Source organism: Python bivittatus, unplaced genomic scaffold, assembly GCF_059951505.1.
Source record: "Python bivittatus isolate LINGU-HERP-01145 unplaced genomic scaffold, Pbiv_v1 ctg000080_np1212, whole genome shotgun sequence".
In the NCBI taxonomy this organism is placed as follows: domain Eukaryota; kingdom Metazoa; phylum Chordata; class Lepidosauria; order Squamata; family Pythonidae; genus Python; species Python bivittatus.
The window spans coordinates 906,843-1,185,947 of record NW_028277035.1 but is presented as its reverse complement, the minus strand read 5'-3'; the positions used below and the strand labels follow the sequence as shown (position 1 = coordinate 1,185,947).

Below are 279,105 nucleotides of genomic sequence, written 5' to 3'. Positions count from 1 at the left end.
TTTCATCAGGTTTTTCCATCCTTCAGATGCCAAATGTTTCTGCCTCAATACTACAGAGTTTTCTTTAAGCCAGGAGCTGACAGGTCAATGGTCTCAAAAGACAACACGGACCTGGCTTTTTTGTTTAATCAAGCTTTGGCTGGGAAGTCCTGTTCAGACAACAGGTGCCCTAGCCTGTTCTAATACACCATGGTCAGCAACCTAGAGTTACCTTGAGGTCTCCATAGGACAATGACCACAGTCAGACTCTGGTGGTTTTGTGGCTAAAGCACTGAATTCACAGCCAGGAATTGTGCAATCCCATCTAGACAGGGATGGTTGCATGTGTACTCTCATTCATCCATCCATCCATCCATCCATCCATCCATCCATCCATCCATCCATCCATCCATCCCTCTGTGGTCCTTAGCCAGCCATTTTCTTTATAGGGGCCTCAGCTAAGTTGAAGAACCTATATTTTGGGTAGAGAAAGGTCTTAGGGTCAACCTTTGTTATCACCAGTTAGAAGAAGAGAAAAGAGAGGTGATAGGAAAGACCCCAAAGTGCATTTGACACTCTGGTCCAACAATACTTGGCACAGCTGACCCAGGGCCCAAATATAATACCAAGCACACGCTCAAGTCAGTTAGTAACACCCAGTTAACTGAAATTGATTAAACAAGAACAACACTGTAGCAGCCATTTCCTGGAGTACAGCATACAGCTTAAAAATGGAGGGGAGAGAATAAAAATACACTAGATCCTGCAGCATCCTTCAAGCTGATAGTGCCAAAAGTGGCCCATTCTCCAGAGCAGATGCCCATTTTATTAGCTGATGCCAAAGTCTTCCATTTCCTTCCTACTGTGTTTGTAAACAGGTTGCTCTGTGTGGGAGCAACAAATGGTTGGTGCTCCCTGCCTGCTTAACTCCTAACCTCTTTACTGCCTGCATCTTTCATCAGCCCATGCCTGGTGCTACCCCAGGAGTCAGGCTGCCTGGTTTCTTGGCTCTTTAATGCGCATGAGGGACCGAAGAGAGGAGGCTCCAGTTTCCATTTTGGGCCAGGTTGTGCATCAGGGTGATTTAGATGTGAGTGGAAAAGGGGAGCAGCAAACCCTGATTTCAAAAGTGATCTGTTTAATTAAATCGTAGACACGAATTTCCCAGATTACCCCCATCTGCTGGGGTGACATCCCTGACATTAACTTCCATGAATCATCAAGCCAGCAGCCGGTTGGTGCACGGCTTCATGGTCCTTTGTTTAATGGCCCTTCATCCGACGAACAGATGGCACTGAAGGCTGCTGGCTCCAGAGGCTCCATTCCACTGCCAAGTTGGCCTGTGTGCAGGACTTGCTGAGGCTCTTGGAAAAGTAAGTAGGGCTGGAAAAAAGAGCATTGCTTAGACCTTGTTTCTGCTACTTGACAACTGAATGAGTGCTTGGGTTGGGTTCACATTTAGCAGATTGTGACAACATATTCATTTGGTTTGTCAGATTTATGGCCTGACATGTTGCCTAACCAACCAACTGTAGCTTCGTCAATAATCCATGGGAAAACTAACGATGGTTTAACATGAAGTGTGGAACTCTGCAGAGAGGAAAAATGAGGACACATCCAAGGCTTAAACCTATTGCATCCTAGAGAGATCTGGGTAATTAATAAATTGCAAAATATAGTTTCTTTTCTTGGTATTAAAAATCCATTTCTTTGTCTTGGCAGAAATATCCAAAACAAAGCAACAAGTTTCTAGTATAGGTATCACTTTTAAAGTGCCAGACAGCAGCAAAAGGAGCTTCCACTAATGGGTAGGACAATGGCTCTCAACAAGTGGTCCGTGTGTCAGAGGTGGTACTCAACTGTCTGGATGAGATGTAGGGTAAATCACTGAAGCTTTAAGCCTTTAGAACTTATCATAGATATAATAACAAAATGACTGGAAACCTATGCACCTTCTTTTTGTTTCTATCATGATGGAACCCAGATTCTTTGATGGAGTGATGATGGGACTTAAGATACAAAAGATTGCTGCACATCCCCTTGAACTTTCTTCCAACCCCAGTTCATTCTTATATATACAACACAAGTACAGGTGGATCTCTCAATCTTTCATCCCACAACAAACAGCATGGTAATTTAAGTAATCGTTTGGGAGCACCACCATTTGCAAGCACTGATGATAGCAGGTATCTATATGCAAAATACTTTATCTCTCTCTTTGCAGTTAATTGCTGCTGTCTTTTTCTGGTTCATGGACTTAAGCAAATAGCACTAAGCCCATCCCCAATGATCCCTGTGTGTCAGCCTTTCATCTCTCTCTCTCTCTCTCTCCCTCCCTCCCTTTTATGTTTTCTGGGACCAGAATCCACCTACCACGTGGCATGCTCTAGTCATATCCCTTAGACTTTAAGATGTTCTCATCCCTCAGGATTGTTTGCTGCAATAATCTTTTTCCTCTTCTGTTTTCTGTTCGCCTGTTTCTTATTTTACCCACATTCTCTGAATTCAAATTGTGTGTGTATGGTGGGGGATCTTTTCCTTCTCTTTGAGTGTACATTGCTTTGGCATAACCAGAGTGTATCAACAGGTTCTTAAAATGCTAGAAAGGGACTAGAACAACCAGAACTGCACATCTGCAACAGCTGTTTGGTAAATTTGTTGAAAAATCTGTGTGGAATTCAGTTCACACGAGGCTGTTTATTTTTCATAATTAAGCAGCCTATCTCTCAATTATGGGTTATTTCCCATTCTAATAACAGAGGATTTGAGCTTCATAAGATATACCTAGGGACAATATTTCTCAATCTGAAAGTGTGCCCATTTAAAAACTTGTCAAAACTCATGCCTGCAGTTGGTGTCTAAAGCAATCTGCTCAGAGACTGGCTGAGCAGCAGATGGACTCCGTTCTGAAAATGATTTTACAAAGACTTCAGACTGTTTCGAGACAGATTCTCCTGGCATGCCCTGCTTTCTTAGATCATCCTGTGATACTCTGAGCTGTTCATGTCATTACTAGCCCTAATACGGTCTGTCCAGGGAGGGATTGCACCTCTGGTGGAGGGCCCTGCCGTTTCTTTTCTAGGGCTGCTTGTTCACCTTTGGTCCCCACCTGGCACTCAGCAATCACCTGTGGCTCCAAGTAGCTGTAACATGTGCATGGCCACACCCTGGTAAACCGTTTCAGCAGATGGGCCAAACCAGGTGAGAGCAGCTGACGGGTCTTCAACTCAGGGGATTTGTCTATCCTAGCGTGTGAAGTCTGGCCCTGGCAGATTGAGTGGAGGAGACTGATCAACAGTCCAGTGGTGAAGAAGGCAGGCCCAGCAGGCACTGTGGGACACTAAGAGCACAACAAGACACTTAGATGTCCTGGTCATCCACTGCAGCAGGAGAGGTTTCCAGCCGTAATGTTTCTCCGTACCACCAGATTAAAGTCTCTTATGCCCAGAGAGTGGGACTACCCCTGTGCAACGGCTGTTCCACTTAAAACTCCATCATGCACAGGTTTCTGTTGTGCAATTCATCTTCATCTACAGCTCGTCTGCAAATCATCTCAGTTCAAATCTAATTCACTGAGCCCTGTGGCGATGGGGTGGTGGTGAAGCAACAGGTGGAGATGATCACTGGCAGTTGAGTCACAAACTTGCATGTGGGTGGCCCTTGGACCAGTGGTTGTTCATCTTAGTACCCAGGGCAGCAGAGATGTCTGGCAGCATCCAGGGTGACTGGGCTGCCCTTTTAGGATAGCACTGCCCACCCTCGCATGACAGAGTGGGTTAGAAAAGGTCCCCTAAACACTGCCTGCCCCACAACATCTGGCTAGCTAACTGCAGCTGGCAGATCACCTCCTTAGCAGTCAAGCATCAAGAAAAACAAATGAAAGAAAACTCATTTTTGGAGCCTGGAATGTCCACACCCTGCTGGATAAAGACAAGGTGTCAAGGCCTGAAAGACAAGTAGCACTCAAAGCAGCCGAACTTCACCATTATAGCATTGACATTGCTGCATTCAGTGAGACCAGGCTGGCAGACAAGGGTTCATTACAGGAAGCAGTGAGTGGATATACATTCTTTTGGAAAGGGAAACAGACTGACAACAGGACTCACAGAGTAGGTTTTGCAATCAAAACTGCTCTGCTGAAGAACATCTCTATCAACTGGAATAAATGAATGCATTATGAAGTTCCGTTTTCCTCTTAGCCAGTCCTGGTATATCACTATTGTCAGCACCTACACACCAACTCTCATGAGTCCAGACGAAGACAAGGAAGATTTCTACGAGGACCTGGACCAGATTATTCGAACAACCCCTGCCAGTGACAAACTCATCATTCTGGGTGACTTCAACGCTAGGGTGGAGATAGATGGCGACAACCAGGACAGAGACCTTGGGAGACATGGGATGTGAAAACTAAATAGCAGTGGCCTGCTGCTTCTGAGAAAATGTGCTGAGCACAAACCGTGCATCACTAACATGAAGTTCAGACTTGCAAACAAGTACAAAACTACCTGGATGCATCCCAGGTCCAAACACTGGCACCTACTTGACTATGTCATAGTATGTCAGTGTGACTTTAAAGATGTCACCATCACCCGCACCATGTCAGGTGCTGAGTGCTGGACAGATCACAGGCTGGTCCTGTTGGTCCTCAGCCTGCATATAGCAATCGAGGACTGTCAAAGTCATTCACCATCAGCAGACTGCAAGACCCAGGCCAAGTCCAACATTTCCAAGATGTACTTAATGAAAAACTCTCCAGCGATTTACCTCTTATAGGAACCTGTTCTGAAAAGTGGATGTAGTTTAAAGATGTCATCACACAGACTGCAACAACTCAGACTGAAAACCTGGGTGCATCTAGACTGGTTTGATGAAAACCACAAGACCATTTCGGCAGCCCTCCAGGCGAAGAACAAGGCCCATGCAGACTGGGAGTATACATCAGGAACCAACTGGAAGGCTCTCTCTTTGACCTTCGCTGCTTCAATGCACAAAGTGCCTCCATACAATCATCCAAGAAACCCTCTTTGCTGATGACTGTGTGCTCCTGGCACCCCAAGACAGTGATCTACAGTTGATGCTGAACAAATTCTCAGATGCTGCTATGCTCTTCAGCCTGACTATGAGCCTGAACAAGACTGAAGTACTTTACCAGCCCGTGCCAAACACCAACCCTGTAGAACCAAAAATTTATTTATTTATTTATTTTTATTAAATTTGTATGCCACCCATCTCCTCCAGAGGGTGACTCTGTTGACGATACCCAGCTGACAAATGTAAACAGCTTTAAATACCTGGGAAGCATCTTCTTAACTGATGGGTCTTTGGGTAAAGAAATTGACTCCAGGATCAGCAAGGCCAGCAAGGCATTGGGGCAGCTGCGTACTAGAGAGCTCAGTCAACACAGCATCTGTATCTCCACAAAGCTGAAGGTCTATAGAGCTGCGGTTATCCCTTCTTTCCTATATGGATGTGAGTCCTGGACTCTGTACCAAAGGCACATCAAATAACTGGAGAAATTTCACATGCATGCTCTCTACTCTATCCTCAGCATTTGTTGGCAAGACTGTCTCCAACCTGGAGGTCTTGGATCATGCAGAGTTCACCAGCATTGAGTCACTGATTATCAGAGTCCAGATGCGGTGGGTGGGACACATCATCAGAATGAATGACTACCGTATGTCTTGCCAGTTGCATACTGGAGTCTGGGAAGAGACCTTGAGGTCAACCACACAATCACTGCAAAGACTGTGTGAAATAAACCCTATGCCACTGTGATATCCAGTCAAGGGAACTAGAAGCTATGGTGAGCCCTGTGCTATGAAGCCTCCACTGGCTTTGAAGACAGGCACCGGCAAAAACTGATAGAAAACCGTGAGTGGCATCATAGAATAACACCCACAGTTAATACAGCAATGGACTCCAGTGCTCCCATTGTGCTGGACTCTGTGCTTCCAGACTGGGACTACAGAGCCACCTCCGTGTCCACAGATGAACTGCACAACAGCGTGTCTTCTTTGAACCCAAAGGACTACCATATATACTGTCCGTTTATGTTTCAGACAGTAATGCAAGAATCTATATATGTGAGAAAGATTAAGTGGAAGACCTCAAAGTCTCTTCAGTTCTGGTGTGGTTTTATGGTTGTGAGGTCTCAGTAATGGAAGTATTGCTTCAGTCAATATGTGTCCTCCAGATGTTCTGGACTTCAATTCCCATTAGCTCCCATCAAGCATTACTAATGGGAAGAGACTGTGAAATCTGTAGTCCAAAACATTTACAAGGCACCATGTTGCCTATTCCTGACATAAGAAATCAAATCTGCCAAAGGGATCTTGCTTCCACAAGTAAAATAGTGGTCAAATACCATTTTTGCTGTTATTGTTAATAAGATGTTCTTGATAGCTGGGCCTTACTGGAAGAAGGGGTTTAATTTCCCTCTTTCCAGAGAGATACATTTTTGCAGAAGCTGGAAGGTTTAAGATCAGGCTAGAGATGAGAGAACTAGATGGAACTCCTGAAGATCTTCCAAGCCATAATGGATAAACAGTGGAGTATTAATATGATGCTCAACCTGTATGTGTATTTGTATAAATAAACTCTATATTACAAGCATGTCCTCCAGTGTGTCTCATTCTGAGAAGACTAGGCACCTGAAAAAAAATGTTTGCACCCTGCATCTTTTTACCACTTCAAGAACTGGAATGTAAACATGACTACTACCTCCCTGTCATATCAGAGCTGCCAGCTTTATTGGTGCTTTTGCTCCTATGCTTTTAACAACAGCCTGATCCACAAACCTCATGGTGATGAATCTGAATGTATCCCTTGGTCTCTCCAGAAGGACAGTAAGGCATGTTTGATTTCACTGTCTGGGTGGCCACATTAAGGTGGAGAAGGATGGTGTATAAAACATGTGTTTAAAATGATGAGGAAATGTATTCCACTTCTGGTTTTATTCCATTTCTCTTTTTAACAAAACTGAATGAAGGGTGTCTGATTCTATAATACGAATTATGGTCTGCGTCCATGTTTTCTTCTCCATCTCATTCCTTTTAAATAGCTGCTGAAGTATGATATTAAGAGAGCTTCCCACTGTGTTTCTAATAGCTCTCTGACTGCTAAGGATGTATTTCTTTTTTCCTTATTTGAACATATCAATATTTTGGACTATTCGAAAGCTGTGAAAGATCAATTCCTCCCCCCTTCTTTTTTTCAAAAAGCGCCTCGTCTTTAAAATAGATATAAATATTGGAAAGATAATGTATGTGTATGAACAGTCAAACAAGAAACAAAGAGCCTAACATTCTGGCTGTAATAACACCAAAATAGCACCACCACCTGAAATTCACCAAAACCAAAAAAGTGTTTCTTATGGTCCCTTAACCTGCTACAAGAACCTGCCTGCCTGCCTGCCTGCCTGCCTGCCTGCCTGCCTGCCTGCCTGCCTGCCTGCCTGCCTTCCTTCCTTCCTTCCTTCCTTCCTTCCTTCCTTCCTTCCTTCCTTCCTTCCTTTTCCCCCAAAATAGCGTTTTCAGTTTCTGATTTGCTTGTACTCAAGACACTGTCTGAGCAATGACTGAAAAACCTTGTTCAGGAAATTGATATCACTTTTAGGATAATCAGTTACAAGACAGTACAATCCCAAATATGTTTACTATGAATCAATCACCATTGAGTTCAATAGAATTATTCCTGATAAATATGTTTGGGAGTGTAGTCTGAGATATGATGATTAACACTTGGGGGCAAGTACTTTATACAGAATTCACCAGCAACTCCTTTAAACTTTAGAAACTGGGCATTTCTGCTTTCTAAACAGTAAGGTGGATTACAATGGAATAAATTAAAAATAGTATAAACAACAACAACAGCAGCTTTTGTGATATGACTGCCCTACTGCTTTTGGCGATAATTTAACAGCAGTTCCTCTCTGGAAAGTGACTTTAGAGGTCAATATTATATAGCCATTATCATTTGTTATTTCACTGTAAATAGTAGGAAATATGCTAAAAAATTGGTCTTTTAGTCTGTGACAGTATGATCTGTCTTATGTCTCAGGCAAACAACTGGAGGTCATCTCCCTGCTAAGCACATTCATTTAATTTGTTCCCTTCTAGATAGATAAATAGATAGATGATAGACAGATAGATAGTTTTTCAGTTCTGCTTATAATGAAGCGAGAAAACAATGATTCTTGCGTGTAAGCTTCAGCTCTCCTTGGCTGCTTTTTAGCTTTGCTTAAATCTCCATCTGCAACGTAGAGATAATAGTACAGTGAGAGCCCTTCCTCTCAGAAGTGTTTCGATAGCAGGATGATGAGATGCAATCTTTAATGAAAGTCAATTAGGTAATAAATATCTATGATACGGGCTCTTATAGCGAACCACTCTTGCCCCAAATCTCTGCTGAATTTTCTTGCATGCAGTGAGATGCTGCAAATGTTTTCATTCTGGGCTGGCACTTGTGCTGATTGTTGGACTGTAAATTTTGTGGGGATGAATTTTATAATCTGAATGTTATTATCTTACACTTTCTTTTCATTTCTTTCTTTTCATTGCCATTTATCTGGCTTTTTTTTTTCTTTTATGAAATTATGAAAAAAAAAGAGTAGGAAAAGTGACATCAGCCGCACAGTACAAAAACAGAAAAAATCACAAGGATTACAAACATGTAAGCTAGATGGGTTGTGTTCCTGGTTGAGGGGATACTATCTTCTAGTTTGGTCCCCCACATCAGTGAGATTACTCCCCACTACATATAGTACCTGCTGGTGAAAATCCCAGACCTTTTAATTACCCACAATCCCATAGTGTAGCCTTGCGCCAGGCATTGTGGAAAATTAAAATGATTCCCTGGAGCAAACCCCAAGAACCATTGGAGGAGCATCGCGGCTACCACAGTGCCAGTGTCCTGGTGCCTTGGCAGAACTCCAAGAATGTACATTGCTAGCATTGCACTAAAACCAGGTTTGGGGTTGATTGCTTCCTGGATGGGAAACCCCCAAGTATAATAAGACTGTTGCCTGAAATTAAAAAAAAACCAAAACCCTTCATGGAAGAAAGCAAACATCCAAAAAATCCATCCTGCTTCCAAAAATGCTACCAAAACACATCCATGAACTCCTGAGGAATTGAGCTGATGTGGAGAAGACTTTGCTTTTCTACTTAGGAAAGGGAGCTTGTCAGAGATGGCCAATTCTGGTGCTATCAGCTTCTAATGGTCACAATGTTTATTTATTTATTTATACCTGTTAAATTCAGATCAGCATTTCCCCCCTTTGTGTATTCGGTCATTTCCAGCGATATCTACAGATGATTCGCCCCCTCCCCCCAGCTCCACTGGCCATCTGTATTTGTTCACCTACAGAACGTGAATTAAGAGGAGCAGCTATTTTACTTTTGCAGGATGCATCATCCCTGCCCACCAAATTGTTCCCTTTAAGGTGCAGAATAGAGGAAGGTCACTTGGTGTCCTACTTTCCACCTCTATTCTGCTGCTGCTGCTGTGTGCATAAAAAGATTAAAGCTGGAATAACCAAAGGCCTCTCCCTTTGGGACCATCTATATTAATTAACCGCTGCATTGTTTCCAGTGGCTCTGGATAGTTTTGTGCCTTTCGATAGATACAGATAATGTAGACTGTTGTTATTAAGCTCTCTGCCCTTTTATCTGTGGCTGGTTTGTGCCTCTTTCCCTCTCCCTGCTTTTGCCTGCTTTTTGTCCCATTTTTGCCAGTTAATGTTTTGATGTTTTGCTGATGTTTAGTAACCCAGCTTTTTTTTTTTTTTGGCAGCTGAACTGAGTGGTGTGTGTGCTTGCTCTGATCTGGATAGAGGGATTGCTGGGGGCAAACTAAACTATACATTTCCCAGTCCTCCAACCATCTTCATAGCCACAAGCCCAAAGGAAGGTCTGCCTAAGAAGAATGCCGGGAGGGGCCGCTGCCTTTCCCATTTCAAGGTCCCCTGCCTCAGATGGTTTTGAGGGAAGGTAACATAAGCGCAGCCAAAAGCCCCTTTCCGCTCCCTTGTGCGCACATGTCTTGCATACCAGTCTTCTTCTTCATTATTTTTGTCAGTAGCAGTGTGCCTGGCATTTTATGAGCTCTCGTGAAACCTGTTCCCTCCTAAAAGTTTCCAGGGCCATTCCAGACTAAAATAAAATGACTGTGGCTGAGAGAAAAACAAGAAGCAGATCAGCAGCAGCTGCAAGCTTGATTTGCATTGCAATTCTGAGCAGGAAGAACAAGGGCAGATCAATGTGGAAGCATCAGAAAAAAGCTGCTTATACGTCCAGCCCAGCCGGAGTGCGGTGACAGGAGTTTCCTTCGAACCCCTCTGGGCTGCAGGGAGAGCAGCTGGGGAGCTTCAAGTTAGGATGTCACAGCAACTGTCTTCCTGCATATATAAGCTGGCATGTTTGGAAAAGACCTAGCGCCAGTATAGCTCCGGTCTCAGGTTCAGCCTGGCTTTCCTTTCCTTTGTCTTGCGATGGTAAAAGATACCTCCCCCCACCCGCTCCCAGACACATGTCAGCTGCATTCGCTACCCAGCCTCTGAGGTGCCCCCCATGCACGTGAACTGCTGAAAGTGCCCTTGTAAAGAAACGTCCATGGCAAGCTGCGTTAACCCTGAGTGGCGGCAGGGAGGAACCCGTGGCCCAGCAAACCAGATTACTTATATATTCACTGACCATATCTCAAAGATAGTCTGGCTAGCATCCTGACCTAGTCAGAAGGAATAAATAATAAGAAGGTCACATGGATGGGTTTCTCCAAAAGCTTCCAAAGCCCTGCTGTAATTTCCACCGGGTCTGCCTTTGCCTTTGCCTTGCAATGCGGTGGGCCAAAGGCCTATCAGGCCTGGTCCTGCTTTTGTGCAGGGTGCTCAGCTTTGCTGGGGTCCAGTATATTCTGCACTATTGCTCGTATGCATGCAAGTAGAATTACGCTATATCTTCAAAGTGATTTGGTTGCTTTAGGTGAGCCAGGTTTTAGCCAGAACAGGGCGTCCGATCTATGAGGTAGAATTCAAATCTACAGCTCTGCCCCCTTTGCTTGTGCTCTCAATGATACGTTCCGCGCAAAACTTTACCACCTGATTTTTCCAAATATGTAAAATGGCTCTCATCTGTTAAACAAGGCAGCCGTTACAGGAGAATGGGATAGGTCCACATAGACGCTGATTAAGTCATTATTCCCTGTCAAAAGCTCATTCCTTTCAAAAAATAAAAGAATGGCAATGGATAGTGTGGAAAGCCAATTTCCATTTTCTTTGTAGTTTATAATGGAGGAATCACAACTTCTTAGGCTGGGGAACTGTCTTGAGTCCCTATTGAAGAGAATATGTTCGTGGGTTATTTTTAACCATTTTTTATTTTAGCCATAGTTTGATTAAACCCATGTGTTGGGTTTACACATCACATTACACATTGCAGTAATGTATCTCATGTGTATGTGTATGTTTTACTTGGCTCAATATGTGAATCCAAGCATTGTGGTTTTTAGCCACAGCTTATCACAGTGTTATATAAAAATCCTGGAGCTGTGCTTATTTTTTCTTAAAGTAAACTGCAGTTCGATACATACTGAGAACCAAGCCGATATCAGTTTTGCACATGAGCAAAGTAACTATAGCTGGCTTATCCGCGTGCCGCTTTGTTTGGTTATAAGTCTAGATGGGGCACCAAAGAAGGAAACAAAATCCAGAATTAGCGAAGGATCCGCAATTGCTAAACTGCAATCAGTAAATAAATAACAGCCCAAAATTTCAAGTTGTGGTTCTCTACTTTAAAACAAATCATGGATTATTCAGCAACCTTCTTTTCATCCACATATCTGTGATGGACTGGAATGGAGGAAGGGAGGTGAAAACAGTGCTCTCGTCTCCAGAGCAACGCTCTGGAGATAAGCGGAGAAAGCTGGCGCATCCCTAAACATTCCAGAAGATAGTAGAGACTTGTGCCTGGGAACTACTGGTCAGTCTGAAAAGATTGATGTCAGGCCTAGCCCAAGGAACTCCTGGAGACCGTGTAGGTTCAATCAGCAAGGTTTATTTGCCAGCACCTGTTTACAGAAATCTTCTCAGACTGACCAGCAGTTCCCAGGCACAAGTCTCTACTATCTTCTGGAATGTTTAGGGATGTGCCAGCTTTCTCCGCTTATCTCCAGAGCGTTGCTCTGGAGACGAGAGCACCATTTTCACCCCCCTTCCTCCATTCCAGTCCATCACAATAACACAGTTAACTAAAAACAAACAAACAAACCCAAACCAGATTAGGTTTTAGTGGGATTATAGCCAGAATGATAGATTTGTAGGTTTAGGGTATGAAGGCTTGGGAAGTGTTTACCCCTCTTGGGAATGTGGTTCGGGAGATCTGCCACTTCCTGAAATCCAGAGCTAGGGCTCCCGGGCATCAAAGTGATTTCCGTGCCTCCCTGCTGCCAAAGAATTCTGCCATACAGTCCACTGGAAACAATAAGACAGCTCCTGATATCAAAGAAAGTCCGTTAGTATACTCTGCCTTGTAAAATAATAATAATAATAATAATTGTAAAACAAAGTCCACCTGAAAGAAAATGAAAAAGAATACTCCCAAAACTTATAGTTAAAAAGGGAACTTACATTAGGAATATCTGTATTTTAGAAGCAGTAGGGAAATATAAGTGTCAACAAATTAAAGCAGGATGATTTACATTTAAAAAGAGGTTGTTTGGGCATTGTGTTTAAAGTTACATAAATTAGGAGGTGACATCTTGTTATAAGGAGTTGAAAATGTAAGCAGTTACAAACTTTCTACTTTTTTTTTTTTTTTACACAAGAGAAAATAATGCCCTGCTGGCATTTGCCTTATTTATGTCTTGGAAATCCTGAAAATAAAATGGAGAGGATATTAAGCAGTTTGGATATTCCTTCTGGATGTACCCTACCCATAATGTCAGTATTGCCTGTAGATTTATTCTTTCTCTATGCATCAGCTATAAAACATTGCCAGAATGAAGGCTTGTGTGGCAAAACTCAACAGTTAGTTGACTTAATGAAGAGCATGTAACAGTTTTGTGAAAGGAATGAGAGAGCTTGCAGTGGTCAGAGTGTTAGGCTGGGGAGGGGGGGCGTTGTTTGTTTTCGTTCATAGCAAAAAGTAAAAATATAATTTCTTATGCATAGCACAGCATCACTCCTATGTTGGTGACAGTCATGGGAAAAGCAACAGTCCATGAGAAACACCACTCCTTTTTTTTCAATCTATACATTGAGTTTTTGGCATATCTGTGCTAGCAGGCAAATGAGGTGAATTGTGATAGGCTGCACAAAGCTGAATCTATGGTCATTTCCCCACTTTTAGGGTCTTCCAGTCATTGTTGTGCCAAAATATCTGTAATAAGGACTGGCTTCAAAAGATGGCATGACATTATAAAGATGCTGCAAGTCCAATGGCCCCTGTGCTTGAGCAAATATCTTTGCTTTGGCTGACCTCTTCCTGCCAAGAGACTACCAGAGGCAAGTAGCTATGGGATCTGGCTTTTAAATGAATCCCTATTCTAGTCTTCTTCAGCATGAGGGCCTCCTGATTGATACATTGGGCATGAACTCCCTTGATCCCCATGAACTACTAACATACCAACCAGAAATTAGGAAAGTTGAAGTCCCATAGCTCATTAGTGTCTTGTTGGGCAGCTACTCAGAAACCCAAACAGACACTGTTGTGATTAGCTGATAAGTAGAATAAGAGAGAGGAAGGTAGTTTAGTTTCCCGGTGGAAGATTTTTCCCAGAGGTTAAGTGGGAGGCAGCTGTTAAGCTGGCAGAAGTGAAGTCTTTAAAAAGGGAGTTGTGGAAAGAAGAAGGGACTTTTTTTGAAATAGAGAGAAATGGAAGGGCAGCAAACCAGGATGGATTCTAGACAGCTTTGGCGGCTGAAGTTTGATTTTAAGAAAAAGTAATGGTGGCTAGAGATGCTTGTTGTTTGTGGGAAGCCTGAGCAAGACATCTGAAGTAGAGGAGGGTACAATCCAGAGAGAAGCACTGAATCAAAGGAGAAGCTGATGAGAGGGACAAAGCTACCCAGCACAGATGGTATCTGTGGGGGAGACTAAAAATTGAGATAGGAGAGGCCAAGTTCTCCAAGCCAGAGACTGAGCCAATGCCAGCCAGTGAGAGAGAGAGAGAGAGAGAGAGAGAAAGAGAGAGAGAAAGAGAGAGAGAGAGAGAGAGAGAGAGATGCCAGCCAGTATATAATTAGCTCCTTTCTTATCTTTAAGTCAAATGTTGGAATAAGACATAGGAGTCAACTATTTAGATTTAGCTGACATGCTAGGCTAAACACATAAAAAGGTAGACATGGACTGAAGCAGGAGGCTTCACATATTTAGTAAAGATGCTTTGTTTTAGAATGCTTTACCTCAAGCCTCTGATTTATGATTATTACCTCTTTTCTCCTGTTTATCAATCATGCAGCTGAAGAGAGCAGAGGGAAGACTTTGCGCTTATTTAGTTATAAATAACTCTTGCAAAGAAATGCTAGCTAAAAGTGAAAATGGAAACCTATTTTTGGTTTACACTGATTGCTGAGGTAATAAATCAGGAAAAAAACAAAACAAAAAAACAAACAAATGATGTCTGATCTGCTGTATCAAATCCTGTGAACCTGCAAAGGCCTGTTACAAATCTGAAGACCAACAGGTTGAGACAGACTTCCCCACTTCTCCTTTTTATTGGCTCAGTAAACTTTCCCTTTATTATTTTTGGCTGCTGGGAATTTCTTTGCTTTGGTGGTTAGTGAAAATTAATTTCTTCTCGAGAGCACCCTGCTTCTGTAACCTGTGCAGCTGCAGACTGCTGATCTACACTATCAAAAGATGGTCTTATGGATACATAGCTCCATCAGTCTCTCTGGGAAGTGGGAGGAAACTACTCTTCAAATTTAATAAAACCTAACTTGTCAAGGTTCAAATGACAAAGTCAAAGTCATCAATGTCTGAACCTAGGGCTAGAAAGGTCTTGGAAGAAATGGACGTAGGCAGTCCCTGTCTTCTGAGAAAAGGACTGACATGGATGAGGACTGATGCTGAGGGATTTGTAGAAAGCACAGTGTCAAGGGACATCCTTGGCTGTGGTCTAGCATGTTTGTTGACTCCTGCATATTCCTTTTTTGTAGAATCAAGACCAGGCATTCTTTCCAATATGGCTAATGTTCTGTGTTGGGCTTTGATCTACTGCAGAGCAAACACAGGAAGGTGAGTAAAAGGTACTGTATGATATCTCACAGCACTAGCTGACTTATTCCCATCACAGTAGAAAAATCTGGCTTGATCATATGTTTTGACTCTAAAATCCTTACTTTTAGGCATAAATACCCATTTGTTACAATCTGTCCCATGCTGAGTAACAATTTTTAGTTTTTTAGATATTGTTTTAGCTTAAAGATTTTAAATTTCATCATCTTTAGTTTCTGGTGTATTATTTTTTAGCATAAAATAATTTTAAATTGTATGCTACTCTGCAAACTGATTCCCTGATTTATATGCAAAGGGTGCATATAAATATTTAAATAAATGGTGTAAAAATAAATTAAAAAGGCAAAAAAGTAAGGCACTCTTAAGCATCCCTAATTCCAGCAGATGTTCCAAAAAATGCATTACCTATCCAGCAGTGTAATGGATCTTTGACAGACGGTGGTGGGAATATTATGATCAACATACAAATTCCAGGTAGGATTGTAGCAACCCACAAAGGATTGTACATTTTATTTTGATATATTTCCACAAATCTATGCCAACAAACTTAATAGGGACTGACTGAATTCTCCTCTACCCAGGCTCCTAAAAATGTGTATCAGAATCTGCATTTTCAGTGCATGAAAAACTCGGCTTGAGCCACTGGACCTCAAGCTCTTTTTTTCTGTCTACCACAATAACTGCATAAGCTGTGTGACTGCATTTTCTGCATTGCATGTATTGTTCTGGTCCCTCCTTCCTCTTCTGTCTCTCCAGACTTTCCTATGATACCTCCAAATTTGCACTGTAAACTCCATTGGGCAGGATTTTGTCTTTTGTTTATTTCAATATATACATTTCTGTATGCACTGCTGGTCATTAACATCACCACCACCACCACCATCATTATCAAAACAAGCTGCACTCCTGTTGTCTGTATCTATGCAGTTTTCTCAGGAAAATTATTCTCCATTGCTTTCCTGTAATGTGTTTTTCAATGTCTCAGTCTGTTACATTCTAAATTTACACAAAGCTAATGCTTGAATTACATTTCCCCAAATATCAAAATAACCATTAGAATGATGGACTTTCCTCAGAACACGGGATACATTGTCAAAATATGCTCATAAGGTAAAGTGGCTGTGCTACCCATAGCTCTCTACCTATCACATTTCTCATGGGGTTTTTGAAGTTTACTCAGCTGTGCAAGCAACCCTATTCACATGACATGCCATTATTTACAATGGCAATTGAATTTGCTTCTAGAACATATTTCTATGAAACAAGTCCTAACATTTTTACCAGCTTTCATGATAACTTACCTGTGAGATAAATTAGATATGGAGAGGGTAGCCTAAAGACCTCTCCCTGGTCCATTGTATGGTTAAAAAGAAACACAGTTAACGCATTAGTTAGAACACGGGAATGGTATTAGACAAGGGGCTGAAGTAACAGGCATGCAGCAGCCAGGAGCTTCTCTCTGGAATTTTCTTCAGCTTTCAGGGATCAGTGGACTTGCTTCTAGGCTGACCTGTAGTAGTCAACATACAGCAGCTTGCCATCTCTCCTGAAATTCATCAGGCTGTCTCTGACCATCTGAAACTGAAGCCATGACCAGGACAACTGATGGGAATGTCCAGCAGCTGACTGTTATCACTACTTGTGTGGCTGGTAGTGGCAGCTAGAAGAGCTAGGTGTGGATCAGGAATCTTTTGTGGGTGTGTTTATGTGAGTGAGTGCCTTTATGTGAGTGCTCTTGAGTCATTGTTGACTCCTGGTGACTACATGGACAAGTCCTTGCAGTTCTCTTGGCAATGTTTTCAGAAGTGGTTTGCCTTTGCCCCCTTCCTAGGGCTGAGAGAGAGTAACTGGCCCAAGGTCACCCAGCTGGCTTCATACCTAAGTCACGACTAGAACTTGTAGTCTCCCAGTTTCTAGTTCAGTGCCTTTAACTACTACATAAATCTGGTCTCAGGTCAGGAATTACCCAATCTGAATTTGCCCTCTGCCATGAACTTATCTAATGGATTCAAGAAAACCAAACTTTTGCAGTTTCAGGTTTCTCCTACAGCTACCTGGAATATGGGGACAGTTAAGCTGATTCTCTCTTTCTATCATGGACAGCTTGCTGAATTAGTCTGAAAGCTGGAGGGCAAATGCCACAAACAAATTAACACTTCCAATATAATTGGCTTCATCTGCAAAAACTAAATAAGTGATAAAGTAGGAGTCCTTGCCTTATTTTACAAAATAGAAACATTTGATTAGCAGCTTTATCTAACAATTGGTTGCAAATGCTAGATAAAAAATCAGGGCCAGACAATACGAATACACATGATTGGATTGTGCAGTACTGTCTGCAGTTCCTTAATGCAACCCTGCTTTTCCTGGGATTGTGTGGCTGCCATTTGCAGCTCCCCTGTGATCCAGGAAAAAATACATTGGATTTAAGGAATCACAGACAGGGGCTATATACGTGCCCCGTGTGTTTCAAAGGATCTTTTTTCCTTTAAATCCAAAGTATTGTACAGCCCTAATAGGTAACGGACCTATCTTTTCATATTCTGCAGGATTTTATGGAGGAAAAAGATAAGTAAAAGATAGAAGATTTTTCCAAAGAAAAATAAACCAGCCTCCTCCAATCTAATGCTCTGCAGATGGGTTGAGACTATAACATTCAGAATTCCCAGCCTGAATTCCAATTTCCCATGCTGGAAATCCTGGATGCTACAGCATTAGTGCATAGGAAGGTCTACAGGTTGTGGGAGACCTGCTAGGTAGCATAAATACTTCCGGAATAATAATGAGAGATGGGATGGGGCTCATAATACTTGCCTAATATGGTAAGTTTGGCTTAGAGTGCTTCAGAAGTATTAGGAATCATGATCCCAGAGCACTAGTTATGGATAGCTGTGGAGGGTAGCAACACATTTTAATAGACTCATAGAGTTTAAAAAGCCACTTAGATCCAATTCCAATTTGTGCAGGCATTCAAAATAAAGTATCTAGGAAGGTTGGCCATCCAAACTCTCCTTGAATGCATCCAATAAAAAGAAGCTTACCACTTCCTTCAGAAATTGGTTCTACTTTTTAAGTGTGGTTTATCATTAGGACCCTTTTCTGACATTCAGACAGAATCTGCCTTTCTGTAACTTCAGTCCATTACTTCATGTCTCACAGTCTTGGGCAATAAAGAAGTTGTGGCTTTCTTCGCTGTGGCAACCTCAAGTATTTGAAGATGCTCCCATATATCTCAATTGTCTTTTCTCCAGGCTAAATTTACCAGCTTTCCTCAGTAGCTTCTAATAGAATAGAAATGTTTTCCAGGCATTGTCTTAGTTTGCCAGTGGTGAAAGCTTTCCACTGGCTGGTTTAACAAACACAAAATCGAAAGGAGCTACTTCTGCAGCCCATGAAGAAGTCTGTTTTGCATGGAAACAAGAGAGCTGTAATAAATTTTGATTCCCTCCTTGCCCCCATAGAGTTTTAGAATTTTCCAGCATCTGGTATTTGTGTATGCACTTTGGCACCAGATCTTCTTCTACTCCTCCCCAATTGCACTTCTGAAAACAAATGCATTATCTTGCTAGTAGTATACGGTCTCAGACACTTGAAAGAACTTTTGAATGCATGTTTACTGTTACATCACCATGGATCTGCGATGTCCAGAGACTTTAATTTACTTTTTATTTTTTTAAAAAGATACAATTACTCTTCCCTTGCTGTCATGTCTGAAAAGAACTGAAAGAATTTGGAGGTATTTCAGACTTATGACAATTTGGAAAAAGGTTGGTAATTTGCAATACTTCAGAGTTTTTAATCCCTAATCATACATGTTACCCTTCTCTGAACTCATCCCATTTGAATATTTCTTAAAGTGTGATGCCCAGGGTAGAACATAGTGCTGAAGGTGGAATCTGACCCATAGAATTGAGTGGAACTTTCATTTCCTGTTATTTGACAATTAGGTTTCTAAGTTGCAGTCTACAATTATGCTTAGCTTTTGTGCAGTCATGTCACACTGCTGACTCATAGTCAGCTTGTAATCAGCTATACTTACAAGGTCCTTTTCATAACTACAATTACCAAGCCTGATATATCCCATTCTATGCCCGTGAACTTGATTTCCTTTTTTCAAAGTGAAGAACTTTACATTGTATTCTGTTCAACTTTGTTCAGTTATTTTCAATCAATTTCTTGAACTCAACCGGGTAGATTTAAATGTTACTCCTGTTAATGTATTAACTTCTCTATCCTGTTTTATGTTGCCTATAAATCTGATAAACATTCCCTCCATCCTTGAATTTAAAATGTTGCAAAGTGCCAGACTCAGGACTGAATCTCGCAGTGTCGCATTCAGTATCTCCTGTAGCTTGATGAGAAGCACTTCATGAGCACTCTTTAGGTATGATTTTCCATCTAATTGTCATATCACCCGTTCCATATTTAACTAGCTTACTAATCAGGATGTCAAATGCTTTGCTGAAATCAAAATATATTACATCCCCAGCCTTCACACAATCTACTAAGGACACACTGACATCTTCTGGGATTTATGGGATTTGTATTTCCACAAGTCTGAAGAAAATGATAGGAGCTGCAGCCTAATATCTGTGGAAGAAACCAGTTGGGGAACACTGGCCTAAATCTTCTTCACAAGAGTATACTGGAAAGGTTTTAAGGAAATGCTTTGGACTGAAGTCTTGGACTCTTAAGAAGCCTCCAGATGCCAAAGCTTGGTGGACAACAAAAATTTGTACTTGGACAATAGTATATTGGGTGAAAAGCTAGGCAGTATAACTCAGGCACAGTCCCCAGTCAGTGACTACTGGGTTTGCAACATGGCATTTCAATTTCAGCATAACTATTTTAGCAAGACAGATTGGTGAAGAAGCAGCAACCCCCCCGTGATAATAAAAACTGGTCATAACTCGACCACTTCCTTGGCATTTTGCTATTGCAGGAATAACACAGTGCTCCTGTTTGCTTTGTTATCGACTGGCTTTCTTGCAAGCATTTTATATGCACAGACCCTGCTAAGATTTCTTGTACACTCACTGGCCCATCTTTTTTCTTATTGATATAAAATCCATTGAGGAGAAAATGATAAAATAACTTCAGAATTGTCTTTTAATTAGCAGCATTGGCAACTGTCTGTTAGGAAGCACCTTTGTTATTATTTATCTTCTTGTCCTGGATTACGTACTTTTTTTTCCCCCAGAAGTTTAACTGGGGAACTTTCAAATCTGGTGAAGTTGACTCAGCAGCAATTTCCTCCAAGTGGATTTTCTGTAATAATTTGTAGCCAATTGTTTGGATCAGAAAAAGTTTGGCAGAGTCAGACCTATTACATAAAGGACTGTTTTTCCAGAGCTTTGAAATACAACACTAGCTATCATTATCAGGATCTGATGATCTTCTTTTCTTTGGAAGTTACTAGAAAAAGATACAGTTCCAGTTTGGTATCAGGTAAGAACCTCTGCAATCAAATGATATTGTGATCAGGAGCTTGGCAGTTTAACTAAAATCTAAATATGTTCTCACTGCTTCTGTGGATGTGAAACTTCCATTTCAGAGCCCTTCAGAAGACTAGCCTCTCTGTCTCTCAATCCTTTTGAATCAACTTTAAAATTCACCAAGACTGAACCAGGTTATTTCCCAGTCTTTGTAAGTACCAAGTCACAATGAGAATGTGTGTATTTATATATTTTCACGTATTCCGACATGCCAATCCGTCAGTGTTTGCTTTTTTGGGCTAATAATGAAGAATATAGAGCAGCTATCAGTGAGTACCCAGCAGCTGGCCAGGAATTAATTGCCAGGCTCACACCTAAACATGTATTTTCCCTTTTTCCTAAAGACGGGAAAAAGTAGGGGCTGGCATGATGGCAAACAATGTTCCCTTCAAAATCTTAGCAAGCAAAAACCCCTACATCCAGGCCCCCTTTTAAATCAAGACAGCTATAGCTGGACAATTATTGGAAGATAGTGAATGGCTATAGAGGTTGGCTCTTGAAAGCAATGCAGTTCCATCTTCCCTGTTCAGGGGTAACCGCTAGTCCCTTAAAACAGCCGCCTCCTCCTCCTCCTCCTCCTCCTCCTCCTCCTCCTCCTCCTCCTCCTCCTCCTCCTCTTCTTCAGAAAGAATGAAGAAATTGAAAATTTATTGTAACTGCATGTCTCCAGCTACGAGATCATCTAATAACTAGGGAGTTCCTCTTGTTTGAAAAATAGATCTACACCTTTGTCTGGGAAAAGGCATCCTTCCAAAACTGACAAGCCACATAAAAATAACCCCAGATACAAAGACAGTTTCAGCTTGCCTATTGCCAATTAACTCAGATCAGTTTCAGTTCTGCTTACTTCACCTTGGCTACTGTATACCGGAAGAGTTGCAAGAGAAGAAAGATAACAAATAGACCTGCAAATGGTCAAAAACAGCTCAGATCAATCTTGGGTGAATTTTATACTGCAGTCAGAAAAGAGACAGAAAACTGGGCCGGGTGGAAGATTCCCTCCATAAGTCTTCCCTGTATTTCGTTTCAGTTTTAGCCAGAGCAAAAATTTGTATTCCCAAGTGTATGTGATTGTGAGTGATAACATTTTATGATTTGATGAAGTGTGAAAGACAATGTTACTTGGTATTTCTCACACTGTTCCCACTGCAGATTTAAGCTGCATTTCTGTCTGTTTACATTCATTACCATTCAAGATGTATAATTAGAAGAATGGAGATTCTAGAGCGTGGGGAATGTTAGTCAATGAGGTAAATGGCAGATCTTGGAAAAGATGTGAAATGGTAATCCAATCTTTAGCCAAACATCTTGGGTGGGTCCTTAATACCAATTCTCACAACCAGAAAGTCTGGACCTTTGAGAGTTTGGGCTTTTTGGACAGGTCGGTCTTCCTCCTCTGTCCTGCCCAGAGTCATCTGAGTGCTGGCTGCAAGGGACAACAAAGACATGCGACTGCTTACCTGCTTTGTAGCAGGAAAGCAGGGTGGGTGTTGCCCTCCCATCAATGTTAGGGCTACTGTATCTGGGCTGCAAAAACCCAGACAACCACAATATGGCAGCAACAAGACACAGGAAACTCTATTTGCTACCATCTAGTGGTCATCTGGAGTTTGCAGTCCATATACAGTACTGTGCCAAAGTTTTAGGCAGGTGTGAAAAAATGGTGTAAAGTAAGAATGCTTTCAAAAATATATATTGTAATTGTTTATGCTTATCAATTTACAAAATGCAAAGTGAGCAAACAGAAGAGAAATCTAAATCAAATCAATATTTGGTTTTGATTTGACTACCCTTCGGCTTCAAACCAGCATCAATTCTTACACTTGCACAAAGTCAGGGATCTTGTAGGATTAGAGTCAGGTGTATGATTAACCAATTATACCAAGCAAGTGCTAATGATCATCAATTTCATATGCAGGTTGAAACACAGTCATTAACAGAAACAGACACAGCTGTGTAGGAGGCTTAAAACTGGGTGAAGAACAGCTAAACTCTGCTGCTAAGGTGAGGTTGTGGAAGATGGTTTCATGTCACAGGTCATACACCATGGCAAGACTGAGCACAGCAACAAGACACAAGGTAGTTAGACTGCATCAGCAAGGTCTCTGCCAGGCAAAAATTTCAAAGCAGACTGGGGTTTCAAGATGTGCTGTTCAAGCTCTTTTGAAGAAGCACAAAGAAACGGGCAACACTGAGGACTGTAGATGCAGTGGTTGGCCAAGGAAACTTAATGCAGCAGATGAAAGACACATCATGCGTACTTCCCTTTGACATCGGAAAATGTCCAGCAGTGCCATCAGCACAGAACTGGTGGAAACCAGTGGGACCCAGGTACACCCATCTACTGTCTGGAGAAGTCTGGCCAGAAGTGGTCTTCTTGGACGAATTGCAGCCAAAAAGCCATACCTCTGACATGGAAACAAGGCTAAGCGACTCAACTATGCATGAAAACATAGGAACTGGGGTGCAGAAAAATGGCAGCAGGTGCTTTGGACTGATGAGTCAAAATTTGAAAGATTTGGCTGTAGCAGGAGGCAGTTTGTTCGCCGAAGGGCTGGAGAGCAGTACAATAATGAGTGTCTGCAGGCAACAGTGAAGCATGGTGGAGGTTCCTTGCAAGTTTGGGGCTGCATTTCTGCAAATGGAGTTGGAGATTTGGTCAGGATCAATGGTGTCCTCAATGCTGAGAAATACAGGCAGATACTTACCCATCATGCCATACCATCAGGGAGGCATGTGATTGGCCCCAAATTTATTTTGCAGCAGGACAAGGACCCCAAACATATAGCTAATGTCATTGAGAACTATCTTCAGCGTAAAGAACAAGGAGTCCTGGAAGTAATGGTTTGGCCTCCACAGAGCCCTGATCTCAACATCATCAAGTCTGTCTGGGATGACATGAAGAGACAGAAGGATTTGAGGCAGCCTACATCCACAGGAGATCTGTGGTTAGTTCTCCAAGATGTCTGGAACAACCTACCTGCCGAGTTGCTTCAAAAACTGTGTGCAAGTGTAGCTAGAAGAATTGATGCTGTTTTGAAGGCAAAGGGTGGTCACACCAAATATTGATTTGATTTGGGGTTTTCTTCTGTTTGTTCACTTTGCATTTTGTTAATTGATAAACATAAACAATTACAATATATCTTTTTGAAAGCATTCTTACTTTACACCATTTTTTCACACCTGCCTAAAACTTTTGCACAGTACTGTAAATATTTAATACCCCTAAATATTTAACCAAGTGACCTTCAACATTTAGAACCAGTTCTGATTTAAGAATATATGAGGGTTGTACCTTGCATAATATATAGAACCTTTCCCAACCTAGCACACTCCAGGTGTTTTGGCATCATAATTAATTGGCTTATTTAAAGTGTGACTTTCTGGCACTGTGTAGATGGATCAAGTATCAGCCATTATGATTCATTTTCTATTTTGGAATTATTTTTTTCTTAAGAGAGATGTGGCTCCCCTTGGCAGAGTTCTCTTGATTTAATCTCAGTGTCATTAAGTTTATAGTTAGGTAATTGTGAGTACTGTATAAAAGATGTTTCCATTTTATAATAAAGAAACTGAACTACTACAAACTGAAATGTCAGGTTCTGCATTTCAAAAGAGAATATCCAGATAGAAGAGGTGTGGTTGCAGAACTTGCCTGAGGATATTTTTATTATCTACCAAAATGTTTATCCCTAACAAATTCTCCTGTTATTTAGTAAGCATTAAATTGTGTGTCTTTGTTCCTAAGGAACCTAATCTTGAAATTTCCTGGGTCCAAGAGAATTCAGTGAATCTAGGTTCCGAGTTCCTGGAGCTAGGTCTTGGCCATTCTCCTGAAGTCTGAATGTTGAAAAATCCCTATGTTGTGATCTGCTATTGCTTTGCTACAGATCCAGACTAGTGCTCACCAATCCTATTTCTGTTGACATCAATGTGATGCACATCACCATCGCCAGAATCTGAGTTGTGCTAGACATCATTACCAGTTTGAGTTAGTGCCCTGCTGTAATGAGTTCTTCTTGGGGTTGCTCTTAAAAACTATTTGGAAACTACTATTGGTTCCTGCATACATTCTGGCTCCCTTTATTGGGAGCATATAATACCAGTTTGGTGGACCTTATATTGGTTGCCAATTTTTTCCAGTTACAATTCAAGGGGCTGGTTTTCACCTATAAAGCCTTAATTAATGGCTTGGCATCCAGATATCTGCAGGACTGTACTGGACCAACTGATTAGATGAAACAGAGAGCAACTTTATTGATACCACATTTAGGGAGTTAAAGCAAGAAGGTGCTGCTTTTGGTGGTAGCACCAATGCTGTCGAACAGCCTCCGATAGAGAACAGGGTGTTCCAGGAGTGATTAAAAACAAAGTGGTTTCAAAGAGCCTTCCTCTGATTTTATCATGCCACTTTTAACTACTTTTTAAATTGCGTGTATTCTTCTGTTTGATTGGTGCTGTTTTTATTGTTTTTATGGAAGTTTGTACCATGGGTATTTTAACTGGTTTTTATATTCTAGGTAAATTATCAAGGGTCTTTTAACTGCAGTCAGATAGAAATGTGTAAAATACATTAATAAAGCAAGCAAACAAGCTGGTTAGTTATGCTAAAATAGCCTTTCAGTTTAAGCTCAGAGTGGAAATCATGATAGCCATTCCTTCCTACTTGGATTTAGTGGATCTCCCCATCCCACACATATACACAGGTCTTTTCTTTAATGTCAAAAATCATACAGAGAATGTACACTACTTTAGAAACTGAAATTTGCTAGTTTCCCAGGGTTCATGATCTGGATGCTCACATTAGTTACAGGGATTGTATTTGCCCTGGCATAAATCCAGGCCTATTTTTATAATGATTGTGTGCTGATGTGCAGTTGGACAACTTGCAGCCAGCAATACAACTTCCAGTTATACAGAGTGACGCTACCAGTGGAACGCATGGCCTGTCATGTCTATGACTAGATAGTATTCTTGATGAGAAATATACAGATTGAATCTTCAGCAATCTTCTCATTCCAGCTGCAGCAAGAGAAGTCTTAATCAAAACAGGTTGACCTTAGGACATGGGTGGGCAATCTGCCATTCTCAAGCCTGTTTTTTTGCTTTTACAGTCCTTGGAGCCCCTTCTAGCCAAAATGGCTGAAACCTAACAGAGTCCATTTTGAGTTGAGGAACAAACTAAATTGTAAAACTAAATTGTAAACAAATGTCAGTTAAAAGTAACAAAGACCTTACAAATCCCCCCATCCATGTTTGCTCTTATGTTGGATATTTATTAATCTACTTATATACTGCCCAACGGAATGGATTTATGACAATTTATAAAAACACAAATATAACTATCTTAAAAACTCATCATCTGAAATACCCTAACCACTACACTTCAGATATAAAATGTAATCTCCACATAAAGCAATAACAATTGTAGAGTTGTTTTTAAAGAGTAAAGCAAGTGATTCTTAATTTCCATTGAGTTGTAAAGCATCTGGTATGAATTGATGTAGTGTTTTAGTTTCTAGACACTCCAAGAACATTTTGGAATTTTGACATTTATTGGCACTTGCAAGTGATCAGTTCATAGAATCAGAGTTGGAAGGGAGGTCATCAAGTCCAACCTTCTGCATATTGTAGAATTCATTACACCATCCCTGAGAGACAACTATCCAGTTTCTATCTGAAAACCTCCAGGGGGGAGGGAGAAACCACTCCATGCAGTTGCTTCCATCCTCCACCCATTCATCACCATTTTTGATTTGAAAGAACATTTATTGTGCTTTTTAAAGAGCTGCATAAGAAAAGCGCTTGGCCACAGAACGTTACCTTGTTATCGCACAAACCTTTTCTTTAGCTTTGAACTCTGATCTGTGATATTCTCAGTGAGCTTCACATGTGATTCATTATACTTTTAAAATGTCTGTCCTTATTAAGCATCCTTTGTAAGTAAAGTAATGAATGGATTTCATACTATGAAGGCAATGGGGAAGTTCATTCGGTTGCTTAACATTTAAGCCTGGGAGAAATGGGAAGCCTGATTTTATTTATTTATTTATTTATTTATTTATTTATTTATTGTGAGAAATGGGAAGCTTTATTTATTTATTTATTTATTTATTTGCTGTGAGAAATGGGAAGATTTATTTATTTATTTATTTATTTATTTATTTATTTATTTATTGTGAGCCACTGATTCTACCAGCATTTCTGAAGCCATGGCTAAGAATAACATTTCTGGTGACCAAAACAGCTAATTGAGTTTTGCTGAAGAATCTGTGATGGCCTCTTTGACGAAGATTCTGAGGATTTTCATTCTCAACTGTACTAGTGCTAGATAAAATGTTCAGTTTATGAGCTTCTGGGATCAAATTTTCTCTTTCAGAACTAAAAGTCAATACTTGTATAGCCTATCTTCTGCCTTTATTATGAAGCAAAAGAACTTTGGATTCTTTTTGTATATAATGAATCACATATGTAGAGGGCTTAGGCATAACACTGGGAAAAAGCACCATACATACAAAAATACTGGCGGGTTGTTGGAATATGGATAGCCTGGTGTTACAGAAAATCAAAGAAACTTTTGCATTTGCTCATCAACTTTAGACATTTAAATGACTGTCCTGGAGAATCTTCACATTAAGACAATCTGTTGTGGCCTCTCAACACATTGAATTAAACAACATAGGAACACTTTAGCACTTTCAATCAGTATCTCACATTTCTTTTCTGAAAATTCATGAGGTCTAGAAACACATTTCCTCCCTAAAATATTTATTCATATATATGTGTTTGTGTGTGTGTGAGTTGGCTGTGAGAGAGGTGAGGACATTACATTTTAACAGAAGCTCTGGCTGTATCTATCCTTATATTAGCTGGGAAATTTTTCTTTGCCAGAGTAAAGGTAAAGACTCCTTCAGGTTTAATTCAGTGCCTGGTGATTTGAATGACACATCCATGGTTTTCTTGGCATCAATATGGAAATGTTTCTGGAATTTATTTATTTTTTAAACTTCCCAATCTACCCTACATCCTGGAATTACCTAGAAGTCTTCCATCCAAATATTAACTGGGCCCAGCTCTGCTTAGCTTGGATCCAGAGACTGCATCAAAATACAGGGGTGAGCAAGGAGGCAGAAGTCAGGAATTCAAGAGGATGGACAGGTTGTTCAACAGCAATTTGCTAGAGTTGTGGCATTAGCTAAGTTGCCCTAATCAGATCCTAATTCCCTCAGTCCTTAAATTTAGGAAGGTTGATGATAAAACCAAGGAGCACTTGGTTTCTGAGTATTCATTTTTAAAAGTTCTTTGTAAAAACTCACTGCACTAGTTCTGAACACCTGGATTCTGAAAAGAAGGTTTTAGTTGGGAAAAGATAAAATATTCTTATTTTTCTCTTTTCTCTAAGACTTCCTAATCTTCTCCATCATCAAGAGATACAATTCACTGTAAATTCTTCCATGAACATTCGCTTCACTTCTTCCACTCTTTCATCCCCGACCCCACCCCGCAAAATCCTCATCCTCCTCCAATTTTGCAAATTAAAGACCTCATTAGTGCCCGGTCCGGATGACAGCTGGAGGATTTGGAATCCGCGGGTTTTGTCTCTCTCTGCTCCTCCATTCCCTCTCCTTCCTCTTGCGTAGCACGGGAGGGGACAATCCCCTCTCCTCAAACCCCTCCCACACCCTACTTCTTAAGGACAAGGGTCCGAGTGTCTTAAAGCGGCAGGCTGCGTAGTAGGAACAAACTGGGATGCCAAGCCCTTGACGTGGACAGGGGCGCAGGATGGCCGCAGGGAGAAGGATGAGAAGCGGGCAGCCCAAGGGCACTTTGGTGCTCCTGAAGACTAGAGCTAGAGAAAAGAGATACAGGCGGCTGAGTGGCTGGATCCCAGCCCAGGGCGCCTGCAGATCTCCGGTGGGATACCAAAGCTATTCCTCTGACTAGTTTCCTACGGAGAGATCCGGCCCCGTTCCAGGTAGGGCACCACTCGTAGCCTTTCGAGCATCCGGGGCCGAGACCGTAGCTCCGGCGTAATTTCAGGGTGCGCATCCGGACAGCTCGGCCTTTTCGGACATGGGATGTTCTGCCGGTCCTTCCCGGCCCATGCGATTCTGGAGAAGGGGGAACGCGGAAAGATCCGCGGCGGCCAGAGAATTCCTCCCGCCGACAACCGGTGCTAAAAGCTACCACGCGCTCCTTCCGCCCCTCCTCCTCCTCCAAACTGGGAGCGTTGCCCGGGCAGAAATGGCAAGGTGGCTTTAATGGAGCCACCTGTCCCTCCCGGGGACTGGCCGAGAGCCTAGGCGCCAAGTTGCTGAAGGGTTCAGGCAGGGTCAGAATGAAGGGAGGACATCTGCCAGCCTAAGCAGCTTTACTGTCGAAGTTTATTGTTATTTTTTCTTCCTGCTGTCCCGCCTGCCTTCTCCACCTCGGCCGCCGAGATGTTTGGCTGGGAGGGCGATGAAGGGTGAGGGAAGGAGACACTTGCTGGAATCCAGAGCACGCCGCCCGCTGGCCGCCTCCCAGGGCTACTCTCGACGGGTGCCTCGTCGTCCCTTCCTCTTCCCTGCCCGGCTCAGGAGGTTGTCCAGGTTGGCTCGTCCTCCCTCCTCTCCCCTCCGGCAACTGGGAGCCGTCCGCTAAGACACCCCCCTCCCCCCAGGATGCGCCGCTGACAGCAGCCAAGCAGCCGCGACGAGCCCTGCGCGCCACTCGTCCGCCTCCGTGGTGTCAGGGGAAGGAAGAGGACGAGTTGAAGGAGTCTGGGGTCGCGCCACCCCGGGAAGGTGCTGCAAAACGTGCAGGGCCGGGGTGCCCACCCCTCCGCGCCCCAGATCACCTTCCCTCGGAACTCCGGAGGAGCCGAGCCCTGCCTTGGAGCGCAGGGGATGCAACCCGCCGCACCAGTGACCCTCTAGTAAGTAGCCCCGGTTTGTTTACTTCTTCCGCCGCCGCGAGCTCTCCGCTGTCTCTGACAGGAAGCCGAAAGGCGCGAATTCGGCCACCTCGCCAATGTCACGGCTTGGCGCTCTCGGTTGCCCTCGAGGCGCCGAGGTTCCCGCGCTCAGCGCTTCTCTAAGTTCTGCCCCCCCCCGAAGGAAGAACTTTTGCTTTTATTTTTCCTCAAAACGTCCTATATCCGAGGTTTCTTATTTTTCACAGTATCCTTCCACCCTCTCCTCTCCCTCGTGCTCAGCTCCTGGGGATTCACTCCTTGGATCGCGCTGAGGACACTGCGCTGAAACTCGGCCGGAAGAATGGACCTGGGCCTTAAATAAAAGAAAACAGAACCCCCCCACCCAAAAAAACCTACCCTTCTGCACTCCCCCCCCCCCCGGGTCTAATCGCCTATTGTTTGTATTCACAATTCCATCTCTCACCTTGAGTAACATCGCCGGAGGCACAAGGCTTCCCAGGTTGCCTTTATTTTTGGTTAATCCCTATGCGACCATTTTAAGCTTCTCTTTTTCCTTTCTCCTTGTTGCGAGTCTGAGTTTGAGCCCTAAAGACGGAGAAGCCGCGTCCCGGTGACCAATGTTTCTCCTTCCCTCCCTTTCCCCCTTCCTCCCTCTCCCACTTCCATGTTGCTTCTCGGCTTCCAAAAGCTTAAGTATCAAATAATTGAGATCGGTCCCCCCGCTCCTCCCTTTCACACATCCTGACCTCAACAGTTGCTGCGGGAAGAAGGGAAAGTTATAAAATAATAACACCATGACTAATACTATCATAACTAATGATGCGGAGGTACATTATAGTATCTGTGCTGAAAAGAAAACGCGGAAGGCGGGAAAGTAGTTTTGGAAGCTGGAGTCCGCCAGATGGGCAGAGAGAGAGCTGGACAAAATCCAGAAGACGAGCGATAGGGAAAATGGGGACAGGGGTGTGAAAATTAAGAGAGAGAGGGAGGGAGGATGGAATGAAAAGTGGGGTTCCTTCCTTCAGGATGTGTGTGTGCATGGAAATTGCACCAGCACCCTAACTTTGGCTCTGGTATGTGCAAGTCTCTCTGTGGGGGTTCATGTGAAGGTGTATGCTGCAAGATTCCTTCCTTTACTCTTAAATATTAAAGGTTAAAGAAATTTTGTGGACACTTTGCTCTCTGAAGGTGCACTGGGGAAAGAGAAGGTGAAGGAAGCAAGGAAGGAGAGGTGGACACATCCCTAAGTTGCCAAGGGTTGAAGTGAGAATAGGGAGAAACGTAATTGGATCCAGGGATTGATTAAAGGACAAATAAACACCAAAAAGGGTGCTCTAAAACACTAATGGTATCCTGAAGCAACAATGTTCTCCTGCATCATTCATTGAGGTAAATGTTGAACCTGAGTTTATGCCTGAGAACTCCCTGAAGGATTAGCCCTAAGGCTCTTGGTTCTCCCCCCACAACTTTACTTTTCCCTTCTTGGGGTTCTCCTCTTCACATCCATCTTTTCCCATACATTCCTTGACAAGCACAATTTGTATTGCCTGATTTGATTTATATGATAGCAAATGCAGGTTTACAGCAGCACCAAAACAATTATGGGAGCTGACCAATGGAGTACTCTTTTTGTTAGAGCTGCAACAAATATCTTCTCCAACAAACAAACAAACAAACAACCTTTGCATGTGTGAAACACTGAGATTGTGACAAGATGTTGTGAGACTTTCACTGCAGAAAATAAATACTCCACAAAATATAATGGGATGAGTTTTGAAGATGTTTGGGTTTGCTTCCCTCCCTCCCGCCCTCCCTCCCTTTTGCTTGTGATTCACAAGTGTGAAATACATCCTCTTGTAACCCATAGCCAATTTCTCTCTAATGCTTTGGCATTCTTTGAGAGGGTGACATATTTATGTTTGCTCTACAAAAGTCCCTGGAATTTCTTCCTGCATCCCCATTTTTTGTTTTGCATAAAACTATTTGAAGTACTTCAGGCTGACTACTTTTAGCACAGTAGCAGAGACTGTTCTATCCCAATAACCTCCCTTTTAAATATTTTTCCATCAAAGTGATGTGATGCTTTAGGAACTATGGATGAAAGACACTGTATTTCTTCCCTATTGTTCATATAGTTTTAAAAAGTACCATCAGAAAAATAGATGTGCAGCCAAAACCTAGCAGCCAGAGAAACAAAAGCAACCCTTTCTTCCTTCCCAAAACTTACTCTGTATTTCCAGGAAAAAAGATCTGGTAGAATTAATGCAGTGCTGTCTAGCCACTTGCCATAGCTTGAAATGGATTGATGGGTGGCAAAAAAAAAAAAAAGACATAATGCTGAAGGGTCCTCATGAATTAAGTTTATGATTCTGTCATGCACCTGCCTACACCTCTCTCAATTTCTTGGATCTGTCTCATTCCCTTTGATTTAAAAAGGCTTTTATCACTTGGTCTATCACTGATACATATGATGTTTGAAATATAAATATAGATGATTTACATTTGGAGCACTTTGGCACTCTCCAATAATCTGGTGTGAAATCACATCCAGTCCCCTCTATCTGGAAGCCAAGAGAAGTGGCATGTTTGAGTTTTAAGCTTAGCCTTAACCTTCCATTGGCCCTAGATAATTGACTGGAGCTATATCTTTCCACATTCTTCTTCTGGTTTTGCCTACTGATGGGAATTAAATCCTTCCTCATCACTTGCTCAGTGAGTTAAGATGAAACAGTTCTATTTACTGAATGTTGTATTTCTAATTATCAAAGACTTTTAGTCCCAGGTAATAGTAACGTCTTTACTCCTTTACTAATTCTTTAGTACTTCTTTACTAATGTTTTTGAAAAGGGACCCTTAATCACCTGGATTAAGTGCTTTAGATCACCCCTTGCTCATCTTGGAGCCTCTCTTCTGAAAGACCTTTGCCACACTTGCAACCTGTGTTGGAGGATGGATTACAGATATACCTGTCTCCAGACAAGTGGATGGAAGGCAGCAGGCAGGGCAAGTTAGACTCTGAAGGGCACACTAGTGAAATCTGAAACAGATCATGGTATGCAGAACTTTGAAAGGGTGCTTCAACAAAAGGACTCCATCAAGGCAGCTTTGTAAATTGAAGAACAGATCTTCTTTGATGCCATAAACTGCAAAACACATTTCAGCTCTGCAAAGCATTTTGAAGACCAAATGGCTTTATGTGCTGCTTCTGGAGTTGTTACAAACCATATGAAAACATTTACTGCTTTTACGGCTGTGAATGCCATTTTCTTTGTGGCTTATCTATCTCTGTGGCTTAGGTATTGTATGCTTTTGCTGCTTTTGCTACATAATGTAGAGTATTGCCCACACACCGTAACCTGGAGAGAACTGAGTTGTGCCTCCGTAAGGTTGTTCGTATGGTGTTAGAAAGATCAGTGTGGTTTGAAGATGTAAATCCACTTTTGAATTATATACCAACATTCTGGAATGTATCATTCTATGAAGAATGATGGATATGCAGAGCACGAGGAACAGCAAGAAAGATGTTGAAAAAACAGTACAACCCATGCACTTTAATCTTGGGGGGATGATATGAATTTCCATTCACTCCATTTATGAACTGGCTCTCTATTGACATAGTGGAAAGACTGGCCAATATTATTTGTATGGCCAAGGTTTAATCACCAGTTTAAACATTGTGCTGAATGTAATTTAATCTGGTTTTGTGACTTCCATTCTCTATCTGCTTCCTTTTTGCATTTTTACTGTTGTTGTTAGTCTTTTGTTCTTTTACTCTACATTAAAGCATAAAACACCAACAACTGAGTCCTGCCCAGGAGAAGTCAAGCTTTGCCAATGTGCCCAAGCCAGGCCTAGTGCCCCAATAAAGCCTCTGATGATGAGCACTTTTGAGAAGGGGCCAAACTTCTGGCACCCAACAAAATCTAGTGCTCAGCAGCAACACAGCCAACGGGCATTTTTCCAAGACATGCCCAGCCTGGCATCTGAGAAAAGGAAGTGGAAAAGCAAGGCCTTAATTTTTAAACAGTTGTTAAAGTTTTCATTTCTAAGTGGAAATAGAATACTTTCTGCAGTCATTTAGCACATCTTTGTCTACAGGCTCTTTGCTGGATAAATTGCTGTGCTGTCCTTTTCATATACCTTCCACCTTTGTCTTAAAAGATGTACAGAGTGAATATTAAAATATATATATTGCAGTAGTGAAACCCTTGAAGGTATATCCATCTAATCATGGCAAACCTAATGTCCTCTAAAGAGGCTACAATTCCTGTTATTTCATTTTATTCTCTCAAAAATGAAGCAACTGCAAGCATTTCAGTGCTTCCATCGTGGACCGTGGATGATTTTTTTAAACTGAATCTTGAAATAGCATGAATCAGAACAGTTTGCCTTTGTCTCTTGAATCACAAACTTGAATTCAGTCACACCCTCTTCAATCCCCTAGGCAAATAATCTCAGTGCTGATTTGCACAGCTCTAGAATGAACATCATCATCCACTGCCTTGAGATGATTGTCTCATTCCTTTCTCTTTCTTGTTTGAATGTACCACAATTCATATGTGCCAGTTCTAGTGTCTATGTAGACTTTTGTATGTGTATGAGATGGGAAGTTCCTTCATTGTCTCTGGCATTCAAGAAAGTAGTTTTGACATTTCTTATTGCTGCTGCATTCAGAGTGTGTAACAACAACTTATTCATTCTAATCCCCAAAATACACAGTATACTGACAAATATTCTTCTTTCTACATCCATTTGTTTGAAGATGTCAATTGGTGCGGTGACTGTCTGTTTCCCCTTTGCATGCCCCAATGGGATATTTTCAGCTAGAAGCCTTGGTTAGTGGTATCAGGCCAGAAGTTCTGCATATTAACAGTGCAAAGATCTCAGAAGAAGTGCTTTGCTTCAAAGGTTTGACTCTTCAAAGCTGCTTCATAAAGCAACATGGTCCCCTCATTTCTAAGAGGGAAGCAAAATGACCATGTTGTTTCATTCTGCTGTGATTTGCAATCTCCTCAATCTTCTTTTGCAAAACTTGTGTTGAGGAACACTTTGAGAGGAGCCTGGCCTGGGTTCCCACACTAGACAATGTTGGTGATGCTGCAAGAGAAAGGAACAAATGAAGTCATTAGGCTAGAATATATTTCTTTTCTTTATTATTTAAGTAGTTTACTTTCAGCTTTTTTTAAAAAAAATCATGAATGCAAGCTGAGATGCATTTGTCAATTTTATCACTTTCTTACATTGTTCACACAGACTGGTCCTTGTCCTCACCACAGCCTTATCTGCCTGTTTAGTATTTCTTCTTCCTATTTTTGATGAAAGGAGGAAATCAGGTTGACTGATGGTCTGAACAGGTTCATTTGGAGACTGACCCTGATTATGCTAAATAGGATGAATGCCCCATGAAGCTGGGTATCCGTATGTAGTTTGGCTCAGATCTATGAACACTATACTGCCCATGGCTGCCCCTCTGTATGAAGAGGATAGACTAGCTTCCCTTTGTGCTGCACAGAAACTAATCTCCATATTGTTCAAGAATCTGTTTCTAAAATTTGCGTGGAGCATCCAGTCCCAGATGACCTGCCTACAATTTTCATTGTCCTCACTTGGAGGGCTTCAGCTGGAGCAGCCTGCTTTAAGGGGTGAGGAGGCCTGGGGCAAGTCCATTCTTGAGAACATCACACCCTCATTTCACTCTAGTTTGGGGTGGTGGTATCTTGGTGTTCTGCGTGGGTTGTGACATGCCCTGTCAGAAAGCAGAACTCTTTTTCTGTGTGGAAATAGGAAATCAGTTCAGCAGCTGGTACTGCAGTGAAAGTCTGGTTTGTCCAAAGGACTGCAAAATGAGATTTCCTTGTTTTTTTTCCACTATAAGGACTAATCTAGCCTTAAAGCTCAGAAGTTTAAATTTAAAAAATGGTTATCTGTCCAGGGACTGGAAATTGCATTGTTCCTCAATTACAGCCAGTGCAAAAGGGGCAACCTTCAGCAAGCTTGAAGGATTTTCTCAAAGCAAAGCCACTGAATAAATATGTACCACATCTTGCTGGTTCTAATGCATTAAACTAACCAATTATTTTTTACATTTTAGTTTGGTACTTCTTCTGACTGACCAAAAAACAGATGCTAACAGCTATTTAATAATAATAATAATAATAATAATAATAATAATAATAATAGTAGTAGTAGTAGTAGTAGTAGTAGTAGTAGTAATAAGGCAAAGGAAAGCAAAGATAGTACCAATAGTAATAGGCACCTTGGGTGCAATCCCAAAACATCTGGAGCACCACTTGAACACCATCAGCATCGATAAAATCACCATCAGCCAATTGCAAAAGGCAGTTTTACTTGGAACAGCTTACATCCTGCAACAATACCTTTAACACCATCAAACAACATCTGCCTATCCTAGGTCCTTGGGAAGGACTCAATAGGTGGATAAAAATGCCAAATCCAGTCTGAACATCTGGCTGACCATGCGACCAACAATAATAATATACCATGAAGTTGGTGTCAATTATTAGCAACCACATAGACAGATATTCTTTAAAATGACCTGTCCCCATTCCCAGTCCTTCAGGACTTCCAATGGTGCACCCATTGCAGCCCTCCAAGGTACCATATTATTACTGTTACTACTACTGCTAATGATAACATGGGAATTTGGAGGTCATTGCCATGAGGGGGAATGGGTCATTGTAGACCAGACTGCCATGAACGGGTCATTGTAGACCAGGAGGGGGAATGGGTCATTGTAGACCAGACTGCCATGAATGACTCCTTCCATATAGCACAGCTAACCTGGCTTTGAGCTAGCTGTGGTGCCACACTGTGGCTGAAGCATGAGGCAGGGATTCTGGTATGTAAGTTAAATATCAACTCATGAGAAAAGTAGTAGCAGGTGAGACAAATGCAGCCTTCAATATAGTTAAATAACCTTCAGGAGAAATTAAAACAGGCAAATCATAGATGTAAGACTCTCTTGTCTTCTTTCTGTCCAGTTCTTGGGTAGTTGATGCCATATTCTTCATGAAATATTGATTGCAGAACTAAAAATACTTGAAATTTACTGCAAACGTGTAAGAGATTCTTTCTCCTAGCAGCTTGGCTAGATGGAGACTGTGGTTAGTGTTGTACTACACCTATGAACTCCATCTCTGGTCAAACACCATGTTTTATTTTTGTGGCCTTAATATCTATTCCATTGAGATTAGGAGAATTTGGAAGGGGCTGGGACCTGGTAGCCATCTCTAGTTCAAGAACATTTGATAGTGGCAGAAAGCAGCTGCAAGTTGTTCACACCTTTTCTTCCCTCCTCATCTCTGCAGTCTAGTACGTTGGTCTAATCCCAACCTGATGATGAATTGAACCAATTTCACATTGTCTCCAGTCATAACAGGGATGAATTGCTGTAGTCCAGTAATCATACATGCAGATACATACGCACAGCAACAGGCGGGAGAAATCTGCAAATCAGGAATAGGCAATTGGCCCAATTCCCTCCCTCTTTAATGCTAACTAAGTAGGCAGATGAAAATATTCTAAGTGAAAGTTGCCTAGATCCAACTGTTCCAAATAATGGAGAGATCGATTTCCAGAAGGCACTGGATTTAGAATTCAAGGATTCCAGACCAGACTTCTGCAACACTGGTGCTTTCCATACGTTGTGATGTAACTCCCATTTATTATAGCCAGCATCACTATGGCCCTCCAAAACATTTGGAGGTACCCACTTCTGCTATCATACAGCTGAAGCATAATTATCCTCCTATCCCCAGCAAAACTTTTTTTTTGTTCCAGTAGGCCAAAGTTCTTACGGCAAGTACTTATGCATTTCTTACACATGTTGTAATAACATATTTTGTATGGGTATATTTTTGGTTCCAGACTATACATACTGCAAAGGCAATTGCAGGTATGTTTGGATATGTGTATGAAAGACTGGTAATCAAATTATCAGACTGTTTGTTCTTATTTCCATTCTGATTCTTTATCCTAATTTTTTTCATTTACTCCACTTTATTAGTGTTTGGGGAGACACTAATGCTCATGCTTAATACCTTCTCTTTTCTGATTTCCATATATTCATCAGTTGAGAACAAAGTTTACATGTGTACTTTTATTTATTATTTATTTGTTAGATGTATATCCCATCTTTCTTCCTGGAACTAAAGGCAGCATACATAGCACTCTCTCTTCCAATTTTTTATCTCAGTAATGTCCCTGTGAGATAGATTAGAGTCTAGCCCAAAGCTATCCAGTGAGCTTCCAGAATGGTTGGTAGACTAGAACTTCTGCCTCTCTAATCCTAATCCAATACTTTCACCAATACACTATACTTGGTCTTAGTATAAAGGTTATATGTGCAGGCTGTAGCCATAATTAAGATCCTTGATCCTGCAGACAGATAGCCTCCTATATATGTAGGCTAAGGATGGGGGAAACCATCAGCCTGCAAGTTTAATCCAAATCAGTGAGCATCTAAATATCATGACAGTTGAGGGTGAAAAAGAGTAAAAGATGCAGCATATGTAACTATCGTTCCCTGTTTCATATCTACTATCTATTTTTTTCTTTTTTCTTTTTTTTAATAATATTTTATTGAAATTTTAAAGTTACAAAGTTAAAAATTAGAAATGAAAAAGAAAATTGAAAATACAAATTATAAAGAAAAGGAAAAGAAAAAGTGAGATAAAGTAAAAGAAAAAGAAAAAAGATATGAAAAATAGATAACTTCCAATCTATCTCTGGTCTTAGGAATAATAAGACTATCATAAGTGTTAGTTTTTAATACATTAAGTAGGAGTAATTCTTTGTCAAAACATATCCCATTACATTTATAATCTAATCTTCAAATCCCCATGTAAGCTTCACCCCACCTGCATTTTGGAAATAGTCCATCAATGGTTTCCATTCTTTAAGGTAATAGTTATTTGAGTTTTCTTTTAATAAGCAAGTCAGTTTATCATTTTCTGCCATTTCCATCAGTTTTAACAACCATTCTTGTATTGTTGGTAGTGTCTAGGTTTTCCAAAATTGTGCATAAAGAAGTCTTGCTGCGGTAATCAGGTATTGAGTAATTCTAATAAGATGTTTTCCTATTTGAAAATCCATTATCCCCAACAGGAATAGTTCTGGTTTAAATGGAATCTGTATTTGTAGTATGCTCTGCATCAAGGTTTGTATTTGAATCCAGAATTTCTTTGCAATTTTACATGTCCATCACATATGGTAAAACGACCGTTCTTGTTGGTTACATTTCCAACAAAATGTTGGAAATTGTCCCATACATCTTTGATAGTCTTTGGGGTGTCATATACAATCGATACAACATTTTATAAAAATTTTCTTTCAAATTATAACATAAAGTAAATTTTAATCCTTTAGACCACATATTTTCCCATTGCTGCATATGTATATTATGTCCAATATTTTTTGCCCATTTAATCATGCATTCTTTAACTTGTTCTTCAACCATTTCTTCTCTCAACAGTAATTTATACATTTCTGCTATTAAGTGTTCATCTGTTTCACATAACTGAATTTCAAATTACGATTTATTCTGTTCAAATCCAAATTCTTTTTTTATCAATTTTAAATTTTTCTTTATATTGCATATAAGAAAGCCATTGAAAAGTATATCCTTCTAAAACCAATTGCTCTTTTGATTTGATTTTATATTCTCCTTGTTCTTTTTCTAATAAGTCTTTGTATCTCATCCATTTATTTTTATTTCTTGTTTCAGTTCTATAGAAGGCTTCTTGTATAGAGGTCCGCATCGGCATCTTAGAGCATAAAAGTGGTCTGCATTTAGTCCAAACTTTTAATAGAGATCTTCTGATATAGTGGTTTTTAAAGTCCACATTAACTTTAACTTTATCATACCACAAATATCCATGCCATCCAAATCTCAAATTATAACCTTCCAAGTTTAATAATTTTTCATTTCTCAAGGTAATCCATTCTTTAAGCCATACTAAATAGCAAGCTACATAGTACAATTTCAAATCAGGAAGACCCAAACCACCTCTTTCTTTCACATCTTGTAAAACTTTATATTTTATTCTTGGTTTTTTCCCTTACCATATAAACTTAGAAATGTCGCGTTGCCATTGTTTAAAGGGTGCTTCTGAAGTCAATATTGGAATTGTCTGGAAAAGATATAGAATTTGTGGCAAAATATTCATTTTAATCACTGATATTCTTCCTAGTAATGACAATTGTAACTTTTCCCATCGGTCTAAATCTTTTTTAATATCTGTCCAGAGTGGAACATAATTATTCTGAAATAAACAGCATTCTTTGATGTCAAATATACTCTCAGGTATTTTATTTTTTTCTCTATTGTAAATCCAGTTAGTTCATTCAGTTTCTTCTGTTGATAAAAATCCATATTTTTAGTTAAAACCATTGTTTTTTGTATGTTTACTTTGAACCCTGCTAGCGACCCAAAGTCTCTCAATTTTTGCATTAACGATTCAACCCCCTCCAATGGGTTTTCTAAAGTAATGACTAGGTCATCAGCAAAGGCTCTTAACTTATATTCTTCTTTTTTAACTCTTATTCCCAAAATGTTGTCATCTTGTCTAATATCTCAAAGTAATACTTCTAGAACCAATATGAACAATAATGGAGACAAGGGGCATCCTTGTCTCGTACCTTTTTGAATTTCACATGGTTTAGTAAAGTCTCTATTAACAATTATTTTTGTAGTCTGTGGTATATATATTGATTTAATCCATTTAACAAAGTTTTCCCCAAATTTCATAAAATCCAAGACTTTAAACATAAAAGGCCAATTTAAATTGTCAAAGTCTTTTTCAGCATCCAAAAATATCAAAGCTGCTTGTTTTTCATAATGTTGTTCCAGGTATTCTAATATATCCAAAACATTTCGGATATTATCTCTAATTTGTCTTTTTGGTAAAAATCCTGCTTGATCCTGATGGATAAATTTTACAAGAATATTCTTCATTCTTTCCGCTAGAATTGTTGTGAATATCTTATAGTCATTGTTCAATAAAGATATTGGTCTATAATTCTTTGTCAAGGTCAGATCCTGTTGATCTTTTGGAATCAACTATCTATTTTTTTCAAAACACATGAAAGGGACCTTTGCTGCAGTCAATATGTGCAGGGTTTAAACCATAGATTTGAATGAAATGCCATCTTCAGATATCAGCTGAGATAAACATTTGAGTGATCAAGATCTTGGAAAGAAAGATAGAGCCTTTCATACAAGGAGAAATGCCAAATGGACAGGAAGTTTTCAAATCAGATAGCTAACATAAATGGAGAAAACCTGATAATTCTGAGGAACCTTTACAATAAGCAAGAAGCTAATATAAGAATTTGAATTTGGAGAAACTGATTCAGAATAGGGAAGGGAGTGAGAAAAAGGTATATATTTTCCCTATAGCTATTTCATGTATACAGTGAATTTTTTTTTTTTTAATTTATTTATTTATTAAACTTGTCCCCATCCATTTCCTCCCAATGGGGGACTCTGGGCGGCTCAGAACATATTAAAACAATAAATAAATATATAATTAAAATTTATAACAGGACATATTTAAAAAATAAAAGGAAAAAAAAATCCAGGAGGCCGATGGTATATTATATATATTATAATATATATTATAATTAAAAAATAAATATTATAATTATATAATATATATATATATTATAATATAAATTTGGCAGGATTGAAAGATACGTGATAGCTGGAATCAGTATTGGAAGCTGAAACACTGATAGTTTTAGATACACAGATGACACTATTTTGTAAGCTGAAAGTAAGGAAAGTAAAAAATGGAAAGTGAATCATGTTAATGTTAGTTATTAAGACAAAAGTAACAACAACCAACATGCATCATGAACTTATATCTGACAGTGAAGATGTGACGGTGGATAGTTTTGGTTTCTTGGTTTCAAAAATAAAGATGGACAATGTGAAGGATTAAACCTAGGGAGGAAAGCAAAGACCAACTTATGGTAGGTCAGGTCATAAAGGAAAAGAATATTTCTATGACAACAAAGATCAGAATAATTACTACAGTGATCTTTCCAATGGTAATGTATAGATGTGAAAGCTGAAGAGAAGGAAGGAAGGAAGGAAGGAAGGAAGGAAGGAAGGAAGGAAGGAAGGAAGGAAGGAAGGAAGGAAGGAAGGAAGGAAGGAAGGATTTGAATTAAGAAATAGTTACTAAAGATACCATTGACTCCAAGAAAAAACAATTGGTTAGTCCTGAACCAAATAAAAGCATACTCTCCCTTGAGGTGATTATTAGCAAGCAGAAACTCATATACTTTCAACATGTGACGTGAACAGATTGTGAGATTTGCCCCGTTCGACAGAGAAACTCTCGTGACACGTGTGGTTCACAAAGAAGGTTTACTCATGCGTAACGTAGTAGTCACAAGCAAAGCCAGGACTGGCTTGGTACAATTGCATCACTTGTTATATTCCCCCCTTCCCGCGCTTTTTCCCGCCTCGTGATCGCGTTGCGGCTGTGGGCTATTAGGCCCCCCAATGTCCCCCCTGATCGTTCATGATGGCAGGGTCGGTCAGAATCCATTGTCCTTGATTGCCAGTCCCCCTCCGGCTGGGTTGGCCCCTCCCTGCTACGTGCAGACCGCAGGTTCTGTGCTGCGTTGCGATCTTGTTTCGCTGCCCTGCGGCCCCGTTCCTTGCTTGCTCGCGCCGTTATCAGTTCGTAATTAAAAGCTTCCGCTGCGGTTTTCCTGTTTAGCTGGCCGCAGGTGGCTCGTTAATTAGCGGCGCTTTCGGTTCCTCTTTTCCCCGCTAGCTACCGCCGGTGGATTCCGCGTGGTCTGGTTGCGAGCTTCCCTGCAGCCCCGTGCTTCCCTGAAACCTCGTGCTGACCGAACCTGACATGCCGCCCCCCTGACGACAACTCCCCCCCTCGGTCCTATTTCGGCTTCCCGGGGTATTTACTGTAAAAGTCCCGCACTAGGTCCGGCGCCCTTATGTGGGTTTTACTCACCCATTCGCTGTGGGACTTGGGGAAATGTTTCCATTGCACTAGGAGCTGGGTCTGCCCCTTGTGCCTCCGGGCGTCCAGTATCCGGTTGATTTCGAAATGCTGCTAACCCCCGACCCAGATGGGTGGTGGTACTCCCTCCGCCTTGTGCCAGGCGTTCCCGGCTGGTGCAACTTTAGCAGGCTGCAATGGAACACCGGGTGGATCTTCCCGAGGCTTTTCGGGAGCGTCAGCCTGACGGTCACCGGATTGATGATCTCCGAAATGGGGAACGGCCCCACAAACCTCGGGCTGAGTTTTTTCGATGCCTGGTGCGTCTTTAGGTTTTTGGTTGACAGATACACCTGGTCCCCCACTTTCCACTTTTCCTCGGGGAGCCTCTTGCGGTCCGCGTGCTTCTTGTAGTCGGCTTTGGCTCTTTGCAATGCCGCGTGCGCCGCTCGCCGGGTCTCGTCGATTTGGGCGAACCAGGCGTCCAGGGAGTTGATCTGGGATTCCGGCTGAGGCAGCTCCGGCATGGGGACGAATTCTCTCCCGGTGGCTACTTTGAACGGAGAGAACCCGGTGCTCTTGTGGACGGCGTTGTTGTATGCCACCTCCGCGAATGGTAGTAGCTCCGCCCAATCGTCCTGTTGGTGCCCCACGTAGCAGCGCAGGTACTGTTCGAGCCCCCGTTCAGGCGTTCCGTGGCTCCGTCCGTCTGCGGGTGCGCCGCGGAGGATAGGGCTTGTTTCGTCCCCACCCGCTTCAGGAACTCCCGCCAGAACCGCGCGATGAAGTTGCCGCCCCGATCGCTGACGATACGTCGAGGTGCGCCGTGGAGTCGGTAGACATGTTGCACGAACAGTTTCGCCAGCCCCTCGGCCGTGGGGACTCGCCGGCACGCTACAAAGTGCGCTTGTTTGGAGAATAAGTCCATGACCACCCAAATGGCGGTCTTCCCCTTACTCTCCGGGAGCTCCACTATGAAGTCCATGGCGACCTCTTGCCAAGGGCCGTCGGGTTCCGCTACCGGCTGGAGTAGGCCTCTAGGTTTGCCTTTGGCTCCTTTCGCTGTTGCGCACACCGGGCAACCCCGAGTACGCCTCCACGTCCTTCCGGAGCGTGGGCCACCAAAACTGCCGCCGGATTAAGTGGAGTGTCTTTACGAAGCCGTAATGCCCCGCGCTCCGGCTGTCGTGGGCTCTCTCCATGACCTCCCGTCGGCAACCCTCGGGCACGTACAGCTTTCCTTCGTGCCACCACAACCCCTCTTGGCCGGTTAGCGCCTCTCGGTTCTGCTTGAGCCAACCGTCCCGCTCCGCTGCCTCCGCGAACCCTTGCCTTACTTCAGACGCCGCGTCCCGTCGCTCCCCCTTGGTCTGGCTTCGGGTCACCGCCTTTGCAGCCAGCCTGCTGGCGGGGATGACGGAGTCCACGATCTCCTCCCGTAGGCTGGCGTGCTGGGGCATGCGAGACAGTCCATCCGCTAAGAAGTTGCGCTTCCCGGGGATGTGTTTCAGTGTGAACCTGAACCTCCCGAAGTATTGGGACCACCGTGCCTGTTTGGGGGATAGCTTACGCGGGGTCTTCAGGGCCTCGAGGTTCTTATGGTCCGTCCACACCTCGAACAGTTCAGTTGCCCCCTCCAGTAGATGCCTCCACGTGGCCAGCGCCCACTTGACCGCGTACGCCTCTTTCTCCCACACCATCCACCTCCTCTCTGTCTCGGTGAATTTGCGGGAGGCGTAGGCGCACGGGTGGATGGCCCCCTCCGGGCTGGGTTGGAGCAGGACTGCTCCCGTTGCCACGTCTGATGCATCCACTTGGATTATAAACCGCCGGTCTGGGTCGGGATGGCGCAGGATCGGCTCCGCGGTGAACCGCTGTTTTAGTTCCTCAAACGCCCCCTGGCATTCTGCAGTCCACGCGAGTGCCATGCTGGGCTTGGGGGTTTCCCAGTGCCCTTGGTTTTTAGCAGGTCGGTTAGGGGAAGGGCGATTTGGGCGAAGTTCGGGATGAACTGACGATAGAAGTTCGCAAACCCTAGGAAGCTTTGGAGTTGCCTCCGGGTTCGCGGCGCTTCCCAGCCCAGGACATCCCTTACTTTCGCCGGGTCCATCTCAATTCCCCGGCTGGATATTCGGTAGCCGAGGTAGTCTAGTTGCTCTCGATGGAACTCGCATTTCGAGAGCTTTGCGTACAGCTGTGCCTTCAGCAGTCTCTGGAGCACCGTGCGCACCAGGCTCACGTGCTCCGCCAGGGTCTCGGTGTAGATGAGGATGTCGTCCAGGTAGACCAGGACGCCCCGGTAGAGTAGGTCGTGCAGCACCTCATTAATTAGCTGCATAAATACCCCCGGGGCCCCTTTTAATCCGAACGGCATCACGGAAAACTGGTAGCTTCCGAGCGGGGTGTTGAACGCCGTCTTCCACTCATCTTTTGCGCGGATCCTAACTCTGAAGTAGGCTTCGCGCAAGTCCAGTTTTGTGAACACCCTCCCCTTCGACAGATGCGACATCAAGTCCTTCATCAGGGGGAGGGGGTATTTGTACTCCGTGCTGATTGCGTTCAGCCCCCGGTAGTCTACGCACATACGGAGCGAGCCGTCCTTCTTCTCCCGGAATAACACCGGGGCCGCTAATGGTGACTTCGCGGGTTGGATGAATCCCCGTGCTAGGTTCTTGTCTATGAACTCGCGCAGGGCTCCCATCTCCCTCCTCGACAGGGAGTACATTTTTGGCTTAGGCAGGGTCGCTCCTGGCTCTAGCTCGATGGCGCAATCACTGGGCCGGTGTGGTGGGAGCTGGTCAGACTCCTTCTCCCCGAACGCTGCCGCCAGGTCTCGATACTGCCTCGGGATTCCGCCGCCCGTCGGGGGTTCCCCGGGTCCGGCCCCTCGCTTTCCGGTTGCCTCGCCAGTCGCCGCTGCCTCCCCTCGCCTCGGGATCGTGGCGGGTCTCCGGGGTCCCGGCGCTGCTGCTGCTGCTGCTGCTGTTGCCGCCCGGGTCTCGGGCCCCATCTGCTCTCGCCCCGTCTCCCGGTGTCCCGGACCCGCCGCTTGTCCGCCGGTGGTTGCGGCTGCCTCCGTCTCCACGGCTCGGTCCCCTCTGCTCTCGCCCCTCGCCGGTCTGTCGACCCCGAACCGCACTGCCTCCGCCGTCCAGTCGACTCGTGGGTTCCGCCGCCGCAGCCACGCCAAGCCGAGTACCACCGCGTAGTCGGCCACCGGGACCACCACGAACCTCAGTTCTTCCCAGTGACTCCCGATCGTCATCTGGACCGGCTCGGTGTAATACTGAGCTGGCCCCCCCCCTGCCAGCGTGCCATCTAACTGGCTGAATGAAATGGGCTCCCGGAGGCGCCTCAGCTGTAGCCCGAGCCCCGAGACCACCGCTGGGTGCATCAAGCAGTGGGTGCAGCCCGAGTCCCGTAGCGCCCGTAGCTGCGCCTCCCCTCCGGATCTCACCCCCCGGACGTGTATCCTCACCCGGAACGGTGGGCAGTCCTCGTCTCCTATTGGGTCCGCGCGCCTCGACTCCACTGCTCGCACTGGGACGCCGTTCAGTGCGAGCGCGCCTCGTTTCCCGCCGGCTCCGAGTCCTCTCCGGAGGATGCTGTCTCCGGGGTCGACCAACCCCCGCGTCCTTTCTCGGTCACCGCCGCCACTGCCCCCTTCCGCGGTCGGTCACCGGTCCTTTTCCCGTTCGCACGCGGGGTTTTGACCTCGGGCCGTGGTGGGGCGCCTTCCCGCTCCGTCGGGCACTGCGCCGCTCGGTGGCCTCTGCCTCCGCATCGGAAGCACAGATTCGGGGCTCTGGTCGCCTCTCGCCTCCCGGTGGACTGCCGTCGACCGCTCCGTCTCTCCTCGGGGGTCCTCTCCCTCGGCCGGTCCCTCGTCTGGTCCCGTCGTCTTGTGCTCTGTTGGATCTGCCGCCACGCCGATTCCGCCGTTCCGGCCAGCCAGATCCAATCCTTCACTGTGGCCGGGTCGTCCCGCCCCAGTGCCCGTTCCAGGATCTCTGGGTTGAGTCCCCTCTTAAAATACTTCACCTTCAGGGACTCCGGCCAGTCCGCGAGCTTCTCGGCCAACCTCCGGAACTCCAGGGCATATTCCGATACCGATTTGCCCCGCTGCCTGAATTGTAGGATGTCGTCCTCCGCCCGCTTGGCGCTCAATGTGTCCTCGAATCTGTCCCGGAGCGCCTGCATGAAGTCCGGGAAACTCCGTAGTTCCGCCGCGTTGGCATCGTACAGCCCGATCACCCAGCTGGCGGCTTGGCCATCTAGCAGCTCGGCCACGTAGGATACCCTGTCCTCGTCTCTAGCGAATAGGTGACCACCCCTCTGCATGAACCCCCTGACGTGCGTCAGAAAGTGCGGCAGCTGTTCGGGGTCCCCTGAGAACTTCCCAGTGATACCTCGAAGTCTCAGGGCGTCTGCCGCCCGTTGGTCCTCCGACCGGGGCGCCGTGGGTGGTGCCGGCGGGGGTGTCGGACCGCCCCCTGTCGCTCGCCTCCTCGTTCACCGCCGGTGGCCCCACTCTCTGTAGTAGGGTCTGGAGCATCGCCTCCACGGCGTCTAGGCGTCGCTCGACTCTCTCCTCTAGTCGGGCGAATTTCTCGCTCCACTCACGGTTCCGGAACCCCGAACCCCGGGTCATCGTAACGCCCGAATCGTCTGGTCCTTGATTCACGCCCATCGACCACCGCTCGGATGAAGTGCGCCCGGCCCTGGCCGCTGCCCCGTCGCTCCCGGGCGGCTCCGACCGCCCTTCCGCGAGCCTGGATCCCTCGCGCTCCAGCTGACCCACGGATTCCTCGTCGCTGGTCATGCCTGTATTGAGAAAGAAAACGCTCCTCGGTGGTACCGGGTAGCGCTGACAGTGAGTCCTGGCTTTATGTGAGATTTGCCCCGTTCGACAGAGAAACTCTCGTGACACGTGTGGTTCACAAAGAAGGTTTACTCATGCGTAACGTAGTAGTCACAAGCAAAGCCAGGACTGGCTTGGTACAATTGCATCACTTGTTATATTCCCCCTTCCCGCGCTTTTTCCCGCCTCGTGATCGCGTTGCGGCTGTGGGCTATTAGGCCCCCCAATGTCCCCCCTGATCGTTCATGATGGCAGGGTCGGTCAGAGTCCATTGTCCTTGATTGCCAGTCCCCCTCCGGCTGGGTTGGCCCCTCCCTGCTACGTGCAGACCGCAGGTTCTGTGCTGCGTTGCGATCTTGTTTCGCTGCCCTGCGGCCCCGTTCCTTGCTTGCTCGCGCCGTTATCAGTTCGTAATTAAAAGCTTCCGCTGCGGTTTTCCTGTTTAGCTGGCCGCAGGTGGCTCGTTAATTAGCGGCGCTTTCGGTTCCTCTTTTCCCCGCTAGCTACCGCCGGTGGATTCCGCGTGGTCTGGTTGCGAGCTTCCCTGCAGCCCCGTGCTTCCCTGAAACCTCGTGCTGACCGAACCTGACACAGATGACAGACTAGAAAAAAATGACAAACCTTGGCAAGATTCAAAAAAGTAGAAGGGAGGACAAGGCTTAGGTTGGATAGATGGGATCAAAGAAGTAACAGGAGTGTCCTTGGAAGAGCTACAGAATATCACTGGAGCCAGATTGTGGTGGCAAGTATTTGTCCATGCAGTTACTAGGAGTCAACTCAGTGGCAACTAATTAACTATTTTATCTCAAGGCTTATTTTTGCCATCCCTTCTCTGACATATCAGAATGTTTTCTATGGGAAAAAAACAAAAACAAATGATCAAATCCCTAATGAACTTCAGAGAGTCTTTACAAGGGCTGCTCTATTGCATTAATTTTTCACCCTTCCATGGTTCAGTTCTCATTAAGCATCTCTTCTTGACTGTGCATATGGCTATTACCTTGCTTCAAAGGTAGCTTTGTTCCCATTGCAATAAAGTACAGTGTTTCCTGGGTTTTCCACAGAGAAGCACCATTGCCTTTCCATGGGGACAGGTAGCAAGTGACAGTTGTTAACTCCTGCTCTCTGAGTTGGATGCAAAAAACTATAATAACATCAGGTAAATTGACTCTCATTATCCAAAGATGGCTAAGGTAATGAGAAGTGGTTTGCCTTGCTTGGGCAGTAAAAGTGGCAAAGGGGAAGGCAAATAGATCTGATCCATCCACCTGAAGATTCTCTTGAGCCTCCTTAAAGGTATTTCTATTGAGCATCCAACAGAATGTTGAACTGTGTTGAATTGGGCCATGTCCTAATTAAGTGCGTCACCAAGAATTTGATAATTCACCCTTTTAACTCATAACTCACAATAGAAGCTCACTATAAAGTTCATAATGAAAATGAACAGCATACAGGAGAGAAAGGAGGTTAGGTTGTGTCCACTGGGGACATACTGTGTATACTTCTTCTGTGCCTGCATCCATTTCTGAGCATTACCACCTCTTTCAGGTTACAGAGGGCTCTGGGCAAAGAACTCTGACCACTTATCCATTGCCTCTTCCTTCACTTGTCCATGGCATGGACAGTTTTAGAAGGGATTGGGCAAAATGTTGGAGGACATGACTACTAATTGTGATGGCCTAACTGGACTCTGTATGGGAGGGTACTCATGTGGGTGCTCCTGCTCATGCTCGACTGATGAGATGTCTGTGAGAAATGCACAAGCTGAGAAATGACTATCATACAAATGGAGGGCTGAACTAGATAATCCTTAGAGCTAAGCAGGGCTCTTAAAAAAGTTTAAATGATCTGAAGCATTGAAGAAAGTGGAGGTAGTCTGACAGTCCTCTTTCATGGAGTGGCCATAGAAGAGATAAAGGATATTTTGGGGTGGGGGAACTTAATCAGTCCCTTCCTTCTGTGTTTGTCTTTTAAAAAAGAAACAAGTGTTTATGTTATGAGCTCTTCCATCCTAAATATTTTTGTTTGAAATAAGCCTGATTGATTTTGATGGAATAAGCAATGACATTGAATTAAATGTTCAGTTTATTCATAATTCAGGATACATTGTAGGGAAGATTAAGAATTTGTTTATTTTATTTTCAAAATATAGAGAACCTACCCAAAGTGTAAATGTCATCATAAATGTAACAGAAAAATCTTAAAATTTTTTAAAGTGCAAATTTGGAATAAAGAAAATAACAGCAGCACTGAAGCTGAGAACTTTGACGGCTCTTAAGTGGCGTATGGCCTGTGGTCATGCTGCTTGACTCTAAGCTGGTTTAAGAAAATTCTGTCTGGACTGAGGCACTTCACAATAGCTACCACATCCTCCTATGGGACAATTGTCCTGCTGCTGTGTCATCCCACCTTTGTGTTCCAGAAAAGCAACTGCCAATAGTTTTCCTATCTATGGGCAGGTTTTATTGGACATGCATATTTATATATATGTATATGTGTGTGCATGTGTATAGATAGATAGATGCATACAGTATATATACAAAATGTATGTATTCAAATTAAATTGAATTTATGCCATGTTAAAACATCAACATGCACATACAACAACTAGCTTAACATAAAAAAATCCTTTCTTACTACCCTGTTGGTCTCTAATCTAGACCTACTCTTACCAGTTAAGTTACAATAATGCAGTGGATATAACACTTGCCTTGCAAAGAGAAAGTTGCTGGTTTGAATCCTAACATAATATTTATTCCCTTTTTTTGTTTGTTTGTTCCTGAGGTACCCCCTGGACTTTGTTACTTTTTTAAAATGTCTGATAATGAACCATTTCATCACTTCTCCAGTCACTTGAGGTGAAACCAAGAGGGGATGGAATTTTTTTACCTCAAGTGACTGGTGAAATGGTAAAATGATGTATTTTATTAAGGTCTTAATAAAAGAAAAGCCCAGGGTAAAGTGGGTCACTCAAGGCAAGAAAGATACTACTTTTTAAAAATCTGCCAGGTTTCTGACCAGCAACCTTCTGTTTACAAAGCAGTTCTTACAAGCTTTGTGCTATTATAGCATTACTGGTAAAGGTAACTCTAGAAGCTCTGAGCAGTTCTAAGAGATATTAGAGAACATGGAAACTATTGATTCAGTTGAATCAAGCAGTGTGGATAAGCCATTAGAGAAGAAGAATCTGCTTGGGTTGCCACTCATTTGTCTTTTTCAGCAGCTGTTTATATTTTGAGGCTTCATTAATATAAAGAAAATTTTATTATAAAGAGAGTTTGTCCATATATTTAATTGGCATAAGTCGTTTCTCATAAGATGTATGATCAAATAGAAAATAATAAATTTAACATGAGTAATGGGATATGTCACCACTTGGTGATAGAGGGTGTGCTTTGCATGCAGAATGTTCCAAATTCCATTTCTGGCCTCTCTAACTACAGGGATCACAGCTAATAAGCTGCCGTGCCTCAGACCTTGAAGAACTGCTGCAAGTCCGAGTGGACAATATCGATTGGTTTGATTCATAGGAGGAATTGTAAGTTATGTGTTCTAAATTAATCAGTGAGAGGGTTCATTCATTATGCTAAGCCATAGTTTGTTTTAGTCATGGGTTTAGTGAATGAATCACAGTTGTTATCACAAAACCTAAACAATGGTGTACAGACCACAGCTAATCCTAAGCCAAGCAAACTACATTGTGCTCTAACTCACCATATGAACTGTAGTTAATTTGATATGACATTTAATAAGTTTACAATTCTGTTCTTAAGCCAGGGATAGAGAGCTTGTGACCTCCAGGTATTTCTGAGCTACAGAGGTTGTCATTCTTCATCTTTAGTCATGCTGATTGGACTTGGTGGGACTTGTGGTGTTGTAGCATCTTCAGGGTCACAGATTCTCATACTTGGCATAAATAATAAAATAATTAAAATTGCATGACCTTGTACTTATCAGTTGTAGTAGGTAATCTTCCTATCCTTAAACTTGGATGGCTGCAGATTCCCAGCAGTCAATCAGGAGTGGGGTATGGCTTTGGCATTCATAGTTAAGGGGCTAGAATATTGCAACTGAATACTACAAATCTGATGCCCTACACATGAATTGGACTTCAACTCTCATAATCCTTACCCAGCATGATATTGGGGGTTGATGGGATGATGTCCAATTAATTATGGGAACACCAGATCAGGATATATTGGAATAGCATGGAACACAATGTTCTAACATCTTTGGGTTTGCTGGTGGTTGAATAGTTAATATTAATACACCAGAGCCACCATTTGAAAATAAATGGGCAGATTAGAAAAGTACTGAGTCTAAAGCAGGAAGCAACAGGCACTCAAGAAATGAGTGGAGGAGGAAATGCCTGGTTTCTTTCTCTCACTCTGGAGTAAAGTGTTTGCATCTGACAGGCTGGTTGGAACCCAGCAGACAAGGGGCACCCAGCAAAAAAAAGGTGGTGGCTAAAAAGTAGCAGCACGTCTGGAAACCCAGTTTTAATTACTGCTGGTGTTTTTAAGACTCCTGTAGACAGCAGACATCTTGTGGTAAAGAAAAAGAAAAAAAAAAGGAACCCAACGTTTGTGAAAGCAATATGGCAGGAGCTCAGTGTGGGAAAGAAATAGCAGTAGTAGCTGCAGTAGAAGAGGAAACTTAGACAAGAGAAACCCACTTCTCTTGGCAGGGAGAGATAAACCGCTTTTATTTTTGAAATGCTGTTTTCCTTGCTCTCGATCCTCTACACTTCTGCATGAAATGTTTTACACTTCCCAACTCTTAAGTAATTGTGCATTAAAATAACAAATCTCATGGACAGGTAACTGACTAAAGAACAGCAAACAAAGGGCAGGGATGAATGGACACAAAGATATTATTCTTACAAGTAGAAGGAATCTCATATTGTAGTGATTTTTGTTTTTGTTTTTTGTTTTGCTATTGTTCTGTTTTCATTGTGTAGCTGAAATGGAGATGGTTGCCACAGACACCATTTTGGGATTGACTGTGCCCAAACTGAAACATGCAAGTTTTGGGTGCTTTGGTCTGTTCACGGAGCCACATGTGGCTGTTTTGTCCAGGCAGGGATTGCTGGGGTGAGGGTGGGGCAAAAGCCAAAGGCATCATTACTGGCAGGGGAGGGAAGGAAGATCTCAGACTGGCAGGCAGGCAGGTGGGATATTGCATGCCGGGGCACCAGCAGTGGTGGTGGTTGTTGGAAGGGACACTGCAAAAATCTGAGTGAACTGATGGAATCTGCTCTGCTGGGACACTGTGGCAGTGGCAACAGGAAGGAAGGGGTTAAAGATGCTGGGAAGATCAGGAGGTGGTGGTAGATGCTCCATTACAACATTGGTGGCAGTGGCAGTAGGGAGGCAGGGAGAAAAGGTGCTGGGAAGATCAAGAACAGGTGGCCAGGAGGATATGTTGCAGTGGGACATTAGCAGTAGAGGTAGCCTAGAGAAGGGAGGGAGGGGAAGTGCTGAAAAGATTGGCAGCAGACCAGTAGTATACGCTGTGGTGGGACATTCATACCAGTGGAGGCAGGGAAGGAGGAAAGTTTGGGATGGCTGATAGGGTGGTAGGATATGCTTCAGTGGACATCAGGAACGGTAAAGACTGAAGGGAGGGACAGAAGGTGCTTGAAGACCAGGGTTGGGCAAGCCAGTGGAATGTGCCATGCTAGGAGCTGTGGAGGGAAGCCTTGTCCTAAAGCCCTATCTGGATTTTATGTCATATGAGCCCTGGAACCACCATAGCATTTCACGTTGTAGTTCTGATGAACCATGGCTGATACAGAAAGGTTCAGCAGAAATACTGGAATGCTATGGTTTCGTTATGGGCTTGAAACAAAATATTTTCTCCATTTCATGCAGACCTCTACTTAAAAGTCTTTGGTGAGTTTTGTCAAGCTTTTAGCATGGACATTGTTTATGTATATGTGTTACTTAGAAGCAGATTTGATTCAAACCTTCTCAAGACATTTCAAAATAAAAAATAAATTACACATTGGACTGGTTCACCTATTGTTGGAATTCAAGTCTGGAGGCACCAGCTATTTCTACCTATAAATTTATTGATCATAAGGAGCAATAAATGTAGAGATAATTAGCAAAGGGACTCTGTACATTTATCACTTTTTCTTGTCTAAAAGACTTGCTTTGGATGTCACTATGAAACATGCCTCTTACTGGTTTGACTGATGTTCTTAGGGCTACCTTCACTTCCTTCTTCTCTTTCTTCAGTCCCCATTTCTGTTCTGACTCTGGCTTGTGCAGTTTAAAGACTGACTGGGTCTTTTTCTCCATAATGAAGAATAGCACACTATAGACTCTTAGCGGTAGACAGACTTAAATAATTTAGGCTTTCCTGTCACCATGTTATTTCCTAAATACAACTTAGTCTTCATTTCTCTTTCACACAAGCAACTGTCTCTAGAATAATACACTCCTAACTTTGGTGTTTCCTTCTGCCTGCATTCTTCCTCCTGCTTAATTAGCTAGGGCAGTTAAAAGGCTATGTGAACCCAAACACTGATTTTGTATTGTGTGTGAATCAGGCCACTGTAATTCAGTAAACCTACATTTTTCAACTTTCGAAGAACCAGAGACCTCCTCTTAATTTTCTAGCATACATTTTTATGAAGTTAGTGCTGCTGCTGTAACCCACCTTAGATTAAGCTGCAATCCAAAATTGCTATTTGAAGGCCAATAATATAAAGGGGGTAACAACTCACATTGATTAGGATAAGTCTGTGTATAGCTTTCAGCAGGACAGTGGCATTGCTTTCAGTGAGCATATGGTCTATGAAAAAAGATAGGATAGATCGGTTTTGATACAGATTTATATCTTTTACATTCCCCAGGGTCAACTGGGAGAGGAGGGGGAAAAAAAATATATTCCCTGACTGATCACTTAAAGAAAATTTTTAGTCAAGCCCCTCATTTGATGAATGAAGGCTCTTCCACTCTTGATTGACATAGACAACATGTACCCTTGTGGCTTAACAGGTGGACCCTGAAAGGACCAGTCAGCTAAGGTGGAAAGGCCACTGCTCCACACTACACCACTGCTAGCTTCTACCATCTTGACCTGAGTGAGGTCATCAAAGGAACTCAGGCACTTGTGGGTGAGACAATCAGGATGGCTCCCTGAGCCACAGCAGCACAGGCAATGTCTACGGCCATCTTGCCTGCAATACATCACACCGAGGATCTTCTAAAAGTGAGCCATTTGCATTGCAGCCGGCCTGCCATCCTTACGAATCCATCGCTTGAAGTAAAGGATTCACTTTGCTTCATGAGTTGGCCAGCTCTTAGGAGAGTACTCAGTGCAGACTTAGGACAGACCTATATTTTATGATTGTTATGGGAAACATTGATCTTAATGCTGTTATTTTCTGCAGCAAATATGTAATTCAAAGGTACAAAAAGGCTGATTGATGCTCAGGACCACCTGGAAATTCTACGGCTGTTAGTCAGACTGGGAAGGCAAAAAAACCATCCTGGATAAAAGCAAAATGAAATCACTTCTGTATTGTTGCCAATAAAATTGCATGGATGCATTTCAAGAGGTCAAATGGACTTAGGGGTGCCATTTTACATGTACGTGCCTGTAAGATTCCCAGATTCGTGTGTGTGTGTATGTGTGTATATATATACATACACACATACACACAAACATACACACATGCCAACATGCTTGGGCATTTGATGTAGGAATCACCACTGTAAGATTGCTGCTTCCCCACAACAATCACAGCTCTCAATTGCAGTGCCTCCAATATGAATTGCTTAGGATCAGGGCCCCAGATTAGCTGAAGAATCTCTTCCCAAACCTGTTTATATTTTGCACACCCATGATTGGCAGCTTTAAGTGCTGCATTCTCCAAAGTCATTAAACTTAATTTCTTTCCCTTAAAGTGCCTTACATTTTTTATTATTGCTGCTGCTTAATCTTTCAGTTGATGGAGCTGAAGGTACCTAGCAGGCTGTGAAATACATATACCCAGACATACACAACTGAAAGGAAGACAGACTGTGCTGTGGCAGCTGACACCATGGGAGACATGGGAGGCAGGGAGTGGGAAGAGGAGAGACAGTAGTCCTCCATAGCCTCACTTCAAAGAAAGTAAAATTGCACAAGGGCATGGAGACATTGAACTCCTTGGAAGTAAAGGGCAAATGGGGAAAGGAGGAGGAGATATAAGAGGGAAATATAAATGCATACATGCATATCTGTCTGTCTATCTGTCTATCTATCTATCAAAGGGAGGTATAAAAAGGAGGGGATTTTAATTTAGCACTCACTAAATGAGAAGCAGGTATGTATATAGGTGTGTGAGAAGGAAGGAAGGGAGGGAGGGAGGGAAGGAGGGAGGGAAGAAGGAATTATAGATAAATGTATCATTTGAAATGGAATACTGTACTTCAGTCACAGTGACAAGCAATATATGTACATATGTCACACTGTTTAGGTAGAGCCACATTTATCTATCTGTCTGTGTTGGGTTGAATGCTTGGATCCTATCTGTAAAATGTGGAGCATCTTAACTTCCTTCAAAATAAAAACTCAGAGTCCCTAGTCCTTGTGGAGGAAAGTTTTGAGATACATACTGTGTGTTCTTTCTGTTGCTTCAAATGATGGTTTTAGAGAAGATGCTGAACCTCACTTTCCCCCCCCCAGATTAAATCAATTTGCCCGATTTTTACCACATTTGAGGGTGGATATAGTTGTTTGTGTTAGTGGGATTTGAGTTATCCATATACAGAATTCAAAAGTGTTTATTTTTTGTCTTCCTTTGAACTTCAGCAAGATATGCTTTTCCATTGACTTTCCCCTTCTGATAACACCATTTTTTCCTGTCATTTTTGAGTTCTACCGTCAGCCTAGATTTCTTCATGCTTTCCAGATAGGTGCCAACTGAAAGAAACAATCGTTTAATTTTTCAACTTTCTTCCTAGTCCTTCTTGATTACCCCCAACATCCATTTAGCACTTTTCATTTCAGCCATTGCCCTGCATTTTCTCTTTTTTCTCTAGCAGGTAGTACTACATTCCATACAGTTGCATCATATTATACTTTTCTAGGTTCAGAAGAGGTGAAAACAGTTTCTTAGGTTAAGAAATAGGAAGAGTGGGGGAATTCTCAATTCTTCCTTGGGGTTAAGAACCAGAAAGAGAGGGCAGAAAGAAACACGAAGGCTGGTCAGCTTGTTGCACTGAGATGACTATTGTAGCTTGCGACAGATTGACCAGCATGATGAAATGGCAGTGGGATTAGACCCTGGGGCAGACTCTGGAAAGAGACAGACTCAAATCTCACTTGGCCAGGAAGCTGATCACTCTCATTAGCCTAACCTAAGTCATAGAACTGTTATAAGGGTAAGATCTCTTTGTGTCTCTAGGAAGAAGAAAACTCTGCAAACCATCTTGGGAGAGATGATGTAAAAATGTATGCATTGACATCTTATTTAATACTGTACAGATTAATCAGGTTATAAGGGAACACAACTAGTAACCAAGAGCAGAAGAGAAAAACCACGCTAGAGAGACCTTTGGTGGATTCTCTGAAACAAATCAAAGCACTGCGTTTGCCACATACAACATGTGCACTAGTTAGATTTTGCTGCTTACTTTGTGGAAAACATTTTAATTTTCCAACAGGAGTATCTTATTTCTTCCATTCAAGCCAATTATAGGAAATCCAATAAAGCATTTTTGACTAGCTCCAAGTGAAAAATTTAATACTGTATATGCCCCAGACGTTTAATAACTTTTAGTGCAATTCCATTATGTTTCATGGGTATTCTAAAAACATAATTCCAGAATTTACTGATATAATGAATGGACGACCATTTTTATAGCACCCACTTCTGTTAAAACACTTACTTACTTAGTTACTTATTTATTTATTTATTTATTCAATTTATATAGCCGCCCATCTCAGACCAGAGACTTGGAACCTACTGTATTCAGTCTTACATTTCATTATTTTCCTTAGTAGGTATTTGCCTTAGAAAGGAAGAATCATATGTAGATGCTACTGTGATTTAGAACATTTAAATTCAGCAATACGGTCATTTAATTTCTATTTTCTATTTGGTTTCAGAGTTTGTGATATTAGTTGCCATGAGCATCTAGGAAACATGCTAAAGAGAGAGAGAGAATATAAATATTTTAAACAAATATTAGTGCCCTGTATTTCCAGCAAAAAATTAAAATACAGGAATATATGCTGCAAGATGGCAATATAGTAATTATTACTGTAATTTATTACTGTAAGTTATGGTCTTCTCTCTCCGAAATAGCAGGTCCTTTTACATAATTTCCTTCCCATATTCCATTGGGCTGGAAAGAATAACAAAAAAGACTACTGATTTGAACAATAGAAATGTAAATATTTTTTAGGAGAGAAAAATAATGAGGGGTGAAATAAAAGGACACTGCGGGGCATATTGTTTGTAAAATTAAAACAAAGAATTATAAACTCTTTAAGTATTTCAGAAGCAAGAGATGGTTGGGCAATGGGATAACAGAATTATAAATGAAAATTTCATAGAACTGGACCAAATTTATCTTTCCCTTCCTCTCAGCACATAAAATGTCTGCATGGTTTTTCCCACTGCTGTCACACTCCTGCACAGTGCCTGCCTACAGACCCTGTAAGTTGCCCACAAATCTTCTTAACCCATAACCAACAACACCTGTCTATATGTGCTCCTATTTTGGTCTCTTTGCCCCCCCCTCCCCAGAATGACACAGTTATCTCCCAGGGCTCCCTGCACATCCCACCTGCTGCAGCTCCCTAATATTCTACTTTTTCCATAAAGTTTGACACCCCTTGATCCCAACTTCCAGTGACCTGAGAGAGAGAGAGAGGGAGAGAGAGAGAGAAAGGTTGGTCATAAAAATATTTCTGGTTTGCTTTTAGCTTCTACTATTTATTCTTTTTTTAAAACAAGGATAGGGGAAGGGAATAAATAGAAAGGAGGAAGGTGTAGTTAGTGGCCTGTGTGTGTTTGCCACAGGGTTTCTTCCCTTAAACAGAATATCTATATCTATATCATTTTATTTTATTTTTAATTAAATACTGTTTGTTTTGATTATATACTACCAAGAGTCATGTTGTTTTAGTAGGGGGCTGTATCAATACTTGAAATAAGTAAATAAGTACAAATACATAAATTACTAAAATATAAATTCATTTAAAACCATTACTTATGATTAGTGAATTAATCAGATAATAATGTAAAACTGCTACTGTGTTGAGGGAAGTATGCAAATTTTCTCAATGTTGCAAAGGTGTCCTTATGGTCAAGGAATGTGGGAATCAGTGATTCAGATGCAGGACCCTGATATCTCTCCGAGCATGATACACCAGCTGGAGGTGACTGTTGTTCTTTTATCTGCTTCTTGTAGGAGAAGTTTAGTTATCAGCCATCAGAACATAATCCTGGATTCTCTGGACCATTGTTTTCATGTTGTTGGGCTCTTACATTCTTATCTCTGCTAAGAGAGAAACATAATTCAGCAAAAGGGGCTGCATTTGATCTAAATGTTCCTACTGATGTGAATTAAATGCACTACTCTTCCAATCTACATAGCAAAGGAGGATGACACTCCAGTGTATTGTGTATCTACCTGGTGACATTATTTCCTTTCAGAAGTGCTATCACTGAGATGAATAAGGAAGTACTGTCTTTTACCTTAAATATATACACTTTGTATAGAAGTGTATATATACACTTTGTATAGATGTAGAAAGCATCAGGTCTGCAATGTAGAAAGCATCAGGAAAGCATATCCTCAAGTTCTTTGCATCGGAAGAGGTGAGGGAGAGAGGAAAGGCTTCACTACCATGCTAGAAGCATCATAGTAGCCAGGATAAGAATAGGGAATGAAAGTGAACAGCGTGGTAGTTCTCAGACAGAATATGAAGAAATAATGCATGAGCTGTGGCTGTCTGCAAGTGTTCAACAAGGAAGAGAGAAGGGATCATGAATATATAGGAAAATGGTACAACAAGGAAGCACCAAGATGGGCCACTGAGTGGCAATAGAGGGCACTACTCTACTGAGAGAAGTGAAAGGATTCAAAGTTAGGAAAAGAGGGGCTAAGCTTTTTTGTGTTCAGCAACTTTGGCTTTTGTGAAAGAAATTGAATAAAACATTTAGGAAAATAAATGCAGATGTTCACTACTGCAGCAGGTTTTGAATTCTTTCCTTTATGTCATAGTTGTACCCAGAGTTCTGTAACTCCTTTCCTTCCCCATTGTTGAGTGCTGCAGTGCTGTTCCTGTATATCTGTGTATGTGTGTGTGTGTGTGTGTGTGTGTGTGTCTCAGAGAAAGAGAGAGAGAAAGAGAGAGAGAATAGGGTAGTGATGGAAGCAGCCTAAATGGAGGAAAGGGAGCGGATTAGTCAGCCTGATTTTTGCTCTTTTTAATGGGGGGATAATGAAGTGGGTAAAAGATTATCCTGGGAGAAGCCTTCTATGTGCAACCATTATAAGCCATTATCTATTTAACCATATAAATATGCACAGCTTAGTTTTTGAAAAGCAAAACTGTTCATGTGTTGCATATTGGGGATCCTTTCGTAGGTCATCTGAATAACAATGTGAGATTTTATTCAGAAAAAAACTACAGCTAGCTCTATTCAACCATTTAGGAAAAAAGACTGAAAGTTCTTCTTGCATAGATAGACCTCAGACAATATAGAAACAGAACCAGCCCCACTTGATCAACTAAAAAAAAAAAGACTCCCCCCAATTTTATCAGCTTAGAAAAATGTTATCAGGTCAAATTTATCCAGGAAAAAAAGGCAGATAGGCATAAAGAAATACAAGAGGGCTGGAAAAGGGTAGAGAGATGCAACTGCTTCACCCACTACAGACTCCAGCCTCACCTATTGACACTCCAAAGAAAGTTTCTGGTCAATAAAAATGAATGTTGTGCCGAACATTTATTCTGCATTTTCCCCCTTTCTCATTTGACTTGATGGATTATTTTTCCCCAAAGAAAAAACATTATGAAACAGAAGAATAGAATTTTATGAAATTCTTTGGGAGGAAGTGGGATTGTGGCATTTATAGTAGTTATGGGGTGGCCAAAGACTGCATTAAAGTGTTTGCCTTTAATGATACTGATTCTGTCTCTGTCAGACTGTAGTTTGCCTTCCTGCACTTCACCACAACAGATCTCATTTCATGGGTCTTTTCTGGATTACGAAGTGTGGGCAGCTGTGAGGCCGTTCAAGAGAGGCATAACAGAAAACACCAGAAACAAGAATTTGACACCTTCCAACAATAAAATAAGCTCAAAAGTATCACAAACTGGAACAGGATCTGAAGTTCAAAGCACAGTAAGAAAGTGATAGCCTCTTCAACAAAGACAATTTTCAGGAAGCAAAAAGAACAAATTTGGTACAGTATTAGCCAAAATATGAGGAGGGAGAGGGAATTGAGGGAGCAATAGGAGCAGTAATGATATGTTGTATAAAAGGTGGCTGTAGAACAGGATGGTGGAGTACAGAATGGCAAGCAGTCCTCCACAGTGATAGAACAAAGGCAAAGCCTTAGTAAGGGTGAATGATGGACAATAAGGAAGAGTAGAAATGGGGGAGGGGACCCCTGATAAACAGGTGGCATGTTTAATTATAGAGCAGGAATGGATGAGGCAAGTGATCTTGGATTAGGAGAGAATGAGAGTCAGTAGGGTTGAAATACTAGATAGTTCAAATGTTGGACTAGGACTGGCAATACCAAGGTACACCTCATCCATGAAAACTCTCTAGGTAACATTGGAGCAGGCACTCTCTCCTGCTCCAAACTACCTTACAGAATTGTGGTATGGATAAAGTGAGGAGACATTCTCAAGGAAGACCTCTTGAGAATGGAGAAACGGTGAGGTATCAATCTCAGAAGTACACAAAAGAAAAGAAAAATGATACCATTATTGCTTAGTAGCATTTGGTAGAATTTACTTTTCTGTAACTCAGGGCTGCTTCACACATTATATATTCTTAGATGCTTACTTAAGATTTTTCCCCCTAAGTCTAAAGACAAAACTGTGTCAGGCAAGAAACAGTGTTCAATGTTGAAAAGTCATATATGCATAGCGATATGCTTATCAGAGAGCTGTGGTTATCCCTCTGGGCCCTGTATGCTAAGAGGCAGACTCAGGTTTCTTGAAGTACAGTGTGTGAAATAGTTCTCCAAGATCCAACTGGTAAAACACATCTTTTGTACTTTCATCCCATTCCTCCATTGGATGCTTTCCATAATTTATCTTTGTTCTGACTTGCAGGGGCTCCTTGGTGGCCATGGACAGAACACTGGCAAATACCCTGGTGCTGTCTATGGTGCTGGGCTGTTCAACTGCCCTAATGGATGCTTTGGTGCCAAACTCCAGGGAACCTGTGGTAAACGTGGCTGTGGTTTTCAGCAGCTCTTCATACTCGCTCCATATCCGGAGCCGACTGACATACCAGAGCTTCTTGGACATGCCTTTAGAGATCCATCCAGTCACTGTGGTGGTCAATGACACTAACCCTAGTACACTCTTGACTCAGATCTGTGACATGCTCTCCAGCACAAAAATCCATGGAATTGTCTTTGAGGACAACATTGGTACAGAAGCTGTGGCACAGATTCTTGATTTCATCTCATCCCAGACCTATGTGCCTATCATTAGTATCAGTGGAGGATCTGCTGTAGTCCTTACACCTAAGGTGAAATTTCTTTGTTATTCTGGGAAATTGGGCTGGAATGAGTCTGTACATTATTCTCAAATACCTCATATATATTCATTTATTTATCTCTGTCACAATTTTCTACAAGATCATTCAGGATATGAGTTCTCTTAACTTAAACCATGGTATAACTCTATTGCAGTAAAGAAGCAACAGCAATTATTCTCCGCTAAGAGTCTGGCCTTTTAAAACAATACTGAATTTTGTTTCATCTAGACCTGGATCATCCTGGACAATTAAAACCCACAGGTGCAAGTACAAACTGGGAGACTCACTAGTTAGTCAGCTGTGCTGGAAGACAAAGCTTGGCAAGGGAAGCTGACAACAAAAGATTAAGCAAAGACCAGGGAAGACAGCCATCCAGGGTTCATGCAAGCTCCCTGACGTGACATACATCATGCAAGAGGTTAAGTACATTTGGCTAGGGAATCACCTCTGCAAGCCATGCTGGAATCTCAGAGCAAGGATTTAGTGAGACTAAAAAGGATGTTGTTTTGGGAATGCTCTCTTTAATAGTGCCTGCCTTGGTGGTGGTGCATATACTATACCTCTGCTCATTGATGAAAAATCCATGATCATGTTATGCTCAATTATTTAGAACTTATTTCTACTTAGAGCCACACCTTGTAGTTAGAGCAGTTCCTCTTCTCATTCAAGTGGCTTCTTTTAAGGATGCCTATAGCCACAGTGAAATGAATAAGAATTTAGAATGGGAAGGAATTAGGAAAACTCTTCCATCCTCTCTACCAGGATGAAAGGAGCAAGAGCAAGACCTTGGGATTTTACTTGGAAGGCAAGTTTGGTTGGGTTCTGATATGTTCCTAAATCAGAGCAAAGTGAAGAGAAATTTGGAGGTTCTGATATGAATTAAGATTTGAAGGTATATTTCTGAGTGGTTGAACAACAGTCTCTTCCAGTTGGATGACTCCAGATTTGTGGGATTAAAAATCCCCTTTACCTTGCTGGCCATGAGCTACTGTCCAATAGGTGTCCTGGTGAACAGCGGGTTGACCAAAAGGCTGAGGTGAGAAGTCATCATTGCAAAGGATTTATGCTTCCCCATTCAAAATTTTTAAGATCAGGTGTGGGGACTTCTTGGCCTCTGGTTTTGGCATGTACATAAGAAGGATAATATTTCTTTTCTTCTTTTTTAAAAAATATCTAGAAGTGTTGGTAATAATATTAATGGCAGAGTAGCTCCCTATAGTTAATTTTTTTTTTTTAGAAAAATTAAGGAACTTGAAGAAACATGTATGGAAAATAACAAAGCAATTAAACAGCATTAAGATAAAAATCCTTCAGCCATCAAGTTGATCAATGAATCATTAAGCACAAGTAAACAAGACCTTGGATGAGCAAACCAGGGAGAACATTTCAGTTGCAATTGCTGTTGGGATTGCAACTGAAAAAAAAAGCCCTTTTATCTACCAGTTGAGAAGGGATATCTAGAAAGAATGATTTAACAATCAGGTTCATATGGGAGCAGGCAGTCCCTTAGTGACCCATGTTCAGAAGCTCTGGCTTCTTATCAGACAGGATTGCTACAGTCCAACATGCTTGCTTGGGATCTACTAAGTATCTATAGCAAAGTTAATTCAGCAAGTAGCTCTGCTAAATGATTCCTGACCTGCAGAAACCTCTGCTCCCCAGATGTCACATCCTGTAATCTACCTAAATAAATGGTTTGGATTCCTTTTTGGGAGTTGCAATTGTGATGGTGAATGTGGACTTATTGTTTATTTATGTGTACATCTCTTTGTAGAGATAGGTGATTTGGGAATCCTAAGCATAATCTGTGTTGTGAACAGCTAACATAAGCTACTTAAAATATAACTCTTTAGTCTCAGAATGTGGTGAAATCTATCCTTTAAACACTGCTGCACTCCACGTAAGCTAAGACAAGCCACAGCCCTTACATGTGATTTCCTTCGTTCCTTCTTTTTTTGTAGGGCTATTCTTTTATGGAGATGGTTGTAAGGTTATTCTTTTTATGGAGTTTATGAAGTTATAAAGTTTGTAATGTTATGAGTTATGAAGTTTGTAAAGCTATACTTTTATGGAGAAAGTTGCAAGACTGGGGGTTTCCAGTGAGAAATTATGGCAGACTGACATCTCTGAAGGAGCAGAGAGACACCATGGTTGAGAACACCATCTGGAAGGTGGATTCTGACTGGGTAATCTTCCTGGATCAAAGGAAGATAATGAGATAACCCACTTGCACCCCGGACAGCTGCTCCCTGTGGGTAAACTGCAGAAATGCAAGTTTTTGCAGTCAGCTTGGAAGTTGAGCAGCTGGCTGTACTGGGATTCCACCTACACTCACAACTACAGTGTAGTCTATATGGACATTAAGCCTTGCTATCCTCATTTCTTAACTGCTTTAGGAAATAATTAATCTATAGATATAGAGAGATTTCCTTTGCAGCAAAGAGAAGATTCCTTGAGGTGAGTTAAACCTTCTTTCATGATTACAAAAGAGAGAGAGAGAGAGAGAACAAGAGACAGACTTTAAGGATTTAAAGCTTTAAGAATCTTTTTGTGAAAAAGCTTAACAAAGAGAAAATTTAAGAAAGTTTCAAAATGGACAAAGGAGACAGTCATTTTTCTGTTTTCTATTTTTATTATTTTTACTTTTGACAAAAGTGCTTTGGTATAAATTTGCGCTAAGCCAGTTAAAGAGACTAGACCTTTGTAGGAATGCTTTCTGTTATTGTTAAAGACTGCATCTAATTGGTGGACTCTACATAACAAAAGATAAGGCAATGAACTGGACCGTGATGTCTTGTTGCCATGGTGATGTGGTGTGTGTTGTGGCTTGAGGTTAAAGAGAGCCATTAGAATAAAAGTGTTCAAGCCACAGAAAGATAAAAAGGAAAAAAAAGGGTGGGGGGGGGGCTTGCCTTTTCCTTTTGCTTGCTTGAGATACTTTCACTTTTGGATTATGATATACAATGGCAACTATTAGAAAAAATTACAAGAGAGGACAGGAAGGGATTGCTAGAGCAACCTGCATAAAAAATAGTTACATCAGCAGAAAAAAATAGTTATACTAGATTTGCTTCAGAAATTATTTGAATAAATGGGAAATAAATTGGAAGCTTTTGAAAAAAGAATGGATGAAAGATTTGAAAAGTTGAGAGAGGAAATGAAAGATGACAAAAAAATGGAAAGTTCTAAAGGAAATGTCTGGAGAGGTAAAACAAATCAGTGATGAAGTGGAAATTTTAGAGAGTAAGACAGAAGTTATAGATAGAACGTTGGAAAGAGAATTAGATAATCTGGCTTTATTGGAACTGAGAGAGAAAGAATTTTGTTTGAGATTTAGAGCAGTTCCAGAGGTTTCAGATGAAGATATTAGAGAACAGATTATTAAACTCTTGGCAAATTTTCTGGATTGGGAAGAGAAAGATATAGAGACAGAAATTGATAAAGTTTACAGAATAAATTATAGATTTCCTAGAACAAGAAATATCCCAAGGGATACTTTGGTGCATTTTGTTAGAAAGAAGACAAGGGATCAAGTTCTGCAGCAGCATTTTAATACAAGATTGAAAATGGATAATACAGATACAATTATTTTGAAAAAGATTCCTATTAGAATTTTACATAAGAGAAAATAATATACCTTCTTGGCTGAAAAATTAAAACAGAAAAAGATCCCATTTTGATGGGATAAATTGGAAGGTGTGATTTTTACTTTTAAACAGCAGAGGTTTAGATTGAATTTTGTTCAGAAGGCAAAATAATTTTTAGAAAGATTTAAAGAATTGGAGGAGAAGCATTTTATAGATGAGGAATGATAAGTAAACATAAATGGTTAACTTATCATATATGCTAGAATTTTCTCAAGGGGAATGTAAAATTAAATCAAGAGAAGATTTGATAACAGAAGGATATACTTGCCAGTGGTTTTCCTATATACAACTATTAGAAAGGTTTAAAGTGGATAAAAGATTTTATGGTTTTGAACAATGTAAACTGAGTTTGAAACAGAATTATGTACAAATGATGAACATGTTATTGTAAAATGTATAAACTTTTGTTGAAATTGAGACAGAAGAAGAAAAAGTGAAATAATATATGATAAAATAGGCTAATTTTTTGTTCTAATATACAAATGGATCAATGGAAAAGTATGTGGTTGAAAGGATTGAAATTTACATTATATTCTAGTCTTAAAGAGAATTTTTACAAAATTATGTACTGTTGGTATATGACGTGAGATAAATTATTTAGAATACATACAGGTACTTCAAATTTATGCTGGAAATGTGAACAAGTGAAGGGACATTTTATCATGTTAGGTGAACGTGTAAAAATCCACAAAAGTCTGGATACAAATGCATACACTAATTCAGAAGATTTTAAAGACTAAAATACAAAAATCAGAGACTTTTCTTTTGGGACTAATGGACAGACAACTACAAAAAAGTCATGGAACTTTGTTTTTTATATATGACAACTGCAGCAAGATTATTATATGCTCAAAAGTGGACAGGTTTGACACTACTCACAATAAAGGAATGGCTGGTGAAGATGATGGAACTTGCAGAGATGGCTGAATTGAGTTCCTTGGTTAGAGAAAAGACAATATCTACATTTATGGCTGACTAGAAACCCCTTATAGACTTTTTGCATGGAATGGGAAAAAAATGCACTTATGACTTGTGGTTTTGACAATTAAAAAAAACCTAGATAATAGAAAAAAGTGAGTGTTTCTTTTTGTAACCATAGAGAGATAAGTTTGTAATCATACTTGTATTTGCTGCAAAGAAAATTGAAAGCTTTTTCTTTCTATTTCTTTTCATCTTTTTTTCTTTTTTTCTTTCTTTCCCCTTTTTTTCTTTCTTTACTCTATATTAGTTTTTGTTAGCTTTTATCTTCTCTTTAAAACTTTTAATAAATTTTTTACACACGCACACACACACACTGCATATACATACAAAGGTTGTAAGGCTATTCTTTTATGGAGGCAGACTATAATGTAGAATTATGCAAGATAAGGAAGAATAAGGCCCAATATCATCAGTTCACTAGATCATTCAGAATTCTTACAATATATATATAGAAACTTAATGTCAACCAGTGTCTAGGGTTCATTGAAAGCTGCTAAAACTACCATAGCAAGAAAATGGAAACTAATAAATCTTATACAATTATGGCATGCCTCATGATAACCTTTTATATTGCTGAAACAGGCATAAAACTAAATTATGTTAATTTACAGGAATAAAGTACAGCCAAAGACTTGTCAATAGGTAACATCTGTTTATTGATTTCTGGATCAAATCTTATAAACAAGGACCAACAAGTGATTCAGTCTTTTCGTTGAGTTCCAACTCTAGGTAGGAGTAGGAGCCTAATAGGAAAACAGGGATGCAGCTTATGTTGGCAAGTACAAAATCCTGTCCCATGTTTCATCCTAGACAAGCAGTGCTTGTATCTTAAATCACTAGCTCAGGGCACATGCAGCTACATTGCAGAGACTGCTGTAGGGCACTCTGATTTTTTTACAGATGGGCTCTGCACTTGGGTAATTATTTTTAGCTTGCTTACCTGTCACAAGTGTCAATGGTGGTTACTGTCATGTCCTCACAGGAAAATAGGTAAAGTTCCTCTGTGCCTTGTTAGCAGCCAGCACAATGTGATTTCATTTGTCTAAGAATGATCCTGGATTATTGTGTGTGATACTTATCTAAAAGCAGAAGAGCCCATTAGGACATGATTAGAAATAATGAGGATATTCTTGGACCTGTTTCTCTGGCTTGGCCATGTCCCTGTTAATAATCATTCCCATATCAGCAAGTGGCCCATAAAGTAATATATGGGATTGTGCAAAGGTGACTAATAACAAGTTCTTGCTCTCCAGTCAAAAAAAGCTTTAGGCTATTGAAGGGAAATTTCTACTTGGAAGCAATTAATCCATAGCAGCCCAGCTTGGATGGAGGTGTTGTGTTTGTGGCAGTAATTGGCAGAAATATTTGGTATACTATCCATTACTCTGAAGGAACAAGCTTGCTGCATGGAAGCAGAGAATGCAACAGCCTTATTCAATTTGTTATCTTCCAGGTACATTAGGCTTCAGTTCAGATATGTTAGATTTCATTTCTCATAAGTAACCAGCCAGCATGAGTATCAGGCTGAAGTAATCTACACTACAGAAAGTCACCAGTTTATTAACAGCTGTTCATATTCATTAACTCAGTGGATCTTTGTCTGTTTTGGAGATAGTTACATAGTTCTTTCTTGGGGTCTTCCTCCTCATGTCTCACCTTACAAAAAAGTTGTGTTGAAACATGCTACATGTTGTTGATGGTTTCTGAATGGGGTTAAGGAAATATGTTGTATTATGTAGTCATGAATATGCTTCTGTGGCTAGTCATTTTGGGAAAAAAGTAGGGGAAGTCAGCACAAAGATTACCAATTTGGGAAATGCCCTAACATTATATTCCATAAACATGTGATATAAACTGAACCAGAATTATTATCAATATGTCCTTTATTTAATAACATCAAAGTGGGAAGGGTGAGCAGTTTTGTGTTAAGAAAAGATTAAATAGGCCTACAGGGCAGATATAGGATAAAAATGTACCTGCCATGACCTATGGTAAGCTATTGTGGTTTAGGGATAAGTACAATCTTGCTGAAGCAGCAGCTATAGTGCTCTCCATGGTACTGACTGCTGATCCTCTTGACTGCCTCAAGGTATTTTTGTTGTCATGTCCATATCCATGAGGAAGATTTTTGGTATGTTATGAGGATGAGGGTTTTATACAGCCTGGGGAGAGCTGTGGTACTGATGATCCTGCTACTAATTTCTACAAGGACTTGTGAATATTTGGATTGGTTGGGGGATTTGGTGGGCAATGTGGCTGTATCTATGGTATGCAGAGGACCTGAGTTAGGGAGACTTTTGTTCTGCACAATCTTGGAGAAAAATGATCCATTTCTTCTCTTTTAAGCAGACGGTATTGTATTTTTCTCCAGGCATGCTAGCAATATAATCTAAGTGATGCCTTTGTCTAGGGATGGGCAGAATTCAGGCCTGTGGGATTTACTTTAAGATATTTGCTGGATCATTGACAGACAGCAAGTGTTTGCATAATAGCTCATTGAGGCATGTTAAAAAATGAAATTTTTGATTTAAGTCTTGCAGAGACTTAAGGCACTTGGAACTAAGAAAGGCCAAATAGTACTCTGAGCATATATTCAATCCTGGAATGTGTTTTCATGGCCAGAGCTGAGCTCTTTGTTTTTTCAGTCGAAAATCCACTCCTGTTTCGCCACAACTTCCCTTTGCTTCATCATCCAGACAGAATGAGATATATTTATGATTAAGCTTTTTTTAAAAAATCCTTGCTTCTAAGGATCACATGGAACATGGCTACTGATATTAGGATATCAACAGGGAGGGGGGAACCTCTTCACCCTTTGGGGGTAGATGAATCTTTTAAGTGTTTGAAAAGGATGAAATGGTGCCTGAGGCCATCTTTTTGGTCCTGTAAACCAACTGCTGTGTTGGAAAAATTTTGTTGCTTATCTGGGGTTTTAAGGAGATGAAAAGTGACTCTAGTCTCCCTTAAAATCCTCAGATAGCCACCAAAAAGTAGCCTCACCAACTCTGGGAATATTCACAGAACCAGAAAAGTGGTTCTGAGGAACTGCATGTGGCCAATGCTTTAAGCAGCTGTACACTAGATCTTGAGGGGCCTTCTACTTATCCCACAGTTTACATGGATCTACTGTCCATGCTTATAAAGGAAAGATTAATAGATTTATGAGCAAAAGGGGAAAAAAATCAGATTCAAGTTAGACTTTCAAATATTTGCATCTATTTCATATTAGGAAAGGCGGGGGGAGAACTTAGGCTTAGTTTGCCACCATCACCACTGCCCCAGCTAAACTGGGATGTAAAGTCTTCTCTTGTCCCAAAGAAGAATTCTTAGAGTTTCTTAGGAATGCTATGAGATAGTACCATTCAACATTTATATAAAATTAGCTGATTGTGTGTGTGTGTGTGTGTGAGAGAGAGAGAGAGAGAGAGAGAGACTAGGCTTTCCCAGTCTATGGGAGATGCAATTTCAGACTCTGTTTTTCATGATCATTTCACTTAAGTATTGTGATAATAATTATGTCACTTGTTTAAACATCTTCAGTGTTGTGATGAATTGGTTATGTTCACACAACAGGCTTAACTAGGTCAGTTGCAAAACAGATGGCTGTATTTGCATAACATGACAAGCTTTGCTAGTTTTAACCATTTTGTGTGTTTATCTCTGTGTGTGAATGGTTAAAGTGACTAAACACAAGTCATTTGATTAGTACATGGTTCAGTGTATTACGGAAAACCAGAAAATGGGATAACTCTGTAACCAGGTTAAGTGGGCCATATTTAGATATCCATGCTTAGATTCCACTAGAATGTATATATGTCATTCATAGATAGGAAACTAAAATGTTCTCTAGGACTCCTAGAGATCCCATTTAGGTAGATGCATAGGTAGATCCCATTTAGGAACTACTGCTATCTACTACTGTCTACCTATTCATGGAATCTGCACTACACTGAGAGCTGAAGTTTATATGGAGGTGCTTTATCTCAAGTCTGATCATGAGTCCAGGTAGCTCAAGGTTATCTACGCTGCTTGGCAGCAGACCAATGGGGATTCTGATGACCTCATCTATGTAGAGCTGGTAAGGAGTGAATCTGATGCTTTTGTCATGCAAGGTGTATGCAATACTCTGACCTCTATGCCTTCTCTAAGGAAGATGGCTGCTATTCAAACCAGTGATTTAATTTTATTGGAGTGCTTATTTTTAAAGAAATAATCTTTGTCAAGGTCTTAGCTGACCTGCATTTGATTGCAACAATATGTTTTGTTCATATTCATCATCTTCATTGCTAAATTAACTCTGGAATTACAGAACAATGGCATATTCGTCTTCTGAAGAAATGTCCTGTTTTTTTCCTGCAAGAACAATTTATTCCTTCTCTGTCTCAGGTTCCAAAGCAAGTTGACTCTCATGTTCACTGCCAATTTATTTCACACTAAATCTTTGTTTCCTAATGGTTCATCTTGCTGGGATTGTTTTAGATCTCTTTAAAAAAAAATTATTTGGAAATTGTAGCAATTTGCTCTGAAAAATTCTGTGGGACTTCCATTTGAGTTCCTGAAAATAACAAAAGCATATTGCCCCCCCCCCCAATTTTCTCAATGATTAAAAGATCAATGCACATCTATTAAGCAAGGGCTAAATTACTCTGAACAGGGTATTTTAGTAAAACAAGATGGATTCTGGGAAGGGACCACAGTGGATACTTTTTTGTATGTGTGTTTTAAGTCTGTAGATTTTAATATACAGAGCAATACACGAAGGATAAGGATTAATACACTATCTTGGCTGATTGGTTGAGAAAACTATTAAAATATGATCAATGTTCTCTGTTCAAAATGTTACACTGAACATTCTTAAGTTTGTGAAGAAAGAATAAAGGTTCATGTTTTATTTAAAGTCTATAGTATATTTCAATGCTTTGCAAAATGAACAGTGGTACCTCGGTTCACGAACTTAATTCGTTCCACGATTCTGGTCGCGAACCAAATCAAATTTCCCCATAAGGTTCAATGTAAATAAGGTTAATCCGTTCTGACCCCTACGAACATGGTCGCCAACCGAATTGGTCGCCAACCGAATCAAATTTTCCCATGGTTCAATGTAAATAAGGTTAATTCGTTCTGAACCATACGTTTTTGTTTTTTTAACCACAAAAATATGAAACAAAGTACAGTACAGTACAGTATGAAGAGAGAGAACACTAACCTTGCTTGAGGCAACACCAAAAAGCTTCACAGCAAGTGTCTGTCTGCGACCGTGATCTCGCCTAGAGGAAGCCACAACCACGTGTCAGAGCAGGGAAGATGGCCATGGGTCATGTTCCTCACCTGATGCAGAGTTCGCGAACGGAAGCAAATTTTTGCGAACGCTGCTGTTCGTGAACAGAAGCATTCGTGAACAGAAGCATTCGTGAACCGAGGTATTACTGTATTTCAAACATTGTGTGGTGGCTTATTCAATAATTTAGACTTCAGGAAAATATTGATTTCTCTCCATGGGTTTCTATGTATGTGCAACATGCGTACATCTATAGTGAGGGGGAAATAGTGTGAAATGCAAACAAGATAAGGGATGGGAATTAGAAGACACAATGAGTTAGAATACCTGATACAAGGTAGCTGAAGCAGACCTAGTAAGTGACAGAAGTGATTAAATTATTTTCAGTCTTCATATGCCACATCTCCATATTTGACTAATTTAAGTTCACAATAGATTTAGAGATTGTAGTGGTGATAATGCTTTCTGGTTTTACTTGGAGATGAATCTATAATACAGAAGTAGTTGTCCTGATACACCCCAATTTATGCAGCAAATAGGTGGAAAGGCTGAAAACCAGAACAAACTTTCTGGATTCACAGCTATAATATGCTATACCATTATTCAATTAGAAAATGTTAGGAATAGGAACAAAAATGGTCATCAAGGCCATCATTCTGAGAAAATAGCCAGGTAGGTCACATTCACTTGCATAAAGGCCATGCTGATTGAAAAATTATGGTAACTGAAGTACAACACATATGGAAAGCACCAAACTGGAGAAGACTGAGTAAAGATATCAAGAAGTATCCATTGTTTCCTGTATAAAAATACCAAATCATGCATATTCCCTTCATTCATTCTTTTTCTCTTTCCTAGGAGTCTGGCTCTGCCTTCCTACAGTTGGGTGTCTCAATTGAACAGCAGATACAAGTGATCTTCAAAGTCTTGGAGGAATATGACTGGAGCTCCTTTGCTGTAATCACCAGCCTCTATCCAGGATACAGTATCTTCCTGGATGTAATTCGGTCCTTCACAGATGCCAGCTATTTTGGCTGGGAGATCCAAGATGTCTTGACCTTTGAGATGACACAGGATATGAGCAACTCCAAACTGCAGAAATTGCTGCGTCAGATAGATGCTCAAGTAATGATTGTCTATTGTTCACAAGAGGAGGCAGAGTTCCTTTTCCAGGTGGCAGAGCAGGCTGGTTTGATTGGCCCTGGCTATGTCTGGATTGTGCCTAGTCCAACAGTGGGGAACATGGATGTGCCACCTATCTCTTTCCCTATTGGCCTCATCAGTGTGGCCACTGAAAGCTGGAAAATGAGCCTGAGACAAAAGGTCCGGGATGGAGTAGCTATCATTGCCGTAGGAGCTGAGAGCTATTTCAAGACCCATGGCTATCTCCCCATGGTGGGCAGAGACTGCAATAGCAAAACCCCTTCTAGTGTACCAACAAACACTTTCTATAGGTCAGTATGGGTAACATTAATTAACATGATTTAAACACACTTCTGCGTGTGTATTAGAAATTAGAATTTGATTGGCAACAATGTTTCATCATGAAATATGGATATTTTCAGTTATGTGAGAGGTGGTCTAGCAGTAATCATAATAAGGATTCTTAGGTATCTATAATTTAATAACTGTAGCTTTAAAAATCATCACATTTCTCTCATCAGAATTTTTCATATCCAGATATCTGCATATTCTGTAATAAGAATCCTTCAGATTCAATAGTGAGAATTTCTGAAATGGCGAAAAGGCATGTTTATTAAATGGAAGAGTGGAGACAGTGGAGAAGAGTGCAGCCATAGCAAGAGAAGCTTAATCACTTTATGAGCAGATCAGAGAAGTTGTGTGCATTATGCGCATGTATCCTGATCCTCAAGAGCCTAAGGACACATTCTTATTTCCGAATTCTGATTGTTTCAAATCAGACTCTGGATGGGTTCAAACTTTACAACTGTTACTTTAAAAAACGTTTCCAAGAATGCCTCAAATTCTATCATTTCTTGAGTATAATAAAGACTTTGGGAAGGTACGGCATTCCTAATCATGCAGCTTATGAAGTGGACATTTTTAAATGATAAATTTTTAATCTTAAAGGAGGATTCAAGTCTGTTATTTTTGCAACTCAGAGCACTTGGCTTTGTAGGAAATAGGACACATTTGACATCAGGCCACTAAGCCACAGGAGGATCCTGGCTCCTCTATTTTCCCTTTCAAATAAGAGGAATTACGATTACTACCAAGGGAGTGAAGGAAGGTAGGAATACTAGGATGAAGCATGTTGGGAGGTCAGACCAAACTGACTGCCTTCCCACCCAACACTCCTCTCTGTTTCAGATCAGTCACTCCAGGGAACTTCATCCCCAGCAGCCTACCAAGCTACTGGAGCAAAGCGGCTTTCCATTTTCTACTATGCTACACTGATGCTCCTCTGCTAAAAAGTGGACTCAGAACATAATCACAGCACTTTGAGTCTATTTTTGCTTTAATTTTATCTCAGTTTTTTAATTTGTTCATCATCTGAAAATAAGAGCTGCATTAACTGTGTAAGAAAACAGGCCCTTCCTAAGTACACTTCAAATATAGACCACAAAAAGACAGTGACATCTGCAGCAGTTACAAAGTCTGGGAGATGTCTACTGAATAAGCAGATCAATATTTGCTGCTGTTAGTAGGCAGTGCCACCAATCACAGCCCACATGGAGACTGTGCCCTTTTTTACATGGGGCAACAAACAGAAAGATGGCAGTGCCACTGACAGCTAGTGCAGGGCAGTGGATGCTGCTGGGCTGAAATTCTTACTTCCTTGTGGTAATCGCTGAGTGGCCTATGAGGCTAGAAGTGGAGAAGCTCCCAACCTATTTGCTTCTCTGGAAATGAAGCATACAGCTGTAACTAATAAATACCTTCTCCATAGCCAGACTTGCAAAATATTATATTAAAATACTTTCTCCCATTTTGTGTTGGAGCATTGGAGAAATCAGAGATCTTATCTGGCAGCAAGAGCAGGCCTTAGAAGAAAATACCCATTTGCCATCTTACTCCTACAAAGATAAAGCCTGGATGCAAGGTCAACCTGGGGAGTGTTTGTTTTCAAAAAATGAATTGGATGTGTTATACCAAGGGGATAGAAAACATAAGATTGATGGCTTTCCTTATTCTCAATAGGCATTTGCTCAATGTGACATGGGAAAACAGAGATTTCTCCTTCAACAAAGGTGGTTACTTGGTGAGGCCCACCATGGTGGTGATTTCACTGAATCGGCATCGACTCTGGGAGATGGTAAGGTCCTCCCTCCCTCCCTCCCCCCCTCCCTCCCTTCCTGCCCAACATCTTGTGTTGAGCGCATAACCTCTTAGGACTATAGCTTCCTTGTTCTACAAATGGATCTGTCTACAGTTCAGCCCCCAGCTTTAAGGTTTCATTGCAACATCCACTAATACCTATTAGGGCTGTGCAGGCTTTGACAATGATTGAAAGAACTGCTTTGGATCTAATGCAAACCTAATTGTGATACATAAGCAGTTGAAGACAATTTGGCTTCATATCATTTGTCCACTTTTATTTTCCAATTCAATTTACTTGTGACTGGAAACCGTGGAGGATATCTACGTATCTGGGAGCTCTTTAGATTAAGATACCGCCCCCCCCCCCCTCAGATATAATGAGAATGCAGCTCTCTGAATTCCCAGCCACCATGGCCACAAAACCAACATATGTAGAAAATGCCAAATGGGAAGACTGATTCAAACCTAAAAAACTTGTAGATCTTCTTAAAATTGTATCTCTGTTATGAATATTAGGGCTATGCACATTTCAAACATCATTCAGAAGAACTGCTTTACATTTAAGTCAAGCATAGGTACCTCTCTGGAACTCATTAAAGCAGCCTGATTTCTTTCAGGCTTTTTCAAAAGAAGGCTTAGAGTTCAGAGAATTCTGAGAAAGAATTGCAATTGACTGTCCCCAAATGTCACCTCCTACTGTCCTTCTTGCTCGTGCAGTGCAGTCTTTCTTATCCTGCCATTAAAATAAATAATTTCATTTCATAAACAAACTGAAGCACTATGAAATTATTTTTGGGATTCATTTATTTTGTGTGTTCACAACTATTTCATTTAATTTGCAATGGAGGGTTGAGGCATCACATGTTACAAGGCACATAACTCGGTTGGATGAATGCTCATTGTGCAAGATGACTTTGTTGTTTCTTTCCAGTCATGAAAAATTGAATTAAAAAATAAAACCAGACAAATGATGTGAAAACAAATTGGCTTAAACTGCTTATGTATTAGAGGCTAGGTTCTGGAGAACATGTAGGCATATTAGAAAGCTTGCCAATAAATTACAGTCTTCCCCCAAAAAAGTGGGATAAACTTTCTTTAAGAGTCAACCACAACATCATTAATAACCAGTGTCAATCCAAAAGACATACGACCAATGCTTTCCAAACCGTTCTGTTTCAGGGGAGTATGATTAGTGCTTTTCAGAGGAGAAAGAGCTCAGTGAAAGAAAGTTGTTTAGATATTTTGCTTCAAAGCACTGCATATTAATTTACATTGTTACATCACATATCATGTCCATGCTTGATGTAGCCTATGCTTCCCAGGGCTGGCCATACCATTAAGCTAAGTGAGGAAGTCACCACAGGTCATTGGTATTCATTTATCTTGAAGGGACAACAGTAATTGAATTAAGTTCTATCTCAGGCGGCAAAGAATCTTTACTATGTTTACTTTACAAATAACCTTTCCAATGAGTATGGCTGCATGTTATGTTACAGGAGCAGCATGCAACTGCCCATTTACTTTCTCCTTCACAAATCAGCCTAAATGACCACATTTTAAAACAAGTCTATCTTATACAGAAGAGGGACTTTAAAACCTCAGACCTCAATCAGGGGTGGGTGGATATTAGAACAGGGAGGGTGAAAAGTTTGACCTTTGCCACATTACATGCATGGCTATTTTTGATTTTGGACCTTGTATGCTCTAGATTTAAATAATAATAAATATGCTAATTGTTAATGAAATAATATGATGCTGCTCCATCTCAAATAATAAAATGTCCTGAGCCAGCATTCAATACTTCGTTGCAATTTCTGCCATTCCAAGTTCATTTCATTTATTCTGACTAGGCTTTCAGTTTTGAGGAATGTTCCCATATCTGTACGCTCTGGAGCAATCATCCCATTTACCTAGAATGTTCCAGAAAACTGGAGGAACTTTAGAATGATTCTAGCTAGCTGGGCATTTAGATGGCACCATCAACTTTGCTAGAATCCATTCATGCAATTAAGTACTTCTGTTAATGAGAGAGTATCGCTGAGGTTATTCCCCTCCTCCCGCTCCCCACATGCACAGATGGATGTCTAAACATTTGCAGTGTAATTTTCTATATGGCAACTGGCAAAAAGGAAGGGAAACAAGTTGCTTGTGATATCTAAGTATTTCTCCATTTCTCCCTCGTTGTGTATTATCTGAATATATCTGATTGGGTTTTATGTTATCTTTGGATAATTACAAAAATAATCGGGAAGAGATAAACACTATTAGTAGAAAGATACTGATGTTAATTAAATAAGCTATTTGTATAATTGCTTTCCATTATCACTTTTCCTTTGTGATATGTCTTTCTCTGTTTTCCATATATCATAGCAATACCTCTATTAGGAATAAAGAATACAATTCTACTCAAACATTTAAAATTTGTCTGCATTTGCAACTCTAGGATAAGCTGTTTGTTAACTGCTTCTAATACCCCATGAATGAAGGGCTTAGGAGACATGCCAAATCATAAGCAAAAAACAAACAAACAAATGAAACCTATTTCACCACTTTATATTAACTCTTCTTCCTTTTACCATAATATTTTGTCTGAGTTCTGCTGAGAATAAGGGTAAAATCAACTTTGAAAGGAATTGTTTGTATGTCTCAAAACTGAATTTGTAGATTTCAGAACCATTATAAATAAATAGAATTTGGCTTGAAACATACATGGGAAAATGTAAGGTTTAACTTAAACTTTTTAAAAAATAGACAAAATGTTTAATAAATTTCAGGCTTTGGGGAGGTACATCTGAAAGATCTCCATGGGATCTACCCATATAATGTCTTGAAGGTTACGCTTGAAAGGCCCTTGTTGTCAAATAGAGAATGTGTATGGACTGAGGAAAAGGCCATATTTCTATCATGCTGCTTTCTTCAAGACAGGAATCACCTAATGCCTACTTTGATGTTGTTTCGGCATCAAATGAAGGCCTTTTGATTTTCCCAACATTTTAGCAATGTGTTTTTATCACCAGTGTCCAGTTTTCTTTTTTAAAGAAAAAAGATTTAAAAGATCTTTTGAAGATTTCAGATTTAAAAACCAAGCTAGAGAAGAACATGGGTGGGGGGGGCATAATACTCATCTTATATTTAAGCTAGGATTGGTGAGCTTCTGGGAATCACAAACAAATCTTAGAAATGTTCCTAGATGCTTCTTGTTTTCTTGGGCCACAATAATGCAACCAGGTTTTTTTTTAATTATTATATCATTTTTGTTGCATGCACATGTGTGTATACATAAGATGTGCACACTCGACTACAAAATAACATACGCACACACACATATTTAAATTAAATCTAATAAAGCATATAATTTGTAAAATAACAATAATTGTAACAGGATTTTTTAAAAGCTTGAAAACATCCTAGCTTTATTTTTGGTATTTCACAAAATCCAAGAAGGTTGTACTATAGTGCCCCAATTGTTTTTACAACTTTGATCTAGCCACACAAAACCCTTGTCCTCCCTCCCTCCCTTCCCTCTTGTTCTTTCTGCACACTCCAGTATTGGTTTCAAATAGGATCCATGATGGGGATGGTTATCCAATCATACTGATGAATGAATAGATTTTTCTTTGCTTTCCATGAACAAGTGGAATTACTATGCCTTGACTGTGCCTATGCTCCTTCCTTGAGCAATTGCTTCTCTAGGGAGGCAAATAAAACATAGCCCTCAAGTTTTCTGGGGTGGTGCATTACTCAGCAGTTGGCTGTAGGGTCTAAGTAACAGGAATACTAGTGACAGAGCACAGGAGAACAGCAGGCCTGAGCTTCATGTCAAGGTAGTCCATTTTCTACCTAGTTGTTGGAGTTGTTCAAATGTTCCCAGAACCAAAGAAGATCTCTGCACCCATTACTCTATTTTAAATCCAAAATCTTTCTGCTAGGAGTTACATCACATTTATTTGCAATCTTTGTAAATAAATATCATTATATAGACTATTTCTGCGAGGTCATTTAGAAATCCAACACAGTTTAAAGCTAATATAATAATATCTATTTGTGAAGTAAGTGCTAGAGCTTAATGCCATTGGCAGCATGAGTGCAAAAATGATTGCCATCAATGAGGATAACAGAAATAAAATTTCTAACTGCTGTATCCAGATAAAACAGATGGAACTTTAACAGTCCCAGATCACCCATTAGTCAGTCATTGCTGTCAAACTGTTTGGCAAATTGTTCTAGATTATGACTGCCCAAAGGCTATAAATATTTTTTTGGGTAGATCAAAGGCTGTCAACAGTATCCAGTCCCAGAGCTCTAGAATCTGTTCTGGTATATATTCTAATCTTGTAGACCTCAGGGAACATTTCATGCTGCTGGTTTTCTTTAAGCTGTAAAGTAAGAAAGAGATTTGGCTCTTCTTCCATATGGTCTCCTCTCATGATGATGATGATGATGATGATGATGATGATGATGATGATGATGATGATGATTCTCAAGGAGCCCTTTTTACATGTCCTATTGACAGTGGTATATAAAAATCCAAGAGTGCTCTATTTACATGGTTCAAACAGCATCTCTCACTCTTTGTTACTGCACAGGTGGGGAAATGGGAAAAGGGAATTATCCGCATGGAATACCCAGTGTGGCCACGCTATGGATCCTTCCTGCAGCCCATGTCAGATAATCGCCACCTCACAGTGGCTACCCTTGAAGAAAGACCATTTGTGATTGTGGAGAACACAGACCCTTCCACTGGAGTATGTGTCCGCAATACAGTCCCTTGCCGGAAACAGACCAACTCCTCTGAAAGGTAAATGAGAGGGAAGAATTTAAAGGATGGAATAGTAGAAGGCGGGACTGGAGCCAACAGAGGGTTGGCTTGCTAAAGGGAGGGGGCTGGTTTCCAATGTTTCATTGTATCTTTTCCCAGTGACCCCAACATGTTTTCTCATGTAAATTAGTTACATTATTTTTGTTCCTCAACTAATTACATACTTCATTGCCACTGTCATTCACTAGCTAATTCTACTTGCCTTCTGTTTCATCATAAAGCATTTTCCAACCTGGTGCCCTTCAAATAGGTTTGACAACTTCTCCAGAATCCCAACCCAGGATATCCATGAGCCATTGATTGTGTTGTCTGGGAATTATGGGAGATTTAATCCTACATATCCATCATAGAGAGGCAGGCATGATCTATTATCTTTATTATTACGATAGTGAAATTTGGAGCCTAGATGTCCACTTTCCATGATTCACCAAGGGAATCAAATGTTGAAGCTGGTTTAACCATTGAGGTTTAACCCTTTAGATTAACTGAAACAAAAGGCGACTCCAAATCATTAGACAAGTGTCTCCCTCAGTGGCAGAACCTGGGTGTCACTGATGCATTTGCCTGTCCAGTGTTGCTGCTGCTTCTACCTTCTTACTGGTGTACTGATAAGATGGAAATGTTTATCTAACTTGGTGTGAACATCCGAGAGAGGGTGTCCTTTCTTTTTAAGCTCTACCTGGAACACGTCAATCCTCCAAACTGTTGGATTTTCCATGACGGAAGAAATGGGGAGAAGGCCTGAATAGCAGCTGTTGGAGGCTTTGAAAACTTTCCAAACTAAAGGATGAGTTCAGAACAGGCAACCCATCTAAAGCATGGGGTGAGAGGACCAAGGCTAACATTCAAGTAACTAGTATGGGGTGGCTTTCAATTCACCCACAAAGCTAAGAAGAAGCTGTTGTGCAGCCTTTCCCAATGTGCTGCCTACCAGATGTGTTGGATTATGGCTTTCATCCCTTCCAGCCGGCAGGGTCAAAGACCGGGAATGATTGGCACTGGTTATATGACAAGATATACTTCCTGGTGCCTATTCTGCACCTCTGTCTGAAACAATATGAATCCTAATGGAAACATATAAAGAGCAGGATACATGAATTGAATTGCTATGTTTTAATTGATCTCATGCTGTTAACTGGATTTGCATAAAATGAACACAAACATGATGGATATTAGGTCAGAGATGGAGGAATAGTTGCCATTTGTTTGAAATGCCATTTGTGCACTTCCTAAGGTGATACTAGAAGTGAAAGTTGTTTTGATTGATGAAAATGATTATCAGTCAATGGAGATCACACTTTTGAAACATTTAGCAGGGAAAATGACTCATGTGTGCCACAGCCAAGATGGTAGTTAGCTGCAAACTGTTCCTACACTTGCTAGCATTTTTCCCCCCTCCTGGCATGATCTAGGGACTTTAACAGTTGCAAGGCAGGAGGAAATACAAATTAAACAAAGTGTTCCTATTGCTACATTTACACGTTAGGACGATTTTCCTTTATTGGCTTCATGCTCCACATACTTTACACCAGGAACTCTTAACCTTTTTGTACAATGGACACCTTTGAGAGTACATTACACAATCACATGTATTGTTTTTGCTTTTTTAGGGCATACTGGTTTTAGATAATGAGATTTATTGAAGTTAATGAACAGTTTTGGAGTCTAAAGGCCATATATTATTTTGTTGCCTAAATTCATTATTGAATGAAAAGTTGAATTTCAATTACAGGTTATGAAAATGAAGGTTATGAAATATATATTTTCCCATCTCAGTTCATGGACCCCCTGAAATCTATCCATGGATCCCAAGGGTCTGTAGCCCTCAGATTAAGAATCCTGCTTTATATTAATTAAATAGCTGTAATTTAATAGTGCTATTTGAAAATAAAATATTGGTAGTCCCAGATGAGCAGAAAATGCTGTTTCCTCTGAAACATGGGTAATCTTCATGACTGAAGTCAAGGGAGAGTTGACTGGTGATGCAGAACAGGTATGGCTATCTCAGGCATGTGGGGGAAAAGGCAGGTTGTTCTGACTTTCTCTCCTCAAGTTTTAGAAGAAAAGATTGGGAGTAATAGTTTGCATTTTGAAGTGTATTAGTTCAGTTTTGAAGATCATTTCCTGAGATAACAGAACAACCATGCTATCAATATTTTGTAGCTACACCAACAAAATTCTGCAGTGAAATTTAGAAGGGATTCTAAGAATTGCAAAACAGATGATCTAGCTGTGATTTATAATATCAAAGAGTTTGAAGGTGGACTTCTAACGAATGTCACAAACCATTGCACCACCCCCTGCAGTCACGTGATGCAAGTACAGGTTGTAAAGCACTTTTTCCAAGGCCATTGTAACTTCGAGCCATCATTAAATAAATGGTTGTTAAGCGAGATTAAGGAGTATTACAACCACATGGCATCTCCTTAGCACACAAAACAACTAAAGCCCTCCAAAACATCTTATGCAAACCAAAAGACCCAGTAGCCCAAGAAGAAAAAACAGGAGTCATCTACAACATACAGTGTAAGGATTGTAACAACCACTATGTAGGAAAGACAGGCAGGAGGCTTGCAGAACGCATCCATGAACACCAACTAGCAGGCAGAAGACATGATGAAAACTCCTTAATCTCACAACACATGGACAGACTTAACCATAGTTTCAACTGGGAAACTGTCAGCATCTTAGACCAAACTAAATCCAAAAATGCGAGGGAATTCTTGGAAGCTTGGTATTCAGACAAGTCAGCCATCAACAGGCACATAGAGATAAACAACATCTACACACTATTCAAAAGAGACAATAGAAAGGAAAACAAAAGACCAGAACATCTCCTCACCAGCAATCATCACCCAGATAAGCAGAGATTAACACCAAGATTACCACCAGACATATAATCAAGCAGTAAACAATACCCTAATCAAGGAACTACTAGAGGGAAAAAATAAAACAAAACCCCCACCAACACTGGCAAGACATGCCACAGTATATAAACAGAGAGCAAACCCCACTCAATTCTAGCACTGAAGATGTTACCTAGCTGGGTAACTAAACGTTTGCAAGAAAACAACCAAGCTCAGAGAACCCCAAGGACTCCACAGACTGGAAACCTTTTATGGACTTTTTGCTGAAAATGGAAAAAAAAGTTAAGTGATGATTTATGGTTTTGATGATTGAAAAATGACTAAATAAGGGGCTGAAGAGATTTTTGTAATACTAAGAGGGAGGAGGAATGAGTTTGTTGAAAAGAAGGTCAGAAGTCACTTTTTTTTTTCGTTCAACTATTTTTCTTTCTTATTCCACTTTGCTTTTTGCACTTTGCCTTCTTTCTCTTTTTCTTCATATTCTTCTTTACACTTGTGTTTTCTTTATGTAAAAATTCTTAATAAAATATATATATATATATATATATAGAGAGAGAGAGAGAGAGAGAGAGAGAGAGAGAGAGAGAGAGAGAGAGAAAGAAAGAAAGAAAGTGGATAGCGTAGTGGTTAGAACACCGCCTTTGATGCAGGAGACCGGGGTTCAAATCCCGGCTGGTACCTACCTTACCAGTAGGGGTCCTTGGGCAAAGACCCCCTAACGCTTCACCTGCCTATCTCAAAATATGAGAGTGACATGAACTAAGAGAGTCATGCCGGCTCGGACATCGCCTGGATTAACAAGGTCCGTGTCAGATGTTGGGGAACCAGGACAATCTGATGTTAAGTGGGCTACTAGAACAAACCATACATGGACGAGACAAGAGAACTTGGAAATGATGGAATGCTACTACAACAGCAGACCTAATGAGAGGGGATATATGAAATATATGAGGGTACTCTGGATAGACAGAAGACCTACATCCACACTAACTGAGAAACAACTAGCTACCCAGCGCTTCAACATAGTGAAGAGGAAGCTGCTCTCACAACTTGAGATAGACCAACTCCACATTACAACCCGGACTCAAGCAGACCTGGAAGAACAAGCAGATGTGCAACCAACACCTGAAGCTGGAATGTCACTGCCACCCCTTCCATTACAGAGCACAGCAGCTGATATGAGGCATAAGATCATGGATAAACTAGCTACAGTCAACCCTCGAGTCCGATTACCAAGGCTCAATGGAGAAGTACCATCAGATAGTATGCTAGAAGATGCCAACAGAGCCCTCCAGACAATCCCTACTACCACCATAACTGAAACCAATGAATTGGTATATGCTACAGCCGCTGTAATCCTGGAAATGCTTGGCTACACGACCAAGAAGAACAGCAGTACATACCCACCCTGGAAAATGAGATTGGAGGCTAAGATCAATGCAACTCGGAGAGAAGTCAGTCAGCTGGTGGAACTACAGAAGCGTGTGGAGATTAAGGATAAGACTCGGCTACTGAAAAAATACATGGGCCTGACTCCATCTGAATCCCTAGAGACTGCTAAACAAAGGCTCACAGCACTGGCTACCAGGCTAAGGAGATACACTAGAGAAGCAGAGGCCAAGAAGATAAATGCCCTGTTCTCCAAAGAACCACCCAAAGTGTACTCCCAACTGCAGTGCAACCACAGAGTAACAGCTGAGCCACCAGCAGCGGAAACTGAACAGTACTGGAAGAACATATGGGAGAAAGAGAAGACGCATAACACCAGTGCAAAGTGGCTGCAAGACCTGAAAGCAGACCACAGCAATCTCCCAGAACAGGAACCAGTCGCCATCACAGTAGCAGACATCCAACAGCGGGTCAAGAACATGAAAAGCTGGACAGCACCTGGCCCAGACATGATCCACACCTACTGGCTAAAGAAACTAACAGCAGTGCATGAACGCCTAGCAGCACAGATGAACCAACTGCTAGCAGCAGGCTCCCACCCAGACTGGCTAACACAAGGAAGGACAGTGCTGATCATGAAAGACCCTCACAAAGGAACAGCACCATCCAACTACCGGCCAATAACCTGCCTCCCCACATGGAAAGTTCTATCAGGCATCATAGCTGCCAAGCTACAAGACCATATGGGCCAGTACATGAGCACAGCTCAGAAGGGCATTGGGAACAACACCAGGGCTCAAAACACCAGTTACTCATAGATAGGGCAGTCGCCCGAGACTCAAGGTCTAGGCAGACCAATCTGAGCACAGCCTGGATTGACTACAGGAGAGCCTATGACTCAATGCCGCACACATGGATCTGTGAATGCCTGGCACTGTACAAATTCAACAGGACACTAAGGACCTTCCTCAAGAACTCAATGGGACTGTGGAAGACAACACTGGAAATGAACTCAAGTCAGCTCGCACAAGTGGCCATCAAGTGCGGCATATACTAAGGTGATGCACTGTCCCCACTGCTGTTCTGCATAGGCTTAAACCCCCTCAGCCAGATAATCACAAGGTCTGGGTATGGGTACAAGTTCAAGAGTGGAATCACTATCAGCCACCTCCTCTACATGGATGACATCAAGCTGTATGCTAAGAGTGAATGAGACATCGAGTCACTGATCCACCTGACAAGGATCTACAGTGAGGACATTGGGATGTCATTCGGACTGGAGAAGTGTGGCAGGATGATAGTAAAGAGAGGGAAGGTAGTTAAGACCAATGGAGTGGAACTACCAGTGGGCCACATAGCAGACATAGAGACCGGCTATAAATACCTTGGTGTCCCACAGTCACACGGGAACCATGAGGAGGAGGCAAGGAAGATAGCAACATCCAAGTACCACCAAAGGATAAGACAGGTCCTGAAGAGCCAGCTCAATGGGAAGAACAAGATCCATGCCATCAACATGTATGCCCTGCCAGTCATCAGATACCCTGCTGGTATAGTGAGCTGGCCAAAGGAAGACATGGAGGCTGCCGATGTGAAGACCCGGAAGCTCCTCACAATGTACGGAGGTTTCCACCCCAAGTCCAGCACCCAGAGACTGTACACCAGCCGCAAAGAGGGCGGATGGGGTCTGATGAGTGTCAAAGCCACTGTCCTGGACGAAACCTGGAGTATCCAGGAGTAGATCAGTAAGATGGCACCCAAAGATCAGCTGCTGAGAGAATGTCTCAGGCAGCAGCAGACAAGGCAGGAGGTTCAAGCAGAGGAAGTGCCATGGCAAGACATGGGATGTATCATCGACAGATAGCTGAGGTGGCTGACATTGGGAAATCCTATCAGTGGCTGGAAAGGGCTGGACTAAAAGACAGCACTGAGGCACTGATCATAGCAGCATGAGAACAGGCACTAAGCACCAGATCCATAGAAGCAGGGGTCTACCACACTAGACAGGACCCAAGGTGCAGATTGGGCAAAGAGGCCTCAGAGACAGTCCAACACATAGTGGCAGGGTGTAAGATGCAGGCAGGAACAGCATACACTGAACGGCACAACCAAGTAGCTGGCATTGTGTACAGGAACATCTGCACAGCCTATGGGCTAGACCCCCCCCAAGTCCAGATGGGAGATTCCACAGAAGGTCGTGGAGAATAACAGGGCTAAGATCCTGTGGGACTTCCAGATCCAGACGGACAGGCAGGTACTGGCTAATCAACCAGACATCGTGGTAGTAGACAAAGACCAGAAGACAGCGGTAGTGATAGATGTAGCAGTGCCAAGTGACAGCAACATCAGGAAGAAGGAGCATGAGAAGCTGGAGAAGTACCAGGGCCTGAAGGAAGAACTAGAGAAGATGTGGAAAGTCAAGGCCAGTGGTCCCAGTGGTGGTAGGAGCACTTGGGGCCATGACTCCTAAGCTGGGAGAGTGGCTCCAACAGATCCCAGGAACAACCTCAGAGCTCTCTGTCCAGAAGAGCGCAGTGCTAGGAACAGCTAAGATACTGTGCGGAACCCTCAGACTCCCAGGCCTCTGGTAGAGGACCCGAGATTGAGGAAGACACATACCACTCATAGGGGTGAGAGGGGAATTTATATATATATAAGAGAGAGAGAGAGAACAATAATAGAAAAAGTACATGTTGACAGCTGGAGCATGTGTGAGCATTTGTGTGTAGGCATCACAGCCTTCTGTAATGGCCGAGGAGATGCTCTAGAAAATAACAAATGTGGAACATTAGCCATTCTAGCCACTGATGAAGTTACACAGCTCATTTACAATGTGTCATAGCCTGTGATGGCATGCCCCATTATTCAGTGCCATGCTAAGCTGGCAAGCTGATTCTTTATGACTGTGTTTTTCTAAAGACAACGGGACTGTAGACAGCAGTAAGGATACAAGACTGCCACATCCAAGTAATGCTTTAGCTGTATTTATTTTGGAGTAGAGGAACTGGGCTAGTGACTACAGTGTGGCTCTGAGGAAACATGCCAGGGCCCAGTGATTTAAGTTTAGGATGTCTCAGGGCTTTGTCTTAAGCAATTGTGCATAGTCCTGGCATGACTTGCTCAGGGGACACAGAGGATCAGCATGATTGTCAAGTATCTTCTCATCTTTTTTCAGTGGGAATGAACCTATGGACCCCTATACCAAACTCTGCTGCAAAGGTTTTTGCATTGACATCCTAAAGAAACTAGCCAAGACTGTGAAGTTCTCCTATGATCTCTATCTGGTGACAAATGGGAAACATGGTAAAATAGTGGATGGTTTCTGGAATGGCATGATTGGTGAGGTAAGGAGTCAGGTATTCTAAAAATCACATTGTTTGGATTTTAACCACCTACACCTGCAGGTTTAGTACATCTATATTTGCCATGTGAAAAAGAATTCAAACTTTGGTTCTCTTCTAAAGTTATGCAGTCCTTCTGGGCTCTACCACATGCCTTTTGCCCCTATAGGCTGACTTAGCTTAAACCAAAGCAATGAAAACTCTACAACTAGTCTGCATGACTTTTCCCCATGCACATACATCCTTCCTGCATCCCTCAACTAGAAAGAAGACCCAGCCACTCAGACGTCAGCAGCATGGTTCATGGGCTTCAGCCTTGAGAAGATGGCTTTACAAATAGGGAGCCACCCTCTTTCTTGGACAATTTGTGGAATGAGAAGTGGGCCTAGAACCCTATACTCAGGTTGGCATGGAGATATACTAACCCAGGAGTGAAGTCTCTTGACCTATGGGATAAGCATAAGTAAAATGCATACCTTCCATTACATACAATTAACAGTATGCCTTCAGCCCTGCTGCTCTGCAACCATGCCATCCTTTGAATAGAATAACAGACAGATTGCTTGAGGGTCAAGAGCCATACCTCTTGGTGCTGACTGGGATATTTTGACTGTCTTCTAATCTGGCGGCATAGTTTTAGGATTTCTCATCTAGGTGAGTGGCATGGGACAGGCTTCTCTGTGCTGCCTGAAAAGGAATAGAAAAATTGAGACATTACACTAGACATTACACTTTGGTGTTCTCCTCCTGTTTTGCATTAGCCCAGGAAAGAACTCATCCATCTGAACTGGATGTCTATTCAGAAGCATTTCAAGACCTTGGGAGTGAACAGAGCAGCACTAAGTAGCTCAGCTGTGTGCTGGTAAATAAGACTAAGCTATCTTTCAGAGAAAAAGGCAGAGTTGTGCAAGAATCAAGCATAGCACTATTTCTGGCCAAACCTATTCCTTGTCTGGTGACTGTACTAAGCGGACATCAATGGCTGTCCTGACATGCACAGGGGAAAATGGGGTTGAGAGAGCCAGGTATGGTGGGAAGCTATTTCTTAACGGTGCATAAACACATTTTCAAGAGCTGGCCCCATCCAGGTATGGAACTTTTCAATCAGCAAATCTCTCTTCAAGTATGCACGCTTGATCTGAAATAAGGGTAGTATCATGCTATCTGTAGCTTTGCCATGCAGAGAGGTCTCTTCATTGTACAACCTTCCCCCCCCCCCCTTGAAAATAAGTCCCGCTGAGTTCTGTGAGTCTTACTCCCAAGTAAGTGTGCATAGACACAAAGGTTTAACCTCAGCAGGGGGCAGCATCTGGCCAACTTTGTCTGTGCTTGGAAGCTAAGCAGGGTTGGGCCTAGTTAGTGCCTGAATAGGAGACCTCCAAGGAATAACAGGGCTGTAGGCTAGTTAGGGAAGTTTTAAAAAAGATGTTGTGGAAGAAGACAACAGCAAACCATTTATTTATTTAACAGATTTGTATGGCTGCCCATCTTGAAGCACAACTCTGGATGGCTCACAACAACAATCAAACTACATTCAAACCATGTCCACACTGTTGCCAAGAAACCATATGGATGCATTCACAAAGTCACCAGGAGTCAAAATTGACTTCAGGTCATATTTACCTTTCACCCTTTAATTTGCTAAGAGATGCAGACTAAAAGCAGACAGAAATTTATCAGTATAAATTTACCATTTGGAGCTGGTTCTGTTGAATGACATTATTATTCATGTCCTCTTTTTCTGTTCCTCAACCTTCTAGGTATATTACAAGCGAGCAGATATGGCCATTGGGTCTCTCACCATCAATGAGGAACGCTCACAAATTATAGATTTCTCTGTACCTTTTGTGGAGACGGGTATTAGTGTCATGGTAGCTAGAAGCAATGGGACTGTCTCACCCTCTGCTTTTCTAGGTGAGAGCAAACAAACATATGCAGACAATGCTTAAAAACTGAGGTTTGTAACAAAATATGGCCATATGAAATGCTTCTGTGCATTATGCTAGTTGGTTATAGATGGTCACTTATATCCTTCTCACCTCACATCTTTACCACTGTAATTAATTCTACACTGGTTGCCCTTGAAGACAACTTGGAATCTACAGCTGGTTCAAAATGTGGCAGTTCATGTGGTGATGGGTTCTCTTCATGTTACCCGTGTGTCTCCTCCATGGCAGGAGCTTCATTGGTTACCAGTTGACTTCTGGGTGCAATTCAAGGTGCTAATTATCACCTTTAAATCTTGGTATGGTTTGGGGCCTGAGTATCTATGAGGCTGCCTACTCCAACTGAATTCTGCCCATCCAGTGATAACTAATAGAGAGGGCATGTTATGGGTGCCTCCCTGAGAATGTCAGTGATAGGTTGATGGCTCCCTTCCATTGGAACAGTTTACCCTGGATATAACAATGGTCCCAACCTGTTAGTATTTCAGAGACCTGGCTCTTCTGTAAAGTGTTTGAAGATGCAATAGATGTTCCTGAGGGTGAATGAGGGTGCCAGTCCTTGGTTTTTATTTGACTGTTGTTTAATGTTAATTTTTAATTTTATATTTGTAGTTTAATCTTATTATTTTCTTGGGGAATTCTTAACCACTCAAAGTCTCAGGACAGGACCTGGCTATAATCTCATGCAAGTAAGAAAGTAAATAATTCATACCCTAAACCTTGATACTCTGTTCCGTTTTCTGTCCCCCTTTCTATATTGAGCATGCTCAGTCCCCACTGAACTGTTTTGAGATTTTCTTAAATCACTTTTACACACACATCCCCTAAGTATTTTGGGGACCTGCATAACTTGTGCTTTGATTGCATAAGGAATGCCATTCACACCTGGCAATAAAAAAGGAGGAAATGATTTCCTGATGTAAATTTGTATCAGGTGAAGAGTTTTGACTTGCTATATGAACATACAGTTAGATATTTAATATTCTTTCGTTTAAATTTTCAGTGTGAAAATAGTGATTTGGGGGAATAGAAATACTTTCCAAAACATTATGTTTGAATATGTCACACCTTGGGCATTAATGTTTACATAACACAACAGGATATTACTGCTTCTAAGCCACTTTTCCTTGCTTCCTAAAATATTAATATGAGGATCCCCAAAAATTGGGGATTTGCATAATGAATATGATATCAAATGTTGCATATCTAATGAGATTTGACTACTTTAATTATGGTCATTGGAAGAAAAGAAAGATAACTGAATATAAAGGCACCTTTTCTTGCATGAAATCAGGTCTCATACAGTGAGGAGAATGACAGGCAATGCAGCATAGGCAAACACATTTGATTATGTGAAGATATCAGTAAGTGACTTTAACTGAGAATGAGAAGAACAATGCCAAAAACACAGTGTCAAATTTTAAAAAGGTGTTTCGCAACATTGCTGATAATAATTACACCCAAAAATATAGTCTATCTAAACCAGGCCAAACAGAAGATGTTCTGAACGTTCTTGAAATGCATGGGATCCAATCCTTCGCATTAGAAAATTGTGCAAGAGTTACAGATTAACATTTTGAGCTGATGATTACAAATTTGGAAGAATTAGCTAATAGAGCAAAGCATGCAAATGAATTGGGAGGAATTTGTCATGAAATAATAGTTTCAGATGTTTTGGAAAAAAAGACAAGGTAAGAAGCAAGTGAACATGTATGTATTGCAATTTGCTTTGGGAATTGACAAGAAAAGTCATATAAATGGAAATAGTATAAAAGAAAAGGGTGTAGAGAAAAGCAAATTGGAAAATTGATATCATCATGATAAGTTGCAAACTAAATTCCCCTTCCAACACTAAGATAGCAGGACTTGAAAATTTGAATTAGCAAGATATATTATATTAATTTGTTCTCCTTATCTGCTACATGAAGTTTATTCCATCAGAAAAGGAAACCACCTTAGATGAGTACAATTTGTTCTTCATAAATTTATTCCAGGCAGTAATAATCATTCTTTTTTCCCCCCTAGCTACATAGAAATGTGTAGTCTTATTATCTGCTTTATTACATTTTCTTCAAACATTAAGTTAAAGAGCTTAAGAGCCTCCATTGGCTTTTAAATTTATCCATAGAAAAGTTATCCAAGGGATTCCCTTTCTTGGGGGTTTTGAAGACAAGATCAAATGGTACTTGGATTTACTGGGAAGTTAACCATCTGGTCACCAAAGCTAAATCCCAAATGAGGGTGTTAACCCCACCTTTTCTAGCTAGAAGGCAGGGGTTAAACTTTTTTGACCATCCAGGAAGGCTAATCCATCCTCCTCAGTCACATGAATTGACTTCAGCTGAAAAGTAGCCTAAGCAAAAGTTTTATTATTCAAATCCAACTGCGCCCAAAACATGTGGTATAACTATCAATAAACAACTAGGTGGTCCATAGTGGACATAAGCATTTCTTGCAGATGCCTGTAATGACTCTTAAGAAGTCCTTGCCTGGGTGGGACCATCAGGTCCAACTTCGGTGAGAAAAGCATTTTGATCACCGGAACATGGAACTGGCAGAAGAGGATTAACTATAGCAGTAGCCAGGGGTAAGGATCAGAAAAAATGTAGGCACCTTTTGCAGAATGGTGCACTGAAATGTGAACTTGCCTATTGTACAACCTTTTATAGGTCACCTTACAAATGTTTACCAGGGCTGCTCACCTGACAGGACTATTGACGCAGCCATTCTTCTGGCCAAGTGGGCAGTAATGCCCTCAGGAAGCTGGTTGTTGCTAGCTGGTCATACACCAATGACCCATCTATTGGCGGAACATAGTACTTTTCTCTCTACTCTAGACTAGTGTTTCTCAGCCTTGGCAACTTTGAGAGGTGTGGACTCCAATTCCCCATGCTGGCTGGGGAATTCTGGGAGTTGGAGTTCATACCTGTTAAAGTTGCTGAATCTCCAGGCACAAAATCATAACCACTCTGGATCTGGATGAGGAATTGGTTACTGGTTCAACAAATCTGTTTGAACTGGCAAATGCCATAAAGGTTGTATGTATGTATGTATGTATGTATGTATGTATGTATGTATGTGTGATTTATTTGTTTGTTTGCTCATCTTCATTACTGCTGAAAACAACAGCCTCCTGGGCTGGAATGGGATAAACAAATTTACTGGCATCCTGAGAAACTTTATCTTTTGTGGTATACTGGGCAGGGTTGATGTTTTGGAAGAAAAAGTGTAGAGAAGAACCTCTGGCAATGGTGTATCAATTCCCTCTGCCCTATTGTTCCGGAAACAGGAGAATAAACAACTGCACTGCCTGTTGTTCATTGTTACCACTGTTGCAAATAGGCTAACTAAGGAGACTTTCCATCTTTCAATATCTTCTGGAAGATCTCTGAGTGTATGTACTTTTTCTCTGAAAAACACCCTGTTGTATTCTGCCAACATGGAGGTTAGATGTCTGTCTGCATCTGTCCGCCTTCTTCTGAAGGCCCTTCCATCTGTCATGATGTAGGCCTTTGTTGTGATCCTGTTCTTATCTGAATATCTCTTCCCCTCATCAGAGACTCCAGGTCCATCAGTGCCAAACAAAACTGCTCTCAGTTCCAGGCGATTAATTGGCAGTTACAACTGGGACTATTGGCTTTAGGCTGAGCAGGACTGAAGATGGCTTCCCCAGCCTATGGTTAGCTGTTCTCTATTCAGCTGTCTAAATGACATCTCTCTAGTCAGACTGACTGGCTCCAGCCACCAGAACAAGGAATTGGCCACTGTCTGTGGGACTGTCAGGCACAGTTGAGATCGGCAGGTTTTTGTTTTTGGAACAGGAATCAATGAGATGGTCTGGAATGAAAATGTACTGATGGCGCCATATCTATGGCCACTGTCATCATCCTCCCAATCTTGCCAATGACACAAGGAAAAGACTCGGGGAAAAGGCAGGAAATGGAAAGGGCAAGATGTAGATCTTTCTCTGCCAGTTTGTATTTGACTTCTTCTTTCTCTGTTTCTAAAAGTATTTTTTCACTTCTTCATTTTGTAGTTCTCCTCCTCCTTGCTCTTTCTCTTGTTCTCATTTTTTGATCCCTTAGCCTAAAATAGAGCCACAAGTAAGCCATTCTTCTTCAGAAGGCAAGCTAAGACTGAGGAGGAGAGTTTAGTCTCTATTGGATGGCAAAATAAAATAAAAAATAAAAGTTAAGCCTCGCCTTCCAATCAGAAGAGGTGGAGTTAATAGTATCCCATTGGCTCTGTCTTCAGGTGCTTGAAGGATTTCTAGAAGGATTGTGTTAAGTACTAAGAACTCTTGAATTCCTGAGAGGTGAAGCAGAGCCACCTTCAAAGTCTTTGGCCAGATTTCTATAGATGAGGATTTAGGCTAGCCTGCATTCTAGCTAAGAATATCTATAGCTAAGCAGTTAATGAGTTTCTTTAAAAATAAGGCAGAAGGGGAAGAAAGGGTTGCCTTTGGGCACTGAAGGCTGTTTTCACAGTTATTAAAGTATGCATGAAACTGAACCAGGCTAGGTACCTGGCCAACTTATTTTGTATATCTGGCTTCACAGGCCTAGTCTCTCTGATCGTATTATTTTTGGGTGCCTTGATAGTATAAATTTAAGCAAGGCACATATTTTACATTTCTTGCCTTCATCCTAATTTGCAAAAAGATTTTACAAAGTTAAGATTCAGTCATTTTCATCACTGATTTTATGAATTATTTCATGCTTCTTGGAGAAAAGATAACAATTTATTGCTCTGATGATTCATTCTGACTGATCATTGCTCCACTGTATTTGTGCGGCTGAGCTCATGTAAGCTCTCAAATATCAAATCACCTTCTGGTATCTTAAGAGTAGTTTGGAAGAGGTATGAAGTGAAAACTAGGGCAAGTTTTAAAAAAGGATGTCATATCATCTAGATTGGAGAAAGTTCATTTGACAGAAAAAATGAAAGCTTTGTTTTTCTCATGCTTGTTAGCATCCCTCTGGCAAAATCTTGTTTAGTGTCGATCATCCAAGTTTAGTGATACTTAATCACTACTTAATGGCCTCAGTTTACAGTATGTCAGTACTTTTCTATTTTAGTGTCCTTTGTTTCTTTTAGTTTGGGGTTCATTCCTTGGATATCCTGTTACACATACAGAGGGAGAGAGTTAAAAGCTTAAATTATGTACTTGTTACATATTAATTAGAACGTATGGTAGTGTCAGCGACTTTTATTGGATAATGGTAGAGAAGGAACCCTTTTCTTTCTCAAAGAGACTTTTATTGGATAATGGTAGAGAAGGAACCCTTTTCTTTCTCAGAGAGAAATTTCTGGGAGCTAATTGACCATTTTCTGATACAGACATCTAATTGGAAAGTTGTGAAAAGGAGAGTTCTTAGAGATTGAAAGGGACACATCACTTTCCCTATACCAGGAGCAGGAAATAGATGGAAGGTAGTTGTGTCATGCAACAAATCATTGTTAACATTTACAAGCCACAGTTAATGTTTACCATGGTTTAGCAATAAAATGAATGAAATGCTGGGATATATTTACCTCAAGGCCCAATTCTGTAGCTTATCCTCAAGGCCTATGACCCTGGCCTCCTCCTCACTTGATAGCTCTTCCTGACCCATGACTGACATTCTGGCTTCTGAACTGAACAGGCTCTCTGGTTTATTGGATGTTGCAGAAAGAAGGTCTTCCTGCGGAGTCCTTGGTGCTCTCTGAGCTTGGTTGTTTGCTTGCAGACATTTCATTACCTGGCTAGGTAACTGTCATCAGTGCAAGGAGTACTGATGATGTTATCTAGGTGGGTAATGAAACATCTCCAAGCAAACAACCAAGCTCAGAGAGCACCAAGGACTCCACAGTTAAACCCTGAGCTACATATATTCTCTTTTGTTGGAAGGTCTTCCTGAATGTCAAAAGTAGCTGCAACATTGACAAAGTCAAGATGGGCCAGGCAAAGAGTCAAGAGAAAATTTAAGCTTCAGCTGAGATTAAGTAGTAAGAGAGGCAAGCTGTGACTCTACCAAGATCTTATAGTCTGTGCAAGTGCACTCATGTGCATATAAGTAAGTGACATAAAGTGCCATTTCACAATTATGTCAGTAACTTCAGAAATGTTTAGACCTATTGTAGGATAGGTTGGAGGGGGGAAGAAGGAAATGGTAATATGATTCTTCTGAATGGAAAGCCACAAAAAGCAGCTTTCTTCCCTTCTAGAGCTGTTAGACAAGTAATAAAATCAAATCTCCTTCAAGTCAAATTCAGCTCCATCCATGTCGCTGGTTTCCCATTGCTGCCTTATGGGATGTTTTTTCAACTTTCCAGTCCGGTCTACAGCCCTGGGATTTTCTGGCAATCTTCCATCCAGATCTGACCCTGCTTAGTTTCTCAAGGTCAGCTTGGCTGCATTGGACAAAAACTTCCTTTAAGAAATAGCAGCATTCTCACTCAAAGTGAAAGCTCAGTTACAACAGACACATTGATAAGTTACAGACTGATAAAGACATTGCTATATAGCTTTAGCCTCTTTGAAATTTGGGGGTTTTTATGTTTTTTTGCGTGAGAGGCAAAGGACAAAAAAGTTTCAAGAAAAATTCAAGAGATCAAAATTGGGTTGTGACATGCTACAAAAAATGATAAATAAGATGTGTCTGTCCCAAAGGGAAACATTAAGTATGGAACATGCAGAAGAAAAGAAATGGGTAGCATCATGGGATCTCTTTCTCTCAAGATCCACTCCAAGATGTGGATTTGCTGCTTGGTAGGAGTGCAGCTTGCCTCCACTTTTGTATTTTTAAAAATTTAACAAATAATACAGAAAAATAAACTGTAAGACTCTAATGGGCTTTGCTGTAGAGGAAAGAAAAACCGAGCAGCACTGCTCCTAGAACAACTGATGCTTTGAGGAAGTGGAAAATATGAAACTGTATCAAACAGAGCTTGACTTGGCTATCTATAGCCTCTGGCATGGCTAGCTAATCATTTTTAGAAAACCATCTAGTGAGCTTGCAATCAGAGTCAAAGTGGTTATGATTTCCTGTCTCACCTTTCCCGCTGTTTCTCTCTACTAGCTTTTATGTCAAGATTTCTTACTGAGCCTCTTGCTCTGGAGAACAGATTCATTCATTCATTCATTCATTCATTCATTCATTCATTCATTCATTCATTCAATCATTCACTCGTTGCCTTTCTTTCAGGAATTGAAGGCTTGCAGCACTCCCTCCTCCTGTTCCTTATCCCTGCAACAGCAATCCTTTGAGGTAGACTGGGCTGAGAAAGAATAACTAGCAGATGACCAAAAGACTATGGGAATTTATGCAACAAATGTGCAGCTCCTCTCATGACTATGTCCTGCCTTTCATCAGCTGTGGCTTAAAACCTGTCACAGTGCAAATTAGCATCTCATCGTGTGTTACTGAGCAAGTGAATTTCATCTCACAATGCTGTCATTTTCCTAAAAGAATTGAAACACTATCCTTAACACGTACATCTGTGTTTGCCTTTTGAGCTGACAAGTGATTGATTGGCCTAGAATGTCAAAAGAAGGTTACTTAACAATTGAGTGGACTCTATTATTCTCCACAATAAATCTTTTCACATAAAGACAGTATTTCTTGAGAACCTGTTATGGGCTAATTCCTGGATGAGTGGAGATTTCATCAAACCAATTCAGAATCAAATACAAGTTCAATGAACATGAGCAACTGGTATTTCTAGGAAGAAAATCGGCAGGCTCCCTAGGGAATATTTTGTTTAGAAATTCATATATAAAGACAATGGGATTAATAGGTAGCATGTCACCTACTGAATGAATGGTTAGCTATGCTTTTGAGGCGTTTGCTGTTTGTAACAATGAAGTGTTACAAACTGACTTGATTTGCATGTTCCAGATTAATATATGCCTTTTGATTTTTTTTAAATTCCAAATTTTGGGATGCCGTATTTTGTGCAAAAGATGTGCAGCATGTTTACCAAAAGAAGCATTCAAAATATGACATTTCACAGGGATATCTTTTTTAGATAGAGGAAGAGTAGGGCCTCTCTTGGGTGAGCATGAGCTGCATAGGGAAGATCACTGCGCCAGATTCAGCCCAGGTGCAGAAGATTCTCCCTCTCCAGCATAAAGATCCCTGGTCCATGTCAAACAGGATTAAATATTGCCATTCATTGCCTGTCACCAAGGATGCTGCTGGCATACAAGGTGCCCTTGTGCAGAATTCCATTAGCACCCCCAACAATTTTGAAAATGTTCCAGCTGCATGAATGTGCACTTGCCTGCTGTTAAAAACATTTTTTAGTATCCCAGATACGCATATGCCCACTTGCCCATCTTTTTCTTACCTTGCAACTGGTGCCCCCCTCCTTGTGTGGCACCCTTGTGCAGTGCACAATTTGCACCCTGGGTTGTAGTGGCTCTTGGGACTGTGTCTTTCTGTGTTTAACAGAGCATATCCCCAGTTAAGTGTGAGTAGGACTCCAGCCTAAGAGTATTTAAATGTATGATATACTCTTAGAGAGAAATCTGTACCTATTTAATTTTTTTTCCTTGGGCACTTTCTGAGGGACAGACCTAAGCTCAATAGAAATTTGGGACTCTTCTTGCTATTATGAAACTGCCTTCCCTTTCTCTTTCCTTTCATTTGCCTCTCAGTATGCTAATGAAATGCATCTGATGCCACCAGATAAAGTTTATGTCCTTTCTGACAGGAAAGGACAAGCTGACAAATGGGCCTCAGTGACTGTATTTTGGGGGACTGAATTAATCCCATTATTCAGTCTGCCTTTAATGCTGGAGCATTCAGCATCTCTCTTTTGCTGCCAACATCTGAAAACGGCCTGGTCTCTCTCTCTCTCTCTCGTGTTTTTCTTCATTCCTTGAGTATATGTTTTTGTGATTCTGTGACTCTTTCCCTATGTTGATCATGTCCATCTGGGTCTTCTGGCACGAATGATGTACTCGTCCCAACTGTCTGCTCAACACTGTAAACACAAGTAGGGAATCCTAGCCTGAGTTGGTGAGATTCTATTGCCTGGTGTGCAGAGTTGGCTTCCTCTCTCTCTGCACCTTGAAAACCACAGGGGTAGGAAGCACCTGTTTACCTCTGGCCCATTCATCTCCTCTGGCTCCTCCTAAGCCGCTACCTATTTATGTAGCACATCTGGAACCATGGACATTGCCAGAGAAATGGGAAGAGTCTGAGCAAATCCATGGGCTGCACTTGGCAACCTCTTCCTTGTATTTATGTATTTTAACACTTGAAGTGGGGCAGCTGGTGGAAACAATCCTCTATCAAGATGCAATAAGAGTAAAATACACCAAATTACTTTAAAGACTCTTGCATAATTAGTAATTATGATAAAAAGTATATCTGCTCATGAAACACCACCTCTGAGCCAGGTAAATAGTTCACATGCTGAAGTAGCTCTCCCAGCTTGATAACCATCAGATGTGTTGGACTGGAATCACCATGACATAAAGTGCCAAAGCACCAGACAGGAAGGATGTAAACCAAGCAGTCTTTATTCAGAAGCATAATCAATGGTAAAACAAGTACACATGATTTGTGTAATTTTTTCATCACCCCACCACCATACTTCAAATATACCCCTTTGGATGAAATCCTGCTATCCAGTTCTTTGAATTTCTCACCCTCTTGGTTACATTCTAAAAAGGTTATTATATTCACATACACTTTCTGATGAAATAATTCAGCAAAAGAAAATTTGGCCTAGGTAATTTGTAAATATGGTAGATGTAGAGGTAGAATACAATTTTGTATTCAATATTTAGGATACGTACTGTTATATACAAGATTTACTATCTTATGGATAAACTTTAAACATATTTTTTATAAATGTTGAATTATACAATGTATGTTATTGTGTAACTATTGCCATTATATTCTTTTATATTTGCATAGTTTGCATAATTCTAAAGTTGAATAGACTGAGCTTTTCCTCATGCCCATATAAATATCCTTTTCTTCCTATCCTTGGGTCATATGAAAAATATTTTGATATAAATTCCTCTGCCCCAACAGCCTGAATGTTACTGTGCCTCAACAACAGTCAGGCAATATTGGTATACTGACACAATTTAATGTGTTTAATGGGCTAGTTTCATGGCAGTGATCACTGGACTTCCTCCTTTCCCATCCAGTATCACCCATCGACCGGAACACCTGTCCCCACTCAGTGTGGTGATGCAGGTTTTGAAGCTCAAAGCTTGATTTCTATTATCTCTTTAGCCTTAATTTTTATTATTTCCCATATGCTTTTTGTGACAGGATGGTTACTGCATATTGGAATCACTGCATGTTGGAATCAGAAATCAGCACCCCAACCTGCAGTAATTACTAACAACCTCTAGGTGGCAGCATTTGTGAAATCATTTCATAGGATTATTGATCTGCTATGATATTGATAATCCCATCAAAGAAATATAGGTTCAATATATATCAAACAAACTCTCCCACCAGAAAAAACAAGTCTATCTAAGTGATTGGAGGAGCTAATTTGAAATACTTTTTAGGGTTATTCATGTTTACCAGTGGGAATATTGATCTCATGGAAGATCCTACTTTCATGAGATCAATATTCCCATGTCCAACCTCCCCTGCTCCAAAAGAAGGCTGCATAAGTGAAGTGTCTGGATTCTCACAGCCACAATCAAATGGCCATGAGGGCCCAGGGCCCATTGATTGGACAGGAGTGGGCATCTTATAGCAACTAGAGCTGAGTGGATTTCTGACTCTGTGACACCCCAAGTCTCCTTGGGACATGAGTTTTGTGTTGGGATAAGAGGAAAAAACCCACTTTCATAATGGAACACCTTAAGTCAATTTCAGACTCTCACAGCAGTGGCTAGCAATGAAATAGACATATTCTCTAAGAATGATTAGTAGGGTGTCTTCTTGCCACAACAAACAGGATATGTGGGTGAGCTCACACTGTTACTTTAACAGTATTAACTTATGCTGTGTGTTTTATCCTACATGATTTCTCTATCACTTGGGGGTTCTAATTAAGGAGGATTTGATTTCTTTTCCACTGTGTTGGTACTTTAGCTTGTGGTTGTTTGAGGAGAGCATTCTGGTCTGTTGATTGCACTCCCATTATCCCCAACCAGCAGGGCCATGGCCTCCATTCTATTCTACACCTTCCTATGTATGTATCCTTTCTGACTAGTTTAGTGACTTTCTTTCACTAAAACAATATTTCTTTTCCTTTTAAATCTAGCTTTGGGGTGTCTTTGCAGAAAAATACCAAAATGACTTAGGAGCCTCCTTCATCTCCTTCCCTTTTAGATGTGACTTTGATTTCCTAAATGCTTCTGAAAATGTTTCACCCTTAGTTCCTTGACTGCTAAATGTCAGTGACAATCTTGTGCCATAGGCCTATCTTCCCTCATCCCTTGCATACACTTTCTGTGTTTATCTGCAAAGTAACCTTTTAGTGAGTGAATGTTTCTCCTTTTGGGTAAATCTCTTGTTCTCTCTCTTTGTTCTCCTATCAGTTTAGGTTTTATTTTTAGTTTTTTAAAATTCTATATATAGCAGGAGTGTAGCAAAGGTCTCTCTCAGCGGGTGCATAAAATCATTTCAGATACAGGTTTGATAGATGTGTGATTTGTTCTGATTGGAGCTAATGTAAGTACCCCCTATGTCACTTTCCTTTAGTTGAATCTGTTTTAATCCAGATCCCCTGCCTTGAGTTTCAACAGACAAAGAGCCAGGTTACATTCAGGTTTAGCTTCACCTGGGATTTAACTTCCATTTGAGTCTCTGGGGCAGGCCTCCTCTGTATTTGGGGATGAGGAATGTATCTAGACGGCCACATCCCATAATGAGTCAATGTGGAACATGTGACTGCAGCAAAAAAGCATGCAGCTATGATGTAAGTGCTTGCTTTTGAAATGGGAGCCTTCTGTGAAATTAGGACATGCATATCAAGCATCATACTGTCGTTCCTTATGATTGCCAATGAGAGCCCCTCTCCCCCGCCCCCCCAACAGCACAGGGAGAAGAGAAAAGAAAAGTTGGGGGAAAAAGAGGGGGAGATGCAATGGAATAGAGTATTGTGGAAGGGGCATGTCAAATTGTTTGGAACAATGAATTGCAACATTTTGTATCCCTTCCCTGTTATGGATCTTCTTGTTATCCATGATGATGTAAAAGATATAAAAGATGTGAAGATTCTGATGGCAAATGTTTCTGATTTCAGTAGACGTTGCACATAAGTCTCTAGATCACTGTTCATTGGGTCATCCTTCCAATGGGAAGAATGTATAGCTTGCTATAAGAATGTATAAACAAATGATTTCTCCTAATCAATCCTGTTGTCCAGAGTTGACTGGCTTTCTCTCATCTTCTAGAGCCTTACAGCCCAGCTGTGTGGGTGATGATGTTTGTGATGTGTCTCACTGTCGTTGCTGTCACAGTCTTCATGTTTGAATATTTCAGTCCTGTTGGCTATAATCAGAACTTAACCAGTGGCAAAAGTAAGTAAGTTTCCAAATGGCCCAGTGAGTGAGTTGCCTGACTTGCGTGGTGGGGGAGGAAAGGACAAAAAGCTGGATTATTCTTTTATTAAGCATTTCCTGCCAGTTATTGCAATAAAATAGGCAGATGAAGTCCAAAAATTCTCACAGACTGGCCTTTTCCTACCACCCCACAAAGAATGACAGTCCAGAGTGAACATAAAGGTTTGAAGTAAGCAGGGTTTGGAAAGAATACAGAGCATGCCATCTTATTGTAATATATTAAACCACATGCATGAGAGCTCTGCCACTGCAAAATATAATGTCTCCAATTAGCTTATAAATACTTCTGTATTTTGCACAGAACCCACTGCAGTCCCTGCCAATGAAGAGTCATACATATCTGTTCTTCCCAGGGCCCCCAATGGTCTAATTCCCAGGGCAAGAACTCTTCTTCTGCTTAGTTACAGGGATGTGCAGTACTTCAGAGCAAATGTGGATATGCAGTTGGCCCCTCTGTACCGCAGACCTCTGTTTTCTTGAGCATCTGCCATATAAGCTCAGGAAAAGGCACAACTTTCTGAAGGAGGCACCAGCAGGTGTCGCGTGTCTGCCAATACTTACTCAGAAGGGCTGTCTTAACTTTAGATCTAAAGTGCTGCACATCCCTGGTTAGTTAATAGGATATGTTTTTCATCCAGTGGCAAAGCAGCAATGAAGCAGTGTATGGTGACCTAATGACATTAATTTATTTGTAATCGTTCCCACTTTTGTACAGTCATAAGTGCAACTTGGTGATTCTGTGCCATTGATCAATGCCGCAAACACACATGGATAACAGATAAGGAAAGGGAAACAGGAACTTACACATTAGACTGGAAATCTAGCAAATCTTGGGTGAGAAGTCTAAAGGTTGTTTAAAGGCTTAAAGATGTTTTTTGCACTTCATGATAACACTGAACATATCATTAGATTTCAAGAGACCAAATCTTTTACAACTGAGTGGATTTTTTTTAATGAAAAAAAACCATCCAAGGATCTTTTGGACAAGCTGTACAGACTAGTCAGATGCAAAGAAGAATTAAGTTAAAATGCATATATAGAACCAGAGAATGGCTTTTCTCACACCTGTGTGATTAGTTGCACCATCTCCTAAAACACTGATCTCTGTACAATAATTAAAAGATCCCCCTTTAAATCCTGTAGGTAGTCCTATAAACATCATAACCTTGAGACTGTTTTGATTTAATCCACAGTGAAAAACATTCCAGGTCACATAGTGGTGTGTCCTTAAGTTTTTTTGTCTAAGGAAACTGCAACCTAGATAATTTTGACCCAGGTTGTTGCTAAGCATTGTGTGAAAACACCTCCATTTTAGGCCAGGCTAGTTAGATTAGCCTGAACTTCAGAGGTGCCTGTAAGCTCCTTGAGCAGCTTCTCCAACTAAGGAGTCCCACTTCTTAGAGATTTGTAGGGATTTCTCACAGCTGCTTTCAGAAGCTTGCTGTTTCCCCTCTGTTCTTGATAAAAACTCCTCAAAACGTATACATCCTGACATGTGGATAAAGAAAAGGGTATGAGTGGAACGAATCCCTTCTGACTGTCCATTGCCACCTTTGTTCAGTCATCTCACCTTCCAGAGAGTTCTTTGAATTTCTCACCTTGGAAGATTTGCTGTTGTTCAGAGATCACAGACAGTTAAGGATGCTGGAATGAGCTGGCAAACTAATTACAAAGAGAGAAGAGCCCAGAGTAAAAATAAGCAATCTTTTTTTAGCTTCCATCATGTCCTTTGGCAGGGGACGGGTTACCTGGATGCTCCTGATTGCTTTATTGGAATTTGACACGCACACACACACACACACACACACACACAGCATTTCACACTTTCAGATTGTTGTTTTGCTTGTTGCATTCTTACTTTAGAAGCAAAAAACTGTCCTAATCTAAGAAAAACAAAATAAAATATTCAGAACTTCAGAATGGCCTCCTTGTGCCTAACTCTCTGCTTTCTTCCTGCTTAGAAGTTGAAGGAATCTCCGTACCAAAAAGTCCCATAGTGACTTTCTGAGATTTTTGTGTAATGCTAGAGATCAAGAATATCAAACAGTGAAGACTTTCAGAATTCTGAATCAATTTACTCATCCACAACAAATGCTATTAATGTGATCAAGATTAAAGTCTGCAGGCTGTGTATGGTTTCCAAGTCATTTTCTGCAGCCTGAAATAATATTTATAGGAAAAAGCAAGCCCTACAGGGCACACGTCTCTTTGCTTGGGTGACCTGCCACAAAAGAAGGCTGCAGTGCCCCTTGCCCATTTCATTGGGTGGAACAAGTGAAGCGTCACAGCTCCAGCCCCAGGGAATATCTGCAGGGCTTGGCCAAGCTCAGCAAGTTGCTGCCCTCCTTCCTGCAGTAGCTTTTCAGCTGTGGTGCAGAGGGAGAGATACTTTCGATTGCTCTGGGAGGCAGAAAAGTCAGCACCATCCTTTTTCCTCTGTCCCCAGACTGACTGACTGACTGACTGACTGACTGACTTATTTATTTATTTATTTATTTATTTATTTATAAATTTGTATGCCGCCCATCTCCCCCAATGGGTGACTCTGGGTGGCTCGCAATTAAAATCAAAAACCCATAAACAATTAAAAATACCCCACAAATAATTAAAATTAATACATTAAAAATCAACTGTAAAACCCTATACTTAAATACTAAAAACATTCAAGATGACGGGGGGGGGGGCAAAATCAATTACCCCACAAGCCACCTCCACTTGTGCGAGCCCCCATCCAGCCCCCAGGGCTTCTGGCATAGCCAGGATTTCACACCTTTCCTGAAGACCATGAGAGTGGGGGCACACCGCACCTCGGGAGGTAGGTTGTTCCACAGAGCAGGGTCCACAGCAGAAAAGGCCCTCTGCCCAGATCCCACCAGTCAAAATTCCTTGACTGCTGGGGTCTGCAACATGCCTCTTCTGCTGGACTGAGGGGGGCTTGCTCCCTCACCCTTTCAAGGGGACTCTGATGGAGGGAAAACCTGGGTAGGGGCAGTGGTAGGGTGTGGAACACCAGTATAGGGAGATGGCCAACCTAGCTAGCCAAAGTGAAATGGCAAAAAAGTAGCCATTAACTTTTAAAAATTTAATATATGTATTTTAATGGCATACCACAATACCATTAAGGCTAGAATTAGAGGACTTCCGGTGTTCATACACTCGAACACTCAATGCCTGATCTCTTGGAATACTTAATAAACCTTTAGGCTTAGTTATTCCAGGGTGTTTTGCAAAAATGTTCCATTATTCTGGTTTGACTAGAGCCACATGTATTCTCACAGTTGCAAACAAAGTTACGTACACTTAAATACATTGGCAAGTCTTCTAATCACAGCTTTCCCTTTTTTATGGCAGAATACAAAAGCAAAATCAATCCAATCTACTTTTACTAGGCAGCAAGCAAGCAAGTTACACTGATATAATAAACTGAGTCTACTGTCAAAGCACATGCGGAGATCCGATAGACAGGATCTCTGTATAGAGAGAGGATTTCATCTCTCAAAAATTCAAGCAGATTACCAAGTTGGAGGTTCCAGTCAGGGGGCCACTCCCAGCTGTAATTCAGATGAGATGAGTTGTAGAGTTAGAGAGGCTGAGGGGTAATTGGAGAGAGGGTGGGCACATGGATCTGGAACACAGCCATGATTGCATGCCCTCTCTGCACCCCTGCCCAGAAAGCTGTTCTTTTCATCCTCTTGTGTCCAGACAGCAGATCTCACCTTTTCTGGGTTAGGCTTTTCTGATGGGCTCCTTGCTTTGCCTGTTTTTTCCCTTCTTTTCTCCCAGAATGGTCATCTTGAGGGCCCTCAAGGTTGGTTAGCTTATGTATCCATCCCAAGCAGCTAGGAATTTTTTTTTTTCATACCACAGCTAAATTCATCCTCCTGAGCTGTGATGTTCAGTGCCTGTTCCTTAGTTTGTCTTTCTTTTCCAATCTGTAGATTTCTAGTTATTTTCCATCAGCTATCAAAGATAAACCACAACCTTTAGCTTTAGTTCTAAAGAGGCATAGTTTTATCTCCAGAAATGTGCCTTTATGTGTTAACATTTGATTAAAACAGTACAGCAAAGCAATGCAAATTCCAAAGTACACTATTAAAAATGCTCTTCATTTTTTATTTTTATATCAATGAATGAAAAGGCTTTAGTATTGTAGTCCTCAGGCTAATGAACTAGTCCTCGTGTGGCACTCATAACACTGAGTATGAGAACCACGCTTTATAAGTTTATTGCTGACAGACCTGTTTCTTATTTCAAGAAAGCCTGTAACTCATACATTATTCATGTTCCTCTTTCTAGAGTCTGGTGGGCCATCCTTCACTATCGGCAAGTCGATCTGGCTATTGTGGGCTCTGGTTTTCAACAATTCTGTTCCCATTGAAAATCCCAAAGGCACCACCAGTAAAATTATGGTCCTCATCTGGGCCTTCTTTGCTGTCATCTTCTTAGCCAGCTACACTGCTAATTTGGCAGCATTCATGATCCAGGAGCAATATATTGATACAGTCTCTGGGCTGAGTGATAAGAAGGTGAGCAATAGTGATGATTTATTAATATAATATGAAGGTGAGAATAAGGTAACCAACATTAATGAGCTTGGAGTAGGTCAGTGGTAGCAACTTGATGCCCTCCATTTGTCCCAGAATCGTTTGCTATTGGTCGTGCAGCTTGGGGCTGATGAATTCAAAGTATGATGTTGAGGTTCGTTGTTTAGGACATGGTTTAGGATGTTGATGATGGCCAGTGAAGATTTTGGGAAGTTGGATTTGGTTTGTCTCCAGAATCATTTTGAAGCAGAGTCTAGGGCAGTGTGAGGCACAGCAGTGATAGTACAAGGAGCAGCATTGGTTCCCAGTAGACTTCCAGATGCAATTCAAGCTGTTGGCTGTCACTTTTAAAGCCCTGCACGGCAGAGACCCAGGTTACTTTTGGAACTGCCTGTCTCCGATGGTTTCAGCCAGATCCAGCAGGGCGGGCGTGCTCTGGATACCTTCTCTGAAACAGCCTCATCTTGTGGGACCCAGGAGACATGCCTTCTTTACTTCAGGGCCTGCCCTCTGGAACAGCCTTACTCTTGAGCTACGGATGGCCTGACCCTATTCCAGAAGGGTGGGGTAGCCTGACCTTTTCCTCAGGTATTAGGGCCAAGATATTAAAGTCCAACGTGCCTGACAATGTGTGAATTGTTTGGATGTGCTTTGGTTATAGTATTATGATTATTTTTATTGTTCGTAATTGCATTCTGTGTTGTTTTAGATCAGTTTTTTATTAATGTCTTTTTAATGTATTGTTTGTTAGCCACCCAGAGTTACTTCTTTAAGATGGGTGGCCATATAATTTTTCCAGATAATATCACATAAATAAAATGAAATGGAATAAAATAAAATAAAATAAAATAAATAAATGTCCAAGATACATGGAGTCCACCCAGCTGTTTTTCATGGGTAAGATAACTGGCAACACCTGATTTTACATAAATATTTACTAGCTTTTTTTAATCACAGGAAACTAGTCTGTGGAGAACAAGCTGTATGAAAACTCATTTTTGGTTAACAGCAAAAGTTAGTAAAAATAATGGTCCCTGTATCTAACGGCAATTTTCTGGGAAACCATTTATGCTGCTATATTTGACTTTATGTGACTGAAGATAAGTTTTGCTTTCTTCACTTCCTTGAATGTATCATGACTCTCAAGACACTGTAAAATGTAAACTGAACATTGTGGCGATCTAAATTATCAGCTAAAATAAATAAATCTGGATAAAGCCTCCTCTTTCAACCTGATAATTGTTAAATGGAAGGTACAAAAGTATGCATACAGCTTTTTCAGGGCTAGACTCAGTGCTGAATAAAATACACCTATTATTGTTGTTGTTGTTGTTATCATTTTTGGTCTTCCTTTCCAGTTCCAAAAACCTCAAGAACAGTATCCTCCATTCCGGTTTGGAACAGTTCCCAATGGTAGTACAGAGAGAAATATCCGGAGCAACTACCATGACATGCATTCCCACATGGTGAAATACAACCAGCGCTCAGTGGAAGATGCACTCGTCAGCCTCAAAACGGGGTAGCTTTCTGTTTCCTATGAAATTGTCATCCTCCAGATTTCTGTGTCCGACGGCATTAGTGCTTGCTAGTACTTTTGAAGTAGCACCCAACATTGATTTCTTGGACCTGAGTCCTTTCAGATTCTAGTAATTACCGTCTGTTTCAGTGAGAAAAAATTCACACAGGCATTCCAATTTGAGCAGCCTGTATCTATTTTTTTTTTTTATCCGCACTCAATCGTGATCGATTCTGTGGCGACTGCCTGGACGCGTCCCTGCAGTTTTCAAGGCAAGGTGTTTCGGAAGTGGTTTGCCATGGCCTCCTTCCTAGAGCAGAGCCCAGCTGGCGAGCGCAGGAGGCAGGGTTTCCGTTGCTTCCCGCCTTTTTCGGGCGTGCGCGGCTTCCGCGTTACCAGCAACTTGGTCCCGTCTCCCATGCAAGGGCCGCCAGCATTTTTCCTCCCACCGGGGTGAGAGTACCCATTTCTCTACTCACATAAGTTTTCGAGCTGCTGGGTTGACAGGAGCTGGGGAGGAAGCAGGAGCTCGCTCTGCTGCACGGAGCTGGGCTCCAACCGCTGAAGTGTCGACCATTTCTGGCCGGCAACTTTCAGCGTCATTAAGCCGCTGCGCCACTCCGTCCCAGCCTGTATCTATAACTACTTTCAAACAGCAGGCATGTTGTAGAACACCATGTTGGAAGGGGCAGCCTACAGTACGTTAGCCTCCTCATGCGCCAAGAGGGTCCTTGAAGGCTGAACTTTCTGTATCTAGCTGGTGTTTGTGGCATTAACTGTAACAGAATTTCTGCCAGTCTTCAACCTACAATGATAGCATTACCGCATGCTGTCACATGACAGCCTTACTTGCTCCCTTCTCCCATCTGAGAATGTGAACCTGATATCTGCGTTACCTTTACCTGTGACTTGCTCTGAAATACTGGATATCCTTGTGACTCCCAACTTCTAGCCGGAAGATGCCAAAATACCTCACATTCAGATGCTTTTGAGAATCTGAAATATACTAAGGGAAGATCTAATTGAGGTTGGTACCTCCAGGAGTATATCAGTGAGTCAGCAATGCTGCTAAGCTCAACCATCTTTGTGTGACTCCTTTCGGTGCCTGAAAGATGCATGTAACTGTGATTGGTGGCTTCCTTTCTAAAGATAGAGTTAACATACTTCTGAATCTTCAGTCAATCTTTCTTGTAGCTAAATGGTTTCTTTTGAATTTTTTTTGGAAAATTAGATTCTGTAATTTGTCTGATATGAATCTCTTGACATGGAGTTCTTTCATAAAATAGTCACTGTTTTTGTCTGCTCTCTTCTTCACTGCCTTGCTCTTTTTCTTGTCCTTGTTTTTAAGTGGGAACCTATACAACAGCTTTCTCCAACTCAGCATCCTTCCAAAATGTTGGCCAATGACTTCTGTCACTAGAGCTACCAAATGAATGAGGGCTGATGGGATTCATAGTTGAAGGCATTGGGAGAGCATTAGGTTAGAGATAGATGTTATATGGCAAGATCAAGCTGGCATAACGAAGCTGGTGAGATAGGAACCAGTGGTTCCCAGGCTAAAGAGAACAATTATGTCAATATAAATCAGATGTGTTTTAAGCAGTAGTATCTGCAGCAAAACTTAATGATGCCAGAATTACATAAGACAATGATGTCATCACACAAATGTTGCAAATATGAACTTGTACCCCAATGCCTATCACAAGTGGTTAAGTTATAGCATTTGTGTGATGAAGTACTTATGGACATATTTGTCCTCCCACATGGCACCCATGCTTCCAAGACACTGAAAGGAATAGATAAGCATCAGTTAATTCAGAAGGGCAGGAGGAAGAAGCTTAGAATCCAACCCTGGAGCATGGACTTATGTACAGCTTTCATCTCGTTGTACCGTAGCAAGCAAATCTTGTGTGTGTACAGGCAGTCCTAGTTATATAAGCCCTGATGTACATACTGTATCTCTGATATTACAGAAAGGGGTACAAGAATAGCAGCTGTTGCATTTGTGCATGCAAAAATGAAGGCTACTGTGTTTGCACACCTGCAAAATTGCTGCACTTATGTTTGTGCATGCATGGAGTATGTTGTCTAATGTGTGCAAAAATCAGCTAAATTTCCTGACACAAAACCCTTCCATAACCTGCAGACTACCTCTTTATGGCTTCATTCATGTCAGCAGCAGAGAAACTAATCTAGTCAGATTGTGTCTGAGAGCCTTCTGCTGAGTAAGCCAATTCCATAAAAAAGGGTTAAGTGTCTGGAGTGCTGAGATTTACAATCAAGTCTGGTGGGAAGCCAGACAGATAGCATATTTGATCAAAATGCTAATGGAATGAAAGGTGTCTTGATCAGGTTCATATAACCCCCTGGCCTAAGCGCCACTCTTTGTATGTGAAGAATGGCAGCTGTAGCCTATATTCCAGCTGAAGTTGCAGAAACTGCACACAAGCATTCACTGACGAGTTCAAACTCAGCAATACTTGATCTACAGCAGGCTTGTGCGTGCTTTGAAAATGATTTGGAACAAGGTTGCAGACCTTGCATGAAGACAGCTATTCATTAGAGCACCCTGACTTTTTCCTGGCTTTTAAGTGAGCCTGAAGAAATGTTGTGGCTGCCTTGAGACGGTGACTTGTCTGAGAAGCCTGAAAACAGATTGGGCTCCCTTAACGAATAACAGAGACATGTTACGCTGGTGCAAAGTTCAAAGCACTTCTTCAGAGTCATTTTCAAAACGGGGACATTCCTAATGTCTAAATATAGCCTTCTCTAACTTGGGTGGAGTCCCTAGTTTCCTATTGTGTTTCATAGCAATTGTTCCCTAATCTGCTTTCTCTTGAATTCCAGAAAACTGGATGCTTTTATCTATGATGCTGCAGTGCTCAATTACATGGCTGGCAAGGATGAGGGTTGCAAGCTGGTAACCATTGGCAGTGGGAAAGTCTTTGCCACCACTGGCTATGGCATTGCCCTCCAGAAGGATTCCAAGTGGAAGAGAACAATTGATTTAGCTCTTCTGCAATTCCTGGGAGATGGTAGGTAGTTTTCTCTATTAGTCACATTGTGCTAGCTAATATTTAGGAGAAATTACTGCTGCATCCTACTTGTTTTCTTCTAGGGTTACAATGATTTGCCAAGTTCAGAGTAGAGCTTTTTCTTTATACTATAATATACATAGGTAAAACAAAAACAAAACTAAAGGCCAAACATACAAACCAAAGGAAGAAGAAAACAACAACAGAAACATATTACATTACATACAGGGAAGATCACTCAGTCCATTTCTGAAACAGTCATTAAAACTTGATCACATGGAATAATACTGATGAATTTTTCCATTACACTAACCAGTTCATAGGTGAAAAGTGAACACCTATCACAGACCCAGGATTGTAATCTTGAGACTGCACTTTCCAATATCTAAGAATAAGCTCTTTGTTGTACTCCAAGCTTTAGTAAATCCATAGTTCTTCATATCATGATAAATTCCAATTTTTTGGTCTATAATTCAAAAGTACCTCCAGAACTTTAATATTGATCTTTGTGGCACTATTTCACGAAATGCATGGATATTGAACAAAAATGGGGAGATAGTGAGGCATATCCATAGCATATGAGTAAGTGACCCCTCGGTCCTTTAGCACACTGATTTTTCACCTTTACACCTACATTTCCCATTTCCTTTGCCAAAAACAAAGCAACGTGACTCTACAGGATAGGAAGAGGGCAAATATTTTCCCCAGAAGACAAGTGGGACCCCCACTCTCTCAATGGTCTTTTGCAAATGCACTGTTCACATATAAATTAAAATTGAATTATAAGGTGGAAATAAAAATAGCTCCAAAACTCAGAGCATGTTTTTGACAAAGTGAACTTCATTAAAATTAAGAGGATTTATTTCAGCTATTTTTTTTCTATTACAGTTAGACAACGCCTATGAAAGGCATCATTAGTTCTTACTTGGGAACCTAATATATGGGCTAAATGTTGTCGTATTCACCAACATTCATTTTGCCCATTCTATGTTTTCCTCAATATTTTCTTCTGGTGCTGAATGTTGGTGATGCATTCCTTAGTCATTAGAGAAAATGATGAAAAGGTTTTGGAAAGCTGTTCTCTGTCCTGCTAAGATTCATATTAAATCAAGCTGAACTCCTGGCAGTTCCCTGAAAAGGTCTCTCTTTCTTCACTTCAGTAGGAATAAAATTTTATGCTATTTCAGCAGCTTTAATAAGTGACTGATGTACTATATGTAAGCATGCAAGTATGTGCTTACGTATAAGAACTAGGGAAGTTTAGGAGAAGCCTTTTATTGACCAGACGTAGACGGAGGCTAAGAAAAGAGGGAAGCAACAGAAATATTAATGCCACTTACAGGGACTATAATAAATTAAAAAACAGACTTGGGATCCCTATGATATGTCTTGACACATGCTGCATAGAACGCGTCTTTCTCCAAAGCACTCTTATTTAGCTCCTATTTACTGGCTAGATAGTAAAGTATTCATATACACAAATGGAGGCAGAAGGCATCTAGATCATAGTTCCTAACAGAAGTCCTATTGCAGTTCCTGCTTGTGGGATTCCCACTTGCCCACTGTGCAAACACAGTGCTGAACCAGGTGTGCCTTTAGATCTGGCTCTCTGACCTCTTGCAGGGATGGCAAGTGAAGAGCACTGGGTATGTCCTAGTTACCAGCTGTCACTAACTCAAAAAGTCACTGGCTCATGCTTGCCTGGATGCCATTCTTGTGAAAGAGACACCAAACTAACGTAAAGGTAAAGATAGATTTAACAAAAGCACACTGCATGGGCACTGATGAGCTTTATATATTCAGTTCTGTACTTTAGCATTTGCAGGTTTTAGAGGCACGTTCTGGCTTAAACTGCAGCTTTACCTATTAGCAGACTGAAAGTTTCAGTATGGCACTGAGCTCCAGAAAATGTCTGCTTTGGAAGCTTATAAAGATCCCCCTCGACTCTATTCTAATTGTCTTTCATCTTAATTGAGGGCACCACTACATTTGATACGTTCTCAGTGTCTGATTCAAATAGCTGTGAGGCAGAATCTCATGTGCTTTGCTTCTAATCTTCTGATTCGAATGAGAAACTGACAGTAAGGCAAGCGAGCAGGTCGCTACCCACTCCTGCTGTTCCCCTGATCTGAAAGGCTGCACCTGCCAGCTGCCGGAGGCTACGAACTCCATGGGAGTGAGGAAAGATGATAGATAGATACACCCTCGTTCTCTCGATCAGATTAGCGACTCCAGCACTGCTTGGAAGTTAAAACATGAGCATGGGTAATCAGAATTGCATTTTGCCTGTATCACCGGTTCAGCCGCATAAATGCAGAAATAGCAAAGACAAAAAGCAAAAACAGGCAAATATGATGCGTTGTAGGAGAAGAAGCTACCACTACCTTTTTTTCACCTCAAATCTGGCCAGGTTAAAATGGTCGTTTTGGATAGACATTATGAAAATCTCACAGCACAAAACTTTTTCAAAACAAGACATGTGTTTTCTCTTTTCTAAGAAATTCTTGCATCCCAAGAAACAAATGTTTCAGGAGTGTTAAGAGTTGGTCCATGAAGGGGAAGATGTTTAATGTCAGAGGGATTCTTTAGCTAGAGGTATCTCCTCTTCTACCCTTTGTCTGTCGTGTGTTGTTTTGCAGGTGAAACCCAAAAACTGGAGACTGTGTGGTTGTCTGGTATCTGCCAAAACGAAAAGAACGAAGTAATGAGCAGTAAGCTAGACATTGATAACATGGCGGGTGTCTTTTACATGCTGCTGGTGGCGATGGGGCTCAGCCTGCTCGTCTTTGCTTGGGAACACCTGGTGTTTTGGAAGTTGCGGCATTCCGTCCCAAAGTCCCACAAACTTGATTTCCTTCTGGCTATAAGCAGGGTGAGTATGTTCCTGCACAGGCAGTGCATTTATTTATATATTACTTATTTATTACATTTGTATGCTGCCCGACTCCCAACACCTCTGGGTGGCTCACAAGGAAAATAAGGAAGAAGGAGGAGCAGCAGCAGCAGGGGAGGAGAATAATAATTAAAGATGGCAAAGATAACAAGAATGGAAAAAAGAAACAAACCCCCAGTATTCAAGGAGATTTCACTCAACCTCGCCAAAGCATCAGGTCTTCAAGCCCCTTCAAAACACCACTGGGTGAGGGCCATCTAGGTCTTGGTGTGGTGGTGAAAGTGCTGGCCTGGAAACCAGAAGACTGTGAGTTCTAGTCTTCTCTTAGGCACAAAAGCCAGCTTGGTGACTTTGGGCCATTCACTCTCAGCCTGACCTACCTCACAGGGGTGTTGTGGGGAAATTAGGAGGCAGGAACATTATGCAAGCTGCCTTGAGTTGCACAAATGAAAGTGGGATATAAATCTGATGATCATACTAATAATAATCAAAATTCCTCTTCCATTCCCCAGGAAATGTTCTGCATCTTTTAGGAGTATTCTTTCTTATAAATGTTAATTAAAAATGAACCATTTAAATTATTCATTCATTCATTAGATTTATGTTCCACCTACTGTTCAGTGTGCTCCTTTCTCCAATTTAACCCCCACAACCACCATTCTGAGGCTGTTCCACATACTGCACTAAGAGTAATGTGTGGACACAGTCACTATGGTTTATGAAAGATGGCTTATGGTTCAGCACTTTAGGTTCATCCAGTAAACTATGACTAAAGCATGGGTTAGCATGAGGTGTAAACCCACCCTGTGAGATAGATTAAGCTGGAAGAGAACAATTCCCCCAGCGCGCCTGTTCCCAGTTCAACAGCCTCATCACTTTGCTACATTGCTACTTTCTGGATTTTAGAGGGAACATCACCTTACGGAGGGTAAAGTCCTATGCCAAAATTGACTCTACATATAATATATTTATCTATATTATTTTTAGGGGTCTTTTTCTTTTTCTTCTTTTTCAACATTTATAAATAATAATATAGTTGTGATTTTGGCATTAAGCCTAACAATTTATACTGTACTTGTTTTTATATCATGAAAACAGCTCAATGGATTCTGCTTGGTGTCTTCTACTAATGTTATACTGAGCATTAATGTATAACTTCAGTAATTATCTGCCCATTTATATATATTATCTCTTTTGAAAATACATCTTTGTTTTAAATAAAAATATAAGTATGCAGATGAAAAAAGAAACAAATAGAATAAAAAAATTGACTCTACATATTAGGACAGTTAGCAAAAAATTAGGATGCATATCCACAAATAATATGGCATCATCAATGTGCTCAAATGCTCTAGGTTGTGAGTTGCTAAGACATTCCCTCAGAAAGCAAATTTGCTTTTCAGAATACGTGGGAATCAGAATTACAGCCTGCCAATGGGAGAGCACAAAAACACATGATGCTCTGTTACTCTCTTTAAAGTGAAATTAGTTTTTACTTCCCATATTTTGATTAAAAATTTCTAAAACCTTTGTGTGTGCAAGAGATAGGAGATTTGTTTCTTTCTAGATGCAGAATATCCCTGTTCATCTGGTCTTTGGGTCTCTAGAGATATCCACAAAAAAGGAGGTTATACTTGAACATCAGTTTATGGACCAAAGGCTTAGGGTACAATTGATGGGGTACATTTTCAATAACCTGTCTGGATTGGAAGTTGTGATAGAAGCTGAAAAAGAATTTTCCTTTGGAGCAGAACCAGCTGGGAAATCTGGGATAAATTTGTTTTTCCCTTGGTTCACTTGCCAGGTTTGCAGCTTTAGGTCTGTCTGCTCAAAGTGCTGCCTGGTTCATAAATCAATTAAACCCAGCTCCAGCTAACTGATGCGTAAGGGGCAAGCTTATTTGTTGCTCAATCATTTGTTCCCCCACATATGCCCTCTTGCTCTCTGCAGGTGGCTTAAATCTTATTAAATTTATGACAGCTTAAATACTTAGCAAGAGTCCTCATGAAACTGGGTAAGTAATAGTAGTCTGATTCCAAACAGCTCAGTAATTCTGGTAGGAAGTAAGTTATTTTGGCTGTCTTCACTCACAATAAATATGTATCGTGAGGTGGAGCTGCAAGTTATCTGCATGTGAGTGTTTTTAGGCAATATAGTCCCATAAAAACTAAAATTATTGCCAGTTCAGATGATACAATAAAATCTGCAAGTTGATTGTGGGAATTAGCCCTATGCATATAAGACTTGAGGGTTTTCATGTTTATAACTGCCACATTTTTAAGCAGAACATTTTCCATCCAATATCTCAACTCCCTGAAGAAGTTGTGCTGGTTTTCAGACTTGCACAAAGCAGACCAGCAGAGGGTTCTTGTGTTTGGGCAAGTCCTTTAGTCCTTCTGCCAAACCACTTTTGGAGAGTTCGCAGCCTTACTAATAACCCCATCCTAACAATTGTCCCTAGTATAGATGCATGAAGTGGGACCTTCTGTCACAATTTCTAAAAACAAATTCAGGAAGGCGCTGCTAATGTTAATTTGTGTGAAATGTATTTGAAAATAAAGCAATCAGAAAACAGTTTCCACAATTACTAAGAATGAAAACAACCATGCTATTGAATAGGTATTTATTTGCCTGTCTAGCTCTATTACAGTGGGGCAAAAAAGTATTTAGTCAGCCACCAGTTGTGCAAGTTCTCCCACTTAAAAAGATGAGAGAGGCCTGTAATTTTCATCATAGGTATACCTCAACTATGAGAGACAAAATGGGGGGAAAAAATCCAGAAAATCACATTGTCTGATTTTTAAAGAATTTATTTGCAAATCATGGTGGAAAATAAGTATTTGGTCACCTACAAACAAGCAAGATGTCTGGCTCTCACAGACCTGTAACTACTTCTTTAAGAGGCTCTCTGTCCTCCATTTGTTACCTGTAGTAATGGCACCTGTTTGACCTTGTTATCAGTATAAAAGACACCTGTTCACAACCTCAAACAGTCACACTCCAAACTCCACTATGGCCAAGATCAAAGAGCTGATGAAGGACACCAGAAACAAAATTGTAGACCTGCATGACAATGATCCCAAACACACCGCCTGGGCAATGAAGGAGTGGTTTCGTAAGAAGCATTTCAAGGCCCTGGAGTGGCCTAGCCAGTCTCCAGATCTCAACCCCATGGAAAACCTTTGGAGGGAGTTGAAAGTTCGTGTTGCCCAGCGACAGACCCAAAACATCACTGCTCTAGAGGAGATCTGCATGGAGGAATGGGCCAAAATACCAGCAACAGTGTGTGAAAACCTTGTGAAGACTTACAGAAAACGTTTGACCTCTGTCATTGCCAACAAAGGATATATAACAAAGTATTGAGATGAACTTTTGATATTGACCAAATACTTATTTTCCATCATGATTTGCAAATAAATTCTTTAAAAATCAGACAATGTGATTTTCTGGATTTTTTTCCCCATTTTGTCTCTCATAATTGAGGTATACCTATGATGAAAATTACAGGCCTCTCTCATCTTTTTAAGTGGTAGAACTTGCACAATTGGTGGCTGACTAAATACTTTTTTGCCCCACTGTATATCCTTTGTTGGCAATGACAGAGGTCAAACGTTTTCTGTAAGTCTTCACAAGGTTTTCACACACACTTGCTGGTATTTTGGCCCATTCCTCCATGCAGATCTCCTCTAGAGCAGTGATGTTTAGGGGCTGTCGCTGGGCAACACGGACTTTCAACTCCCTCCAAAGGTTTTCCATGGGGTTGAGATCTGGAGACTGGCTAGGCCACTCCAGGACCTTGAAATGCTTCTTACGAAGCCACTCCTTCATTGCCCAGGCGGTGTGTTTGGGATCATTGTCATGCTGAAAGACCCAGCCACGTTTCATCTTCAATGCCCTTGCTGATGGAAGGAGGTGTTCACTCAAAATCTCACGATACATGGCCCCATTCATTCTTTCCTTTACACGGATCAGTCGTCCTGGTCCCTTTGCAGAAAAACAGCCCCAAAGCATGATGTTTCCACCCCATGCTTCACAGTAGGTATGGTGTTCTTTGGATGCAACTCAGCATTCTCTCTCCTCCAAACACGACAAGTTGAGTTTAGACCAAAATGTTCTACTTTGGTTTCATCTGACCATATGACATTCTCCCAGTCCTCTTCTGGATCATCCAAATGCTCTCTAGCAAACTTCAGACAGGCCCAGACATGTACTGGCTTAAGCAGGGGGACACATCTGGCACTGCAGGATTTGAGTCCCTGGCGGCGTAGTGTGTTACTGATGGTAGCCTTTGTTACTTTGGTCCCAGCTCTCTGCAGGTCATTCACTAGGTCCCCCTGTGTGGTTCTGGAATTTTTGCTCACCGTTCTTGTGATCATTTTGACCCCACGGGGTGAGATCTTGCGTGGAGCCCCAGATCAAGGGAGATTATCAGTGGTCTTGTATGTCTTCCATTTTCTAATTATTGCTCCCACAGTTGATTTCTTCACACCAAGCTGCTTGCCTATTGCAGATTCAGTCTTCCCAGCCTGGTGCAGGTCTACAATTTTGTTTCTGGTGTCCTTCGACAGCTCTTTGGTCTTTGCCATAGTAGAGTTTGGAGTGTGACTGTTTGAGGTTGTGGACAGGTGTCTTTTATACTGATAACAAGGTCAAACAGGTGCCATTACTACAGGTAACGAGTGGAGGACAGAGGAGCCTCTTAAAGAAGTAGTTACAGGTCTGTGAGAGCCAGACATCTTGCTTGTTTGTAGGTGACCAAATACTTATTTTCCACCATGATTTGCAAATAAATTCTTTAAAAATCAGACAATGTGATTTTCTGGATTTTTTCCCCCCATTTTGTCTCTCATAGTTGAGGTATACCTATGATGAAAATTACAGGCCTCTCTCATCTTTTTAAGTGGGAGAACTTGCACAATTGGTGGCTGACTAAATACTTTTTTGCCCCACTGTATATTTTATACTGCATGCACATTTTCAAGTCCTTTTGTCTTTTCCATTATATACACCTTAGCTAAGCAATGAAAATACTTAAGTTTCAACTCATGTGTGAATAGAAGCCCAAGAAAAAATAACTATTTATACAATTTGGGTAAGTTTTTATATATTAAAATATCATACATTTCCAGTTGTTGTCCTTGTCTGTAAATTGCTTGAATTAAACTCATGCATTTGAGAAGCACTTTCAGAATTCTAGTTATCTGAAATTTCTTAACCAACCATTAGATTTGTTGCATCCCATAATAATCATTATTAGGGTCCTCAAGGAATGTCATTTTACAAAATTTAATTAAGCAGGTACTTTAAAGCAAACACTTCAAAGGACAGAATGAAGACAGTTAAGAAGCTGACAACTAGAACACAGGATTCCGTACCGAGAAATGAAGAGAAGGTGGTTTTATTACGTTTTAACATGTGCCTGAATGAGCAACCCACTGCGGGAGAGGGAACAGTTCTTTCCAGTCACTATTTAGTGAGCTGTTGGATCTTCATCGTGGAATCAAGATCTTCCACATAAGACCAATGCCTGAAAAGAAATGAAAAAGGTCTGTTCACATCTCCCCTGACTAATTTTAGTCGAAAATGCTTTCTCTGTGTCTTCACACTTCAAGGATGAAGAATCTGATATATAGGATGGCTGATATTAAGTCAATGGTTTTAGCACTTAGCTTTCTTATTTTTGCTCAGATAAAGGAGATTACTCAATATTTATGAGGCCTGTCCTGGAAAAGAAAACATAGAAGTTTAGCTTAATATCAGCATCATCATGGTTCATTCTTTCCCAAGACATTTTTTCATTCTGTTCCTATTTCCTCTTGTATTCCCAGGGCATTTACAGCTGTTTTAATGGAGTCCAGAATCTGGAGAGTCCTGTTCGTGTTTACAAGCCAGATGTCACTGCTAACTCTGCTCAAGCCAATGTGCTTAAGATGCTGCAGGCAGCCAAGAACATGGTATCGACCGCCAGTGTTGGGAACTCACTGGAAAATGCTACGCGCACCATAGAGAACTGGTCCAATAGGAGTGAAAACTTCCAAACAACTTTCTCCTTAAGGACTCCTCAACTTGTTGTTCAGAACGCTAGTGGGCCAAACAGGCCAGCTCATTCCTCCAGGACTACAACCACTGAGAACCTTGGGAGACCTGTTCCACCTCTGCTTCTGGCACCTCAGCAAACTGTGGGACCAGCCAGTGAAAGCTGCAGAGAGACAACTGAGCACCCACAGATTCTTCATCCACTGAAATTACACAGCAACTACTCTGAAGATAAGATTCTTTCAGGTTTCACCATGTACCACTCTCCACAGTACTTGGTAACCACATCTCAGGCTAATCTCAGAAATCACATTCCACTAGGAAGTTCCCTTAGTGATGCCCCTCATTCCCCAGTAAGGACTCTTCAGGAACTTTCTCCACATGAGCATAAGCATAAGCTCCCCATGCCCAGAGGCCATGGGAAACAAAAATTCCACCAGAATGATCACCTGTATAAAGAAGGTGAGCACAGCAGTTCAGCCCAGGGGTCAAGGCTAGCTTTCTCTTCTGAGAAGAAAAAGAATTTGGAAAGCCACTACTTGCCTCATCCCTGTGTATATAATTCCTTCCCAAAGGACAACAGAACTTGCAGACCCTTTGCACATAAAGAATATGACCCACTAATGCTGGGGAGAGAAAAGGAGACCTATACAGCTAGTCTCTCAAGATCAACCTTGGAACAGCATGAACAATTTCATTCTCTAGGCCTCTGGAGGCATCCTCGAAAGTGTTCTAATCCCAGGAGTATCCTGGACTTTTTCCCTAAAGCTAGCCTAACCCCAAAACCGCTGCCTGGAATCCATCATGGAATCTATCACTATTCTCCTGATACCCTTAGGCCAAGCAATGCATGTAATAGGAAATGTATGCAGGCCAATAGTTTAAGTTGGAAGGACAATCAGCTGCTACATTCACCATCTATGAGGCTCCCATCATACCGGGAGGCCTGTCTACAGAACATCTCAGGCATACACAGGGCTTCTTCAGCTGTAGTGCAGAAGCAATATGCTTATGTGAACTCCTACCCAAATCTACCTATCTACTGGGGAAGCTTTCATCCAGGCTCCTCTCACCTCTGTAAACAATCCAGTGCCACCCAGCATTGTTTCAGTCAGGCTTCCTGGCCCCCATGCAGCAGGGATCTCTTGGTCCAGGAGGATGGTCAGAGGGCCATGTACTTTGATAGCACACCGACAGACTGCAGGAACCAGAGCAGAGTTTATCCGACATTTATTCAGATGGCCAACACTGAGAGGAGGAATGTGTTAACAACCCCAAGGATGCACAGCCCTTATGCAACAAGATCTTGGAGGCGCATATTGAGCCTAGAATCTGAAGTCTGATCATGGACGGGGAGGGGGGGCAGAGGATGATGCTAAGAGTGCCTGTACTTGATACATAACTATCATTCCCATACACAGGAAACAATTTGTGTGGGGCAACTCTAGAAATAGACTCGTATAGGCAACTGACCAACTATCTAAACTACTGATCTCCTTCTCCCTACTATACTGGTATCAAGAAAAAGTCATGGTCTCTTCTATACACAAGAGCAAGTGACCTTTCTCTTTTGTCTCCTGATGGATTAAGAACAAAGCAACAGTAAACCCCAGTTGAAGGCACTTTAATGACTGCATTCCAAAGTCTTCCATTGCTAAGCACTGGAACACTCATTCCATGCAAAAGACTCATGGTGGTGATTCACAGCATGCTGCCTCTGTGGATAGCTTAAGATACATTGGTTCTAGCGTCAAACATCTGCATTGCAGTGCCAGCTATTTTTCAGAGCATGCTGTCCATGACACAGCTGGAAATGGCCAACAGCTTCCTAATAAAAATTAGGACTATCTTGTTTTCCCATATGCACTGATATAAATGGAACTATATAAATGATTAACAGGCACATACTATTATTTTTATTGTTTTACATTACCCTCTGATTCTTCATAAAGAGTCCCAAATGCCATGTCTTAAAATGTATTAACTTCCCTTTTCTTTCTTCCATGTTGCTTTTGGCTGCATTGGCAAATGTTGTCTTCCACACTATCCCTAAAACTGTAAAAAAGGCTGTCTTGCCATTTTTTTTAAAAGTATCATATAAAAGACATATTTAAAACAATAGCTGCTATTGCCACATCAGATTTGAATTGCTGGGCAGATACAGGTGCCGGGAAAGTATTAGTGAGAATATGATTGTTTCATTATGTAGACTAACACTCTGGATTCCTCCATGCTTTTTCTTACCCTGAGCATGACTAAAGAGTCAAATTCAGGCAGAAATATTCTTACATATGAAGAAAGACATTAGGAGAAGCAGCTGTGTAGCTTCCCAGTTTTGGATGAGGCATTTGTAGCAGCCTAGAGAAGGCACTCAATGGCCCTGTTGACCATTTTTAAAAACTACTCATGTTATCAGCAGATGCAGACTGGCTTATTAGTTTGCAAGTAAAATGAGATCACCAACATACAAGTTTTTTATGTATTTGGGGAATTCTGGAAGCATGCTGAAGCTTATAGCTGTAAATTAAAAGACAATGTTTTGGGATTTTTTTAAAAACCAAGGGAGCCAACAAGTGCTTTCAGAACTAATGGGATGCTGATGACAGATAGTTGAGCCTAGGGAAAAACAAGCAAACAAACAAATGAAAGCTATCTCACTCACATTGTCTGCAGACAGAGTTGCCAGATGTATATGATGTGCAAAAAGGAATGTTCTTTTTTGCTACCATCTTTTGTTTGGGGGTGGAAAGGCCTAACAACCTTGCCATCCTTGTCCCTGTAAGTAAGCTGTTCCAGAGGAGGGGGCCATAAGAGAAAAGGCTTGTCCCCAGGCCCTCTCTTGCTGAAACTGCCAAGGAGGAGGTGCCCATTGCATGCCCTCTCTATTGGCTCTTTCAGGTGGGCATATGCCACTCAGAGTAGACAGTCCTGCAGATAAGCAGGTCTGAAGCCATACAGGGCTTTGTAGAAGTTAATCAGCACCTTGAATTGCACTCAGAAGCTGAATGGCAATCAGTGGCACTTCTGCAATAATGGTGTTACATGGCTAAAGCAGGATTCACCTATTATCCTGTGTGGCTGGATTTCAAACCAGCTGTAGCTTCCAAATGGCCCTCAAGGGCAGCCCCATATTAGAGCGAATTACATTAGTCTTGTTGTGAAGTGACAAGGGCATGAATTACCATCAATAAAGCTTCTTGTTCCATGAAAGGCCACAGCTACTGCACCAGCAGAAGCTGGAAAAGGACTCTTCTGGCCATGGCTTCCACTGTTATTGCAGCAGGAGTCTTGAGTACAGGAGAAGCTCCAGATTGCAAGCCTGCTCCAACAGGGGAGCACAGCTCCGTCTTGAGTCAATTTGGAAGTTCTCTGGAATCAGAAGACTTTAATTCAACAGTGATTCCATCTTTCTGGGATTAATACTAAGCCTGTTTCTTCCCTTCCAGGCCTTGACAGCCTTCAGGCACCAGATCAGGACTTCGATAGCATCCCCTGTTTGGTTCAAGGTGTAGATATACAACTGGATTATCATCAACATGCTAATGATACCTCATCCATGCCTGTGGAGGACCTCCCCTAGGAACTTTGGTTAGACACTAAATAATAAGAGGGAAAGGGCTGAACCCTGGGGCGCCCCACCTGCTCTGGAAGGAGGAGAACCACTACAACTCAGTGCTGCCCACTCCTAACCCTTGCAGGTGATCTAGAAGGATATCGTGATTAATGGTAGTGAAGGCTGCAAAGAGGTCTAGCAGGACCAGAAGCTTCACCCTCCTCCCATCCAAATCCTGCCACAGGTCATCTGCAAGAATGATCAATGCAGTTTCAATCTCATGGCCAAGTGTGACTCCAGACTGAAAAAATTCAGACTGAACATGCTATGAATCCATTAATAAGGAATGAAAAATAGTTAAGATATGGAACTTTAGGATGAAAGGCAAATGAAATGGAAGGCATTAAGTGAAAGTGAATTGACTTATTTATTCCTTTACAAAATGAGAATAAGTATCCTGGGAAGTGTGCTGTGAGATTTAAAGAAGTCATTTCCCTGCACTATACAGGAAAATTTCTGGGGGGGGGGGGAAGGGGGGATTTTCTTCCTTTTCCCACCACCATATGACACTAACATGCTTAGAGTTGAAACCTGGAGTTAGCCTTCCAGGTGAATCTTTTAACAATATACAGTTAAGAACGCCTGGGTTACGGATGACCCCTAGTTAAGAAAAGAACCTATTGTAGCAAAATTTGAGTTAAATACACAATTATTCAAGTTAAATACACAGTGGTTCAAGTTAATTACACAACACTACTTGTTGTGTACAGTACAGTATTATATAATAATACTGTTCTGGCTTACATACGAATTCAACTTAAGGACAGACCTTGGGAACAGAACTCGTTCTTAAACTGGGGACTCCCTGTATATATAAGGAGCAGGAAAATGGAAAGAAAAGAAAATGAGCTCTTTTTCCCTTGTCACCACCCTGAAAACACCCTCCTCCAAGAAATTCTTGATGAAAAATTAGGAAAGGGACAGTATCTATCTCAACACTCATGTCTAGTTTGGCTTCTTTTCTATAAGCATTGCTGACCGTGAAGCCACCCACTAAAGCATCACATTAAAAGTGTATGTGTTCTATTCCGAACAATACACAACAGCAACAACAGAACAGAGCTGTGTTGCATCTTCAAATTTTCAAAAGTTATTGTCAGTGAAGTTGCCAGAATTTTTTTTCAGCTGAATCCTGTTTCTCAGTTGCAAATATTTTGCTTGTAAACCCCTGGGAGTCTGTGGCCATGGCTAGAGCACAAGATTTGATATATATGTTTGTGGGTAGATTTTGGGGGAGGTAGGAAGTACAAATCTATGTCCTTCATGGACAATCAGTCTTCAGTCCTTTCTACCAATATTCCAGGAAATATTTCCAACAAATGAAGAAAAAACTGTTTACCCTTCATAGTTCATAAACTGTGTAAATTACACTGAGATGTGCAATGTTGACTTTTTTTTTTCCTCAAGACACTTAAAAAGCAATACCAGCTGTACTGACACTCCCTCCCCCCCCCATCCCCCAAATCCCCATGGAGGATAATACTTTTATCAGGATCAATTAAAACATAAAGGAATATGCAACAAGGGTAGGGTTTTACAAAACATGGGATTTGCAGCTGGATACTGCAGAGGAATTACATTTTAAAAAATTGTTTGAACTGGACTACTTGCCCTTGTGTGTGTGTGTGTGTGTGTGTGTGTGTGCACCTTCGTGTCAGTTTTTGACTCCGGGTGACTGCTAGACTAGTCCCTGCAGTTTTCTTGGCAAGATTTCAGAAGTGGTTTGCCATTGCCTCCTTCCTAGGGCTGAGAGAGAGGGACTGGCCCAAGGTCACCCAGCTGGCTTTGTGCCTAAGGCAGAACTAGAACTCACACTCTCCTGGTTTTTAGCCTGGTGCCTTCACCACTGCACCAAAGTGGCTCTCACTTGCCCTGTTCCTGGAATATATTTTATCTCAGTTTTCCCCTGCCTGGTTGAACATATTCAGAGCAAACCTGACAGCATGAACATTCAGCCTTTCAACAGAAATCAGAAATAAATGTATTTAATTTAACTTCAGTATGTTTGCAGGAGGTAGGGGACCTTTGACATTTTTGTCTCGTCATTTCCACAAAGCTTGTTTTGTGTTTCACTCACTTTGTCTCATTATAATCCCAGCAAGATCAAAGATGTCTCAAGGAAAGATCACGTCCTTGCTAATTTTTCACTAATGTCACTTGCTAGCTAGGGGTTCATTTGACTTCAGGGTTGGAGCTGCCCTCTTTCCAGATAGAATTAGTGGGGCCTGGGAGTTCCCGAGGAGCCTGCGAAACACCTGAGACAAAGCAACTTGACAGCACAGCAGGGCTGAAGATGGGTCTGGGAGTTCCTGCTTTCTGCTTTCACTGCTGGTGGAGGGGAGTCATTTCTCTTATGCCAAATTTTCTTTTTATAGTGGGTTAGGGAAGACACTGGTGGCCCTCCAGAGGTTGTTGGACCCCTGGCTTTTGTCCACTGTGCAGAGGTGCAGTGCACAGCCCATCTTGAAGTTTTTAGAGCATCTCCCTATTGTCCCAGTGACATTTGTCAGCAAAAGAGGCTGTTTTTATTTCACAAAAAGATCAGAAATGGATGTGGTAAGGGCAATGCATACATTTCTGTCCCTTACACTCTCTCTCTCTCTCTCACACACACACACACACACACACACACACACACAGAGGCCAAAAATATTCAGTCTTGCCTATCCAACAACATCTCTGTATCCCTGGACATCTCCCCACTTTCCCCAGGTGGTCTTTGGAGGCCTTTTACAAATTGGAAAGGTGTCGTTTCCAAACTAAACAAGGTTGCTTGGTTCTGCTTTAGTTTAACATTTGTGCATGAGCCATCCAGTTGACTTATAAATCAAAACAACAAAGACAAGAGTCATACTCTTTCACATCAATGGAAATACAGCAGCTGTCAACTGAGTCAATTCATACATAGAAGTGAGAGGTGGTTTATGACAATAAGGGATGGAAAACAAAGTGATGCACAAACCAGAATTACAAAAGCATGACTACGGAGGCAGTCAATCTGGGAAAGCAAAATAAGATAGAACAACCCAGCTTTTTCTTTTCTGCACCTTCTGTTTTTTCTTTTTCTTTTTCTTTTTCTTAGTTTGTATTAGTTTTGTATCATTGTAGTTGTAAGTTTTAATAAAATTAGCATTAAAATGAAAAGAAGGATGGCTTCCTGGATAGTGAGCAACGTGTTCGCAATGCTGCCTCTGCCTCATTTGGTGACTCAGTGGCATCATCTGAAGGAGCAGCGCCAATTTTTCCAGCCTTTTTAAAAAGTGCTTTTAAGAATGGGAGCAGATTGGAAGCAGGAAACCTCTGGCAGCCAACAGCTCCTTTTTCACCCTCCTCCTAAAATTGGGCTGCCAAAACCTGGTATCCAAATGATCACGTTTTACCACAAGGATTTGGAGCCAATCGGGGAGGTGTGAAGGGTGGGCAGAGAACAGTTCTGCTCCTGTTCTGACTCTTTTCTTTGGAAGAAAAAAGTCCTAGGCAATGATGCTGTCTCCAAATTAATAGCATTTGCCTCTTTAGCTTCTGCTTTGCACTGCTGGTGTATGTTTAATTCATGATATATTAGAACCACCTAGTTCCTTTTCAGATATACTACCGCCAAACCAGGCCTCTCCCATCCTATATAACTTTTTTCCTTCCCAGATGATATATTTCATTCTGTTTCAGGTCACAATCCAAGCCTGTCTAGATTTTTTTTTGAATCTTCTCTTTTATCTTTCAAAATATTTTCTGCCTTCCACAAATTCAATAATCTGACTTCATAGTTCCATTCTATAGAACAGGTCAAGTTTTAATAAAATGCAACCTTTAGCTTTTACTTAAAATGGAAATGCTCCAGCAAAGAACTGGTGCTGTTCCAAGGAGCAATGAGCAAACTGTATGCTTCCAGATAATCAGTTCAACTCTCCCTAGGTCCAGCAAAACTGGATGTTGTAGTTTAGGAGTGTTTGGAGATTATTTGCTCCCTCTTGATGGAAAATATTAGAGTTCGCGTCCAAAGAAAAGCAACTTTTAATCCTCTTAACTATTTCCATCCTTTCCTCTATGGCAATCTGTCACAACCTTCGAAGTCTTATAACCATCTCACTCACTGACCAGACCAAGTAGGGTTCATCAGTCAATTATCTTGGCATTCTGGCAGATGATATCCATTAAGCAATAAAAAAAAAATCAAATAAATAATGTACAGCATAAAACAAAATGTCACTATTGTAATAAAAATCTTTAGCATTTCTAGATAAAAATGACAGAGATCTGAACAGCAAATAATGTCCACACGTTCACTGAAATATTTTTTTTTCACTGTTTTCCTGAAGACATGGTACTCCAATTCAGTAGAGTATAAATGTTAGTAATTAAGAAAAATTCTTAACAATCTAAATGCACAAAGGCATTGGTAAAGCAAAAGGCATTCTCCCTGACACACCTTTTGAAAACAAGTCACCTGGGGTTTTCAACTGTAAAGAAACAGCACTTTAAGTGATATTCAAACACTCAGTGAAGAGCAGGGAAGTTCTTCTCTGAGAGTTGTCATTCTTTTGAGACAAGTGGGATATCACATTCTGAGCCACTTATATTTCTTTCCAAAGTAGCTCCATATATGGATTTTTTATAGCCCACCCAGAAGTTGTCTAAGATACGTAAACATTGGACAGGTCAACCTTCACTAGGAATAGTTATGCATCAACTTGGTCCTGGCCATTGGTAGCCATACTTAGAATCCAGGGGCAAGTCATCATTATAAGATGAGTTCCCCTCACTTGTGATGTCCTCCCTTCTGTCTCTCAAGACCTGTTCACAACATTTTGCTGCTCCAGGTGAATGAAAAAACATTCCTGTCTCTGCACTCTACTTACAGAGAACTGAAGCTTAGTTCAATACTGGTAATGGAATAGTGTCTTACCATAGGCCTAATTTAAAAGATGGCAGACATATTGCATGGCAGACCCAGCAACAGTGTCTTCCAACCTTGACCTAATTCTGTTTTGCACTTGCTTACTGCCTGTTCAGTACAACACGACACCACTTTACAATAAGGAGTCTGCCCTAGGCTGTCTTTCTGTCTACTCTGTCTGGGGCCTTTTCTAACAGGACTAGGAAGATCTCCCATTGCCAAGATGCCAGCTCCTGAGGGGGATGTGACTTGAAAAATCACTGGTCAAAGCTGGGTTCAGGATTAATTAATTTCTGTCTTGTGATCAACCACACGAATGAAGTTGTGACCTGTATTTTCAGTGGTTCTGAATGCAGCAGAACTGGATCCTTCTACCTTTAGCTGATACTTTAAAACAATTCCTGTGGCCTGGTATCCTCTAGATGCAAAAGAGTTATAAGCTCCTGTAGAGGAGAGGCTAAGCCCGTAGAGTCAAAGACTTCCTCTCTCAGAATTTCTCTAGGTCTCCATATTACCTCCTTCCATGGGATAACAGCTTGATGGTTTCTGTTGGTATCATCTATCTTCCAGCAGACCCCTCACCTCTTTTACCTCTTAAAAGGTAAAAATGAGTGGGGGGGGGGAGTGAAATAATGCAACCTCTCAGCCATGTAGTTTGGAGGTATATGGCTAGAGATTTCAGTCCTTTCCTGGGAGATAAACAAAATCAAACATACTAAAAAAAAAGATATATGACACTCATTTTGCTTCAAACGAAATCTACAAAAGTATATTTAGGGTTCCAGTGACACCTCAAGATGATGCTGATATAACAAGGAATGTTTTTACCGGGTGAAATGAGAGATGTTGCAATTTTATATTAATAGCATATTAGAAAATTATAAATAAAATTAATTTCTTCCTGCCCAGCCTGAAGGATGGAATGTGAGTGGAGGTACACATTCAGTATCCTAATTTGGGCAGAGAAATGAGAAGATATTACAAAGCTTAAGTAGCATCACACACACACACACACACACACACAAATAGCAAGAAACTAATGCAAGATCCTGCTGGACTTCTGTCTATCTCTACAGAAACAATGATTTTCTGAAGCAAAGGCTCATTAGTTATATGGCTTTCCTTCAGCATTTGGGGGGATTCCACTTTAAGCAGAAGCTGCTGAGGAGATGATGAACCCATGCACTTGTTCAGCCTCTCTCTGGGGTTCTCCCCACTTCAATTATGATTTATTCTTAAAAAAAAAACAGGCCCTTTAGGAGATGGAGGGCTGGGGGATCTCTGTGGGTGCACATGACAGAGGAGGGCTCTTCTTCCACATCCATACTGGGGGTGTCTGAGCATCTCTGAATATCTGAGCCTGCTCACTGTCAATAGTTCAGATGTTCCCAGAATAACTTCAGATTCTGGAAATAAATGTAAAAGATCTGAATCACGTTTTTGGGGGGGAATACATGAGGAATGCCAGAATTTATTTCTATTACATTTTTTTTTTCTTGGAAGAAGAGCCCAGATGAGAATACAGGGCTGTTTCTGATGTTATGATTTCCAACTTGTTTGGGTCTATCTTAATGCCAGTATTGAAGATGGGATGGTAAGGACTCCCACAGATAATGTAGTGTGCAACATGTCAATCAGCCAGTTAGAAAGTGGCTAAAGCTTCTGTCCAAAGCCCCCACTCTCCCAAGATTACCCCACCAATCTTGAAGGGCAGCAATTGTTAGTGATTTTTCCTGCCAGCTGGTAACACTGTGTAGGAGGGGAAACAAAATCAAGGGAATTTACCAAATGCTGACCCTAATTGTCCCACAGTAAAGCTGTTGTCGGCCCTTCAAGGTAGACCAGACTAGGAAACCAATGTCATGTAGGTCAATACTACTTTATTGTAAAGTTATAGTAACAGAATCTTGAACGTCTGAATGTGCTTCCCCCCTGCCTCCCTTTATCTTTGTGAGAAGTAGGGAGGGGCTTGTCTGTGACATTTACTCATGCTACGTTCTTGCTCCAGACTCAGATCTCTTTTACCTGACTGTTGCCTTGGTAATAGCTCTTCCTCCTGTCCCTCAAGGCCATTCCCTCTGCCTGCTACATCTGTACAGACAGCATCACTCCCAAGCCTTGTTACTGAGGCAGATCTCAGCTATCAGGACAATGCAAATTATGCCATCATATTTTTCTGCTAGCTCAAGGACTGGAGGAATGCACCTTAATACAGCCATGAAGATGAGCCCATAGTAAAATATAAGCCAGTTCAGTGCAAGTTCAAACAATGATAGTTCTTACCAACTGTCAGATTCATAGAATAGCAAACTGTTAGACCTCAAATAGTCAAATTAACTTAAGCATCCTGCCCCCCCCCCCAAATTGCACCACTTCCATTCAAGGGTAGCTGATTGGCCTCATTACAATAGTTAAATTCTTCCAACCCTCAGCCCAGCCTGGTGTTTCCCTCACTATTTTCAACATTCCTCTGCTTTGCCACCTTCTAGTCTTTCATTCTCAGACTTTGGTAGTCACTGGAATTTGGTGGCCTGAGGTAAATGCCAAGTCTAACCCCCAATCACCAGAATCTGGATTGGCAGATCCAGATTTTTATTTATTTATTTATTTTATTTATATCTCAAATTTAGATACCTCCCATCTCCCAAAATGTGACTCTGGGCGGTTCACAGTAAAACTGCAATAAATATTAAAATACAATAAAACAATATAAAATACAGTAAAAATAGAATAAAAACCAGACACATACACAAATAATATCTTCCAAGATGTTGATGGTCAGTAAGATGTTAACATATGGGAGCATCTTCAAGGTGCTAGCCACCCCCAGGGCTGGTTGCCCTTTTTCGCACCCCATGCCAGTTGGCAGAGCCAGGTCTTGACTGCTTTCCGGAAGGACAAGAGAGTTGGGGCCTGCCTCACCTCCAGGGGGAGAGTATTCCATAGGGCAGAGAAGGCTCTCTGTCTGGACCCCGCCAGTCGACATTCTTTCACTGATGGGCTCCGCAGCATACTCTCCCTGCCTGACCGGGTGGGATGGGTAGATATAGTGGGGGTGAGACGGTCCCTCAGGTAACCCAGTCCCATGCCATGTAGGGCTTTAAAGGTGATAACCAACACCTTGAATTGGACCCAGAAGCAAACTGGGACCCAATGCAGCTCACATAGCAATGGTGTAACATGTGCCATCCTTGGGGCACCTAAAATTGCCCATGTGGCTGCATTTTGAACCAGCTGAAGCTTCTGGATACTTTTCAAGGGTAGCCCCATGTAGAGCGCATTGCAATAGTCTATACGGGAGATGACTACGGCCTGAGTGACTGACTGAAGGGATTCCCAATCCAGAAAAGGGCATAACTGGTGCACAACATATAGTTGAGCAAAGGCCCTCCTGGCCACGACTGCCACCTGCTCTTCGAGCAGGAGTTGTGAGTCCAGGAGGACCCCCAGGTTATGCACTGGGTCTGTCTTGTGAGATTTGCCCCGTTCGACAGAGAAACTCTCGTGACACGTGTGGTTCACAAAGAAGGTTTACTCATGCGTAACGTAGTAGTCACAAGCAAAGCCAGGACTGGCTTGGTACAATTGCATCACTTGTTATATTCCCCCCTTCCCGCGCTTTTTCCCGCCTCGTGATCGCGTTGCGGCTGTGGGCTATTAGGCCCCCCAATGTCCCCCCTGATCGTTCATGATGGCAGGGTCGGTCAGAGTCCATTGTCCTTGATTGCCAGTCCCCCTCCGGCTGGGTTGGCCCCTCCCTGCTACGTGCAGACCGCAGGTTCTGTGCTGCGTTGCGATCTTGTTTCGCTGCCCTGCGGCCCCGTTCCTTGCTTGCTCGCGCCGTTATCAGTTCGTAATTAAAAGCTTCCGCTGCGGTTTTCCTGTTTAGCTGGCCGCAGGTGGCTCGTTAATTAGCGGCGCTTTCGGTTCCTCTTTTCCCCGCTAGCTACCGCCGGTGGATTCCGCGTGGTCTGGTTGCGAGCTTCCCTGCAGCCCCGTGCTTCCCTGAAACCTCGTGCTGACCGAACCTGACATGCCGCCCCTGACGACAACTCCCCCTCGGTCCTATTTCGGCTTCCCGGGGTATTTACTGTAAAGTCCCGCACTAGGTCCGGCGCCCTTATGTGGGTTTTACTCACCCATTCGCTGTGGGACTTGGGGAAATGTTTCCATTGCACTAGGAGCTGGGTCTGCCCCTTGTGCCTCCGGGCGTCCAGTATCCGGTTGATTTCGAAATGCTGCTCCCCCAAGACCATGATGGGTGGTGGTACTCCCTCCGCCTTGTGCCAGGCGTTCCCCGGCTGGTGCAACTTTAGCAGGCTGCAATGGAACACCGGGTGGATCTTCCCGAGGCTTTTCGGGAGCGTCAGCCTGACGGTCACCGGATTGATGATCTCCGAAATGGGGAACGGCCCCACAAACCTCGGGCTGAGTTTTTCGATGCCTGGTGCGTCTTTAGGTTTTTGGTTGACAGATACACCTGGTCCCCCACTTTCCACTTTTCCTCGGGGAGCCTCTTGCGGTCCGCGTGCTTCTTGTAGTCGGCTTTGGCTCTTTGCAATGCCGCGTGCGCCGCTCGCCGGGTCTCGTCGATTTGGGCGAACCAGGCGTCCAGGGAGTTGATCTGGGATTCCGGCTGAGGCAGCTCCGGCATGGGGACGAATTCTCTCCCGGTGGCTACTTTGAACGGAGAGAACCCGGTGCTCTTGTGGACGGCGTTGTTGTATGCCACCTCCGCGAATGGTAGTAGCTCCGCCCAATCGTCCTGTTGGTGCCCCACGTAGCAGCGCAGGTACTGTTCGAGCCCCCGTTCAGGCGTTCCGTGGCTCCGTCCGTCTGCGGGTGCGCCGCGGAGGATAGGGCTTGTTTCGTCCCCACCCGCTTCAGGAACTCCCGCCAGAACCGCGCGATGAAGTTGCCGCCCCGATCGCTGACGATACGTCGAGGTGCGCCGTGGAGTCGGTAGACATGTTGCACGAACAGTTTCGCCAACCCCTCGGCCGTGGGGACTCGCCGGCACGCTACAAAGTGCGCTTGTTTGGAGAATAAGTCCGTGACCACCCAAATGGCGGTCTTCCCCTTACTCTCCGGGAGCTCCACTATGAAGTCCATGGCGACCTCTTGCCAAGGGCCGTCGGGTTCCGCTACCGGCTGGAGTAGGCCTCTAGGTTTGCCTTTGGCTCCTTTCGCTGTTGCGCACACCGGGCAACCCAACGAGTACGCCTCCACGTCCTTCCGGAGCGTGGGCCACCAAAACTGCCGCCGGATTAAGTGGAGTGTCTTTACGAAGCCGTAATGCCCCGCGCTCCGGCTGTCGTGGGCTCTCTCCATGACCTCCCGTCGGCAACCCTCGGGCACGTACAGCTTTCCTTCGTGCCACCACAACCCCTCTTGGCCGGTTAGCGCCTCTCGGTTCTGCTTGAGCCAACCGTCCCGCTCCGCTGCCTCCGCGAACCCTTGCCTTACTTCAGACGCCGCGTCCCGTCGCTCCCCCTTGGTCTGGCTTCGGGTCACCGCCTTTGCAGCCAGCCTGCTGGCGGGGATGACGGAGTCCACGATCTCCTCCCGTAGGCTGGCGTGCTGGGGCATGCGAGACAGTCCATCCGCTAAGAAGTTGCGCTTCCCGGGGATGTGTTTCAGTGTGAACCTGAACCTCCCGAAGTATTGGGACCACCGTGCCTGTTTGGGGGATAGCTTACGCGGGGTCTTCAGGGCCTCGAGGTTCTTATGGTCCGTCCACACCTCGAACGGTTCAGTTGCCCCCTCCAGTAGATGCCTCCACGTGGCCAGCGCCCACTTGACCGCGTACGCCTCTTTCTCCCACACCATCCACCTCCTCTCCGTCTCGGTGAATTTGCGGGAGGCGTAGGCGCACGGGTGGATGGCCCCCTCCGGGCTGGGTTGGAGCAGGACTGCTCCCGTTGCCACGTCTGATGCATCCACTTGGATTATAAACCGCCGGTCTGGGTCGGGATGGCGCAGGATCGGCTCCGCGGTGAACCGCTGTTTTAGTTCCTCAAACGCCCCCTGGCATTCTGCAGTCCACGCGAGTGCCATGCTGGGCTTGGGGGTTTCCCAGTGCCCTTGGTTTTTAGCAGGTCGGTTAGGGGAAGGGCGATTTGGGCGAAGTTCGGGATGAACTGACGATAGAAGTTCGCAAACCCTAGGAAGCTTTGGAGTTGCCTCCGGGTTCGCGGCGCTTCCCAGCCCAGGACATCCCTTACTTTCGCCGGGTCCATCTCAATTCCCCGGCTGGATATTCGGTAGCCGAGGTAGTCTAGTTGCTCTCGATGGAACTCGCATTTCGAGAGCTTTGCGTACAGCTGTGCCTTCAGCAGTCTCTGGAGCACCGTGCGCACCAGGCTCACGTGCTCCGCCAGGGTCTCGGTGTAGATGAGGATGTCGTCCAGGTAGACCAGGACGCCCCGGTAGAGTAGGTCGTGCAGCACCTCATTAATTAGCTGCATAAATACCCCGGGGCCCCTTTTAATCCGAACGGCATCACGGAAAACTGGTAGCTTCCGAGCGGGGTGTTGAACGCCGTCTTCCACTCATCTTTTGCGCGGATCCTAACTCTGAAGTAGGCTTCGCGCAAGTCCAGTTTTGTGAACACCCTCCCCTTCGACAGATGCGACATCAAGTCCTTCATCAGGGGGAGGGGGTATTTGTACTCCGTGCTGATTGCGTTCAGCCCCCGGTAGTCTACGCACATACGGAGCGAGCCGTCCTTCTTCTCCCGGAATAACACCGGGGCCGCTAATGGTGACTTCGCGGGTTGGATGAATCCCCGTGCTAGGTTCTTGTCTATGAACTCGCGCAGGGCTCCCATCTCCCTCCTCGACAGGGAGTACATTTTTGGCTTAGGCAGGGTCGCTCCTGGCTCTAGCTCGATGGCGCAATCACTGGGCCGGTGTGGTGGGAGCTGGTCAGACTCCTTCTCCCCGAACGCTGCCGCCAGGTCTCGATACTGCCTCGGGATTCCGCCGCCCGTCGGGGGTTCCCCGGGTCCGGCCCCTCGCTTTCCGGTTGCCTCGCCAGTCGCCGCTGCCTCCCCTCGCCTCGGGATCGTGGCGGGTCTCCGGGGTCCCGGCGCTGCTGCTGCTGCTGTTGCTGTTGCCGCCCGGGTCTCGGGCCCCATCTGCTCTCGCCCCGTCTCCCGGTGTCCCGGACCCTCCGCTTGTCCGCCGGTGGTTGCGGCTGCCTCCGTCTCCACGGCTCGGTCCCCTCTGCTCTCGCCCTCGCCGGTCTGTCGACCCCGAACCGCACTGCCTCCGCCGTCCAGTCGACTCGTGGGTTCCGCCGCCGCAGCCACACCAAGCCGAGTACCACCGCGTAGTCGGCCACCGGGACCACCACGAACCTCAGTTCTTCCCGGTGACTCCCGATCGTCATCTGGACCGGCTCGGTGTAATACTGAGCTGGCCCCCCCCCTGCCAGCGTGCCATCTAACTGGCTGAATGAAATGGGCTCCCGGAGGCGCCTCAGCTGTAGCCCGAGCCCCGAGACCACCGCTGGGTGCATCAAGCAGTGGGTGCAGCCCGAGTCCAGTAGCGCCCGTAGCTGCGCCTCCCCTCCGGATCTCACCCCCCGGACGTGTATCCTCACCCGGAACGGTGGGCAGTCCTCGTCTCCAATTGGGTCCGCGCGCCTCGACTCCCCTGCTCGCACTGGGACGCCGTTCAGTGCGAGCGCGCCTCGTTTCCCGCCGGCTCCGAGTCCTCTCCGGAGGATGCTGTCTCCGGGGTCGACCACCCCCGCGTCCTTTCTCGGTCACCGCCGCCACTGCCCCCTTCCGCGGTCGGTCACCGGTCCTTTTCCCGTTTGCACGCGGGGTTTTGACTTCGGGCCGTGGTGGGGCGCCTTCCCGCTCCGTCGGGCACTGCGCCGCTCGGTGGCCTCTGCCTCCGCATCGGAAGCACAGATTCGGGGCTCTGGTCGCCTCTCGCCTCCCGGTGGACTGCCGTCGACCGCTCCGTCTCTCCTCGGGGTCCTCTCCCTCGGCCGGTCCCTCGTCTGGTCCCGTCGTCTTGTGCTCTGTTGGATCTGCCGCCACGCCGATTCCGCCGTTCCGGCCAGCCAGATCCAATCCTTCACTGTGGCCGGGTCGTCCCGCCCCAGTGCCCGTTCCAGGATCTCTGGGTTGAGTCCCCTCTTAAAATACTTCACCTTCAGGGACTCCGGCCAGTCCGCGAGCTTCTCGGCCAACCTCCGGAACTCCAGGGCATATTCCGATACCGATTTGCCCCGCTGCCTGAATTGTAGGATGTCGTCCTCCGCCCGCTTGGCGCTCAATGTGTCCTCGAATCTGTCCCGGAGCGCCTGCATGAAGTCCGGGAAACTCCGTAGTTCCGCCGCGTTGGCATCGTACAGCCCGATCACCCAGCTGGCGGCTTGGCCATCTAGCAGCTCGGCCACGTAGGATACCCTGTCCTCGTCTCTAGCGAATAGGTGACCACCCCTCTGCATGAACCCCCTGACGTGCGTCAGAAAGTGCGGCAGCTGTTCGGGGTCCCCTGAGAACTTCCCAGTGATACCTCGAAGTCTCAGGGCGTCTGCCGCCCGTTGGTCCTCCGACCGGGGCGCCGTGGGTGGTGCCGGCGGGGGTGTCGGACCGCCCCCCTGTCGCTCGCCTCCTCGTTCACCGCCGGTGGCCCCACTCTCTGTAGTAGGGTCTGGAGCATCGCCTCCACGGCGTCTAGGCGTCGCTCGACTCTCTCCTCTAGTCGGGCGAATTTCTCGCTCCACTCACGGTTCCGGAACCCCGAACCCCGGGTCATCGTAACGCCCGAATCGTCTGGTCCTTGATTCACGCCCATCGACCACCGCTCGGATGGAGTGCGCCCGGCCCTGGCCGCTGCCCCGTCGCTCCCGGGCGGCTCCGACCGCCCTTCCGCGAGCCTGGATCCCTCGCGCTCCAGCTGACCCACGGATTCCTCGTCGCTGGTCATGCCTGTATTGAGAAAGAAAACGCTCCTCGGTGGTACCGGGTAGCGCTGACGGTGAGTCCTGGCTTTATGTGAGATTTGCCCCATTCGACAGAGAAACTCTCGTGACACGTGTGGTTCACAAAGAAGGTTTACTCATGCGTAACGTAGTAGTCACAAGCAAAGCCAGGACTGGCTTGGTACAATTGCATCACTTGTTATATTCCCCCTTCCCGCGCTTTTTCCCGCCTCGTGATCGCGTTGCGGCTGTGGGCTATTAGGCCCCCCAATGTCCCCCTGATCGTTCATGATGGCAGGGTCGGTCAGAGTCCATTGTCCTTGATTGCCAGTCCCCCTCCGGCTGGGTTGGCCCCTCCCTGCTACGTGCAGACCGCAGGTTCTGTGCTGCGTTGCGATCTTGTTTCGCTGCCCTGCGGCCCCGTTCCTTGCTTGCTCGCGCCGTTATCAGTTCGTAATTAAAAGCTTCCACTGCGGTTTTCCTGTTTAGCTGGCCGCAGGTGGCTCGTTAATTAGCGGCGCTTTCGGTTCCTCTTTTCCCCGCTAGCTACCGCCGGTGGATTCCGCGTGGTCTGGTTGCGAGCTTCCCTGCAGCCCCGTGCTTCCCTGAAACCTCGTGCTGACCGAACCTGACATGTCTGGGGTAGTGTGACCCCATCCAGAACCAAAGATGGTAAACTTCCGGATACAAAGGAGCTCCCAACCCACAGCCACTCTGTCCTACCAGGGTTCAGCTGAAGCCTGTTGTTCCCCATCCAGACCCCCACAGCCTCTAGGCATCATGAAAGGGTAGCCACAGCATCACTCAGATCACCTGGGATGGAGATATATAACTGGGTATCATCTGCATATTGATGATACCTCATCCCATGGTGGCAGATGATCTCACCCAGCGGTTTCATGTAGATGTTAAAAAGGAGCGGGGAAAGTACTGGACCCTGTGGCACCCCACAAAGGAGGGGCCGCGGGCCGGACCTCTCGCTCCCTATCAACACTGATTGGGACTGGCCTTGAAGGAAGGAGGTGAACCAGCACAACACTGTCCCACCCATCCCCAACTCCCCAAGCCGACCCAAAAGGATACCATTTTGTGTCTCTGCTGGTGCTGGGTATGATTTTCCAGGTTTTGATAGGGCTACCAGATCTGAACTGTAAACTTCCAATTGGCCACTAGATGCAGTAAGGAATTGCTTAAATATCTAACATCTAAAATCTAATGATACCTTATTTTTTGCATTTCCAAGACAACTTATTCCTCTACTTGCTGTTTACCTCATCCAAGGAAGATGTGTTTAGCAAAGTCCTGATATGAATGTACAATCTAGAAGTTAAGGGGAAAAAAAGGCTCTATTAACTTTCTATATGCATACTCCTACATAAGAGCCTTCTCCTATAGTGGTAATGCACAAATATAAGTTCACCATCTGTAAGAACTGGATGAAAATGTGTTAGGAAACTCAAAGTTTCAGTCACAGACCTCCAAACACTTCTTCAAAAAAGCCATGCGTTACAACCCAGAATACTGCAATAGCTTCCCATGAACGTGTGTTTCACTACTAGTAGCATAGTGGAAAATTGAAAATAACATCTAATCTGCTGGAGAAAGCATTTCTAAATGTCTACTATATTTTTAGTTTATGCTCTAATCCATCATCCTGTCAGAGAAAGAGAAAATCATTATCCAAAAAAGGGGAGGGGAATTAGCCCTTCACCCCCATGGACTCTACCAAATTAAAACACACAAGCAAAAAGTATCCATATAGAAAACAAACAATGACCTCAAGCCTGCCTTAAAGTCTGTGTGGAGCTTCAGAACATTTGCAAGACCAGGAATGCAAAAACGGAGCTTGATGCAAGAGATGGTCCAGGTCGGTAACTATCACTGCTTGCCTAGATGTTTGCTGAAAAGCCATCCTGTTATTCAAACTGGAAGCAAACCATGAAATAGGGAGGTGCAACCTCAGTCAGACAAAGTCCAATTTTGGGTGGTTTAATAGATAATTGCATTTTGGAGCATCACCAAGAAAAGAGAAGGGTTTCATATGATAAGTATTGCATATGTTAATCTCCAATAGCTTGATTTTATTTGTGGTGAAGCTGGAATTTCAGAAAAGTGCAGTTCCAATCCTTCCTATATGATCTAGCGCAGTGTTTCTCAAACTTGGCTGGCTGGGGAATTCTGGGCGTTGAAGTCCACACATCTTAAAGTTGCCAAGTTTGAGAAACACTGATCTAGTGTATTTGCCTAAGTTCTTTCTGTGGGGAATTATTCATGATACAAGAGCCATTAGGGGGAAGAAAATAATATTTGGCTATCTTCACTGCATTACAGGAGGTGGAATGAAAACTTCCTGCAATCCAAATCTAAAAATTAAAACCATTATCAAAGAGATAAAGATTTTTAGTGTTTTTTCCCCCCTGAAATTGCATGTTCCCCACTGCTTCATGGCTAGACAAAGACCTCAAATGTTCCAAGATTTTTGGAACAGCATCTAAAGGACATTTTGCCTGATGCAATTTTTTCCAATACAAGGTTAAAATGACCATGGACTGTTGCACCTAGGAGGATGTTCTCTATATATGCTGAAACAAATTTCTGGACCCTTCTCTGGGTCAATGTTATGTGGAAAAAAAAATGGAAATCTTTTCACTCCTGCTTAGAACATTCTAATTTTGACAAATACATTGCCCTTTCCTCCTCTATCAACTTCTCCTTTACCCTACCCATCTGAAAGGGCACTTCTGCTATCAGGTGATATTTTGCTTCATAGCCTGCCTGATGACTTAAGCATTATTTATTTATCACCACAATTTTGTTTTAATTGCTTGAACACTGCCTTTCAGAACATCATGGAAAAGGTAGAGCAGAAGGGATTTTGGTTAATGAAAGAGATGGACAATAAATGATGCCCTCTTTCTGATTTTAAAAGTCACAGGGTAGTTATTTTTTTCTAGGGCAGTAAGATTGGGCCTCCACAAATTAAGAGGTGGCACTGAAGGCTGAGAGGATGGTAGACACCATCAAATCAAAGGCAGAGCCCTTAATCCACATTTAGCACACAGATGCCCACTGGAAGCACAGGTCTATCTTACTTTGGGGCTGGAAAACATTTCATCTCAGGCTTAAATTCTCTAGATGAGAAGATCCCCAAGTGGCTGAAAGGTCTCCTATGGCATCTTCCATCAGAGACTCTATCCTGACCAGGCAAGCTGAGAGCTTGACATCTCCATCCTTCCAGCCCTGCAAGCTAGACAGATTTTCCCTCTTCTCTGGAATGCTTTTCATAGAGATAATAACTGACTGTAGGTAGACCAAACTGAGAGATGTTGTTGAACTATTTTTTTTTTAATGTTCAATTATTGCCAAACAAGTGTGCAAAAGTCAGCAATCAGAGAGGGAGAAGGAATGATCAACCTGCACTCTCAATCATCTTACCCAAAGGCAGGCTGGATATTAGGCTAAACTGCAATCACCAGAACATGTGCAAGAGGTAGCTGGGAGGACTGTTGATTTCTCAGATTAAAGACCCATGAACTAATCACAAGGTTTGTTTTGTTTTTGCATCCATAGTATATATCACCATATGGTTAAAAACAGTTTCATTTGTTCTGCTTCTGAACTCAGATGTGGGAAATCACATTTCCTCATGCACTCTGCTAATGTAATACGACCTAATAACCCTAATATGACCTCCAAAAGAGTGGCTGTGCCCAGAGTTGGGGAATGTTGCAAGTCAGCAATTAGTAAATATGCCCCCAAGAAAGGAACCTGATTCATAGGCTGCAGCCTACAGTGAGGCTTGATTGCTTGAATGTTTTAGGAAGCCAAAATTATGCTGAGTTGGGCTTTGTTCTTTCTCCCCAGAAACACTCTGCAAGAAGAAACGAAAGCCATTTTGCAGAAAACCAGTGTAGCTCAGATTACACAGGTGAAATGCTATAAAACTGGATTGTGTTTTCAACTGAAGATATGTGTCCTTGGCTTAGATACTGGGCACCGCAGTGAAAGGTCAGGCTTTTTCATTCAGCTTTCCTTTTGATAATGTTGGGTATTACCAGGCTATGATGAAAACCCAGGCCATGGGCATAATGCTGCAGCAGACTCCCTTCACCCAGCCTCAGACACTTTGTCTCTTCCACATCAAGCCCCTACATTCAGTAGCTCATGTCTCTTAGACATCAACAGCCTGCCTGATTTGCTTCCCATCTTTGGGCACAATTCTCCTGGACCTTGAAATACACTTGAAGAATCTGTGGCCTAATATAATTTGCCTTTAGAAGTGCTATCATGCTACCCTCCCCCTTGGAACTTGCCATCATCTCTTCAAATGAGTAGTTTAATTATTTGGAAAACTACAGCTCACATCTAAGTAAATGTGAGTGGACAGTTCTGGAGAAATGCATAAAAGGTACACTCTTCTAATGTTCAGAATGCATCCACAGATGATAATGGGTTTGGTTCTGTTCCTATTCCTGTTCTTGATTATCACAGTGATGGTCTCTTCTGTATCATCTGAGTCAGAGGCTGAAGGGCCTAATCTGACATTTTGTCAGCCTTGGGAACCAACAGGCAATCCATCACCTAGAGCAGAGCAGAGCAGAGCAGAGCAGAGCAGAGCAGGGAGACTCAGATCATGAGGGGCCAGATCCAAACCAGCCCCAAGAGGCATAAGAAGGACAGAGCAAAGGCAATCCTCCCTAACTGAGCTGTGCCCACAGCTGAGGTGACTTTGAAGTAGCCACCAGGCCTTGCTCTCTGTTGAATACCGCTCTCCAATGTCAGGTCTGCATTCCTGTATCCTTACTCTCTGCTCTCAGACTCTAGGCTTACAACTCAGACCAGCCTGTGGAAGTCTCTTGTATCTGAATTCTGGATGGACAGGCCACTCTTGTTTCTCTGCTGCTGCCTCATCCCATTTTTGTGCTTTTGGCTCCCCCCCCTCCCCCCCAGCTCTCAGCAGTACCTCTTGCTGCTGACTCTGAACTGGATTCTGTGGATCTCTGATTCTGGATCCTGAAGTGTCAGTTTGGCTGTGCCCTGATTACCAGGAAAGGTTTTACCTTCCCAGTATTCCTTCTGAACCTTGTGTGTGACTGTTCAGCCAAAGGTTCTACCTGCCTTAGCTGTTTGAATTAATTACAAGCCCATCATTAAACCAGGTACAATTTGCTACTATATGGTTGCTCAGTTTAGAACAGGACAGTTGTCGTCGTCATCATCATCATCATCATCATCATCACAATCTCTGTCCAAGTACACTTGTCTTACAGCTATTATATCAAAGCCCACTCTTGCCTTTTATTTTACAAAAAATATTTTGCTTTGGGGAGTTTAACCCTCCTTGTTGCAGTTATCTGATGCTTTGTAAAAAAAGAATCCACAGATGCTTGTTCATGTCCTTTTCAGTGCCAGTTGGAGACACCCAGAACATAGAGAAAGCCTCCTATATGCATTTTTGACAAGACTTGTGCTGCCAAAGCTGAAAGGTTTTTTAAATGCTCTTTCATACTAGGCTAAGGACCCACTATGCTGCTGCTTGGGCTTCATAGGTGGATCAGTTTCCTTGGAGAATCCTCCAAAGACACAAATACCCTTCTCATTAGAGTCTGAGGAGAGAAAGGATGAAGTCAACCTTCACTGTAAGTGTTTGGGTGAAATGGAGATGGCGTGGGGGAGAGGGAGTTTCTCAGCCCAGCCAACAACACTCAAACCATTCTTAGACCTGGGCCTCCCTTCCCTGCCGGGGAAGGTGGTGGGAGAATCTGCCGTAACCTCAATTATTATAAACTGCCCTGTCAGAGAGAATTGGGGGAGTGGAGGCGGAAGGAGGAGGAAGCAGTAGCTTAAAAATGAAATCAGGCCAGAGGTATTTATCACAATGAAATTAAAGCGATGTGATGCTGGAAGCAAACGGCTTGTCGAGGCAGCCACCAATTTTGCTCACTTGAAAGAGCAAGCATCAAAATGCAAAGAGGAGCTAATTGCAACTGTAAATTCCTTGATGAAAGGAGGCTCCTCTCCGTGGGGGTCATTGCTCATTTTCCTGTGACCATCTCCCCATCTCTAACCTTATTAGCATCTAGTTTTCAATAATGAGCTTCTTGGGTAATAGCTATGCAACTACTTTGGTCTATCCAAATGCTACCATGCATTAGCTGACAAGAGGCAAACAATCTGCTAAGAGTAAGTGACACAGACATATACATAGACTGATTGTGCAAACCTAAAGTTTTGCCCCTGGAAAATTCACAGACCAGTTCATAATGGTATTTCAGTATTTCATAATGTATGAATCATAGCTAAGAAACAATTTGGATTCCTATTTGGGGAACCAATTTCAAACAGGCTTTTTACTCATCACACTGGGCAACTCCATACCTATCCACTGAATTTAGCTTTAGTATAACATTCGGTTGCAGGAGAGATCAACCTTCTTCTACCTGGGTTTATAGGCAAGAGATGACATGCAGAAGAATCTCATAAATCAAATTTCTCCCACCTGGAATCCTACACGTGTTAGACCATCTATAATTCCTGGAGAGCTGTTAGATGTGCTGGGTGGGGATTAATGACTTCTTTGTGTTACAATCTCTCAAGTACCATTTGTTCCCCAGGAATCTGCAAAGGCAAAGTGTTTCGACGAGGAGACTGTTAGATGCTACTCAGGACAGAAGAGGAAAGCTAATATACCTGCACTTATAAACATTATTTTTTAATATAATTTTTATTAAAGATTGTTTAAAAGGAAGATAAAAATTAATACAAACTAATATGAAGTAAGAAAAAGAAAAGAAAAAGAAAAAATTAAAGAGAAGGCTAAAGATGCAAGAAAGGAAAAAAGGTAAAAGAAAAATAGAAAAGAAAGGAAAAAAGATACAAAGAAGTAGCTTCCAATCTTCTTTTCAGCGGTTGAAAGTACAACTATAAATTTACCTCTTACTCTGTGGTTACAACATAACTCTCTTCTTTCTATAATCTGCACTTATAAGTACTATTATAGAATTAAAACAGACAAGAAACTGTAAAGGCATCTTGAAACAATGTCTGTCATTTGGATAGAAATCTAAAGGTGAACCAGGCTGTAAGTGCCAATAGTATAGCTTTGCATAGCTCATATTTACCAGCTGTCAAAAGAAGCTCCCATCCTACCCCAAAACTTAAGGATATCTTTTCCTGATCTAGCATCTCCATATCTGCCACTTCTTATTGTAATATATGAAACTAATTTCACTCTTTATGCTGGCTTTTTGTATGCCTGAATATCTTACTTAAGGTTTTTGTATGGCTTTCCCATGTCTAACTGCGGACCCATCCTGTCATACCTTTCTACTTCAACATATGTCCCACATTCTCTATCCCCATATTTCTTGGACACCGCTACAGTCAGACATCATATTTACTTGTGGTTCGATATCTGAGCCCCTTCCGCCCCCCCCCCCCGATTTTACCCTGCCATCTCAGATGGGCCAAGAACTGCATAAGCCGGGCAGTGGCCATGCTCTCCTAACGGAGGCATGATGCTTGGCAAAGACAGCACAGCTTGCGTTGTTTTCTCTAACTGATACTATAAGTTTCAGAGTAGGGAAAGTACGTCAGAATACCTTAGAGATAAGCAAACTTTCCCATTGTCTGGAACGAAAATAATAATTCATCATTTATTTGCAAGTAATTCCACTGAGTACTCTCAGTTGTTGTCTTTTTGTGAGCGCATGAAATGAATATTCACAAAACAATAACATGCATTCACCCCTTTCTCCTCTCTTTTCCTGAAAATTGCTTGCTCCTTATCAGCGTGCAGTTCATCCTCCCCACTCATGACCCTGTTATGGGCTCAGCCCATGGACAATTCTGTTCTACTCTGGATAATGGGCCTGTATATACGTGGCAGTGCTTGCAGTCAACCAGTTGATCACTAAGTTTTGTCAGTTCCCTGACAGATTAGGGGTAGGAGATCTGCCTGTTCATAAAGAGCAAGCAATTTTCTGCCCCAGCTACAGAAACAAGACAGAGCAAAGAGAGTATAGGGACAGAGGTGAGTGAGGTGGAAGAGGATCTGTTGTCTCTCCCCAACTTCCTGAGCTAGAAATGTCAAACCAGGTTGAATATATTATTGTAAGCAGCTTGTGGGAGGAGTATCCTTTAGTTGGTAACACTGCAGAACTGACATGTGATTTTCCTTTATTTTGCCATGGGGTTCAAATTAAACACCACAGAGCAATAAAGAGGAATATGGACATGGAAGATCTCACTGGCCATAACTCTCAGATACTATACTTTACAATAATTGGGATTTTACAAACAGAACAAACCAACCTGCAGCTTTAGAATGACAAGATTGCACCTCAAGAATCTGATCATCTCAATATGGTGGTTCAAATTTTTAAGGAGGGACAAGAATCCAGACCCAGCTTCTAACCATTATTCCAGATGCCCATTCTTTGGCGGAAGCAGCTTATACTCAAAGTGGCATAGAAAAGTGTATTGCTATGTAATCTGTTGCCCCATTCTCAGACAAAGAGTTGGGAAGCATCAAGGGGTATATGCTGTTCCTCCACTTCATCACTCTTCCATAGCATTCCTTAAAATGATGTCCCTGCCACACTTTGTAATTAAGCCTTTCAGCACCTCTTCATGGGAGGTATGATTATCAGACACCTCACAGATGGCAGGAAGAGGGCAGATGACCTTCCTAAAGTCAAACAGCAAGGCAAATATATATAAGAAGCACACACACACACAAGAAGTCCCAGTGAAAGCACAGGTATCGGGTATAAACTATGATGATGGACAGTGACAAAGTCTGTGTTGTGTTACAGTGCAGCCCCTTTTGTACTTGCACCCAGATGTCAGACATAAGTATGTAAATCACCTGATTTGTTTGTGATGTCACAATAAATATTTCATCATTTCTCCTATAGACCCAAAAGGTGAAAGTGATTGGTATTGCTGACCCACAAATTCTACCCCAGCAGAGCAGTGTAAAAATGCAGCATTCATGCCTGCTACTGCCACTTCTCCCAATTTCTCAAATTTAATCAGGACTTGCTGAAAAAAATCTTAGAAACAGCTTCAGTGACATTTATGTGAAGCCCTGAAATCCAGACTGTTAGGAGTAAGCAGATTCTCAAAGAGAACTTCTAAAAGTGATTGTGTCTTTTATATGAAACTTACCATACAGCCCATAGTAGTCTTCCCCAACCTGATACCCACCAGATGTATTAGACTGCAACTCCTATCTCTATTCACTGGAGGAGATGACAAATGTCATTCAGTACATTTGAAAAGAACCAGGTTAGAGAAGGCTGGCCTTTGGGGTTTTGGAGGGCTTCCCCAAAGACTAGTATGAGACATGCCCCCCTAAAGATTAAGATGAAGCCCTCACATGTAGCAATCAGCTAGCCAGCACAAATCACATTGGAATGCAAAACTCAGGCTGATTCTGTCAAACGAACCATGATTTAGAGGTCCTCAGTCACTTAAGGAAAATCAGTCACCTGCCACTTGACATACTTCCCATTCGCAAACAGTACCAAATTGTTTACAAAGTGTTTCTTAAGTTGAGGGGGAAAAATGATGGGGTAACTGGTGGAGAGGGGGAGGTTTGCTGATGTTTGCTGTCTGTATATTCTCTATATAGAAGTATCAGTTGTGTATACATTTCAGAGACCAAAGCAAAGAATCTATTACTTCCTGAGCCATGCAGAAAACCTGGCTTTATTCAGCTTCTGACGGGACTGAAGTCTTGCTTCTTCTCTATCAGCCAAATTATCTAGAACAAAAGACAAAGATGTCAGTGTGTTTTAATGGTGTGATAAAAAGGGGGTAAGAAGACTCCTGATATGTTGACAGTGAATTAAACTAAAGCAAAGCAGAGTTCAAAGAAATGAAGATATTTCAGAGTTGAGCAGGGCAGACACACTTGTCTCATGTGAATTGGAGTGAGATGGCTCGGGAAGATGGAAAGCTTTTCTTCATATTTCAAGCTGCTGTAACAGGCAAAAACAGTCCAACCCCCTCCCCAAGTTGAGCTTGAGATACCTAAGATTCTCATCACTGTTTACATCAAAGAACGCTGCACACGCACTCATTTTGCTGGGCCGGTTCCAGTCGGTGTTGATGGGTGGAGGAAGAGGTCCACCTCAAGGCCCCTACTTTGTGGGGTGCCACAGGGCTCAGCTCTCTCCCCCATCTTATTTAACATCTACATGAGGCTGCTGGGTGAGGTGATCTGACAGTTTGGGGTGAGGTATCATCAATATGCTACCTCCTGCCTGGACTACTGCAATGCACTCTACATGGGGCTCCCCTTGAAGAGCATTCAGAAGCTTCAGCTGGTGCAGAAGGCAGCTGCATGGGTTGCAAATGGTGTTGGCTATTCGGCACATGTAATACCACTGCTTCAGTTACCAGTGTGTTTCCAGGTGCAATGCAAGGTGTTGGTTGTCATATTTAAAGCCCTTCATGGCTTGGGGCTAGGTTACTTAAGAGACCATCTTCTCCCAGTTGTTTCTACCCATCCAATTCAGTCTGGCAGGATGGGCGTGCTCTGGGTCCAATCAGCCAAGGAATGTTGGCTGGCGGAGACCAGGAGACATGCCTTCTCTGCTGTAGCACCTGCCCTCTGGAACATCCTCCCTCCTGAGATTAGGATGGCCCCGACCCTGTTGGCCTTTCGGAAGGCCTTGAAGACCTGGTTATGTGCCCGGGCCTGAAGTCCTGAGTGTGTGAAGGGCCCTGTTTCCTGGTTATGCTAACACTTACAGATTATAATATTTTTCGGCTGCTATATGTATTTATTTTTTCTTTTTGTATTGTGTTTTTAATTGGTTAATTGATTTTATGATTGTTTGGAGCCCAGAGTCACTTGTTTGAAATGGGCAGCTATACAAATTGAATAAATAAATAAATAATCCTGGGCAAATGTGAATATTCAGATTCAGAAAGAGAGAAAGATTTTTATTTGGCCACCTTATCACTGAAAGCTTTTCAGGACCACCACATAAATCAGTGCTAACAATATACACCTACTTTATTCTATGGCATATACAAACTGCCTCTGATGGAATCTGCAGGACCTCAAAGTTAAGTAATAATTACTTTTTAAAAAGTTAATGGTCCATTTTTTTGATACTGCCAAATCTCACAAGATTATTTATTAGTTATTGTATTTATACTCTGCTTTTCTATCCATCGGCAATCAAAGTGGCTTATAAGAGTAAAAATGCAAAACTGAAACTAAAGCAGCATTAATGTAATTAAAATAATGAGAAAAAAAGACATTAAAATAAAATAATTAAAACCTGGTGAAAGAGATGTATTTTTACCCACTTCCTAAATACTGGGAGAGTAGTTGGTGCTCCCATCTGAAATCTTAAGAAATTTTGAATCAGAATTAAAATCTCATGAGATTTTGAATAAGAGCGCCAACATTTTATAAGAACGGGCAATTCTGTGAGATTGTATCCAGAGAGAGAGGAAGAGAAAAGGATGGGAAACCACAGCAAGACAACAAGTGAGCTTTGGGACCCACTGATTAGCTGAGCCCTCTATTTGGAGGCAGAACATTCATACTTCTTCAATTCGATTGCCTGACTTGATTTCCCAGCCCTACTTTGCAGCATGGGGGAAAAGAAACCCTTTGGAAATGCCTCACAACATATACATGTTTCCATCTAAAAGTCTTTCTGTCATGGTGATCTGATCATTGATTCTTTTCCCTCTTGGCAGATGTAATAAGCTAGACCCAAATTAAACACAGTACATGACCTTCAGGGTCAGAAATGCTATGCAAAGCACAGAAGAAGGTAAAGGTAAATAGAAGAGTGAAAGACACGAGAAGAAAACTAAAAAGCATAGCATAACCTGTTTTGCTATGCCTCTCCCTAAATTGTACTCCCACAACTGTACCCCCAATTCCATAATCTGGTTCAGAAAGCCTTGGCAGTAAGAACTCAACTCTTATAGTGAAGCTGGCATTCTTAGACACTACAAAACAGCAAGAAAACACAGCAGAAGACCTTAGGTAGCAAAACAAGGTGTCTTCATAATCCCTGAGCTCAGCACTAGGGACTAAAATGATACTAACGTGACCCAAGACTGACCTTTCCAAGCAAAGGACTTAAGTACCAAAGTGTGCAAACGTTCCCTCTCTCCGCTTCTCTATTTGCATTGCTGATTCCGGGATCTTGGCAAAACAGTGGCAGATTTAGCAGAAAGACCCTTGCACCTGTGATGCCTGGCCTGGCAGTTCCTTTGGACTGTCCGAGGAAGTAAGCAAATATCAGCTGTGGCAATCTTTGTTCCACCAGCAGGAAAGCCATTAAGCAATCGAGCCCTTGAACTCTGCTATGTATATCCTCAAGGATATGGCCAATTTATGCTTCTCTTCATTAATGACTGTTTCCATAATTTCATGCTAGCTCCTGTATATTCCTTTAGGCTTCCTGCATCTTATTCTCCAAGCACCCACTAGTTTCGTTTACTAAAATAAAACTCCTTTATTCATCGTTGTTCCAGTGTTGGGTTTGTTTAACACCAGAACCCTTTCAGAACCGTCTGCTGGGGTTTAGCCCCCCCGCCCGCCCCATTTAAAGAACGGGAATTGGAACCATTTATTCTCTTCATATCAACACCTTGTAATCTGCAGGTTTGATTCGGAATTCAGAAATTCCCTGTGCTAAATACCTGCTGGCTTCAAAAAGCCCAAGGCTAGGTACTAGAGAAATGTTTTAATCAATGCAAAATTTCCTGCAGGTTCAGAGTTCTCAGAGGATCCAGCTAAGTAGATGCAAAAAAGTGAATGCAATATTTTGATTGACTGATTTGCATGCAGCCTATTATACTTTCTTTGGTTCCGCTTAATAAACGTATATCCTACATTATTTTGCTTTTTAATAAAGAACTAGTTAAAACTTATGCTAAATTAGGAATATAAGAATACAGTCTGCTGGGTAGGGTCCAGATTTATGTACGTTCAACTGAACTGATGGAAGATGTCGCTCTTGTTTCTCTTTTCATGGCAACTTATTCAGTTATGTCACTAAGAGGTTTTTTGGGCCAGAGAGAATACCCTATTGAATGGGTCGTGCAAGAGAAAGATGGACCCCTGGACCCTGAGCTTTGTTAGAGAACAAGAGTCTGTCCAATCTGGGGCACCATCCATTCTTTCTCCATCCCAGCCTACTACACCAAGTAGCACTTTCCAACCCTTTGGAAAGGCTGCCATGTGGAGAAAGGGAAAGTTTGTGATTCCTTTTTGTGGTGAGCAAACAGAAGAAAATGAACAAGCAAGAGTAAGCTGAAGAAATGAACACTGTAAGATATGAGAAAAGAATAAGAAATATAGCCGAATCTAGTGTTTAGCAACATCATTCAGTGTACTTCTCCATAGCTTTCTAGCATTTCTATCATGTTTGTGCACCGTTTCATTCATCACCTTTTGTTCTTAAACTTCTCATCTCGCTTTTTTTCAGAATCAGATTAACTCTATCCTTGCTTGGTGTTCTTCCTCTTGATTGAGTCACCCTCCCTACACATACATACAGTATATTCTGCAATTTGATCCCCATTCATTTTCTCCTCTGTATCAATGTATGTATTTGAATCCAAAATTTTCTAGCTTTTTTACATGTCCACCAAGCATGATAAAATGTCCCTTCACGTTGTTTACATTTCCAACATACATTTGAAATGCCTTTATACATTCTAGATAATTTCTCTGGCATCAATGATATACCATATACCAACAATACATCATTTTATAGAAATTCTCTTTAAGATCGTAACGTAACGTAAATGTCAACCCTTTTACCCACACTATCCATTCTTGATAATGTGAAAAAATGATCAGCCCAACATTTAGAACTTCTCATCACTCATGAATCCTCTGTACATATACATGAATAGACTAATGTTTAAACCATGTAGCTGAAACAACAAACCCTTTTTCTAAGTAGATGCTCACAAAACAGTTACCATTTTCATTCATTCTTCGTTATTTAAGCCCAACCTCATTGCCATCAATTAATTCATAAGACCTAACAGAATATTCTTCCCCTAGATTTAATTATTTATTATTCAATTTATATAGCCACTCACTTGACATGTGACTCAGGGTGGCACACATAATTAGAAACAGCAGAAAACACATATGTATGTGTAAGCGAGGAAGTTCAACCAACCAGAAATAATCAAGAAAAGCACAAACCTCCTAACCCAGTGTTGGGGGTGGGGCGGGGGAGCCAGATATTAAGAGCCTTCTGAAAGGGAGGCAGAGTCAGGGGCATCTGAATCTCTGGGGAATGCCATTTTGTAGAGGAAGCTCAGCCACAAAGAAGGCCTGACTCCTGGGGTCTCCCCCCTCCCCCATGACACTGCTTAAGGGACAGGACCAGGAACAACCCTGTTCGATCTTATTGGATGGGCAGAGGTATCAGAGACATGCAGTATCACAAACAGTTAGACCCTGTGATATGAGGTATTTGAATTGCACTTGGAAGTGCAATTGAACTGCATCTGGAAGCCCAGTGGCAATCAGTTCAGCTTGGGAAGGAGTACAGTTACATGGGAGTACTGTGGTATGCACCTAATTACTTGCGTCACTGCATTATGGACCAGCTGTAGCTTCCAAATGGTCTTAAGGGCAGGCCCATGCAGACTGTGAAGCACTAATAAGGAGAGAGCTGACTGAGGCATGAATAACCTCAGTGGGTAGGGTCTCCCAGTCCAGGAATGGATGCAATTGGTGCACAAGATGGATGTGTACAAAGACCCTCTGAACCATAGCTGTTATCTGCTCTTCAGACAGGAGTTGTGAGTCTAGGAGGATCCTGAAATTGCTCATCTGATCTGTCTGGGTCAGTGTGACCCCATTTAGAACCAAGGATGGAAAATTTCTGGATCCAGGCAGCCTCAAAGTCCACAGCCCCTCAGACTTGCTAGAGTTGAGTCTCTGTTCTTTCTCATCCAGACTCTCACAATTTCTAGATATCAAGACAGAGTCCCAACAACATCAGTTGGCTGGTCAAAGGCTGATATATATAACTGGGCATCATTAGAATATTGATGCTTAGCCCCATGCCAATAGGGGTTACATGCCTTACCTAGCAGTCTCATGTAGGTGTTAAAAAGAAAAAGGGAGAGAATTGAGCCCAGAGGCACCACACAAACCAATGGCCATGGGCTAGACCTCTCCCCTACATCAACCCGGACTGGAACTACCCATAGATGAAGGAAGACAGCCACCACCACACTCTGCCTCCCACTCCCAACTTCCTGAGTGGTCCCTGAAAGATCCTATGGTTGATGGTATCAAAAGCCACTAAGCACCAAGGCAGGCTAGGATGGATGCAGCACCCGCATCCTGGCTCTGCCAGAGGTAATCCACAAACACATTCAATGCCATCTCAGTACTGTGCCTAGGTGTGAAACCCGACTGGAAAGGATCCAGATAATTTGTTTTCTCCAGAGCCCTCTGAAGCTGCAGCTCAACATTTTCTCAACAACCTTTCCCAACTAAGGTCCAGCGATAGTTTCTTGAGGAGGGGTTGTAATGGGACGTGAGAATAACCTTGAGGAACAGGAAGAGCCGTAACCAAGACAACAGTCAGATAAGAGAAATCTGAGTCCAAAGCAGGAAAGTAATTTGAGAAAGCGTCTCAGACTTGACCCTCCTTAGTTCTCTTGAATGTACAGGCAGGGATGGGAGAGGCACATTTGGACTTGCAAGATTGTTACTGTAACAGAAAAGTAGTATTAGCTTTCATAACTTTGGTTTCCTGGTCTGGACTTCCTCGAAGGGCTGACAGCATTGCCTCCTTAAGTGCAGATGGAATTACCTGCTCACTCGGAGATGAATTCCCCACCGTTTGGTCCCATATTAAATTAGCCATCCTTTAATAAAGGAAGTTCAAAAGGCAAACTTCAGCATGGAACTACCAAATTGCAATTCATCTGGAATTTTAATTCTGTATTTTTCTTACCTTTTCATCGCACTATTACCAATGTAAAGCTTTTGGCATTCTCCCCAACATCACCTTATACATTCTCACAGTAGCTACTTTTATTTTTTTTAAACAGCTAGTAACTTTGTTTTTTGTGTTGTGTCATTATCCTTGTCTTTGTTTTGATCTCCACTCATCTCATTTCTCCACCAGTGTGTGTGTGTGTGTGTGTGTGCATGCACACATGCACACATGGGTGTGCCTGTCAGTTTTGGATTATACCTCATAAATCAGAAGTAGATTTGGGTTCACAAACATCCTTGCCGTAATTAACTTGGTAGCCTTTAAAGTGCCACCAGACTCTGGTTTTTTTTTTGCCTCGTTGAAGCTCTTATCTCTTATTCAAAGGCACACAAATGGCTCTGTGCCATTTAATTAAAGATGACATCGCGATGTACATTCAGAAGCATTTCAAGAAAGACTCAGTCTCAAACTGGCATTAGCTAGAGGGAGGTTGTTTCAACAGTGTTACCATTGAAGGTCACCATGTATGGCACACTAAATAAAGGGACAGTGGTAACCTGATAAAGCTCTTACCGTGTTTCAGCTGAAGAGTTTTCAAGTTTTCCATTGTGCAAAGACACAGTGCGGAGCCTGCTACTAAACTGAGAACTTAACTGGTTTAATAACAGGCTGCTGGGACAATTTGCATGCTGCTCCAAACAAAGAAAAGGCCAGCTTGAGCCCACCCATTATCTACCGAAGAAACATCAAGGAGCTTATTTCATCCTTCTCTGTCAGAAAAAAAACCACTTGGCCCCACTCAGGTCCTTTGAGATTTTAGATTTGAATGGAAATAGAACTTGGGCCCTTCCCATTCACCAGACCACGAAATGGTTTGGCCCACTGCAATCTAGGTTAGATGACATGCATGTGATTATGTAACTTCGAACATCAGTATCTGAATTTGCTTTTCGTTTCCTTTCTGCTTTTTTGTCCCTATTAGATTGCCACTGTGGAGGATGGGATTATGTTTAATGAACTCCAAGACCTATTTTAGAAGTGATGAACTGTAGCTGTTTCCCCTCCAAGTGAACAATGGTTCTGCAAGGAATCTCTAAAAATCAGTTCTCAGCAAATTTACTAAACTGTAATCTCAGGATCGTGAGGGAGCGGGGGAGAGACCTATGATAGTTACACTGGCCTAAAATAGGTATGTCTGCATTAAGGGTCTGCCATAGTGTGGACATATAGGAGAAGAGTGAAAGAGCTTGATGTGGCTACTTCACAATTAGGAGTTGAAAAAGAGTCCTTTCTCCTGCATTTGTCTAGAGGACAGTAATTTGAACAGTTTCAATGAGACAAATATTCTTTTAGTAATTTCTCTCTGACAATCTTTCTTAGCACCTTGGAGCCAATTTAAAACAGTTGCCTAAAGCTAACTTTAATTGGATGAATTTCATGGGTGGACGATGCGGGAGAGAAGGGTGAATGAACATTTGCATTTAATCTGAAGTCACTGAACGACTGAAAACTACCAACTGACCTTGTTCAAAAATGGAAATTTTTATCAAATATATTGTTTAGGTGAACTAAGGACCTATTTGAATATGCAGAAAACTAATTAAAACACCACATGAAAAAAGCCTTGATTCCCTAGCCATGAATACAGATGCACCCATGTGAGCCAAAGGCTGTTTGGCCTGGAAATAGTTCCTCGAAACAGTAAGCGCTCAGTCTTCACTTGAAAGGAAATCAGAATGACTATTATTGGGTGACCCTGAAGAGGTTTCTCAATTTCTTCCATTGGACATTATACCTCAACCTTTTTTCTAAGGCTTGGAAATAACACAGTGACTCCACTAGAGATTATTATTTTAATTTTAAACAACATTAAAAAGGAAGTTAGAATGCTACATTACAAACTACTAGTTTCCACAATCATCCTTACTTTCCAGAAAACCAGGGATTCCACACAGATCTCGCAGGCATTCTCAAAACTGGATCAAACAACTGCTGTTTCTTCATATATTAACTTGACAATTGCTATCATGGATCAAATCAAAATATGTTCAACTAATATTAAGAGGCTGAATAGCCCATTTAAAAGAGAAAAAAAAAATTCATTTGAAGCTGAAATTCAAGTGTTTATGCAAAAGGAAAATGCACACATTACATGGTTTCAACAGACACATCAAAAAGGACAATGTAAATTTATTAGCATATTAACATTTTGGCCAAAATGTTGTGGCCTCAGGCAAATGGGGGAAAAAAAAAAAGAGTAGTAAGAAACTTACCATGGAATTTAGAAAAACAAATCCAAGATGAAGAAAGGAAATTTATAAATTACGACTTCAGACTGAACATGGGAAAATAACAATTGCTTCAATTTATGCTCCAAATGGTACCAAAATAAAGTTCTATGAAAGATTCTTTCAATCACTCTTTGAAATTGCAGAGGGAGATATTTTGCTCTTTGGAGATATAAATGGGGTTCTTTCTCCAAACGTTGACAAATCTGCTTTATCTAAAAGGAACTATGGTAACCATCTTCAAAACATTTTAGATATATGTTATTACTTATTTATTTCAATGCATGGAGACACAAGCATCCCGTAGAGAAAGAATATATTTATTGCTCTTCAGCTCATAAAACTTATTTGAGAATAGATAACATGCTGAATTTCCAACTCATTGTTAATTAATCTCATAGACATGGAATTTGCAGCAGATCATAATCCAATAATTGTAAAATTAAACAGAGGAACATCTAGACCTAAGAGGTAGAATCTCAATGGACTATTATTACTGCAGGAAGATATTAAATCAAAGTGTCAACAGGAATTAAACAGCTTCTTCCAAATGAGTATAACTGTGGATATTTCTTTATGTACAGTGTGGGACTCGAGTAAAGTGTTTATGAAAGGATTATTTATCTCACAGGCATCAAATAGAAAGGAAAAAACAAAAGGATATACTAGTAAATGAATTGAAGCAACTGGAATTAAGACTTAAACATAAGCCAATCTTGGATTAGAAATAAAAAATTCAAGTGATTTGTAACCAACTGGATATAAAGGAGGTAAATGAAACTTGTAAAAAGCTGGACTTTGCTAAACAGACATATTTTTCAAAAGGCAATAATCTAGATAAATTGTTCGCCTATCAACTGCAAAACAAACAGGAAAAAAAATTATCACTTCTATTTAGGACAGAGACACATCACAACAGTGGTGCGATTTGTTAATTATTATATGATAGCATGATAGACATCTAATCCAGAAAAGATTGAAGAGCACTTAAACTGAATATCACCCACAAAATTCACAGATCAACAAAAGCTGTAAATAAATTAATAACAGAAGATGAAATTAAATTGGAACTGAATTGGAAAATAAACAAATTTCCAGAACTGAGGATTTCCCTGCAATATACTGCAAATCTTTAAAGAAATCTTGGTTAAACGTTTAATCCAGGTAAGAATGGTATCCAACACCAAATACCTCCTTTGATTTACAAAGAGGGAAACAACACAACTAATCCAGGGTCATGTATACCTATTATTTTACTGAATACTGACTATACATTTTGTTAGAGCAATCTTTGCAAAGAATAAATGACCTTTTAAATGAATTAATATATTCTTATCAGAGTGGGATTTGTTCCAAAGAGATATGTAATGGGTAATATCAGATATATCTTCAATGCCATTGACAATATAAACCTGGAAAAAAAGACTATGATTTTTCTTGATGCAGATAAAGCTTTTGATAGCTTGGAATGGCTTTTCATGTTTACTTTGAAGAAGAAAAGCTGTGGCCCAAACTTCTCTGCATGGATTCAGACTATTTATAAAGAACTTATAAACTTTATAAAAGGTCTCTTATCACAAAAATGTACTATAATAAAGGGAGTAAGTTCCCTCGCTCCTTCTTAATTTTTAATGGCATTAGAACTATTGGCAAAGAAAATACAACAAATCTCAGGGATTAAATTAGCAAATGAAGGACACAAATTGAAATTATATGCTGACAATGTTCTACATACAATTACTCATGCAAGGGACTCTTTAAAAATTCATAATGGAATATATTCAGCAGAATGGTTCAGCGTCAAGGTTTTGAATGAACAAGAACAAGAGTCAAGTGTTGACATAAAACTTATTTGAAGGAAAAAAGCAATATCTGCAACAAATAATGGGGTTAGTGTTACTATTAAGATTAAACACCTGTGAATTTACTTGATAAAAGAAACAATAAAGATTTATTGAAAAATAATTATCCACCAATCTGAAAATATATAATGCCAAATATCCTAAGATGGAAGAAGCTAAAATTGACTTGATCAGGAGGAATTGCAATCATAAAAATGCTCATTCTGCCAAGGCTTAACTATCTGTTTCAAATGATTCTAATAAAAAATAAAGATAAGAGTATTAAATGACAATCTGCCGGAGACAAACAACTAATTTTATATAGTTTGAAAAAGAATTAAATTTAAGATATTACAACATTCCAAAGAACAAGGTAGTTTGGCAGGGCCAAATTTCAAAGTCTGTTATCAAGCTAATTCCCAAACTTGGATTACAGACTGGATCGTATCACCTTATCACAAGGTTACTTTGGTTGAGGGAACATGATTTCCAGATGGTTTACACAAATATCTTTGATATAACCAGAAATATGCAATTTATAAGAAATCATTCAACAATAAGCATGGGATAAACACAGAAAAAGAATTGGCCAAGATTTATCTCCTCCTGCTTCATTATTAAAAATGGATTTTCATGAAGATGAAAATGCAGAGAAATTTGGCCAACAGAGAAATAATAAATCATACAGACTGCAAGATTTAATTGTCAATAAGAGTTGAAATCCTTTGAGACTTTCTCTTCAGAATGGTTAGAATCACCTGACCAGTTCCAATATCTTCAAATAAGCAGTATTATTTTAAAGTAATTACAAAAAGAAGGCAGAACACTTAAAGATTGGACTGAATTTGAAAACTTTATAACCCAAAATTTGATAAGGGGTTGGATAAAGTAGCCTAACTACTATGAATGAGTTCATCTCCAAGACAAAGACCAGTGCAATTTGCACTGTGAAATTAACGTTTTCCCCAGCCATTTCCTTCCTTTCAGTAAGGCAGCATTTTTCTTGTCTACTTATTAAAGCAAAGATACCTTTTTGTAAAATTATAAAGTGGCTTAACTGATGACAACACCATAGTATATTTAGACAAATCATTAAGACCTTTATTGTTTAGAATGTATCAGTTCCTCAGCACGTCTTGTCAAAGGATTGCTAGGAGGGGAAGTTTCCAGGCCAATCAAACAGGGAAAATCCAATTTCTTCAACAACAGACGCTGAGTAAAAATACATCCCACACATATTTATTTTATAAAGACTTGCTAATTAGATACCAGCTGCTTGAAAACCGATAGAGAATTCCCCAGGCAGAAGCTGCTCAAAACAAGAATTTTGGACACCACATTAATTTGAGAGACAAGGGCAGATATGCCCTACATCTGAATTCCAATATTCAGCACCAGCTAGGAATTCTTAAAAGCAGCCACTGGAACACAGGGCAGTTTTCAGTCTCATTTTTAAGCTAATGATATGCTCTGGTCAGAAACTGGAAAAGGGAGCTTTTCGCTTTCTCATATTGTCAGTTGGATCCTTATCCACCAACCTTTTCCCACTCCAATTTATCTTTCCTGCAAATATTTTGTTAAGGTGGCTAGGGGGCTCTGGAAAGCATTGCATATATAGACTCAAGAAGTCAGATTATATTTTTCTGTTTCAAGAAAACAGAAATTTTAACAGGTATATTGGACCCCTGATGTGCCCTCAAGCACTTTGTTGATGAAGCATCTGAAATTGTGTCCGTAGCAAAAAATGTGCCAAGAGAAGAGAAAACACCCTTGTCTTTAATTGGATAGGCTGAAGATGAACTGAATCTGCCTCCAAAGCTGGAGATGAGATAAAGGCATGGTGAGGTTCTGTCCTTTAAAAATATTTAATGGGGCATCTTCATGCGGTGGTTAGGAATATGTGAGGATGCACCCTTTGAGATATTATTGAGGTACTTTCTGGGGCAGTCCAAAAACTGGCAGGTGATAGCCTCAGCAGAAATGAGGAAAGAATAAAGAGGAGCAAGTTTAATTTCCCTCCACTCTTGCAAATACTCAGCACCCTATACACGGTGCTAATTAGATTGTGTGACACAAGAAAACTCATTTGATAGATCCTAATCACACATATTGACATAAAATAACAGCAAATTCACCCAAAGAACAAGAGTTTTGTTTTCCAAAGCAGGTGGAGTGATTGCGTTCGTTTCGTTTTTGCAATTCTATACATGATCTGTGGATTTTAGACCAGCTCCTATAGGATTAATCAGGCTTCTTCCTAAAGGTAGCAGAACTAGTCAAAAGCACCTTGAAACAGTGACCAGGTCTGATTAATAAAGAGTTCTGCTCCACACACACACACATTTCTCCTTTTCACCCCTAGTGTTGGATTCATTTTCTTCTTCTTTTAGGCACTGGGTGCCAGCAAATGTTATTACTGTGCTAGAACAAACTTCACTACCCGTGAATGCTGTTGTCTCAAGAAAGAAAAAGCAGCTTGTGCCCAACTGCACAACAAAAACTTCATTTGCATTTAGAGTAATCAGAGATAAAGTGGGGCTTCTTGCTGTTCAAAGGAGAATGGCTCTGCTGGATGACAAAGGGAGACAATTTTTTTTGTTTTGTTTTGTCCATAACTACGGCGTTTTCCCTTCAAGTGCCTGTAGGGTGTGGAGCCAAGAGCCAGTTATTTGAAAACTGTTTCTCCCTACATATACTGATCTACAGCCCCTGGATGCAAATTATTTTGCTTTACAGTTGGAGGACGTACACGGTTTATAGGTCTTGTGATCGGAAATTAGATTTTTATAACACGGAAAGAACAGGCCTACATGTGTAAGCTGCTTTCTCTTTGGCCACACCTTTTCAGTTTTGGTTGATTGTAATTTTAATTGTTTTTATGACATTTTAAATAGTAATAATTATTGTTAATCATCTTGAGTGCCTTAGAAGAAAAAGGCAGGATATATACTGAAAAAGGTCTATTATTACTATTACTATTACACAAAGATTCTCTGCAAAGAAGCATAGGGACATATAAAAGATTAGTATTGTAGGAAGAAAAATACTATCTCACTATGTGCTATGTTTACTTGTAGAAACTTTTTTTTTTTAAAATAGATAATATTCAAAAAAGCACCTATGGTGGGTGGGACAGTCTATCCTCCCAGCTCCCAATATCTTCTGCTGTTTCTCTGTATGAGTTTTGTCCACTTGCTTGGAGTAAACCAGATCACTGGAACACTTTGCGCAAGACAGATTTACATAGTTTTGTGGATACTGTTCAAGTGCCCAACGCAATGAGCACCACAATGTATGAATTTCTTCATCTGGATAAGTCATTTTCCAATGGTCTTTTTCAACAGCAACAAAAAAGAAACTCAAATACTGGTGTAGAGTAGAACAGCCTGTCCTTAAGCCTACCTGCTTGGGAATTAAAAGATTTTCCTCAGAGAGACATAGAGTATGCCCAAATTATGAAGATTATTAAACTCTGCCAAGTATTAAACTTCCCACACTATTACTTCTTTAAGCAAATTAAATAAAGTGGAGGGTTACTTAACCCTTCATTGAAGTTGAAGCTTTATTTAAAAAGTTCTTTTAAAAAATATGGTTAAGTGTTTTACAAAAGTTTAAAACTAAGAAAATTCTTCTAAGAGGGAGTATCAACCCAATTTTACAGACAGGCTTCTAAACAGAAGGAGTGGACAGCTTGTCCAGGGCTTCCCAGAGATGTTATGGAACTCATTAGAGACTAGAACAGCTGAACCACGCTGACAATTGCAAACTTCTCCGCTTTCACAAGCTTCAGTGGAACAATGAAGGTGAAACGTGGACCTTTCCCCCATGGCCTTTTTCTCAAACTGGGACCTGCTTTCCAACTATCGTACTTTTGGAAGTGGTTCTTTGCCCACATGATCTTTGAAGTGTGGAAAAAAGATGGCTATAAGCTCTAGCACCACTTTGATTTCAGATTTACTCTCCAGTTCCTTAATAAATCTGCCACAGCGCTTTATCCCTCAGAGAGAAATAATGCGTGAGCCACAAAAGGGGAAAGTAGAAACTGTTTATTTCTATCATAAAGATGCCTTTTAATATTTTAACATAAATCAAGCTGTGGTTTATGATTATAATAAATTTACCAGGAAGAAAACCAACAACACTTCATTTGTTGCCCAAGACTGCGGAATGATTTGATTTGCTCAGTTTTTCAGTTCAAGAAAATGTAATTGAGATGGGTAAGGTACAGCTGTTTTAATTGAGTTTTCAGAGGGTACCTACTGCTGCTGGAAGCAGGAGGCTAATATAGAATGAGAAGACAAGGCACAAAAACACTCTATGTGCTGCTGCCATTACGGCTGCCCTCCTTCGCTCCTGCCAGCTGATCTGTCAACAGAAACCAATCCTCAATTCCCCTAACACCTGCAGCAAAAGGCCAGTCACCACAGATGCATAACCTTTCTGAAAAATAGTCAGTAGGGACAAATCAAGGGCACAGGGTAGCAAAGAGCCATAGGGAAGAACTTTTACATTAGAATAATCAATTACAAATCTCTCTCATGTTAAAACAAATGGAGAAGATCCCAGTTACTTTATCATACTCACCCAGGTTATGCTCTGGATATTGCTGTCCTGTTCCCTGCCGTTCTAGATAATGGGATCAATAAAGAACATGCAAGTACAGAAATAACCCTTTTCCACAGTTCTAGGTCCTCTTTTAAAACTTTTTAACATAAGCTTCAACCACTAGGTGACTTGGATCCCACTGCCACGCACTTATTGCTGGCGTCTGGGAGGTTACTCCAGGCCTAAGGGGAAGGAACCCTCCAAGCTGAGGGACTAATGGAAGGCACTATTATCTGGCCAATGGAAAAGTCAGCTCCCTATTCATGCAGAAAGCAAGCCACATCTAACTACAGTTGTTCTGAAATCAGACAGTAACTACTACAATGCTATGTTTTACAGCCTTCAGACAGCATTTGGAACAGAAAGAGAATCTAATGCAGGCTAAACAGGCATTTAATGCAACATGGAATTGGGAAGGAGGAGCCGGGGGAAATCCTCAAAAACAAACTGGAGGCAGCAGTCATGAAATTACCAAAGACAGTGCATTTAAAGTACATGATAGGAAATGAGCTACCTGTAGCCTATTGTTTCCTCTCGCTTTTCAAGAAGGAAAAATGAGCTTCTGTTTGATACAAGTCCAATTGGCAGGTCTTCTGGTTTTGCTGAAACCCAGCACTTCTTGCCGGCCTCCAGTGCCATGCGTATCAAGAGATGGCAGAGCCCGCCTTCAAGGAAGGTTCTTCTGAGCCAAGTTATAGAGAAGGTCAAAATGAGTGGGGAAGAAGAGAAAACCCTTTGAAAATTAGGGAGGAATATATGCATGAAATAAGTAACCCACTACCCAGAAGGAAAAAGAAAGAAAATATGTGGTATATTCTGTAGAGGACTAGAGGAAACAGGGCACTTTTTATCTTCCAGCTCTTTCAAGGCCTAAAAATGAAGCAGTAATAGCCAAAAATGCACATTTTCATCTGTGTATAAGTGACTCCTAAGGCACAGGTTTTTTTGTTACTAAAACACCAGAAGTGATCCTATTCTTGCTGGCATCTTATTATTACAAGCATAGATTGGAGCAGTATCTGACAGCTCTGACATGGCTCTCTGTGATCTCCCTTCTGCCAGTTAGGAGGGTTCGTAGCAATTGCAGGCAAGACTGACACAAATGAACAACTGCTGAATCTATGTGCTACTTGGGATAGAAGAGTTTCTACTTCAATGGACTGCAGATATTTTAAACAAACTGTATTTTTGTTCTCCCTGAACCAGAGCAGAAGTCTGACCCTTATGGGTTTAGTCATCAAAAGCTCCCTGTAATCTGGTATCCAAAAAATAGCCTCATCCATTTGCAAGCTTTGCAGGTTGTGTATCAGACTCTCTAATGCACCAAAAGGGCTGCCAAATACAGCCTGACAACAAGAGGGTACTGTCATCAAGTCTTGATATGCCTGCAGCAAATGGCCCTAGTTGGCAAGCCTAACCTTATGCAATCTAGCAAAGACACTGTCTTCTTTTGAGTTACTCACACTCAATAAATGATGCTGTCTGTATTTTTTAAGCACAACCTCTGCCAATCTCTTGGCAACAAAAACAATTCAGGGTTTTAAAGAATTATTATATTTAATTCTTTTAAAAATCCATCGCCACTGAATTTATCAACTAACTTTGGTGAAACATCGAATTGAATATCACAAGTACAGCCAGCCTGGAGAAGAGAAGCATCATCCACCTGTTTGGAAGACAGAATTTAATAACAGAAAAAGCACTTTAAGCACATTTATAGCCAAAGGAAATAAAAAATAATACTTTCCTTATACTGATAACTTTGTGATTTGTGACCCAAACTCCTCGTAAGCGACTTTGTATCAACAGGAGCTGAAGAAATACTCCTTTTCAACGAAGCCTTATGGTCCCAACGAGAAGCAACCAGTGCCTTTAAATCCAGTATTTTGTCCATCATGTATCAAATCAGATGTGGGAATCAGATTTAAGATCAAAATACTGCACAGGTGATGGATGCTGGAGTCCTCTTTCAACCCTCCTCACCCCAATTTCTTCAGGAAGGTTTAGTTGTCCTATAGCACCCTGATTCAAGAGAAGAAGTCAGATCATACCTAGAATACTGCATCCAGTTCTGGGTATTGTATTTTAGCAATAACAGTTTTAGCAATATCAGACAAACTGATATTTACTTATTTGGTTTGATTTATATAGCTCTGTGTCCAAGGACAGCAACCAAGATGGTAAGGAACCTGGAAGGAAAAAGTTATCAGAGTTGGATATATATAGCCTGGAGAAGAGAAGGCTGCAGGGAGACATGGTAGCTGTCTTTAAGGAGCTGAATGGCTGCCATGTAGAAGATGGGGTGAATTGTTCAAAGTTATTTCAGAAGACAGAATGACAAACAATGGAAGAAAGAAAGTAGTATTGGGACATCTGAATTTCCTTATAGTAAGAGCTGTTCAACAATGGAACAGACTCCCTCAGATGGTGGTTGACTTCACAAAAGGTATTTAAACAGAATGTGGATAGCCATAAGTTGTGATGCTGTATAACTGATTCATGCACTGGGCATGGCATTGGACTCAATTATCTCTAAAGTCTCCTTCAACCCTTACATTTTATGATGTTGTGATCATCAGTTTAAGGAGAGAGAAAAATGAGATTTCAGGGACTGGGGTTCATGATTTAGCAAGAATCAGGAGGCATCATTTGCCATGATATTCTGATAGAAGACAAAAGAACAATGGCTTTCAGAACAGGGCTCTTTTCACTTTCTAAAGATTTTTTTTTTCTGAATTTAGTCATAATATTTTGCATCAAGACAATATTAGCTGCTCTCCACATCTATTGAAGTAGTAAGTCTTTAGTAAGGAATCAGCATTTTCATGCCCATAAAGAAGGTGCAGGTTTCAGACAGGGCCTGCCCTGCTGCTGTGACACTTGCATGATGCTGTTTAGCAGTATAAAGAGAGAATAAAGCAGTATAATGGGAAACAGTTTTTCTTTATTTTTATGACTAATTAAGAGATGATTTTGTGTCACCCCAGTGAATGGTTCATGATAGAACTCCCTGCTCAGATGCATATTGTACACAAACAGTTGAGGGGGGGAAATCTGAGACAAGTTAAAAACAAAGCTTAAACACTTGGCAAGTAATATTCTACAAGTTTCAGTCTCAGGACTGCATTATATGAAATAAAGCAAAATGTGCATTGGAAAGGCTGAAAAACAAATGGAGGAAACAATTCAAGCTGGATGAGGGAAGAAGGGGAAATGGTGAGGTTCCTCTACTCTATTCCAGAGTTTAGGTTGCCACATACATCATGCAATATTAATAGCTATGAATCCTAGTTCCATATGTTGCATTCATTTTGCTCCTAATATTCCTTGTTCAGTGGGTTGACAGAATGGAAAACCACTTCAGAAGGAATATGATTAGGTAAGCAGTCATTAGTAAGCAATTTGCTTGATTCACTGGCTATTGGCTTGACTGCTAAAAGCAAAACTGGTCTTTTCCATCACATGAGTGGGTGAGATGCATATCCAGCAGTCTCTGACATCTTCTAACAGACAAGAAAACATCTCATTTAGTCAGAGACTGTTCATAGCAGCCTGATGTATGATAGAGTCCAATTATTTCACGCACTGAATCAGAATCTGAAAAGTAACAAGCAGCAAGGTACCTCAAATGAGCATCAAGCTCAATAATGTATTAGTAAGCTGATAGTTTAAAAAATATCCTTATTAGGTGCAACACCAGAATAGAAGTCTTAGAAGTCATTTTAACTAGCAATATTGCTCCATCATCACACTTTTGTTTCACTCAAAATGATATTTGCAGTCACAAACAGGAAACAAAAAAGGCCCCAGAGTAGCACAAACCCAATCCAGAATGTGTGCCGGAAAGGGGACAAATGTTTATTGAGTGTGCCATTTCTAAAGGTCAGCTGGGTTTCTTTCCGGCTGTAGTATGCTAAAAAGGCAGGAATGATGTACTGGATCCCATTTCCAGCATAGGCTCCAGTAATGCCCACCAAGGACTCCAGATCATGAGTACAGAAAGCCACAATAACTGGAGGAATTAGCGTGATGACAGGGAAAAAAATCCTGTCCACTACCCATGGGTAGGTTCCCCCTTCCCGGTGGAAGAGGGTCTTCCAATTATTTCTTAGAGTCACAGCAATTATAGGAAAGTTTGTACTGATGGTGAAGACAGGGAAGAGGCCCAGGAAGTAGCGGATAAATGCAATACTGACAATGTCACAGTTTGTGAAGTTGAGCGTGTACATGTCCATTAGAGTCCCATTGCGGAAGCAGTAGATAGCAGTGAAAGACAGTAGGCTGTAGAAACCCAGGATCAAGATGTAATCCAGCAGGACCAGCTTGTTAACGTGCTTCTTCTTAGAGATGGGAGTAATGAGGGATGGCAAGGAATGCTGACACATGAAGGAATAAACACAGACCCCAAAGAGATTTCGGACTCCTGAGAGCTGAGCCAGAGGTGGGTGACCTTCCCCTTGACCCTTGGCAATGCGGAGGAGGGCTACAATGATCATTGTGATGAATGCTGAAACAAAAGGGGGAGGGGAAGGGAGGAAGAGAGAAAGAACAGAGTTAAGTCAGAGAAGTAGGCAGGATCACAACTTTTGTAACTTTGCCCTCTAATCTCTGTGCTGGATCTCTCCAAGTCTATAGCTGAAGGGACAAGGAAAAAACACTTATCTGGAGAAAGCAGGTCCATCGGGAGTTATCATATATACCCTGCCTGGTATATATGTACTGGAGATTGGAAAGGGCTCTCTTTAGGCTCTTCTAAGTATCACACCGTTTCTCAGGGGCATCTGCCTCATATTTGAGTGGTAAAAGAATTTACACATCCCCATCATCTGAGGGTCCATTGTCTCATTTGTGTTAATAAAACTGCACTGAAAAAACTTCCTAGCATAAGCATATACACTTTGGATGAAAGGTCATTTGAAAAATTGCTTCTGGCAGCACAAAAGTACATGCCCTGTGGTTTGGGGCAGCATTTGTTAGATTTTTACAAAAATGACAGGACAGGAATTCTTATAAATGGCTTCCATAAAATACAGATATGTATGAAGAAATCACTGACATTATTTTGAATCAAAAACAGTCAGATTTGCTGCTTGTGGCTAATTGCAAATACAACAAACATGGGTATGTTTTCTTTTATTGTGCTTTTTTCCCCCTCTTCCTTTTTTGCATAAAAAGAAAAAATCTACATCTTAGCAGTTATGTATACCATTGTAGTTTATTGATTGTTTCATCATAACATATTTCACTCTAAGGGACTAGCTCCCCTCGGCCCCCACCTGAATTTTTTCAATATTGGTTTTCATGATGTATGCCCAATGTGGGCAGACTTCTGTCTTACAGAATTTACTTTTTCTTCATTAGAACTTCAAGATCTATCAATTGTGGGGACATGGTGGCTCAGCTCAAAATACCCCAAGTAAAATTAAGAGCAGTGAGTTACTGAACACATAGTTTAGGCTCTGAATTTGATTTCAATAGCATGTGTTTTCAAAAATCCACTCCTGATTACTGCCTCCCCAATTGGACCTACCTTCTGTCAATCACCTATTCTAGTTAATGCAGCAAACCTAAGGAAAACAAATAAGGCTAACAGTACTTTCAAGTTCCCTTTCAATCATCTGCCCTTTGGAGACAAGGCATTAACTCCATTCTTCAAAGTCACTCATTGTTTCAAGATCACAAAAGCATATCTCACATTAGCCAGCACAAATCCACCTCTATAAAAAATCCTAATTGTAAACAAAACCCAAAAGGTAATTTTCTTAGCCATCATCTGAATAATGACATATTGACAATAACTGATAATAGTGTTTTAGAACCACTTTTAACCTGAAGGACTCGATTTCCTTAAAAAAAAAACAAACAAACTGTGAAATAAAACAGGGTGGCTACTGTTTTGTATCTGTTTTTAATCTTTGAATGAAATGTACTACAGGTCACAAGAAGATACTTCAGAATAGCACAGAACCCAGTAAGGAGCCTTAAATATGAAGGCTGAAATTAAACACTGAATTCCATAAGGTAAAAATATTCTTCTGCTTCAATTACTTGAACTTCTCCAGCTTCTTGGAAAGGCTATTGGGGACATTAAAAAACTGTTCCTTATCCAAAATCTTTGTTTTAAAAAGACCAAAACTTGTCTCTGTCCAACAGAGGAAGCAGTTAGGTATCTGGCACTGTGTACTGTACTTGACAAAGGACCATTTCTTGTGAGGATGTGGACTGTGAATCTTTAAGTCTGGATTCCAGCATGCAGACTATATTCACAATAATTCATTTTGCTTTACTTCCAGTAGAGCCCAATAGCAGAGTAGCAAGGAACAAAAAGATTTCTATGTCTGCAAGGAGAACATTTCCAAATACCAGCTTGTAGATGCTGGTACCTCATCAGGAACCAAAGAATTGCATCCTTAGTTTGAAAATTACTCTGCAATATCTGTACAACCCTTTCTCAATTTATGAATGGAGAAATCTGCCTGTTCCACAGGTCTGATAGGGTGGCCCTGCTTCAGGTCTCTTCCCTTAAATGCTGTCACCTCATGGACTTAGGATGTGTGCCTTCTCCACAGCAGGCCTTGCCCTGTGGAACAACCTTCCCCCTGAGATCCAGCAGGCCCCTACACTCCTAGCATTCTGGAAGATCTTGAAGAGCTGGCTCTTCCCATAGGTGTTGGGGTACAGTGAGACTAGAGTCCATTGCAATTGAATGTGGACATTTGAGGGTGTGTTGCCTTTGGGGCACTGAGATTCTTTCTTTTTTCTTAACAGAAAGTAAGTATCCACTCGCTATTTCTTCTCTTCTTTTAATTCTGTATGCATTACAGAATTAAATAAGCTTAAATACACAAATTGTATTTAAGCTTATTTGAAGTTATTTCCACAAGGATTCCATGTTACACCCTAGTCCATGTTCATATGAAATAAAATAATGCCTTCATTCAATGAAATAGTTTTGGTATACACTGGAAGGGTATTATCTTAATACTCTTCCCCAATGGTCCAGTAAAGTATAGAATAACAAAAGCTAAATTAGCAATCTCCACACCCATTCTTTCTTACAAACTACTACAACTTCACTTCAACACAGTTTTCGTTTTCCACATCCAACTATCTACCCATGGGACCATAAAAACTTTTGGAACATTTTACGCTAAGATATTCTATATGCTGAAAGCAACTTTCTTTTTGGAGAATTTTTTTTTGCTTTGTTGAAGAGGGAAAGCAACCTTAAAACTCAACTGGTAACTGCTACAAGTCTCTTATTCTTCTAAAAACAATTATGTACAAAAACTCTAAATCACCCCAAGAAAGGTACAAAGCTCTTCAAATTATCTAGACCTCGTGCAAAGACATAAAATACTATCAGCAAGGCTGCAAGAATTGCAAGCTCACATATTCTGACAGGATTAGGACAGCAGGAGTGATACCAAAGTGGTAGCTTCAAAGAAAGATCAAGTAAGACAAGTTAGTCTTTTCAGAAAATGCAAGTGGAAGATGTCTATCTCTTTCTATTTGGAGAGGAGAGTTTGATTTACAGTACATAGTCCTACATCACTGCTGGAGCTTAATTATATTTAACCACAAGACCTCTGTACTTCTTCTGCTGGAGAGTGAAACAGTACATCTCTACTATTTCTGTTCTTTCAAGGGTGAAGATCTGACCTATATCCTTCCAAAGTTCCCTTTATCAGGTAGAGACTGTTCATTTAAATCCACTATTCCCATAACAGCAGCATGTGAGTATCAGTGGCGTGCCACACCAAACACATTTTTTCCAAACCCTTTGGCTTAAGTCATCTAGCTACTTTATATAGAGCAATTCTCAAGTTCACTTCCAGGTGGCAAGTCACCAATCATTCAGGCCTAGCTTTAACCTGCCAGTTTGGGAAAGATTCTCGTGTTCTAATCAGTCTGTTCACTTTACAACACTTGAATATTTTTTTTAAAGAGAATGCATTATTTCTGTGATGGAAGGGCAGGGTCAAGCTTAGAGACAATTGGCATCAGTGAACTGATACCTTACAGAATCTATAGAGTTAGAAGGGGCAGTTTAGGCCATCAAGTCCAAACCATTGCTATATGCAGGAATCTACATTAAGATATCCCTGACAGATACTGTAGCTGTCCAGCCTCTACTGAACAAATCCAGGGAAGGGGAACCCACCAATTCTCTAAATAATTGGTTCCACTATCAAACTGCTTTCACTGTTAGAAAAATTTTCATAACATTTACAGTACCTGGAATCTGCCTTCATATAATTACACCCATTATTCTGCATCTGCCCCCTAGGATGACAGAGAATATGTCTTGGCTTCTTATTCTACATCTCTCAAATCCAGAGAAAATAAAAGAAATAAAGGTGAAAAATGCAAACAAAACAAGCAGGACAAAAAAACAAAAACAGCTCTACAAAGTATCATCAAGTGAAAAAAGTACACACATATTCTCAAGGAAAGGAAAGACAAATTCTGCTAACAACTTCACTGTCCTGCACAGATAGATGCCTCTTTTGATACTTTCCCAAATATATAGCTTTCAATGTCCAGTTGGCTTTCTTTCTCACCTTACTTTCACACATCCCTTCTTCAAGATTATAATTAAAAATAAAATAAATGGAAAGCTGGCACCTGCAAAACAAACATCTACCTCTAGCATCTTATTTATTTGCAGGAATTTTTTTTCTTTTTGGCCTCTCTGGGATATCACAGAGCATTCTGGGAGGCTATAATTAAGAAACATGTCTAGCCTTCTCAAAATTGCCAATTAAGAATTCAGCAGATGTTGAATTATTGCTCAAGCACGTGACAGAATATTTTGGCAATTCTGGAAACTCTAGAAGTTTGTAGAACAGAGTCAAACAATGTCAAAAGCACTTCTTAAACAGATTGAAAGACATCCTCAGAGGTGATCCTCAGTTGTAACAAAACAACAAAAATGCAGAACAGTAGATGAAAATTTAGAGTCCCATTTTCAAACAATGTAGCTCTTCTGCTTTATTTTCTGTCATGCATTTCACAGCTCAGAAGCCTTAACACTAATCAACAGAATATATCTTATTCTAGTTGTCATCACTCCAAACAATCTAGACTAGATCACAGCGTAAAATTGTATCATATCATCTTGACAGAAAGGGAGGAGCCTAAACCACACTGCTCTTCTGGTCCGATTTAAACCCATTTATTTAAGCAAACACTGTATTAACTATTTTGACACATTTATGACAGAGCTATCTATCAGTACTAGCTCCTGGCATGACACATTTTCCTTTCAAAGCTGAGAATCAATATACTAGAGCATAATGATAACGAATCACCCTCTTTAAATATGTGCTTCTTGCTTCATTCCTCATGAAAAAAGTAGCAGGATGGATTCTTAGTGGGAAGAAGTATCTTGAGGGAAAGAGAAAGCAGAGGAGACAAAATTAAGGTCTCCCTGGGAAAATTCTCTTTGGAGATATTTCCCACTCTTCCCACTAAGAATCCATCCAAAGAGAATTTTCCCAGGGAGACCTTAATTTTGTTAAGGAATGGTCTTTTGCTCATAGGGTCTCTCTTATAACAAAGGTTCTCAGTATTTTAGGATGATGGACTCCGGATCTCAGTAGCTGGATTTTTCTGACTGGTAGTCTAAACACTGACATTTAGAAACTTCATCTTAAAATATGAAAAGAGACCTGTTTGAAATTAGATAGGTTCAAATTTCTTTTAAGGCTGATTATGTAATGTAATACTTAACTGATTAGGTTAAAGACTGTAACATTGGAATAAGACTGATTTTAGAAACTACTTACAAAGTTTCTCTTCAGAGTCTATAAGATCTGAGAAAAAAGCATCTTAACAAAATTAAAAGAACCAAATATTTTTGTTCACATTTTATAGGCACACTCATAGGTGACATACAACTTTACTACCAATGGATGTAGAAGAATTTTCATCTCTGTTTCATCTGGGACTAGATTTTGGATATTTTGCTTGTCAAAAATCTCCTATACAAACAAAGTCCAATAGAATGTTATCTTTTCCCCTGTACAGAAAAATCACAGAGTTGTAAAGTACTAGTTGAAAGGTTGCCTGTGGCTCTTGAAAAACTTTTAAAAGCCTTATACCTGAGCCGCTGCAGGCAGGAAGTCTTATTCTTCTTCCTCTGCATTTCTGGACTGCCCGTTATGCTCCTTCCAGGAACTAGCAGAGGCTGGTTTTAAAAGCAGGCTGGGCTTTTTCATTTTTTTAAGTTGCAAAATTTCGTAACTATCAGGAAAAAATCCTACTACATTTCCTGATGTGTCCTGCCTGAGATTTTTTCAAACTTCAGAAAAGTCCTACTGAAAAAGTGTCAGAGACAAAACCTCCCTTGATGAATTTGAAGCTGATGCTAGAAAAAACAGGATATTTTAGGCTTAACATCTCTATTGCAGAATGGACACCACTGACAATATCCCATCCCCCCAGAAGCCCCCACTCCCCTTGAGTGAGGCCTGGGGGTAAAGGAGAAGACTAAGAACCATGCTGGCCCTGTCCTACCTCACCAATCATATTTACACTGTAAATATGGAGAAGAGTGATATTTCACTTCTGCCTCTGTGAAAATATTTTCTTTTCTTATTACATTATTTATGAGAGCTACTCTTGTCCTCTCCAAAAGGATCAAGAAAAATTCAGACATGTGCACATATAAAAAGTTTACAAGGTACAGATATCAGTCAAAATCCAAAACATACATAAGATGGTTTATGGTTCAGGCTTCTCCAAAACCAACACCAGTATATGTAAATTAGAATCTAAAGGGGAATGATCATATAAGTTTTTCATGAGCACTCAACGTTTTTTACTAGAAGAGTACCTGTCTAAAGCTTAATGGTACAGACAGATTAATCTAATTGAATAATCTTTTCAATTCAATATTTTAGTAAAATTTCAGATTTTATATATCATTGTATTAGCCATGGCTCTAACTATTGAGAATAGTTCTCCCCAGTCCCAATTTGCATAGTAGCAAAACTGGTTCAGAGGTGGGTCTGCCAGATACATTTTAATTTCAAAATACAGGATGGCCACAGCTAAGAATTCAAAGACTATACAATGGTGATGTAAAAGTAATGACTTTTAGCTGTCATCATGCCCAAAGTAAGCTTTTCTGAGGCACCAACTATTGCCCATCTAAATTTCACCAGAACCAGATCTCTTCACTATAAAAATAGGTTTACAGAACTCTACTTCATTTCAATGCAATCCAAACACAGTCTTGCTGAAAGTGTCTGGAATATGTTGCAACCTCACGTCTGTCATGGCAGCATCAAGTTGGGAGTTTTCATAGGAATGTTAAATTCATTACTTAATCTGGTGTGAAAGTTTACGTATTGTGCATTTGGTCCTGAAACAGCTGCAAATTCCTAATCTGTTTCTGAAATTGTCAATTTGCTGGAGAAACCAACAAGGCCACTTTGACATGTGTCAAAGTCTGGAGTATTTTTAGATATGTAACAGTAATGTACATATAAATCTTAAGCTTTTGACTTAGAAATTATTTTCTGAACTTAGTTTATTCTTGAAACAAACAATAAAAACTTTTGGAGTTCGCTCATTATGCTAAGCCATGATTTGAATAAGACATAATGGTTAGGCTCATATGGAACATTAAAACATAAACCATGATTCTTTAAATGAGTTCATACAAAATACTATGGCAAAATTAAGCAAATCACATTGTGTTTAACATGATGTATGTGTTCCTTCCCTCTTAATGATGAAATGAACTTTTTTCCTTAGAGTTTGGATTTATTTCTTCATTGGGGCTTTTACATTCAACTATTTAAGTGCACATTTTAATTCTTGTGTTTAGAAAAAAGTAATAATGCTCTCATTTACCTTCTTACCTTCATGTAGTATACAAAAAGTCAGAAGTACACTGGTTTAATTTTGTAACAACCATTTTTTTGGAGCCTCAAATGTAATTGACATGAAGGAGAGCAGTATGGGGAAACTGTGTTATCGAACTGGATAAAGACAATTGCCTATATTATTTACTACATCTTTAGGGCTGATTTTGCCTAAGCATACCTTTTAGTTTATATGTGTTAGATTACTTTCTATATCTTCTAATATAATCATAGAGAAGCTTTTGCCATATTATTTTAGCAGTCCTTAGAATGCTGATTATTAAATTCTGTACATTTTCTTGCATGAAATACTGAAGGTTAGTTTAGTTAATTTTTAGTTAATTTAGTTAATAATTTAGTTAATTTAGTTAATGCATCTATTTATATTTTGTTAAAAGATATCATATTGGGAAGTATTAAGTCTTATAGAGATTCTAATAAATCATTCAAGACGATTTACATCTTCCCATTGTTCTGGGAGACTCGTTATTTAGAAAGCTTCTGCCACCTGGGAGAGGTGAGACTGATGGTGTAGCAACCATTTTGCTGTCAAACAGAATATCCAATTCTCTTGATCCAGCATGAGGTCCACAAACTCAAGGTAAGTTCTTGAGAGTCTTACAGCAATCCTATTCTTCTTGAGGATATGGTTTATATAACTTATACAGTCAAAACTGAGGAACCTCTTCTCTGCTCACCCATCCAAGATTGAGTAATACATAACAGTTTAGTTTGCTCATCCACAAGTAAGCTATGGATGATAAATGTCATATTATGGACTAATTGGAATTAAGCAGCAACATTGTAATACTGAATGACAAATATATAGAGTCACTGTATGATCCAGGAGGAGGGCAACCAAGGACAGAATGACTGAGTGGAGAAGATGCCATTGAGGCAGCTAAGAGGTAGCAGAGACTGCGGGAGCAGGCAGCCCAGCAAGCGTGGAGTGGGCTAACTGATTAACCAGAGGGCTTGGTCGTATTAGAAGGAAATGGCCACCCTGGGTTTAGCTTGTGGGACAGTACTAGCAAATGGCAGGAATTAGGGAGGAAATTAACCCTTAAGATGAAAAATTCCAATTTATGTTCCTCCCATATTCCTTCTGTATACATCTGTTATTCCTCTGGTATTGTCAGGTTCAGCCCAAGAAACTCAGCGGGACAATTCAGGAACAGTTCAGTTACTTTATTAGCTTACACCTACTAGACAGAATCTCACCAGACTAACTCTAACTCCTAACGACAGCAACTAAACACTCTGAATTCCTTAGGGTGGTGCCAGTCTCATCCTCTTAGTTTTCACAAGCTCAGGCTGCGGGCTGAGGAGATGCTTGAGATTCCTCTCCCTATGCCCTTGGACCTCCTCACTCAAGTCTTCCATCACAGGTATCTTTCTATTTTCTTTTTCATACAAGGTACCAGAGTTCATTTGGAAGTTCTGCCCATTGTTCAGTTTGATTACAATACTGAAAGATGGGCAACCTTAGAATAGTCTGAAGCATATCTGAATTTGGGATTGGGATTTCTTCTACTATATTAGGGCACTGAAATAAAATCCTGGACTGAGTTTAGCTACACCTTGCCTACCCTATCTAAGCAACTCTGAGGATAGGCATCCCTCCTTTCTATTCCAAGCATCTCCACCGAAAGAATCTCAGGTGTCAAGGCTGGAAGAGCCATTTCAGTTAACTTCAGTTAACCAGAACACACAATATGGGATGCCTGGATGGGAATCAGCCTGGGAATTTTTATTTTAAACTAGCAGGTTCTGCAGCCTGAAAAAGTTTTTAAAACCCTGGTCTAGAATATATATAAGTCAAAGATATGTTGTTGGCATGTTCTTCCTAAGTTAATACAATGTAAGTCTGGCAAAGAACAAATACTGTATGATCAGTCATGCATATCAAATGCCAAATTTGTAATACAAAGGCAATTTCCTAAGGTATTTTTGAGTTATATCAATTTGGTATAATGAAAGTTTAATTGCAAACAGCTGGTAATCTTTCTTCAGTGTTCCAATAAAGAGCTAAGTATGTATGTGCAGGATGAACACACACTAGATTTGTGTATTACACGATAGATTACAGTCCATTTTATTATAATGGTAATATATTCAAATAATATGTTAACTATAGATAACTAGGATATTATTAGCATCTTGGTCTCTCTGATTCTGAGTTTAATAACACCCATTAAAATTTCTCTCTTTTGGGGGTAGGGGATAACTACCCAAAATGTAAAATAAATGCCAAGCAAAATTGTTTTTGATGATGTCCTGAGGGAGGGAGGGAACAAATACAGTGGGGCAAAAAAGTATTTAGTCAGCCACCAATTGTGCAAGTTCTCCCACTTAAAAAGATGAGAGAGGCCTGTAATTTTCATCATAGGTATACCTCAACTATGAGAGACAAAATGAGGGAAAAAATCCAGAAAATCACATTGTCTGATTTTTAAAGAATTTATTTGCAAATCATGGTGGAAAAGTATTTGGTCACCTACAAACAAGCAAGATGTCTGGCTCTCACAGACCTGTAACTACTTCTTTAAGAGGCTGCTCTGTCCTCCACTCGTTACCTGTAGTAATGGCACCTGTTTGACCTTGTTATCAGTATAAAAGACACCTGTCCACAACCTCAAACAGTCACACTCCAAACTCCACTATGGCCAAGATCAAAGAGCTGATGAAGGACACCAGAAACAAAATTGTAGACCTGCACCAGGCTGGGAAGACTGAATCTGCAATAGGCAAGCAGCTTGGTGTGAAGAAATCAACTCTGGGAGCAATAATTAGAAAATGGAAGACATACAAGACCACTGATAATCTCCCTCGATCTGGGGCTCCATGCAAGATCTCACCCTGTGGGGTCAAAATGATCACAAGAACAGTGAGCAAAAATCCCAGAACCACACAGGGGGACCTAGTGAATGACCTGCAGAGAGCTGGGACCAAAGTAACAAAGGCTACCATCAGTAACACACTACGCCGCCAGGGACTCAAATCCTGCAGTGCCAGACGTGTCCCCCTGCTTAGGCCAGTACATGTCCGGGCCCATCTGAAGTTTGCTAGAGAGCATTTGGATGATCCAGAAGAGGACTGGGAGAATGTCATATGGTCAGATGAAACCAAAGTAGAATGTTTTGGTCTAAACTCAACTCGTCGTGTTTGGAGGAGAGAGAATGCTGAGTTGCATCCAAAGAACACCATACCTACTGTGAAGCATGGGGATGGAAACATCATGCTTTGGGGCTGTTTTTCTGCAAAGGGACCAGGACGACTGATCCGTGTAAAGGAAAGAACACCTTGAGTGAACACCTCCTTCCATCAGCAAGGGCATTGAAGATGAAACGTGGCTGGGTCTTTCAGCATGACAATGATCCCAAACACACCGCCCGGGCAACGAAGGAGTGGCTTCGTAAGAAGCATTTCAAGGTCCTGGAGTGGCCTAGCCAGTCTCCAGATCTCAACCCCATGGAAAACCTTTGGAGGGAGTTGAAAGTCCGTGTTGTCCAGCGACAGCCCCCAAACATCACTGCTCTAGAGGAGATCTGCATGGAGGAATGGGCCAAAATACCAGCAACAGTGCGTGAAAACCTTGTGAAGATTTACAGAAAACGTTTGACCTCTGTCATTGCCAACAAAGGATATATAACAAAGTATTGAGATGAACTTTTGATATTGACCAAATACTTATTTTCCACCATGATTTGCAAATAAATTCTTTAAAAATCAGACAATGTGATTTTCTGGATTTTTTTCCCCATTTTGTCTCTCATAGTTGAGGTATACCTATGATGAAAATTACAGGCCTCTCTCATCTTTTTAAGTGGGAGAACTTGCACAATTGGTGGCTGACTAAATACTTTTTTGCCCCACTGTAAATACATAAACATTTGTTTTTCTGTCACACCTTTGCTTCATAACTGGACTCAATGGCAAAGTTCTCTGTGCATGCACATATATTGGGAACCTCTATTGAAGCAGCCACACAAGCCTTGCAAATACTGCAATGATAAAGGTGTTAATATGCTTTGCAAAACACCTCTTGAGTTCTTTGCACAGTCCTGGTACTGACTACTATTCATTCTTTTTTTCCTCCAAGCTGCTAAAATGCATAGCAGTAACAACTACAGAAACAAAACTACCGTATTTTTCCGTCAATAAGATGCCCCCATGTACAAGACAACCCCCACTTTTCCAACCCAAAATTAAGAAATCAATATTTTAAAGATAGTGCAGAACACATTTTTATTTAGTAATTAGTTAACATTTACCTGATACACTCGGTGGGAGGAGGTCCAAACCGTCTCTCTGCAGCTCTATTTCCATGCTCTTTTGCATAACTGATTACATTCAATCATGAGTGAAACTGCCGATAGCCTGTTTCTGCGAACAGACTTCTTCCAATTGGTTTGTTCAGCATCAGCTGATGTCAGTTACATAAGGCTTGTGATTGGAGGAAGTCTGTTTGCAGACTCAAGCTATTTCACTCGTGATTGGAGGCTAGAAATAGGAGGAAGCCTCTTTGCAGAGACAAAGTATGGGCAGTTTTGCAACCGCACGGTTTTCTCCTCGGCTGACTTCCTTGAATAAGACGCCCTTCAATTTTTAGCGTAAGGATTTTAGAAAAAAGTATCGTCTTATAGTCGGAAAAATACAGTGCTTAAAAACAGAGGGATTCATGATAAGTAGTTAAGAATTATGCCCTGGTCAAAGGAGGATTTCTATGTTGCATCCCATAGTACCCATTAAGCCATCATCACAACTGCATAAAAATTAAAGCAAAGCAATCACATAAATATTGAAACAATAGAGAAAGGTATTCTTTCTCCCCCTATCTTCCCACAGCTAGCCAAATCCAACCAAGAGGGTTGGGGATATTCCAAAATAGATGTGGGGCACATATGGAGGAGTAAAGGGAAATTCTATTGGTCAAGTGAAAGGCTATTCAAATAACATTGCACACAACCCATAGTGGGCATATATATGGAAATAAGGACATAAAATAGCACTGACTTGTAGACTTACCTAACCACCTCATTAGTGATGTTATGATCTGAAGATACTTAGTTTTCTGCACATTAAAAAAGGTGAATGGACCCAAGAGAAGAGTAAATACTGCCTGAAAGAAAAACCAATTGAGAAAAACAATGCAGATTAAGAAAAACAGCTTCCAGGGAGAAGTATATACAGCTTACAAAAATATGGTTTTACCAACTATTATTCACTTGTTTTAAAAGGAGACTAAATTTGCTTAGTAGTCAAACAATTTACTTATTTTCTGATTAAGGCAGAGCCATAATATAAATTGGCTTAACCATATTTGCCACAGCTGCTAGACAGTGCTACATGATTTTCTCTATCTCAGATTATACTTAGTTTCTATTTGTAATTTTGTTGCAAACTTCTCCTAGGAAGAAACAAATTTTGATTTTTTTTTTAGCAAGAGTCAAGTTTATTCTAAAGTGGTTTAAATTATAATTATGAAACATATATCATTAACATTAAAATGCATGATATAGAATACATCATCAGATAAAGTGATAAATAGCAAATAATAATTCAGAATACACATTTATGTAGGTGCAAGAACAGTCCAATATTTCTTGATAATTTCACTACTGATTTTAAAGAGGTTGCCATGATTAAAATGATTAATCATTCTGTTATTTTTTTAAAAAAATTAACAGCACCTAAGAAGGGTGGACAAATCCAGTTAGGACTGGAGTCTGAGACTTTCTTTTCTATCTGCTTGCCTCAATGAAAATCATCCCTAACTTGCTATTTGTCCTACTGAACACCCGTGCTTTGTCATGTGTGACAGAAGCAGGTGTGTGTGCACTTGACTTACATTTTGAAAGATATCCCAGATGTATTCATGTCTCTCCTTGTTTGCCAAGGTGTTGAAAAAATGTTGGGATATCCAAATTTCTCTTAAAAAGTTCAGGAATTCATCAAGAAGTCACCTGTTCAGCTTTCAAATGGCCACATTTTCAAAAACTGACATTAGTAATTTAATGTATATACAATGTTGTTAGGGTCAATATATTGTTTTCTCTTATTTTAGGGACTATCAACAACCTGTTCCCATTCCCTTTCAAGGGACTTCCAAAATGTTCAGAAGTATCTCTTAAAGTATATCATAAACATTCTACAAGTCCTCTAAATCTCTTAAGCTTATTATTATTGTTGTTGGTCACCTAGTCAGCCAGATGTTTAGATTGGATTTGGCATTTTTATCCACCTATCAAGTCATTCCCAAGGACCTGGGATAGGCAGATGTTATTGTTTGATGGTGTTAAAGGTATTGTCGCAGGATGTAAGCTGTTCCAAGTAAAGTTGCCTTTTGCAATTGACTGAGGGTGATTTTGTCAATGCCAATGATCCTCCTCCTCAGAGCACGCAAGCCCCACAACCATGTCAAGGTAGTGCCTCACTGAGGGATTAATGTTGGTTGCACAGTGAGCCAGATGTTTAGACTGTTTTCAACTATAAGTTCCCATCAATTTTTTATTACTGGCACATGATAATTGTTACAGATGTTCCAGTGAATCATTTTGGCAACTGTGTTATGTCATTGTTTATAATCAGTTTGTGTGATCTTCTTGCATGAGCCAAGTATACGATCTACTGTTTCTCCTGTTCCTTTGCACAATCTGCACTTTGAATCATTTGATGATTTTTCAATTCTGGCCTTGATTGCATTAGTTCGAATAGCTCACTCTCGAGCAGTCAAAATCAATCTTCCGTTTCCTTTCTAACGGTCCAGTTGTAAGCCATTGCCTGGTTTTACCTTTATCTACTTTACCCTCCATTTTTTGTAGAAAATGACCGTGTAATACTTTTCCTTGCCAGCATTCTGTTTGTGTTTTTATTACATTATTTTGATATTCACATTTTGTTTCTTGTGTATTCAGTAAGTTCCAAATTTTAACTTGCATCAGTGCTTATTCTTGGCTATCTTTTATATAATAAGCCAATGCATGCTTTTCTTCTTTGACAGTTTGTTTGACTTGAAGTAAACCTCTGCCTCCATTTCTGCAGGGCAGGTATAATCTATCAATATCACTACGAGGATGTAATACATAGTGAATAGTCATCAGTTTTCTTGTTTTTCAGTCCAAACTGTCCAGTTTAGCTTGTGTCCAGTTAATAATTCCAGCAATGTATCGTATAACAGGTATGGCCCAGGTATTGATGGCTTTGATGGTGTTTCCACCATTCAATTTTGTCTTTAACAATTTTCTCACTCTTTGGATGTATTCTCTACTAATCACATTTTTATTTTGACCATGCTTGATGTTATCTAATGTCAAGATACTTGTAGGCTTCATCCTGACGGCTCCTGATGGTTTGGCCATTCAGCATTTCAATTCCATTAATGTTCATGATGTTACCCCAATTTATTGCTACTATAGCACATTTCTCTAGGCCAAATTCCACTGCTATATCTGTGCCAAAAATTCTTACAGTATTTTTCAATGACTGGATTTTGATTTCTGATTTTCCATAAAGCTTCAGATCATCCATATACAGCAAATGTGAGATTTTATTAGCATTTTTTGCTGAGAGCCAAGATTTGTTTTCTTCAAAATCCCTGAAAGTGGGATCATAGCAATGACAAATAATAAGGGTGATGTTGTTGTCCTTGTTATTATTATTTAGCCTTAAGCTAATGATTTTAAAATTCTAAATACGTTATATCAAAATCTGAAATTCATTTTAAAACTTAAAAAATTCTTAAACACCAATAAAATAGTGGGTGCTGATTAATTCTGTACCTGTTTTCTATTTAAATACTATATCCAATACTATATCTGAATAGGCTGGGAAAAGAATATTCTGTTGCATGCAGTCTTAAAGCCCATCCTTGTTGTAAATAAAAAACAACTGCAATTCTATATAAATCTATACTGACCAGGAAATAAGACAAGTATATGTAATGTTCTCCTGGTGGTTTAATATATTTATGTATAAATGTGAAAGGAACATTTATGATGATGCTAGAGGTATGTTCATTGATGACATGTTGCTGGCTGAGAACCTGCATAATTTGGCTGAGAACCTACAGGTAGTCCTTGACATATGACCACAACTGGAACCAGAACTTCCGTTGCTAAGCAATGAGATCATTAAGTGAGTTGCGCCCAATTTTACAACCTTTTTGCCACAGTTGTTAAGCAAATCACATGGTCATTAGGCGAATGCAGCTTTCCCCATTGAGTTTGCTTGTTGGACTTGTTTGCTTCCCCCTGGGAAGGTTGCAAATGGTGATCACATGACCCCAAGACGCTGCAACTGTCATAAATACATGCTGGTTGCCAAGCACCTGAATTTTGATCATCTGACCACGGGGATGCTGCGATGGTTGTAAGCGTGAGGACCAGTTGTAAGTCACTTTTTTCAACGCTGTTGTAACCTCAAATGGTCATTAAATGAATGGTTGTAAGTCAAGGACTACCTGTACATGAAAAGGAATATGGTATGTAGGCCATACCCATACATGCCCATGGTATGTAGGCATGTATGTTTGTAGCAATTAATAATAAAAGAACCTTAATATTGTTTAATATCACAAGTTTGGCCATTATTATTCATAATTCAAAAGGTGAATACTCCAGAAATATTGATTCAATTTTCCTGGGTCTAAGATTATGACAGTCCTTATGCACCTCTGACAAATCAACTCTGTCTGGAATGAAAGGGAAAAAGTGATTTCTGATCCTCTAAGGTAAGACAACAGCGGAAAACAATATTGTGTTGTGTCAGGAAATGCCTGAAGTTTAGCGAGGTGAACAACAACTTCTCAGTCTCCAACAACACTGGAGAATGATCATATAAGCAGCAGTGTAGCCTACATTCTGAGTGTATGGACATGTGCTTTGTGGATCAGTAACTGTAAGGATGTATCTATTTTCATATAAATCATTTTTACCACCTTTCTTCAAAATAGATTTCAGGACATGGTTTAAGGTTAAAAAAAGATGCAACATTATGAACTTTCTATGGACTGAGAAACCTTTTATAAAAAATGAAGGAATTAAACAGTACAGAGTATTAAGCAGAGCTCACAATTACATTTTTAGCATGTTTTTCACCAATCTTTGTCTTTAAAATGGAAATTAAACAAACCACAATAGAGACTTCAAAATGACAAATAGATAAACAATACATATAGCCAGTATCACAAGCATTTCCAGAATACAAAGGAGATATAAAATTCATGAATTCTAATACCCTTTTGCTGCAGGTGAGAAGTTTGAAGATGTGCCCAATGTCTTAAGTCTCTTAAACATACAGAACAAGGCTTCATATGATCTTGTTTCTCAGCCTACCTATTCCTTTTGCTTTAACAGAAAGCTGAAAATCAGCTGCATATTTTGCAAGGGATTGCATTTCTGATCTCACAGAACATAAAACTAACTTAATCTCACATCTGATAGGAAAATTCTCCTTTTTCTGCCAGATAAAATATCTACTTTCCTGTGGAGTCCTTGGTGCTCTCTGAGATAGATTGTTTGCAGACGTTTCATTACCCGACTAGGTAACATCATCAGTGCATCAGTGAACTGATGTTACCTAGTTGGGTAATGAAATGACTGCAAACAAACAAACAACCAAGGAGCACCAAGGACTCCACAGTTCAAGCCTGAGCTACATATATTCTCTTCTATTCATATTTTTCCCTCTATGTCATTCCTTTTTCTGCAGAACCAAGAATGAGGTTATAATGCATTTGTTAAAAATTAGTGGTCCAAAGGCCATGTGGAAACTTAGTAACTCTTCCTTCATTAACATACCCATTTTATAGATTGCGGCCACTGGGAAATGAAGTTCAACTCAACTAGAAGCCTCCAACACTCAAAACTATTAAAAGATTCAAACGTTCCATATATGGTCTGAATTAAGTGAATATAAGAACACAAGTCTTTTATTTTCTCACAGTTGCCAACCAGATGACTCTAGGCTTTCTAGCCTTTTGTCACAAGGTACAGGCTCAACTCCCTTATAATTTTGGTTGCCTTTCTCTAGGTGTTTGACTTATAATCAGCTGCAATCCTAAATTCCCCTCCATTCCATTCTTTGTTCTATATATGCACACTAATTTTAATATAGTTTAAATATCATTATTTCTTTGTAATAAAGAAGATTGTTCCATCAATAGATCTGTCGATGTTCACGTCCATCTGCATTTACGTCATTAAAGTAACAAGCATAATCCTTAGGATTCAGTACAAAAATTGATTGTGGAGCATAGAGTAGGTTGGATCCAGATTTTGTCATCCTTATAAACATTCTTGGTCCTAATTAACTTATCCAGTTGCTTCATTTGGACTTCTCCAAGAATGACAAAATCTGGATCCGACTCTCTATATTTCTAAAATACTCTCTACTCTAATAATTATAATACTGCTATTCTCAAAAGCAAGTTACACCAGAGAACCTTTAAGTTATAAGGCAGTTAATTGGCTAAAATCACGTACAAGTTAAAAAAGAGTGCAAACTATATTTTATTTGCAAGAAAGCTTGTATTAGGAGACAAAACACTTAGGAAAAGTGATGATTATTTTTAAAGGACCAATTTATAGTTCAACCAAATAAAAACTTTACCCCAATACCTTAAATAAGAAGTAATAAGTCACTTCCATCATTTGATCAGCTTTGGAGATGTACATACCTAGATCAGACATCTGATGAAGACCCAGAAATACCCAACTGACTATAAAACACTCATGCAGAAGAAGCCCAATGATATAAAGCTTCTTATCCCTCACTTCCATCACAAAAAGTCAGGAAAGGAGAAAGGTTGTTCTTTTGATATAAGCCTGCTTTATGTACATTTGTAAATGCACCTAAAGACTTCTAGATGCCTATCCAATCCTCACTTTCATTAAATGAGATGGTAATATTCTTCACCTACAATATACATGTTAAATTACCTTCCAGGAGTATTGCATAGTCTAGGACAACCTTCAAAATATGACCCTGATCCTTTGACAAGGTCAGTACCCCATCCAAAGAAACTGAACATAAAAACAAAAATAAGTTACTTCTTTGAAGGGTTTAACATGTCTGCTATTCTATCATAGTGAATTCCAGCCAGAGTGCAATGCTTTAATAACTACTGGTGGAGACAGAATTTTCTACCCCTACCATTCTTAATCTGAGCAATTCTTAGTGAGTTGCCCCCACAACTAGAGCCAAGAATCAGAAACCTGGAGGATGCCAAATAATAGAGGTAGTCCTCACTTACCGACTGCCTCGTTCAGCAACCAATCAAACTTACAACAGCGCTGAAAAAGATTTACAACCAGTCCTTGAACTTACAGCCGTCGGAGCATCCCCATGGCCATGTGATCGCAATTCAGGCATTTCGCAACTTGTGTGTAGCAACTTGTGGTCACATGATCGCCATTTGTGTCCTTTACAGCTGGCTTCCAACAAGCAACATCAATGGGGAAGTCAGCAGTAAATCGCAAGTTGCGGTCATGTGACATCACACTTAACAACCACAGCGGAACTGACATTGTAAGTCAGGCATGGCCATGTGATGTTTCACTTAAGGACTGCGTTGCTTAGTGATGGAGCTGGTGGTCCCAATTGAGGTCATTAAGTGAGGACTACCTGCATATTCTTTGTGGAATTCCAGCTAAACATTTTGGGTTAACAATATAACCATTTATGCTGATAAACTAATGTTAAGCCATAATATGAGCAGCTATGCTGATTGTAAAAATTTTAGAATGCTTTCTCTTTCAAATATTTCATCTACAAAAATTATGTGAAACATCAAATTACAATGAAGGTAGAAAAGAATCATGATTCATAGCCACACAGAGGAAGTATGAAGCTTGTATTGGTGCCAAAAGGAGAATAGCTATCTTCTGTGTCTACAAATTATAATTCAGGTCCCTGTCCAATTTTCTTAGGAAAACATGATTGGACTGTTAATACAATCCCCATTGGGGAAAGGAAAAAAAAAAAAAGATTAGCTCATAGATCAAAAAGAGGTGAAACAAAGAGACAGACAAGGGATGTGGATAATTAAAGAACAGGTGTTCTCAGCAAATTGGAACACACCAAAATCAACCAGCAAAACCTGCAACTTGCTTCAGCTCCATGAAGGACAGAAAATTGCCAGCAGAAAAGTCGAACCATTGGAAACCTGTACTTGCACACATCAACTGGTGCTTAAAGGCACAAAGGGCTTTCTCACCAACCTAGTCTCGACTGGCATTCTTTCAGCAAACTGAAGGAAAAAAATGCTGTCTGATTAGTTGCTGTAGGGATTTTTAAAATAAACCTTTTTTCAAATTGGAAAACTATCTCACTTTTGCATGGTTATAAATTCTGAAGCAAACTTCACTGTTAATTAGCTTAAGATGATATCTTCAAACACTTCTTCCTCCTAAAGGGTTCTACCAGTAAGCTCATTACCAGAATGAATAGACACAAATCATTGCACCTGAATTATGAATTTTGTTTTCCAGTCCCCTGTATTAAGAAAAATATATTTTGTTCTTAATACATTTTTAAATTAAGTTGAAAAGTCTAAAGGAATAAAATGTTTGATGAATGTGTGTACAAATAACAAATGCCTGATCCCACTAGTAAGCATGAATGAGTAAACCTTATCTGAGAGGAGGGCGAATGTACTTCATGGTAGAAAAAAATGCCTAAACTTTTTATTCAAAACGGCCTCATTAAAAGGTCCAAAGGAGGCTATGTCTAACATTCAGCAGCCAAAAAAGAAAACAAAGCAAAACCAAACAACCCATACAAGGAAATAAACAATATACCAAACCCTTAAATCCATGAGATTTAAGAATAAATCCTTAGCAATTAATCAAAATATTTCTAGTGGATATATCTGTTAGTTTTGCAATGAAGTACATTATCTCCAAAAAAGAGAAATCATTATAAAGGCATCAGAAATAGAAAACAGAAAACTTTGTACCATATTTTGTTTCCCCCCTCTGTATACACACACACACATTCTCTCTCTCTACACACACACATGCTTGCACGTGCACGTGTGCGTGCACACACACACACACACATACATAAACAGAGCCACTGCCCAACTTCCCTTTTCTATTAATCTAAAGCTGTCAACACCAGCAGAAACCAATCCTGGATATTTCCATCCTCTCCAAAAAATGTGTGAATGTTTTACTTGTACGTGCATGTATGCTATATATCTGCAAGAAACCACACCCCAAAAAAGAACAGAGCATGAGCAACCCTACCCCACTAATAATTAAAATTAATTGCCTGTAAAATAGAGTACCTCATTTAGAAAATTAATGTCTTTCTTGTAATATACTTATCCCACTCTCCCGCGTACAGAAACAGGCCTCTCAGAAAGGAACAAACATACAAATATACAATCCCCTTTTTCCTTTCAGCAGAAATAGCAAGAAACACACAAAAGCCAAAAAAAGAACAAAAAAAACCAGGATAGAGATGGGATATGAGGAAGGCATATCTATATTGCGAAGGAAATAAAAAAGAGAGGACCCTTCTGTAAGTATTACAAAAATCACTAGCCAAAAAGCCCCCGTCCAGCAACAGCTAATCTTGAGGCAAATTGTTAAAGGACTCTTGCTTTTTAGCCAAGATGTCTATATTGTAGTTATTTTCACCTTTTGCCTATGGGTTTGTTTCCAATAGCTTTTATTCTTATCAGCAAATACTGGAGCACCTCCTCAATTCATAGGACATTATTTTGGAGAAAAAAATCTTGCCCTGCTATTTGGCAGGCTTTTGAGGAAGCCTGAAAAAAAGACGTTGGTGCTTTAGAAGTCACATTAAAGATGTGCTGCCTTAATTATTTTATTTGTTAAGCATCATCTTTTTTCAGGCACATACAGAAGCCTAAAAAATGACCTGCAATGACAGAGAGGTAATGCATTCACTTGAGGTCTGAAGAACACTTCTCCTAAAGAATTTCCAAAGTATACATGGTGTTAGTTAGTTAGTTAGTTAGTTAGTTAGTTAGTTAACAAATTTATTTAGCCACCCATCTCACAAAACATGACTCTGGATGGCTATATAAATTTGGAGTTAGTAACCCTAATACATAAAAAACATCATAAAACACTAAGTAAAAACAGGAAAAAAAAACCCCTCAAGATAGCAGGAGAGAGACAACCATCACTTAACATCACACAACCATCTTGCGGGCTCACTGTAGGACCCCCAAGGCTGATGGAAAAACCATGTCTTGAGGGCTTTCTGGAAGCCAAGCAGAGATGGGGCCAATCTCACCTCAGGGGGAATGGTGTTCCATATGCCACAGCAGAAAAGGCATGCTGCCTGGGTCCCACCAGGTGTAACTCCCTAGTAGACGGGACCAGCAGCATACCCCTCCTGCTTGACCTGGGACAGGCAGATGTACAACAGTAAGTCTGCAAACATTTAGACTACAAATTTTCACCATTACACTCTACACAGTACAGATAGTCAGTTCTCAGTTCTCAGTTAAGAACACCCGGTTTACAGATGACCCATAGTTAAGAACAGAGGCTATTGTAGCAAAATTCAAGTTAAATACACAATGATTTGAGTTAAATACACAATGGTTTGAGTTCATTACACAATACTACTTATATAACATTATACAATAATACTGTTTTGGCTTACATACAAATTCGACTTAAGGACAGACCTTGGGAATGGAACTTGTTCTTAAACTAGGGACTACCTGTACTCATACATTAGGATTCACATGAAGGTTACACTCCTAATCAGAGTAGGTCACAACACTGTTACCTTTTGTTTAATGGTAAACAGAGAGAAATCAGAGGGAAGATAACCAGATCCAAGTAACAAGGTGCTTTTAGAAGTTGTAGAGTAGACCAAATTACATCAAAAATGGCTTCTCTTATCCCATGCTACTATCTACTGCATCTGATCGTATTTGAGTTTGTGTTCCTTGCATCTAATTACTTGACAGAGACGAAAAAAGAGAAAATAACATATGGATCAAAATCTGAAATAGTTGAAGAATATTGTTGCACAGGCCTAAATATTTAGTCTATGAATGCCTTTGCATTCAAGTCTAGGAGTGGACTAAAATCTTTCATGCCCCCAGACCCAGATGGCTCCTCCCAATTTTCCCCCCTTCCTTAAAGAACAAGCCTCTGGCATTTATCTAAACACTCATCCTTCTATTCAACAATGTTCCAATGTCCATAGAGATATGGGTCCCTAGCTCAAGGGAGACTAGTTCCATATTATGCTAATCTAGGCTTATATTTCACGGATTCCTGGCTCAAGAAACTATCATCTGACTTATTCTGTGCCCAGGTTGAATCAAGAAAGTGCAGCCTGATTTTCAGTACCATTACCTTTGGAACTGTTGATTTCACAGAGTCAATTAACTCTTGTTGGTCTTGTGCCCTGCATAAGAATATACTTATATTTCTTTGCCATACATAATCAAAGATAGAAGACACACAGAAAACATGCATTTGGAACAATTCTCCTAATGAGGACCCCAGAGCAGAAGAGACAAAACCTTTTGAAGATGTGAACTTGGACTTTTATCTTTTCCACCCTAAGGATAATAATCTGGCATAATTCCAGGACTCCTTAAAATCTAACAGCATTCTACAGAGAAGGTAATAAGATATTCAGCGGGGTACCTTAAAAGAGCAGATATCAGCAAAGGGAGGAGAATAAATGTATGTGGTGGAAGTATGGACAGCTGATGCATGACATCAAGCCAATTATCTACACCCTATTAGGATGAGCCACAGGTCAAGTGCAACAAAGGAATTGGAAAAATAATGTAAACAACCAAAATATGGTATGAAAAAAACATTATTTTAAAACATGACACTCAGATGGGACAAAATATAGGAAATAAAAATGCAAATCAGGAGCCAGAGCACCTGAACTGAAGTAAGGAAATTACAAATGGATTCTTTAGAAATTATATCAATAGCTAAATGCACAGTCAACATTGGCTTCATAACATCATACGCTGAATCAATAAAAATGAAAATGATTACCACGCTGAAAAGAAACTAGATAGACAGACAGACAGACACACAGATATATACTAAGCCAGAACAAACAGGCAAATCTTCATAATTGGAGTGCATTAATTTACTTTGATGGTTTACAACAATCAATTCAGAAAAGACATTCACATCAGACTGAACAAGACAAGTGACAACAAGGAATGTATTTTTATTGCCCCCCTAAGGAAAATATTTTAAAATCAAATCAAGCAAGGCATTTATTCTCATTTATGGCCAAGCTCCTCTAGTCAGTATATACTGCTCCATTTCCCCTATTATTTATTGATATGTTATTCTATATCCACCATCTCTCTTCTTTTTTCTTTTAGGTAGCTATTTATTCTGTAATTTTAAATGTTTTAAGAAATTATAACAGGAAGGGAAGGGAAGGGAAGGGAAGGGAAGGGAAGGGAAGGGAAGGGAAGGGAAGGGAAGGGAAGGGAAGGGAAGGGAAGGTTCTTCAGATGATGGTGGATCCCGTCCCCACCCCATAAAAAGACCCAGCAGTCTGAGTCAGCATGGCCAATACTGAGGGATACTAGGAGCTGTAATCCTGCAGTATAAGGAAGGCACAGATTCCTGTGCGATAAAGGCAAGCTCTAACCAAAGGCTGCTGGAAGAATCAGCAAGATGCTGGGCACTAACATGAGAGGCCAGTTTGAACCAAGGTTCCTGACCTGTGCATTTCTGGGCACAGATTTTTAAAAGCTCTCAGGCTTTTGGTAAGTCTATTTTATAATAGTCTGATTGTTTTAGGACAGATAAAGAACTGCTTTCCTTCTTCAAAGTTAAGGGATGTGCATGCCTATCCAACATTATAATGAAGGCATGAATTACTAATGTCTGATAATGACATGAGTCTATCCTTTAGGGTGAAAAAAGTGGGTTTCAAATAGGTGTTGATTTTTCCAGCTAAACTGAAAAGACACTGTTTTTCAGAAAGTTAACACAAGGACACAGGATCCTACCACACATAGGACAAAATGGTAATGAATAGCAAGCTTGCAATTTAGAATGTAAATATGCTTCCAGGGTTACTTTTCACAATCAAATTAGGGAAAAAAGGGACTGCCAATTTCCTAAAATTACCACTACTTAATTCTTTATTACCAGACTATTTATGGTGCTGTATCAAGAATCATTTTAATGGTTTTTTGCTTGTATTTTTTACTATTCCAAATGTAAATGTATAGAGAAGGGAGAGAAGAAAGCAAATAGTAATAAGAAAACAAGGTAAGAATGTAGCAATAATATTATACACCATGGAATTGCTCTGGAATAAAGTTGCCAAAATGTTGAACAAAAGGATATAACAATAATTGGTTAAATATAGAAATTCAGTAAATTGTTTCTAATTGCCTAAGAAAGTTTTGGGGTAGGTTTTGAAGCATAAACAATTCAACAAAAGAAGTATAATAAAATATTACTCTTAAATGATGCAACAAAAAAATCGCTCAGAAATGGAGACTAAAATCAATTAGCAAAAAATTCAAGCACATCTAAACACAAGGGAGCAATGTAGAGGGATGGAAATTAGCCATATCCAAAACTAGATCATGTGATTATTAGATCTAAGAGTTCTTTCTTGAGATGAAATATACTGTTCTATCCTTTCACATTTCAATTGCTTAAATAATTTCAGATGCTTGTAAATGAAAATAAATACCTTCATTATATTTTATTAAGTGAACTGAAAATGATAAAAACCTATTTGCAACTAAGGTAAGTTTGAATAAGATGGAAAGGGTTTTGATAGACTCTTTCCCCATGGAGGTGGAAAACTCAATGCATACTTCTGTTGTTCTTAATGTATTATCCAACTGTGAATATTCTTCTTTCATACAATTACTATAAATAAAGCTATAACAGCTCTGCTGCCCCTTGTCCTAAGTCACCAAAAAGGAAACCTACGAAACTCATGAAAATGTATTTAGTCTGAAGTTTTAGCAGTTATATCCATACAAAAATCTGCTACCAAGCATGCAGAATATATATAGCCCCAATCAAGACTTTTATATTTCTTCCAAAGGACTTGCTCTAGACAAGTCAGCACTATATAAAATTGTTTCTTTTGACAAATCCTAACATATTCTAAAGCTGCCAAATTCTAAAAATAATAAATCTCTGAATCTGACACACTGTGGTTTAGCAACACTAGGCCTTCAATAGATATGCCCAGTTGACACAGTTTGGCTATATTTCTATGGATGTCATGTCCTGTAAGTAATAAATTGAACTATGTAGCTTTGAACTGTTATACATAACAATTTTTTTGCCTTGGGTAAGGACGCTGGTTATGGGATTGGAAAGGGGAAACTTGTAAAAATTTCCTTGTAAGACCATTCCAAAGCAGTCTAATCTAGAACGACAGCATAGACCATGCCTTCAATGAAAACAAAGCACAAACCGAAATCCTGGTGAGCGTACAGCAATATAAACTGAACAAGTAAGCAAGCAAATAAATACAGTCAGACCTCTTGTGAAGTGCAAAGACAGCTCTGTGCAAAGAATATGCTCAAGCCCCCTTTGTTACTATTTATCTGTAAACTGAGACAAGCCAATAAAATCCAATAGGACCCCTTTTCTCCTAAACCCTTTCTCCTCCGCACCTCAATTTCTGCTCTGATCATCCCAGGATCAGTATCCAGTTCAGAGCCATATCACCAACGTCTATTTCTCTCATTCTAATTCAACCAAACTCAATCTCAAAATTCAACCTCAGAAACTAATGCTGAAGTTGATACTTGGTTTGCAATGCAGGATGAGGCAGCAGACAAGAGAATCTGCCACTGCTTTGGCTCTATCAAATAAAGGGAATGTATAGAATAGAGTAAGTAAATTTTTGCTTAGGATCAGAGACATTGGACACAAAAAGCCTTTAAAATAACAGAATTCTATGTATTTGTAAAACGGGGTACAGACAGAATGAATTTACTAAGATATGGAAGAGTAATAGTCATGACAAGAGCAAAACATTTGTTATCAGACCCAAACATTTAACATCTTTAAAGGACTTCAGATAAGAACTTGGTCAGCTTGGACTCCTTGTAGTCTAAATTCCCTTCAAATCTATTTTGATATTTCATCAAGAATTAAAAATAAAATGGGCTGCGCGGAAGGGGAATGGCGGCAGGTTGTGCTTTTTTGTAGCTTTCACAATTCATCCAAGGGACGCGGAAAATAAGTGGCTTTGAAGTTGGTGGAGGAGTGCAAGGCACGGAGGCAGCCCCGGGAAGAAGAGGCTGCGAGTGACAGACTCCGCAAGCTTCTGGACGGCTGTGTGAGAGAGTTTGTTGTGTCTGTGTCCTTTGTTATTCTCGCCAGAGGGAAAACACAGCCGGGAAGCAGGGAGTAAAAGTTTTCTTGAAGCCGCGTTCCAGCCCGTTGTCAGAGAGAACCGCTGCCTTTCTCTCCTCTATTTAAAAGGGACCTTCTGAATTAACTAAAAAAGAAACTTCCTTGACAGTGAAGAAAACTTTAAACTTTTTGGTGAGACTATTTACACTTCGCTAAGGTACAAGAAAGGGATTAATTAATTAATTAACAATCGCCATATTTGTGAACAGCTACTGGATGATTAAGGAGATAATGGTCTGTTAAAATAGAACTCTGTTATATGTGATTTTTGCTATAATTGACATTGTTATTGTACCTAGTCCGAAAACACAGAATCCTTTTGCCAGGAAATATAATATTTTAAGTGAAAATATTTAATTATTTGGAAAATTAACACTAGAGGTCAGCTTCGAAGAAAATCAGAAACTACTGAGGGAGAAGGTATGAGAGCCATGTTTGAAGATTATACTAAAAAAACTGTACAGTCTATAACATGCTTATTAGAAGAAAAATTACAAGGTTTTGAAAAGAGATTGGATAAGAAGTTAGAATTGTGGAACAAGGAAATAAAAGAAGAAATTCAAGAAGAGAAAGGATAGAGAAAATAGAGGATGAAAAAAGTATAGAAAGGGATAGACTAACAATTTTAGAAATGAAAGAAAAGGAATACTGTATTAGGTTAAGAGGAGTAGTGGAAGAGAAGGAAGAGGAAATTCAAGATATAGTAATTCAAATGTTGGCAAACTTAATAGATTGGGATAAGGAAAGACTGGAAGAGGATATAGAAAATATGTATAGAGTGAACTCCAAATATGCAACTAAGTATCAAAAACCAAGAGATATTGTCATCGAATTTGCAAGGAAAAAAATTAAGGAATTGATAATTCAAACATCATATGGGAAAAAAATTGACATTGAAGGTGTAGAGATTAAGATATTTAAAGAAATACCCATACAAATTTTTTAAAAAAGGAAAGAATATGCTTTTCTCACAGATATCCTAAAAAAAAATAAAATCTGATTTAGATGGGAAAAAATAGAAGGTGTCAGTGTATTATTTAAACGCCAAAGATTTAAACTAAATACAATGCAAAAAGCTAAAGAATTCCTTAAGACATATAAAATGGACACAGAACAAAATAGAGACAAAAAGGACAGACAGGAAAGAAGAGAAAGCTTAGAGCAACTTGTCAGTACAGAAGAAGAATTAAACATAAGAAAACCAACATTAACCACGAAGGAGTTCGAAGGCTGCTTTAATAATGAATGAACTAAAATGTACAACATGGAACATCAATGGTGCAAATGCACCAGCAAAAAGAAATAAAATTTTCCACTATCTACAGAAACTTAAAGAAGATTTAATATGTATTCAAGAAACACATATAAAAGAAAAGGATATTAAATATTTAATAAATAAACAATTGGGAACTGAATTTATAGCCGCAAATGAAAAAAAAATGGAATAGCCTGCTATGTGAAGCCTTACTTAAAACCTCAATTAATTAAGATAAAAATGGTGGATATATAATGATAGAAATTGAGATACAAACAACTAGAGTGCTTTTAGTGGGCCTATATGCTCCTAATGGCAATCAAAAAAGTTTCTATCAAAATTTATTAAATGAAATTTTAGATTTACCATATAAAAATTGGATTATAATGGGAGATTGGAACGGGATTATATCCCCTAGTATAGATAGAAAATCGGCACAAAAAATTAAAAGTACACAAGGAAAATTACCCCAATCTTGTTTTAATTTGATGGAGAATCTAGCATTAGTGGATGCATGGAGACATAAAAATGGTTTAGCTAGAGACTATACCTTTTTCTCAGATAGATTTAAATAATTTTCTAGGATTGATATGATTTGGCTCTCTGTAAATTTGGCAAAAAATATATCAAATGTAAAAATTCTACCAAAGACCCTTTCAGATCATAACCCAGTTCAAATATTAATAAAATTATATCCAAAAGTGTACAGATGGAGGCTTAATGAAACCTTATTAAGAAATAAAGGATATGTGGAAGGTTGTCAAAGGAAATTAATTGAGTTTTTTCAGAGGAATTTAAATAATGAAGTTGAGATATCAGTAGTATGGGATGCGTGTAAGGCATATATGAGAGGCCATCTCATGTATTTAAATGGTATACATAAAAAAAGGTCGCAACTTAAATTGCAAAGAATATTGGTTCAAATAAAAGAAAAGGAATTAGCACTACAAATTAACCCAACAGATGCGAGTATAATCCAACAAATTAAAACATTGCAACAGCACGTTAAAATAATGACCACAGATGAAATAGAGAAAAAAACGTAGATATGTTAAACAAAGAAATTTTGAACATGCTAACAAAACGGGTAGATGGCTAGCCTACAAATTAAGAAAAGAAAAGGAAAAGAAAGTAATAACAAAAATTTGTGAGAATGAAGTTAACAGATAATGACAAGATGAAAAAGGCATTTCATACATTTTATACTAATTTATATTAAAAAAAGGAGACTCCTCTAGATAAAATTGATGAATATTTGACAAAACAGAATTTAACAAGACTAACGAAAATACAAAAAGAAATTTTGAATAACTCCATCTTGACCCAAGAAATTATGGAGGCAATTCAAAAATTAAAAACTGGTAAAGCACCAGGACCGGATGGTTTTAAAGCGGATTACTACAAGCGTTTCCAAGAACAAATTATTTCCCCCTTTAAAGATCTCTTAAATGGGATTTTAATAGAAAAGAAGATACCTAAATCATGGAATGAAGCTAATATAACTTTGATACCAAAAGAAGGTCAAGATCCAGCTTTTTGTAAAAATTATAGACCAATTTCCTTATTAAATAGTGATTACAAAATATTCTCTCTGATTCTTGCAAATAGATTAAAAATGGTACTTCAAGAAATTATTAAAAGAGATCAAAATGGTTTTTTACCACAAAGACAGATAAAAGATAATTTAAGATTTATAGTAAATATAATAGAATATGCACATGTACATGTAGATAAGGAAATAGCACTTCTATTCGTGGATGCAGAGAAAGCCTTTGATAATATACATTGGGATTTTATGTTTAAAACATTAGAGTATATGGATTTTGGAGAATTATTTATAAATGCAATAAAATCAATTTATACCAACCAAAAGGCTAAAATTATAGTAAATCAAGAAACAACTCAAGATTGTTTAACAGAGAGAGGCAGAAGACAGGGATGCCCTCTTTCTCTATTACTATTTATTTTAGTATTAGAGGTTCTAAATGAAGATATTAGAAAAGACAAACGTGTAGAAGGGATAAGGATAAAACAGGAAGAATATAAATTAAGAGCGTTTGCCGATGACTTAATTATTACTATACAAAATCCAATAAACTCTATTACTTATTTAATGGAAAAATTACAGGAATATGGAGAATTGGCGGGATTTAGAATAAACAAAAAACAAAAATGATGAAGTTGAATATGACTCAGATTAATCAAACAAATCTGGAACAAAAAACAGGATTTAAAAGTGTTCAGAAAACCAGATATTTAGGAATTGAGATTGTAGAGAAAAATCAAGATCTATTTCAAAATAATTATATTAAAATATGGAAGGATATTCAGCAAGATTTAATAAGATGGGAAAATTTGAATATATCCCTGATGGGAAGAATTTTCGACAATTAAAATGAATATTTTACCAAGAATTCTCTTTTTATTCCAAAATAAACCAATAAAAATAACAGATAAAACTTTTAAAATTTGGCAAGCAGATTTATCTAAATTTATATGGAAAGGGAAAAAACCGAGAATTAAATACAGATCTCTGCAAGATAGTAAGGAAAGGGGAGGTTTCAGTGTTCCGGATCTGAAATTATATTACGAGGTATGTGGTTTAATTTGGTCAAAAGAATGGAGCACCTTAGAAAATCAAAGATTATTAAAGTTAGAAGGCCATGATTTAAAATTCGGTTGGCATGGTTATATGTGGTATAACAAAATTAAAGCAAATAAATTATTTAATAATCATAGTATTAGAAGATCCATTCTAAGAATTTAGAATAAATATAAAACAATATTAGAACCAAATATTCCATTATGGATATCCCCCCAGGAAGCTTTTGGGAGAAGAGAGAGTAGTACAAATTATAATTGGTTAAAATATAAAGAATTACTAAAATACGAAGAAAATAAATTTACCTTGAAAACAAGGGAAGAATTAGAGAAGAATGGATATCAGTGTCAATGGTTTCAATATATACAATTAAAAGAACAATTCAAAATAGACCAAAAAAACTTTAGATTTTCAAAGGAGCAATCCTGGTGGGATATCCAAATAGAGGGTACCAATGAACATCTAATTACGAAATTATATAAATTTTTATTACAAATTAAAATGGAAGATATCAAATTTTAAAATTGTATGGCAAAATGGGAAGAAAACCTTGGATATAATATTCCATATGAAAATTGGACTAAAATGTGGACAAAAAGTTTAAAGTTTACATTAAGTTACAATTTGAACGAAAACTTTTTTAAAATGATGTATCGTTGGTATATCACTCCAGATATTCTTTCTAAAATGTATAAAAATGTCTCAAACCGTTGTTGGAAATGTAGGGAAAAAAAAGGGTACTCTTTATCATATCTGGTGGACTTGTATAAAAGCTGAAAAGTATTGGTCAGAAATACACAATATTACTCAAAAAATTCTGGGAGTAAACATAGTAAAAACACCAGAAATGTATTTACTGGGACTTATAGATGAAGAACTGGGAAGGACCCACGGAAAGCTTCTATTATATTGGATTACGGCAGCTCTTATAATTTATGCTACACATTGGAAAGAAGAGATCATCCCAACAATTGAAGAATGGTTACTGAAGGTTTTGGACTTAGCCCAAATGGCAAAGTTAACGGACCAATTAAAAGATAAAGATGTAGATAAATTTATGGAAGAATGGTTCCCTTTCTTGAGTTACATAGAAGAATCACAAAATATAAAAATAACTGATACTTAATGTAATAGTAATATAGAAGTGGAATAAGTATACAAAATAGTATAATGGGACAAGAAAATAGTAAATGAATAGTAATAGATTCACTGTGAAGAGATCTGGAAATCGCTGTATGTATTGTTCTATGTGTAATTTTGTAATTAATGTTAGTATATGTTATGTGTTTTATGTATATAAGTTTATTTATAATTATATGGTTATATGTTTGTTTTTTTTAAATAATAAAGTTTGTTTTTTTTTAAAAAAAAGAGAGAAATGTGGAAAATGAAAAAGATTAAAAATTGCCTCCTCCAATCCAGCAGACAAAGTAGTAAAAGATGAAGAAAGAAGCCCACTAGGAATAAGATAATCAGAGATCTTTAAATAAATATGAAGCAAGAAACTTCTCGTCCATTGGGCGAGAAGACATTGAACATCTGTTATACAGAGATAAGAAATTGCTGAGAAACTAAATGAATTATTTGAATTGATCTTCACTGTGGGCACTCTGGGACAGATCTGCACTGGATTTTTCCTACAAGGGAATCTGAAGAATTGAGGCAACTGGAAATGTCAACCAATGAAACAGTTTGAAGAATTAAAAAAAAAGAAATCCACATATCCACCTAAGATTCTTTAACAAAAAAAAAAGAATTAAAAATAAAATAATTCATAAATGATACCACATCCTTTTAAAAGTACATTAATCAAACACTTTCTAAATCATATTGGAACAGTTGTAATCAGACTGGTAGATAGTACCATAACCTCTGGTAGTTAATCCTAGTACAGTTTATCATCTATTTTCCCCAAAACTTATAAAATAGTACAATGTAAGATTTTTATTTTTTTTTTTGCTTGTTGTACCAATAGATTTTAAGGTGTGAGAAGCTAACTGGCTAAAATGTTAATACAATACAGGTAGTCTCTGGGTTAAGAACGCCCAAGTTACAGACGACCCATTGTTAAGAACAGAGGCTATTGTAGCAAAATATGAGTTAAATACACAATGATTCGAGTTAAATACACAATACTCCTTATACACTATTATACAATAACACTGTTCCAGCTTACATACAAATTCGACTTAAGGACAGACCTTGGGAACGGAACTTGTTCTTAAACTGGGACTACCTGTACAGCAAAACAGCTTGAAGACTCCTTTAGTTAAGAACTGTTTTATTCATACTTGGTTTCCATTTTTAGGCATATTAAAAAACTAATTCCCCAAAAATTACCTCCACCAATATAAATGTTTTTGGACAGAAATACTGAAAATGTATATTTAAATGTTATATCTTTCCTTTAGTTTATAGAGTTAGGTATATTATATAAAATGCCTTTTCTTATTATGCTTTTTGTTTCATTTTTTAATGTATTGTTTAAATAAAAAGTAAAAAAAGACCCTAAGCTCTATTCATCATGTCCCAGAACATATTCAGGTAGTCCTCACTCACCGACCAGCAACTCTGTCGCTAAGTGACATGGCCATAAAGTGAAACATCATGTGACCACGCCCAACTTATGATGTCAGTTCTGGCTGCGGTCATGAAGCAAATCACCCACAGATAAGTGCGATGTCATGTGACCACGACTTGTGACTTCCTGCCAGCTTCCCCATTGACTTTGCTTGTTGGAAGCCCGTGTGAAGATTGTAAATGGTGATCACGTGACCATGGGACACTGCAGCCATCATATATGCACACCAGTTGTCAAGCACCCGAATCATGATCACATGACCATGGGGACACTGTGACAGCTGCAAGTTCAAGGACCAGTCGTAAATCTCTTTTTTCAGCACTGTCATAACTTTGAATGGTCACTGAACAAATAGTCCATAAGCGAGGACTACCTGTATGAGCAAAACTGTAGATGCTATCTCTTTCTCTTCTTCAAGGGTGAAGTGGCTTACAAAGATGCCCAATGGGAATCTCAATAACCACTACTATCTCAGTAGTGGGAGCCACCAACCAAACTCACCAGGTGGGGGCCTTGACCCTGTCAGGGAACAGCAGTCACTTTGGGATCAGCTGGATAGAGCTGGGGTCTGCCTATAGCTCATTTTCTTAACCTCTCAAATCCCAGTGGCCTGGGGAAGAGGCTGATGACATAGTAGGGTCTTGCCTGAGTCCCTGTATGCTGTGGACAAAAACTGTATGAACTAGAAAAAAAAATACTACCCCTCCCAACTCCTGCTATAATTGCAAACCCATTTGAAAAGAAACACAAGCTGTCATGAACAGTGAAGTTCCTATTTTAAACACAGCGTTTCAGCACAAAAGTCATATAATACTTTAATGAATCATCCATTTCTCCGGATACTATAATAAATCACAGTGATTCATTATAATATTTAATTTCATTTTGTGACTCACCTAATAGAAACCCATTTACAATAAGAAGTACATAAACAATAGTTTAATATTTAAAAGATGCTTAACTATGATTTTATCAAATACTTTTGACTAAATATTCAAACCCAGTCTTTTTGATTGGGGCCCTAAAGAAATTCCTCCCATTTGTAGCATTTCACACTTTTAATTAGCAATATCTCAACTGCTATGTTTGCTGCATTTTTTTCTGCCATGTACCATATTTATCCAATAGGAAACCCATATTCTTCTCACCCTCTCACCCCTGGTAATCTGTGAATTGGGGAAACCTATATTTGCCAAGAAGAACAGAAACATGCTGTTGAGAACAAGCAGCTGGCAGAATGCCTTTTAGACTTAAATCACTGCTTGGAAGGGGCTAATTGACTTATGAATTTTAAGAGAGAGAGAACTTCTTTCCTTTTTCTATTTCCTTCTTCCTCTTTTTTCATCTCCATCCAGTTTTGTTCCAATTGTTTTCTTTCCTTCCCTTCCCTGTGCAGCTAATCCTTCTTATCATCCCATTCTTCCATATTGTTATTTTCGCTACAACCTTTTGTAGCCTCAGGTACATACATACATACATTCTTATACAGGCATATATACAGACAGAAAATAGAGGGACATGCATACATTTATTGGGGTGTGGAAAATTGCCAAGATTGGCTCCAGATGGATTTATAGACTCTAAGCTGATAAGGCTACACAGCATATTTATCTGTATTGATACTTTTGTTCTGTCTACTTTTCCTTGGGGTGGGACAAGAGAGAGAACAAGAATCTTACATTCAGGATCATTCTTTCAACAGAGTATGATAAATACCTGAACAACATGAATGAATGCCTTTGCAAATGAATGCCTGTGCACATCTTTAGACCTCATGGGTCTAAAACTACGCTTACAAAAGATTAGACAGTTGTGGAGTTCTTGGGGCTCTCTGAACTTGACTTTTTGCTTGCAGATGTTTCATTACCCAACTAGGCAGTATCATCAGTGCAAGTAAGTGTGGGGTTTACTGCCTGTTTATATTTAGTAGCTTGCCCTGCCAGTTTTGGTGGGGGTGTGGTTTCCTCCTTGGTGGTTCCTTGATTAGACTATTATATTGTAACAGTTTCCAGTGTGTGTACACACACCATTTGATAATGTTTTATTCAGTGTTAAATTACTGACTTGTTCCTTGCCTCAGTTGGTGGTATTTTCACACTGTATCAAGAAGGAAGACTTATTTTTATTAAAGAGCTTTTGCCTTCTTTAGATCAAAGAACTTTCAGAAGTATGCACTGCTCAGAAGCAGATGGAATAGCTGCTATAAAACCAGTCTCACCGGAAAGTTTCATTCAGCCAGGGCTGTTCTCTGCACAAGGTCCATTTGGGTTAAATGGTGATAATAACCATGCCAATTAGTATTAACGTGCAAGGAAGACAAACTGCTTTTAGAGGTTTATAGTTGTGTTAAGCCAGAGAACAACTAGTAGCCAACACAATCAGAATACGCAGTGTATGCAGCTGGGGTGTGGGTGGGGGATACAATTCTCTCCAACTCATCACAAACAAAACTTGTCTCTTCTTAGAGGAGTCCATAAAGAACTCAGCAAGTAACAGCTGAAATTTAAAAAACCAGCCAAATAACTGCTCAGTTCCTGATGTCTGGAGATACATATGGAATAGGATGGGGGTTTCTTCTATAAGACGGAACCTTGCACATGCCTAGGCATACACACAAAGTTTTCAAATGTTCTCTCCTGGGGTGGAAAATAGTAGATTCCACCTCAGCAATGGAGCTAGAGATGGGTAGGATAGAGTGCTGGGTGACTGATTTCTTTAAAAAATTAAAAATGGTTTATTTAGTCTCTTTATGGTAAAAATACCTGATAAAAATAAAGTAACCGGAACATAACCTGAAGTAAAGGCACAATTTTCAATTCTCAAATGCTGAAATGAATAACAAAGCTTTTAAACATATATCTTAACAGGATCACCATATGATTTCTTTCTGTGGAAAGGGAGTTTCACAAACTGTACAACTTAAAGAACTTCTCCCTGCTTACACAATGCAGGGATTTGGCACTGCCAAGAGAACCTCTAATGAAACTGGAATCACAGCAGCCAGGGGTTCTATATGGGAGTAACCATTATTTTATTTCTCAAAATCTATCAACCACTCAGCTCATAGGACTGTGAATAGTTTACAACAGTAGGAATAAAAATATAGAACTCAATCACTTCAAGCTTGACAATAAACATAAGTAACTATAACATGGAAGTCCATCCATAATAAATCAACATCCAACAAACACCTGATGTAATAGGTCTATGTATATTCAAGGCAGTGTATATATCTTCACTGCCTTGAGAATTACCAGCAGGAAGGATGCAAGGTGTAAGGTCCAGAGACAACATGTCGCAAAGGATGGGAACCACTATGGAGAAGGACTATATTTGGGCCCACATACCCCTGAGGTGAGTAGAAACAGGACCTAAGCCCGCCTTTCATACATGCACACACAGACCAAGTTGATTCTACCTGAAGGAATCTTGGAACCAAATCATTTAGAGCTTTATAAGTCAAAACCAGCATTTTGAATTGGACTTAAAAATCATCAGTAACCAATGAAGTGAACATCTGAAAATAGGTGTTATACAGAAGGTACAGTGTGCAACATGCCAACATTCAGGATGCTGCATTTTATATCAGTTGTCTTCAAGGCACTCCCACACAGATATTCTAATCCAAAGTTGTTCAGGGTCCTGCATGTTACTGCCAAACTTTGAAACAATCCAGTAGCAAATTAATAGACAGTGTCATTCTTTTAATGCCAATATTAGATAGCAAGCCTGGCAACCGTACAACAGCCCTGCTATCTTGTTTTCCATTAGCTGCAGCTTCTGAACTCTTTATAAGGGCAGCTGCATAGCTCACTTTGGCTAAACTTTCCCAAGCCCAGGAATGGCTGTAGCTGACACACTCCTTGTGCTTCCAATGACCAGGATGGTTCTATGAATGTTTAAGCTACATACCTGTTCTCAATCCAGAACCATTCTTCATCTTATCAGGATTTAGTCCCAGATTACTGAACCCCATCTAGTTCCACATCCAGACAGTTGCCTAGGATTTCCATAATCTCTCTTGATTCAGAGAAATAGAGGTACCTATTATTAGCATACTAACACATTCCTACCGCCAACTGCTTCATAACAATATTAAACTGTTGCCCAAGTCTTGAAAGCAATCTAATAAGGTATCACATTAAAAAAAAAATGTATCCCTCTCATTCTGGCAAAAAATTTCCATCAGGACAACGAAACTACTGTATTTATCGGCGTATAACACGCACCTTTTCCCCTAAAATTTGGGGCTGAAATCCTAGCTGCGTGTTATACGCCAATATGCCCTGCAGCTTCTCACTTCAAGCGGCAGGGCTGGGAGAGCAAAGCGCCGGTGGCTGGGAAAGCATCTCTTTTTTGGCAGCTGCCACAACCCAGTGCTGCCGCTCCACATGGCCGCAGAGGGAAGCGCAGAGCCTGTGCCGCACCGCCCCAGCGAGGGGATCGGCGCTCCCCTGAAGGCTGCACTGCACCGTTGGGAGCAGAGGAGAGTCCAGAGACATGAGTTCTCCAGCACTCAGTGTCAGAGCAAAGCACAAAGAGTAGATCCCCAGCGGCTCCTCGGTTTGCTAAAACGGGGCAGGGGGAGGAAGCCACGTGCCACCCATTCCCTGGGCCTCTGACTTTGCAAACCAGCTGCTGTCCCAAGTGCACTGTGCCTGGAGGAGGAAGAGTTAAGCACCAGTGTGTGTGTGTGTGTGTGTGTGTGTGTGTGTGTGTGTGCATGCGTTTGTACAGTTTTTATTCCTCCCCTGCCACTCGGTGATTTTGAGATTTTGAGAGACTTCCGAGACAGTGGAGGAGAAATGGGCTTGGAAGCTCCCGGGCAGAGTGGGGTGCCTCCTTCCGCGCCGAGACTCTGACTTTGCCTGGGCTGAGGGACTGCGCAGTCCGGAGAGGTGAGTGTTGCATACCGCACCAGCAAGGCTGCTGGAGAACTTGGGTCCCTGGACTCTCCTGTGGACAAACACGCACATGCGCACACACACACGCATGTGACGCTCACCTCTCCAGACTGCGCAGTCCTACACAAAGCCAGAAGCTTGGTGTGAAGGGAGGTGCCCCACTCTGCCCAGGAGCTCTTGGCTTTCCTGTTCCAAGCCCGTTTCTCCTCTGTCCTCAGGAGTCTCTCAAAGTCACGGAGTGGCAGGGGAGGAATAAAAACCACACAAAACCATGCACACACACACACTGGCGCTTAACTCTTCCTCCTCCAGGCACAGCGCGCTCGGGACAGCGGCTGGTTTGCAAAGTCAGAGGCCCAGGGAATGGGTGGCGCGTGGCCTCCTGCCCCCCCCCTCCGTTTTAGCAAACCGAGGAGCCACTGGGGATCTGCTCTTTGTGCTTTGCTCTGACACTGAGTGCTGGAGAACTCGCGTCTCTGGACTCTCCCAACGGCGCGGTGCAGCCCTCAGGGGGAGAGGGCTGCCTGTCTGTGCCAAAGTTTCTCCTGACGGGAAGGAGGGAGGAGCAGGCAAGACCGCAGGGAGCCGGAGGAGAGGCTGCGTCTTCTGTGCTCACTGGCCCCAGGGTGATCCAAGAGGGGTCGGGCGCAGCTCTTGGTGGGCGGCCAGGGGGCATTGGGCAGCATGCCGCGGGCTCCGCACCTCCCTCTGTGGCCATCTGGAGCAGCAGCGCTGGGTTGCGGTGGCTGCCAAAAAAGAAATGCTTTGCTCTGACATACTGAGTGCTGGGCCACAGGGGTGATGTCACTAAAGACTGCAAAAAGAGGAGGCATACCCTAATCATAAATTACTGTACCCCCAATCCACTCAGACCACCAGGGATTTTTAACCCCTACTGGTTCACCAGAGATCTTGCCTGCCTGCCTGCTGCAGACAGGTAAGCAGGAAGGGAGGGAATAAGTACCAGTATGGTAATAAACAGATTACCATTACCACACACTACACACAGCTAACGAACACTAATGGTACACACACACTACACACAGCCAGCCTACAACATACAAAAGAGGTACTTTTTCTTTCATATTACGTATTTACCTTCTAAGTGGTATACGTATTAATAAACAAAAAGTTCAGAGCTCCCTTTATTTTGCTTCCAAGTCATTTATTTTAAATTTAAGTTTTTTCACTCAAACCTCCTCCTTAAAATTAAGGTGCATGTTATACGCCTGTGGGTGTTATACCCTGATAAATATGGTAATTTATTCTCAAAATCAGATGAGAACCTAGAATGAAGTATTTTTTTTAGATTTTTTTTTTAATCTCGCCCTTATTATTTTTATAAATAACTCAAGGCAGCGAACATATCTAATACTTCTTTCTCCTCCAGTTTTCCCTAGGAGGTGAGTTGGGCTGAGAGAGAGGGACTGGCCCAAAGTCACCCAGCTGGCTTTCATGCCTAAGGTGGGACTAGAACTCACCTCCTGGTTTCTAGCCTGGTACCTTCACCACTAGACCAAACTGGTTCTCCTTTCAACACATTTATTTCAACATTATTTCAACAACAACAAATCCTACAAGAATGCGTGGAGCTAGACCGTGCATTTTGTTGACTATTTCCCTTCCAAATCCAAAAAAGATGTAGCAAGGATATGTTGGACAGGAAAGATCTTTCAGAACTTTATCCCAATCCACGATTTTTCACACAAGCTTATAGTTGAGCACAGGAACAATATATATATATATATATACCCAGAACACATGAAAATTGCTTGGTTAGGGCTTCATTTTTAGAGTATTCAAGAAATGTTAGACCTACAAGAAACAGACCATTTACTTTTTATTGTACCAAATGTAAATAACATGATTTACATAATTTAATCACAGTTTTTTAGTGCAGAAAGCCAGACATACTAAGAAGGTTGAAAAGTTGGGCGTTCATGTGAGGAAAATGCCATAACAGGTCCATGTTTAGAGGCTGTATCTAAATACTGGCAACTTATTTATTGGGCTTGAACAATGACATCTAAGTAAAATAGTTAAGATTAGCAAAGTATTTCTGGACACTTTGCAAAGAGTAGGGTGGGAGCACTGTCCAGAAACAAGAGGTCTGACAAAATTCTCAGGGAGATATTTGCTCCCATATAATACTTAATTCATAAGATATGCTAAATTATATGAGCTTTCTACTGCAGAGTACCTGAATTTTTTCTAGGGTTGTACTGCATACAATAAGTATCAAATGTCATTCAGGGTCTGCAGACAGGAGACATCTCCAGTGACTGGAATGGGAGGGGAAAAACAGAAAAAATAGGAATCATAGATGTTGATTACAGCACATGGGTTTCTATTATGTAAGGCTCTGGGAAGAAACACCATACTGAGGGAAAGTAAGAAGTGAAGCTTTGGTACTTTTTTTTTTGGAAATCAATCCAGCATTGCCATTCTATCAGACCAAAAGAGGTCTACTTGCTTGTGTTTCTAACCAGTGCCAGCCTGGGGTGGCATTGTCTCTTCCTAAAAAGAATTTAAGTACTTGCAAACCCTCATTTTACTCATTGCACTAGCATACTTCCAACTGGGATAATCTCCATTAAACCATCTGTATGTCTATCTTTGCTCAGCCTGCACCTGCTGGGCTCCCTATAACACTGCAGCATCTGTGAACCTATATGCCTGAATATAGTCCCCATCCTAATTAACTCAAAAATTTCAGCCCAAGCCCTGACAAAACAGATGTAACAAAATGTCTCAAACATACTAAGCCAGATTGGAGATAACATATTCTGCAACACTTTCTATCAAATCAATATTATGTCCTCCCATCTGGCAAGCATCAAACATTTCCTTGTGCTCAAAAAATAGTTGAATAGTAGAGTGAAAACTAAAGCAACCTGGACAGACAGTAGATACCAAAAGAACTGTTTGCAATTCTTGTGTTGTATCCCTTTGCTAATTATTTCAATTTAAATTCTAACATAACAGCCAGGACAGATATCTAAGCAACAAAGATTACAGCAATGCTGTAATGTGTAAGAGTTGATTCTCCTTTGATAAATATTCAGAAGTCCATTATGTAAAAAGCCAGTTGCAAGCCTCTCCATTATCAATGAAGAGACCTGCCTTCTCAATGAATCACAAAACACCTGTTAGGAAAAAAAAATGAGAATGTCTTGGTCCTAATATACACATGGAAATATTGGATCCAAATCAATAATAGGTTTGGTTGCTAAAATTCTTGTAACCACATCCCATTCCTCTCAATAATTCTTGCTAATGAGAATCCTGTGAGAATTGTGCTTGGGGAAAAGAAATCACTTACACTTTTAGTCAGCTGCCAAAGAGCCTGATCTAATAAGGTTAAGAATAAATAGGCTGAATTCAATACTTAGGATGTTAATTCTTTAATTCATTTACTTTACACTGGTAAAATTACATTTACTTTAACTGGTGCAGAACAAGGCAAGCATCTTAATTCAGAATGTATAGCAAAGAACTATCCATTCTTAAATAATGTATTCTGCATAATTGCCTCATCACTCTGGACTAAGAAAAAATATTTATGACAGCTTATAAATAATACAGAGATTTTCAGGCATAATGCCAAGCTATGGTCTGATATTACACAAGAAAGCTATGTTCCCTCAACCTTTCTCTTGACCCAAGTCAATTAATAGCTCCTTCTATATAGCAAACTGTTTACATTCAAACTAGCAAAAGATATGCCCTCCAAACCAGCATTGCAAGCTGGTTTCTAATAAGGGTTCAAACTATTACTTGAGCTGGGAAAAATTAACTCAACTGGAGGTTGCATGTATTTCTCATTCCAAAACTGCTTGGAGTCTGAATGCTTTGGTGCCGATAAACAATAAATAAGAACCAGAAAACACGGTACAACTTTATCATTTGCTTTAACCAATAAATCTGCACTGCCATGCATTCATGCCACCAAATATGCCAAGTTATTAGAAAGAAGATATTTATAATATTCCATGAATAAACCCAGATTCAAAGCCATCTGTTATCTTCTAAAAAAAAGGATGCAAAATGATGTCTGAGAGTGGGGGAATCAGTTCAAGCATCTAAAGAATTTTTCTTTAATTACTTGTTTATTTTGCAAGATTATATTTGCAAATGGTAGTTTACCAGAGAGTAGTTTACAAGAGAGTCAAGTGAAACTTGTGAAAGACAAAGATTAAATGTAGACCTACCAGACAGAACAGTTACGCGCTGCTGGAGCCTGCAGAGCAATATTAAGATGCTGCACAGATAGGAAACTCACCAGAGAGCAACTTAATCTGCCTAAATATTTTCACTATGTGCATGGCACTCAGCTTTCATTCAAGGCACGGGAACTCAGACTATTTCTGGAGGAGTTTTTGGACATTAAAGCACAAAATAATGTTTTTATGTCCATCATTCTCTCTCTTATTTCCCAGCTTCAGGATACAGTATCTGAAAGTTATTACTGCAACAGAATGGGAGGAAGAAGAGTAAAAAGAAACAGAAATCTTAGCAGAAAGAGAAAACGGCCCTATTTGTACAGGTAGTCCCTGGATTAAGAATGCCTGGGTTACAGATAACCCATAGTTAAGAACGGAGCCTACTGGAACAAAATTGGAGTTAAATACACAATGATTCAAGTTAAATACACAATGTTTTGAGTCCATTACACAATATTACTTATACAGTATTATACAATAATATTGTTCCGGCTTACATACAAATTCAACTTAAGGACGGGCCTTGGGAACGGAACTCGTTCTCAAACTGGAGACTACCTGTATATGTGTGTTTGTGTGTATATGAGCATGCACTTGTGTACATATAATAACTGATCATAATGGGCAGACAACAGTAATTTTGAGATTCTAAATACAATACAGGAAACTGGAAGATATAAGCCAGAATGCAAACCTCAGTGTTCTGGGGGGAAAAGTGGATAGTTTGAGAGCAAAGTTATATAGGCTTCAATCTTTACCACATTTACTGAAAATCACAGTGGACTCAATTGGAAATCTTATTTTCTCATTCCCAGTGAATCTGTTAGGGAAACTCTTTTTACAAAAGCACACCCAGCTATTCAGTGGGAGAATTGCACAATGAGGAAAATATTTAGTGATCTAAACCAGGGAAGGACCACTTTGAGGGATGGTCATGGATTCCATTTAACTACTGGTACTGCTGCTGCTGCTGCTGCTTCTCCTCTTTCTTCTTTTTTTAACAAAGCAAGGGCCACAGTATACAGAATAATGAAGTAAAGTAGGAAGACTGGGAAGGCTGTAACACATGGGAGATGCTCCTTTTTTTTCCTGTGTTGGGGGAGGTTTGGATTTTTTTTTTTAATATTAGATCCATTTTATTGTTTGTTACAATTTATATATTTTCTGTTTCAAAACAGCAGTAAATCACGTTGCTAGTTTTCAGCTGTTGTGGTCATATGAGCTCTGAAGACCATAAAGGAAAGAGACCACATGCAACGTTTTGGACCAGGTTGCCTAATTTTAGTCTAAAACTTTTTTTAAAAAAAGTATTTGTATGCAGGGCTGACTGATCTATGCAGTTAAAGGCATTTAGGCCTGACCTCATTTTCTTCCTAAAAGTTCCAATGCCCCAATCTAGAAGGTCACACAACAGGTTTTCCAATTCCACTCCTTTTAGATGTGGTCCCTCATGACATGCAACAAGTTACCATCCCTCCCTGATAAACTTGCATGAAACTTCAGAGAAAACACAATCTGAGGTGTTGCCTGACAGAAATTCTAGTTAATGCATTCAGTAGCCCCTTTTCTACATAAAGAAGAACTGCCCAGACCACAGTTAGCATCATGAGTTTATATTTCAAACTGGGGAGAAAAAAGAGTTAACTGGCTGTTTTAGCAGCAATCAGGACTTACCTTGATAAATTATATAAAATTGAGCCAACTTTCACACATCCTTTCCTATTCAAAGCACTTTTTGTCTTTCTCCTCTGCCTTCAGTAGATTGCTTCCTCAGTCTTAGGCACTTCATCTCAAAGTATGCATGCACCCTAGGCCTTGAATAATAATTCTGAAATACTCAACCCAATCCTTCTTTCTATTAGTTTAGAGCCAACCAGCATCTGAGCATAGAGGATTCTTTGATTCTACTACCAATTTTTATATGCTGTTAAAGCTGCAACATTAAAGGTGGCAAATGCATCACAAAGCCCAGCAAAGACAGCCTTATAGAACTGTATTATTACAGATTATTATTGCTTTCCCAGAACATTTAACCTACTGTTTCCATAAAGACACATTTTCTTCCGTCTCTGGCTTAAAAATATTATCTTATGAATTATAAGTACAATATCTGGGAGGTACAGGCTATAATTAATGCCTGCTTGCCTTTCCTTGCTGGATCAAACAGCTGAATTTCAAACTGAAATTCAGTAAGAAAACCTTCAGTGGTATAAGAATTCTGGAGAAATAGGCCTAGACACAATTTAATAAAACAATACTTCCTTTAAATAATTAACCAGGCTATGGCATTTCTTAATATTACCAAGGCTTTCTTCCTGTTTCACCATTATTACTCTGTGTCACCTATCCTCCAGAAGTATGCTGTTCATAGTAATAATCCAGTCAGGAGTACAGACACAAAGCTTAAGATGCACACTGTACCCTCAAGGAAAACTGTATTTATTGCTTCAGGTTTGTTTCTTCCCTGACATCTGCATGATTTACCTACCATCTTCAACTGCAATGATTTTAGCAATAATATCAGATAAAGTTTTTAAAAAATGTTTATCCTTCTTATCCCTAATTATTATGTTTAGTACTTGATTGTTACCAAATAACAGTCACATGTCAAAGTAAATTCCTGACAAACTTTACAATAGGAATATGAAGAGGGTAATCTCTAGATAAACTACAGTAGACAAGCAAAGACCTCAGACTGTCACTTGATTAACCACAATAGCAAAAACAAAAACAAAAAAAACCCCTCCATTAACACCTTAAATTACACTGCTAAAATCAAGATAGCCTGGAGTAAACATGAGTTAATTTCTGCATAGAAAGAATGAAATTAGTTCAGATACTAAAACAGAATTCTTGGGGTCAATTTCTTTTAAAGTATGCTATGTATTTTTTCTATGCAGCTTCAACTGGTGCATCTCAAGTTTGGAGTAAAATGAAGGGGATCCCAAGCCCAAAATTTACACATACCTGCTTTAGTAAAATGTGTTAATATACACTGGAATACTAGTAAAACAGGACCAATGAACATATTTGCTAAAATTCATTTGGAAACTGCCAGCATACAATGAGCAGTCCTACTTCAACTGCTGAAGTATAAGAAGCATCTAATCTTTCTTGCACTCAAGTAGCAGTATTAAGAGAGTTGCTTTTCCAAGGTAGTCTAATAAGCCTTTTCAAGCTTTCATCACTTCATTATTAATGTAAATACTGCTGGGCTGGAGGAGAAGAGCTATTTAAGTTACTGCCTTATACAGGAAAAGAGGAGAATTAGGAAGGAAGCACTACAGTTAGCCAAAGCTAAAACTCAACAGGATACTATACCTACAAGTGCAGTGTGTAGACAGCCTGATAAATTTGAATTGAGGCTGAGGTAATTTCCACTGAAAAGTGTCATTAATATTCCACCACAATGGCTCTACCACCTATTTGTAGCTCAAGCGACTAGCACCATTCAGTATAAGACTGACCTACTGAAAAGTATAAAGTTAAACTTCCAGGAAAAAAAAAGGAAGAGAAAGAAGCTGAAAACAATAGATTATGCGCTTAAAATTTAAATCAATAGTTGTTTCACAATGTTACTTTGTTTAAGAATGAAGCAAAATTCATACTGTGCTTTTTGTTAGTGACACCTACCAGATAAATTCTGTAAGCATCAATCCTCCTGATTGGCCCCCAGCACTTGTCTGTGTCATTATATTTTGCCCCATCTTCCACACTGCATGAATGATTGCTAGTCACAGTACTGACAAAAAGAAGCAAAGCAGATTATTAATATTCCTCTGAACATGTGAAGAGACCCTTACTCATACATATACACCTCTATCGTATGTCCAGGAAACAGTTGGGGATCAATAAAAGCTTTTTAAGCAGCAGATGATATAGCTAGTGTGACAAGCACAACTGTTTCTTAACCAGTCGGATACAGTAATGGTTCTCCATGCCAATATGTTCTATGTGGGCTGCCCCTAGACAGTATTCAGAAGACGTAATTCATGCCACAGTTAGGCTACTAACTGGTACATTTTGCTTGCCTTGAAATGACTGCATAAATTGCCAACTGTTTTTCAGACTGAATTCAAAGTGTTAGTTGTCACGTTCAAAATCCTAAATAGCTTTGGGCCTACCTGAGAAACTATCTGATCTGTGAATAAATTTTGCCTTGAAAACTGGGATACAAATTGAAGTATATCAATATAAAGTCAAAACCATCAGTATGAAATAATTACATCATCCTCTAGCTTTTCAGTAAGAAATTCTCATGTACACAATATTGTTACCAAAAGCATACTTACCAAGTCACTTGCATGAGAGAAACTGGGACAGCGGCTGCATAGATTGCCAGATCACCATATAAATAGATGATTATACAGAAGTAAAACAAATTAACTCCCACTACAAAGGAAAAAAATGAAATAAAAGTAAACCATTGCAATTTACATAATTGTATCACATTACCTTTTTAAAAAAATGTTTAATATTTAGTCACCTCTTGCTGAAAGTTATTTTTTTAAAACCCATGGATGCTGAAATGGAATGGACCCAAATCACTGCTTGAAAAAATCTGATCCATGGATCATGGGAATTAAACCATATATACAAAAATCCGGTACCGCATCTAGCATATTAAAAATCTGTAATGTTGTTTTATATAATTAAATATTGCAAAATGTTACATGAAATACAAGGCTCTCACCATGGCAAATCTCCAGCAGAAATGAAAGTCCGTCCTTCCTTCCTTCCTTCCTTCCTTCCTTCCTTCCTTCCTTCCTTCCTTCCTTCCTTCCTTCCTTCCTTCCTTCCTTCCTCTCTCTCTCCCTCTCTCTATCTACCTATCTACCTATACAGTGGGGCAAAAAAGTATTTAGTCAGCCACCAATTGTGCAAGTTCTCCCACTTAAAAAGATGAGGGAAGCCTGTAATTTTCATCATAGGTATACCTCAACTATGAGAGACAAAATGGGGGGGAAAATCCAGAAAATCACATTGTCTGATTTTTAAAGAATTTATTTGCAAATCATGATGGAAAATAAGTATTTGGTCAATATCAAAAGTTCATCTCAATACTTTGTTATATATCCTTTGTTGGCAATGACAGAGGTCAAACGTTTTCTGTAAGTCTTCACAAGGTTTTCACACACTGTTGCTGGTATTTTGGCCCATTCCTCCATGCAGATCTCCTCTAGAGCAGTGATGTTTGGGGGCTGTCGCTGGGCAACACAAACTTTCAACTCCCTCCAAAGGTTTTCCATGAGGTTGAGATCTGGAGACTGGCTAGGCCACTCCAGGACCTTGAAATGCTTCTTACGAAACCACTCCTTCGTTGCCCGGGCGGTGTGTTTGGGATCATTGTCATGCTGAAAGACCCAGCCATGTTTCATCTTCAGTGCCCTTGCTGATGGAAGGAGGTGTTCACTCAAAATCTCACGATACATGGCCCCATTCATTCTTTCCTTTACACGGATCAGTCGTCCTGGTCCCTTTGCAGAAAAACAGCCCCAAAGCATGATGTTTCCACCCCCATGCTTCACAGTAGGTATGGTGTTCTTTGGATGCAACTCAGCATTCTCTCTCCTCCAAACACGACAAGTTGAGTTTAGACCAAAACATTCTACTTTGGTTTCATCTGACCATATGACATTCTCCCAATCCTCTTCTGGATCATCCAAATGCTCTCTAGCAAACTTCAGACGGGCCCGGACATGTACTGGCTTAAGCAGGGGGACACATCTGGCACTGCAGGATTTGAGTCCCTGGCAGCGTAGTGTGTTACTGATGGTAGCCTTTGTTACTTTGGTCCCAGCTCTCTGCAGGTCATTCACCAGGTCCCCCTGTGTGGTTCTGGGATTTTTGCTCACCGTTCTTGTGATCATTTTGACCCCACGGGGTGAGATCTTGCATGGAACCCCAGATCGGGGGAGATTATCAGTGGTCTTGTATGTCTTCCATTTTCTAATTATTGCTCCCACAGTTGATTTCTTCACACCAAGCTGCTTGCCTATTGCAGATTCAGTCTTCCCAGCCTGGTGCAGGTCTACAATTTTGTTTCTGGTGTCCTTCATCAGCTCTTTGGTCTTGGCCATAGTGGAGTTTGGAGTGTGACTGTTTGAGGTTGTGAACAGGTGTCTTTTATACTGATAACAAGGTCAAACAGGTGCCATTACTACAGGTAACAAGTGGAGGACAGAGAGCCTCTTAAAGAAGTAGTTACAGGTCTGTGAGAGCCAGACATCTTGCTTGTTTGTAGGTGACCAAATACTTATTTTCCACCATGATTTGCAAATAAATTCTTTAAAAATCAGACAATGTGATTTTCTGGATTTTTTTTCTCATTTTGTCTCTCATAGTTGAAGTATACCTATGATGAAAATTACAGGCCTCTCTCATCTTTTTAAGTGGGAGAACTTGCACAATTGATGGCTGACTAAATACTTTTTTGCCCCACTGTATATATATGGTGATTCCACTCTTGAATCACCTCCTCTGCATGGATGACATCAAGCTGTATGCTAAGAGTGAACGAGACATCGAGTCACTGATCCACCTGACACGGATCTACAGTGAGGACATTGGGATGTCATTCGGACTGGAGAAGTGTGGCAGGATGATAGTAAAGAGAGGGAAGGTAGTTAAGACCGATGGAGTGGAACTACCAGTGGGCCACATAGCAGACATAGAGACCAGCTATAAATACCTTGGTGTCCCACAGTCACACGGGAACCATGAGGAGGAGGCAAGGAAGACAGCAACATCCAAGTACCACCAAAGGATAAGACAGGTCCTGAAGAGCCAGCTCAATAGGAAGAACAAGATCCATGCCATCAACATGTATGCCCTGCCAGTCATCAGATACCCTGCCAGTATAGTGAGCTGGCCAAAGGAAGACATGGAGGCTGCCGATGTGAAGACCCGGAAGCTCCTCACAATGTACAGAGGTTTCCACCCCAAGTCCAACACCCAGAGACTGTACACCAGCCGCAAAGAGGGCAGGCGGGGTCTGATTGTCAAAGCCACTGTCCTGGACAAAACCCGGAGTATCCAGGAGTACATCAGTAAGATGACACCCAAAGATCAGCTGCTGAGAGAATGCCTGAGGTAGCAGCAGACATGGGAGGAAGTTCAAGCAGAGGAAGTGCCATGGCAAGACAAGCCCCTGCATGGGATGTACCATCGACAGATAGCTGAGGTGGCTGACATTGGGAAATCCTATCAGTGGCTGGAAAGGGCTGGACTAAAAGACAGCACTGAGGCACTGATCATAGCAGCACGAGAACAGGCACTAAGCACCAGATCCATAGCAGCAGGGGTCTACCACACTAGACAGGACCCAAGGTGCAGATTGTGCAAAGAGGCCTCAGAGACAGTCCAACACATAGTGGCAGGGTGTAAGATGCAGGCAGGAACAGCATACACTGAACGGCACAACCAAGTAGCTGACATTGTGTACAGGAACATCTGCACAGCATATGGGCTAGACCCCCCCAAGTCCAGATGGGAGATTCCACAGAAGGTCGTGGAGAATAACAGGGCTAAGATCCTGTGGGACTTCCAGATCCAGACGGACAGGCAGGTACTGGCTAATCAACCAGACATCGTGGTAGTAGACAAAGACCAGAAGACAGCGGTAGTGATAGATGTAGCAATGGCAAGTGACAGCAACATCAGGAAGAAGGAGCATGAGAAGCTGGAGAAGTACCAGGGCCTGAAGGAGGAAATAGAGAGGATGTGGAAAATAAAGGCCAAAGTGGTCCCAGTGGTGGTAGGAGCACTCGGGGCCATGACTCCTAAGCTGGGAGAATAGCTCCAACAGATCTGTGCAGAAGAGTGCAGTGCTAGGAACAGCTAAGATACTGTGCAGAACCCTCAAACTCCCAGGCCTCTGGTAGAGGATCTGAGATTGAGGAAGACACGTACCACCCATAGGGGTGAGAGAGGAATTTTTTTTTTTTATGGTTCTTTTAGAATGCCCAATAACATGAATCCTATTAGCAGATTTCTGTAATCTATAGCTGGGTACCTGCCTCATGTGGCTATAATTTGCATCTGATTCCATTATTTTCACTCACAGTATATAAAAGTTATGGTAAGTGCAGTGTGATCATACTGAAATTTCATTTTATCAAAGCATACAGTAACCCTCTGTGATGTACTATGCTGAAAAATATAAGTATGGAAAAAATCTTTCAGAAAACTAGATTAATTCTTATTGAATATCATCTTTTTAAAATAAACTCAGCTGCAATGAATTATCAGGATTTTGTATTCTAGAGAATCACAGTTGAAAGTGTCACTTGGTGTCCAACACAGAAGTACAAGCAAGATGTTGACACCTAGCCACGAATATGCAAAAATTGATTGCAACTGGATTTTTCTTCCTGCAAACTTTGGAATTCTGCACCTTTGTAACTTGGTGTCTATTTTAAAACATACACATTCTGTAATTTTACCTCAAAACTGGACATGATTCTAATCTCACCAAATTACCATATGATTTATAAAAGGGTATACTTTTATAAATAATTTTTCTTTACAATTTGGGAGAAAATTACTGGTATGCAAACAAGGTTTGCTCTTATGAGCAGAAATCAGCAAGGATAAAGAAATTCCAAAACATGCCAGTTTGATTTTCAAAAAGGAAACTGAACAACTCAATCTAAATAGATTTAATTTTCAAAGCAAACAGGTCAAGGACAGAAAGCATTAATTCAAAAACAGAGGGAGAAGAAAGGAATATAAGAAATCACAAAAAGGGAGTATGTTCAACTTGACAGTAGCAATGGTCTTCCACACTCTATTTGTAAGGATGGAATATATGTAGATATACACATATGCACAAACTGTATGATATTGTTAAAGAAACAAAGTCTTCTTCAGTCAAGTTTAATGCTTGGTGATTTCATGGACATGTCTGTACGTTTTGGGCAACAATATATCTGTAAACCACCTATACCTTACTAGGGTTGTGATATTGGATAAACACCATGCATACTCAGATAAATAAATAAATAATTTAAATAAAAAATAAATTGCTACCTCCTTCTGGGTTTTGATTTCTGGTCTAGCCTATTAACCTTATTTTTCTTCGCAGTCTCCCATTCGAGTACTAACTGTATCTGACTCTACTCAATTTTTGAGATCAGCCAGGGTCACCACTAGAAAAATACTAGTATTGCAACAAATGGCAGCTCTCTTTCTTGGCAAAAATCATGCCTTTTACATTAAAAAAACAAAAACAAAAAACCCAGAAACAACATGGTGTACTTAGCAACCACATGTTTTCTAGATGGGGTCAAGGAAAAGGTCTTATATTTCTTCATAACACTTTGCTCAAAAGATAAATGGAAATGGACACTTTTCACCTATGCTGTTCAGCAGTATTAATTCTGTATCTGTTTAGCATATATTTTCACCACCATAATTTGTCTCATTTCCTGAAACAGGGTCCTAACAAATTATTTTACGAATCAGTACCAGAAGGATGTTGAAGGCTGACTGATGCAAAACCTGGACAGTCTTCTTGACTGTTTTATCTTAAGCATCTGGCCCACCACTAGGTGACAAACTTTCTAGTTTCCCCTATGCATGATATATTGAAATATAACAATGATCAATTATATTTATTTTTTTAATAGGCAACTATCTATAAACTCCAGTAAGCACCAATATATTTATGCCAGCTCAGGTCTGTTACCAGGCTGGCTTGTCACTTGCCTTATCACCTGTTCCTCTCTAGATAGTCATTTGAGGATTCCTTATTACACCCAGAGATCAGACTCTGGCTTCAACATCCAGCTGAAACCAACTCGTGTCAAGGGTAAAGAGTCTGTTGCATCTCATGTGCACGTTCTGGTAGGAACACTCGATGAAATTCACTTTCTACTTTCTAGGCAAGTACAGTGTCAAAGTCTACCAAAATGTGTACCATCATGAATTAATGCATCACATAATACGCAAAAAGCACAGTGCAAAAGCACACAGCACATCACATAATACACAAAAAGCACGGTTTCAATAGTACTCTAAGCATGGGGAAATATAATATTATATATTATTATACATAATAGAACAAAATTATTACCGTATTTTTCCGACTATAAGACGATACGTTTTTCTAAAATCCTTACGCTAAAAATTGAAGGGCGTCTTATTCAAGGAAGTCAGCCGAGGAGAGAACCGTGCGGTTGCAAAACTGCCCATACTTTGTCTCTGCAAACAGGCTTCCTCCTATTTCTAGCCTCCAATCATGAGTGAAATAGCTTGACTCTGCAAACAGGCTTCCTCCAATCACAAGCCTCCAATCACGAGTGAAACTGCCCATACTGTCTCTGCAAACAGACTTCCTCCAATCACAAGCCTTATGTAACTGATGTCAGCTGATGCTGAACAAACCAATTGGAGGAAGTCTGTTTGCAGAGACAAGCTATCGGCAGTTTTACTCGTGATTGAATGTAATCAGTTATGCAAAAGAGCATGAAAATAGAGCTGCAGAGAGACGGTTTGGACCTCCCCCCACTGAGTGTATCAGGTAAATGTTACCTAATTACTAAATAAAAGTGTGTTCTGCACTATCTTTAAAATATTGATTTCTTAATTTTGGGTTGGAAAAGTGGGGGTTGTCTTGTACATGGGGGCGTCTTATTGACGGAAAAATACGGTATTTATTATATTGCTAATTGTATATCACAATTAAGAAGATAGTGCAAAGGAATAGCCAGCCCATTTATAAAACCTCAATTCATCGTAGAACTTCAATAGGAAGAGTCATCAATTCATTTATTGCTAGTATTTCTATGCCATTCTATGGCACAGAAATGGCACTGAGCAATGACATTTCATAACAAATAAGCTGATTAACTCGAATAAGTTATAGTGTATTAATAGCTGGAAACCAGAAAAAATAATTGTTTATATCTCTCTCATCTTTCTCCTCTTCTCCTAAAACTATTTTGGTTCTTAAAAAATTATTAAAACTCTTAGCATAACTTAAGAGGAAAGCATAAAAAAGGGGGGAAAAAGGGAAAAAATCACAAAATACTAGGTATTAGTTGATACTAGGTTAATATCAATGAATATCTATCAGTAGAATAAAAGCAGAGCTATTTCTCTGCAGCAGGAATCAATAATTATGTCCTCACCTTTAGCTATTCATAATATTAAAATGAGACAAGGGCAACATGGCAATCCTAAGCATATTTATATTCCCAGCTTGGGCCTTATTATCATTATTTTTAAAACAGTACATAGCAGATTAAAATATTCATTCATTCTTTAAGATCCATTGCAGTTTTTCCCCAGCTAAATGTACAAATGACTGCAGCTGTAAATGCTTATTAAAATCTTATTCAAAGAAAAAAATCAAATTCAAATTAATCTAAATCCAAATAAAACTTGAACATTAAAGTCATTACTCATGTTATATTATTTATTAAACTATAATGGATTTTTGCTCAGCACTTCTTGTAAATGCTAAATTGAATATATAGTCCCAATAAAGAAAAAATAGTCTTAATTAGGAGAAAGATAAATTAGTCTCATGAAACTCTGACAAGAAAATGAGTTTGGTCTAGCATTCAAGTTTAAATCAAGCCATGACTGTCCCATCTAGCCAGTTCAAGACAGCACTTTCATCTATCTAGAACAGTTAGATACTATCAAGTTGAGCCTGGACCTAGGTGATTACAGGACCAAAGATTCACCATTTTAACCTGCCCCTAGTAATAATCTATAGCTCTTCAAACGACACCCCAGTGATCCCCTTGGCCCTCTCTTTCCACTTTACTTGCTGTCTTCCCTTGCTTTTATTTCTCTCATCCACCCCAAATGTAACTGTTTTTTTCTAATCTTTTACAGTCATGTGAACGAGTATATCCCATGTAAAGTTTTTTTTAACAAATGTGGACATATCAATATTTTATTTTCAAACAATATATAAATATAAAGGAGATGCAACTGAACAAAAAACTATGAAAAAATGACTTTACAATCCTTTATTCAACAAATAATTAACAGATATGCCATTTTCTTCTGTAGAAAAAGTAAGTACATCTTTACCTCTAATACTTGATATTGCCCCCTTTGGCAGAAATAAGTTCAAGTAGGCATTTCTTATAACTGTCTACCAGTTTCTGACATTGACTAGGAATAATTTTTTCCCACTCCCCAATGCAGATTTTTTTCAGCTGGGCGATGTTGGAAGGGTTTCTTGCATGCACAACCCATTTCAAATCAACCCACAGAATCCTGATGGGATTTAGATCCAGGCTTTGACTTGGCTGTTCCAGAACCCTCCATTTTTTTCCCAGCCATTTCTTTGCTGGATTTACTAGAACAGTTAGGGTCATTGTCATGTTGCAAGGTTCACTTTCAGTTAAGTTTCAATCTTTTGACAGATGGTCTCACATTATCCTCAGGTACCTCTGTTACAATGAAGAATTCATAGTGGATTCTATGATGGACAGCTGCCCAGACCCTGATGCGGCAAAGCAGCCCCAGACAATAATATTGCCACCACCATGCTTTACAATTAGAATCAGGTTCTTCTGGTGAAATGCTCTGTTTTTTTGGCCAAACATGTCTTCTGATACCGTGCCAAATAACTCTATCTTTACCTCACATATGCACAGCACATTGTTCCAGAAGTCTTGGTCTTTGCCTAGGTGTTCATGAACAAACTTTAGCCTTGCCCTGATGCTCTTTCTGGATAGCAATGGTTTCCTCCTGGCACACTTCCCATGTAGATCTAATTTGTGCAGCTTCTTTCTAATGGTAGCCTCATGCACTTTGATATCAATAGTGGTGAGAGCTGCCTATAGGTCACATGGCAAAATTCTGGGGTTCTTAGAAATTTCTTTCAGCATCTTGCATTCTGTTCTTAGGCTGAACTTGTTGGGATGGCCTGGCCTGGGCAAGTTGGCAGTTGTTTGAAATCTTTTCCACTTGTAAATCATTTTCCAGACAGTGAAATGATTGAGGTCCAATTGTTTGGCGATCTTTTAAAATCCTTTCCCAGACTCCTAGGTATGTATAACCTTCTTTCTGAAGGTCACACAGAGCATTTTCGATCTAGGCATGGTGATACCACACACTTCAACAACAAACAGCAAATCAAACTAATTATCTGAGGTTTTAATAATACAGGTTCCTCCTAGATCCTCTCTAACAATGTTCTAATCATTTGCACCTGATCTGGTGCACTTGATTCTAATTTTAGGCATTTGAGGTAGTGATAAATGTGGGAGTGTGCATACTTCTTCCACATGTGAAATTTGCATTTATGTTTACTTAAATTACACAATGGATTACAAAATGTAAATGGTGCATAATATTTATTATATTATATCTCCTTTATCTATCAATATTATTGAAATGAAGATCAAATATCTGTATGTTAAAATATGTTGAAAAAGTCAAGTTTCAATGGGGTGTACTTACTTCTTCAGATGACTATATCTGCTCACAGCACATGCCTGAAATATGTGAGTTTTTGCTTGGCAATCATCGCCTCAAGGGAACAACCAGTCTTTATTTGGTCCAGAACCAACTTACTGGTCCATGTTAATCTTAACCACCATCTCCAAATCCTTAATTCAAATACTTTTTTTCTCTCTCTCCCTTTTTCAATGTCCAGCATTCAGAGATATACATTACTACTGGGAAGACCATCTTTTTAACTATTCTTATTTTCACTTTCATTGAAAGTTCTTATCCTTCATGATCTTGTCTACATTTGCCATTGCCTTCTTTCTTAGACTTAATCTCCTTCTCATTTCTCCAGTTTTCTGTATGTCTTTATTTTTGCATCAAAGAAAACAAAACCCTCTACCACCTTCATTTCTTCACTGCCAACAATAAGTTCAGGCATGCTGGTTCACATTACCTTTTTCTAACAGTTAACATTAGACCCCATTTTTCACTTTCATCATGAGTTCATTAAGTCATCTTTACTTTTAGCTAAGTGGTATCATCTGTATACCTAAGATGGTTTAAACTTGTATTTGATTCCAGCTGTCATTGAATCCTGCCATTTTAAAATATATAAATTTATATAATATTGATATGCAGTGCATAATTACTAATTCTACTAGATGATTGTGACATTTATTGAGTTACAGCCAACCACATACTTAATGACATCTTTTTAAAAATATTATTGCCACCCCATTCTTTCATATAGTTGCATGCCCTATCATGTAAGCATTTGATGGAGAGTGATGTATCCTGGTCTACCTACGCTTGCTTATTCCTAAAATGTCAAATTTAATACCCTTCAGATCTGACCATTTCAAGTTTTCTGTTGTTGATGCTTCTTACATTCCATGATCCACTACATAATTCCTTGACTTACAATTTCTTTTCAAAGGTGGTTTGGCTTACTTCACACCTGCTGAGCCACACCTGCCCTTGCCAATTACTGAGTCTAAGAAGCCCTAAGAAGCTTCATCCTCCCCTTTAACCTTGCTGGCAAGAGTGACCTCTCAGGAACTCATATGTCTACCCTCACTTTCAAGGTTATTTGAAGTTACTGAGCCTTTCTACCATGTTAAGCTAATAATCCTCTGGAAGGGCATTTGAATAAATTTATTTTTTATTTATTATTAAATTTGTATGCCACCCATCTCCCCCAATGGGTGACTCTGGGCGGCTCACAATTAAAATCAAAAACCCATAAACAATTAAAATACCCCATAAATAATTAAAATTAATTAATCCATTAAAAATCAGCTATAAAAACAAACCCTATACAAAAATACTAAAAACATTCAAGATGATGGGGGGAGCAAAATCAATTACCCCACAAGCCACCTCCACTGGTGCGATCCCCCATCTGGCCCCCAAGCCTTCCGGTATAGCCAGGATTTCACACCTTTTCTGAAGGCCATGACAGTGAGGGCACACCGCACCTTGGGAGGTAGGTTGTTTCACAGAGCGGGGGCCACAGCAGAAAAGACCCTTTTCCTAGACCCTACCAGTCGAAATTCCTTGACTGGTGGGGTCTACAACATGCCCTTTCTGCTGGACCTAGTGGGGCGGGCTGATATAACAGGGGTGAGACGGCTCCTCAGATAACCTGGTCCTCAGTATATCTCGGTAAATGTAAGGACAAGATAGTAACTATTTTAAAAGCTAATACTGGGTTTCTCAGAAAAAACTGAATTAGGAACAGCTGTAATTTAATCAGAGGAATACAGCAGAATTAGACTGTCATTCTTCAAAGAGTCCATTTTTCAGATGACATTTTGTATTCATTATCATTAACCAAAGTGAGAGCCCTTCTCATTTGATAAAATGAGGTTTGTAAAGATGTTCTCTTTATCTTCACCTTGAAATCTGTTGGACAAAAAAACTCTCTTAACAAGCATGCATTAAGATTTTTAAAAATTAATCACTACCCAAAAGCTTGATTTCTATAAAAGTAATCAATATATAGATGATATTCTTTAGAAGGGCAACATATAAGACGGGAGGATTATGAAAGGGCTGCTATTGCTCATTGTTAAAATCCACAGAACCCTGAATAAGAAATGGGATATGGGAAGAAGAGATCATTTGTTGTATGCTAAGAGAAGGTGATAAGTTACTAAGATTGTTTATACTTGTGATAAAGGGGGGAGTCATTTCTTTATATATGTCTTTTCTTTTTCTTTACTATATTCTTACTTTTTCTTTCTTTTCTATTTTTCTACTTTTTTCTTTTCTGCACTTTTTTTATTCTTTTACTTTTTTAGTTTGTATTAGTTTTTAATCTTTTAATTGTAATTTTTAATAAAATCACTATAAAAAAAGGCTAAATGCTGATTTCCTACAGAGTACAAGTCTCATATGGAAGATATATCCATAGCTTAAATTGGTAAGATAGCAATTGACAAGTGTTGATTCTAGTAAGATTGCCAAAGGAAATGTGCATGGTACACAGCAAACACAAAGACTTTCTTTTTAACAAACCAATAACCAGTCTGTATATAACAGCAATCATAATAGAAGGTGATATTCTGAAAATCCTATTCTTTGCACTATACAAATCTTTTTACCCTGGTAGCAAATCTTGCCAGGTTTTAATATTAGACATACTCAGTGTGACTGCATAAATATATTTTAGGCTGTTCTAAAACTACATAACATAGAAAGGAAGGTCAGAAGTTAGCTCTTAAAAGCAAGTAATTGATGTAGTGCTGATTTCATTTACTGAAAAAAGTATGCAGAAAATTCTGAATATGCTTGGTTGCAGAACGCCTGGCAAATGCTAAAGTGAGACAAGGAAAAAGCAAATTAGAAACAATGAGCAGCAGCCAGGAATTTCTGACATCCAATAACTCCTAAGGAAAATGGAGGGAAATCCCTGATACAGGGAAGACAATTACAAAACCACGCATACAATATACTCCTGAAACCCAAGCGACTAGATGAAGTAGAAACATGAGATGCAAAGCTAAACCCGCTATTAGGTAAGCAGATGCGCGCACACCACGGGAGTCGTGCACTCCTCTCCTCTGAAGCCCTCCGGCTTATCCTTTGGAGCAGAACTGGAAAAGGGATGCACAGTGGGCTGCATCAGGAGCAGGAATCTGATTTTTCAGCAGTACTTATCTGCATTTGTAAAAAGATGCAGTTGGACGCAATCTACACGCAAGACACGAATCAGCAGCAGAAGCAGTCAACTCTAGCTGAATGAGGGAAGCAGAACATAGAACGAAAGAGTCTTGCCCTTTAGGTAACCAGTGAAATCAATAATCTCTTTAGGACTGTCTTGCTATTCAGATACATTTGAAGTAGAGGCACCCTATAGGATTTCCCCGTTCCTAAAAAATGCTCCAAGGGCTACTAAATATGTAAAAATGTCATGATTCTCTATTCAGTTTCAGTATGTTCATCTTTGCTTCAAAATCACTAAACTGTTAGATTACAAAGTATTCCTAGCTGAGCGCTTTTTAAAGACCTTTCAAAATACTGTCTGCACACTAAAATATTTTGCCAACAGGTATTTCCTGACATCCATAATGTAAAACTTCTACAGACAGAAGCCAAAAGAAGGAACAGCAGAAAGAGATGTTATTATTCTCCTAGCTAAATTCAGTGCTTGATAATGTATGCCTGGATTTGGAAACCTCTGTGATCTTCCAAAACATTCTAATGCACCAAGTACTTTTCTGCAGATCAAAACAACAGGAAAATCATACGACACAAATTAGGGCCATCCCTATCTTTGAAGGGGCACTTTTCTTTTTTTGCTAAAACTTTTCATTGGGGTTTTAACTTTTCCCTCTCAAGGAGAAAGCTAGTATCACAACTGCTTATAATAAAGAAAACAAGCAGAATAATTTTTCTTTGAACTGTCAACCAAAAACAGCATTTGTTAAAAATAATAAATAACTATGCTTGACCTGCATTCACATACGTGATCTGAGCACCCTCTACTGTGTAAAATTATTCATCGCAGAAATAGAAAATTAATGCTACTATATTATTCCAGACCTGGGTTTCTCAACCATGTAAACATCCCTCTAGCTACCCTATCAAAAAACTTGGGTTTACGTTTATTCAATGCTAGAGTAAAAGAACATGTCCTCACAGTGAAGGATACAATTATAAAACCCAGGTAACCCTACTTCAAAGCAAAGCAAAAATATAGACATGGTGAAATAAAGGCACTCCTGCATACAAACAGCATAAACAGAATGTAATTTTGCATCCCATTCACCCCCTTTATCCTACTCCCCTACATTGCCTCCCACCTCTCTAAATTCTTTATTTCTTTTTACTAGATGGTTAAATATGGTGCAAAGTCAGAAAGAGTCATCCTTGGAAGAGTGGGAAGATAAAGTTAGTTAAACACATCTCAATCCTTACCAGGTCACTTTGGATGACACTGAGTAAAATTATACTTCAACCTTTGCTGTGAATGCACAGCTTAATGAAGAAGAGGCCAAAGGCCTTGATCCCACACACAGCCTTATCCAGCCCCAAAGCTTGGGAACAATCACTTACATAAGATCTATCTTCCATAGTAGCCACAGTTATCCTCAGCCAGGCAATCATCAATAAAACTTGCACTCATTACAAAGCAGTTCACAGAAAATAAAGGAGGAAATTGAGAACTTGTTTTGCAATAATTTAGCAATATTCCAATCTCTAAGTATTAATGCGTACGTGTTTCCTAGTTTGCGTTTACTTGAAAATATTCCACAAATAAAAACAGTATGTTCTAGGAAATGAACTGAACGGGTTTAAGAAAAATCAACAAAATATATCCAACATAATACAGGGCCTTCATAGCTTAAAAATAGTTACCTTTATTGAAGAACATGGAGGCCATCTGACCCATTTCCACCCTTTCTGTGATTTCAAAAATATTAGGTGCTCCTCGTCTCTCTGAAAGTTAGAAGAAGTTTTTAGACTCATAGTTAAGTCATAGTAAGACTGAGCTATTCATACTATACACCATTCTCTTTATCTTGTTTATGAAGTACTAAAGGCATATGCATGTAATAAAAAGAAAGTAACATTACAATAGATGCTTATTTTTAAACTTCTGGTTGGTATGGTGATGACCTGACTTAAAAACTAGTTCTTCTCCAAAGCTAAGACTAAACCCTCGTTTTTAAACTGCTTTATAGTTAAATTGATCAATCTCCTCTTGTCTTTCATCCTTTAAATTACTGCTTTGGTTGCACTACTGGGGAATGTATTTGATTAATTGTGGGCCAAAATTAAGAAGACAGAGAAAAAAAGTCTCTGCTTCTTCCCTCTCTGAGAGAGAACAGTTGCTCAAGTACACTGAAGATTGGCTGAATGGTTTTGGCTGATGACCCAAAAGAATAAGTAACAGGAAAAAAAGCTATGTTCACCATTTTAAAAGCTCTTTCCCAGGATTTACAACTTTCAGATTATTTTATTTATGCAGATAAAAGCCTCAGTGCAGGAAGTGGAGCAGAATTCTTTGGAGCTCAGGCAGAGATTTGATCCTCTAGTTCAGAAACCAGCAGAGTTGAAATCTTTCACAATTGATTCACATGATACAATAATCAGTTTGAAAACTTTGATAAACAACATGTCACAGATGTGCAGCAAGGTAAATAAAGAATTTCAGGATGACATAAGCCATTTGGAGATCTATGTTGTAGAAATAATCCACTATTTCTAAATATTTCTTATAATATTGAGCAAGATCAGTCCATGGCAGTCTTACAGAGAAACTTATACATGAGATTTTTTTCACTACTGCTAGAATGCAAACTTAAAATTGAAACTGCTTATCTTACAGTTTCCATTCAGCACAAGGAAATCAGTTCTATTGTCATAAGATTTTTGAGATACACAGCACAGAACCATATCTTGAATTTATCACAGCAGGCAGGATCTTTGGAATGGAATGTGAAAATGATAATTTTTCCAGATTTGTTTTCACAGTTCAAAGTTATTCAGTAAAGTTTATTTGGCAGCCATATTTTTCTCCTTTTGATATGAACAAGTCTATTGATCCAAGACATGAAGGAAGAAGGAAATTAGAATTTACTAACAGTTAAACTCAGTAACTTCTGAGGGAGGAAAGAAGGCAACACAGTGCAGATACTGTCTTCAACTGTTTTGTACCAAGGCTGAAAATTATTCTGTAAATGTCTCAAGCAAACATGTTAGTTGGAGAGGAATCATCATGGGGAGCTTGGAAGATTATAATCTGGAGAATTTGGAAGATTACAATACTGATAGAAAGTGAAAGTAATTCAACAACTAGCTTGTTTGACATAAGAGCCTGAAAAGATTTAAATTTATAGCTCTCATTTGTTCTTGGAAGCTTTCTATTATACAAGAAATAGATCCAAGGAATAGATCCTTATAGGGCTTTAGGCAAATCCCTGTTTATTTGGAATCTGATGATGGCATGTAAAAAAAAACAAAAGGTAAAAGGAAATCAAGCGGTACCCCTATGCCTAAAACAAATGGAACATTTGTTCTAGATGATAAAAACAACCCTATAGATGCTGAAAGAGTAGCACTAAATAAAAACAGATTTAAGACTAATGAGTTTCCATCAAAGACACTAAAGATTGATGGAGGATAACAGGGAAAAGCAAAACTTAAAGATTCCTATAGTTTTGCCTGAAGGTAAAAAAAAAACTTTGTATACTGATACCAACTACTGCAGCAACAGTAAAAAGCAATTTAGGTGGTTGGAAAGTCTTCAGTCCAAGTTGGAGCAGTAATTGAAGTCAAGAAGATAATAAGTCAAGCAGACAGAGCAGAGAAATTGGCTCCTAAACAATTTGAAAGATGATCTTATTCTACAAAAGAAGAAAAGTGATATTTTATGTCAGAAATGAAGCTTGGTACTGCAATCACACAAACTGAGCTATTAATAAAATTTAAACTGATAGAATGAATATGATAACGTCGGGAGCCAACTAAATATGATACTGTACCTAGCTCCATAAAATATAGTAGAAAGTTCATATCCTGACTTCAAAAAGTGAGCTGACCAATCAGTTGATACTGATGCAGCAGAGCAGTTATTTTCTAATTCATGTATCAGAATTAGAGTAAGTTTATCTGGGTTACTTACAGAAGTAGTATCAATAAAAGAAAAACTAAAACTAGGGAAGGCCAATCTGGCCACCCAGGGGAAGAGATCTCTCCAATCTTGATGTGATCTTCTTTTCCAACTGGTCTATCCCTTTCAGGGGACCTGGTAGTCAGATTATCAGGGAACCTGGCCTCACACTGTTGCTGAGTAATGCTAATCTTCTGCAATAAGGCTACATCCGTTCATTATTTAGTGATGGATAAGCAGGGAGATCTGGTGTGTATTATTGAAACCTGACTGAGTGAGGGTGGGGATGTTGTCCTCTATGAGATTTGTCCAGCTGGGTTTCAGGTCTTACGCTTACAAGACGTGGAATGATGAGGAGATGCGACACTGATCTACTGTGAGACCTTATCTATTTCAAGAAGGACTGTTCCTGAGGTGGCAGGACATGAGTACCTGGTGACAGATTGATTCATAGGGACAAATTAGGGGTCCTTTTGGTGGTATCAGCCACCTTGCTGTCCTTCTGATTCCTTCCTTGGACTACTTAACCCGATAACTGACTTAGTAGTGGAGAATAGCTGCCTGTTGGGGGACTTCAGTCTCCCTGTGGGAGGGACTGGTTCAAGGACTGCCTAGAATTCATGGCCTCCATAGCAACCATCAGCTTGTAACAAGTCATCTTAGCTCTGATATAATAGGTGGCCATATGTTAGACCTTTTTTAAAACTCAGACCAGTTGTTGAATGATTGGAATATGGAGGGCATTACCATTCACGCTTTGTCACAGTTAGATCACTTTCTAGTCCAGATGTGATTGACAACCATGCAATGCCTCTGCAGTCCTGGTCCCATTCAGATTGTCCACCATAAGTACCTTATGGATTCAAGTGGTTTCTGGTGGGCACTTTAGGATTTCCCTGACAGTAAGATAGTTAAGTTCATCAAGAACCTGATCCACCACTGGGAAGAGGCAGCATCCTAGGCTCTTGATGAAATCACCCCCAAGCAGCCTGTCTCTTATCAGCTGATCCATGCAGCTCTTTGATTTTCTCCGGGCCTCCAGGAGATGAAGCAGCAAAAGTGATGCCTGGAGTGCAAGTGAAGTACAACTAAGAGTAAATATGACCAAGCATGGGACGTGCCTCAGGCCTACTCTGAGATGAAAAGAGGAGTCTCATTACATGGTAGTAAGCTGATACTCTAAAAAATAAAATCAGCTGTGGTGGCTTCGTTGGATGCCAAAAAAGCCCACAGTGCAAAAAAGGACAAAATATATTACAAGGACACCATTGTTGTATGCGATGTGGCTTGGAATCAACAAAAATTATTTTAAACATGCATTTTGGTGATCTGCAAAAGAACAAGCTTTCTACTTTGATAAACTATTTTTTTCAATTAAAAATATGATTCCCAAAGTACTACTGTTTGCTTCCATGATGGACTTGCATCATTTACAGAAAGATCAAATAAAGGATAAAATCTTTTTTCACTTGTCTTTGGCACTGAAAAAGAACTGTAGAGAAAGACTGATTCTTATATAATATCAGGATGAGAGTAGAATCAGCTAGAAACTTACGAATAGATAGAATAGGCCGTGTTTCTGATCGTTCATAGACATCTGGGAGAACATCACTATCAGAAACTCCAGATGAAGAATCTTCTTCATCATCATTATCATCTTCCTAGAAGAGTAAGACATGATTCTAAATCTCAGAAATAAAGGATTATTGCAGAATTCTGACAAGTAAAAGAATGTTAAGCACTAAATAATAAAAAACCTTTACTAGTTGAAAAAAACAGATCTTTTTAGCTGTGGGTCTTTAACATGCTTAGAGTTTCAGTTCCTTTGTCATACTGAGTATCCAATCCAGTGAGAGAAAAAAATGCTACGTTTTAATGAAATAAATTTTGCAGAACAGTATGGAATTTATTTTAAGGACAGGCACAGGAGCAATATTAAAACTTTCCTACTACGTAACAGTATGACTGGACAGATATCAGATTAAGACATGCCACACACACCTTGTGCTTTTCCATTCTCTTTAAGTGAAGCTGAGCATTTGCTGCAGCCATGGCCTCCATTACAAAAGTTGTGGTCATATAGCTATAGGAGAATGAAAAGATACCAGTTATTTAAAAATAAAAATGAATCACAATATCTCATTCATATGAACACATTCTTTAAAAAGCTCTATTCTGAGGAATTTTCAAGCAATGCTGAATATTGAAAGCAAGATTAGATACAATATGGGCAGCCAACTTTTTTCCAATATGCCATGTATAAAGGAGTGGGACTTTAATTTTTACACCTTGTATCAATAGGGATTTGGAGAACTCAAGTTAGCTTATCCTCCAATTCTTAGTTTCTCTTGACTCTTTGCTTTTCTTCCACCCAGCTTCAATGCTAGGCCTCAAATGGCAAGGCTTAATAGAATTAGCCTGGCCAAAATATCATAGCACTGGTCTAGGTGAAAAGACACATATGGAAAATGCAACTTTATCTGTTGCATAAATTTGCGGTAGATTCTACTCCATTTTTAGAGAACTACAAAACTGAATTTAAATGATAGGATGGGTATGTTTCATAGATTCTTCATTATACCACTGATTTTGCTATTTAGTCAGATAGCAATTATATCATGGGGATAATAGACAATCACAGGGACAATTCATGAATTTATGCCATTCTGTACTGAAGGGACTTGAACATCAATAGCCAGATTATATGGATATACTGGGACAGGTTTCACACATCATCTTAAGTCATAAAGGTCACATGTTTGGCTGACATAACGTAGGAACTACCAAATACAGTGGGGCAAAAAAGTATTTAGTCAGCCACCAATTGTGCAAGTTCTCCCACTTAAAAAGATGAGAGAGGCCTGTAATTTTCATCATAGGTATACCTCAACTATGAGAGACAAAATGAGAAAAAAATCCAGAAAATCACATTGTCTGATTTTTAAAGAATTTATTTGCAAATCATGGTGGAAAATAAGTATTTGGTCACCTACAAACAAGCAAGATGTCTGGCTCTCACAGACCTGTAACTACTTCTTTAAGAGGCTCCTCTGTCCTCCACTCGTTACCTGTAGTAATGGCACCTGTTTGACCTTGTTATCAGTATAAAAGACACCTGTCCACAACCTCAAACAGTCATGCTCCAAACTCCACTATGGACAAGACCAAAGAGCTGATGAAGGACACCAGAAACAAAATTGTAGACCTGCACCAGGCTGGGAAGACTGAATCTGCAATAGGCAAGCAGCTTGGTGTGAAGAAATCAACTGTGGGAGCAATACTTAGAAAATGGAAGACATACAAGACCACTGATAATCTCCCTTGATCTGGGGCTCCATGTAAGATCTCACCCCGTGGGGTCAAAATGATCACAAGAACAGTGAGCAAAAATCCCAGAACCACATGGGGGGACCTAGTGAATGACCTGCAGAGAGCTGGGACCAAAGTAACAAAGGCTACCATCAGTAACACACTACGTCGCCAGGGACTCAAATCTTGCAGTGCCAGATGTGTCCCCCTGCTTAAGCCAGTACATGTCCGGGCCCGTCTGAAGTTTGCTAGAGAGCATTTGGATGATCCAGAAGAGGACTGGGAGAATGTCATATGGTCAGATGAAACCAAAGTAGAATGTTTTGGTCTAAACTCAACTCGTCGTGTTTGGAGGAGAGAGAATGCTGAGTTGCATCCAAAGAACACCATACCTACTGTGAAGCATGGGGGTGGAAACATCATGCTTTGGGGCTGTTTTTCTGCAAAGGGACCAGGACGACTGATCTGTGTAAAGGAAAGAATGAATGGGGCCATGTATCGTGAGATTTTGAGTGAACACCTCCTTCCATCAGCAAGGGCGTTGAAGATGAAACGTGGCTGGGTCTTTCAGCATGACAATGATCCCAAACACACCGCCCGGGCAACGAAGGAGTGGCTTCGTAAGAAGCATTTCAAGGTCCTGGAGTGGCCTAGCCAGTCTCCAGATCTCAACCCCATGGAAAACCTTTGGAGGGAGTTGAAAGTCCGTGTTGCCCAGCGACAGCCCCCAAACATCACTGCTCTAGAGGAGATCTGCATGGAGGAATGGGCCAAAATACCAGCAACAGTGCGTGAAAACCTTGTGAAGATTTACAGAAAACGTTTGACCTCTGTCATTGTCAACAAAGGATATATAACAAAGTATTGAGATGAACTTCTGATATTGACCAAATACTTATTTTCCACCATGATTTGCAAATAAATTCTTTAAAAATCAGACAATGTGATTTTCTGGATTTTTTCTCCCATTTTGTCTCTCATAGTTGAGGTATACCTATGATGAAAATTACAGGCCTCTTTCATCTTTTTAAGTGGGAGAACTTGCACAATTGGTGGCTGACTAAATACTTTTTTGCCCCACTGTACATCTTAGTATATATAAACCAGGTTACAAGTGTTCTATTAACCATGGTTTGAAAATCCTAACTTAGCATAGTGTGTGAACCAGGTCAGTGGTTCACACAGAATGCTGTTTATTTAGGACTGATAATACTTTCGAAGATCTACTAAGACAATGACTGGGAATAAGTGATCCTTCAATTGTCCATATTCAACATTACAATTTGATTTGTTGCCCTTTGCCCCACTTAAGTGGTTATTTTGCTTCTCATTTTTAGCAGAAATGATTAAAGGATAGAATAATGTAAATCTCAAAAATAATTTTTTGCTGCTTTACAATTTGAACTCATTTACAAAGTTTGAATGAGAAATCAGTTCTGCTAAGATTAATATATAGTAACTCCTTCCAGGGGCTTAGATAATGATTCCGCTAAGAACATCTTACCATATCAAACATAATTCAGGGATATCATGAATCCAGAAGTGCTTACAGAGAAATGAAAGTATCAGGGTAATATTACAGGAAATGTTTCCCACTTGACAGCAGTCAGAAAAATTTCAAGGACAATACAGTACAAATAATTGCAAATTGGAACAGAACCTATCAATACAAACAAATGAACAGGAAGAGAAATCAAAGCACAAGGTAGGGAAACTACAGATAGGCCTTAAGGTTTTAAAATAATCTCTTTTACAAAGCTCAGAAGCAATCTGTAAAGATTTATGCTTTCCATCCAAAAGAACCGGCACTTTTACAGTGCCTCTTCCTTCAATAGTAATTTGTAAGATTAATTCACAAACAACACAGTCTCAACTCAAGGAGAAAGGATACAAATTCAGCTTAAGGCAATACTTTTACAATGGAAGGTAGTGATGTTCACAGTAGAACAATTAAGTGTAGACATTAATTGTAAATAATTAAAGCTAATTAATCTAATTAATTAAACTGATCTTGGTATCCAGCCATTATTTGTGCCCATCATTGATGACCACAGCATATAGAAAGCATTTAAAAGGGAACGAGGTCATTTTCTCTCTCTCTCTTTTTTTTTTTGGCATAGTAGGAAGCGAGAACAAACTCTTGCATATTCCGTGCATTTTCAAAGCTTATTCAGAGCTATGAAACTGATCCATTCCCAGGAATTCTCTATACTTAACCCAAACATTCAGGGAAGAGGTGAAATCTATTTCTTTATCCTGCACAACATGCAGTCTTTGTCTCCTCACTTTGCTCAGGGGGTGAGCACTGGTGGTGGTGGGGGCGGGGGGGGGTGGAGAACTGTATTGTCTAGAGGCAGGTGATTAGCCAAGAGAGTTCCACTCTCTGGAGGCTACTAGCAACTACACTAGTAGGCAGAATATAATGATTATATATTTTGCCATGCTTTAAAAATCCATTGTTCATAATAGCATTTACACTCAATCAAAAAAGTATACATTAGTGCCTACTTCTGCAGCATTCCTTCACACCACTCAAAACAATATTTGTTCAAAAACACAACTATGTTATTTTATTAGTTATTGTTAATTTTTACTTAAAATGCTTCTAATCTGCTAAAATTTTTAAGTGGTGGACATTATTAAATATAATAAAACAACCAACAAAACAATCAGAGAATCTGATATTTAACCAGGTTTTTTTCTATTAGATATAAAATTCTAACTGGAAAAAAATATAGCCAACATGCCTTGTGTACCTGGAGAAATGTTTAATAATACTTTCAAAAGTATTTGAAGCATAATCTATGTGTGTTAGTACCTAAACCTATTTAGTAACAAAATGGCAGAATGTTATTGAAGATGACATTACCCAATATGTACCAATACTTAAAATTGTCCTGTCATTTTACTCATTTAACATTAATATGGCTTTTATCCACAGGTGTTTAAAGTACCATACAGCAAAGAAAATTAAATTTTAAAAAATCAGCAAAAAGTTAAAGGACTATCCTCAAAAAGCATACAGCCAGACAAAAAACAATCCAGAGGGAGATTCTAAAACTGAGAAAAAATATAGAAGAAACTGTTTTATGGACTTTCTGAAATGCAAGTATGACTGCAAAGGCAAACATGTATACGTGTATATATATTTAAACATATTCATTAATTCTCCCCTTTTTTCTCCTTTCTTCACCACTACCAGTACCCTTCATAGACCTACAAAAGGCTCATGTTATGCAGATTTATTTTAAATAAATGGACTAAATGTTTCAGTGTGTTCAGTAGGCAAGAATAGACATGGATCTTAAATTATCACAATTAATCTGTGATGCATAATTTTCTACTGCCATCTGTATTCAATCTGCTTCATTATTTAACTATCAAACAAATTGTTAAGCTTGGCTCCATTAAAGATAGGGAAGAGTATGCCAAATGACAACTCCTTCAATAATCCTTGCTCAGCACCTATTTCAAAACCAAAATTGTTATAGGGAAGTCTGATTATCACAATATAAAAAACAGCAGTGACAAAACTGCATCAGCCACTGGGGTAATCCACCTCTTGGGAAACAGAAACAGGGGGGCAGTGGACTTACTCAGAGACTAGAACAATTTTTAAAAACCCTAAATATGAAATACGGATATCAATTCATACAACCATACACATGATCAATAAATTCTTTACTTTATGATGGATTAGAAACATATCTACCCTTATACAAGACACAGAAAAGGTAATAATAAGCAAAAGAAATTAAAGACAGGAGAGGACAGAAATCTAACTAGATCTTATCCACAGCAACCTATTCGCTATCATTTTCATACCTTTCTATCCTTGCAAACTATCTTTGCTTTCACTAGTTCCTTGCACCATGCTCTACAATGCCTTTTGTATTATAAACTTCTCCTCTCTCTTTTTCAACATCTCTTCCAATCCCAACTTCCTCTTCCTCTTGACCCATTCACTTTTCCTTCATATTTTTGTTTTGTGATTTGATCCCCATTCATTCTATGGAACTAAATTCTATGGAATGATATTCATTCTATGGACCTAAACCATTTCAAAGTACTTATTTTGTACTGGGCACTCATTTTTCTACATTCAGTCATCAGAATACATACTTGACCTTATCTCTTCTTCTTTCCATTCCCACTCCAATGTCTTCTTCTTTTATATACTTTTTAAGTAATCCATTCTCACTACATTTACTTTTCATAGTGCAATATAGACTGATCTATAATCTCCATGTTTTACAAGAATTATTTTAAATAAATGAACTAAATATTTCAGCGAGTTCAGTAGGCAAGAATAGACATGGATCTTAAATTATCTCAATTAATCTGTGATGCATAATTTTAAAAAGAGAACCTGATTTCAGAAAATTAATTTTCATGTCAGCAATGATTACTGAATATATCAGATGCGAAAACAAAATTTTCTACATGTATCAGACTATTCAGAGAACATTTATTCTATGATATTCAGTATATAGCAGTTCAATTCATCAACAAATCCCAAAGCTATCACCATGTGTTAGTTGTCTAACAAACTGAAAGCTTCCAGCTTCCATCAGCTTTAATAATAGCAGCTAAGTTAACAACACTGTAAACATTAGAAGTACCTAACCTATGTAACAGTATAGAAAAAAATGGCATTAAAAAAAGGATACATTTGTTCAAACATTGTCATTCACAAAATTTAGGAATTATCCTTTTCAGGGCAATTATATTTTCATATAGTCCCAGGAGGTGAAAACACCTAGCAGGCCTAGGCTGACCTTGAAAAAACAGGTCAAACCTAGTAGTACTTGGACAGGAGATTACCAGAAAATTTCAAGGGTATAGATTAGACTGAGAATTTTTTTTAAAAAGGCAGCAATAACAAAGAAAAAAACATAGATGTGTCCATGTAATCACTAAGAGTTACGCTTGACTCAGGAAAGAATTTATTTTTTAAAAATCCTATCATTATACTTAATTGTGTATTTACTGTGTTATTTCAATTTGTCAAAAATCAATTAAAGCAAGAATGCAGTCTGCTGGCAGCGAGAATAGGTCACACAGCTGGTTTGTTATCGAGATAGCCGGTTTCCTTTTCTTCCACTATGATCCCCAATTCCATTCTGTAGAGCACTTCACTGTTGCTCAGGTCTTTTATCAGCTCTGCTTTTTTAACCTTAGTTTTAAAGATGTGTTTCCACTCAGCCCAAAGATGCTGCTGAATTTGATTTACAGAATTATGTAACGTTAAAGCAGGATATTTGATGTTGACCATACTTGCCGGTGATCATACTGAAAGTATGCAACAAAGAATGTTGTCCAATGAGCCACACCTAATCCCAGGTCTCTCTCTACATATCTCTTATCTCTTGTTTTAGCCAAATTAGGGTCACCAAAGCTCTCTGCAATATTAGCTTTTCAGATAGGTAACAAAGCAGTGCTTGCTACAGCTCCTAATTAGTGCAACTCAGTATGAAGCAAAAGAGTTGGGAATTTAACTAGCAGGATTCCTGAAATTTCCAGAGCTCAGGTATATTCTTTTTATGATCATTGCATCAATGCTTGATGAATATCTCACAAACAAGCAAGAAGAAAGATCAGGTCTCATTCCCTATCATAATAAAAAATGAAATATGAAAAATATTATCTGATCTTTTCACCTACTTCAGAACACCTGCAAAACACTTAGGTCTGCCTTCTTAATGAAATCATAAGTGCTGGGTCACATAAATATTTCCTTTTAAAATATTCACTATACTTGTATATACATAATTTCTTAATAATGGTTAACAGAAGTAACATGTAGCAAAATCTTACCTCATAAACCCCAGGAACATTATTAGAATAAGGCTGACAAGCCAACCAGCAGTAGCAAAGGCCTTTGGCATAGTTAGAGCTCCTGTGCCAACTATGAGGTTGAACATGTAAATCAAGCCAACCTGCAAAGAGAGAATGGAAACATGTTAAAATCTATTATTTAAATTAGTTGCATCTTTGGGCAAATTGGGTAGGCAATAGCAATCTCCATATGTACAATCCAAACTAAGATATTGTGACTACGTGATTTCACAGGTCTGATAATCACAGTGAAAATAATCTTTATTAGTACATATTAATTGTTCCAGTAATAATATTGCTTTATGATATGAAGTTTTTTTTCCCCTCAACTCATGCAGGTTGAGGTTTGGTATAGTATAAGCCTGCAAAGAAATGTCCCAGTCAATAACTTCACCAAGTGCAGCTGATGCTTAATGGAGCCTATAGCACAGTGGGTGGAACTAAACAGGGATCATAACGGACAAAATCTGGCTTGCTACCATCTGTTCCTACCTATCCTGAACTTCCTGTTTGCATTATAATTCTCTTTATCATGTTTCTTGCATACAGAAAAAAAATCTCCTTAATCAAGGGCTTCCTATATAGACTTATCTCTTGAAGTCTGGTCTGCCTCCATCTTTTGTAATCTTCCTTCACCTGGGAACCCTCCTCAGTAGTATTCCACCCACTCCAGAACCTGCACTGCTTCAGTAGCCAAAGCTGCCTAAATCCCACTTGCTTTAACCAACCATCTTCAGCTCACTTCTTCCAAGTTCAACAAATTTCTTCCTGCCAGCTTCTTAGCCCATTTCAGCTTCCTCCCCCTCTCTATATATGTGGAAGCCTTAATCTATTTCACTCTCAGCATTTCCCAGATGGAGTTTAACAGCTTTAAATACAGTTCATATGCTGGAAGATCATGCGATAGGACGGCAGAGAATGCTTAGCTACTCCATTTTGTTACACACCTCTTATAAAAACTCTCTTGCAAATTATAAGCCAGCATTCCTATTTAGAACTGAAACAGATGGATAAATTCTCAGGTTGGCTACCTAATCAGATGGTGCTGGCTTTGGAAGTTGTCACACACAAGGCACCCAAAATCACAGAGCACTTGGTATGAAGAGAACCAGTCTGGCAGAGAGCCAGTTCTGAGCAAGAAATACATATGGTATAACTAAGCATAAAACACTTCCTAAAAGCACAAGATAATGGCAGAAAAAACCAAGTCCTGTAAAATGGGACTTTTAGGCAGTTTTGGCTGTTGAAGAAATGCAACTCATCAGAACTGCAGGAAAAACAAAAAGGAGAATAAGAAGGGGAGAATGAAAGAATCACTATTGCCTTCAACTGGTTTATTAGAAATTCTGTGCATAAAGCAGCCCTCTCTATATAACTCCAACTTCATTGCCAAAATATATTTATTTCTTGAACCACTATATATGGTGAATAAAATGAACCAAGGGCACAAAATATATACATGAGATTTACCAAGTATTTTTGGTATAAGTTTAAACTATAGCCTTCAGAGACTGGACAGTACACAGATATCAGTTTTTTCTAGGAGAACAAGATCCCTGTGTTCTCATCAGCATCTGATCAACAAATGCATCTTTTAACTGGCTTCTAAGAGGATCAAGAAGAATATACTTATTAGGGAGAAATATCATTCCCTGCATATCTTATATCTTGCTCTGAACTCAAGCTTTTAAGTGGTTCTTCTCATAAAAAGACAGAAAATATGTTTTGCTTGTTTGTTTTACTGATTAAGAACAACAATATCAGGAAAAAAATTATTTCCAATGCTAGTAGATATTTACTAAATCCTCCAAAACAGGGACAATTATCATTTTAGAACTCAACAGCCTAGCAATTTTACAATTAATTTTTAATCTGTAATTTGTAATTTAATATTGTAATGGTCTGGTTTTATTTGGAAAATTGAATCTCCTATGGATTAAGTAACCTAGCAAGTACCACCATCACTTCGTCTTGGGACTAATGGACAAACAGTTGGAAAAAAGTCACGGAACTTTGTTTTTGTGTACGATAACTGCAGCGAGATTATTTATGCATAAAGATGGAAAGATCTGGCAATACCTACAATGGAGGAATGGTTGGTGAAGACGCTAGAACTTGCTGAGATGGCCAAATTGATTTGTTTGATCAAAGGCAATATCTGCATTTATTGCTGACTGGAAACCCCTTATGGACTTTTTGCATAAAACAGAAAAAAATGAACTTATGATTTATGGTTTTGATTATTAGATAGGATAAGTTATAGAAAGAAGAGAGTCAGGATCTAACTTTAGAAAAAGAGATAAATTTATAATTGTACTTATAATTGCTGTAAAGAAGATTGGAAGCCACTTCTTTGTATCTTTTTTCTTTCTTTTCTATTTTTCTTTTTCTTTCTTTCTTGCACTTTTAGCTCTCTTTGATTTCTTTCTTTTTCTTTTTTCTTCTTACTTTAATATTAATTTGTATCAGTTTTGCCTTTTTTAAAACTTTTAATAAAATTAAATATAAAGAAAGTACAATAATCGAATGCTTGCAACCAAATTTTGAGAAATCAGAAAACATTATTTGTAAGAACAGTTTGGCAGACTAATGTAATTGGCTATATATATAAAAAGGAAAGATGCAATCTACCTATCTGTCAGACTAGAACCTCTTAAACTACTGATTCAACATTCATAGCTCACAACTCTTCCTCTAGCCCTCCCAAATCTCCTCTGCTCACTTTTCCTAAAAAAAAAAAAAAAGTACATTCCCAATATTTCAGTCAATTGTTGCAGGAAAAAACCCTTGACAATCACAAGAACTCCTATCATATTGTGCAGCAAGCACACCATTCTAGATTTTTTGTAATGATTTTACTAGGGTTGGACCACCAGACACAGATCTCCATAGAGAGAATCCCTGATACAGTCCTACACATTAAAAAAAAAAAGTCTGAAAAGATACTGTTCTGTGGTAAAATGGGGGGTGGGGTAGGAAGAGAAAGAAAACATACCAACAGGGAGAAACTGAGGGGACAGAAACTGATGAATAAAATGCCCACTGTATAGAACATAATGTAAAAGTGCCTTTGCACCTAAAGTCACTTCCTCATGAGACAGGCGGTGTCCAAATTTGAAATATAAATAAATAAAAATAAATAAAGAGCCTGACACATTTTTGTTAAATAAAAAACAATTTAAAAGCTTAGTGTTGCTGTCAGTATTTCCAATTTGGAAATCATGACAATCATAAAGATTAACTCAATTTATCTCTTGTTGCTTCATATTATATTTTATAGCAAATATCTTACTGACCTGGAGGCTGAAGTTAATGTCTAGTCTACCTATCCCCCCCAAAAAAAATTCTATTTCTATTGCCTCTTAAATAACACTGAGACACCACCTTCAACATTAAGCAAAGATATATCAATGGAAAGACAACATGAAACAAAATATTCCCCTAAAACAAACAATTCTAGTAATTAAGGATTTTCACTGCATCTTTGTTAATAAGTAATGAAGCTAATCAGCAGAAAGCACTGCTCAAACATTTTAAAACCTGTTTTCTGAATTCTGCAAGGAATTGCTGTTTGCTTACTTATGAATTTCGCTTCTGTGCCCTTCGGCACTCAGAAATTTATAAAAAATACATTATACACTAATTCTTTAAATTCATATTTATATGAAGTACAGATATAATCACTTACCATTTTCAGATCCTTTTCTAGATACATTACAATGCAACTATGAAATGATCAAAACAATATTCAGTATCAAAACACCATCTAGAAACAGACTATAATGCATTCCTAATAATTTGGAGAAAGGAAAAAACAAGCACAATAATACAATTGCCCTATATAAAATTACAGTTTTGCACACTACTACTAGACTAAGCATAAACGTGCATGAAACAATGACACCAATGCTAAGCACTCACATAAGGAGAGTAGAGCTCCCCTGTATCAGTAATGGTTCCAGCCATATTGAAAATAATTTAAGGACTTGAGATAGATATGTCGTCAGTCACTTCTGATCCAGCCACTGTTAACCTGAAAAACACAAAACAGTTATTTTACTTTTTTACAGTTATTTTATTGTTACTTGTAAGCAATATTAAGAATTGAATCCACTGCTATACATAACAATTTTTACTGAGCTAAAGAAAGTATCAAAGACTTCAAAGTTAACCATCATGACTTTAACCAATGCATAAATCATTGATTTCCATGCCATTGTTTTATTAGATAACTCTATCTAAGATCTTCTGTGTTTGAAATTGGATTACTATAAGTAAAAGGCACTTTTCCCCTTAATTGAAGGGGAAGTTCCTAATTGGGTCTGTATCATAGGGCAGCATTTAGATTATTCCAGAGGAAAGCTGATTATGAGATCGTAGTGATATATGTAATTACTTCCTAATGGAAATTGCCATCAAGTAAAGAGAATACAGCATATCAGTTGCAAATAAAGTCAGTCAGTCAAGCAGGAAGTTGCAAGAAACCTGATGGACAAAATATTTTCTACAAAAGGAAATAAATTGACTAGATTTATATCCCACCTTTCTGTTAACCAACAAAGCACAAACCTGAATAAGAAAAAAAAATACCCACAGATATAACTTCTTAATTGGGCTGTTGCAAGATTCAGCATATTAACCCTCAATATTTCTGACCAAAGACAGAAAAGATTTCAAATAATAAACACCAAAGATTTTAATGCAAAGTACTGTTTTCCTTGCCAGATTCTTCTGGAATGACCTTCAGCAGAAAATATCTCCCAGAAAAATTTTTGCTCAAATGCACAAAGTTTAAAAACTTCCATTCAAAACTTCTCAGAAATCAAACTGAAGTCAAGTCATCCATCTTTTTGCTAAAAGAAACCGAGAGCAAGCTGATAAATAGACACAGCTCATATGGGATACAACCAGATTTTTTAAAAAATGTCTAATGCTTATTCCGACAAATACCCAATTTTACACATTTCATAATGAAAGTGACTCTTTCAGCCAGCCCCCCCCCAAAAAACTTGGCAAAATCCTTCTCATTTTGAAGAGTAGGATAAGAAATATTTAATTGTTCCAAGTCTGAAATCTATTATATTTTCCAACTTATAGCAAAGATTACTTAACACAATTAAAGGTACTAAGATCCCATTACCATTCTCATTCAAATTACTGATTTTTCATCATTATTAAAACAAATTTATCAATGACGGTGACATTTCAATAATAACTGAGTACAATTAAGAATAAATGAGAACGAATGAATATTCAGCTTAGAGAGGAGCAGGAGTGGTATGTCAGAGGAAAGTTGGCCAATGGTAACACTAGCCATCTAATTTTGTTTTTATCCCATTTTTTTTCTTTGCAATGATACTAATGCCAAAGTACTGCTATAAGATTCTTAAAGCTTTAATAATAAACCAGGATTATTTTTCACCTTTATTCAAGTAGCTTACATGCTACTTCATCTCTTGGAGAAAAAAATGTGTTGCCTCTCCAATATTCTTTCTATCCACCTCTATCACGCACTAAGTAAATAGAGCTATCATTCTGGATAAGAAAAGGTAGATTTAGAGACAGAATGGCATCAGAAGCCTGTGTTTAAGTTTAGATTCAGCTTTATCCCATACAGAAATATGATAAAATAGATTCTCTGACTATGGCCCATTCTCAGCTCAGTCACACAGCATGGAGAACAATGGTATTTCTTGTGCCAGGCAATAAATTAGATAAAATATATACAGTACTGTGCAAAGGTTTTAGGCAGGTATTAAAAAAGTGCTGTAAAGTAAGAATGCTTTCAAAAACATATATTGTAATTGTTTATGTTTATCAATTTATAAAATGCAAAATGAGTGAACAGAAGAAAAATCCAAATCAAATCAATATTTGTTATGACCACCCTTGGCCTTCAAAACAGCATCAATTCTTCTAGCTTCACCTGCACACAGTTTTTGAAGGAACTCAGCAGGTAGGTTGTTCCAAACATCTTGAAGAACTAACCACAGATCTCCTGTGGATGTAGGCTGCCTCAAATCCTTCTGTCTCTTCATGTCATCCCAGACAGACTCGATGATGCTGTGATCAGGGCTCTGTGGGGGCCAAACCATCACTTCCAGGATTCCTTGTTCTTCTTTACACTGAAGATCGTTCTTAATGACATTGGCTGTATGTTTCGGGTCATTATCCTGCTGCAGAATAAATTTGGGGCCAATCACACGCCTCTCTGATGGTATGGCATGATGGGTAAGTATCTGCCTGTATTTCTCAGCATTGAGGACACTATTGATCCTGACCAAATCTCCAACTCCATTTGCAGAAATGCAGCCCCAAACTTGCAAGGAACCTCCACCATGCTTCACTGTTGCCTGCAGACACTCATTATTGTACCGCTCTCCAGCCCTTCGGCGAACAAACTGCTTCCTGCTACAGCCAAATCTTTCAAATTTTGACTCATCAGTCCAGAGCACCTGCTGCCATTTTTCTGCACCCCAGTTCCGATGTTTTTGTGCATAGTTGAGTCGCTTAGCCTTGTTTCCACGTCGGAGGTATGGCTTTTTGGCCACAATTCTTCCATGAAGACCACTTCTGGCCAGACTTCTCAGGACAGTAGATGGGTGTACCTGGGTCCCACTGGTTTCCTCCAGTTCTGTGCTGATGACACTGCTGGACATCTTCTGATGTCGAAAGGAAGTAAGCATGATGTGTCTTTCATCTGCTGCATTAAGTTTCCTTGGCTGACCACTGCGTCTACGGTCCTCAGTGTTGCCCGTTTCTTTGTGCTTCTTCAAAAGAGCTTGAACAGCACATCTTGAAAGCCCGGTCTGCTTTGAAATTTTTGCCTGGGAGAGACCTTGCTGATGCAGTATAACTATCTTGTGTCTTGTTGCTGTGCTCAGTCTTGCCATGGTGTATGACCTGTGACATGAAACCGTCTTCCACAACCTCACCTTAGTAGCAGAGTTTGGCTATTCCTCACCCAGTTTTAAGCCTCCTACACAGCTGTTTCTGTTTCAGTTAATGACTGTGTTTCAACCTACATATGAAATTGATGATCATTAGCACCTGCTTGGTATAATTGGTTAATCATACACCTGACTTTTGTAAATTGATAAACAATTACAATATATATTTTTGAAAGCATTTACAGCATTTTTTCACACCTGCCTAAAACTTTTGCACAGTACTGTATATGAGATTAGCAGACTGCTGTACTGTTCTTTCTCCCGTTGTTTCTTAGGGTTGAGGACAACCCCAAGGTATAGCACCTTGAAAGGGAGCTTTTGCCATGAGTAAGTTAGAGAGATTGAAGACTTAGGCTGTTAGGAAGTAAAGCCTTCTTTGAACTCTCCTCCCGATGGCTTCTTTATGCACTATTCAGCAGCAAGCAAGTCCCTCTATACAGAGGTTCTAAGGCATACTGTGCTACCTTTACAGCTATAGGAAGAAAGGACAGCATTTACAACTGCTCCAGGAAAAATAACAGGGTGGAGAGACTTGCTCTTGAGAGCACCCTTGCTAGTTGATTCTTACTTAATCAATTGTTCAATCAGGAAGTGAGACATACAAGATCCTTCATGGAATAGAGGCCATGAAGATGACCTCTGAGCTTCCTTCTAACACATGATTCTATACAAAACTTTTGATCTAAGCTAGTGGTTTACTACTCTGGCAGCTGGGCTGGGTAAATGGGTTTTGTGTGGCATAGGCTAGCTGTTGGGATGCTTTTGTTTTCATTTTGGTCAAGTTCATATTGTTTCCCTAGAGTAATACAAAATGTTTTGCATTGGATTCTTCTGAGATGCTTCTTCAACTTTGCAGTCTAATCTAATGCCCTGGAATTTTTGTGTTTTCCCATACAAGTACTAAACCAAGTCTGACTCTGCTTAGCTTTTTGAGATCAAGCAAACATGGTTAAGTAATTACATACTTAGGAAGGTAAAGGAAACTAAATGTAGGAGACCATAAAGTTATAATTTCTTTCATTGTGATCTAAGGGCCTCCATATTTTATTAGATTCTGTGCAAACTAACAGAATCAAGCTGAAAGTGGCAGCATCCTGTTGCCATTTCTCCTGGCCCTGGTTTTGCTCCAGAACAGAATTATTAGGCAAAAAAGGCAAAGAATTTCATTAGGCATGAAAGCCGGCTGGTTGACTTTGGGCCAGCCACTCTTTCTCAGCCCAACTCACCTCACCAGGTTGTTGTTGGGGGGAAAATAGGAGGAGGAAGGGGTATTAAGTATGTTCACCATCTTGAATTATTTATAAAAATAATAAAGGTGGGATAAAAAACCTAAAAAACAAAAGCTGGCTTTTTGATCTAGAAATCTTGGTGGGCATGGGAATGGCCAGTGGCTTCTAGTGATACTTTTCACAAAGCACATAGGTACACGATTCATGTACATGCTCACTCCAATTTAAATACAAGGATGTTCATGATAAACACCGATGCTTTCTTCCTCCTGTTTCTTGCACTTCACTTTTTAGAAATTAAGCAGTCTCTTTCTCTCTTGAAACTAGTGTAAAATTAAAGACACAGCCTGTCTCACTAAAAAAAAATCCTCCTCAAATTGCATGTTTTTCTTCTATCAACAAAAATATTAAATAAGGAGTATTCCTCAAGATATTCCCCTTTTTATCCACATCTCTGAACTTCACAGTAAAATAGAAGGATAATCCTTTTCGCTAAGCAGAAATAAGCTAATTGTCTTGCATATACAATGGGTTTTATCTTTAAAAGCCAAAATATTCAGTCACATCTCCTCTAGTGACATCACACATCCCATTCATGCTTCTTCCAGCACCTGAAAGCTAAATTTTAAAAAGTGCAGAGGGACAAATCACTAGAGTCCCATGTGAGACAGGATAGTAATCTCAATTACAGTACAACCTGTCTTTTTAAAAATTGTTTTAACAACACAAACACGTGCACCATGAAAAAAAAACACGGGTATATGAAACATCAGCTCACATTTTAAACACAGCATTACCCCTTGACCACATGGAATAAAATTGGACAATCTTTCCATAATATTGATATAGAGCCAGTTCATGAATCAAGAATGAATGTATCTTCAATCCAGGACTGTAAATCCAGGGTGGGACTCTCTCCAATGTTTTTTTTCATTTCAACCTGTGCTCAGTAAATCCATAATTCTTCATGTATCAATAAATTCCAACTTTAGGAATGTAATTCAGAATTACATTACATATGGATTTGACTTAAGATGTAAATAACCAATACCTTAATCTCTTTGCTTACTGTTTGCTTATTATATTGTACCGCACACCTTTTCTGGATTACATCCTTTGAAGGCTTACGAGTACATCTTTCAAACTGGGGTAGCCATTTTCACCAACTGTAAACAGAGACTTGCACATGCACACGCGTGTCGGCCCCTGAAACAATGCTGACGACCGTCCTAACACAAAGCCAACCCCTCCGTTAGCAGCGCCACGGAAGGGGCGAAAGCCCAAAGCTAATTTCAGAACACTTTGGTCGTCTGCACGGACTCCTTCGGGAGCCCTTCAGAGCCAGAAAAACGGACGAGCTGCAGCCCCTGTTAGAAAGCCAACTGAAACCTCCGTCAGCGCTGCCTCCGGCATGCCACGTCCCTCAGGCTCGCCCAGCCGCGGCTTCCTCTTCCCGCTCTGCCTCCACAGAGCTGCTTCGCCATGTCCCTTTCTGCCATCCCCCAAACCACCATGAACTTCCCTCCTTATCTCTAAAAGTCTTTACCAGTGACAACCACAAGCCCAGCGAAACCCGCGGCAGAGGCTTCACCCGGAACTCCAAGCCGGCTCCCCCCATGCCGCGCCGAAGGAGACGAAGCCATGGGCGGCGCATGCGCACCCCCGGCCAAAGGGCCACTTCAGCGACTACCGAAAGCAACAACCGTGACTACAGCTGTTCGAGCCGCTTCCTACGTCAACTGGGCAAGCTCTCGGAGCACGAGTCCACAGAGCCGATTGAGGCTCCACGGCTACCGTAGTGCAGCTGCGGTAGGCGGGGCTTACAACCGCGCGTGTGTGGAGCCCGTGGAACTTGGAGACTGTGGGGATGCGCGCTTGTTGTCTGGTGCCTTCTAGCGTCGCCGCAGATGATGCTGGCGTGGGCGACGGAGCGGGTGGGCCTTGTATCCTTTCATGAGCCTTGTTGGCTTTTGCTCGCCTTCCTTCAGGAGCACCGATATTAAAGGCCCAGCTCGAAGCACGCTTAGGGAGGGAGCGGCTCTTGGAACTTGGTGGGGCGATTTCTTTCTCAGTGAGTAAACAGAGGTAGGATCGCCCGGCACGCAAGACTAGCGTATCGTTGGCCAGTTTGCGGCGCAGATGACTGATTGATTGATTATGTGCCATCAAGTCGGTGTCGACTCTTAGCGACCACATAGACAGATTTTCTCCATGACGATCTGTTCCCAGTCTGGTCCCTCAGGTCTTCCAATAGTGCACCCATTGCCACTATAATTGAGTCCCTCCATCTTTCTGCTGATTATCCTCTTCTCTCTCCTGTACCTACAAAGATAAGAATCGTGCAAGCCATGGTATTCCCTGTGACACTCTTTGGAAGCAAAAGTTGGACTTTGAAGAAACTTGGTAGGAAGAGTATTGATGCCTTTGCATTTTGGTTTTGAAGACTCCTGAGAATACCATGGACAGCCATGGTACAGTGGATAGACTCAGTTACAATGGCAACGAGTGCACTGTTGGGAGACTTGAAAGAACAGGTTAGGGATAGATCGTCATGGAGAAAACCTATGTAGTCGCTAGGAGTCAAAAACGACTTGGTGACACATAATCATTTGTGCCTGCAGTGAGAAGTCTGGGTTGATTTGTTTGATGATCCATTGGTTTGTTTTCTTGGTTGTCCATGGTGTTCTCAGGAGTGGTCTCCAACACCAAAGTTCAAAAAGCTTCAAATATCGTGCTTCTTCAACATTTAAAATCAGATGAAATGTTGTGCGAATCCAGGAAATTGAGAGAGCTCCTTTAACCAGAAGCTAGAAGGTGCTATACAAACACAACCTTAGATTTAGCTTGACCTTTATTCCCCTTGACCTAATTTTTTCTAGATCTAAAGCCCTTCATAGTGGGTTTTAATGAGCCCCCAGCATCTCAGTTGTTCTCCACAGTATGTTCATAGTCTGCTCTTTTCCCATTCCTGATTTCGCTCTGCTTCATCAGTACTAGGTAAGCTGTGGTAATTTTCCATCCTAGACATTACCAGTAGTCTATACCAGTGTTTCTCAACCTTGGCCACTTGAAGATGTGGCTGGCTGGGGAATTCTGGGAGTTGAAGTCCACACATCTTCAGGTGGCAAGGTTGAGAAACACCGGTCTATACTATTGTCCCTGTGATTCAGACCATATGCTGTCTGTAAGGATGTAGATACTTGTTATATAAGAGTTCAAAAGGATTATGAACTCATGTAGGGTTCAAAAATGATTATGAACTTGGCTTACCAGGGGATGGACCTAATGGGCTTTAAAAAAACAGCCTGACATATTCTGTTTATCAATATCTGGTGCATATATGGTGGGGAAGATGAAAATAGGTTTATTCTTGTTAAGCTTGCTTTTTAAGTTTTTGAGCTAAATAGGAAAAAAATTCTAAAACAAGGATGGGAACACGTGGCACTTCAAAGGTTTTTGGGCCAGAAAATTCCATATCCATATCCATGACCTTTGATCATGTTGTTAGGGAGTGGTAGAAGCTAGTACCTACCAACTTCCAAAGATACATTTGTCCTTTTATATTTTATATCCAGATATTGTATTGTATGTCAGTTGTAGAACTGTCTTCCAAAGGATACTGTCTATATTGCTCTATTCAGATATTAGTTCAGGATTCTAGATCTTTATTCTGTTTAATGTTGAGATAACTGGATTTTTAAAAGTTAAAAATAATTGAAAAAATCAAAATGGGAATGAAATAATATAAATTGTCTTTTGAAGCAGTCATAGAGAATACAGAACTATATGAACCATTAGGTTGGCCATTGTGACATACTTAGATTTGTCTCATGACTCATACACAAGTGCATATACCTGTATACTTCATATATTTTCAATTACAAATACTTTAATACCGATGAAGTGAAATGTTCAGTAAATGTTTTCATTCTAATGCCATCTCTACTTTGTCAGATTTTGTTTCTCGCTTATTGTTGTTTCAGGTTTCAGACTATGAAGATTAACCAAAATACTGTATTGCAGGGGAAGAGGGTAACCCTAGTACCATACACTCCTGCTCATGTACCCAGGTGTGCAATAGAAAACTTAGTTTGGGGTGTTGTGGGGAGATGTTGATTTGAGAACTCTGAAAGGGTATTTATTTTACAAGTTTAGGGTAGTAGAGGTAGAACAACAAATTATTCCCAATATGTTTGGATTTGAAATATGTGCACAGAATCATTGGGCACATAGAGAAAACTTTATATTAATGTTTTGTTGATCAAAATCATCCATGAGGAGTGTTTTTTGCTCGAAGAATGACTGGTACAGCTATAGAGCATATGTAGCTGATTTCTTTGCATATTTATTCAGATTCAAAGACAAACATGTTATTTGGAGTGTTTGTTCACATTGCATCTGTAGGCAATTCCTTAAAGAAGGTGCATCTTTTCTGGGATCAACATGCAATCACAGAAAAATATAAGTTTGAATTAAGGTGTTTCAGACAGGTGCAGCATACATACACACTCTGAATCATCTTATTCCCTTCAGATATAGATTGCTGCACAGGCCAAGTAAGCTCCAGTATGTTCAGTGGTGCTTACTCCAAAATTAATCTACACTGAATTTCATTGTTGATCTTAAAATTTGGAGATTAGAATTATAAGACTGAGAATTCTAGTTTAGATGCCTATTTATTATATGCCATTACAACAGAAGAAAGGTCTGAAGTTCATTCTGAATGGGGGTTGGGCTTCCAACTATCAGAGGAAGATCCCCTGTGTGAAAGATTTTCTCCAGATGAAGTCTTTTTTCCCCCTTTTCTTATAAAAGTGAATGGCAGCTAATAGACTGAGGATCAAAAGGGGCTGAACCCAGCTCTTAAGAAATGAGCTCTGCATACCTGCTTAGTACCTGTCCTGAATTGTATTTCATGCTAACTCTAGAGCAGAGACAGGAAACCCAAGGATCATATGCCAAATGCAGCCATTAGCCCTATTTTCTCCATTGCTCCAAGGTCGTGCTGTAAAATTCAGCAAAATGCCAGTTTCAGTGGTAAATGTTTAGGGGGCATTTTTTGTAAAAATAAGAAAGAAAAGATGCAGCATAATATATTCAGTCTCTCTCCTCTGGTCATAGCCAGAAACCCAGTCTCTTAATGTCAAATAAATAAGTTCAACCTCTAACTGGAAGAAAGTGCTAGTGTGCAGGATTTGAGATGGCAGCTCTTAATCTGAATGGTGGCCTGCTAAAATGCCTATGTGAGTTACATTGTATCACTAACATGGGTTCATCAAGAGGTTCTTATTTAACTTTGCACCAGTTGACAGTGGATAATATTCTAAAGAAGCCTACATACTCTTTCTGGATTTTCTGATCAGGTACCATGAGTGGATGAAGTCTGAAGAACTGCAGCGTCTGACTGCATCTGAACCACTAAGCCTCGAACAGGAATACGAGATGCAGTGCAGTTGGCGGGAAGATACAGACAGTGAGATTTCTGAATATTTGGCAGGACTTGGAAATGGACAGTCTACAGATACGTTGGGTGGTTCATTTCACACATAGTTCAAAGTGGCACTTTCAGACCATTATGCTGAATTATTACTCCATGTTACAGTTTAAAATTTCATAATGTTCAGTTCCAGAAGTTATGTTTTTTATTTTAGCTCTATTCAATCATTGTGATCAAATGCACAGGGATACTATTAGATAATAGAAAATCTGATTTAAAGGGTTTATATATATTGTGGGGCATGGAAAATTCTGTTACACTTGGTGAAAGGTTTTAACCGTGATATCCTTTTACACCACTTGTTTGGATTGCAGTTAGGAAACATGATATTAATATTGATTCCAGTTCTTCTTGGAAGAGCAGTCTCAAAATGAGGTGCTAGGACATTTTTATTTTACCTAGTGCTGTTAATCCATGGACAGTGTTAATCTACACACAGGCTTCTGTCTTGCATGCTTTTAAAATTTCCCTGAAATCCTTCAAGGAAGTAATCCTGAAGTTCACACTGAAATGCAGTCATTATGAGGATCTGTCTATTATTTCTGCATACCTACTTATTCCAGGATGTATTTAGAATTTGTGATTCAGGATCTGAAGGCATTTTTGGGTAAATGTAAGAGAACAAGACAATGGAATTACAGTTTGGAAAAGTGAATAGTTCTTTTATGGAAATTTACAACTGTTCTTAAATGAGGTTCCACTCCTGTCAAAAAACTAAGTGCACAGGCGTTCACTTGTGGGTGGCGTTCGGCTAGACTTTTATAATACACAATACATGATGTTACAGTCTTTGGAAAGAGATCTCAACTGTACACACTTGAAAATCAACAACAAAAGCCTTTTTCCAGATTTTGTGGTCAGTGAAATTGGAATCTGCAAGCTAGAAATCTTTTCCGTAATATTGCACAGTCCTGGACTGAATTACCATCAGAAGTCTGTCAGTCTTTCTTTAGAAAAGTTGTACAGACCAACTGTTTTCTTTGGCTTTTTAAAATCATTTTTATTAAGCTACAATTGTGTCTTAGATTTTATTGTAAGGATTGGATATTTCTTTTTATATTTGATGCCAGTTGATTGCAGTAATACAGAAAAATGTTATAAATTGCCCTTAAAAAGTATTTAAGGTATATATTTATATAAGGTGTGAAATCTTTAATTCAGTTTTCTCTGCCTGCAAAATGTGGAGTGGGGTGTTTTTTTGTGCTGGTAAGAGAGTAGAACAGTGGCCAAAGCTAGATATTATTGCATCTAGTAATCATAGGTTTGATTTTATACTTTATGCTGCTTCTTGATACCTTATGCTGCTTCTGCTTGATTTTATACTTTATGCTGCTTCTTCCAGGGGTTCATAATAATCTTTATTGATTCTGCTGCTTTTTTTTACATTTTCCCAGAATGCACGTTTATAATACTTGATGCTGAAAAGTGGTCTAGGCAGAAAGCCACAGAAGAAGATTGTATGGTTGGAGATGTGAACTTGTTCCTTACCAATTCTGAAGAACCAACTGTGGGAGAGATAGAAATCATGATTGCAGGTCATCTAATTGTTTTATGTATATTGCCCTGCCTTCCAGTATTTCTTTTGTTTCTATATCATTCTTTTTCCAAGAAGAGCCAAGAAGATTTACAGGACCAAAAAGAGAGAGAGAGAGAGAGAGAGAGAGGAATCTTAAATGCAACAATCAAAGGCATCAGTGCCTAATAATAATAAATAAAAAATTAAAGCCAGCATTCATTTTTAAAAAATCATAAAACCTAAACAGATAACAGACATGTTTAAAGGGAGTCCATTCTAAAGTAGCTGTTATTCCATAAATGCCTGAGTGCACAAGGATATCTTCAACTGTGTACTGACCCAAATATTTCTCAGAAGGCAGTTGCATTGTTTGGGCACTTCCAATAAGAAAGCTGTACTCCTGGCACCATACTGTAAGTCAAAGTCATTGGGGCCTCCCCAGTTAAACCTAGTGCAGGAGTTGGATAGTATTGATGGAAGAACTCTTTGAAATACCTGGCTCTTCATAATAATCTGAAGTTTACAGCAACATGCCTCTGCATCTCAAACATACTAGAATCAAATGGATTATACAGTGGTACCTCGGGTCACGAACGCTTCTGTTCACAACCAATTCGGGTCACGAACAGCACCGTTCGCAAAATTTTGCTTCTGTTCGCGAACGCCAGATCAGGTGACGAACAGGATCCGTGGCCATTTTCCCTGCCGTGACACGTGGTCCTGGCTTCCTGTAGGGAGGGGGACTCTCCCTCCAAGCAATAACCACCTCCCCACCCGCCTTCCTGTCCTCCACGCCAGAAGTCGCGTCGAGCAAGGTTAGCGTTCTCTCTCTTCATACTGTATTTTGTGTCATATTTTTGCAGTTTAAAAAAAAAATACATATGGTTCAGAACGGATTAACCGTAATTACATTGAACCTTATGGGAAAATTTGATTCGGGTCGCAACCAAAATCGGTTGGCGACCAAATTTGTAGGGGTCAGAACGGATTAACCGTATTTACATTGAACCTTATGGGAAAATTGGATTCGGGTCGCGACCAATTCGGGTCACGACCAGAGTCGCGGAACAAATTAAGTTCGTGAACCGAGGTACCACTGTACTTAGCATTTTATATAATATACAGAGAGAGAGAGCAAGAGAGAAGTTAATTAAATGGCCTTCAAATATTTCTTGGTAGGGCAGTGAAAGTTGTCTAGACATTATTGTTAATGTTTTGAACATAAGCATGCATCTTGATAAACTGGATTGGATATAGATCAAGAAAGCTCTCCTTTTTTTTTGGCTTCACCAAGCCTATTTTTTTTTTCTTTGCCAATCTCATTCTTCCTAAAATTACTCCACATGTGATACCAAATCTTAGTAAAGAGTAGGAAGAATTACACATTTTCCTAATCTGCAAAAGTAGTTTGAACTAAAATGATTATGGTGATGATGGAGACTTTTGATCTCTATGTCACAAGAAACTATAAAAGAGACTTTGGCATCTGTTCCCTCTTTCAGAGCCCAGCTACCGTGGCAGAGGGTTTGGCAAGGAGGCCACTCTCATCATGATGTCCTATGGTAAGAATGGCTAATGCAGAATATGTGCGAGATCTGATTTTTAGTTGCTATAAGCTGAGAATGAGCAAAGAAATTAAGGAATTTGCATGATCAAAAAGGGGACCCAACAGAACAGATTTTTTTTTTTAATCCAAAATTTCTGAGAGCATATTAACAGTTTAAGCAAAAGACTTAACCCTGGAAGAATGGGAATTTGTTTCCATATCACCTTTACGGGTTCTTCAGACCTGTTTGTGAGTTCTGCTCTACTCCTTCTTTCCTCAAAGGTCAGTGCAATTCCCTCTGCCCGTGTCTGAATCTGGATTCTCTTCCCTTCCCTGAGAGAAATGTGGATTTCTGTGTCTTAAAAATGCCGAACTACAACTTGGTTTTGAATTAGTGTGATGTACTTATATTCCAGTAGATGTTGAATTTTAGTCTCAGATGTGTAAAATGCCTTATGAATGAGTATCATTTTTATTTATACTAAAAAAAAATTAAATCTAATTTGTTTCTAACAGTAGGAACATTGTAAACATACCTTGAACTAAATCAAATTATTTATCTATGTAACTCGATATTGGTTCTAGGGAGTCAGAGAACCCCAGCTGGAGATGCCACTAATTCAATATGGGAATGTTTGCATGCAAACTTTGTGTCCTACCATTAGTCTATAACCATTCATTCCTCTTCCCAATAAAGCTATTTCTTAATTATGATATCTTATTTGGTAGGGATTACGCATCTTGGACTCAGCACATTTGAAGCAAAAATTGGATTGGAAAATGAAACCAGTATTGGCATGTTCAAAAAACTTCATTTTAAGGAGGTATAATAACTAGAAACTCTCATATAGTGAGTTGATATCAAATTGTATTTCTTTCAGAGCTGAAAGATAACTTTATCTTCCATATTATCTAGGTGGGAGTAAATAGTATATTCCAAGAAATGACACTGAAACTGATTGTGGATGAACAAGAGAAGCAGTGGCTATGTGAGCAAACCAATGAAGTGACTGAAACAAAGTACAGTGTCATGAAACTGCAGCATCACAATTGTGACAGCTGAGAAGCTATGCTCCATTTGTCTAAAATTTAGAAGAATGGCTCCAGAATCTGAATCATGTCCTGAATCCATGGCATTCATTCTTGCTGAAGAAAAAAATGATGTATGACCTCTGCCTTGTTATTGCCTTTGGTACTTTTTTTTCTAAGGATGTAAACATCTAGGGTAGCTACAATGAACTGCATCATCTTTGTGAGAAAAAAGGATTTTCAGCTGAAAATGCGCTCAGCTTGAACTGAGTTTGATCAACAGCTGTTGTCAGAACAATGTCATAGACTTGTTTACCATTTAATTCAGTGCAAATTACAAAGTATGGCTGAGTTGTATTTTGGGGCAAGGAATCTCAAGGATGGGTGTTACAAATAAGTTGAGAGTGCTCTCACCAAATGGCTGCCTTTTATCAAAAAACCTCAGATGTTTTTCCAACTTTCCAGTCTAGAAATTTCCTAGTGGTCTCCCATCCCAGTGTTAATCCAGTCCAAAACTGCTTGGCCTTTTCAAGTTCAGCCAAGTTAGGGTTGTTTTCTTTTAAATAAGAACTAGAGGGATAAAACAGCTAGTGCCCATGAAGAGAGCTGACTCTACTCTGCTGTAGCATGTTTATTATATATCATTCATGAATTAGGTATGACATTAGTAAAAACATCAACTTGAGCTAGATGCAGAGCTTTTATTTATTTATTTATTACAAAGTGCTTTACAAATGCCGATGTTTTACAGTTTCAAAAACCGTAGTAGGAATATGGTCGAGAAAAACATATCCATTCTTGACATGCACTGATCAGTCTAAAGTCACATTAAAAATCCTATAGATTTCAGCCCAAAATGTGGGAATAATTGGGCAAGTCCACATCAATTAATGTTTAAACTCTTAAATTAAACCTCCAGAAGTATTACAATTGCATCCAATTGTACAATTACAATTGTACACATCCAATTAAACATCCTTTGTGTCCAATATATACAAAATATTTTGGTTGTGTAAATCTAATTTTAAGATCAAAGGAAATTAACTTCATATTCTTCAAAGTAACCTTCCACTGATTTACTAGGACAGGACATCCTTAATGTGTATTGCAATATAAATTAGTGTCCAAATAAATTATGGCTGATGAATTCTATTTTGTGTTAAAACAACTATATTCATTAAGAAATCTCATACTGTCAGAATTCTGATGGCTCCATTTCATTCCAGCCTGGCTGGATGCACAATAGTTGGAAGACCAACTTTTAATCTATAGGACAAGTAGTTATTAGAATCCTAGCATCTACATTTATCAAGGGAATAGATGTATAATTAGAAACTGGGGAATTAAGTATAATATTTCTCATTTTAAAGCTAAAGGATAAGAGTTTATTTAGAAAAGTGTCATATATCTCCAATAAAATGGGAAATAAAAACTCAGTATAATTTTTGTACCTATTCATTGGAAATCTATCAGGGCTAAATTACAACGGATTTAATTGTAGTGACAATTGAAGGAAAAGAGAAATAAATGTTAGGAATCTGGTTCTGTAATCTCTAGTAATTCACATTATGTAAAAAATAATCAGTTTCCTTATATGTTGAGAAAGAACTGGAGAACAACATTTTTAAAAACTGTTGATTAATAGATTCTTAGTGTGTTAGAACACAACATGTACCTCCTAGTTGGTGGGGTGATGGAACAGCATGTTGGCTTGAAATGTGGTCTCTGAATTAGATATTAGATCAAATCTTCCATAGAATACTTTGACCCTTTTTGGAATAACACTGGGCTTTGGCCTGCTTACGGTATACTGGCCAAAATGTGCAAAAACTGACCAAAATTGTGTCCTTACTAACAGCAGAAAATGCTGATTGTGTTTTGATAGAAGCCTACACAATTCTTGTTTCAACTTACTAAGAAGCATTGCATAAAAGAATCAGGTGACCAAAGATATAATGTACCGTGGAGGTCAATATGCATGGGCCCATCTGTTGACAGTTATGGCCTATAGAAGATTGTGACTCAGAATGTAAGAAGATATATGGTAAGGCATGAATTAATGAATGAAAGGAAAGACAGACAAATATTTACTGGATTCTTGAAAATAAGAAAAAGGGGAAAGCTGCAATAGATCTGAATCAGAATTAAGGAGTCTGATCCCGTGGAACTGAGTTGATGAATACATGTATGGAAGCAAAAGTGTAGCTTTAATTATAAATAAAAGTATTAAAATGTATGTCAAAAAGTATGAGTTGTGGGTGCGTATGAAAGTAGAAATTCATAGGTTGGAGTTAGGCTTCAGTGAAGAATAATAATAATACTGAAAGAATCATGGATGTGTTTTGGAGAAAGGTATATAACCTTCTGAATGAATGCAATCCAAAATCTGTTCTGAACACGAGATTTAAACAGAATGCCTACACATACCAAATGAATGAATCTAAAAGCGTGACTGATTTGATTGTGATTGTTCATGTTAAAAGACTGAGAGAATAGTGAAAGATCCAACAGTGATGAAGAGTTTTGAATGTAGGGCAGACCATTTTTTGGTAGTGTCAAGATTGGATCTTGGGGGGGAAATAGACACAGAACAAAAGGAAAGAAGTGAACATCTAGAAGAAAAGTGGAACAGCCACAGGAAGAAAAAGTACATCCTGAATGAAAAAGTATTAGAAGGTAAATTACAGTAATCTAACTGAATGAATGGAAATTGGATGTAAGGAAAGATGATATGGAAGCTATTTGGAACAGCGTAAATAGTTATGTAACCCCACTTGTATGTGTGAAGTTTTATGAATGGAAAATATGAAAAAGGATGCTTGGGATGGGGAAGAGGATGTGATGAGGAAGACGTATGTGAGAGACTGACTGCTGCACAGAATAAGAATGAGGAAAAGCTAATGTGTATAGAGAAAAAAAGGTAGTCAAATACAGCAAGCAACAGTTAACATTAAAAGATACAGAGCATGCAGAGTGATTTTGATGGAAGCAAAAAATCTTTTGGAAGGGGGTCAAGAGGACTAAACAAGAATCCTTCAGCAGAATGATTGGAATTAGAAACAGTGATTAAATTATTTGGCATGAAACTGAGGGAGTGCTGAGAAGAGTATTTTAGAGATTTGTACAGGGATGATAGTGATGTGTTGAAGAGTAGAATTGAAGTTAATAATACATGTCTTAGCATCCAAGAAATATATTAGAAGAAATGTAAAAGTAAGTTAAACACAACAGGAATGGATATTTATGTATGTATGGTAAAAGAAGGGGTGGTAGTGTCAAGAGTAAATGGGTGCTCAGTGATTGTGAACTGAATACAAAATTAAGGGTGGTTCCCAGTCTGCTGGCATTCCATTAAGCTTTGGTTGTTCTTCCAGGCCTTGAAGTGAGACAGATGGGCCCCTTGGGTTAGGCTTTTTGTTTTCTGTTTGTATATTGTATCCAGATGCCATCTTATTTTTGGTTAGTATTGGTTTTTATGTTACTATTTGTGAACCAGCCAGAGTCAGTTGGATTCAGACAGTTTTCAAATTTAAACAAGCAAATATCAAATCAAATCTTTATTACTGTCCAAGAAAGGCATAGCAAGCAAATAATATGTATAAAAGAAGTACATTGAGGTGGCTTGGATATATAGCAAGAAAGAATGAGGATTAAATTGACTAACAAATATAAGAAGGAAGAGAGGTTGGATTGAGAGAGAGACAAGACTGAGAAAGTCATGCTTGGACAGAGTTCATAAGATCCTCAAAAAGGGAGAGTATATAATGTGATGGAAGCAAGGATGGTTTGCAAAGGTAAAATGATGTGAAGAGATGCAGTGAATGTTGTAGTATAAATTAGATTCAGATGGATTTTCTTTCTTTATCTCTTGCCTCCTGCCTTTAATTTCTCTGGATTACTATTTCTTACGCCTTTTCTAAAATAATTTCATCTGCTATTTCAGGAGTATGAAAGCTTCACTGAAGAGAAGCAATCATATCTGTAAGGACTGAACAGCAAAAGACTTCCATTACTCTACAGAGAATTCATAATATACTGCACAACTTTGTGTTTATCAGGATGCCCCTACTCGAAAAGCTAAGTTTCAGTCTAAGTAAGGCCAAAATCATTCGTCCCTTTTATGGTGCAATTGCAGATTCTCCATGAATGATTGATAACTACATCTATAACATCCTACATATTCCACATAGGAAATTTTTTACCTTGGCTCAAATTGGCACCCTACATATTATGGAGACTCTAGGCAAATATACTAGTCTCCTGTACAACAATTGTATGTGTACCTGCTTAGATATAGAGGTTGAGTCAGTAATCCATGTATTGTTACACTACCTTTTGTACCACCCGTAGAATCTGGCACTTATAAACTTGGTTGTCAGAAAATTTAGTGTTCTCTCTGATCAAGAAATTACAATTTTCATTCTGTAAAACCTAACTTGGACAACCTCTATAAAGGCTGCCAAGTTTCTAGCAATAGCTATGGCTTACAGAGGCGGGCTGAGATCTTCTCATTATTAATTGTCTCAGGTTTGGTTTTTCTGTATTTCAAATTTTGTATTAGTATTTTATTGGTCTGGGAATCTTAATTTTGCTGCCTGCAAATTTAAAGTACAAAATGGAAAAAAGTTTTAAATTTTAGCAGAGATTAGTTTAGGCAGAGTGTTCATATGTCAGATGGCCTGAGGAGTGCTTCTGCTGTACTGTTTTGTTCTCACTTTCAAAGTGGTGACAATCAGTAGCAATCTTCTGAACTAGAGGCTTGTCTCTTTGTAGAAGCTGGTGAAAGCATTACAGTCCTTCTGATAATGAGTGAACGGATGCATTTGCCAAGCAGATGTCAGCAAAGTGCAAGACAGCAACAATTATAGAAAGGAGGGCCAGAAGTAGTCAGAAGCAATTATGGCTCTGTTCTTGATGAGATGTGAATGACAGATTTAGTACTATGAAAGTCCACTGAAGAGAAGCAGACATATCTGTAACGAGAGAACAGCAAAAGACTTCCCATCGCTTTACATGGAATTAGATACTAACAAGGCAGTCCTTTGCAGATATACTCAGAACTTGCTATAGCTGTTACTATAGAGCATACTTCCAGATATGTAAGCATCAAGTTGCAGCATTAGATACATATATTGTGAATGAAATGCTGCTCAGTCGTGGCAGAAGAGTACCATATTCTAAGCCTCACTGATCTGTTGTTGGTCATGAACGTGCCAATGGCAGGACAGCTTTTCCTTTTATCTGGTCAGTGAAGTTTTTCTGTTCTTCCCATTGCTTCTTCCTTGTCAGGAAGATATCCTGCTGCTTCTATGCCATGATTCTCCACTCTCCATGTTTTCACAATAATCATATAAGAAAGGTTAGCTGAGGAAGAATAATTGGTCAACACTCAGTGAACTTCATGGCTGACCAAGTATATGGGCCAGGTCTGCCCATGTGAGATTAGATTTTAACTATTAATACATACTAAACCCATTGGTCTGGGCCTTCAGCCTCTTCTGATCAAGCCATAAACTAGGTATCCTTTTTATGAGAAATCATTTGTGAGGCACCAGATTACAGTGATTCCATTTCTATCTGAGTGCTTGGGTCCAATCAGTGGTGGCAACAAAGAGACTTGGGTCCTTGGACATTGTTTTGGAAAGCTCAACCTTTTAGGAAACACCAGCCTTGACTAACAATGGCCTGTACGTCCCCAGAAAGAACAGATTTGCAGTCTGGGGAGTCCTCCTGACTCACAGCTCCTGCTGGAAGAGGAAGCCATGGCCAAAACAGCCTTTGCCCAGTTTCTGATAGTGTGCCAGTTGTGACCTTAATTGGACCAGGATGCACTGAGGACAGTCACACCTGTCATCTCTTGCCTAGGTTAGTGTAGTTTGCTCACCCTGGAGCTGCCTTTGAAGACCACTGCAGATCCAAAATGCAGAGGCCTACATGCTTATTGGGAAGTCATGATATGCCACATGACATCATTGCTGCAGGATCTGCTCTGCCTACCATTGTGTTTCTGAGTGCAATTCAAGGTGCCAGTTGCTATCTTTACAGTCTTATACCACCTGGTGTCTGGGTAGCCTTTCCCAGATCGATTCTAACTGCCTAATTTGGATGGCAGAGAGCCCCTGCTAAGGGCTTCCCCCTACTGTGAGATGTGATCGGAGAAAGTCTGTTAATGGTGTTGTGGGAGCTATGGAACAGCCTGCCCCTGAGTTCACCTTCTGCAAGTTAAAAACTTGGTGCTTCCACTAGCCCCTTGGGGATTTGTTAGGGAGTTTTCAACACCAAAATTGATTTCATTGTTCTATTCTTGTATTGTTTATTATTTAATATTACTTCATTAGTAGTATTTGTGCAACAGGTAGAGTCTTTCTGGACTGAGGTCGTATGTAAAGTTCATCAGTAAACAAATACAGAAATAAAGGGGGCTGCGTATTAATGGGATCCCATGATATGCTTATTGTTTTGTTTAAACTGAGTTGGTTCCTCGGCTGTTACATGTGTTGTTGTGTTTTATATACCATTATGTTTTTGCATTGTTTTTAAATGCTGTAAGCCACAACAAATCACTATTGTGAGATGGGCAACCATATAAATCCAAGAAATAAAGATTTTTAAAGATGATGTGACAAGTTTATTATATTGCACATTAAGTGTCCTTAAACTTGATGTTATTCCAATGACTGTTGAATTAAGAGAGAGAGAATGAATGAAATCTATTTTCAGCTGAACTGCACTGTGCTGTGAGGGAATTCAAGTATGCTAATCAGGACAGCATACCAGCTACCACGGCACGGGGAAGGACTAGAAAGCTGCCACAGGAAAGCATTTGAAAGGGGAGGAACCACACTGAAGCAATGGCTATTCCAGCTGTTGATAGCCCATATAGTAGCATCATTGCTACATTTTGATGTACATCGCTACTAAGACAGATTTGTAAAAAAAAAAAAATTGTCCAAAGGGTAGAGAGATGATTTGAAGGATGCTGGTGGAAAACAGACTACATTTTATTTCCTCTGGAAGAGCTTGACAGACGGCTATGCTTGTGTCTTCGGAATCTGAAATTTGCAAACTTTTTCACATTTTCTTATGCAGTACTGTACTGTTTGTCTGAGTTGTCACACCCTATAGGCAATCAAAAGTGGTAGTTTTTCTGACTTCATTTAAACCACTGACCCTAAACTGTACTACACCCTGAGGTTATGTCTGCATTGCATATTAGATTTACTTTAGACCTGGTAAAGTGCCATGATCCTTGAAAAGAATCTGCAAAGGAAATCAACAGTCTTGTCTAAGCTCTAACTCTTAATATCCTTAAAAACATGCAATTCTCAGGTTTCTTCAAATAAGGCATGGTACTTAAATTAGCTTCGCATTGATTTTAAAATGACAGTGCTGGGTGTATCATTGAACATTTAAATGAATCTGTTGTTTTAGGGTTTTTAATCCCTAAAGAGCAGATAACACCAGTCAATAGAATTAAAATGGATTGATGTGGGACCAGTGACACTTGAAGTCTTCAATACGGTGCTTGTGGGCACTCTGATGATTGGATATTAGAACCATCACTCAAAGAATGTTAACATAGGGCACATCCTCCCACTTTGAATTCCAGCTGGAAGAGGGGAACTGTGAAGAAAGTGTTTGATAGAGATGGGTGGGAGAATAAGCTCTATGGTAGCTTGGAATCTGAGCCCTTATCCTAGTTTATCCATGTGAAGAGGGGTGTGTGTGTATGTGTATAAATTGTAAATTACAACTGAAGCTTTTAAATAAAAGTTAATGTGATTCCTTGTTTAAACATTTAAAAAGTGACTGTTGTGCCATTCTGCATATTCATCACATCACATCACATACACACACATATACGTATGTAGACAGACAGTTTCCTCATGTATATATAAAAAAATAGGGGATAAAAAAACAAAAATTTCAAAATAAGGGAAAAAATTGGCATGGCACTAAAACCATTACACCTTTTAGAGATAACCCTGGGTTAATTAAAATAGGCCTTAATTGGGGGGGGGGATGGGAAGCAAAAAAGAAAAAGAGAAGAGAAGAGAAAAGGAAAAGAAAAGAAAAAAGGATTCCCAGAACAGTGAGGGAACACAGCAGACATTAATATTTCTCCAAACACCTTCTTATTCTTGGATTTTTTTCAATTTAAAGGTGCTGGAGAAAGAATGAGGAAATATCCAGTATCATTATCATTTCCAAGAACGCTTGTGGATCCCACATAAGCATTTAGACATCTTAGCAAATAAAAATAATTAGTGGTTGCTGCTCCATGTTGTAGATGGAAGATCTCTGGATGTGAAAGGTGGGATAAAAACCATCTGCACTGATTTGAGTTCTGGCAAATAGATGTTTTGTGACAACCCATGCTCACAATGACAGTTACTTTGTAAGAATATTTATGACATATTCTCAAAATATGGAGGTTATGGTCACCTTCCAAAGGGTTTAGGGATTCCCAAGTTTGGCTGTGCAGCTTAGCTAGCTAGCTTTTCACAATGAGCCTATGGATTTCTAGTGAGAGATAAATTGTCCTTGTCTTAGAATCTTTCCTAATTGTCAGATTGTGCCTTTGGTGTTTACAGAGAGCCACAAGAAGATGGCTTTTTAAGGGCCATGGGAAACAGTTTTAGATTAAGGACAAATATCCACTTACTATCAGATTTATACATGCCCTTTATATTTAGCAGATCGATGACTAGAGAGTAACGAAGTATAAGATACTTGTGATGCATAGCTTGGCAGAGTAACTGAACAAAGGACAAACTATTTCGGAAAAAAACATTCTTTTCTTTCCACCATAAAAGCAAAAATCCCAGAGTGCATTGATTTTTTTTTCCTCTTGAAGGCTGAGTTTCAAATAAAAAGAAAGGCAGTTTGCCTTTTGCAGATCCAGTTCCTTGCTTGTAGGTCATACAACACCCTCTGGAATGTTGCAGAGTTGTTTGTAAATCCCTTGAGCAGCCAATATTCAGATAGTGAATTTCTGCTAGATCCTCCAGATGCAGAGGCTACCAACAAAACCCCATTTTGGGGCCACAAAAATAAAATACTATTAGCTATTTCTTGACAGCAATATAAATCTTTAAAACACTCATCTCCTTTTCTTTTCACTGAAAATAAAGAGCCTGTGTTCAGAATCCGTTTGGATCATCCTCAAGACTTCATCTGCATCCTTGCACTTTGAACTGACCAGCCAAGCTGCTCTATAACTACACTGCTAAGCCCTGAAAGAGTCATGTGAATGCAGATTCCACATGATGGCACAGACTTGCAAGTACAACTATATGAGTGGTTGCAAGTGTGTGCCACAAGCTAGGCCATGGTGACTTTAGCATGGGATGTCAGCATCCACATAAGAGGTTCACCAAAGAGCAGAATATTGAGATTTTAATATAGATGGACCGAGACCTGCCACTTGCTGAAAGGATTATGAAAATGGACCTCTCAAGCGGAAATAAGAGAACTGTAAGAGAGCAAGCAATAGTACAGATCCGCACAACATCCATTGTAACCAGGAGGAATCAAGCTGAGTTTGGCCACAGCAGTGGCTTTACTAGGTGCTCTGAGGAGCCTCTGATCTGGACCCTGGCAAGTGGCACAGAAATGAGGGTCTGTTGAAAATCCAAAAAGGAAACCTAGGCTGAGGAAGATCTAGGCATGGAGAAATGGAGGAAAGAGCTGGCAGAGATTTTTCCTTTTGCCAAAATCAGGTGCTATTTTCTATGTTATGTATATAGGATTTCATACACACACAGAGTGTTTTGCTCTCTCCCATCCTCCTTTATTCTCCTTTCAGATCACTGAGTCATGTTTAGTAGTACTGGAGGTTTTATCTCCCATTGATTCAGCCCATTAGATCCACCTTTGGACTTCTGCTGTTGGAATGGAGGCATTGCCACCATCTTATCTATGGGTTGCTGAAAAAGGCTTTGGGTAGAACAGTCAGTATTGATCTGTTCCAATAGGTTAGACTAATTACAAAAGCAAAAGGACTGGAGCAGATCGTTAACCACGTGACCATAAGTGTCCATTCTTAATCAAGATAATGCAAAATGATGGCATGGGCATTGTGACCCTTTCACTTGTTGTGTTGCATGTAAAGCAGGGTTCCTCAACCTCAGCAACTTTAAGATGGGTGGACTTCAACTCCCAGAATTCCCCAGCCAGCATGGCTGGCTGGGGAATTCTGGGAATTGAAGTCCACCCATCTTAAAGTTGCTGAGGTTGAGGAACCCTGATGTAAAGGGCAGAATTTGTGTTGGGACATCATCATGAATGTTTCATCACTTGCCCCCTTTGGCCCACCCTAGACACCTATGCATGTGATAAGTTATTAAACAAACCATAGTAAAGAGCTCTTCTGCCTTACTCCTCAATATTGGCTGCTTCCAGAAGGACCTTTCTCATGGCTCATTATTACAGTAATTTCCTGGAGCATCTCATTAATGTTATCAGATATTAGTCAGCAGCCTATACCGTCTCCCATCACCTCATTTTTCTCTTAAATCTCCAAAGATGCAGAGGTTCTATAACACCGGGCTTCGATCATTTTTGTGCTGGGGGAGGCTTACAAATCAAATAAAATCAAATTAAAACCTTTATTATGACCTTTAGGTCAGAGACACTACAGTAAAAATGCATACACCTATAACTATTAATAAAACTGAAAGGTAGAGGTAAAATACAATAAAAAATAAAAATAATATAGTCACAATAATACAGATAACAGTGGCAATCATCAAAATTTGTGCTACACTTCAGCCACAAGTAGGCCAATACAACAGATAGCACAAAATCAGGCAAAATCAGGAAAGATCTGCCAGGGTCCTGATCAGATAGAAGAAGTGACCGATAAGTCTTGTGCTCTCTACCAGGGCAGTTCTTTAAAATGGGATAGATGTATGTCTTCTTAGATTCCGTCTAAAGAGAGCAGCAATGGAGCAGGTGGCTTAGGGACTCCATGGAGCTATGTTGAAGCCACAGAGGCATCGACATCAGCAGTGGCATTTACCATATCACCCCAGAACTGCTGAACTGTTGTGAGAATGAACCCAGGTATTTCACACATCTTGCACACACCTTTTTACTGTTTTTTAAAAGTACACTAAAATCCTGCAAGATGCCAAAACACTACACACTACTTAAAACCTAGTTAAAACCTACGCACCAGGCCAGAAACCGAGAGACCGTGAGTTCTAGTCCCACCTAAGGCACAAAGCCAGCTGGGTGACCTTGGGCCAGTCCCTCTCTCTGAGCCCTAGGAAGGAGGCAATGGCAAACCACTTCTGAAAAACCTTGCCAAGAAAACTGCAGGGACTTGTCCAGGGACCTGTCCAGGCAATTGCCAGGAGTCAAAAACTGACTTGAAGACACCCCCCCCAAAAAACCAAAACCAAAATGAAATGTCTTTCCCTTCCCCCACCCATTTTGTTTGTTTGTTTTTAGACTTTCTCCTCTTTTCATCTGCTTTTAGAAAAGAGGAAACGGCATATTGGGCCCCCCCACCCCCAGATAATTTCATGCAGCTGCAGGCTAATTTTAGATGCTCTCAGCCTAATTATAAAAGTGTTCTTAGAAGCAATCAATTTGTGTTCTTGGTAAGTGGAGGGAAACGGAAAAAGATCAAAAATGGGTTATTTCAGAGAGAAAAAGAAATGTCAACAAGAGGAAAGAAGGGGCAAGAATGCTTGACTCCCTGCCCTGCTTTGGCTCCTCCGGCATTGGCACATGACCCTTCTCCTCAACAGCCATCCCCAAGGAAATCAGAGGGAAAAAGCGTTCTCCTGTTTTATGAGAACACTGATGGTGAGGAAGAAAAACACGTTGATGCAGTCACCGAACTTTATCAGGCATTGTCAAACCACTGCTCTCTCAAAGCAGTACCTTTTCACATTAATCTGCCTTAGGGGACCTTCCAAATTCTGTTAATGAAGGCTTAATGGCAGTTAGACTATTTATTGGGCTTTTATATCCCTTCCCAGGTCCAAATAGGAATACTGATACTATCTTCCGATAGGAGGGCTTGTTTCATTATTACAGGACAAGATGTTTCAGGTAGCCAGGTTCCATGTGTTTAATGCTCAAAAGGGTGCTCAGAATCAGGCTAATATTCAGTAGGGCTATTTTAGCAAGAGTGATGTGGGTAACACAGTGTTTTTCAAAGTTGGCAACTTTAAGATGTGTGGACTTCAACTCCCAGAATTCCCCATCCAGCATGCCATACCAGTCTCATGCAGATTTTGTTACTCTTTAGAAATGAAAGACCAGAAATTGAATCTTTCTTTTAAACTTGTGGTGTTTGGCTGATCCTTTGGCATTAGCCCTGCCTCGTTTGAGCATCTACAGATTAAGGAAAATTTAGACTCTGAACTTAATGGTCTTTTAGAAACCTCTCTCACTTGATAGTGAAACCATCCAGCTGTGCATCCTCTTCATTCATCTAAATGGAGCTCTAAACTTCAACCTCAAGTCTTGTCTTGATGCCTCCTATAAGACATAAACCTGGTTAGTTTCTCTGGGCTCTCAAAGGCATCTGAGATGTCCTTCATCAGCCTCTGTCCATCATGTTTGTGTACAAAGATTTATATGAAGTTGCTCTGGCCTTTCAAAAGAAACATCCATTACAAAATTATTGGTTGAATTCATGCAATTAATGTGTCTACACAGGCTGTCATAGGGTGCTTTTCAGCATAAGCAGATGCCTATGCTGCTTGCTTCGTCTGCCTTGAGCAACCTTGGGGGTCCCTGTGGTTCATCTGTGAACTATTAGGAGTTGCTGAGGTTAGCAGGGCCTATAGGGCTTGGAGTGGGAATGAATTGCCCAGAAGAGGTATGCTGTTATAACCATTGCCATAAGAAGAGTTTCCTTGTTCATGAGTTTTTTTGAATACAGTATGTGGCACTATGGTGTCTCCTTGCAACTTAAGCGTTGGCAGTCTACACCACTTCTCTGTGCTTCCTTCCTCCGGAAGGTTCACCTGTGCATCTGTCAGCTTCAGCCCAAAGAACTCCACGAGACAGTACAGATATAGTTCTATAGTCTTTATTAGCTTCCACCTCCAAGAAAGAATCTCGCCAGACTGAATCTAAACTCCCAAGCCAGCAAGCAAATACTGCGAATTCCTTAGGATGGTGCCAGTCTCATCCTCTTCATCTTCCCACGCTCATTCTGGGGGCTAAGGAAATGCTTATCTCCCCGAGCGCGGCCTTCACCAAACCATTCCATCACATCGTCCAAGAAGGTCAATCCTTTATCATCTGACAATGACTAGACCTGTTTGGTGGGCACTTTTGTCATAACAGCATCTCTGGTAAATGACAACTAGTGCCACCAGAGAGAAAATAGCATTAAGTACAAATGATTCAGGGCAAGGAGAGTTTTTTAACTTGAAAAAATCTGGTTGCTGAAAGGCTGCCTGATATTACCCTGAGCTGTCATGAAAAGTTTGATGCTGTACTAATATTTGGCTCCATTTATTTATTTAAAACTTCTACCCTTCATATATTTTCTTTCCAGAACAATTTTTAAGATCAAAATACAGTATTGTATTTTAATCAATATTTTATACAAATGCTAGATAGATTGCAGACCAATCTGGGAGAAACTGATAAAATACAATATCCTCTTTCCTAAAGCTAGTCTAGTTCAGTACTTTGGGAAAATAAAACCTGAGTTAGTTACATAGCCTTGGATCCAAAGAAGTTGTAAATATTTAGCTAAACCTAGACAAAATCACCTAATCAAAATCACCTAATTTATGGTTGGAACAGCAGCTGAAAGTGGGAAGTTAAAATTATGTTAGCATGGTTAAAGAAATACCTATAAAAGCATTTTCAGCAAATAGTTTTTATAGGGTTTTGAGCCTTGAAAACTTGTTTAAAGGGAGATGATAGAATTCTTGAACCTTGTGGTATCTCCATTAATGAAATGCAATCTGAATCTATTCTGACACCTAGTGGACGTAAAAAAAGATAAAACGGAGACATGGGATAAGCAGACTGCTGTGCTGTTCTTCCTCTCGTCCTTCTGGGTACAGTATTTTCAGACAGAGAGCAGATAAAGGCCAGGCTAACATCAACTAAAGTAAAACAAGTACATCCAGGAAAATGAGACAGAGTTCAGTTGGTAGAAGGCTAAAGTAATAAACTATCCTATCTGAGTGAGAGCAGTGAGTAAATGATGCCCAAATGAATCTCCACTGAATAGAAAATGAGCACATCAAAGAGAAATACTGCCAGCCCAGAGATAAATTAAGATAAATTATCATGGGACACCTTTTAAACAGATAAAAGAATCCTCATTAGAGCTTGGCGTTAAAACCCAACTTTGCCAGAGAATCTGATTATTCTTATAAGAATCTGATTCCAGTACAAGTGTGAAACACTTTATGGAAAGAAAACTGAATTGGACAAAGCATTCAATTGCTTATTTAAAACTATTTTATGAGCTGCATTTGTTATTAATTGTTCTTTTTCAGTGATATGCCACAAAGTAGGATTATACTGCCAGCACAGAGAAAATTACCCATATATAAAGCTCTAAACTCGTCAGATTTTTTGAATGATGTGCCAAAGTAATTGGCTAGGCATTATCCAGCCTGGTTTAGATAAGCGTTCTTTGTCGCTCTGCCTCATGCAGCAGACTGCTGTGGTTGAGCCTTGTGGATGAATGAGCCCTTGCTCCAAGGAGTCCTGTTTGGGAGTCTTGCTTGTTACTCAGCATGGGACCTGCTTAATCAAAGGGGTGTAGATAATGAGCTCCTGAGTTTTATTCCATTGTTCTCCTTGACTTTACCTTGTCACAAGATGGACATGGATATGAGTCCCTGGAGCACTGCTTCCTGGTGTCATTTGTACAGTAATGGCAACTGACAATTCTGGTGGGACAGCAATCAGTGTCTTGGGCTAGTCCAGTGGCTTCTGCCATCCAACTGGCAATTTTAAGCTGATAGTTCTTTTGTTGGATAGGATGACACCAGAGATAGATGCCCTTACTAGAAGTACAAAACTGGTGGAAATAAGGGCATTAGTGAAGTAGTTGAAAGGACAAGGGTTGATGGCGTGGTCCATGATGATCGCACAACCTCCTGATTTTGCCCACTGCCTAACAAATATTTTGAGCCCAAAGAAGAGGTACTCATTGGAGAGGATTATTCACAGCAAGTGACCAGAATATGTCCTTTCCACTGAGCTTGGATCTCAAATGCAGACAATTATAAGGCTTCCTTATGTAACATATGGAATTTCATCAGAGTTGAATTGATTCATGAGTGAAACTGAAAGTGGATGATTTTGGAGGCTTGTTCTCCTGACAGATAACAGTTCACCATTAAGTGGAGCCTTCTACCTGCAGCAGTCAACATCTTCCCTAAGAGCAACATAATAATAGTGTTGTCTTTAGAAGACACAGTCATATAACCAGGACCAGCCTAAACTATTATCCTGTCAAAAGGCAATACGCTATTTCCCCCTCCAAATAAAAAAGAAGAGATTGCCAGTTGAATCTTAATTTAATACTGGCAATAAGGCAGTGTCTTCCACTGGTCAAGGCAGCAGACTGGCTCTTACAGGATGCAGGGCACACCCAGCTCTGCTTTTCAACATGTTGCCACTCTTCTCTACCTTCCAAGGTCCGCCATCTGAGACAGGTGGTTCATTCTATCTAATAATAGGGCTAGTCTTGCTTTACGTCTCATGCTCCTACATCCATTCTCATTTAATGCAGTTATTTTTGCTAAATGACCTGCATGCACACCAGCTCACTGGGTGGTTTCACTCTCTAGCATGTCTGCCAAGAATAACAGTTTTGATTTATAATCTGGGCATAAGATTACGTGGAAAGAAAAAGCCAACTTTCCTCAACCCATTTCCAGAAATCTATGTGCCTCTGTAGTAAGAACACTGCTTGGCATTCATGTATTGTCCATTGTCTATCGTTGCTATGCAATGTGATAACGCAGCTTAGCTATGCGTCTTTTTGGAATCAATCCTTGCAGCTGCTAATGATAATTGTCATTGATTCTCTTCCTTTTAGTGGCACAAATGGAAAGGCAAAATAGAGGAAGAAACAGTAGCAGGCATTTCTTACTAATGTTTATTGGAAAAGAGATATTCTTTTCCCCTTAAATCTCTTGAATGTTATATATAATACGTATCATTTGGGGCTTTTCGGGGGAAATAAATTATGCAAGAACATTTTTTCCCCGGTTAGATTTCAAAATACTGGTTTCAAATAAATAAACCTCTTTTACTGAATCAGTCTTTATGGCAAAAAAAACAAAAAAACAAAAAAACCAGACTTTCACATGATGCAGACCTCTCTACATACTGGGTTATAAAATAGCTGACTCTCAGTTATTCTTTGAGCACTAGTGCATATAATTTAGTTGTCTCTTATGACTTTCTGTTTTATTTCACAACTTTGAAAACTTCCAGCAAGCACAGAGTAGTAAAAATTGCATAATACTGTAATTTGAGTGTGCGCAAAAGGCACCAAGCTAGAAACTGGGAGACCAGGAGTTCTAGTCCTGCCTTAGACCCAAAGCCAGCTGGGTGGCCTTGGACCAGTCCCTCTCCCTCAGCCCTAAGAAGAAGGGAATGGCAAACTACTTTTGAAAATCTTGCCAAGAAAACTGGAAGAACTTGTCCAGGCAGACTAACTCGAGGGCCCATTACTTATTTATTTACCAGGTTAGATACTTGACCAACTTAATGGGTTAAAGATCAGTGAATGGGAAAAAGTAGAGCGCAGATACATTATTTGGCTAAAAATATAGAGAGAGAATGGAGGACAATCATGTAAGTTTTATTCTCTAAATGCAGCATGGTGATTTGATGAAATCATACCTTCTGAACCTTCTCCAAACATATTACTGATGAATTGACAGTGCAATCCATTCATATTTACTTAGAAGTAGGTCTCACTGAAATCAGTGAGGCTTATTCTCTGATAAGGGGTTTTATTTACACTCCTAATGTATTTGCATTGGCTATCTGCCACCCTCAATAGCAAGCAAGCATTTGAAATCCCCTGGGGAAAGCAATTGGAGGCTAGGCAGAAGATCTGAAGTGAAGAAAAGCAGGCAGTGAGACAGATGGGCCCACTTCTCTCCCTTCCCTCCCACATTCTCTCCCACTGTTTTTCTCCCCGTTTGCTAGAAATGGCTTTTCCAGTGGGGAAAAAAATGAAACTAAGTCCACTGAGCTTCCTTTGAGTAACCTGGGTCTTTGCACATCATTTGTACTTTGGTCAACTGATACTACCCAAGCGAAATCCTAGGGACTGTGGTGCCATTACAAAAGTAAAAATATAAGAATACACTGATTCATTTCACTTAAGAGAATAGACCTTAATACTTCATGAGTGCTGGTTAAATTAAGCAATAATTTGCCCCAATAATAATTTGGTATGTTAGCCCTTCAAAATAAGAAATATCAATGTAGTTAATAATCAGACACACACTTTTAAAAAGCTCAATCGTTTCTACAAAGATTTAAAAACACAGCAATTTTATGCCCAAAGTCCTACTGAATTAACTAGATGACTTCTCCTTCTCCTTCTCCTTCTCCTTCTCCTTCTCCTTCTCCTTCTCCTTCTCCTTCTCCTTCTCCTTCTCCTTCTCCTTCTCCTCCTCTAAATTGGGAGAAATTTTCATCCATAAAACAGATTGTACAGACCATGTTGTATTAAAAAGGAATTAGGAGAGTGATCCTGTCCAGGGCTGTGGCTTTACCTGTGCATGGAAAACCCAATCCCCGCTAGACGTGCTCTGGACTTTCCTTCCCACTCTGCCTGGAAAGCAGGAAAAATGTGAGGTGTTGGCTTAGCTGTATATGAAAATGTAAACAACAATCCTCACAAATTAAAAATAGAAAACACCCTGTAATAGTTGGCTGCTAGGCTAGAAAGCAGGCTAGTTCTTCAGCTTTCTTCCAGCAGTTCTAGGAGGAGAAAGAGGATAGAGAGAGACCTGAAAAACATCAGGGGTTCCAGCTTATCAAGTCTGTTGATCAGCTACCTCCATTGCAAATGGGAGTTTTTTGCCCATGTGAATGCCTACCAAGTATTGCCAAGATGCTGTTGCCAGCAGAAGAAGGAGACTTGTGTCCTTGATCTGTTTCTCTGTTAATGACTTAGATCATTACCTTGGTAACCTCCCAAAGATCCAAGGCCAAGCTCTTCTTGGAAAGCTTGATATTGGAGAACATCATTGCTTCCCAAAATAAAATTAATAATCTTTCCCTCTTTGAAATAATGCATAAAGCAAATCTTCCAGTAAGAGCCTGGCCATCCCACTAACCAGTGCCTGGAGTCTCCTCACTAAGATCTTCTCAGACACTGCCAATAGATCTAACTACAGCAGGAAATGCAGATGGGTTTTCTCCCCTGCCACAAGGAGATCATCACAGACAGTGGTACTTAAGCTTAAATCTTGACTGATGATCCCAATGCCCCTTAAGCAGCAACTTTTCAATTAATGTACCTAAAATCAATAGGTTAGAGACTGGCTGGTAATTTGAGGAAACAGAAGGCTTAAGAGATAGTTTCTTGAGCAGTGTGAGTTCTTCTGCACACTAACATTTTTAAAAATGGGGTTGTGGTGGTGTGTGTTGGTGTGTTCTGCCGTCCTTAAAGGAGGGGTTCGCCAGTGTCCTCAGGAGTGGACTAATTATCTGCCAGGCAGGTTGTAATAGTCAAGGTGGACAAGGATCTAACTCACAAGTGGTAACCTCAGAATACTCTTCCAGTTTTGCAGTGAGATTTACCTAAAACAACAGAGAGAAGGCACAGTTCTGGAGGCCTCATAGACAAATCTGTAAACAAAACTGGATGCAAATCTTCAGTGCTGAATAAATGAGTTCACTTGGGTTCACATCAAACAGTCTGAATTAATGCAACAGTGCAGAACTTCAAGCAGAGTGGACTGTTCTTTTCCATGTCTGATGTCTGTACACAAAGAAAAGAAAACCTCCTTTGTTCTCATGATAATCCTATGATATTCTGAGTGACTTTAATTAACTTAAATCTATTTTAGTTTGTGCTTGGGCCCCACCTTTTTTTTTTTTTTTTGAGCACAACCTATTTGATGTCTGTACGCTGCTCTCAATCCAACCCACCACCCACCACCACCCCCATCCCCATGGACTAAAGGTGTGCAGGTGGGCTGCAGTTTATACAAGTCATCAGAGTGATCTCATTCAAAGTAGCGCTTGGTGAGTTACTCCACTTGAATCAGATTGATTTTCTCCAACTGGCTGCTTTGCTCTGGAGAAATCATCCTTGTCTTATCTAAATGAAGTAGTGTGGCCACTCCAAATTGATGTTTTGATCCTGCATTTCATCAGGGTACTTTAATTGAAATTTCATTGAATCAAAGCACCTCTTTGAAGTTCTACAAAGCCTCCCATGCTCTAGAAGAACACAACAAAATTTTAGTAAGATATTTGCTACTAGTCCATTCCAAAGAGAACCTGTGTTTACCAGTCCAATGCCCAATCTTTACTCTTCTGAATTCTCCAGCTCAACCAGGATACTGATGCTGAGCCAAGTGCCAAAAAAGCTGCAGGCAACATACTCCTAAAGGAAGATTTGATCTCTCAATACAGACAGGAGTGCCACAGCAGCTGCTGGGAGGGAAGCATGTTTCCATAATCAGGATGTAGATAATCTACACAGGACTGTTATCCCTCCTCCATCCAACCTGAAAGAGAAAGAAGAGCTACAGAAAGGAATGAGATGACAGTGGGGAGGACTGGGAAAGATAGAATGGCTTCCAGTTGAGTTACATGTGCATAACTCATGCACATGTAACTGAGCCCCGGTCATCTCAGCCTGCCCCACTCGGTCCAGCAGAAGGGGCAGGTTGCAGACCCCACCCGTCAAGGAATTTCGATTGGTGGGGTCTAGGCAGAGAGCCTTTTCTGCTGCAGCGCCCGCCCTATGGAACATCTTGCCTCCTGAGGTCCGGTGTGCCCCCTCCCTCATGGCCTTCAGGAAAGGTATTAAATCCTGGCTTTACCAGAAGGCCTGGGGGCCAGAGGGGGGCCCGCACCTGTGGAGATGGCTGGTGGGGTGAGGGGTTGTCCCCCCCCCCCAGCATCTTACAGGTTTTTTAGGGCCAAATTATAGGAGGTTTTTAGGCCATTTTTATATATGTTTTTAACTATTTATAGATTATGTCTATGTCTGGAGAGTTCTGTGTTTTTTCTTTTTTATTATTGTGAGCCACCCAGAGTCACTCATTGGGGGAGAAGGGCGGCATACAAATTTGAAAATAAATAAATAAATAAATAAATAAATAAATAAATAAAGATCAAGTCACATAGCTTTCATTTCAAATCAATTCCCTATGGTTGAGCCAAGGATAGACCCCACACAATCCTAGTCAACTGGCTAGCAGGGTTTTTCATTTCAAATAGTGCATAATATCTGAGCTTATTTATTTTCTTGTTCAGTTGGCTTTTAGACTGCTTTTTGGGATAAATTAACTTCTTGAGGCAGTTTACAATAATCATTAAAACAATCAAATACAATAATGCAGAACAAATTCAATTTTTGAAATAACAGCAGTGTATAAATAGATAAACCAGATTTTGTATCCATAAAGCCAACATTTTACTTGTTCCAAAACCATTCCCCTGCCCCAGCTTTCACTCAGGAGAAGTTCCAAGACCTTCCAAACAACCATTCATAACACTTCCATTTGCCTAATTCTTTTATAGCAATAACCACTTTTTGATTTTGTTGGATAAATCACCCATATTTGCATATACAATGGAAGAATGATTATGGAATCTGTTGAATTACTTTGTATACTTAAATCCAAGTGGCATGTCCAAGATACAGACAGTACTTTCTGGTCTCAGGGTGCAGATGTTTCAGTGAATAGCAGGAACCATGTTGGAATCTCTCTGCAGTGTCCTCTAGGCTGAATGGCCAGTACTGTGAAAGTGTAACCCTTTCCATCCTGCAGGACCCCTTGCCTGATCTCCAAGACACAGTAAGTGTTCCCAGTGGAAGTGGCCACATTTTTCAAGATCAAATGTTGGCCAGTAAAACACTGAGTTCTCCACTTGTCCTAAAAGGATGAGAAGGCATTCATAAGGAACAGAGGGCAGAATTATGCCTTTATGACATTCACGATACAGAGAACCCTGCTAGCCAATTGATTAGGATCATGTGGGGTCTATCCTTGGCTCAACCATATGGAATTGAAAAGCTGCCTTATTGAGCAAAAGTGACAGCAAGCTAAAGTTATATGGGATATATAGTTGTAACTCAGTCATTTTAGAAATTAAAAAAAAAAAAAAGATGATCCAGGTAGGTTCGAGATTGTGGCAGAGAAATTAAATCCTCCTCACATATATACTCATTGTGACTTATGAAAAAATGACTTCCTAGCATGCCAAATTGTAGCTATGGGGAGCATCTTGCCATTCTCCACCTTCCTGATCCCTCCCTCAGTTACTATTTAACATCTGCAAAATACATCTATGCAAATCTTCTCAATGGTGAAATGTGCTTACTCCTGACATTCATTTAAACAGCCATGTAGAATTCAAGCTAGGAAGAACCTTTCTCTTTTCTAAGTTGTGTTGGTGAAGTTGTTGATGGGCCAATTTTCATGAGCACAGCAAAGGCTCCCTGTTGTCATTACACATCCGTGTCAGAGAACAAAGGAGCTGCTGGATGAATCTCACCTAAAAAATTTTACACAGGAAGTCATTCTCTGAGCAAGTTTACTGACATTCTGCATCACCATTTGAATCAAACTACTTAGGGAAGGGAAGGGCAGGTTGTACAAACCAGAGTCTACAAAAAAGACAACTGAGGGTGTATATTACATTGTTGTTATCAGGAAGAAACAAGTATTGACTTAGATTACAGTAGGAGTGGAAGGTTTGGAAAGTGGCCTGGGCTGCCTTCTTTGTTGCTTGCAGACTGACGTCAATAGAGGTGTTAGTTGCATTGTGGCTACGCTAGAAGCCAGGAAAGAGCATCAACTATGCAACCAAGAGAAAGAGAATAGGATGTTGAAGTCAGTAGGGTCCGTGTGGAGGTACAGAGAAATGGTGACTCATTCTTTCTCTACGTAGGACTGCTTAGGCACTAAAAGTTTGGGGGGGGGGAAACCACTATTTCCTAAAATCCTCTAACATCCCCTGAAGCATAAATTACCATGGATGTATGCTGGACTTTGTAGCCCACAAAGTGCTGGTTATCTGATAGACCCCTAACTCCAATGGTTCCTGCCCATCCTGTATAATCAGGCAGAGTGGGCATGCTTCAGGACCCTTTGATTAAACAATGTCATTTGGGGGGACTCAGGAAGTGCAT

General features: G+C 40.2%; 3 protein-coding genes and 1 long non-coding RNA gene across 9 annotated transcripts; 2 read left to right on the top strand and 2 right to left on the bottom strand.

Moving 5' to 3' along the window:
• The first annotated feature begins 61,800 nt into the window (after positions 1 to 61,800).
• Positions 61,801 to 122,032, top strand: GRIN2C (glutamate ionotropic receptor NMDA type subunit 2C). Its single transcript, XM_088134738.1, has 12 exons — positions 61,801 to 62,211; positions 72,985 to 73,580; positions 75,289 to 75,403; positions 79,995 to 80,206; positions 87,659 to 87,827; positions 89,585 to 89,738; positions 102,135 to 102,260; positions 106,599 to 106,828; positions 108,205 to 108,365; positions 111,210 to 111,397; positions 114,037 to 114,269; positions 120,119 to 122,032. The coding sequence occupies exons 1-12, from the start codon at positions 61,804 to 61,806 to the stop codon at positions 121,667 to 121,669; spliced, it is 4,143 nt and encodes a 1,380-aa protein (XP_087990864.1). The 5' UTR covers positions 61,801 to 61,803; the 3' UTR covers positions 121,670 to 122,032.
• Positions 119,429 to 123,904, bottom strand: LOC148216600 (uncharacterized). Its single transcript, XR_015795037.1, has 3 exons — positions 123,509 to 123,904; positions 121,400 to 121,524; positions 119,429 to 119,817 (listed from the first exon to the last, which is right to left on the bottom strand). It is a non-coding gene; the product is annotated as an uncharacterized LOC148216600 (long non-coding RNA).
• Positions 123,905 to 156,333: 32,429 nt separating this feature from the next.
• On the bottom strand, positions 156,334 to 248,895 carry SLC38A12 (solute carrier family 38 member 12). Of its 2 annotated transcripts, none has more exons than XM_088133302.1 (10): positions 248,716 to 248,895; positions 242,912 to 243,023; positions 238,970 to 239,091; positions 231,845 to 231,926; positions 231,399 to 231,504; positions 227,587 to 227,667; positions 213,597 to 213,696; positions 212,938 to 213,046; positions 179,380 to 179,473; positions 156,334 to 166,982 (listed from the first exon to the last, which is right to left on the bottom strand). In XM_088133302.1, exons 2-10 carry the CDS (start codon positions 242,954 to 242,956, stop codon positions 166,222 to 166,224), a joined length of 1,500 nt encoding a protein of 499 aa, XP_087989428.1. In that variant the 5' UTR covers positions 242,957 to 243,023; positions 248,716 to 248,895; the 3' UTR covers positions 156,334 to 166,221. The 2 variants fall into 2 exon arrangements, with proteins under 2 accessions (XP_087989428.1, XP_087989429.1); XM_088133303.1 differs by lacking the exon at positions 248,716 to 248,895 and adding an exon at positions 248,221 to 248,674.
• On the top strand, positions 248,849 to 263,371 carry NAT9 (N-acetyltransferase 9). 5 transcript variants are annotated; one of them, XM_025171803.2, is made up of 8 exons: positions 248,862 to 249,112; positions 250,049 to 250,166; positions 251,153 to 251,239; positions 252,533 to 252,699; positions 254,061 to 254,201; positions 255,685 to 255,744; positions 256,458 to 256,552; positions 256,645 to 263,371. In XM_025171803.2, the coding sequence occupies exons 3-8, from the start codon at positions 251,163 to 251,165 to the stop codon at positions 256,789 to 256,791; spliced, it is 687 nt and encodes a 228-aa protein (XP_025027571.1). In that variant the 5' UTR covers positions 248,862 to 249,112; positions 250,049 to 250,166; positions 251,153 to 251,162; the 3' UTR covers positions 256,792 to 263,371. The 5 variants fall into 5 exon arrangements, with proteins under 5 accessions (XP_087989430.1, XP_025027571.1, XP_025027570.1 ...); XM_088133304.1 differs by lacking the exon at positions 250,049 to 250,166 and having other exon boundaries at positions 248,849 to 248,978; XM_025171802.2 differs by lacking the exon at positions 250,049 to 250,166 and having other exon boundaries at positions 248,862 to 249,240.
• Positions 263,372 to 279,105: the final 15,734 nt, after the last annotated feature.

What these genes read in the sequence shown, in the direction of transcription:
- GRIN2C (XM_088134738.1), top strand. Translation starts at nt 61,804, where the DNA reads ATGGACAGAACACTGGCAAATACCCTGGTGCTGTCTATGGTGCTGGGC. An exon ending in GAACTTAACCAGTGGCAAAA is followed by an intron (nt 102,261 to 106,598) that starts GTAAGTAAGTTT and finishes TCCTCTTTCTAG; the next exon opens with AGTCTGGTGGGCCATCCTTC. An exon ending in TCCTTCTGGCTATAAGCAGG is followed by an intron (nt 114,270 to 120,118) that starts GTGAGTATGTTC and finishes TTGTATTCCCAG; the next exon opens with GGCATTTACAGCTGTTTTAA.
- NAT9 (XM_088133304.1), top strand. Translation starts at nt 251,163, where the DNA reads ATGAAGATTAACCAAAATACTGTATTGCAGGGGAAGAGGGTAACCCTA. An exon ending in ACAGTCTACAGATACGTTGG is followed by an intron (nt 252,700 to 254,060) that starts GTGGTTCATTTC and finishes ACATTTTCCCAG; the next exon opens with AATGCACGTTTATAATACTT. An exon ending in AAAAACTTCATTTTAAGGAG is followed by an intron (nt 256,553 to 256,644) that starts GTATAATAACTA and finishes CATATTATCTAG; the next exon opens with GTGGGAGTAAATAGTATATT.
- SLC38A12 (XM_088133302.1), bottom strand. Translation starts at nt 242,956, where the DNA reads ATGGCTGGAACCATTACTGATACAGGGGAGCTCTACTCTCCTTAT. An exon ending in CTCCATGTTCTTCAATAAAG is followed by an intron (nt 213,697 to 227,586) that starts GTAACTATTTTT and finishes TTTCCTTTGTAG; the next exon opens with TGGGAGTTAATTTGTTTTAC. An exon ending in ATGCTTACAGAATTTATCTG is followed by an intron (nt 179,474 to 212,937) that starts GTAGGTGTCACT and finishes TTTTTCTTTCAG; the next exon opens with GCAGTATTTACTCTTCTCTT.